The 288,358-nt window shown below is 41.6% G+C and overlaps 15 protein-coding genes across 17 annotated transcripts; 10 read left to right on the forward strand and 5 right to left on the reverse strand.

The window, feature by feature from the left end:
• Window positions 1-32,165: 32,165 nt before the first annotated feature.
• LOC134652406 (GRIP and coiled-coil domain-containing protein 1) lies at window positions 32,166-41,983 on the reverse strand. Its single transcript, XM_063507589.1, has 13 exons — window positions 41,811-41,983; window positions 41,597-41,692; window positions 41,312-41,421; window positions 40,980-41,125; window positions 40,774-40,856; window positions 39,800-39,972; window positions 39,103-39,307; window positions 38,469-38,751; window positions 37,958-38,063; window positions 37,320-37,523; window positions 34,158-34,267; window positions 32,704-32,781; window positions 32,166-32,337 (listed from the first exon to the last, which is right to left on the reverse strand). The coding sequence occupies exons 1-13, from the start codon at window positions 41,893-41,895 to the stop codon at window positions 32,166-32,168; spliced, it is 1,851 nt and encodes a 616-aa protein (XP_063363659.1). The 5' UTR covers window positions 41,896-41,983.
• A 1,176-nt stretch (window positions 41,984-43,159) lies between these two features.
• Window positions 43,160-50,914, forward strand: LOC134652273 (L-2-hydroxyglutarate dehydrogenase, mitochondrial). Its single transcript, XM_063507446.1, has 4 exons — window positions 43,160-43,244; window positions 44,760-45,629; window positions 47,362-47,582; window positions 50,720-50,914. The coding sequence occupies exons 1-4, from the start codon at window positions 43,177-43,179 to the stop codon at window positions 50,908-50,910; spliced, it is 1,350 nt and encodes a 449-aa protein (XP_063363516.1). The 5' UTR covers window positions 43,160-43,176; the 3' UTR covers window positions 50,911-50,914.
• Window positions 50,915-60,075: 9,161 nt separating this feature from the next.
• Window positions 60,076-62,076, reverse strand: LOC134654541 (post-GPI attachment to proteins factor 2). Its single transcript, XM_063509993.1, has 3 exons — window positions 61,600-62,076; window positions 61,035-61,253; window positions 60,076-60,214 (listed from the first exon to the last, which is right to left on the reverse strand). The coding sequence occupies exons 1-3, from the start codon at window positions 62,009-62,011 to the stop codon at window positions 60,087-60,089; spliced, it is 759 nt and encodes a 252-aa protein (XP_063366063.1). The 5' UTR covers window positions 62,012-62,076; the 3' UTR covers window positions 60,076-60,086.
• Window positions 62,077-64,525: 2,449 nt separating this feature from the next.
• Window positions 64,526-70,085, forward strand: LOC134654551 (trichohyalin). The gene is made up of 8 exons (XM_063510005.1): window positions 64,526-64,659; window positions 65,294-65,343; window positions 66,813-67,703; window positions 67,828-68,048; window positions 68,287-68,432; window positions 68,516-68,899; window positions 69,648-69,802; window positions 69,944-70,085. Exons 1-8 carry the CDS (start codon window positions 64,549-64,551, stop codon window positions 70,083-70,085), a joined length of 2,100 nt encoding a protein of 699 aa, XP_063366075.1. The 5' UTR covers window positions 64,526-64,548.
• Window positions 70,086-72,211: 2,126 nt separating this feature from the next.
• LOC134662645 (uncharacterized) lies at window positions 72,212-89,196 on the forward strand. Its single transcript, XM_063518920.1, has 20 exons — window positions 72,212-72,347; window positions 73,165-73,234; window positions 73,604-73,700; window positions 74,700-74,813; window positions 75,287-75,426; window positions 75,678-75,788; window positions 76,851-76,934; window positions 77,650-77,826; window positions 78,316-78,469; window positions 78,740-78,814; window positions 78,894-79,222; window positions 79,771-79,968; window positions 80,903-81,085; window positions 81,216-81,333; window positions 81,603-81,725; window positions 82,183-82,299; window positions 83,205-83,325; window positions 84,005-84,124; window positions 87,529-87,655; window positions 89,041-89,196. Exons 1-20 carry the CDS (start codon window positions 72,274-72,276, stop codon window positions 89,173-89,175), a joined length of 2,667 nt encoding a protein of 888 aa, XP_063374990.1. The 5' UTR covers window positions 72,212-72,273; the 3' UTR covers window positions 89,176-89,196.
• A 5,619-nt stretch (window positions 89,197-94,815) lies between these two features.
• LOC134652101 (uncharacterized) lies at window positions 94,816-96,373 on the forward strand. Its single transcript, XM_063507271.1, has one exon. It carries the CDS (start codon window positions 94,963-94,965, stop codon window positions 95,434-95,436), a length of 474 nt encoding a protein of 157 aa, XP_063363341.1. The 5' UTR covers window positions 94,816-94,962; the 3' UTR covers window positions 95,437-96,373.
• A 3,312-nt stretch (window positions 96,374-99,685) lies between these two features.
• LOC134652091 (chitinase-3-like protein 2) lies at window positions 99,686-101,351 on the reverse strand. The gene has a single exon (XM_063507259.1). It carries the CDS (start codon window positions 101,221-101,223, stop codon window positions 99,985-99,987), a length of 1,239 nt encoding a protein of 412 aa, XP_063363329.1. The 5' UTR covers window positions 101,224-101,351; the 3' UTR covers window positions 99,686-99,984.
• Window positions 101,352-101,872: 521 nt separating this feature from the next.
• On the forward strand, window positions 101,873-113,075 carry LOC134662653 (blastoderm-specific protein 25D). The gene is made up of 7 exons (XM_063518928.1): window positions 101,873-103,616; window positions 104,644-105,056; window positions 107,537-107,768; window positions 108,521-108,664; window positions 109,944-110,010; window positions 111,639-111,832; window positions 112,863-113,075. The coding sequence occupies exons 1-7, from the start codon at window positions 102,042-102,044 to the stop codon at window positions 113,073-113,075; spliced, it is 2,838 nt and encodes a 945-aa protein (XP_063374998.1). The 5' UTR covers window positions 101,873-102,041.
• A 9,195-nt stretch (window positions 113,076-122,270) lies between these two features.
• On the reverse strand, window positions 122,271-140,863 carry LOC134662663 (ras-associated and pleckstrin homology domains-containing protein 1). Its single transcript, XM_063518938.1, has 11 exons — window positions 140,521-140,863; window positions 138,345-138,504; window positions 132,709-132,822; window positions 125,603-125,778; window positions 124,628-124,721; window positions 124,171-124,302; window positions 123,679-123,773; window positions 123,124-123,358; window positions 123,016-123,026; window positions 122,724-122,868; window positions 122,271-122,457 (listed from the first exon to the last, which is right to left on the reverse strand). Exons 1-11 carry the CDS (start codon window positions 140,755-140,757, stop codon window positions 122,327-122,329), a joined length of 1,530 nt encoding a protein of 509 aa, XP_063375008.1. The 5' UTR covers window positions 140,758-140,863; the 3' UTR covers window positions 122,271-122,326.
• A 25-nt stretch (window positions 140,864-140,888) lies between these two features.
• Window positions 140,889-171,943, forward strand: LOC134652350 (protein phosphatase 1 regulatory subunit 14B). Of its 2 annotated transcripts, none has more exons than XM_063507525.1 (6): window positions 140,889-140,985; window positions 167,993-168,130; window positions 169,961-170,086; window positions 170,956-171,054; window positions 171,714-171,755; window positions 171,857-171,943. In XM_063507525.1, exons 1-6 carry the CDS (start codon window positions 140,956-140,958, stop codon window positions 171,896-171,898), a joined length of 477 nt encoding a protein of 158 aa, XP_063363595.1. In that variant the 5' UTR covers window positions 140,889-140,955; the 3' UTR covers window positions 171,899-171,943. The 2 variants fall into 2 exon arrangements, with proteins under 2 accessions (XP_063363595.1, XP_063363601.1); XM_063507531.1 differs by having other exon boundaries at window positions 170,962-171,054; window positions 171,857-171,938.
• A 5,565-nt stretch (window positions 171,944-177,508) lies between these two features.
• On the reverse strand, window positions 177,509-195,442 carry LOC134662673 (serine/threonine-protein kinase grp). The gene is made up of 6 exons (XM_063518947.1): window positions 195,276-195,442; window positions 188,594-188,792; window positions 188,120-188,284; window positions 186,546-186,735; window positions 181,439-181,654; window positions 177,509-178,053 (listed from the first exon to the last, which is right to left on the reverse strand). The coding sequence occupies exons 1-6, from the start codon at window positions 195,359-195,361 to the stop codon at window positions 177,509-177,511; spliced, it is 1,401 nt and encodes a 466-aa protein (XP_063375017.1). The 5' UTR covers window positions 195,362-195,442.
• Window positions 195,443-199,842: 4,400 nt separating this feature from the next.
• Window positions 199,843-202,263, forward strand: LOC134654558 (myosin-2 essential light chain). Of its 2 annotated transcripts, XM_063510028.1 has the most exons (5): window positions 199,843-199,968; window positions 200,047-200,074; window positions 200,545-200,726; window positions 201,467-201,613; window positions 202,180-202,263. In XM_063510028.1, exons 1-5 carry the CDS (start codon window positions 199,966-199,968, stop codon window positions 202,261-202,263), a joined length of 444 nt encoding a protein of 147 aa, XP_063366098.1. In that variant the 5' UTR covers window positions 199,843-199,965. The 2 variants fall into 2 exon arrangements, with proteins under 2 accessions (XP_063366098.1, XP_063366088.1); XM_063510018.1 differs by lacking the exons at window positions 199,843-199,968; window positions 200,047-200,074 and adding an exon at window positions 200,241-200,390.
• A 14,413-nt stretch (window positions 202,264-216,676) lies between these two features.
• LOC134662680 (protein borderless) lies at window positions 216,677-241,063 on the forward strand. The gene is made up of 10 exons (XM_063518954.1): window positions 216,677-216,855; window positions 234,938-235,163; window positions 235,816-236,094; window positions 236,388-236,578; window positions 237,306-237,524; window positions 237,936-238,168; window positions 238,625-238,827; window positions 239,034-239,171; window positions 239,665-239,826; window positions 240,828-241,063. The coding sequence occupies exons 1-10, from the start codon at window positions 216,682-216,684 to the stop codon at window positions 241,061-241,063; spliced, it is 2,061 nt and encodes a 686-aa protein (XP_063375024.1). The 5' UTR covers window positions 216,677-216,681.
• A 25,389-nt stretch (window positions 241,064-266,452) lies between these two features.
• LOC134662688 (uncharacterized) lies at window positions 266,453-268,537 on the forward strand. Its single transcript, XM_063518963.1, has one exon. It carries the CDS (start codon window positions 266,453-266,455, stop codon window positions 268,535-268,537), a length of 2,085 nt encoding a protein of 694 aa, XP_063375033.1.
• A 2,843-nt stretch (window positions 268,538-271,380) lies between these two features.
• On the forward strand, window positions 271,381-272,328 carry LOC134662706 (uncharacterized). Its single transcript, XM_063518981.1, has one exon. The coding sequence runs from the start codon at window positions 271,381-271,383 to the stop codon at window positions 272,326-272,328; it is 948 nt and encodes a 315-aa protein (XP_063375051.1).
• The last annotated feature ends 16,030 nt before the right edge of the window (window positions 272,329-288,358 follow it).

Below are 288,358 nucleotides of genomic sequence, written 5' to 3' on the forward strand. Positions count from 1 at the left end.
TAGCTATCGGCTCTATCGGTATTAAAAACGGCAATTGAATAGCGTATTTATCACGTGTGCTTCTTAAATTATTTAAATCGTGGATGTTTCCAGTAGATAGCGAAATTAGCGTATCAAAACACTGCCCACATGAATCTTTAAAATACCTGCTTATTAACAAACCTAGTGTCAAAAAAAAAGAAGTACATTACTAAAGTTGGAAAAACATCGTCTAAAACTTTGAATTAAACACCTATGTCATTTCTATGCCTCGGAGCTCGTCCAATACAACTTGATCCGGCGTGATTTAATGACTTGTGTTTAATAGAAGATCTCAACTAACTAGTGTTGAGTCGCTCACTCGTGAGTCACCTCATTTGTACCACTCATTTTGTTAATTTGTCGCAGTACTTCGTACCGCAAAAATGTCTTACTTCACTCCTCTATTAATTTTACTTGATTCTAAAATTATCTTTCTCCTAAAAGTTCTATTCTTAACCTCCAGAATTGCACTCCAATTAAATGTTACTATTTATTTATTTATAGAGAAAGTGATGAATACATAAATATGTATATTCATTAAATATATTTGTCGCCGTTGGAATTAATGGAATAGGCGACGCTGAAAATATGCTAGTACCTCTCCTCATTTGAAGTAAGACATTGTAACACCTCATTTTAGAAAATGAGGTACTCATACAAACTCTTTTTAAATTGGTGTCCTACCCATCACTACAACTAACCCCAAAATCGCACACAAGTACAATTACAATCATCAAAACAGTGACAGCTCGTTTGCGTCCATTGTCGGCCAAAACTCTGAAGTCCGGCTAAACTCTTGCAATTACCACAGAAAAAAAGGCGAGCGACAAGCTGCCCAGTTCACAACGTTCTAAATTGTATAAGAACGCAGCCAATATAACTTGATCCATATCCCTAAATCATAATAATAAAATTAACCAGTAAAAAATCATGGTTTAAATCGAAAATCCAATAGTGCCTTTATAAAATTAGGTGCCTTTTATGTTAAATACATTTTTTTTTAATATACTTACTGGTATGCCTAATTATTTGAAATATTCGCCGGAAGACCTCAATACTACTTACTTTGTTTTACTGCATTTGTAGCAACCGTTTTAATGCTTCCATTTCGCTCGATACACCCAGAGAGTAGACTGGAGATGTTTGAGATGTGTTGTTAGTAGACCATATAGAAAACCATAGAATTTATTAGAAAGGGTTGTATTTATCTCTTCATTTGATAGAGCATGGCCCCACTAGTGCATTGCGTTGCGTCCCGCTGATTCGTCGTAGTCGTGGTATATATTTTTATGACATGCCACATTAAATGCGTTGCAACGATGCGACGCAACGCAACATACATTGAGGCCCCTCTCATACGCGACATGACCAGGAAGGCCGGGAAAAAGTTAGGTATACTTACAATAGCAGATCAAATAAAGGAAAGTAGACGTTGTGTAGTAATACTGTCAAGGAACTAAATTTCGGTACCATTTCGTGACAAGTCACAGTGACAATAGTATGAGGTCTCTAGCGACTTTATAAGAAATTTTTCACCCACCCACCTGTAAATTGAAATGTAATATGCATATTTTTGTACTATGACCTATAACTTTCATGTTTGGCAGTTTGCTGCAAATGTAAGTTGGTTAAATAAATAAATAAATTCATTCATTCATTTTTATACAGTTCAAGGAAAACACTGGACGATCATAATATAATGGCCTGGTTGTACGAGAATCGCGTTGGCAAAGCTCAGTGAACAACACCGAAGTTTGGACGGACGCCACACGCCGATGTGACGATGTAGCGGAGACGTGGGTGCTAAGTGGGCAACGTTTTGGAGGTTTGTTTTTAGAACTCCCTATACAATGGGCGTTGATGAAAGCCATTTTTAAGCTGACACCGTCTCGTCTGCAGTTTGTAACTGTCTATTCTGATCTCAAACGCAGTCAACATTGAGAATAAAAGAAGAATTTGATAGAGGGTCTGAGCTAATGAAACAAACATTAATTAAAACAAATTGTATTGTACTTGCAATCTTCAAAAATATGTATATGATACTCGTATATAAATTTACACCTCTTCGCCTTTTTCTATTGTAAAATGGTACCTATAAATATTACTGATATCAAGTGTAAACAAATATGGCACTTACTTACTTAGTCATAAAATAAGAAAATGTCTAGCATTGCTTAGACAATCTTCAAGTTAAGGAAGACACACACTGCACTACACAGGCCCGGAATTAGGCCCACCAATCACAGGCCCCCCTCGCCAGATACGTTTTAATTAACTAACAACAAGCAGCCATTTATATACTTAATGAATTTCAGCATCTTTTACAATGAAAAGGGACGGTATTTTTGGTAGAAAAGGGGTAATTTTTATCTTAATGTTCACTTATAGATGAACTAGGGTTTCCTTCGGGTGTACGCGATGGGACAAAATGGAAAAAAAAATTAAAAATATTTAAACGGATATCGCCAAAATATTTTTTTTCTCTTAGTCTCAGTGTTTCAAGATTCTTCTCTAAAAATGTCAATTGAATGTTACAATTAAGAATTCTTGGCGGATACTCCTTGTTCAAACCAACAATTAATAAAAACTAGAAGGGCAAAAAGTAATACTTAAAATAAAGATAAAAACATTACAATCTAGTATTTCTTAAGTTCAATTATATTTTGGGAGGTATATAACAAAATGTTCACTATAAGTATTTAAAAAGTTTTTTTTATATTAGGGTGCTTAATGTCCCTGAGTTATTCAGAGGGTGAAAACCACTAAAAAAAAGCTTCACACACTTCAATAAACAGACCAACACATCTCATGAAGCTGCCGGCCAACTTTAATGAATAAACCCATTAAAAATATTTATAACCCGACTCTGCCCTTGCATTTTTATGGGATACGGGGCAATTACGCGGGGGTGCTTTTTTTTTAATTATAATGAATTTTACTTAGCCCTCGATGCCACTGGGTTCCAGGAAAATGTAATTAAGATTTTTTTCTTACCTAAGTTCATGGTCAACCCATTACATTAGACAGGAAACTCTGATAGACACCGAGAAATTATTATATTACAGACATGATCATAAAAAAATAACAAAGATCCCGTTGAACGGAGAAATGTAGAATAGTAGTTTATGCAACAGTGATATAATAAGGGTTCTTAAAATTCAAGGGTCGAAGTTACAAAACGAGACGTAGTCGAGTTTTGTAAAAAAAGACCCGAGAATTTTAAGAACCAATTATGAGCTGTTGCATACATTACTTTTTCTATGACAGCTGCAGCAAAAAAAAAAAAAAAAAAGAGTTATTATTAAAAAAAAAGAGTTATTATTTAAAAAAAATTGAGTTATTATTTAAAAAAAAAAGAGTTATTATTGTAAATGAAAACATACCTCTTTCAATCAAGATGATCGGAACTTGTATCTTTAAAAAAAATAAAGCAGTTGTATTATACTCATAAGATGACTGCTAGCAGTTCCAGGAAAATGTAATTAAGATTTTTTTCTTACCTAAGTTCATGGTCAACCCATTACATTAGACAGGAAACTCTGATAGACACCGAGAAATTATTATATTACAGACATGTTCATAAAAAAATAACAAAGATCCCGTTGAACGGAGAAATGTAGAAATTAATTAATAATGCTTGTTATAATACTAATACGAAAGTTTTTTATAATGATTGTACAGAGTAATAGTGGAAGTCACTGGCGTCTACTTCCCTCTGGTAAAAGGGAAATTGTCTTCACTATATAATTCCCGAGAGTGAGTTACTATGTTGAGATAACTCGCTCGAGACTCGTTTCAGCTGCATTCTAGATGGTAAATAAAACGTTTTAATAGCTGAGTTAATTTTATAGCACTCGGCTTTGCACAAGTATTTATACTAGCCTCTACACGTCACTTTGTCAGCGAAAGAAGCATACAGTATATTTAACCTCTAGCCCCGGGGAGGACTAATAAAATATCTATCATTCCATTCTATTTTGAATCTTTATTTTGACAAATCAAAATTGCATTTGTGTTGGCAAATTTTGTCGTGTGGGTGGCTGAAGGACACATTTTTACCCTCTTAGGGGTTTATTCAAAGTTCAGGCTTGTTGGTATCTTAGATGTAAATCTTCTTACAAATGTATTATTCAAGGACGTCTTGTTAGGAGATTTTTTTCGTATGTTGGTGCGTGAGATGAAGACTAAAAACCGGATACACTAGGCGACAAATGTCCCGCGACACGTGTCGCCAGAGACGTCGAGCAATAAGATAAGATAAAAGATAGTTTATCCAAGTACGCATATTAAGTACAATGCGAAGTGGCAAGACGTTGCCGACCTTCATTCGACATATCTGGCAACATCGCGCAACAAGTGTTATAAGTCGTGCGTTGTGGCCGGATATCTCGGGCGAAGTTTGGTCACCTGAAGTAGGTGTCTACGAGGCGCTGGCACCTAATTTCCCACTACGGTCCCCGGTCCTAAAACAATCGACCTCAAACGGCGTAAACATGTAGCTCCGACCCACAAATGAAATGAATTCGAGTACATTCCCATGGTAGCCCCGGTCGGTATAATATCGTGGCTCTAAGAATCCGTGCCAAAAGACGTGAATTGCAGACCTTTCAGGTACGGATTACTCTTGGCCACCGATCAAAGCACGCCGGTTAAAATTCTTCAATTTTAAAACGTCGAAACGTTTACCTTTTTACGGTTTTCGGTTTTCTTTGCATTTTATACGTTGTGCATTTAGATTTAATGTATTCTAGGTTACATTTAATTTATTACAGATCGTAAATGTCGCTGCCGCAAATTTGAAAAGCGCTTAAAAGATCTCGATTAAATTGAAAACCTAAAAAGAAGGACTATTTCTTTTTGTAGACAATACAAAAACAACATAAGAAAATTCAAGATAGCGATATTCATGTTCATAAATATTTATTGAAAAGATATGTGTAATGTAATCTGATTTACTATTGAACGAATTTAATGAAGTACCTAACTGTGAAACTTGTTTGTCGTCTCATTTGCCCACAGGTTAAATAACTAGAACTCAGAATAACAGCAACCGTTTCCATATATAAATTAGTACCGAGTACACGAGTTGGTATTCGAATTTTCCGTTTTAGCGCCTGCTAAGAACTCGATCGCATTTCCCTCTCTATCGCACCAATACATCAGTGCCAGCGAGACGGACTGCAATCCAGCTTACGCAGTCACTAACGTAAAAGTGTCAACTCACAAACGTTAGTAAGTGTCACTAAACCGCTGTATGTAGAAAGTTGTATTATTATGCTTCATCTTGTAGTTGTGGCGATCTATGGGGTTTGACAGAGCGTTTGATCAAAATTTAAATTCGGTTGAACAAAAGGCAGGTCCAAGAAGTGGTAACCGTCTATAAGGTAAGGTGCTATAAACGAATCAGCGGGGAGCCCCGCCGGGACACAGCGAAGTGCACAGGAAACGTATTCCTACTTTAAGTAAAGGTACTTCGGTGCAATGCCAAATTAAGTATCTCGGTGCTGGGTTGTACCAAAGTAAATTATTATGATCTAGCTGACTAGACTACCCTTGAAATAGATATTTAAATATTCAAGATGTAAGTCCCGTTGTCTGTCAGCCGTAACAGCCGCGACATTGTAGCTCGGCCGTTAATGGCCGCTTCGCAGCCGCTTTATCGCTCGCATGGTTTACCGGCTTTATGGCCAAGCTCCTCGCGGGACGTAAATTACAACATTGAAAGTGTTGGGTATGCAGAAAGATAAAAGGCTAACAAAGATGTTTAGTTAGGGCGGATAGTTTTAGGATCAAATCCTTTACCTACTACAGGGCCATTTCATCGTAATGAGTATGTTGCACGCGTCCGTAGGTCACTATTTACGATTACTGATTTCTATAAGGCGGGCCATATGTTTGTTTGCCACTCGTAATTACATACGACCCAACATATAACCGCCAGCCCGCTCCCCGCCCAAACTCCTTCATATTCCTACCCCCGCGAATATAATACAATGTACAAGAGGAACCGGGTTTACTTTTTAATAAAATATCACTCCAACAAGGTAAATAGTGAAGCGGCAGAATTATAATACAGTTGCCTTAAATCACCGCAGCACTACGTGCGCCGTGCACAACGACTTAGTAATTTAGGTGCACTTTGGAAATATTTTACACTTCAATGGCAGAATTATGAAATATAGCGGACACCTTGCAGCGGACACAGTGCAGCGATGACGCAGTAGTGACACCTGTTTCGGAAAATATTGGTGACTTTGATCAGCCATGTAAGGCTAAAAAAACTACCCTACTTTCTACCATTACTACTATCCGTTATCTGTGGCCTGAATTAGGCCAATCGCTGCATAAAAACTAAGTATCATAAGAGTTTCGCTAATCCTCGTTAATCCGATGGTCCGGGCGCACTGCCTTAATAATATGAGCTGTAGAAAACGACTTTGATTGTCATGAAATTTTACGACCTCTCGAAAAAAAAAATTGTCAGTAAATAAGAACAAAAAAACTATATATACTCATCCCTTTCTTTTGGGTACTAGTAGTTACATACTCGCGTAAAACAAAGACAGTATGATTCACTCAATCTATGTGTAAAATGAGACAGTCCCTGCCCAACCTATAAATTTGTCATTTATTTACTGATGAAGTAATTTTTACACCATAAAAAATTTACAATGGTGATCCGACTTCTGTAACCAATCAACGGCCAGGTTTTCTCTCGTCCGGATTAGAGAGATCCGACTGCAATAAAACAGTAATTTTGAAAAAACTTTTCGTAAAGCTGCCAGCATCTCTACTGCGCCCAGCGAGCGATGAGTAGTGCGCGCGCGGCCTCAAATGAAAATTTACGCGCCTAAGCGATATATTGTTGTTTATAGCGCCGACGATAGCCGTCTGGCTTAACCATTATCTGTGGACAGAATTAGCCTCCATTTCTGACCACCATTCGGTTATATTATGAATATGTTTCATACACAATTTTCCTATTGCTGGAAAATCAGGTTTTAGGTTACTTTCCGCTCAAGTTAACTGCTTGAATAGCTTGGCGCTTATGCCGTTTTCGAATTTTGCGCTTAAGGCCCCAAAGAATGGTCCCAATAGTTGCATAATAGAGGCCAAATCTTTACGATAAAATGGTGACATAAATATATATAAAGGAGTTAAAGTTAGCTTATACATGTACTTTTAACGCGTAGTTTGATGCGCTACTTTTGACGCTGACTGTACACGTCACCGATCAGGCGATCACTAATGTATTGTATTGCGCTGGAACACTAATGTATTGTATGGCGCGGGTATCGTTTTCCTAACCGTTCGACTTTATTTTCTTGCAAAGTACGAGCAAAACCCAAATCTTAAGACTGCCTTTCCACTTGAGACTTGGATGAGCGGAGATATTAAGAAGAATCAACTGCATTGGTTGCAATTTGCAATCCACGTCTCTTCTCCGCTCCGCTACGCTACAACCAATGCTATTGGTTGATTCTTCTCATCTCTCCTAACCCACTGTAAATTATTTATACCTGCATATAAAGAATGAGACACACAAATTGATCCACTGTACTGATATATCATCCACAAATGTCAAACAGAACCGTTTAGTTTTAGTGGTTCTCAAAAGTTCCTATCCAAAATAAAGGCAATTTAACTGAACACTTGTTTTCACGGAGTACTAACTACCCGTTGACCACACAATGGCTTGTTCTACAGCCATCGACGGCTTCTTGGCAAGCTGCATTTAATTACGAGCCACTTTTTACTGAACGCGTTTGGCAGCCAAGTCGACACACGGCTCCTATTTCCGTATTAAAAGCGCAGTCTTATTGATTGTTTTTTTTTAAACCATGTCCGCAAGTATTGTAAGCTATGGACGCTTCGCTTGTAACTCCAGGAATATCATACAAGTGCGATGCCGACCTTTTGAATATCTGTGTATAAGAAGATATAATACTAAGTAATTTTGAAGAAAACCCCAATATAGTTAATTCGTCAGCTCCACTGAAACTCCACATTGCTGTGCGCGCGTGTATTCTGCGTTTCATGCTGACCAACAGACATAATTTACTTCGAGCTATGTGGCCTATCTATTGCCGTTTTAGCCCTGCATTTATACCCTGCAGGAAAAGTAGTCAAAATACTTTTCTTAGGTACGTTGAGTAACTCAGAGCCACTCCATACATAACTGGCAAGTGGCAACACACACTGCTCGACTTTGGTCTTCAGCCACTGAGGAAATATGATCAAGAAAATATAACACAGTTTCTTAAATGCAATTAGACCAAGATAGATTCGAGAACTAATGTTACTTAATGAATGTGGTTCAAAATTAAGATATGGTTTCGAAAGTTTTCTCACAATCAGATAGTGAATTCATTTCGCTGCCCGGACGACACCGTCACCCCGTATGTTTCCGCCGCACTTTTCTGGCAACCGCATCTGTCGTTTTTGTCCTTAATTTATACCGCTGTGTCCGTATTGGCTGCAACAGTTGCACCAATCTGCGTTTTACTGGTATGTGGCTAAATAGTACTTGAACATAAACTTAACCAATCCGTTCATAGATTCCCATGACTTGTTAGACATTTTTAAGTTCAACAATGAGAAGGATCAGCCGGGAGGTTTAAGGAGTAGAGATCAATGTATCGCGGGTCTATATTCAGAGAAAACTACTAGTATAGAAGAGCGTATAATAATACAGCATTACTTTGTTTAGTAAGTGCGGTAGGTAGCTTGCACACAAGCAGCGGCCGGAAGGCAGGCCGCGCTTTGTCCGGAGTTGCTGATACGAGTTTTATGACGTGCACTCGCGGTTGAAATTTCGTAGCCGTATAACTTTGTGACACAGTGCGCTGGAGTGCTCGATGTTTAAGCAAACTTAACTTTAAAATTATGTTATGTGTTGATCTGTAACTGGAGTACATAACATACATTGTTTAACATTGTAATAGTTTTCACTGTGTACTATGTTGGTGTCCCGCATAGCAAGTAAAGAAACACAGTGACATATCTTACACACACAACAATTACTAACACAAAAAAGATACATGCCCGGTCCAAAAGTCCCCATCCCGCTCGCAGCGTTGCTACACTGTACCTAATACGCTGTACCTACTGCCATGGAGATTTATTAGACCAAGTCCACAGTTTTATTAATACCCGATATCATCGCTATCATCATCAGTTCAGCCTCTTGTCGCCCACTGCTGAGCGCAGACCTGGAGAGCTAAGATAAAGTTTATTAAGTTCAAAAGGTTACATCACATACATAATTTCTTAAGATATGTTACATAGTATTCTCTGTCCAAGATCTTTTGCTGATACTTAAATTACGTATAAACCTGAGCTATAAGTACCAGCTACCTTCCTTTTGTAGAGACAAAGAGTACATAGAGATGTACTTTATGTACATATTTATACATGTATTATATACAAGCGAGTATTATTTATGATTAATAGATACATACTGTAAAGAAAGTTATTCAAAATCTATAACAAAATGAGGAAATATTACGTTAGAATAGAAGTTATCTCTAAAAATAGAAGAAAAAAAATAGTATTATTTTTATTAAAAATCATCAAAAGAGCTCCAACATGTGTGTGTGTGTGTGTGTGTGTGTGTGTGTGTGTGTGTGTGTGTGTGTGTGTTTTAAGGTACACTAAATTGAAACAATATGTCATTGGACGCAGAAGAATTTCAGTGTCGATATATGTTTTGTTCAATAACCATTCTGTCAATGTCTGTTTGCATGTGTATTTATTAAGGCCATAAATGTTTAGGAACGAATTTAACTTATTGTACAAGAAGCTACCTAGAAAATAATAAAATCTCTTACTAAAAGCAGTTCTACAAATAGCATGTCGTGGAATCATTATTTTTCGCCTACCTCGATGTGTTCTGTGGATATTATGCTTCGTGTAAGTTACTTCTCCCGGTCTTCAGCTAATCTCTCCAGAAGCGGACCGCGATTCTTCGAATGTCGTTCACCCAACTAGGAAACGGACGCCAAACGCTTACTTTCATCCGAAAGCGGTTAGATCCACATGCCATTGCCTGCCAACAATTCCTGCCCTCCTTTAAGGTTTGGTAATGACGTTGCCCACGTCCCATCCGTTGGTCTCCTACGCATATTATATATCGTACTGTTTATTAGCCGAACTGTCCGCCCGTGTGTCGCGTTCTTTATCGCGCTTGTGACTTTGTGATATATCGTGTGACAGTGTGGTAGGGTTATCATGTTAATAATAAAGGCACGCGCGACCCGCGAGCCTACATTACGTGGATTGCTCGGCAAAGTGATGGATGCACCTTACGAGTACAGTGGGTAGATAAATAAATTATGGGACTATTTTTAGGTGTAAATGTAAATAGTAGTCGTAAGGCTGTCTTTCCACTGAGGTGGAGACAAGCGCAGATGACAGGAGAGGTGGGGGAATCAACATTGTTTTGTCAGTAATTCAATAAAATTAAATTAAATTTAAATATTCTCAACACATTAGGTTTTGTTCAAAGCAGTTTATTTCATGGATATCCTTTCACTTTAACACAATACTTAGCGCATAGAGGGTGAGTCGTAAAACGACAATGTGGCAACACTCGCGACGTATAGGACGTTTACGCCGCTTTTATGACAGGTGCGGGTTTATGTGCGAGTTCTCGCATAATAGTATGGTTACTGACGAGGGCTGAGGAATAAAGTACTCGCAAACAATGCAAAGATCGGGAGGCTGTTTCCAAACTTTCCAACTTACAAATTAATATCAATCAGTAATCACATACGAAATATGTTAGTTTATTATAGTTAAAAGCTCAAATTTTCATTTAAAGGATACAACACCAACGAATACCAACCAAAAGTAGGAGGCTAATCAAAAATACAGTTTTAAAAGAAGAATAAAGCGTCATAATGTATATTTATAAACAAAAAAACTCAGAAATCTGAATTTCAATTTTCATATTCAAAACCCAGCTCTAATTTCCATCAGATTTAAAATAGGAATTTGAAATTCCCTTCAGGATATGAGCAACGATATGTAAATTGTGCGATTACGTTTACACGCGTGGCCCACACTTCGGGACACGCTGTATAAAGTTTCAATTTACTTGCAAATCCGACGCCTAGGTTTCAAATGTACTCGTAAAACTGAAGCGACAGCGCAGTTGACAGATTATAGCAGTGCGTAAGGTTCTAAAACGTCGTCAGGAAACCTGCATTGCATACATATGCGAACATATCACCAAACTTGAAATAGGTACTTGTCATTGAGATGTTCCGTTCTGGTCTTCGACAGACCTCACTAAGACTTCATCAATGACACATGATGACACTTCCACACTTTGTTATTGCAATGTTAGAGCAAAGTTAGCTTGGTCCGATTCTAGTTAGCACAGCAAAGCATTTAGGAACAATTTTAGGTATTTAGTATTTAATTCCACGTAAGTATTAAACGTACCGAGACCTAAATAATTCAATAAGGCCTGTACATACAATTGCTGGAATGTCATATAGGTACTCGTACTTATATAGTTATACCGGAGGGACTCAAGTGCACCAAATTCGGCCCGATAAAGCGATAAAAAAATGAAAAAGGTCGAAACCAAGTCTAAGTGTAAGGCCTGAGTGGACGCTCGAAACGGAGCGTTCGGCGGGGCGTGCAGCGTGGCGTCGGCGCCAGGAGTCATTTGAGCGGCGTGCACTAAGGCCGCTCCTATACGCTTGCATTTGTTTAACATGCACGCCGCACGCCCCGCCCCGCTGCACGCCCAACTCGAGCGTCCACTCAGGCCTTACACTCAGTGTAAGGCCTGAGTGGACGCTCGAAGCGGAGCGTTCGGCGGGGCGTGCAGCGGGGCGTCGGGCTCACAAGTAATTTGAGCAGCGTGCACTAAGGCCGCTACTATACGCTTGCATTTGTTTAACATGCACGCCGCATGCCCCGCCCCGCTGCACGCCCAACTCGAGCGTCCACTCAGGCCTTACACTTACTGTTAAATAGCGACTCCACTGTGGCATGGTGCCAACGTTGCGCGAAAAATTCAAAGGATGCGGCTGCGAGAAACTGTCCCTAAATATGCTAAGGACGCATCGCGTCTTGGGACGACACGTACCTAAACGCGTTAGTCGCAGTCGCATACCGCACTACAGGCTAGAAGACAATATATAGGAGAAATTATAGACTTGACCTAAGGCCCACTTGTCACATTTTTAAATGCGAAAGCAGATATAATCTAGCACACCCACTTTGTCAGTATAAAGGTTGCAAATTTAAACAATGTAGGCGAAGAATAGACCTCCCATAGAAAATTTTAATCTCCCGCCTTTTCTACTGACAGTGGGAGTGCCAGAGTATAAATGAACTGGCACTTAACACTATCATATTATAATCAATGTGTAAATCTGATTTAAATATGCTAAGGACGCATCGCGTCTTTGGACGACACGTAAAACGCGTGTTGCAGTCACGTAGCGTTTATCTGTTGGCTAGAACAATACCTACCTAATCTGAAACCTACCTATCAACCAATGTCACGAAAGCTATAAAACAAATAGCATACAATATGTGCATTTGTGCTCATGCAGCTCCGTCCGGCTTATGCTACAGAAATCAAACGGGAGCCCGATTCTGATTTAACATTTAGTTACAGTTTTGATCTCATTTTGATACGACCTTGAAGATTGCTCACGATGATTGGTGCCTGTGTAATAAAGTGAAAGTCGTGCGTGGGAGTCATTATCAGGCCAATTCGAACGTGCACCTGTCATCAAACCGATATTTGCATCATATTGGAATCATATCAGTTAGGTAGGTTACCTAGCTGTCGTTGACGCAGGCGTCTCGCTCGCAATACCTACCTATATAATTTCTACGGACAAGTCAGAGCAAAATGAACGCGCGAAAGACAGCTAACATATGATTCAATTATCGGTTTAATGTCAGGTGCTCGTTCGGATTGGCCTGCATGACGATCGTCAAGGTCATATCGAAACCACTTCCAAACCATAACAATTTGTCAGATTGGAATCGGTCCCAGCTCGTTTCTAAGCCCGCATTTGTTTGAGCCAGATAGTCTGCATAAAAATGCATTTGTTTGCTAAAAGTACGGCCGCCATATTGCCATGTCTAAATATGTCACCGTGAAATATCGGATGATGTCGGTTGATGTATTTCAATGCCTTCTTGAGAACCGGGCAGTTTTGGGGTAAACCGCAATCCACGTCTGTTCTCTCTTCACTGAACCGATTTGGATAAAATTTTGTATGGATATCTTATAGATATCTTGAGGCCCATGATAGGACATAGGATAATTTTTATCAATCATCATCATCTCATCCCAGGCAGACGAAGTCGTGGGCAGGAGCTAATAATATTAGGTATTATTGTAAATGTGAAAGTGTGATGTGTCTGTTACCTCTTTACGCTTATACCTGATGTACCTAGTATGGAGATAGTTTGAGGCCCGAGAAAGGACATATGAATATTTATGTCTGAATTAAATAAATTGATTGATTGATTGATTGATTGATATATGATATAGTTTCCATAAATCATCATTATCATCATCATCCCAAGCAGCTGAAGTCGCGGGCAGAAGCTACATATAATATTAACCTACCCGGTGCTAATTTGTTGAGGCCTGTACTTACAATTGGTCATGTGAGTCATGTGTCTTATAATTCGAATCAAGTGCACCTAATCCAACCTGATAAAGCGACAAAAAAGAAAGTTAGAAACTTTTATCCCTTTCTAAGTTGACCTGCGTTATTCAGTGATAGGCTGACGGCACTAAATCACACAAGATTTGAGCTAGACAGAGATGGAAGTATCCCATTTGTTTAGGTGTAAACGGGACGAAAAAACGAATGAGCATACGAGACTGGCGTGCTGAGTGATCAGTGGGAATCTGTCATTTGAGTCAAGCGGAGAGGTGGGGAGAGGTAAGGTTCCGTAGAAAGAGGGATACTTAGAGATAGTTTTTCAATGAATTGCAACGATGACAACGGAGTTTGTCCTTGGTTTTGTTAAACGATGCACTAGCACTAGGTTTAATTATAATGCGATTAAGTCCCTTTTTCGTAAATGAGCGTTTTCCAAAAAAAAATGTACATTTCATTCATGTCTTCAAAATATTGACTTCTTGGGCTCAATTTTACTCAGAATCATTTGTACATTCACAAAATTCACAAAATGTGTCCACAGATTTCCTTTCCAGATCGTGACATTTTGTATGAATAATTTTTTTTTTTGTATGAATGTGACGCACTGGAAAAAATTTTTTTCATACAAAATTTTGGGACACATGTTTTCATGTATGAGGCGTGAATGTACAAATGATTCTGAGTAAAATGAGCCCAAGAAGTCAAAATTTTGAAGACATTAATGAAATGTAATTTTTTTTTTGGAAAACGCTCAAATGATAATGTGTAAAAATGCGCAAAAGTTTAAATTTGTGTTTGCACGACACATTCTTTTAAGCTTTCACTTGAAACACCAAATTAAAGTCCATTTCCATCTCAGATTTGTCCAAGTGAGACACAATATTAAAAGACATTAATATCTCCCTAGATTAGTAGCACAGTCTAGACGTTCTGTAAAAAGACAGACGCATTAAGGGCAGGTTTTATATTCGCGCGCCGTGCCAAAGGGTGCATTGCGCTGTAACAAATTTACAAGGTAACTTTGTAACTTAAATGTTATTGTTTAACCTAAACACAAAATAAGTTATATTATAATACTAGCGACCCGCCCCGGCTTCGCACGGGTTAACAAATTATACATAAACCTTCCTCTTAAATCACTCTATCTATTTAAAAAAAACCGCATCAAAATCCGTTGCGTAGTTTTAAAGATCTAAGCATACATAGGGACAGACAGACAGCGGGAAGAGACTTTGTTTTATACTATGTAGTGATAATAGATTGTGCCCCTAGGCGGCTGGAGCTAGTATTGTAGCACCAACACGCACAACGGGTCCCTAATTCGCTGAGTGACGGCGCTGAGCCCCGCTTGTGTTTCCCGTCACGCCGCTCCTTCATACGGGGCCCAAATTGGACATTTTTCACGACAGATTTGCAGATTCGGGCCCCGGACTAATTCCGTGTCTGCGTGTGCATGGAAAATACGCAGTAGGTAGTAGAAATTATACATCCTTTAGCACTAGCAATAATTAATTGACCGTCAGCGTACGTCCAGAGGATCTACCGGGGACACCGAAGTTCGGAAATTGCGGGTATCTTTCTTTTTTGTCGATTGAGTTATTGAATTTTTGTCAAAATGCTGAGCCATATATTTATTGAGATTTAAGCTATGCTCGTGAGGTCTCCAGCTCACAGAGCCACAACTTAATATATAAGTATGAATGTCATGAAGACACTAAAGTTTGTATCCTCTTATTGCTTGTACAAAACGTATATATGGTATCGACCCGCCACATCTGGTCGCGACGTGTCACATCGACAGTTTCTTGGCACGAGGCGATTTAATTACTAGCTAGTGACCAACCGGGTTTGATACTCATCAATACTAAGTACAAATACTAGCTAGTATTAATACCAACTCATACATACAGACATACTTAGGTAAATATCAACCGGTATAATTTATACTAGCTAGTAGTCTGGCCGGAAAGAGAAGACTCGTGGAATGTATGGGACCCAATACAATATACAACTCTTCTCTTTCCGCACAGACTCTACCTCATCCCTCGGTGCGGGCAGCGTACCACGCAAGCATCCACGCATTGGCACAGGCCACGGAAAAACGGCAGAGTATAAAATAAAAACCTAGTAGGTATGCCTTCTAACAATAAGTAGTGCTTCGCCTCATCCCTCGGTGCGGGCAGCGTACCACGCAAACATCCACGCGTTGGCACGGGCCACGGAAAAACGCTGTAATTGAAACTATCTCGCGATTGCCTGGATAATGGTTTTAGAGGTTGGATACCGTCATACCGCTGGCTATTTACTAGGTACAGATTACGCTTTAGTTTCATTGCACCTAAATTTCGTACATTTATTATTTAATATTTTTATAAAGTAGGTATATAATAAAAAAACCGGCCAAGTGCGAGTCGGACTCGCGCACGGAGGGTTCCGCACCATCAACAAAAAATAGAGCAAAACAAGCAAAAAAACGGTCACCCATCCAAATACTGACCCCGCCCGACGTTGCTTAACTTCGGTCAAAAATCACGTTTGTTGTATGGGAGCCCCACTTAAATCTTTATTTTATTCTGTTTTTAGTATTTGTTGTTATAGCGGCAACAGAAATACATCATTTGTGAAAATTTCAACTGTCTAGCTATCACGGTTCGTGAGATACAGCCTGGTGACAGACGGACGGACGGACAGCGGAGTCTTAGTAATAGGGTCCCGTTTTTACCCTTTGGGTACGGAACCCTAAAAAGGCATTTCCGTTTCTTTGTAATGTAAAAATAACAACACCTTGAAGATATTTATCCATTTATTTTCTTGTCTTCTTCCAATTCACAATAATCTCTTCTCTTGACAACCGCCTGCTAGCACGACTCAACAACCAAAGAGAGCTGTCCGCCAAGTGTCTTTCTTTTTATACCCAACCAATAACAGTCTTCAATTTCAAACTACCCTTAACTAACTTATTAAGTAGGTATGCTAGGTCTTATTTCAAACTACCCGTAACTTTAAAAACGAATTAAATAGGTATGCTAAATACCAAAAACCCTACACTCGTCCATCCTGACTCCGTGTATGTCCTCATACACGTGCCAGGTGGAAACCCTACACTTGGCCGACAGACTACGTATACTACTTAACAGTGGATACACTAATCGCATAGGATACGAAACAGTTTCAATCAGGCATCAGCAAGTCAAAATCTCAAAAACATCATCTAAATAACTTTTCGTATGCCTGCCACACAATTTGGACTAGAATTTACAGTTTCAAGGTTATTAATTCAGTGGTAAATTTTGACTAAAGCATACGAAGGGTTAAAATTGTTACTCTTCTGCCGGAGACATCCTGCTGGAGACGGCTCGCACCGGACTCTGGCGGCGCGAGGCGGGCTCCTGCTGGAGACGGCTCGCACCGGACTCTGGCGGCGCGAGGCGGGCTCCTGCTGGAGACGGCTCGCATCGGACTCTGGCGGCGCGAGGCGGGGGACGCCGGTAGAGGTGCGGCGCTCAACTTGCTAAAAATATCCAACATTGGGTTAATAATCACAACAGTGTACACCTTGACTAGTAATTCAGGGTAACAGATCATTAATTGCCATTTATTATTCGATTTTCATGAGTAATGATCATCTCTATCTGCAGGTAGATAGTACACGAACCAATTCAATTCTCGTGACTGAAACAACAGAGTACACGAACCAATTCAATTCTCGTGACTGAAGCACTATCAATCTTCCTGCCATATATAATATGAACCAGTTCAAATCTTTTCTAAAATGGTAGTACTTAGCTGTGTCAGCACACGAATCAAATCAAATTCTCGTGGCTTCAACATCATTTTCCATTATCATGTCAAGAAATCTTCAATTATAAACCTCACTCTTGAGACAGGAATATTTCCCGAGAACCTTTCAGTAACTTTAACCCTGACTATAATTTATAAAATATTACTATGATGAATAACAGCGATAATTAAGTAATTATTGTGTACAACTTGACCTATTATGTTCCCATTATCAATGCATTAATCATCTGGTACTAAAAACCTATAATGTTTTCAGAGAAGGTCGTATATTCTAGCCTGTTAGGATTTATCCAAGCTGACAAAGTACTTAGTCCATCAATTGCAAGACGCGTTGGGATTTTCAGACTATTAGATTTTTTTTATAATATGCATATTGTTTTATGAAAGACTTGAACAGTATATTAATTCGCTAAACGTCTTTACAGCATACCAAATCCCGCAGTTCGGGAATAAACATAGCACCTAAATAGGCGTGTTTCCGCAGAAAAAGGACCAGTAATATTCTCTCTACACGTTGAATTAAATAAATTATACGTTTCAAATGTTACATGGCAGACATAAACGATAGAACTGCAAAAACCTGATGTTTTACCTATCCGTACCTTCCGACTTGTTCTAGAATACAATCAAAAATGTATACCATGGAATCGCATATTTTGTAACTGAAATATGGTATCATTTAACTACTGGGGTGATTACGACGACGTTGTAATTATGTTTAGGTTGTAAGAAAACTGCCCACGCAACATGTATCACCAATATCCACTCAGAGATTTCTTCAAGGAAATACTTGCGTTAATTGAGATCTACATACTGGAGCTTCGCCTTTTTGTAAACATAAAATATTAAGAATAAATCTTTTAATTACGATTTGCGCACTAGTATAAATATAATTATCAAATTTCAAGTTCGGCAATAAGTAAAAGTATAAAAGTGAATTCTTTACCGCAATACGTGTCTTTAATAACCTCCCAGTTGAAATTAATATCTCTTATTATTAAATTATCTCTTAAAAACTGCCTCAATGGTAATCTACTATTATTTGACGAGTTTTTTATAGTTCATGCATTATTTAATATATCAGCTTATCTAGTAATGATTAAACATATTTAAACATAATAATATAACCAATAAGAGGCCATCAATCCTCCTCGATCTCGGTTTAATTGTGGTGAGTTCTACAGGTTCAACCATGCACTCTTCATTATCGCTTATATTAAAATCATCATATTAAAATCATTTCAATATAATTCAACGATTCAATAATTCAATAATTCAACGATTCTACAATTCAATAATTCAACGATTCTACAATTCAATAATTCAACGATTCTACAATTCAATAATTCAACGATTCTACAATTCAATAATTCAACGATTCTACAATTCAATAATTCAACGATTCTACAATTCAATAATTCAACGATTCTACAATTCAATAATTCAACGATTCTACAATTCAATAATTCAACGATTCTACAATTCAATAATTCAACGATTCTACAATTCAATAATTCAACGATTCTACAATTCAATAATTCAACGATTCTACAATTCAATAATTCAACGATTCTACAATTCAATAATTCAACGATTCTACAATTCAATAATTCAACGATTCTACAATTCAATAATTCAACGATTCTACAATTCAATAATTCAACGATTCTACAATTCAATAATTCAACGATTCTACAATTCAATAATTCAACGATTCTACAATTCAATAATTCAACGATTCTACAATTCAATAATTGAACGATTCTACAATTCAATAATTCAACGATTCCACAATTCAATCAACCAACGATTCTACAATTCAATCAACCAACGATTCTACAAATCAATCAACCAACGATTCTACAATTCAATCAACCAACGATTCTACAATTCAATCAACCAATGACTCTACAATTCAATCAACCAATGACTACAATTCAATCAACCAATGACTATAATTCAAGCCCAATGACTATAATTCAAGCCCAATGACTATAATTCAAGCCCAATGACTATAATTCAAGCCCAATGACTATAAATTATGACTATAATTCAATCAACCAATGACTCGATCATTCAATAAACCAAACGACTCGATCATTCAATAAACCAAACGACTCGATCATTCAATAAACCAAACGACTCTATAATTCAATAAACCAAACGACTCTATAATTCAATAAACCAAACGACTCTATAATTCAATAAACCAAACGACTATAATTCAATAAACCAAACGACTATAATTCAATAAACCAAACGACTCTATAATTCAATAAACCAAACGACTCTATAATTCAATAAACCAAACGACTATAATTCAATAAACCAAACGACTATAATTCAATAAACCAAACGACTCTATAATTCAATAAACCAAACGACTCTATAATTCAATAAACCAAACGACTCTTTAATTCAATAAACCAAACGACTCTATAATTCAATAAACCAAACGACTATAATTCAATAAACCAAACGACTATAATTCAATAAACCAAACGACTCTATAATTCAATAAACCAAATGACTCTATAATTCAATAAATCAAATGACTATAATTCAATAAACCAAATGATTCTATAATTCAATAAACCAAATGACTCTATAATTCAATAAACCAAATGACTCTATAATTCAATAAACCAAATGATTCTATAATTCAATAAACCAAATGACTCTATAATTCAATAAACCAAATGACTCTAATTCAATAAACCAAATGACTCTATAATTCAATAAACCAAATGACTCTATAATTCAATAAACCAAATGACTCTATAATTCAATAAACCAAATGACTCTATAATTCAATAAACCAAATGACTCTAATAAAACAAATGACACTATAATTCAATAAACCAAATGACTCTATAATTCAATAAACCAAATGACTCTAATACAACAAATGACTCTATAATTCAATAAAACAAATGACTCTATAATTCAATAAACCAAATGACTCTATAATTCAATAAACCAAATGACTCTATAATTCAATAAACCAAATGACTTTATAATTCAATAAACCAAATGACTCTATAATTCAATAAACCAAATGACTCTATAATTCAATAAACCAAATGACTCTATAATTCAATAAACCAAATGACTCTATAATTCAATAAACCAAATGACTCTATAATTCAATAAACCAAATGACTCTATAATTCAATAAACCAAATGACTCTATAATTCAATAAACCAAATGACTATAATTCAATAACCCAAATGACCTTATAATTCAATAAACCAAATGACTCTATAATTCAATAAACCAAATGACTATAATTCAATAAACCAAATGACTCTATAATTCAATAAACCAAATGACTCTATAATTCAATAAACCAAATGACTATAATCCAATAAACCAAATGACTCCATAATTCAATAAACCAAATGACTTGCTAGATACTAGATACTCGATACTCGATACTCGATACTCGATACTCGATACTCGATACTCGATACTCGATACTCGATACTCGATACTCGATACTCGATACTCGATACTCGATACTCGATGCTCGATGCTCGATGCTCGATGCTCGATGCTCGATGCTCGATGCTCGATGCTCGATGCTCGATGCTCGATGCTCGATGCTCGATGCTCGATGCTCGATGCTCGATGCTCGATGCTCGATGCTCGATACTCGATACTCGATACTCGATACTCGACCAATAAATAAACAAAGCAACAAATCAATCAATTCACAGAAAATGTGCCGTTAATGAGCTAATTATTGTCCAATTTTGTTTATAATCAGATGGCATTATAAATGTGGAGCTTCCTGGCAGTTCAAATAGAAATCACAAAAGTTGGTCAAAGGCCTGACCGGCTGAGAACCACTCATAGATCGTATCTATTATTTCGTAAGATAAGATATATACGCGTTATTATATCGCATTGACATATTTAGGCAAAAATTTCTCATAATTGGTACACAAGTAATAGTTTCTATCGATTCATCAAATTTATTTTTCTCAACTTATCCTCTGGCAATATATTCATCTTATACTTATGTTATATGTGCTAGATGTCGATGAACGAGATGAAGTCAAGCAATTCACGGTATCTAACACACATTACCATATCAAATCATTCATAATATAATAGTAAAAGTAGGTGTACATGACCTGATGTCCAGTGGCGCGTGCCTCTCGCTAAGACTGTCGAAGCGGGGTTACTCCTGACTTTCACAACAGGACTCTGCTTCGGTCTGGATTCCTTTTTCACTGCCGCTGTTATTCCAGCTACATTCCCTTTCGCGAAGTGAGTCATCGTCAGCCATATTCTCCAACAACTCGGCATGAAACGTAAAAGTATCCGGTGTTACATATACCTATATACTATATCATAATACTAACCTATAAAGGAATTATATGACAAAATAATGTTTAATGGTAGTTCAAATTATAAACATTCATTTATCTCAAAAACTATGCGTCGTAGCAAAAAAAATGACTGAAAATTCAATGCCCCGTTTGCATAGTAAGCCATCTACTTATATTCCACAAATTTTAACATTAAGGATCAAAATCAAAACTCAAAATCTTCAATTAAATTGCGAGACCTGGTTATAAATCATAAATATCAATTTATCTCTGAAACTATGCGCCGTAGTGAAGAAATAATGAAAATTAAGGCACCCTTGAATACTCCAACCAACACATATCAAGACCCACGTGTTGACATATTCTGCCTAATTCCCACATGTGTGTGGGTAAGTAAGTAGCAAAGAAGTTAATAACTACAGTCGCGTACCTATTTATTAAGAAGAACACGTGTACTTGATTTTGTTAACTGAACATTATTATGCCTAGCTGTCGGTGGCATGGTGGTTAAATACTTTGAATTCTCGACCAACTGACGCATATATTCTTATGATTACACATTGATATTATGTCCATTTAATTACATTTATGGGTCAAACTAACCTAAGTTTAACTGATATGCAATTAGATAGCCTATAATCATAATCATCATAATATTATTAATAAATGATGCAGGTACTCATTTAAATTAAATAAAAATGTTACCAGTACCATATTTCTTACGTAATCCATTAGAATTTCGTATAGTTAATTAATTATCTCCAAGCTCAGAATAAGGGTCATGTTATCAGTTATCTCACTAAATCAATAAGTAATAGCAGTAGGCGTGTACTTACGTTCTGCACACTTCTGAAGTGTAAAAATAACAACACCTTGAAGATATTTATCCATTTATTTTCTTGTCTTCTTCCAATTCACAATAATCTCTTCTCTTGACAACCGCCTGCTAGCACGACTCAACAACCAAAGAGAGCTGTCCGCCAAGTGTCTTTCTTTTTATACCCAACCAATAACAGTCTTCAATTTCAAACTACCCTTAACTAACTTATTAAGTAGGTATGCTAGGTCTTATTTCAAACTACCCGTAACTTTAAAAACGAATTAAATAGGTATGCTAAATACCAAAAACCCTACAGTAAGTGTATCCGATATCGGATCAAACGATATGAAAACGCTCTTATGAGCTTAAGGAGGCGCCTAGTGGCATCTTAAATAATTAAAGTAGTTAGTTACTACGAGTACTTATAATTTTGAAACACATGAAATATGACCAGGAGCCTGATTCAGCTTTAACAATTTGTTACGGTTTTGATCTTATCCTGCGGGCTCAGCACGGATCCATTTTTATCCACTATCACTATGCCCGTCACTTTCGCACTTACCTACTTGTTAGAACGTGACAGGCATGGTGATAAATGATAAAAATGCGACCGTGCTACTAGGGCTGATTGGTGCATGTGAAATGAAATGAAAGTCATGCGTGAAATCAAGAGGATCGTGAACGTCGAGTCAAAACCAGTTCAAAAGCTAAAAAGTTGTAAATTTTGAATCGGGATCCGGCAAAAATGTTGTGTGCTAGCGAGATATTAGCCGTGGTGAAATTCGCTTTTGATTGGCCTTTGGTTTTTGGCTCAAATTTTTTTATTTAAAAAAACTTACCAAAACTCCACGGATCGTGCAATTTGTTAACACGCCTACGAAAGCTACGTGAAAGTATACTTGATTATTTATTATCAACCCTATAACCTTCACAAATTAACTTAAACACCAACTTTGTTTGACGGATCGCGTTTGTTAAATTACCAACTTGTAAAAGCGGGTGGCGAAGTTTGTAACTAATGTTTTTGGCTATATTTTCGTTGGGAAGGAAAGCAAGTGGCGCCATTTGGAACGGCAGGAATAGTTCAAATGTTTGTGGGGATAGCGAGAAAATACCACATCTATCATTGCGATGACAGTGTAGGGTGACTAGCTAAAGTCTTAGCGTTGTTAAGTTAAATTAGAATAATTTTGATGTAGGTAGGTACATATACTTTTTTTGCGTTGGCTACGTGCAAGCTACGTGCGAATTGCCGGTTACAATGGGGTTGGCCGGTCGAAGCATTTTACAGAGGCGCCATCACAGATTTTCCTGGTCAATTCTACGAAAAACAGACAAACAGACAGACAACAGACAAATTATTGTTTTATTTTAATGATTAATGTCCCTGTCATAGGGTTGGCAAGAGTCAAAAGTAGATAGATAGCGCCAGCATAGGTTTCCTCTGTTTCTTGTTTTGTTCTATATATGGGATTCGGATTAAAGGACTAATAGCATCCAGACTGACTAACGTAACTCTACAGCATACTATATGAGATTACTCATACAATAAATCGACACGCGGTTTGTCGCAACTCGCCTGAGCTTAGGACATTTATTTGGAACATTTTAAACAAATACAAAAAAATACTCGCTTACATAGGACATATGTAATATAAACATTAGGTACATACCTACCTAGTTGGCTGTGTCGAGATTTAATGTCGTCGATAAAGACGCTCATACACTAAAGTTCGTAAAATGTGGTCACATCACATCAACCAACACCGCGACAAGTCTCAACTGTTTGTCACGTAATGGACCCGTTAGTTAATCAACACCTCCACACCTCCACACATAATCATAACATTCATCAATCGCTGTGGGTTCTTGGTAGGTACAATTTACAAAAAAAGGGGTGTCGCGTTTAAGGTCCCTTTTTATAGTTTTTCGTAAATAACTCTTAAACGGTGGTCCTTAGCAAAAAATGTTCTACCACATAAGTAACCTATATAAAATTTTCTACAAAAAAGATTCAGTGCACTTTTTCGCTAGGATCAATATTTTAAAATGTATTAAAGTGGGAAAGTTACGTATAATTTGTTCTAGAGTCGTTTTTTTTTTAGTTTTACGTAAATAACTCGTAAACGGTAGCCCACAGCAAAAAAATATCTCTTACATATATAATATATTTGAGATTCCTTATAAAATAAATGCTACGTTTTTTCGCTAGGATCAATATTAAAAAAAATATTTAAAGGGGGAAAGGGTATACGCCTGACAACCCTGGTTTAAATATTGATCCTAGAGAAAAAGATTGAATAACCTTTTTGTAGGAAATTTTATGTTAATCAAAATGTTAATGTTATGTTGTTTTATGTTATAAAACATTTTTTGCTATTGGCTATCGTTTACGAGTTATTTACGAAATACTAAAAAAGGGGACCTTCGAATTAATATTCTCCCTTTAATATTTATCCTAGCGAAATCTCAAATAGATTATTTACGTAAAAGAAAATTTATTGCTGTGTGCGACCGTTTAAAAGTTATTTATTTACGAAAAACTAAAAAAACCGGCCAAGTGCGAGTCAGACTCGCGCACGGAGGGTTCCGCACCATCAACAAAAAATAGAGCAAAACAAGCAAAAAAACGGTCACCCATCCAAGTACTGACCCCGCCCGACGTTGCTTAACTTCGGTCAAAAATCACGTTTGTTGTATGGGAGCCCCACTTAAATCTTTATTTTATTCTGTTTTTAGTATTTGTTGTTATAGCGGCAACAGAAATACATCATCTGTGAAGATTTCAACTGTCTAGCTATCACGGTTCGTGAGATACAGCCTGGTGACAGACAGACGGACGGACAGCGGAGTCTTAGTAATAGGGTCCCGTTTTTACCCTTTGGGTACGGAACCCTAAAAAACGACCTTAGAACAAATTATACGTCACTTTCCAACCTTAATATATTTTAAAATATTGATTCTAGCGAAAGTGTACTAAATCTTTTTTGTAGAAAATATTATGTACATTACTTATGTAGTAGAACATTTCTTGCTACGGGCCACCGTTTAAGAGTTATTTACGGAAAACTATAAAAAGGGACCTTAAACCCCCCCCCCCCCTACCTGTTAGCTTCCCCCCACCCCCCGGTACTTTTAGTATCTTGTTTAATACACCATTACCTACACCACATGCTAAAATTGGCTTACACATGTATTATTTCCCCCGATTGGCAATTTTTGGTGTTCGTTTGGTGTACTACACTATGCACACACTATACAGCTATTACATTGCTGTTATTCAATTGTAAGCTGTTTAATTTGTGCCCAAATCTTCTGTATAACGTCTGTAACAGCGCTGTTGCAGACATTATTCAGCTTACAGTACGGCATGCTCTATTATTCAAACAATATTCAGCTACCTTGTGTTACTTGGGCTCTGTCCACTTACCATCACGCGGGCTGTATCTGCATGAGCGCCTTGTATGATGTATGAATTCTAAAAACAAGCAACAACGGTTGAAGTGAAAACTCGCGTCACTATGTTACCGACGCCCGGTAACACGATACATAGATACGTTTAGCGGAGGTATTCTATTTATTTATTATGTATTATTATTTATTATCATTCGCAAATAAGATCACACTTTTTCCTTTACATGTTTATTTACATACTGACATGACAACGTCAAATTATTTGAACATAGGTAAAGAGTCTTGAAAAGGAGTCCGCAACATAAATGTCAAATAATATTGAGTTTTTCTTTATTGATTTAAATGCCATTTAAATTATGAGTGGCCGGTGGCCACCTTACGGGGCTTACGGTAACGTGGTCGCCTTACGCCCCTTACGGTCACGTGATCGCCTTACGCTGTCTCGAGTTTATCATTTTTTCCCCACCTCAAAAAGTGCCCAGCGCCGCTAAAGAAGTTTTCACTTCAAAATGCAAAACCATAGGTGGCGCCAACTCATAACAAAGTCAGGCGCGTTGCCAAAAACCACTGAAACTTCACCTGTTAATTATAATTTCATAAAACCACGCCTTCCTTCGCAACGTAACTTAGCTTTATGAGAGACGAGTGAAGGGTAACAACAACAACTGCTACGACCAAGACCCATAAACAATATTTAGTTATGTAAAAATCATGTAGCGACTCAATATTCAAAGACGTTTTGTAGTTTAGCAGATATTTTATAATATAATTTTAACCAGAAATAAGTATTAGCTATACATCCCTAGAATTGAACTTGCAATGCAGATTGGGGGTCGCCCAAACCTTCGAATATCACATGCACAGTAGGTAGGTACCTATGCAACTTAAGCAAGTTCCACTGAAAAGGAATCTAGCGTCCATAAATTAATAGGAAAAACTCATTAACAGTTCAAGAAATACTGCAAGTAAATCGTACACCTAACGTCCGGCTAACATCGCTGAATAATATATATAATAGCATTCTTTATTATTCCCTAGTCTGCGAATTTACACACGCATCATCGGAATGATTGGAGGGGTTTATGCCGCACGTAAAAAGTTTTACGCCACACCTGAGGTCGGCACTTCGCGCACGCCTGTTTATGCCCTGAATATTGCATAACACCTTTTTTAGGGCTCCGAGAGATTTTGTTGCTGATACATACTCGTATTCTGTTTTACTGAACAAGGGAAAATAACTTTAGTTTTGGCTTTTTTATAATAAGAAAAACGTGGTAAGGTCAAGAGAAACATATTTTGTTCGGGGCATGAGCCACCGTATGATGAAAGTCCTTCTACTTAGTATTTTTAAATTAATTTTATTCATGCATTAGGTTTATTTTTAGTATTATCATTTAATTTCGTTTTTAACCTTTTAAACGCTTTTCGTCCCATGCTAAAATGTGGCTTATACGCCAAATGTGCAATATGAAGAGCGAAAATAAACCTTAACTGTCAGCAGGAAAATTGCTTTAACAGCGTCCGTCATAGCCTTTTTAGTGGCTGTTGGCGTCATGGGCACGACAGCACTCGACCACTAGTGGCTCTTGGCGTTGAAAAGGTTAATATCTTAGTTTAAGAGTTTACACACTACTTAACCCTGTATAAATATGAACGGTTAACTCCGAGTTAGTTGGCTAGCCCCGGAACGCGCAAGTGGAGCTGCCTGTTAGGTCTCGTATGCATGTACATCTTCTTCATCCTGCCCTTATCCCACGTTATGTGGGGTGGCAGTGTCGGCACAACATGTGTTTATCTTCCATTCTCCTCTGTCTTACGTCACCTCAGCACTCACTCCTTCTCATATCCTCTTTCACACAATTCATCCATCATTTTTTGGGTCTTCCATCCGCTTTCTGTCCATCAACGTTCATCCCTAACATTCTTTTGCCTATGACATTCATCCCTCCTCATTACATGCCCATACCATGCTAACCCACTACTCATCTTTTCCGTTACCGGTGCTACTTTCAAACTTCCCCTTACTCATTCTTAATCCGATCCTTTTTCGTCATCCATCTCAACATTTCCGCTGCGTGCACTCTTCATTCATCCGTCACTTTCATCTAGACATGGGCGAAATGTGTCAGTAGAGGGAAAAGATTGATATATATCTTTTTATCACTGGGATATGTATCACTCTTTTATATCTTTATATCCATGCGTATCAGAGGGCCTATCGCGAACCACGTTCGACGTGTTGCCTCTCTGTCGCACTTGTAAATTCGTACGTAAGTGTGACAGGGAGGCAACACGTGACGTGTTACACGTCGAACGTGGTTCGCGGTAGGCCCTCAGTTGCCCCGCTCACAACTGTATCGGCACTTGCTGACTTTGCGTCATCTTATGAATGAGAGAGAGACAGACTTCTCGTTCCCGCGGAATAGCGAAGCGAATGACGCGTCCGAAACTCCGAATCCGCCCGAACGAACGCTGTCGCTCGTTCATGTTACTTCGGTCGACGCGCGAATCGCTCATCGCTTTAGCTTTAGTAAATCGTTGCCGAGGGAGTGAGAGGTACGGATCTACGGATATACTGATACATTCGGATTCGTAAAGACAAGAAGAGTGATTCATGAAACGAGAAAGATATATATCTTTTTTATCTATCACTCCTGAGTTACCCATGTCTACTTTCATCGCCCAGCATTCTGATCCATGCGTATGCATGTAGGTACATCCAGCTACAAAAGTGTTAATAAATTAATTCGATTCATAATGTATCCATTCAATTTTGTAGCTTGCTGTCCCCACTATTGCCTGCCTTCTAGAATGTTTGGTGGCTCCAAAAATAAACGCAATCAAAATAAAACAAGTTCTGCATCAATAAAGTAGGAATGTATTTTATATAATACTTATTTGTAATCATTTTAACACAAACAATAATACAATTACAATAGTTAAGGAAGATACAGTTAAATACAACTTCATAATAGAAAAATTGTATACCAAGGTTATCATACGTCTCATTATTTATACATTCCCAAGATCTCAATCTATATATTTAAATATTGGACTAATACCATAATAAACAAAACAATACTTATACTACATAACAAAGTACGAGGGGCGTTCAAAATATTCTCGGTATTGATATCTTACGACCTCTTCTAAAATTTCTTTCGTTACTGGCCGCTAAGGTTTATTCATTGACATTAAAAAAAAGTATAATTCGAACCGAGATAGTCTTTTGTTTTTCTGCAATTGCTGAACAAACATGAACATCATGTGCGAATTGACAATGTTAACTAAATTAGAACATCGATGCGTGATAAAATTCTTGACAAAACAGGGTAAAAATCAAAAAACCATAAAAGAGGAAATGGATTGTGTTTACCGTGAGTCTGCTCCTTCTTTATCTACCATTCAAAAGTGGTCAAGCGAGTTTAAACGCGGAAGGGAGAGTATTGAAGATGACCCTAGACCTGGCCGGCCTGTAGTAGCTACTTCACAAGAAAATATTGATAAAGTGGAAAAACTTATATTGGAAGATGGTCGAGTGAAGGTAAAATCTATAGCACAAGTAACCAATCTCTCTATTGGTACCGTACATGATATTATACATGACCATCTTAATATGTCAAAAGTAAGTGCAAGATGGGTTCCGCGAATGCTGACTCGGCTTCAAAAAGACATGCGTGTAGCTTGTTGTTCCGATTTTATTGACCTGTGCGGTGAAAATCCTGATGAGGTGCTGCAAAGAATAGTTACTGGAGATGAAACCTGGGTTCATCATTATGACCCAGAGAGTAAACAAGAGTCCATGCAGTGGCACATTAAGGGTTCAGCTCATCCCAAGAAGTTCAAGGTCATCCCTTCAGCTGGCAAGGTCATGGCCACGATATTTTGGGATTGTGAAGGAGTATTACTAATCGATTATAAAGAAAAAGGTGTAAATATCGCAGGACAGTACTACGCTAACATTCTACGTCAATTAAAGGATGTAATTAAAGAAAAGAGGCGAGGAAAGTTAACCAAAGGTATTCTGCTTCTGCATGACAACGCCCCCGTCCATACTGCTCATATTGCCAAGGCAGCTATTGTTGAATGTGGGTTTAAAACTGTTACTCACCCACCGTATAGTCCGGACTTAGCCCCCAGCGTCTTCTTTTTGCTCCCCAATCTTAAAAAGGATCTGCGTGGAAATAAATTTTCTGACGATGAAGCATTGAAGGCGGCAGTGGAGGAGCATTTTTACACGAAAGATAAAAAATATTTTTACGAGGGATTAAAAAAAAATTGATCGATCTTTTAAGTGTATGAACATAGGGGGGGAGTATATTGAAAAATAAAAATATCAAACTTTTCGTACTTGTTTGTTTTCATTCTCATACCGAGAATATTTTGAACATCCCTCGTACACATCACACACCTAACATAATAGTAGTGTAATCTTAGTTTCTCTATCGATGATTCTCTTGTAGTAATAATTTGGTATTTAACAATTTATGGAATAAAAAAGCAAAGTGTTATGTACAAAAAAGTCGATCTACGATTTGTAACGATTGTTCCCAGATATTTCTTAATTTTTCTCAAAGTCAAATTTATATATAGACGGTCAAGCAGATCTTGTCAGTAGAAAAAGGCGCGAAATTCAAATTTTCTATGGGACGATATCCCTTCGCGCCTACATTTTTCAAATTTGCCGCCTTTTTCTACTGTCAAGATCTGGTTGACCAAGTATAATTCCCAAATATGTTTGGCATTAAGCCAGGGATACACTACGCGCCACTTCACCCGAACGTCGCTGACGACACGTGTCTTGGGACATTTATCCCCCTAGTGTATCCCTGGCTTAATGCTTTTCTCATTGGAAATGTTGTTAGGTTGGTACCGTAAAACGGGGTGACTTTAGGAAATGTTGGTGATACTTGGATAGTTTTAAAACTGCCACTAAATTAGCATTATTCATTATTTTCCCGAACTGTTCGTGTAACAAGTTAGATTATTATACATACCTACTTGTTTACCTACTACTAAAAATTCCGAATAAAATAAAAATATCGAAATATCGAAGTTTGTCCCCTTTGAAAGTCACCCCGGTTTACCGTAATTAATAAATAGATAAATAATTATCCCTATTTCGCCGAAATGGCCGTACGCCATCATGAACCCTCGTGAACGTCAGCTGCCGCCCCTCACAACCTGTTTTATCGACACATTATATTATTTTTATTTTTATATATTTTATTTATTTGGGGCATCAACAGCAATACAAAAAGTACATGATACATAGCACAATGAACAGAAAACAAAGCCAGTAACAGATGTCCACAATAATACAGCTAACATGCAATAACAAGTGGCAATAATATAAACATCTTTAGGAAAAATGAAGGGAGAGAAAAAAAAAGCGGCCAAGTGCGAGTCGGACTCGCCCATGAAGGGTTCCGTATTTAGGCGATTTAAGACGTATAAAAAAAAACTACTTACTAGATCTCGTTCAAACCAATTTTTGGTGGAAGTTTACATGGTAATGTACATCATATATTTTTTTTAGTTTTATCATTCTCTTATTTTAGAAGTTACAGGGGGGGGGACACACATTTTACCACTTTGGAAGTGTTTCTCGCGCAAACTATTCAGTTTAGAAAAAAATGATATTAGAAACCTCAATATCATTTTTGAAGACCTATCCATAGATACCCCACACGCGTTTGATGAAAAAAAAATTTTTGAGTTTCAGTTCGAAGTATGGGGAACCCCAAAAATTTATTGTTTTTTTTCTATTTTTGTGTGAAAATCTTAATGCGGTTCACAGAATACATCTACTTACCAAGTTTCAACAGTATAGTTCTTATAGTTTCGGAGAAAAGTGGCTGTGACATACGGACGGACAGACAGACGGACAGACGGACAGACAGACAGACATGACGAATCTATAAGGGTTCCGTTTTTTGCCATTTGGCTACGGAACCCTAAAAATATACAAAGTAGGTGTGGGCTTGCGTAACGTGTGTGTGTGTGTGTGTGTGTGTGTGATTGTGTTTGTGTATGTGTGTATGTGTCTGTGATAGTGTGTATGATGTGTATGATTTACTTACCTAGTTATATTGATTCAAGTTGTCGCTCTTCTGTCGTTATAATGTAGATATGACCGTGTCCTTCTCTCGGGTGGTGAAGTGTAGCACGGCAGCGATGGCGTTGAGCATGTGCCGCCGCCCGGCGTAGTCCGTGGACAGCAGGTACGCCATCACCACGTTCTTCAGGTATTCCAGGTTGGCGCCTTCGCGGGACTGGCTTCTTCGCAGCCTGAAATAACATTTAATGTCTATGTTATACGACCCTATTCTGAGAATATTAAGTTATAAAGTGTCATTCAATAGAATTTGCTAACTATGTAAACAAACCGCCATACTAAAATTGACACTGAATGTCAATTTACTAGTAACTTTTGTTTACATAGTTAGCAAGTTCTATTGAATGACATTTTATCAGGGAATATTTAAAAAGAGGCATTTTTATAATGTCAGGTATTTCGGTCTCGGCATAAAATCATGTTTCGGGCGAAGGATTGGTTTCGGTCGAAACTAGAAACCGAACCTTTGGTATCATCTGGTTTGTAAGTTTTAACGTCAAATAATTTGATTACCTACAATAAATTGTTATAAGTTTCACCTGTCTATTTCTTCCTTGAGTGTTCTGATGACTTCTTTGAATCGCTCCTTCTCTATGGTCGCGTCACGCTGGTGATCTCTGTAATAGACAATAGTGTGTGTAATAGTACCTATTATTCTGTTTTATTATTATTACAACGTGGTATATCCTCTAACCAACTGTGTTATTATTGTTTCCTGGTTGATGGTCCAAAATAACAACAAGAAAAAGCTGCCCTCCTAAACTAAAAGACGGTATTCCAAAAAAACAAATGAACTTGAAAATTGAACTTTCAGATTAAGATTCTAAGGTGTAAAATTGTAAATATACTGTTTGGATTCAATTTTTATTTAAAATACTGATTTGTAACCCGCGACGCAAAAAGAGAGGTGTTATATGTCTGACGCCAATGTCTGTGGCATCGTAGCTCTTAAACGAATGTACCGATATCGTTGCGATTTTTTTAGGTGAAAGCGAGTTTCCTTGCGGTGTTGCTTAGCTACGTTTGATAAAATCGATCCAGTAGTTTGAAGAGTATCAGCTCTTTTCCAAAGTGATGTAAGGCATTTTGGGGATAAAATTGATTTTTCTGCGTAATGCGTAGGGGTTTTTTTTTTTTAATAATAGTTATTAGCTTAGCAGGGCAGGTAGTTGATCCGCCCACGGCCCACATATTAGATTAGATTAGATTTATTTATTTCACAATATATGATTACAGTACAAATTACATTAATGTCAATTTATAAGAATCTATATTGTGATCGTCAGAAATACATTTAAATAAAAGAAAGATGCTTAATACAAATAAATTCATAATATGAAAAATAAAAAAGCGGCCAAGTGCGAGTCGGACTCGCCCATGAAGGGTTCCGTATTTAGGCGATTTATAACGTATAAAAAAAAAACTACTTACTAGATCTCGTTCAAACCAATTTTCGGTGGAAGTTTACATGGTAATGTACATCATATATTTTTTTTAGTTTTATCATTCTCTTATTTTAGAAGTTACAGGGGGGGGGACACACATTTTACCACTTTGGAAGTGTCTCTCGCGCAAACTATTCAGTTTAGAAAAAAATGATATTAGAAACCTCAATATCATTTTTGAAGACCTATCCATAGATACCCCACACGTATGGGTTTGATGAAAAAAAAATTTTTGAGTTTCAGTTCGAAGTATGGGGAACCCCAAAAATTTATTGTTTTTTTTCTATTTTTGTGTGAAAATCTTAATGCGGTTCACAGAATACATCTACTTACCAAGTTTCAACAGTATAGTTCTTATAGTTTCGGAGAAAAGTGGCTGTGACATACGGACGGACAGACAGACGGACAGACAGACAGACAGACAGACAGACATGACGAATCTATAAGGGTTCCGTTTTTTGCCATTTGGCTACGGAACCCTAAAAATCACCTGAGAAGGATCGTCAAATAATAACAATATTAGTTCTGTACGTAATGAGAGAGCTCACCGGAACTGTCCCTCGAGTATGTGTTTCTCCTTGCGCAGCTGCGAGATGTCCAGGTCCTTCCTCGCCAGCTCGTGCGCGTAGTGCAGCATGTGCGGCGGCGCCGTCACGTCCTGACAATAACACCTTTTTTGTCAAACATTTCATTTTCGATGACATTTTTTGTTTGTGATTGTACTTTTCCGGTGCATTCCTTATACAGGGTGGCCAACTTAGAGGTATACAACTTTTTTTTGCCGCCATTTTATTTTGGCGGTAAATATGACAGTTATTGCATGAAAATTAGTTTGTGTAGATACGGCAAATTTATTATGGAGCGTTTTACGACGGAACAACGTGTTTTAATCATTAAAAACAATAGAAACATTAAAAATAACGTTTCCCGGTCGATTAATTTCGAGAAACGGTGACATTGACTGGCCCCCAAGATCGCCTGATTTAACAGCTCCTGGCTTTTTTCTGTGAGGCTATCTAAAGGGTCGTGTCTATGCTAATAGGCCAACGAACCTTCAGCAATTAAAACAAAATATTCGAAACACTGTCGCTGAGATAACGCCAGAAATGTGTGAAAAAGTGATGAAAAACGCGATGAAAAGGGTTCGTATCTGCCATGCTGCTAGAGGTGGACATTTGTCTGACATTATTTTCCATGTGTAATTGCTGACCCTACATATTATATTTAACAAGGAATACTTAATATTTTTTATGTTTTATAGAATAAAATTTCAAAAATAAAGTGTATACCTCTTATTTGGCCACCCTGTAGTTCTCCATGTTGACGTTCCTCGATCTATCGTTCTTGGCGAATATCACTACATAATATAAAACAAAGTCGCTTCCCTCTGTATGTCTGTCCCTGTGTATGCTTACATGTTTAAAACTACGCAACGGATTTTGATGCGGTTTTTTTTAAATAGAGTGATTCAAGAGGAAGGTTTATGTATAATTTATTAACCAGTGCGAAACCGGGGCGGGTCGCTAGTATAATATATTTGTCGGTTTCTTCTAAAAAAGTGGCGTATCTATCTCTTCGGGCGACTTGTTTTAGTGACTAGTTTAAGGCATTATACTATACAGATAGACAAATAAACTCACAGTAAGCAAGCCGTGTCCTTCCTTGTAGTTCTCGACGCTGACTTTCCTCGACCTATCGTTCTTGGCTCGTATGTATTGGTCTGTTTCGTCCAATAGCGCTGCGTATCGGTCTCGTTGGGTGACCACTTGTTTCTCGAGGCTCTAGGGAAGTTTAGGACATTATACTATACAGATAGACAAATAAACTCACAGTAAGCAAGCCGTGTCCTTCCTTGTAGTTCTCGACGCTGACTTTCCTCGACCTATCGTTCTTGGCTCGTATGTATTGGTTTGTTTCGTCCAGTAGGGCTGCGTATCGGTCTCGTTGGGTGACCACTTGTTTCTCGAGGCTCTAGGTAAGTTTAGGACATTATACTATACAGATAGACAAACTCACAGCAAGCAGGCCGTGTCCTTCCTTGTAGTTCTCGACGCTGACTTTCCTCGACCTATCGTTCTTGGCTCGTATGTATTGGTCGGTTTCGTCCAGTAGGGCTGCGTATCGGTCTCGTTGGGTGACCACTTGTTTCTCGAGGCTCTAGGTAAGTTTAGGACATTATACTATACAGATAGACAAACTCACAGTAAGCAGGCCGTGTCCCTCCTTGTAGTTCTCGACGCTGACTTTCCTCGACCTATCGTTCTTGCTTGGCTCGTATGTATTGGTCGGTTTCGTCCAGTAGGGCGGCGTATCGGTCTCGCTGGGTGACCACTTGTTTCTCGAGGCTCTAGGTAAGTTTAGGACATTATACTATACAGATAGACAAATAAACTCACAGTAAGCAAGCCGTGTCCTTCCTTGTAGTTCTCGACGCTGACTTTCCTCGACTTATCGTTCTTGGCTCGTATGTATTGGTCGGTTTCGTCCAGTAGGGCTGCATATCGGTCTCGTTGGGTGACCACTTGTTTCTCGAGGCTCTAGGTAAGTTTAGGACATTATACTATACAGATAGACAAACTCACAGTAAGCAAGCCGTGTCCTTCCTTGTAGTTCTCGACGCTGACTTTCCTCGACCTATCGTTCTTGGCTCGTATGTATTGGTCGGTTTCGTCCAGTAGGGCTGCGTATCGGTCTCGTTGGGTGACCACTTGTTTCTCGAGGCTCTAGGTAAGTTTAGGACATTATACTATACAGATAGACAAACTCACAGTAAGCAAGCCGTGTCCTTCCTTGTAGTTCTCGACGCTGACTTTCCTCGACCTATCGTTCTTGGCTCGTATGTATTGGTCGGTTTCGTCCAGTAGGGCTGCGTATCGGTCTCGTTGGGTGACCACTTGTTTCTCGAGGCTCTAGGTAAGTTTAGGACATTATACTATACAGATAGACAAATAAACTCACAGTAAGCAGGCCGTGTCCCTCCTTATAGTTCTCGACGCTGACTTTCCTCGACCTATCGTTCTTGCTTGGCTCGTATGTATTGGTCGGTTTCGTCCAGTAGGGCGGCGTATCGGTCTCGCTGGGTGACCACTTGTTTCTCGAGGCTCTAGGTAAGTTTAGGACATTATACTATACAGATAGACAAACTCACAGTAAGCAAGCCGTGTCCTTCCTTGTAGTTCTCGACGCTGACTTTCCTCGACCTATCGTTCTTGGCTCGTATGTATTGGTCGGTTTCGTCCAGTAGGGCTGCATATCGGTCTCGTTGGGTGACCACTTGTTTCTCGAGGCTCTAGGTAAGTTTAGGACATTATACTATACAGATAGACAAACTCACAGTAAGCAAGCCGTGTCCTTCCTTGTAGTTCTCGACGCTGACTTTCCTCGACCTATCGTTCTTGGCTCGTATGTATTGGTCGGTTTCGTCCAGTAGGGCTGCGTATCGGTCTCGCTGGGTGACCACTTGTTTCTCGAGGCTCTAGGTAAGATGAGGACATTATACTATACAGATAGACAAACTCACAGTAAGCAAGCCGTGTCCTTCCTTATAGTTCTCGACGCTGACTTTCCTCGACCTATCGTTCTTGGCTCGTATGTATTGGTCGGTTTCGTCCAGTAGGGCTGCGTATCGGTCTCGCTGGGTGACCACCTGTTTCTCGAGGCTCTAGGTAAGTTTAGGACATTATACTATACAGATAGACAAATAAACTCACAGTAAGCAAGCCGTGTCCTTCCTTATAGTTCTCGACGCTGACTTTCCTCGACCTATCGTTCTTGGCTCGTATGTATTGGTCGGTTTCGTCCAGTAGGGCGGCGTATCGGTCTCGCTGGGTGACCACTTGTTTCTCGAGGCTCTGGATGCGCGCGCGCAGGTCTGACACTATCTCTTTGTGGTAGTCTTGTTGAGACTTTAATTTCTAAAAGGAAAAAAGAGAACCACATTTTTTATAAATATGATCTTCAGATGAACTCATATCTTAGAATGTACTGAGAACGCAAAGGTGACCAACTTGTTCTTGAGTCGAGTTGTAAAGTAGATGGCGCTGTCCGGCGCCATACGTTTTGTGGTAAACGAATTGTCAAACGTATTAAGAATGGATACAGTTAATGTACAGGGCCCTACAGCATCACCAACTTCATCTGTCTAAGGGTGGAATTCCACCTGTCCAATTTCTTTGTCCAATGTTATTGCGTCCCACTTTCTCACTAAGCAAAAATGAGAAGCAGTATACTATGACAAAGAAATTGGACAGATGGAATACCACCCTAAACTGCGGCTTAGATAAATAGACAAATTCAACACTACTATTAGTGAAAGACTATTCTTTTGCATATGCCTTAAGCTAGTTACCTCTTCACCAGCTTTAACGGCCTCCGCCTTGTCCTGCCGCTCGTCCTCCAGCATCATGCCGTAAGTCTCCAATTTCTCCTTCAGTAACGCCCTCTCGCTCTTCAACCTATTAGTTTTAATTATTACTCATTTTATAATTTTATCTCATATATTTTTTAATCACTATTATTAAATTTGTGTGACATAAAATTTCTTATTCTTGACATGACTATTAAATAAATAAATTAATATTATATACTTATCCTACAATTTCAATGTTAATTCTAATTATCAATAATATTTCCTAGACATTCATTGCTATAAAATGTTAAATTACAATCTCTTAACCATTGTGTTAAAAGACCTAATTTTATAATTATTATATAAATATACTGTCGAATACCTAGCATAATTTAGATTTAAGACTATTGCTGTGCCCTACCAGGGTCCATGTGAAACTCACTTTCACTATGTAACACCAATGTAACAACCATGGATGCAATAAATAAATTATGAATTATGAATTATGAACCTCTCCATCTCGCTCTTCACATCCGCCTCCTCCTTCTTTACATTCTCCGCTTTGTACTTCTCGAATTCCATTTTCAAATTCTCATATTGATCAATACACTTGGTGTGAACGTTTTCGTAGGCGGCCATTTTGAAGATGCCGGTCAAGTCGATCGGGCTCCCGAGTTTTTCGTTTTCGGAGATGAGTTCCTTTTTTAGGATGTGTATTTTGTCTATTAGCGTTTGGAGGTATTCGCTGTCTGCTAGTTTTTCGTTGTCCGTCTCGCTCTTTTGTTGAGGTTCCTCTAAAACAAAAATAAGAGGGAAGTAATTTTGAAACAAGCTTTATAGTTCATACAAACTGAATTTTACTTGTTATGAAATTAAATTGATTCAATCTCGTGAGATCTGTCAGCAAATGGGACTGGGCTGGCCACGTCTACCGCAGGCATCCGGATAGGTGGGCTAACATAGCCACCAAGTGTATGCCGCGTGGGCGGGGCAGGCCCAGGCAGAGATGGCGAGACGACTTTGCCGTCTTCCTTTACAACTGGCCGGAGGAACCGCTAAATCGGGAGTTATGGAGAAACAGGGGAGAGGCATGTGCCCATCAGTGGGACACTCAGATAGCCTAAGAAATAAAAAAAATCTCTTACGCTGCACGCTGATGTCCGCCAGCCTGCCGTTCATGGCATCCTGGAGTGACTGGATGAGCCGCTGGTCCCTCCGCCTCCTGACATCATACTCTCCGACGGTGGCCGACAGTTCTGCCACCCTTCCTTCTAGAAGGGCGACTCGTTCTTCTTGGCGAGCGCAGATCTTGCGGGCCGATTCTTCGGCGCGTTTCACTTTTATTTGCTCCTGTGGGTTAAAATTTTCTTCAAATTTTTTTGAAAAATTACCAAAGGAGGATGGGCAGATTTGTATGGACACTGGCCTATGAGCCAATAAGAATAAGCGACATACCATTGGAAAGGTTTTTTTATATACTCCATTTTTTTGTATGACGAGACTTGTCAAATCTCTGTTTAAAAAAAACAAATATGACACAAAAAAACATAAGAAAACGAATAAAAAAACTAAAATATCGTGACACCAAATCATCCACAATAACAAAACCTTAATGATCTGCGACACAGGAACTTAGTACCGAAAAAAACTATACAGTCACGTTTAAACTCACACTACTTTTTGCGGTGATAACTTTTTTCACACAAAGATTTGGGACTATCTGCCATAGTAAAAGTATTAGAACTTAGAATAAGCTATCCAGTGACATATAGCTTGTCCTTATTGGTCATTAGGCCAATTTGCCCACCCTCCTTTGCTAGCTCCCTATAACCAACAACTGACCTCTCTGATGGCGACGGAGTGGCTCTGCTCGACCAACGCCAACTTATTCTGCAGCCGCACGAGTAAAGCCGGAGTCTCGACGGTGCGGGCCTCTGCGCGTTGTAAGCGTCGTTGTGCAGCCTCTAGAGAGCTGCTCAGGTCGCGCACACGCTTTTCTAGCTCCGCTTGGGACGCTGTGTTAAATAACGTTTTAACGTGATATTTTAGTAAACTTCATGTGATCTTAAGCTGTGAAAAGTTATAGAAGGAGAAATACCACAAAATGTGAGCATAGGAATCGTAAACATTTAGGTACTTAAAAAATAACCCAACATATTACACTAAGTGGATGTGGATTTGTTTCATAGTAAGATTAATAATGTTAAAAATATTATTGTCAATAGATAGTTAACGATACCCGACTTAAGTTTGTGTTCGTAATTTCTAACGTGTATTCTATTTACCTATACAGTGTAATATTTTGCTATTTCGAGACCTTTATATTTTTGTTAATTAGCATTATATATGTGGAAGCTTGTAATTTGCATTTAGCGGATAAGTCTATCAACCTATGTATATTAGGCAGTAAGCATCCCAAATAAAATAAAATAAATAAGTTATTTTATTCAGGCTGTGATAAAGATTACATTGTCAAACTACTTAGAGAAATAGCTTAAGATTAAAAACTTGTTTACATTAACCTATGGCTTAAATTTTTGAAATAAGTACACAGCCTATTTTTTATTTGTAATTGCAATTATGTATTGCTGTATGAGTAATAAAAATACCTATGTTTTTCTTTCATAGCTCGATTGAGCCCCTCAGTGGGCCATTATGTTGCGGGGTAAATTACATTTGATGCGGTTTTATTCATTTACAAAATTTTAAATTCTCTGTAAACACTACAGCTGTATGGTGCACAATAAATAATATTTACTTACTTTAGGCTATTTATTAGCTAAAGAAAATATTTTGAAACAATAGTAACAACTTACATTGAGCCTCCGTTGACTGTCCAACTTTGTCTTCCAACTTTTCCTTTGTTTTCCTTTCCGAATTTAGTTTCAAGTGAAGTTCCCTGAAACAATAATTTTATTAGAATCAAGAATCATTATTATTAATAACAGAGAAGAAGGATCAGTTGTGTTCAGTTGTTTTGTTTTCGTTGTTGTCACTATTTGACCTTAACACAATAACTTACTTCAACATGGCTGCATGATCTGCCCTCTCATTCTCTCGCTCTTGTATCTCGTAGGCTATCTTAGCCTTTAGATTGTTGACTTCAACCTGATGTTGCTGTATCATCGCTTTGGTTTCCTCTCGCATTGCAGACAACATGTTTTCATACTGAAAACCACATTTTATTAAAATTTGTAAATAACCTAAGAACGAAGGAAAAATGGAAAATATTATCATTTTGAGTCTGATTCAAAGATTGTAGTAGCTCAGTTGATTAGACGGTTAGAGCAACCAGAACAAAGTTTGAATCTATTTCAAGATTTAGTTTTTTTTTTAAAAGGTGTTAAGGTTTACCTTTTCCCTTGTGACTTTCTTGTCACCTTGGAATGCTTCCTCCATCCGGGACTTCTCCGCAGCCAGCGTGGACAAGGACTCAGTCAGGGCGGCCACTGAATCATCTGTAACTGGAGAAAATAATTTTGCGGCAATCTTACACACACCAAAATTAAATTAAAACCCATGAAATCGAACATCATAAGGAGAGTTACTACCAACTATAAAAAGAGCCAGCGGTCCCTTACAGTAGCCCAATTGCAAATGGTAAGGAAATTTAGTGCATAAAATAAAAACAACAAATACCTCCTTCTGCTGCATTTTCTGTTTTGTTTAAAGCCTTGAGACTGGTCTCCAGTGCTTCCTTCTCTTTAGCCAACCCTTTATATGCTGCCACAACATCTGAAATGTCCGCATACAATTACATTCAATAACAATAACATCTGGTGCATACTGCATAAATACTATTACTACGACTGTAGTATTAGTACGTGACGCTCATTGAATGTAGTTTTTATACCTCTAAGTCTGGACTCATAGCGCTTAATTTGGTCTGCTTGCTTCGTAATCGTTGAAATCAACTCCTGTTTCGACAGAGACTCCATGATTACTCACTCAAGTCATGAACAACCTAAACGGAAACTTAGCGAGCGGTACTAACTTCTCCCTTCTAGGTTAACTTCTTAATCTCTAGCACCAGGGCAACAGTTCAAAACTTAGTTAATTCAACGCATTAAAATAATTTAACATAAACATATTGCAAACGCAAGTAAAGAATTCTCAAGAACGTCAAGTTCTCATCAGCTGTCATTTGTTTTTTTAAGCGCTGATTGATGAAGCGTTCGTTCGACTATCTAAATACATACGTACATACAAATCTTTTGATTTCGTGGTTTGTTAAATGCGATTTTCTAACAATTCATGCTGCAATTGCTGCATTTATTTCCTTAATATGGAAAATAAAAGTGACACAACACACTACTCTAACACAAACCATGAAATGTGTAAAATACTCCATTTATCAGAGGCGGCCCTACATAAACATCAAAAGTACTCAGCACTCAGCACTAATTACCTTTTCGTTCCAGTAGCCGTAGAGACGTCCGGTTGTTGGTGCGCTGAGGCAAAAACCTTCCTTAGGGAAGTAGGTCGCCGCCTGCAAGAAAGTGGCCTTGACCCGCGCTCCGGGTTTTTCCTGGTGCAAAGGCTGTCCATCGCAATTCAACGCGGTAACGCAGCGAGTGTGATGGGCACTTTTGCACCGGGGGTAGCGCGGGGAGGCCTCTTTCAGTAGTTTTTATATTCCTTGTTTTATTTTAGATATATTTAGGATTGTTAGTTTTAATTTAGTATTATTCATAGTTGTATTTAGTTCATAAGTTATTTATTTGTCTTTTTACTGTATTTTTCAATGAAATAAATGTTAATTATTTATCAGAATAATGTTTAAAGAACTAAAGAATTTGAACGCACTTTTAATAACGAACTGTCAATGTCATCTGACATCTGACAGTCATTTTTGTCAACAAGACCGAGTGCGAGTCAAGGTCTTCGCGATTACCTACTCGAATATTTAGATAAAATATTCCATTGCTACATCGTGATCGGTCAGAGAATCATGGAAACTCGCTTAAAATAATATAATTTTATAGGAGCAAATTAGTACTAACACTAACTCCTCAATAGTTGACTCATTCAAATACCTAATCGATTTATTTATGTCATCGCTTCGCCCAAATTACAATAGTACTTACTTAAATTAATGGGCTTCAATACTCGTTAACCACTTCGCGAATTCGTATTAACCATAAGTTTGCGCAGTTCTTGGTAAGACTACAGAAGTTTCAAACTTTTATTATAAGTGTCTTTTCGCAGTAGATCTAAACATGTCTATCATAAGTAAATGCTTGTTTACTAAGGGTTTATCTAGTGTTATTGGTGCTCAGAATATTCGGTAAGTACTTACAGTTATTACTATTTTTTATTTTGCTTAAAGTTATTTTGAATATGGTTATTTTAAATTAATAGTTACCTATTATCATTAGCTTATAAATGGCCCCTTGCTGGGATTGTCATGTTATGAAATATAGATGCAACCTATAGAGCAGTAATGCATGTGGTTTCCAAACCAAGGGTCGTAAGCTCAAACCTTGGCATATACATTCTAGATCCATGCCATGGCATATACCAATGAATTTTTCAAAAAGCTTTTAGGTATAAAATATCATTTATTATAACCATCTAACTCCATCCTTGATGAAGAAAAGCATGGTAAGGCAACCTGCATTCATTTGCAAAGAAATTGAGGGGTGTGTGAAGCTTATTGTTGGGAAACCTAGTTGAGATTAAATCCCAAACCCTCTCGTAGAACTGGATGGCCTGTAGTTTAATGTAGTACCTATATATTTTTGTGATGGTGTTGCATCGTATTATATCACACAAATAGGCTGCTCACAAGGAAACATAAAAAGAGATAAACAAATATGTCTCTAATTTGTTCTGTGATAGGTGTATACATAAAATATGATTTCCATATAATTCTGTACCTATAATAAACTAATTTAATTTTTAACAAGCAGGATCATTTAATTTATTCTGCTTTATATAATAAACTAGTTAATGTAAATAAATGTGAGATAATTATTTATTGTTCTGATAAGAAGTATAGTATGTATTACATCATCCCTTCATCAGTATAGATAAATATGAATGGGGAAAATATTGCTATGATTTATTTACTATGTAGAGGATAATTAAATAAATCATTGTCATTCTCTGTTTGTATGTAACTGGTAAGATTTTGTAAAATATTGCAATTAATTATTTTCTTTGCAGTTATAGTATTCTTTCAGGTGGACCATGAATAAATGACCATCTTGTCCATCAGCCAATATTTTGGTAGTAAAGAAGATAAAATTAAAATATATAGTTTAGGTGTTGTAGAGACGAAAATTAAATCATTACCTATAAATTTTTCAATAGACTAATTTAATTTGGTTATTAAAATAAATTAATTGATTGCATTAAAACATAGCTTCTAAATTTATTATGCTGAATTCTTCATAATTGTCAAATATAAATCAACCATTATTTTTGTGTTTCGTTGAACATAAAAAGAATATTCCAAGATGATGAGACATAGAAAAAGCTCTTTTCTAAATTTATTAGTGGGGCATCCTATATTCTCATTCTCACTGACCTAATTCAAATGACAGCACCTGCAACATGTTGCGATAAACCGCGCACGCACGCACTTTATTGTGCAAGGCGTTTGTGGCATTACCTCTCGTTAGTCAAGACACGTTGTTGTTTATCCCTATGTAGCATATTCTTACATTCCTGGAAAACATGCATACATAATCGGCTACGTAATGCGGTGTATGAGTTAAGTCATCTCTAAACTCTAATAAATACAACAGTGTAAATTCTTAGGTACCTATGCTAGGTAATTGTTTCTTTTTAATTTCAGATCACTCAGCAATGCAGCCAAATACGACGTAGTGGTTATTGGAGGAGGTATAGTCGGCGCCGCCTCGGCCCGAGAGCTCCTCATACGCTACCCCGACCTTAAGATAGCCCTCCTGGAGAAGGAGCACCGCTTCGCTCACCATCAGAGCGGGAACAACAGCGGAGTCATCCACGCCGGCATCTACTACAAACCCGGCTCGCTCAAGGCGAAGCTTTGCGTTGAAGGACACATCTTAGCTTACGAGTATTGCGACAAAAAGAAAGTGCCATATTTAAAATGCGGGAAATTAATCGTAGCCACAGAGCGAGCTGAAATACCTAGGCTGCTAGAACTGTATGAGAGAGGACAGAAAAATGGAGTCAAAGATCTGGAACTCATGGACAGGAAACAGATGAAGGAAATCGAACCAAACTGCGACGGTTTACAAGGCATCTGGTCTCCGCACACTGGCATTGTAAACTGGGGGGAAGTCACCCGATCTTTCGTCGGGGATTTCGTAGAGCGGGGCGGGCAGCAATATTTAAATTTCGAAGTTAGGAAGTTCGCCGAAGCTGAGGATAGCGAGTATCCTGTGATCATTTCGGATGAGAAAGGGCAAGAAGTGCGAGCAGCTCATGTGTTGACATGCTGTGGCTTACATTCTGACACGATCGCAGTATTGACAGGCTGCCCTGAGGAGCCCAAAATAGTCCCTTTCAGAGGAGAATACTTGTACATAGTTAGGGAAAAGAGCGATTTAGTGAAGGCTAATATATACCCGGTGCCGGACCCCAGGTTCCCGTTCTTGGGAGTGCATCTGACGCCGCGGATTGATGGAAGGATCATCGTTGGACCAAATGCGATTCTGGCGTTTGCGAAAGAAGGATACAAGTAAGTTTAAAACCATATTTTATTTTGTTGTATGATTTCATATTGATTCAGCTGATCCAAGTAGGTATGATGCTTGTTTTCCAATTCCGACAGCTATTATATTATTGAATAGGTACTTGATAGGTAGTCGTCTCACCTTTATGGATTTATCGATACATTTGTTTATCCCTATCTATATATTATTAGCAACATAATACGTCTTTGGACCTAGTTTCCCAATGTCATTGAAATCGGAAACCCAACCGCAGTATAAATTCGCCGTGAAATCGGTTTAGATATCGGGATCAAAAGATGTGTCGACCTTGCTCTACCAATAAACTAGTAGGTTGAGGTCGATCTGCGGTTTCTGCAGATGGCTACCTAGACTCTAGGTCCTAGCCTAGAGGATACTTATACCATCGTCGACACAGTTGGGTACCTCGATGACGCAAGGAACCGCCGGTATAAATTCGCCGTGAAATTGGTATCGATATCGGGATCAATAAGGATGTGTCGACCTTGCTCTATCATATCATGAAACAAAACCAGTCAATCTAACAGGTTGAGGTCGAGCTGCGGTTTTCTGCTGGCCAACACTTAACTATTAGTTCGTATTCGTATATAAACCTTATTGCAAATACATAAGATCCATGGATGATCAGTTAAGATGCAGTGAGTGCAGTCAGCAGAGTTTTTGAACATCGTACTTAGTAAGTTGTTAGTACTTAACTACTACGAGTAATAACTAATAGGCACAACCTGTATGACTAGTTGTTAGACCTTCTTTGCCGTAAGGTTTATGAATTGTAAAGTTAAACTGTGTGGACGATGGTACATTCAGCATTAAATGGCCAATTGGCCAGTGCCGGTCAAAGTAGCCAAATAAGTATATCGTGTCACATCCGTATTTCAGTTCTATGTTAACACCTTATGTTAGGTACCCTAGGTACCACTTTAGACTTACCGCAGATACAAATTTACCATTAGTCAATCTTAATACCGCGAAATAAGGTCTACTGGTATAACTAAATAACTAGTAAATATTCGGTGTAGGTATATTTATTATCGAATGAAATCGTATGATTTCTCCAGTAGGTAGGTACCTAACAGTTATGTTATGAGTATTCGAGATGAGACTTGATAACAACTTTATCTTATTTGTTTGTTTCTATTTTGAAACACCTTATCAATTGGTACCATTATGTAACTTGATGTAAGTCCGGCACGGATAAGGAGTGGCGTAGGTTTTGAATAAACAAGGTATAAAGGAATTTTAAACTTTACCTTGGTTATGGTACTTTTCAAAGAGCTTGGGTACGGTGACAGATATCATTTCAATACAATTTTGCAAGATTTTGCGTTTTAAGGTTACAAATTGTATAGAGATGACAGCTGACACCGTACCCAAGCTAAAGCTTTGGTTTCCTCCGAAAGCGGTGCCGTCATATAGTGGCCGTCTCCATACAAATACTACGACATCCATATTTAGCCGTATTATTTAGTATGGAGACGACCGCTATATGACGGCACAGCTATCCTAGGAAAACCGATCTTTAGCTCTCATGGACTAGGCTTAAAATTTTTAGGACTTGATGGCTGTTGTTTCTATTTTGTGCATTTTAAATCCGACCGTGTTGAAATGTACTTAGGTAGGTATCTATATCTGAGAATCCCATAGGTTCATTACGAATCTGTCAAATTTATGGTTGAAATCGCCAGATTATTGTTAGTCATTATATTTACTTTTTTCCAGATGGGGCGACATAAACATGAAAGAACTAAGAGAAATCTTCAACTTCCAAGGCTTCCGCCAAGTAGCTACCAAATACGCGTGCTTCGGAGTGAAGGAGATGGCACGATCGTGGTTTATTCCTCTCCAAGTAGCGCAGCTGAGGAAGTTCGTGCTGTCTCTGTCTACCGCCGATGTCGAGAGGGGACCATCGGGCGTTAGAGCGCAGGCTATGGGGAAAGACGGTAAGCGGGAAAGAGAATGCCTAGCGTTGTTTTGCCGGCGCGTGCGGTCAGTCACTCGTGCGTTGAAGGTCGATTTACTGTAGGTATTATTGTATAGGTATGTACAGTCAGCAGCAGAAGTTGCTAAGCAGGCGAGGTGTTGAAAATGATCTTAACGCGACTTTATTGTTAAGTGAATAAGAGCGTGTCAAGGTAATTTTGAACACCTTGCCCGCACTGCAACTTCTGCCGCTGACTGTATTTGAAATGGTATACATTCTCTTTTTCAATGAGAGGTAAATATTTATCCTAAAGAACTATCGTGTAATCTTTGGTCTATCCGGTGGCGAATGCACTAGTCCCAAAACGCACTATTAGTCAATACACTCTAATTTCGAAAGCCCCTCTTCTCATAAGAAACTAGGCCCAAAATACCATATTTCCAAAAAGGCTCATTCTCGATTTACACGAGAACCATTGAGAACTAGTCCCAAAATACACCTTTCCCAAAATACCCCAAATTGTGTTCACCTGTGCGTGGCGTAATACTTTATTCTCATAATGCGTAGGTCTCAAAACACTCTAGTTCCAAAATACCCTATTTTTTTGGAATGTCTCTTTGTGACTGCTTTCAGCCGTAATCATTACCCGTTTGATGCCTAAAATATTTTTTTCAAAAATAGGATTTACGTATTTAATTATTATTTTGAGCTATACAGGGTGTAATCGTTAAGTGTTGCTGCCACTGGCATGCCATAAATGCCATAAATGAGGGTAGTTTCTCGCCCACCTAATTATGATAGTTCCATACACTGCTTTATCAACACAGGCATTAAAACACTCGTGTGTAAAGTCCGTCAACCAAATCTTGTCAGTAGTAAAAGGCGGCAAATTTGAAAAATCGCGGGTTAGCAACACTGTGTTCAAATAATTCCAAAACGCGTGTCATCTGTGTTTTATCTGTGGAATGTGAATCGTGAATGACAGCCGTCACCTTATTTGTTTTCATTTGGTTTTCATTCTGAATCGTTTCTGTTTCAAGAGATATTTCTGCTGTCACCATTAAATATCAATACATTAAATAAGAATAAGCATAGCTAAGGGGCCTACAATGTACAATCATGCTCGTTGATGGTAAACATTACTAAAAATTGAGGTTACCTATGACAAGTACTGGAAGAACTCTTTCGAACTTTTAAGATTATGTTCAGTTTTTTGTTTTAGGGTTAAAAGGCATAAATAAAATTAAAACGTATGTCTAAATCTATCCAACAAGACCATAAATTGTGTCCTGGAAACCGTCCATAGGCCCACATGTCTAATATTTTCATCAATCAGTTGTGACTATTTACAAAGGTAAACCTTTTAAACAGTATTAAGAGCCTTGATTATATCGCCGTTCTTTCGCAATATCTACCTAATCCATACACGTTTGTTGCAGGATTAAATCTTGCCCAATATAAGGCGTTCGTAGTAGGTAGTATCTCTTCAGACAATACTTACCTATGGCGGTTTATGTACGTGTACAACGCAACCAAGTCGAAAAGTGACCCTTATGTTATTTACCTTTAAATTAAATAAACACCCAAATATCAGTTGTTTTATTTTTAATATGTATATTGTACAATATATACAAATCAAAAAAATTACACAGGTATGTCATATTCATCCAGAACAGTACACTAATTTACATTAACAAGTGGCATATTATAGATAGGGATACATAGATAGGGAACAAAGAGAATATAAGCACTACGATAGGGAGTTGTTTTTGATATCTTGAAATTTGTTCATCATTTTGATTAACATTGTTTTAACATCGCTTTTAAATTGTCCGTCCATGTTTCAATTCTTTTCAATAAACCGCGAGTGACAATTTGAATTGACGTACGCAGGGCGCGCTCAGCGGAAAAAAAAATCTTTTCGTTCGATGTACATTGCTGCTTTTCTTAGCGCAATACTGCTCTTTGAGTGTTGCCCTACTTTAGTTTGCTTTACATTGCTACTGACAAGATTTGCTTGACGGACTATATATTGCCCTTCACTTTCACTATATGCACTTTCGATATCAATTTGAAATTTTCTGATATCTGCTATATTTACGGAACTATCGCCGAGCAACACTTAACGATTACACTCTGTATAGCTCAAAATAATAATTAAATAAATCCTATTTTTGAAAAAAATATTTTAGGCATCAAACGGGTAATGATTACGGCTGAAAGCAGTCACAAAGAGACATTCCAAAAAAATAGGGTATTTTGGAACTAGCGTGTTTTGAGACCTACGCATTATGAGAATAAAGTATTACGCCACGCACAGGTGAACACAATTTGGGGTATTTTGGGAAAGGTGTATTTTGGGACTAGTTCTCAATGGTTCTCGTGTAAATCGAGAATGAGCCTTTTTGGAAATATGGTATTTTGGGCCTAGTTTCTTATGAGAAGAGGGGCTTTCGAAATTAGAGTGTATTGACTAATAGTGCGTTTTGGGACTAGTGCATTCGCCACCGGATAGTCTTTGGTTTCGGTATGAAAGACAAAAAAGTACTAAATTAAATCAATTTTACATTCCGAACGTCGTAGTATGATAGAAACTAAAGGTGGCCAAAGAATCTTAGCGATAAAACATTGCAACCTCATCGAGAGACTCGTTAAAACCACCTCGATCAGTCAATTCGGCGACAAAAATGTACAGTTTGTAATAAAAATGTACTGTTTATAATAAAAATGTAGTTTATAATAAAAATGTAGTTTGTAATAAAAATGTAGTTTATAATAAAAATGTACAGTTTATAATAAAAATGTACAGTTTATAATAAAAATGTACAGTTTATAATAAAAATGTACTGTTTATAATAAAAATGTACAGTTTATAATAAAAATGTAGTTTGTAATAAAAATGTACAGTTTATAATAAAAATGTAGTTTATAATAAAAATGTACAGTTTATAATAAAAATGTAGTTTATAATAAAAATGTACAGTTTATAATAAAAATGTACAGTTTATAATAAAAATGTAGTTTGTAATAAAAATGTACAGTTTATAATTAAAATTTAGTTTGTAACAAAATGTACAGTTTATAATAAAAAAGGCGTCTCACATCAAAAGTGAAATATGTAGTTGTAGATCTAACAACGTATTTCTTAAATTCCAGGTACATTAATAGAGGACTTCGTGTTCGACTCGCAGCCGGGCTCGGGCGGCGCGGGGGGGGGGCGCGTGCTGCACGTGCGCAACGCGCCCTCGCCCGGCGCCACCTCCTCGCTCGCCATCGCCAAGATGGTCGCCGACAAGATGGCCGACCAGTTCCAATTATCCAACAAAACCGCAAAAGGCAGCTTATAGAAAAGGGACGTCATCTTGCCTAAAACGTTTCAAACATAAAATGGCGTTCTTGTCCACGAACTAAACTTACGATTAAAAACTTAGCGATGACATTTCAATTTCAAACTCTGTGCTGCCCCTATAATTTTTGAACGCTCCCTTGAGCTTTTAAGAATACGCCCTCTTGTGACCTACTAACTTAATAATTATGAGTTAATTAGTATAATTATTTAGTTTTTAACGGACAGAAATGTCTCCGACGGGTACTATTATTTTATATTTAAATAATAATGGAAAAATTCACCGCTTCCGACATGACTCTAACTTGCGACCTTTCGGAACGGTCCGATCGCTACTCCCAACAGCTCCGGAGGCTTACTACTTAGCGTGCCAGTCCTTCCATTCCTCCCTTTATGCTTACACGCATATGGGACGCGCATAGCAACATGTAACAACAGGTACCTACCGAAGGAATATTCTATCTTATTTCTTAGGGCGCTGGCACACTGGCGATTTGCGAGCGAGTTGAAAGCGAGGCGAGCGATGGGACCGAAATGTGAGAGTCAGGATGGCGGGTGTATGTAAATAAAAATAAACAAAAAGCATACCATATTTTAGTACCTAATTTGTACTATTTGGTACCTCATATAAAAAAATTTGTACCTCACGGTATTTAAAGTTATTACCAAAAAACGTTACACCCGCCAACCTGACAGTCAGAATGGCGGGTGTATTTTATTACGCTATGATCCCGCGATGATTGATAAATTCTATAAAAGCCAAATTTTAGTACCTTTTTAGTACTTTAATATTCAATTATAAATTGAGCAAATTTATTTGTGGTTTCCGAGTTTTACTCATTTTACACTTTGCGTTGCTATTACAAAATTTCAGGCGCTTTAATTTTTCACCGTATCGATATCGTTTTTGAGAAAAAACGCTACGCTACAACTATTTTTATTACGCCAAGATTTAGTACCTTTCATGATTAATCTGTTACCCTTTCACGGTTAATCTGTTAGGTTCAATTAACTATGAAAATTACGTCTTACAAATGGCCAGGCGCCATGTCAAAGGATTCTTCCTAAGAAGAAATTCCGCTCTTCATTGTGCATGTAATTGTGTACCTATAATACCTACTCTTAAGTACATGGTGATTAATCAAATAAGATGGAGATCGAGGGGAGGCCTTTGCCCAGTAGTGGGACACTGTATAGGCTTATAATAATAAAAATAATAATTCATGTTACACATACAACCTTCCTCCGGACACTTTTCTGCTAACTTGCTGCTAATAGGGGCAGTAGTTTTCTCCGTCCCTTTCAGCAGAAAGTTTCCCGAAAATGGATAGATGTAATTATTCCAATAAGAATGCCTAAAGTACACGTGATCGTTTTGTTAAGGCTCGTTATAATATTTATAATAATATACAATAACTATTACACATATAATTATTAATGAAAAACTTAATAACACTTAAAAAATAAAAACTTATAAATAAAAAATTTGGCCTAGGTCGTGGTCGCTCGGTAGGGTACAATGTGCAATTGTTTTACAAGGGGAAAAGTTGTTGTTTATATCCTCGTGCTAATATTGATACACGAGTAAGTGAAAGTTCCAAAAAAAAGGACAGGAATCTTGAAAGTTGCGAGGGTTTCAACTTCAGAGCATGAGGCTTAGAAAAAAACCTTTGCTACCAAATTAAACATTTCTTTCCACACCAACGCGAGGAAAATACTTAAACCATTAGAAATCAAATCAAATAAACGAATGCTGTAATTATTTATTATTAACAATCACTTAATAAATGTACCTAGCTTTTGTTCACTAAGTATACATTCTCTATACATTCATTAAATTAACACAAATAGGCACGTCACGCTCAGCGTTTTGGCACTTTTATATGCAATTTTGATTATGGTCAGTCAGGATAATCCGAGCGAATCATATTGATCATATGACTAGTCGATAGAGTCTGTGCAGAAGAGTCGTGGAATGTAAGGGAGCCCATACATTTCACGACTCTTCTCTTTCCGCACAGACTCTATCTAATACCTTTAAACGAGCAATTCTTGTTTATTTATTTATTTATATATATATATATCAGGGGTTTCGGGGATCTCGGAAACGGCTCTAACGATTTCGATGAAATTTGCTATACGGGGATTTTCGGGGGCGAAAAATCGATCTAGCTAGATCTTATCTCTGGGAAAACGCTCGTTTTCGAGTTTTTATATGTGTCACCAGATATTTAATCACCCAGATATTTAATCTTTACAAGAAATAATAATTTTCACACTCGACTTCAAATAACGGGGTATTTTTTTTACATCATTTCATAATAAAAACAAAGGTGTGTTACTAGTAGATTGTTAACCAAGGGATGAAAGGCCCTCATCAGCCCTATAAGCGACTTACTTACCCACACAATGACGCATGTACAGACGTGTCGTGCACACATATAATATAAACGCAAATGATTTTTGATGTAGGTATGGCGTGTTCCAGTGGTATCTACTCAGTAGGTACCACCAAACCGAGTTGGTAGTAACTATTGGGAATTATTTTTCCCAGTAGTTACCAGCGGTAACGACTTGGTGGTAACTAGTGGGAATAACTCGTTTTCGGGGTTGGTCCTATCAGTAAAAGTTGCTCAGTATAATCCCAAAACCTCCCTGGCAACGGGAATGCACTTATTTTTAGGCCAACATGTATACCTAGCTAGTGACCTAGTGTGAATCATTAATTAAAGTTGACGAAGAAGAAAGTTTGTCAAGGAAATTTGAATGTGAATTTGGTCTGCGCTTGCCCGATAGAGAGTGGGAGAACGTTCCAACATCAGCTCTAGTAGCACGGTCGCATTTTTATCATTTATCACCATGCCTGTCACGTTCTAACAAGTATGTAAGTGCGAAAGTGACGGGCTTAGTGATAGTGGATAAAAAATGGAACCGTGCTGAGCCCGCTGCCCTAGTAGCACGGTCGCATTTTTATCGTTTATCACCATGCCTGTCACGTTCTAACAAGTATGTAAGTGCGAAAGTGATGGGCATAGTGATAGTCGATAAAAATGGAACCGTGCTGAGCCCGCTGATAGCCTATGCCTGTACATGTACCTACATACTATGCCTTAAAACAGTTTTTTGAAAAGATTTCACTATATTCGGACTACATTAGTCGAGTGGCGAGTATTTTAGTTGACTAAAATCGGTCAACTGACCAAAAATCGTTCGCACTACAGATGAACGAGTTACAAGTAGGGCTTCCAATACCGGTATCCCGGTATTTCGGGATCCCGGGATCCCGTCGTTTTAAACACATTTTTCAATACCGGTATTTTTAAAGGCAATACCGGGATCCCGGTATTTAAAAAAATGAGGGAAATGCGCAGTATAAACCCTTTAAATCCATTATATTCGGCTGTATCAAAGCTTACTAAAGGTCAGATGCATCTAGAGTTAGACCAAGAAAAGTCTGCAACGATATTGTTAGCACGCGCAGTGCAAGTGTTATATTAAACGTCAAACTTCTATGAAATTATGACGTACACAAATAATACTTGCACTGCGTACTGCGTATGCTATCAAAATCGTTGCAGACTTTACTTGGTCTAACTCTGGTCTCTAGCCCGCATTTTATTATTGAAACAAGATCGTTGCCTAATGCGTCAGATAAATATTTGGTGGTTGATGGTGGATGAATCCTGAAGTTATGTGAGTGATGAATATGAATATGAATATGATGAATTGATGATAGTGACATTAACATTAACATAATTAGTTCTTGTAATTTTATCAAAAAATAAAACAAAAGAGCAGGGATAACTGTAATAATGGCAAACCAATTTTGACGGAAATTGGTGAGGTGAAGTTTGGGTAAAGTCAACAAATTGGATAAAATTATTGCCAACCTGGAGTGTGAAATAAAATTATTGCAGATGGCGGCATTGATTGTTAATTGTTGTAATAGCTTTTAGGACATATCTGGTATTCCAGTGAGCCTTTCTAATTCCCCTTTTTAATAAAACTATATATTTTTAAGCGATTCATATCCAATACCGGGATCCCGGGATCCCGGTATTGATGAAGACAGTTTCGGTATTAATACCGGTATTGTGAGAAGTCCGGTATTTGGAAGCCCTAGTTACAAGTGAGTAGAGACTACGTTAATTTAGTCAAGTAGCGAGTATTTTAGTTACTAAACGTGTCTGAACACCAAAAATGTAGTCCAGGAGACTAGTAAGAGTTAGTGGGCTTTGATCTCGGACTGTCTAGAACACAAAATGACTAGTGTAATATTTTGTCTATATCTCTTTTAGTCTACATCGCAAACGGTCTAGAACACAAAATGACCACATATAGGTAGGTTACGTTAGTTAGGTATCTTCAAATGGCCGAAGGCCAAACCGCACAGAAATAGGAGCCCCGCGGCAGCGGGGCTCCGTCGACATCGCTAACGTAAAGATAAACCGACGAAATGTAGGTAAATAAAGGTCTAAATAATTGTAGTCATTTTGTGTTCTAGACCGTTTGCGATGTAGACTAAAAGGGATATAGGCAAAATATTACACTTGTCATTTTGTGTTCTAGCTAGACAGTCCGAGACCAACCCGAATAATTCGCCGACTACTCGACTAAATTACTAATTATTATATACGACTAATTTTTAACAAGCAGAAACGTCTGCGATCCATGCTATTAAGCTTAGAATACATTTAAAAGTGGAAAAATTACTGTCTTACGCTCTTACGGTAGATATCGCTCGGGTCCCCTTGACCCATATGGTGGAAAGATTTGCTGGCTATGGATGAGGTCTTGGTGGCTCAGATGGCAGAGCGCTGGAGTATCGATCCATAGGCCGTGAGTTAAAGGAGATTCACGGTTCGTGCGCGGTTATAAGTTTCAATTTTGCTTGCAGGCAGCGATATAGGTGTAATTTTATACCTAAATCTGACTTTTGTGAAGGAGTGAATTTTCTGTACGGTAGTACTATTAGTTATTCTGTGATAGTAGGATGGTTTTAAAATGTCCGAATCTACTATATACTTATAATAGAGAGATTCGCGGCGATGAATCGCATTGTTATCCTTTGTTAAACCCAACCGCTAATTACGCGTGCAAAATGAAACAAATAACAACCAATGTGACGTTCCACGGCAAAAGGTACCTTATGGCAGTTGGCGCTTACGTCGCATAGCGCCGCAATAATAATAGCGCGCGGCGGCGGAGCGGCGCTTATAATAGCGTAAGCGCCAACGGCCATAAGGTACCTTTACCCGTGGGACGTCACAAATGATTCCACACAGATAACATCCTTACTGTTTTAAGAATAAAGTTGAAATTACATTAGCAGATACTCGACATAGAACCTTTTGGACATGAAAATACCACCGGGTGTGGTATTTTGTTAGTTATACATAACTATCGTCTTGGTTATAGTTTCTTAACTTATGTATAAGTTATGTATAAGTTAAGAAACTACGAGATCCCACAAAGAAGTATATATGTACATCACACTATTCACACTAATATACCGACAAACAGACATAATTTGCGGGTTTTATTTGATTAATCACCATGTACTTAAGAGTGGGTTAGTAGACTTAGTAGTAGGTTAACATCAATAAATTGCTCTGATAATTAGATTAAGATAATATGTACCTATGTAATACCTAATTACTAAGTGCTTGTTGCTAGGCCTACATGAATAAAGTATATTTTGAAATTGAAAAAATTGTTAATAGGTATTAGGTACACAATTACATGCACAATGAAGAGCGGAATTTCTTTTTAGGAAGAATCCTTTGACATGGCGCCTGGCCATTTGTAAGACGTAATTTTCATAGTTCATTGATCCTAACAGATTAACCGTGAAAGGGTAACAGATTAAACATGAAAGGTACTAAATCCTGGCGTAATCAAAATAGTTCTAGCGTAGCGTTTTTTCTTAAAAACGATATCGATACGGTGAAAAATTAAAGCGCCTGAAATTTTTTAATAGCAATGCAAAGTGTAAAATGTGTAAAACTCGGAACCCACAAATAAAATGGCTCAATTTATAATTGAATATTAAAGTACTAAAAAGGTACTAAAATTTGGCTTTTATAGAATTTATCAATAATCGCGGGATCATAGCGTAATAAAATACACCCGCCATTCTGACTGTCAGGTTGGCGGGTGTAACGTTTTTTGGTAATAACTTTAAATACCGTGAGGTACTAATTTTTTTATATGAGGTACCAAATAGTACAAATTAGGTACTAAAATATGGTATGCTTTTTGTTTACTTTTGTTTACATACACCCGCCATTCTGACTCTCACACCGAAATCGTTGCGCGCTCGCTTCGCTTTCGACTCGCTCGCAAATCGCCAGTGTGGTAGCGTCTTATTTTACCTTTTTGCTTTGATATAAAGTGTCGCTTTTGTTGTTGTACACATACAAACAGCAACACTTTTAACTGTCCATCGATGGACCTTATGCCTTTTCTTATTACAAAAGGCACCGATATAGCACCGAGTAGCACATTGTTAATTGTGAACTCTCAATATAATTGATCACCCGTGGTCAATTATTTGTGTTGTTGTGAGAACATGTCACACACACACACACACTTATTTATGACTCTGTTTTTGTCTAGGTTTAAGAATTATGTATGGTGCTAAATTTTAATTCAAAAGATCTAATATAAAGATGTAATTCCAATAAAATTATATGTGCAATTCAGATGTATATAGATTTGTTATATAATAAATAATATAAATATACATAACATCATTTACATTAAAATCTTTTATTTAAAAAAACATTAAGATGAGAAGCAGTCGTGTAAATAAAATAGTTTCGGTATTGTAAATAAATAAACTTTATTCAATTTTTTTTTATTAAACAATATGTTCTGGGAAGACAGTTAAAATAATCGAATGACAATACATTATTTGTACCTACCTATATTGATATTAAAATATTCATAGCAGTATGTTATGCTATAGGTAATCATATCTAAAATGTATATTTCTACAACCTGTCAAAAGAAATATAAAATACAAAACATTCGTATGCAATTTTCTATTTAGCAGGACTTAAACTTAATACTATTTAATTCTCCTTTTGATTAGGCAGATATGCTTAGTATTTGTAGAATCGTATAGTAATCGATGGAGCCAGCATGTAGGGCTAAGATGGTCGGCTGTTTATCAGTTGTCACCGTGCCTGTCACGGTCTAACAAGCGCGCGCGCTAGGGTTGCCAGATGGTCGGGATTTGGCGGGATTCTCCCGATTTTTAGCTTGTGTTCCCGATTCCCGACAAAGTGGAAATTAATGTCCCGAAACAGCTGCACGTTATAAAACAATAATTTCAAGTTCCGAACTGTCGTCGAGCGAGCGAGCGACCCGTGTCGAGCGCGTCAGAGTTATAAAAAACGTCTATGGGCAGAGCAATTTACGTAGTGCCAATAATGTAAAATATCGTTGTTTTTAATACAATTAGGTACTTTAATTTGAATGTTTTCTTTTTCCCGGCTTAAGTCTCAAAATCCCGAAAAATTTATATTTTTTCCCGATAATAGCGCCTTTCGATCTGGCAACCCTAGCGCGCGCACGCTCTGCTCAACTCCGTGCTCGAGGCACACCCGGAGTGGGATTTGTTTGCGAGTGCAATTGGACGACTGATGATTGAGTGTAAGAGAGTGATAGGGCGAGAGATGCCTGTAAGTAGTATTATATAATGTTGTTATGTAAATACTTGGGTACCCTATGTATAAGTATTACTGTCTCCCAATTTGTGCCGCTATGGCTTTAGCTGTTAAGGTACAATTGTCAACTTAAATAATAAACAATAAGTATGTAAGTGCGAAAGTGACGCATGACATGACAGGTGATAAAAATGCGACCATGATACCGCTGCTGGGCTGCATAATACAACTTTCGATTCTTCCGTTCTGAGCATAATCGTGAAGCATAATACATATAGCAAAATCTTTATTAATAAAATACTGTTTTTATACAAAGCCTAAAAATAATTTTGTAGAAAATCGCGACATTCATAAAATCCTACTTAAAGCTAAAATTCCTTTTCATGCTATTATATTATTGCTTACTTATATATTTTGGTATAAAGCCTAACACAAAATATTGAAAATATATATTTTATTTGTTAGTACTACGAAGGAATGTTGTAACATCAGTTAAATGGGGGGAAATTGGCAATGCTACTTAGTCTAAAGGGTCAGACCTCAATATAATATTTCCACCATGGTATGTTGCATCGTTGCATCATCTCTGACACCCATCATACACCCGTTAAAGGGCTGAGCATGATGGTAACGTCGAGCAGGGATCGGAACCGGTTTTTTGCAAAAACTTAGAAATAACCATATTTTACGAATTATTTTATACTCGAAATGTAGGACTCAGTTGTGTTTTTAGGTTACGACTTCGTATTATTAGATTGCCCAATTAGAAATGAAGTCATTAGCAAAGAACGAAAAAATACAGTTTCCGTTCCCATACAAAAAATACCGGTATCCGATCCCTGACGTCGAGGAAGGAAGGACATTTACAACGATATTCAGTCAATAAACCTTCTGATATGCATGACCCGCCTACGCCTAATAACCTCTGAGGAATTTCCACTACGTACGGTCTGGTCTCTAACCACTACGGACTACGGCGTAGCAGTCGGTGCGGGACTGCGCAGTGTTATACTTTCTTGTATTTCGTTCACGCTCTCGTCTTAAACAATGAACATTAAGTCTTTCTCGCATTAAAAGCCGCATTTCTAATTTTCTACCTACAAATTACATGTTGTAACGTTTAGCTATTTATCTATTGAAAATGTAAGACTCGACTTTTTGTCATAAATACATGGCGATGTCTGCAACTACACCAGAAAGTTACTCAGGGGGCTATCATAGCCATGGAGACAATACTTACAATACCTCTGCCAATACCAACCCTTAATTTTAAAATGTCACGAGAACTAATAAATTAATTTGGTAACCACAATGCTACGAAATAAACGAAAAAGTGGTGAACCTCTCCGTCGAGACTCGAACTCGTGACTCCGGGTTACCAGCCCTTCGCTCCACCAACTGAGCTACCAAGACACCCATTGACAGCGCTCGAGATAAGGAGTTTTTCCCAGGTTTTTCCACTTTTCCTTTATTTCTAAGCATCATGAGAACTTTTGTAATACTCTTATTCCAAATGGATTCCTCTAAGGGATACGCACAGGAACTGCCTTCGGAGGTCGTACACCGTTGTCAGGTGGAACATTATGTTGCTGATCACTACGATGTACTCCGAGAACCCAAACAGCGAATACACTGAAAAAGACATACAATTTTATGATTACACTCAACATAAATAAATTGAAATCAATTTTAACTACCTATAAAACTCCCGTGAGATTCAAACATATTAAAATTATTTTAACGCTATTCTACTTTATTATTATATAGCCCTTTATTCTGAACATATTTGTTGATTTTAGTAGTAATTTTAGTTTTGAATATTTATATGAAGTCTCTTAGTTCAGTGTGCCTGTCGGCAAAGGCCTCCTCCAACTTAATAACACATGTTTTAATAAATTGATATTACTTTGATACATACAGTCAGCAGCAGAAGTTGCTTAGCGGGCGAGGTGTTCAAATCAAAACTACCTTGACAGGCTCTTATTCTCTTAACAATAAAGTCGCGTCAATTATTTCTGCTGACTGTACCAACTCAATGAAATAGTTAAAGAAGTACTGGAATTTCAATGATGTTTTTCAGACGCAAATTAAATTTAAAAACTTTATCAACAGTTGATGAGTGAACTTGAAGTTTTAAATAAAATCCTAACAATTGGGATGGATATGGGAAATACAAAATTAGTATAATTCAAAAATAATAAACCTTTTAAGAATGAAAAAAGTAGTCTGAATACAATTTACTTGTTACATTGAATTAAACTATATGAAAACTAAACAAGCCATCTGTTCTGAAACCCAATCTCTGTATTGAGAAACTTAATAAGTGATTTATCTTTGATACAAATCTAATGCTAAAAATATAAATGAAATGGAGAAACAAGGGGAGGCTGTTTTGTCCAGCAGTGACTTGGATACTTACATAATCTAACAAAAAAAACTGTCTAAAGCTTACCATAAGGTTCACACAATCTGTTATGCCTCAGGAAGAAGTATGCAGCGAAGGCGAAAGAGCCGATGTTGACCACAAAAGCTCTCCACTTGAGCTTGACGGACTGCATCTCGGAGCTGGACACGGTGGCTTTCCGTCGGTACTTGGTGAGCATCATGCACGTGAACAACATGTAGAACACTGATGTCCCAATGAACATTTTGAAGCAAAATTCATGATATGCTGAAATTATATATAGACTATTTTACACCACAGTGGGATATTTCACAAACTTAAATATTATAAACTCTTAATGAATTAATGCAAAGTCAATCAATATTCCGAATAAGTAGCAACATTCAAGTGTGGCTCAGAGCAGTGATTTTTTACTAATTTTCCTTTATCAACCTTACACAGCAATAAACAGTTTAATAAAATAAAATAAATCCATGGTTTCTCATAGACAGCAGATGGAAACAAGACAATAAAATCACTAGTACTAAAGTTCGGATATCGCTCAAAACCCTTCAGTAGGTCATTGCAGTTGACCCAGCAAATAAAATGCATTGCATAATGCAAGGTTACTCACGATAATGCAGGGATGAAGTCCAATGTGTAAGTCCTAATAAAGATAAATTTTCTATAATGTTTAACAATACTGCTAATTTGATAATTATTTCTAGCTTATCGCTTATAACGTTCCTGTAATACTCCCATCTCAGGTAAATTATGAAAAAGCGCATAGGCGCGTGAGCGTAAACAGCCGATCTCCATATCGAACTTTGAGGCTCATAGTTCCCTATGGACGCTGATATAGACGGGAACACATTCGGCACATCACAGTGTGTTTTATTCGCATTTTGAAAATCTTTGTACATAGTCATCAAAACGCAAGTTATGAACGCGAACAGCGGCAGCGACACGGTGACGACGCACAGCTTCGTGACTGAAAGTCGACAGAAATATCGTCTTTTAGTCTCATTATAGAGAGGGATATACATTTATTTTCCTTAACTACAATAAATAGTTAATACTGTATCTACACAGTTTGAGCAAGTTTTGTCAATAAAAGACAAAAGTGGCTTAAGTGACAGCAAGCAGTGGACATGGAAAATGACAGTTGATAACTGTCGTTTTTTGTAGAGAGTAACTAGTAAATGTCCGGATTAAGCCCTTGCTACACGGTCGCCGACAAGCCTTCTAACCGTCTGACCTTGGTCTGTCCTTGGTCAGTTTTGGTCAAATTTTGTTGGAAACAACTGTCTACACGGTCCGTCCAGACCAAGGCCACGCGGTCTGAGGGGCTTGTCGGCGACCGTGTAGCAAGGGCTTTAGATGTACGAGGGGTGTTCAAAATATGTTCATACCCTATGTTCATACACTTAAAAGATCGATCAATTATTTTTTTTAATCCTGCATAAAAATATTTTTTATCTTTGGTGTAAAAATGCTCCTCCACTGCCGCCTTCAATGCTTCATCATCGGAAAATTTATTTCCACGCAGATCCTTTTTAAGATTGGGGAACAAAAATAAGTCGCTGGGGGCTAAGTCCGGACTATACGGTGGGTGAGTAACAGTTTCAAACCCACATTCAACAATAGCTGCCTTGGCAATATGAGCAGTATGGACGGGGGCGTTGTTATGCAGAAGCATAACACCTTTGGTTAACTTTCCTCGCCTCTTTTCTTTGATTGCATCCTTTAATTGACGTAGAATGTTAGCGTAGTATTGTCCTGTGATATTTACACCTTTTTCTTTATAATCGATCAGTAATACTCCTTCACAATCCCAAAATATCGTGGCCATGACCTTGCCAGCTGAAGGGATGACCTTGAACTTCTTGGGATGAGCTGAACCCTTAATGTGCCACTGCATGGACTCTTGTTTACTCTCTGGGTCATAATGATGAACCCAGGTTTCATCTCCAGTAACTATTCTTTGCAGCACCTCATCAGGATTTTCACCGCACAGGTCAATAAAATCGGAACAACAAGCTACACGCATGTCTTTTTGAAGCCGAGTCAGCATTCGCGGAACCCATCTTGCACTTACTTTTGACATATTAAGATGGTCATGGATAATATCATGTACGGTACCAATAGAGAGAATGGTTACTTGTGCTATAGATTTTACCTTCACTCGACCATCTTCCAATATAAGTTTTTCCACTTTATCAATATTTTCTTGTGAAGTAGCTACTACAGGCCGGCCAGGTCTAGGGTCGTCTTCAACACTCTCCCTTCCACGTTTAAACTCGCTTGACCACTTTTGAATGGTAGATAAAGAAGGAGCAGACTCACGGTAAACACAATCCATTTCCTCTTTTATGGTTTTTTGATGTTTACCCTGTTTTGTCAAGAATTTTATCACGCATCGATGTTCTAATTTAGTTAACATTGTCAATTCCCACATGATGTTCATGTTTGTTCAGCAATTGCAGAAAAACAAAAGAACATCTCGCTTCGAATTATACTTTTTTTAAATGTCAATGAATAAACCTTAGCGGCCAGTAACGAAAGAAATTTTAGAAGAGGTTGTAACATATCAATACCGAGAATATTTTGAACGCCCCTCGTAATGTAACACCTTCGAAAACATTTTCATGATAGAAATTAATGTTATAAATATCAAATTTAGCTTATTGTAATACTAAGTTATATTTTAAAATATTATAATCTATAAGGTTTTTTTAAATATACTGGGTCAACCAAATCTTGTCAGTAAATAGGAACAGAAAAAACTATACTCATCCTTTTCTTTTGGGTGCTAGTACTAGTGTAAGACAAAGATAGTATGATTTTCTCTGTCTATGTTTGAAATCAAACAGACCTTTGACACACTATAGAACATTACAGAAAAAATATCATGTATTTGCTTTTAACATGTCTGATTAAGGTCTGATTACATCATTACAATTAGGACCGTAAATAAAAAAAAACACTTTTTACCAGCAAAATACATCTAATGTTGCCATAGTAAACTAAAACCCGACATTTATTTGGAAAAAATTAAACGAAATTAGTGACCTGTAAATTTAAGTGCAGTATGCAGTTGAATGTCACGCTAATAAATTCCATTTGGCACTGCAATCAATTGTTGTGCAGTGGTTGTGGAATTTGACTAGTGTATTTAACCCTTCACCAGCATTTGGGTATGATTTTGACAACGGTTTCTAAGTTATATCAAGCTCTAACTATATAGGTAGGGGTGATCACGGGGTGATATGACACTTATTCGTTTAACACATAAAATCCTACATATGATACCTATCAAAGATAGGCAAAGTTGGAACATGCGCGTACAAGAAAAAAGTTAGGATACTTATCGACTAAACTATGACTAAACTTCTCTATGACAACGTAACAGGCGGTACTGAATGTACCTAAAAGGAGTATGAATTTGTGAAAATCGCATTATTTTGTGACTAAAACTACAAATGTCCTAAAGTTATTACAAAAACCTGTCTCAGATCAAACACACAAAAATTGTATTCAAGAATGAACAGAGGAATATTTAAAGATAAGAAAATGAAAAACAATGGAGGATATATTGAATAAAAATATATATGACGATAGGGCCCTGCTGAAGCTTGCCCCCGACTACGTTCCTACCAACACTTTGCTCCGGCTTGAAGCTAGACGAAACATGGTAAGTACCTACCTACATCTGTGTCTTCAGTAACACTAAACTTGATTAATTTTTTTATAATTACTAGTAATTAACTCATATCCGTCTATTATCTATATAAAGTAGCCCAAGTTAAATTGGGGAATTACCGAAATCAACTAGGGTATTTGGGTTAAATTATCTAATTTAAGTTAGGGTTGCGTTCTGATTGAATATTCTCAAGCTGCAGAGCTGCCGCGAAGATAGAAATTGGAAATTTCTCTATATCGTACCTGTCGGTCGATTACTGCAATGGCGACAAAGATTCATAAACTTTCGTCGAATTTCGTGTCTCGCGTAGATTTCCTGAGGTCATACCGTAAAAACCGTAATTTTTTACATCTGCCTCTCTATCGCTCGATCAAGATTCAAGAGGGATGGAAAGGCAGGTAGAAATTTCGTTGTTCGTTTTTCGCGGTACCTATAATGCCCTATCCGGCCTATCTCATGATGGAAACCGAAGATGAAGGTGGGCATAGAAATTTGATACCTAATGGAAAAGAAGCTCTTTAAGTTTGCGCTTGTTAGAATTGTCTTTAAATAAAGCTTAGTACAATCGGAAATATTAATTTGTATTGCAGTTATTTTTCTGACAAAAATATGTTTTTGTTGGCAGGTGAAGGATACTCATATACACGGGAACTTTACATACAACCATGGTCAAAGGTAATTTTTCACAATGACATAAGTACCTATTGAATATTTTTCTTCACACTCACAAAATGATCTTATTTCATTAATAGATGTAAGTATTTATCTATTTATTTTTTCTACTCCAGCACTTAAATATGTCAATTAAATGACTGACAGTGATATCTAAAGCAATGTCATTTGAATGATTTGTCTATAGGCTCATAAGATGACTGCTAGCAGTCATCTTATGAGTATAATACAACTGCTTTATTTTTTTTAAAGATACAAGTTCCGATCATCTTGATTGAAAGAGGTATGGTTTCATTTACAATAATAACTCTTTTTTTTTTAATAATAACTCAATTTTTTTTAAATAATAACTCTTTTTTTTTAATAATAACTCTTTTTTTTTGCTGCAGCTGTCATAGAAAAAGTAATGTATGCAACAGCTCATAATTGGTTCTTAAAATTCTCGGGTCTTTTTTTACAAAACTCGACTACGTCTCGTTTTGTAACTTCGACCCTTGAATTTTAAGAACCCTTATTATATCACTGTTGCATAAACTACTATAACCTTTATTGCACTATTTTATTTATTGCACACAAGGGTCTAAAACCCAGTAGTTTCGGAGATAGAGGGAGAGGGGGGAATGGTCATTTTTTGCCTATTTTCTTGAATAACTGCTAAACTATTTATCCTAAAATTATTTAAAAAAAAATTGAGATTCTTACAATGAGCTCTTTTATTTGACATGTAACACGATATAGTTTGAATAACTTTATTTTTTAATTTTCTCATTTACCCCCCAAAAATGGCCTCCATATTTAAAATTCATTTGTTTACGTTACATCCGTCTTTGGGTCACAAATTTACTTAATTGGTCCAGTAGTTTCGGAGTAAATAGGCTGTGACAGACGGACAGACAGGCGCACGAGTGATCCTATAAAGTTTTTTTTAAGGGTTCCGTTTTTTCCTTCTGTGACAGACGGACAGACAGACGCACGAGTGATCCTATTCCGTTATTTCCTTTTGAGGTGCGGAACCCTAAAAAACCGTAGGTACTTATTAAAGTTGTTAAACTTTTTGCGATATACAACCTTTTTTTTATTAAAGACAAATTAAAAAGCGTGGTTTGTTGACAATGATATTTCAATGTAGGCATGATGTAGGCAGTATTTTATCTAAACAATCGTATTATTTATTTACTAGTTTACACTAATATTCCAGTGTAAGAAGAGGTTTTTGTGTATAAAATAAAGATTGTCGTTAAATAATAAAATGCGTCGTATACAAATATACTAATTATCTTGGTTTGGTCTGGTTCCAAGAGTGCTACACCAACAGGTATTGATTAATAAATAGGTATAAATAGTAAGGTTACCTACCTACCCTGCCTATAAAAATACTTTCAAGATCCAAAATCAACATCATCACCATCAGTATCAAACGCACAAATATTGATCGCAGAAGAATTTCTTTAAATATCTTTATTTTTTTCTAGGAAAAAAACAAAACTGTCGAAAGAGCAGGTTAAAATGAACAAAGAGATAGAAAAACTCCGTAATAGCTTTCAACGTATGAATTTAAAAAATGAAATAATGTTGAAGAATAATCTGCAACCTAAAACTATTATAGAAGATACTATAACAGTTCATGAACAAACAAATACTATGAATGGGTTAAATTTCTGCAAAGATGTTGTTGCATATGGCGATGCCAGTCGTCGAGCTAATAACAACTATCACGGAAAAATAAAAAATAAGAATACCCTCTATGAAACTTCTGAATCCACACATATAGAACATAATAATGAAATAATCGAGGAAATTAACTATGAAACTGCCATAAGTGTAGATTATGAATTTCACACACAAGTAGATGATTTATTACACAACCAAACAATTTTTTTAAATTTGCAAGAAAAAAATGTTGCCGTAAATGATTTTAATAATTTAAGAATTGAGAACAGTAAAGAATTAAACTTAGACACGCAAATGAGTGATTTGCAAAGTGTATTGATAATGATGGCTATTAATTCAAACTCCAATGAAAATGACCAACCAAAAGTTAATCAGACGAATGAAGAAATTATGACAGAAGCGAAGGATTTGGTGCTAGTGTCTACATCTATTGAAAAAGAGACAACGCCAGACTTTCTAAACATTACTCCAATAAGAATCTTTCTAACAAGCCGTTTGGAGCTGCTTGTTAAAAAGTATATTACAAAATGGCGAAATTGCGTGAAAAAACGAAAAGAATACGTGGCTCAACAAAGACAAGAGGCGATAAAAAGATTTTTCGACAAACTGGAGAAAAAGAAATCGGAGAAAAATCAATCCGAGGAAACTAAATCCAAGATGCTGGCGAGGGACTACTGTACCTACCAACATAGGTAATGTTACAAGACAGTTGTTTCTTATTATTATCACAAATTGATTTGCTAGGGATTACAAGCTGTAACTGTAAGTTGTAAAATCTTATCTCCTTTTTATATTACACTATGTCTCACATTACAGATATAAGATGCAAAAGCACATTATAGCCCTCCAAAAAGCAAAGCTAGAAGAACAAAACAGGTTGATCGACGAGCTGAAATACAACAAGATCATTGAAGCATCTAAACAGTCAGTGGATGAGATGAAACAGGAAGTTCGGAGGACCTACTATGAGTTAGATCGGCATCTGAAACCGAAGATCAAACTGTTGTCGAACGAACTCAAGATTCCGGACATAGAAGGTATTCTATTTTTGCTATGAAGTATTTTATTAGGTATCTTATTCATTTGTTTATTATAGAGTTCGATTTCGCCAAAAAAATTACTTTTAGATTACCAATACATAACTGAACACAATATTTTCCTACAATTAAGAAACTAAAAGGAGAGGGGAGGCCTTTGCCCAGCAGTGGGACACACACATAGGCTATTAAAAAAAGAAACTATTGAAATGTAACAATATCGTTTTTTTTTTCACAGAGCCATCTCTTGTGCTCCACTGTTTGAAGGTGCCTCAGTTTCTGCAAAGAATGGAGAAGAGGGCACGCGAGAGGGAAGAGAAACATGCGATGATACGGGAAAGAAGGAAGCAGATGGAGGAAGAACGGATTCGAATGAAACAGCAGGTAAATATTTGATAAAACTTGTATGCAGTCTCATAGAATAAAGATGTTAAATATTTTTTTTAAACTTTTAACAATTTTGCAAGGCGGAGTTAGCAAAACTGGAAATGGATAAAGAGGAGAAGATAAAAAGAATAATAGAGCTAAGAGAGAAAAGGAAGAAGGAGAGGATGGAAGCTATAAGAAAGAAACAGTACGCGGACAGAATGCGATCTTTAATAGTAATGGCAGACTTGCATTACGAGAGAGTTTTACTGGCGAAGTACTGTATACGACCCTTAAAGATGCTGATGGAATTGAAACGTGACAATATAGAGAAATCCAAAGCACATTACAAGTTCCAGCTAAAGAAAAACATATTTTTGCACTGGATGTTCTATACCGAAGACATATGGATTGAGAGGAACTATAAGGCAGAAGCTTTCCATCGGAAAAAGCTTCTGAGAAAGACGTTTGAGGCATTAAAAAAGGTAAATTGCTGGTTTCACACACCGACACTCGCTTTGATGTTGACTCCTAGACACAAACTACAAATAATATTAGACCGCATTATGAAGCCTTTGATAAAGAGCACGAAGTGTACCACAACCGAGCTCTATTTTAGACCATTTCATACTACATATATGTTGTTGTTCAAAATCAAAATCAACATCATCACCATCAGTATCAAACGCACAAATATTGATTCTCCTGAGGATGCAATTTTTGTGTCGCAGAAGAATTTCTTTAAATATCTTTATTTTTTTCTAGGAAAAAAACAAAACTGTCGAAAGAGCAGGTTAAAATGAACAAAGAGATAGAAATAGACTTGGTCAACCAAATCTTATCAGTAAAAAATGGCGCGAAATTCAAATTTTCTATGGGACGATCGATATCCTTTCGCGCCTACATTTTTCAAATTTGCCGCCTTTTTCTACTGACAAGATCTGGTTGACCAGCTATAATAGCACATCAGTCACACCTCCAAAGACATTTTTCTGTTAATATTTTTAATTTACACGAGTATTAGTCGTAATTGTGGGCGTAACTGAAATAATTGGACACGCTACGCTACCATATAAAATTTGTACGGGAGGAGCGCTTACGTGTTGGCGGTGTTGGTGAACTCGATTGTCTTATATGTACTCCTTCTAGTGGTTGGGGAGAAGAATTTATAGTTTCTGAGTCATCGTTACTTTATATGTTTTGTAGTGTTCAATTAAATTCTTTATTTTTTAGAATCATCGGGAGTACGTACTAAGAAGACAAGTGGCTGAAGACTATTACGATTTGTACGTGACTCAACTAGTGTTTAGAAAGCTGCGTGAAAACGTAGCTATTCTGAGTAAAGAGTATGAGGTTAAAATGCAAAAAGCCACTCTTTACTATAACAGGTACCTAAATCATTATCGGTTTTACGAGCACACCTTGTACTGTTCCTGTTGCTACATTAATGTTTTTAGAAACGTTAATTAATATTGCTTTTGTTTATAAAATTAGGTAGGTAGGTATTACCTATACATTTTTTTTTGCAGAAATCTGCAATTCAAAATAATAACCTGCTGGAGAACTTTGCCCGCACTGAACGCGTTGAAGAGAGAGCAAGAAGCGAGAAAAGCGAGATGGAGAGAGAAAGTGTTGCAAGTCGTTCCGGACTACATGCCTCCAGACGAATGAAATATAATAACTTCTACCTTCATTCATTGGAATAATTTGACAATTCGTTACTTACACAGACAAGGCATCCTCTATCCTCTAGACTGAGCATAGTAACGCTACCCCCTCTGCCACGAATATACGGTAGTTTTACTCCATCTTCGAGTAAAAGTGTCAGAACAGAATCCCGTGCCGTGATTGGTCCGTGTCTTTGAACGGACCAATCACGGCACGGGATTCGCTCACCTCGTCCCCCGCACCCCAGTATTTTTGGTAGCATCGGTTTCATGAAATAATTGCTCTATACTCCGTCTAGAGGATTACTAGTCTATGGTTACTTACCACTAAATTCAGCTTTTACATTTTCTGATACAATTTTTTGAGTTATACGTGTCCACTTTTTTCTATGATAGGTAATCGTTAGCAGTTCTCGATTGAAAACGTGATAAAGATTCGTAAGATGATGACGATGATGACGGTAAATGTGTACTAGTTGCTTTTTAAATATTGTAGATTAGATGTAAGTAATATCTTCATTTAATTAAACACATAATATTGTTGTCGAGCGTGGACTGTAGCTTTTTTCTTTATGTTTGTTCTCCGAAGTGAAGAAACGCAGTCTGGAACGCGCCGGCCGCTATGTTGCCCAGAAGTCCGCTTTTACCACCAATTACCGGGATGTTTATGTGAAATAAGTGCTTGGGTGGGTGAGTAAAACTCTCTGAATAAGCAACCAAGATCGGGGTTTATATAGGCAAATATCCCGTCGTAGGTACTTTTCCAGCAACCAGTGGGTGTTACATGGAGAGTCAGTTTTATTTATTTCGACCAATCACCTTAATCTATTACATTTCATTAAAAACAGTGATACAAGACTTAAAACTAGGCACATAACATTCCACACAATACATTAACATGATATAAACACATAAAAGTAAAATTACACGAATTCGAATTGACACGTAAAATCAAGATTAATCTAAAACATGCATGATTAAGAGCTATCCACGACAATTGTATTATACATGTGAGACAATTTAGAATATCTCTGATCACCATGCATCTGGCAACACTAAAAGTAAAATTCCCGCCAATAGTTTAGATTTTTGTATGCCTAAAGCTGATGAAGTATGTAGATATAGGTAAGGCATTAATGATCGAATGTACATACCTAACTAATGTAAGCTACATTAATTAATACTACTAAAGTACATAAAGTATGATTAGAATAATATTTGCAATTCTTTATTTTACGTGCAATAAAAAAAGGAATGTAGAAATGTGTCAGTATTTTTATTTAACTCACACTTCTTAGGAATAAGTAGTCATCAAAATTCAAAACATCAATTAATGTTTTGTTTCCTGAATACTGCAGGAATACTAGACTGACGGGACCCATTCTGATAGGTACTTGTAAAGTGCTTGTAAATAAACAAAGGTTTTCCAATGGAGCAGCTAAAACAATCCCACTTTTGAACAAACCCAACGGCGAATAGTTTAAGGATATCAATATACTTACAGTCACTCACTCAGCAATAAATAGGTACTTATGTGTCAGAAATCTGAGTAACACAACTTTGCGTGAGTATCCTTCCTTTTCATCGGCCCGCATTCATTTCAGACATATTTCAGACTTTCACTGAGGTAGAGATGAGAGGAGACGTGCGGCAATCAACCAATAGCATTGGTTGTAATCTCTTCTCCGCTCCACTGAATGACAACTGACAATTAACCAATGCAAATATTGGTTGATTCCTGCACGTCTCCTCTCATCTCCGCCTCAGGGGCCACAGCATTAAGTTAAAGAATCGCCTCGCCTGTCAAAAACATCAATGCAAATAGGTGTGTGTGTGTGTCGTAAGCGTGAAGACCTCGGACAGAATGACCATCCATGTCGGCGCCGCGCCCAAATGAATCAATGCTCTTATCAGCCCTGATAACCTAACATCGCCGATAACCCATTCCACCGGCACACCGCACGCTTCCTACACATTTCGCGTATTTATTACTTATTATAATTGCACGACAACTCATTATAATGATGACTTGGTGATCGTTGATTGTCACTTTCATAAAGTTAGCCGGCGTGTTGACCAGTATTTCTGATGACCCACGATCGCTTGGAATTGTTACCGATGTAGGGGTTAGGTAATTAAAAGTAGGACATGTCTAGGGGTTTATGAATAAACAGTATTGTTAGTGTTAGAAAATGTTTGTGTTAGTGTGTTTATTGCTGTGTGCGCGCGCGCGTGCTCAAGATCAAATTGTTGTTGAAGTCATTAGGTAAGTATTAAGACTATTAACAGTATTAACGTCTTTCTTTTTGGGTCTTCAACTCTTCAGTGCTTTGGGCCTAGGTATATACCTTTCAGTTAGTATATATGCATATAATATACCTAATTAAAAGAGTCGAATAGGAGGAAAACTTCGATAGGTACCTAAGGATTTCACAACACATGCCAATGATGCTTATTTGAATATTATTAAATAATATAATACAAGTATTTATAAAGCTGTCCTGCTTTGATAAGACGTTGCGGCGTCGTCGCTATATCAGATTACGGTGAACCAGCATAAGCCGCGTGTTTATGAGACAACTTTTATTCAACACTCAATCACATTTATTAAATTTGTTAAACTACAAGAATGTTATCTAAAATCAGGACAATAACAGAATCCAGACAGTTAGTACTTTGAGTGATTTTGACAAATATATGGGGTCAAACCTTCGCCTCATATAAATACCTCGTCTGTATATTAATTATACCGTACCTAGTGTACCTACCTATGTATGTATTATGCATGATAACCACTTGTTTATTTGCCAGAGGAAAGGGAAAATAAAGTCGCAAAGAGCAATTAATGAAGGTGAGGTATGCTTCTTATTGGGGCTGGCAACTGTCATGCAAAGATATGGTATAGATGTCGCCAGCATAGGTTTTACCTATTTCTAGTTTTATTCTATAAGATTTGGATTAAAGGGCCACCTTGGCCATAAACTCCAAAATAACAAGAATTAGATTCTATTCGTAGGATTGACATGTAAAACCTAATGCTGTGCCATCAGTAAAATACTGTGTACTGATGTGTTGTGTTGTAGGCTGCAGTACGAGCAGACGCAGACGCTGGTGGTCAACCGGTCCGTAGAGTATGTGGTCGAGTTTGTCCCGGTAAGTGCTACCTACTATCTAACATCAAGTATAGGAAAAGCTCGGGTATAAGTATAGTGAATGCTCCTTTCTTAACTAATACAAGCAACCTTTCCGCCACTATATAAGAATATTCAAATTCTTAGGGTAAAAACAGAGTGTCCGCGACCATCCTCTGCATATCTTTTGTGCAAATATTTCATTGGGTATAGGTGCTGACGACGAACATCCACAATATATTATATATAGAATAGAATATCGACGAATAGAAGGCTATTAATGTTATAACTACTGTTTGATAAGATAATAGCAGATCTGAGATTTGTTTAAATTCCTAGTAATATTTATAAACACTAACATCCTCCCTTTAGATTATTATATGGTTGACAGACAGAGCAGCAAATGGTATGGCCGGCGCGGATAACAGCCCACGTGTCTGCCGGCGACGTGGCTCGTCCCGTGCTGCTCACCGCGCGGCAGCGCTCTGGTAACAATACCTACTTATTCAATATTTTCTGCAACTGTACTTATTCAATATTTTCGGTAACTGTACTTATTCAATATTTTCGGTAACTGTATCATGATCATTGAAAGCTCCACCAGTGAATGCGATGGATATTGGCAACAGTCAGATCCAGATGACTCCCGGAACCTTCATCATTAGATTCATTAGTTTAACCTTTTAGTTCATAATATAAAACCTTTGCTCGAATAAACACGGATTTATAGAATTGTTAGTTTATGTATAATTGCCTTATCTAATAAACTAATTAATTATGTAAACTAATTTGTAAAATAAATAATGTTGACGTAGACTATAAAACATTATTTTTGATCTAAAAAAGCGGCCAAGTGCGAGTCGGACTCGCCCATGAAGGGTTCCGTATTTAGGCGATTTATGACGTATAAAAAAAAACTACGAGTATCAGTTCGAAGTATGGGGAACCCCAAAAATTTATTGTTTTTTTTTTCTATTTTTGTGTGAAAATCTTAATGCGGTTCACAGAATACATCTACTTACCAAGTTTCAACAGTATAGTTCTTATAGTTTCGGAGAAAAGTGGCTGTGACATACGGACGGACAGACAGACGGACAGACGGACAGACAGACAGACATGACGAATCTATAAGGGTTCCGTTTTTTGCCATTTGGCTACGGAATCCTAAAAACCTGATACGTCATGCAGTCTAAATATCGACAGATTTGACTAAACATCGCCAAGACACCCCGTGATCATAATGATGCCGGAGGTGCTAGGGGATTGTGTTTGCGAATGGTTTGCGATACCTTTAAGAATTCTGGATACCTACTCCATAACATAGGGATTCCCCAGTGATTGTAAAGGATTCGCGACCAGACACAGTGGTGATATTGATGACAGCCGAGTGACTGGCCTGCTTGCGGGATATAAGTCTGTGAAATTGAATATGGGTACGTGATGGCCATGTCTGATCCTTGCTTACACCAAACGATCTCGTTTCACAGGTGCAACGACGTGGCAGCTCCCTTACTACCACGAGCAGCGGCTGCTGTATGAACTCACGCGGACGCTGTGCCCCGACGGAGCGGGCGGAGATCAGATAGACTCGGAACATTGTGGTTCGTTACCTACTTTATGATCTTTAACCGACTTCAAAACTTCGAATGAGGAATGTCCTCATTCCAATTCGGGTTCTTTGTTATTAGGTATCTGTTCTACGATTTGTAGATAATAATTGCTGGTCCCATTGTCAGTCCGTTTAGATGGATCTGTGGAAAACACTATTAGTAAGGTAATTTGTATATTTTTAGTGAAGCTGCTGATACATGGGCGTACGCACAGTGGGGCTGTCTGACCCGAAGTTAAGAATTTTTAAAAATTGGACCAATATTTATAAGTTTATTTACTTCTGCCCCACCCCTTAACAATTTCTGGTTACGTCCATGTGCTGATAAACTTCATAATTGTTTAGCGAATTCGGATCTTTTTCGTTCTGATAAGAAACATATTATCATTTTAACACAACTTTTTTTTGATATTCGACAACCTTTCATCAAAGGGATTTTTAAATAGTTCCAATGCGATCCCCTAGATGGCAACGACGCGCAGCGTGGCTTCACGCTACACGTGGGGTCGACGTGCGCCACGCCCGTGGAGGTGACGCTGCGCGCCGACCCGGCGAGGAACTTCCTCATCCAGTACAACATAGACAGCTCCTTCGTGATTACCAAGGTAATGCCCGCACCTAGGTACATACATTTTATTCAGTTCCGCTTCAATCGTGGAAACCGCAAAATATGTTTTGTATGAGGCCATGGCCTGTTCGAAGTGAAGATTTTTTTTAATCATACCTTCCCTGAGCGCCAAAGCAATATCGGAAAAATAGAAAAAACTTTTATCTAAAGCTTTGCTTATACTTATTAAGTCATTCTCATTGTCCTTCAAAAACACTCCGTAGAATGAAAACTGATCGTAATTTGTAGACGGCGCCTTTGGTGGTGCTGTACCGCTGGCCGGAGAATCAGGATCGAGCAAGACTGATAGTGAGCGCCGAGGATGAGGTGTGCGCCACCGTCTCCGTACAGAACTATACGGTGAGTCTCTTTTACATTAATTAGCACCATCTATTGCTGAGGATTTAGGGGAAAACAACCCCTATTGGCGCACGAGTGACCACTCGGGCGTGTTCTTCGACCTTCGGGAATGTTCGTGTAACGCGGCCGACTCGTTGGTGTGCAGCATTGAGTCGCTGGATACGGTTGTTTGTTTTTCGTTCCGTGCTTATAAAAAAGTTCAAATTGTCAGCGACGAGATAAGCATGGAAATATGATATTGTTGAACAAGTTTGTATTAATTGCATACACAAATTAATCATCTATCAAGTGCCATTCAATCGATTCTGATAGAAAGCTGATTAAAATATTTATGTAATTATTTATCAAAATGGAGGTAAGCGGGTAATTGGAGCCTACGATTTATCTAAAGATCTATCTAAAGATCTGAAGGATCTAAAGATTTATCTTTATTAGCAGAGTAAGGTTTTGCTGATTTAGTTATGGTAAAAATCATATCCAGCAAGATTCTAAATTATGGCTCTCATTACCCTTATGAAAATTTATTAGGCTCTCATTTCCCGAAGTGTGGGGTAATGAGAGCGAATGACTTTTTTTATATTTTGATTTATTTTTCCAAAAAGCATATCTTTAGCAGGTTCAAAACGTGATTATCTGATACTCAAATAAACAAGCGGTTTATGTTCATAATTGAAACATATTATAATTTAAACATATGTCGTTTTTATTAACAATTTTCCTTAGTAGGCTGATGGTGTACATACCTAACATAGGGACACCATTTGTGGGTGGCTGAATATATCGATGCGAGAGCGACATGGCCTCCCGCGGGGTTTCATGGGAAGTTTGCGGTAGCTGGTGCTGAACGCCCTTAGTATTTGTCTCTTGTCAGCGAGTGCCATGAATTAGGTCTCGTCACAAATCTTGTGACCCTCCACCGGTAGACGGTACCTACTACAACACCGGTACAACTACTCTTACTCTCCGAAGATAATTCTTCTCTGCACTCTGAACGATATTCCATTCCTAACGATGAATACGGCTTTGTTGTATAGAAAAAGGCTTAACCAGGCATTTTTTCAGTGTCCTATCGCGCAGTCGATAAACGCGATAGAGGTGATCGGACTTAGGATGACCGTGGAGAAGTCAGGAGCTGTGCAACTAGCGGTATGTATTTGTTTATTATCAACAGTTTAACTAACTTTTCTTTTTTATGTACGACAGTACCATGTACCGATTAAAGCGCTGGTGGCCTAGCGGTAAGAGCGTGCGACTTGCAATCCGGGGGTCACGGGTTCAAACCCCGGCTCGTACCAATGAGTTTTTCGGAACTTATTGTACGAAATATCATTTGATATTTTTACCAGTCGCTTTTCGCTGAAGGAAAACATCGTGAGGAAACCGGACTAATCCCAATACGGGCCTAGTTTACCCTCTGGGTTGGAACTTGGAAGGTCAGATGGTAGTCGCTTTCGTAAAAACTAGTACCCACGCCAATTACTGGGATTAAATGCCAAGCGGACCCCAGGCTCCCATGAGCCGTGGCAAAATGCCGGGACAACGCGAGGAAGATGAGTACCATGTACCGATTCACAGTGGTTACATTGTCAGCAGATCAGAATCTGATGATGATGATAATTATTTTACATATAGTCCTGGAGAAATCCCGTCACTCTACAAATATTGTAGGTTACTGGTTATTTTTCTTGGTAACTCGTGCATTTTAACTCTGAAAACTACATTTGGTAAAGTGTGATTAAGACAGATAAAGACCATAAAGTAATGGTCATACCTATTCTTTATTGAAGTATTTTTTTCTTCTTAATGTTATTAGATCTGTATCATCTGTAGATCCCTTTAGTAAAATAGTTCTGTGTTACAGCGCAGCTCGTACCCATACGGGTTCCTAGTGGTGGCCGTAGTTCGCGCTGACCAGAGGCCGTGCCGTGGCGACGATACCGAAGGTGATTCCGACTGGCTGATGGAAGCCGCCTTATGGGGCGAAAGGGACGAGAGCCAATATGTGGCCACTACCAAGACCGTAACCTTTACTGTCAAGGTACGATGTAGTTTTATCTCCTCCGATATTACCTTCAAGAAATTCAAGAAAAGAGCGTACTTGAAGGCCGGCACCGCAGTTACCCTCTCGTGTTGCGGGTACCCATATAGGCCGTTGCCTATTGCTTAGTATAAGCATAAGGCACGACTCATGCAAACCGGTGGCTGCCGGAAGCCACTTTGTAAGCTGTAAAAGACGAGACTGAATTTCCACTCACTGATAATGTCATGTACTCGTAATATGGATACACTTCCTCAACTGTCCGCCCGATGGAATGGCTTCCTGATGCTGGCCAGCTGAAATAATTTAATTTCAATACTTATAGAGAACACATTAATAAAAAGAAGTGTGGGCGGTCCATCACTGATGTACTACTATATTTTGTTGAAAATTGCGGCAGCCGCTTTAAGGTGGACAGCTAGGGTATTCCGTATTTTTGAAAGTGTTGTGACTGATGCTGGAGATTTTGAAATGTTGTGACTGTTTCAGGCGGCGTTGTCCCGCGGGCAGTACGTGTTAGCGGCTTGTGTGACTATAGCGGTATTCCTGCAGTTCTACGTGGCGTTCGGCGCGCTGGTGCTGGCGCGCCGCTGGGAGCCGCTGTCGCGCCGCATCGCCTCGCTCGCCGTACTAGCACCTGACGGTAACCGTAACCACCATACACGATCGTACATTACGAGTACACGTGCTCACTTGCAAGTTTTGCAATATCAAGCAATGGCTGATATGGTGAGACAGAAAGTTTTGTATAAACGTAGACAAATCAATATTATAAGAAGAAGAATATCCAAATAGATTAACCCAGCTGAGATGAGACCTGACTTCGTTTGGGCGTTGGTTCTTTATGAATTTGTCGTCTAATCGAGGCCCACATCTCCGTTTAGGCGATGTATATTTGTTTGTATGTTTCCAGTGACAGATGGGCAGCCATCGCAGACCGATGCCAGCATCTCGGCCGCTTCGCCCACGCGACGACGAAGGGACTCCAGTGAGTCAGCATAAATTATAATGTAGTTTTGAACACAATTTCAAATCGATATAAAAATAAATGTTGGATTTGGTTTTAGCGGCGACGTTTGACAGCAGCGACAACAGCGACACAGAATCTGACGAGGAGCCAACGGCCTCACCGACCGCCTCGCCAACGGCCCCCGCCCCACCCACACAAGTCCCAGTTAACGCGCCTGATGCAACCACCCCACCCGCCAGCGCCACCCCTGCGGCCTCTCCTGGAGTTACCCGCTCAGCACCGCTTGTCAACTCCACTCCTGTAGACTCGCCCGAAGTCCTCCGATCAGAGGCTCTCAATACAACCGCTCCTGTGTCACCAGAAGCTCCTATCCCTTCGGCTGTTCCTACTCAACTATCTAGCTCCCCACAGGCCACGACTGATATAGTAACGGACGGGTTCTAAATGAAACTAATGTTCAGGTACCTAATAAGGTTTTAGTTAGGTTAAGTTTTTTTTTTTTAATTTATTAAGAAACAAACAGTCTTATACAACAGATAAGTATATAGAGTAACATTCTTCTAGTAATAGACTTATAGTTTCCTATGCTTGGAGGATACAACTAAACGGAGTAGCCATTAACAGGCTTTCCCCTCTGTCGAAAATAGGCGGCCAACGGTCATACACAATGTATGGACTGACGTTTATCTGACATGGCTATTTTTACGTTACGCATACATTTGACGTTCCCCTCCCCCGCAAAAATCGGCAGACTGTTTTGTACAGAAAATTACAGACATGGCGTCTCCGTTTGATTATATCCTCCAAGTTCCTATATGTAAACAAATATTATAATAAAAACTTATTACTACAAAAAGTTATTAAGTTTAGTTTTAAGTGATTTCTAAATTTTACTGAATTCACGAAATGACTTATTATACTACCCTGCTGAAACAAGCTACACCGACGAAATTGACGAGTTGTACTATATTCAGGAGGCAGTAGCAAACGGCCGCCCGCTGTCAGCGGTAGACCGGCCGTTCGGTCTGCCGGCCGAGCTCCGGCTGGCGGCGCTGGCGCGGCGCCGCGCGCGCGTGCTGCGCGCGCGCTCCGACCGCTACCTGCACACGCTGTACACTGTGGCCGTCTTTTACGCGCTACCTGTGGTCCAGTTTGTTGCCGCCTTTCAGATGGTGAGATCCTTGTAGCTTAAGCCCTTGCTACACGGTCGCCGACAAGCCTTCTAACCGTCTGTCCTTGGTCTGACCTTGGTCAGTTTTAGTCAAATTTTGTTGGAAACAACTGTCTACACGGTCCGTCCAGACCAAGGCCACGCGGTCTGAGGGGCTTGTCGGCGACCGTGTAGCAAGGGCTTTATACAGACGCCCGGATGGTATCAGAAGAGCCTCCGTTCGAGAGCTGCCCCGCCCGAACCGTCCCTGTCTTTTTTGTATTCGTTGTGGTCCAGTTCAAAGCTGCATTCCCGATGTTGATACTAATTAGTAGGTTTAACCTTTTTAACATGAATACGTATATAGCTAAGACTTAAAAATACAACTCCCTTTCTTTCTTTCCTTTCCGTATAAAGCACAGAAAAAAGCAGATGAGAGAGAAAAGAGTAACGGTTCAGTTTTGTGTCCATTCTAAGGATGTACTTAAACTTTTTCATTTGGTAAGCATATCAGTCTATCAATTAAGTACCTATGCAAAATTATATCCATTTTGACTTACCTACGCTAATTAATACTCGTATCGTATCAATACATAATATACTTTTCCCAATCTTTTCAAGCCTTTTTAGGGTTCCGTACCCAAAGGGTAAAAACGGGACCCTATTACTAAGACTCCGCTGTCCGTCCGTCCGTCTGTCACCAGGCTGTATCTCACGAACCGTCTCTCACAAATACTAAGAACAGAATAAAATAAAGATTTTAGTGGGGCTCCCATACAACAAACGTGATTTTTGACCGAAGTTAAGCAACGTCGGGCGGGGACAGTACTTGGATGGGTGACCGTTTTTTTGCTTGTTTTGCTCTATTTTTTGTTGATGGTGCGGAACCCTCCGTGCGCGAGTCCGACTCGCACTTGGCCGGTTTTTTTGTATGTTATTCTTTGTTATTTGTCCAGGTGATGAACGTGTCGGGTTCCCTGGACATCTGCTACTACAACTTCTTGTGCGCGCACCCGGCGGGCGCGCTGGCGGACTTCAACCACGTCTTCTCTAACTTTGGATACCTGCTGCTGGGTGCTCTATTGATGATACAAGTGCGAGCGAGACGGCAACGGCGTTTTAAAAAGCCCCGGCATGAGGTAAGACTCACTTCAAAGAGCACCAATTTCTGACAACTAGATTAAGAGCGATACGACATATTGCCACAGCTTCTGATGTGACCTACCGTGGGTGTCTTTGGGAAACGTAAACTTTTACATGTGTCCGCAGGAGTACGGAATACCAGCGCACTACGGTCTGCTGTCGGCGCTGGGCGCGGGCATGATGGTGGTCGCACTGCTCTCCGCCAGCTACCACGTGTGCCCCAACGGGCTCAACTTTCAGTTCGGTGCGTATCATAGGCGATTGCTTTAATCCAGCTTTTTTAAACCTGCGGATCAGTACCCCTTGGGAGTGGGTTGGGAAAACAGGATACTGCCGCTGAAACTGCTGAAACTGATGCCAAGGGTATGTGATTGCAAAAAAATCAGGCTATAAGGTGGGTTGTGAAGAAAAAACATGTTAAGGAGGTCACATGATGAAAAATGTTGAAAAACACAGACAGAGACCCTGTACTCTGCCTCCTGGCAACACTTTTATGACTTTTGTGTTTTGCAGACGTGGCGTTCATGTACGTGCTGGCGGTATTAAGCATGGTGAAGATCTACCAGGCGCGCCACCCCGACGTCAACGCGCGCGCACACGCCACGTTCGGCGTGCTCGCCGTGCTTATTGCCATTGGTATTTAAATTAAACTATATTATTATTAGTATTATTACCTCTGGTGTTGCAGGTGACCATGGGCGACGGTAACAATCGCTTGCCTATCAGGCGAATCGTCTGCTCGTTTGCCTCCTATGTCATAAAAAAACTTGCGTAGACTTGGTAACTAATTTAACGACGGTTCGGACTGAAGAAGTACATATTAGGCTTTTTCTTGGAGCTTTTTTCCATCAAGCCTCGCTTGATATGATACATCGAAGATTTACGGCCAACTTTTAACATGAATAACATGATGGCCAAAACGAACAATGGACATTTAACAATTTAAGTCGATAAACTGTCATCTCTGCCAATGGATACCTGGTCGTATGGTTCGAGTCCGCATACATACCTCCCGTCATGCGTAGTTCTTCACCTTAGTTGACTTTAGTAGCCATAGGTTTACGAGGAGCAGTTAGATTTTAGTATTTTCCAGTGGTGTGGGGCGTCCTGGGCGGCGGCGCGCTGTTCTGGGGCACGGCCACGGTGTTGCACGTGTTCGCCGTGCTGCTGATGTCGCTGCGCATCTACTACGTCGGCCAGTTCCGCCTCGGTGAGACATTCACTCTTAGAATAAGAATAAGAAACCATTTATTGCAACACAAAAAGCATACAGGTTACAAAACATAAGGATTGAAAAAATAAGAATAATTGTGCGGCAAAAGGAACGGGCTCAGCATACGCTGCGTCAGTCATTTCATTACAAATTGCCTGCGCCGCGCTGATTTTCAGTCCGTCCCCTTCACTGAACCACATTGACATTTATGCGGGTTAAAAAAAAATCTAAACAAAAAACCACTACAAAGATCTCTAGTTAAAGTAGGTAATAATAGTTTAAGTCTTGTTATTGGATAAGTCTTATCTTAATTTTACAGTTTGCAATTTATCAGAAATAAGTACTTTTTTAACAGTTAGAAAAACAAAAAACCGACATTATTATTAGAAGTATGTTAAAAATCGTTTTGCAGGACTATTTTTACTACAAATGAATATTACAATGTGTTAAATTACGAATTAGCTTGACATTAACTCTTCTCGCATTCTTTCTATAGATGTTGTTGGCCATCGACCAGCATCGTCGTGAAAGGTCTAACTGGCACCCATAGCCAGCTGGTGGATGTTAGGTCAAATAAAGGAAGAAAAGCTTTGACAAGTGCCTGAATGGTGACGTCTCTATACATTAATTTCTAAACCAGTTCAGTTCAGTGTGCCCATACAAAATGATATAATATGACAAAGTGTGCTTTCACTTTGAAGTTGTGAACCCATAGTGGAAGCACGGACTCCTGAAAAAAAGCTTCATGACCCCACATTGGGGGCACCCAAACAGGCAACATGGTGAGATAAGATAAGTAATCGTAAGTTCAATATTCGTTAAGTCTTGGTGCCCTTGGTGGTGGTGCCATCGATGCAAAACACCACTACAGAATACTCGAATGACGTTTCATTTCCTTACAGAGAAGCAGAGCTTGTTCGTAGCGGCTCGAGGGTTCCAACCTCGCTCGCGACCATTGTATGCGGCGCGGCTGGTGCTGCTGCTCATAGCCAACGCCGTCAACTGGATGTTTGCCATTTACGGGTATATACCTACAGCTAGAGGCGAATGTAATGTCATTAAATGTCAGCCGCTATGGCGATGGCGCCCCAAAGTGGTCCTTAAGTCTTGATCATGTGTTAGTAGGTACAATTTAAAGGCATAAATTGTAATTTTAGGCCCTATAAGCAATGTACCTACTTGCCTGCGAGTAGTATGTCTAAAGGATGATAGAGTCTGGCAGCAGTCTATTAGCTCGCGACCTCGGAAGAAAAACGTAGATGCAGGCGCGAACAAGTGAACAAAGATATTTGGGAAAGGGCTTCGTCAAGAAGTGGACATGTTTTGGCCATTTGGCTGCTATAATGAATGTTGATAGAAGACCGTTTCTTTTATTTTTTGCCATTTTTGTGTTATTTTCTACTCAGAATCACGAGCTCTATTGATCCTAATGGGATAAAAAAATGCCCCAGTTTTTTTCCTATTGTGTTACCATTTCACCATAAAGGTACTTTGTATGGCGGTAACAAAAAGGAAAATTTGAAAAATGTATGGAAATTTTAGTACACTTTTTTCTCCTATAAGGATGAAAAGGGCGCGCGATCCTGACTAGAAATAACAATAAAGTGGCAAAAAAGGTCACAATATATAAAAATGGCAAAAAATAAAAGAAACGCTCAGAAATAGAAATACCTATATTAAATTAATGATGTTTTGCGTGCAGGTTGTTCATGCAAGCGGCGGACTTCGCGTCGCATTTGCTGAACGTGTTGCTAGCGAACACGTTGTTGTACATGCTGTTCTACCTCACCATGAAGCTCATGCACGGCGAGCGGCCGCGGTGGTATGTACTTTAACACTCCAACTTTTAGTGACTTTATAGGTCATAAGTACCTACTGACCTGAACAACTTTTCAGGACCAATGCCAAAACCGCAAAAAACTATTTGGGCGTTTCATACATTCCGGCTGTCAATGTGATATGCTGCTGATTTCTATGGGACAGCCAATTTTTTTCGCGATTTCAGCATTATTGTGGTCCCATAATAAAAGCTGTTCAGTATGACCTATAAAGTCACTACGCAGGTCGCAGAGTAAGTAAGTAAAGTAAAGTAAGTAAGTAAATACACTTTATTGCACCACAAAGAAAAATACAATAACAGATTTACAGTGTAAATAAAGGTAGCAACAGGCGGTCTTATCGCTGTAAGCGATCTCTTCCAGACAACCTTGGGGTAGCAGGATATAAAGAACAGAAAACTTTTAAAAACAGGTAGAGCACGAAATAAATTACAGGAATAAGAAGATTACACATTCGATCATATACTATTATATAAATATGTACCAATAGGTACAACCAAATAGGTTAATAAATATCACATACATATATAAATACATACAAAAATACAAACACAATATATATATAAGTAAATATATATATATATATATACACAGCGGCACATTAAGGAAGAGATAAGTAATGATTCTTTAGAAGGTTTTTAAAGCTTTGGAGAGTTTTAGCACACCTAATGTCTAACGGCAGACTGTTCCACAGACGAACAGCTCGAAACGTAAAGGAGTCATTATAAAATTTCGTAGAAGAAGGAGGGGGAACAAGTTGATATTTCCGTGAAGGCCTGACGGAGGAGAGATAACTAAAACGTTCTTTAAGGTATGAAGGAGTAGCGGGGTTGAAAAGAATGCTATAGAGAAGAGCTAATATATGAGAATTACGTCGAAGACGTATAGGGAGCCACTTGAGCTGGGCACGAAAGTTTGAAACATGGTCAAATTTACGCAGGCCAAATATAAATCTGATACAAAGATTTTGAAGGCGTTCAAGTTTACTAAGCTGGTCTTCATTAAGATCCAGATAACAGGTGTCGGCATAATCTAATATAGGCATAAGAAGCGATTGTGATAGCGCAATTTTGGTGGCGAAAGGCAAGAAGTTACGTAGTCGGCGAAGTGCACCCATTGATGCAAACATCCTCCTGCTTACCTCGCTAATCTGAGGGATCCAAGATAAAGTGCAGTCTATTATGATCCCGAGATTTTTTACCTGTTTAGCAAATGGAATATGGACACCATCAAACGTAATGGAAGGTAGCACAGAAAAATCAATCCTAGGAATAAGTTTAGAGCTACCCACAATTATCGTTTGGGTTTTAGTTGGGTTGACTGAAAGTCCGTAACGCCTACTCCAATCCGAAATGTTACCCAAGTCACGATTTACGCAGTTGATAATCATAGGTAGATCGCTAATGGTGCCTTGAGAGTAAATTTGTAGGTCATCGGCATAAAGGTGGTATGAGGAAGAAAGATTACTAGTAATTGAGTTTATAAAAATAGAAAAAAGAAGAGGAGACAACACGCCACCCTGCGGAACGCCGGCCAGCGTGCTGCACCACGAAGAACAGAGAGAATCAACTTTTACGCGTTGCCGACGACCTTTTAAATAACTACTAAACCAGTCAACCACTGCAGGAGATATATTAAAAGAATGAAGAATTCCGAGCAGAACGTCAAAATCAACCGTGTTGAAAGCGTTACTAAAATCCAACAGCGATAACACGGTGACCTTTCTGTTGTCCATTCCTGCTCGGATGTCGTCGGTAATTTTTACGAGTGCGGTAGCCGTACCATGGCCCGTTCGGAAGCCGGACTGGAAAGGATTCAAGAGCTCACGTCTATTTAAGAAAGATGTTAACTGATGATGTACAAGGCGCTCAAGGACTTTGGAAAGGAAAGGGAGGATAGAGATTGGGCGATAGTCAGAGAAAGAGGAAGGATTTGACTTTTTCGGAAGGGGAATGACGTCAGCGTCTTTCCAAAGTGAAGGAAAAATATTACAGGAAATTGAGTGGTTCAGGATGTGGGTAATAACAGGTACAAGGACATCAAGGAGAGCTAAGATCATGTTACGGCTAACGCTATCCACCCCGACGGCATTGGATGAAATATTTAAGATATTCTTCTTAACATCACTGTCGGTGAATTGAGTAAAAGAGAAGGATGGGTGATCAGGAGTTGGGATGTTAGAAAGAAAGTTGAGAGTGTCAGATTTAGCTGGTCCAGAAAAAGTGGCAGAAGTAGAAAAGTGGTGATTTAAGCGATCAATATCAATATTAGTGTTAATGGAATCTTGTGCAGATTTCCCTACTCCTAACGACCTGAGAAATCTCCAGACTTTAGCAGGATCACCATTCTTAACAGACCTGTGGATGTGACTCCTCTGGGCATCACGACACACGGTACTGCATCTATTACGCAATGTATGATACCTGCTTTTGTTTTTGTCAGACGGGTTGCCTTTATATTTAGATTTGGCCAAATTTTTCTTGGATATGAGTGACTTAATCTCCTTAGTCAGCCAGGGAGCAGGAACATGTTTGATTTTAATCGGACGTATCGGAGCATGAATATCGTAGATCTGCGTAAGAAGAGAATTGAAAAGAGATACTTTTCCATCTATGGTATCCGCCTCCAATATCGCATTCCAATCAACTAAAAGAGCATCTTCGCGAAGCTTATCAACATTCATCCGACCAAAACTGCGCTGAAGAAGAACCTTGGGAGACAACTTGGGGGGACGGATTTTATATGAAAGAAACAAAAGATGATGATAGGAAAAGGCATCCGCAGAGTACTGATTATATTTAGCAACATGATCAGTAGAGGAGACCAGAGTAAGATCTAGGAGCGATGGAGAACAATTTGGGAAGTGATGTGTAGGTTCAGAAGGTAAAATGGTCATGTTGCAAGCATCGACAATAGATTTTAGAGAGTTTGAGCGAAAATCATTTTTGAGTAAGCATGTATTAAAATCGCCCATAATAATATGGTGATTGTAAGATGGTAGAAGATCTTCAAGAAGCTTTTCGAAGCAGTTAAAGTAGTTAACTCGAAGAGAGGGAGAATAGAAGACGCCAAGAAGGAGTTTTGAGTGAGAGAAGCTCAGCTCAAGAAACAAGTACTCTGCGGTGTCAGAAGAAAGTGGTTGAGGCGACATGGTAAGAATAGAGAAAGGAATATGAGAACGGATATATATTGCAACCCTCCACCTCCGCGACACGCACGATCATTCCGTACCAAGCGGTAGCCTGGCAAGGAATAAGATATAGAGGGTAAGCAGAGTATGGCTGGTGGTTAAAATTTCAGCATGATATGACGACATAGGTACTTTTACCTTCTCGTAGTTTTGCTAATATGCTTGCCTGCTCTATCTACATAAATGTGATGTTCGTAGGTACGCTTGGTGCTACCTGGGCGGCGCGGTGGCGGCGTGGGTGCCGGCGCTGTACTTGTTCATGTCGGGCTCCACGGACTGGTCCGCCGCGCCCGCGCAGAGCCGCCACAAGAACCACGAGTGCATGGTGCGTAGTGTTGAGTCGTTCACTCGTGAGGCACCTCATTTGTACCACTCATTTTGTTAATTTGTCGCAGTACTTCGTACCGCAAAAATGTCTTACTTCACTCCCCTATTCATTTTACTTGATTCTAAAATTATCTTTCTCCTAAAAGTTCTATTCTTAACCTCCAGAATTGCACTTCAATTAAATGTTACTATTTATTTATTTATAAAGGAAGTGATGAATACCTACATAAATATGTACATATATATGTACATTAAATATTTTGTCGCCGTTGGAATTAATGGAATAGTCGACGCTGAAAATATGCTAGTACCTCACCTCATTTGAAGTAAGACATTGTAACACCTCATTTTAGAAAATGAGGTACTCATACAAACTCATTTTAAATTGATGTCCTACCCATCACTGTACACACCATTGTACACAGGGGCATTCGTATTCTGAATACGTGGCATCAGTGGCATCACTATCAGGTGGCATGCAGTGAGAGTGGATTAAACGTCACGAAACCCCGATACAGACGGTTATAGGCAAAACAATCCGAACGAGGAACATTAATTAGAACATTTAGGAAGGTTCCATCCAACGAATTTGCTACGGGCCCATGGTCCTACGGGAAAAATTATGCCACACATCATTAAGTATGATGTATACCTACTTACCACATCATTATATGTAATATTGTGGTGATGATGATGACTGTATTTTATTACTAACAAATTTTGTAAATTCAGCTGTAAGCGCTGCTCGCCGCATGGACGGTCGAACGATCGGCCCTCGGCTGCAGCGCTGACAGCCATATATTACACTCGCCGCCCGCAGGCGCATTGAGTCTTGATTGTCCCTAGAGACGTAATGGTTGTTATTCTTGCTGTCTATATAAAATATTTTATTCCGCTAGTTTTGCTTTCGCTCTTTCTCCTTCCTAATTTTATTCATAGAAGTATATATTAACCTTTTGGACGCCAATGACCGATATATCCGCACCGTAGGTTCAACGCCAAAGACCGATTAATCGGTCAAGACCACAGAGCAACACCGACCTACGTGCATATACATAAAGTTCAACTTCAGTTTTGACACTTCAATGAAGTGGCGTCTGAGTGACAGCTTTTGTGTTTGACACGGCGTGGAAAAGGTTAAAGGCACGTTTACCTTCCACTTCTACAATATTTAGGTACCTTGGACAAGACGGATCTACAACAAGGATATTATTTTCGTATATCTATCTCGGGCAAATCAATCAGCGTAGAAAGCAGCACAATATCGCAAGGCTAGCTTGTTTTCTATAATGGCCTAGAGAATACGTTTTACATCTAGGTTTTTTTGTCTGGGAGAAAGAGGCTTCAAATACTTACCAGTCATAATAATTGACATTATTACAGATAATGGATTTCTACGACTCTCACGACTTGTGGCACATGCTGTCGGCGGCGGCGCTGTACTTGTCCTTCGCGGCCATGCTCACGTGGGACGACGGGCTGTCCGCCGTCCGGCGCACCGACATCGCCGTGTTCTAATCAATAAACTGTTTTTCAATACTTGTTGTTAATGTTGTTACTTCTCCTTCTGCCTCATGCGACCCACAAAAGTGTAGAATATCAATTTGATATCAATATCACCAGATGTTTGGCTCTCTGTTTCTAACAAATATGGTTGTTGGTCAGATGGGGTGTGCTATCCAGATAACCTGTTCCAGATTCAAGAACTAATTTAGTTGTACATAATAATACCACGAATATCCTCAGTAGGCCTAGCACATGATTGACGCGACAGTAACTCGCGGCGAGATAGACTACCCGTCTTTTTCTAACTAAGTACCTATATTAAAATAAAAGAGGGGCGGGTAGTCTATCTCGCCGCGAGATACTGTCGCGCCAATCGTGTGCTAGCCCGGCAGGGAAGATCCGTCGGATCCGGTTACGATTGCAAAATTTTCAAACTTGCTTGCTTTTCAAATTTGAAAGAATAGCAATAGTGGAGTCAATATAAAGTTAAAGTTACATTAATTGCACAGTCAAATGTTTCTACACGGATGAATTATATATGATATTGACTACCCGGCTGCGAATTAACAACTTGATATCTGTTCCCGTTTTTGAGAAATAACATTTTTTTTATTTTATATTTTATACTACCTAAACAGTAATTTCACACTAGAGATTTTTTGAAGAATGGGCTATGAAGCTTACACGACTACACGGTCAGAATTTCTCCCGACAATAATATTAATCATAGATTTAATGAAAAAAAAACAATAACTTTGTAAGTTTTTCATGACCGAGAATATCCCACACTGAGAGAAAAGTTTACTATTGTGGTTAATAGTATTTGTTTCGATCATGTTTAATTTATCTGCCTGAGGAACTGCTATATTCGCAGAATAGCAGCATGATATTGGAAACAAACAGCAAATAATGTTCTACACAATTAATGGACACTTCTAGTTTTTTGACAGTAACTGTACAAGTTATTGAAGAATAACATACTTATTTTTCTGGCAATTATTAAATCAATTTCCAGCATAAAAAGTCAATGAAGTATGCTGTATTTCCAGGCTTCCACAGAGGCCAAGTCAAACTTTGTTTAAGATGTCAAAAAGATATCATTTTGTTATCATTCGCCCAACCGTCTCGCTCGCACCAATACATATTTCATCTAGTACGAGTGAAATGCACGCGCGAATGATATAAAATGACATCTTTTATAACAAAGTTCGAATTAGCATCAAGGTATATTAGGAAAATATACCTTATGACTTATGGCATTGCGTTAAGGTTTAATAATTCAATGCATAAAGTGTCTGTGTTTATGTGAAAAATGATAGGTGTCAATTTTTATATCTATTCACAAAACGTTTAGAATACAGAATGCACAGTCAGATATAAATAGACCCTTGAAGTCTTACAACTATCTATGATACTGGATCTCAAGCTTATTTGGTTAGTAAGTACCGTCTACCAAGTTATACTTCGAATAGCCACCCGGACAAATTCCAAAGCTAATTTCGAATTTTAAAATTTGACAATTCACGAGAAGAGTAACGTAACGTCAAAGGATATGTTTGTCCCTTTTCAACGATCCTGTCATCCGATGCTTGAGTAGAGTGAAACTAAAAGAAGCAAATGTCAGCAATTCGTAACGCTTAGTTTTTGTTAGCGTTAGCGCATCGCGACATGAGAACTAGTATGAGCCTGGCCCTCGATTACGTATAATTGCAAGGAAACTTGGGATCAAGTTATCTTAGTCAATTTAGAGCAGTTGTGAAATTTTTGAACCTTTTCAAATAATTTGTTGGATTAAGTAGTAAAAGTGTTACAGTGTGTTATATATTTGTGATCTACTCACAAGGCCCTTTCATTTGGTACCCCACATGGTATGTTTAAAAGAAAAATGGTAAAAACTTTGCGTCATAAGCAACTACCCTCACCACTTTCGCGCTTGTCATCTCATATATTTGTGTTCAGGATATTATACTGAATGCACTGATACCAAATATACTCATATCCGAGACGACATGAGCGTAAATTTTTCTAGAAGACTTTTCGAGAAAAGGCCAGGCTACAATATCTTTACAGGTTGATTGATACTGAGTGTATTAACACCATGTTCACCCATATCCAAGACGATATGAACGAAAAGTAACCTAAAGCCACCCTACCAACATTTTCGTAACAATGAGAGATTATTTCTTGGAAATAATGTTGTAATATAAACTCCTTGTAGAGCACCTACCTGCGAAGAGATCGTGCTGTCAAAGTTGTTAATGATTTAATATAATATTGTTAATTAACTAAAGTTTTATTAATGCATCATTTCATTTTATACACCGCGGGATTTAATAACCCGAAAGATTTAAACCACGTATTTTTGACGACAGTACGAGTAAATAATGTTATATCAACATGGGTCCAATTATATATTTTAATTAAACTACTATTTCAGTACAAATTAAATCATATTAATTTACCGCTTCTTTGTGAACAAACCTTTATTCAGAGAGTGAGCGAGTTTAATTAATCTCAAGTAGAGAAACAGAGAGCGAGCATGACATTTCATGAATCACTCCGATATCATACGATGCACGGCGAATGCAGTGACATGTGTTCCATGACAAGAATTGTCAAGTTATGTCTAGGATCATGTTTACGTTGAAATTATTTCAATTGATTGGCACCTCAAAATACCACAAATTGTATCAAAACTTTATTAATTACTACAACAGTAGGTACAGTGCAGTTATTATTGTTGAAACTTTGCGATAAAATCTTTTCCTTTGAGTGAGGTAACCAAAGCCATTAACCATGATTATATCCGAAAGAAATCATGCCTCTTATTGTTTTAACTCATACTACAGCTGGCAAGGGATGATTACTTGAATGACCTTTTGTTAAAATATCGATCATGCTTATCAGTACGTATTTTAAATTCTCGATGTGTTGATTTATACCGAGTAAAGTAAAATAAACAGCTATGTTAAACAATTACGCTTTTTTATTAATTTAATGAATTAGGTTTTCGAAGTGTGTACCACCGTTTTTAGCACAAAGATTTAATTTTAAACGGATTTCATTATTTAGGTTTACAAAAGTGTTCTTTATTTCTTCGGAAGCCGTTCGAATTTTTATTAATAATTCTTCTCCAGAGTTCACTGGTGTTGAGTATTCCTTCCTTATCTTTCAGAGTTCCCCATAGAAAAAAACCAATGGCGTTAAGTCGGGTGACCGGGCGGGCCAGATTAGGACGTTGCTTCCACGGCCAATCCACCTCTCAGGGTATTGTTCGTCTAGCCAATTTACGAACTTCTAGGCTGAAGTGGGTCCGTCGTGCCGGAAGCACATAGTTCTTCGGGTTTCCAAATCCGTACACAAAGTGAATATCCGCTAAATGAATTTTATTTATTACAGTCAATCAAATTTAAAGATGTTATCTTGCGCATATCTTGTGTGACATATGAAATATGTCATTTTATTGACATAAATTTCGTCATTTTCGTCAAACTATCAGCCAGTTATCGTAAAGGTAAATAGTTTGTACTCTCGTGATTGAGAACAGAACAAAATTTCGGTAGTGAAACCTTTTTGTAGGATATCAAACTTAATTAAGTGAAACTGGCTAATAACCATGTAGTTAGTGCGTCTGCGTGTAAAATTAATTGGTGGCTACGTCACGCATAAGGGTGTGTTAGAATTGAGATTTTTTTACTTGTGATTTGTTTTAAATAATTAATATCTCTTAAATTAAGGGTTTTTGGACTATGTGTTATATAACTATACTCTAATTAGGCTCTAAAATCGTTGGTTTAAATCTTTCGGGTTATTAAATCCCGCGGTGTATATAACCCTATTACCCTTTGAATGACCTTTTTCACGTTTTCTACAGCAATGCAGTCGACTGCAGCAATTTTGAAGCGCGACATTGCTACCGACTGCATTACTGTGGTAAATGTCAAAATCGAAGTTCCTGTCTGGATTTTGGCGTCCATTAAAAATAAATAATCAAAGGAGGTCATCGATCAAATGGGCCGGAGGACAAGCCATCGTTAACTGGTAGAGAATGCCTTATGGCATTAAGTCCGCCTCTTGTACTATAAGGTTTTTCTTTTGTGCAATAAAGATTAACCACTTTATTCATAAACTTTACGGGCCTGATTTAGTTCAATTATGTTTATCCCTTACTTACAAATACATAAGTTAAAGTGACAGATAAGGACAAACGATTATTACTATTATTAGCTAATTGAGGTTTGTAGCGCGTTTATGAATAACGGGGGTTAAAGAAATAAAATAAATACAGATGATGACAGTAATTATATACGCATTTTATTACGGAAAAAGATTTAATATTGGGTGTAAATGAAACGGGAATTGGAAATATAAAATAAAATGATATTATATTATTCATTTCCGTAAGTCAAACCATCATCTTTATTAGCATTGACATAACGCTCAACTTCGCACAAACTGTATGGTTTTTCACTAAGGAGTGATATATTCTCTTTACGCTAAACTTTATAACTAACTGCCACAGTCTGTCATAGCCATGTCATAGCCTCATAGCTGACATATGTGACGTATAGGAGATACCGCAATGCATGCATGCATTGCGCGTTTTATAGGAGCTTGGCCTGAGGTGTGTTAAGTAAGCGCGCAACGCATACCGATGAAACTGGGTAAGATAGTCATGGGAGAATTAACGGTCGACCGGATCGCGAACTCTCGGCTGTTGAAGCGGAACAATCGTCTGCCGCGAACATTGAAGTGAGACGGAGATATGGAAGTCGATAAAACGTTCTCTACAGTGAATCAGTACCCGCCATTTAGGGTAATTTAAATAGCTTGGATGATTTAATAATGGTTTTATTCCATACAATATTACATATACGTGGGAGATTTTTTGTTGTTACACTAACATGAGAAAGAGATTTGAGAAAGTGAAAAACAAACCCACTGTCCATTTTCTCGAAGCAACGAAAACATTTTCAAAACAAAAATGGTTAATAGTAATTAAATGGATTAATTTACGTGAGAGATTTTTTTGTAGGATATAGTAAATATACAGCGCTTAATTAACATGTAATTGTTATGTACACATAGTTGTTATTTTTATATAAAAAAATATTTTTAATAAAGAAAATTATTGGGAGCTGGTTTTGGTGTCAAGCTGGGAGAAAATATAAATACATAATGAGTATATGTTTGAGAACTGCATATTAAAAAATCTCGAGTGTCGGATTCATGTTTTGATATATTTTTTTCTATTTTAATAATAGTTTGGATTTATTAAAACCATGTGACATATTTTGTGGAGATTTTTTTTAAATATAGTATTTGCAACATAGGTTATCACATCTCAAAAAATCTCTAGTGTGAGAATTCATGTAGAGCTCTCATACATTATGAACTGTGCTGACCCGACTACAAAGATTAGTAAGTATTTGATTAGTTTAATATATAGGACAAACTAAACGCTATCATAACAGTTTATATATGTATGAGTTTGGAATACTTAAATAAAATGAATAAACTAGGTATGTAGTCACATAATAATAGTGCGAGTGGTTATTGTTATTTGCATTTATTAAACAGTAATTTGAAATTAAATACGTGAAATACATTTGATCGAACCTACTAGAACGGTAAAAGGAAACAAAACGCACCTCAAATAAAACAAAACGAAATGTCAATGACGTCACGTTGGCGACAGTCGCGTTCTCATTATTTTTGTTTCGCAATTTTTAGAATATCTGGGTTATTTTAGCGAACGGTGCACAAAACCAAACGGAAACCGGAATAATCAACGAAAATATGGACAACCAGTACTATTACAAGCTGATGGCGAGTTATCTGTCCAAACGGAACTGCGACGAGTCCTTTATGAGGTACTTCTTTGGGAAAACTTCGACAAAGAAGACGCCCGAGGAATTGGAGCGGGCGGACGAGCGCAAACGGCGGCTGCAGCGGGAACGCTCGCGGCGCTATCGCGCGCTGAAGAACGCGAGACGACAGAACGAGGGAAGCGAAGAGGCGGGTTGGTCGAAGCAGCGCGCGCCGCCTGACGACGAGCCAAGCGACACTGACGAGCCGCCGACGCTGTGCGACCTGTCGTACGAGCCGGGCTCGTCGGACTGCGCGTCGGACGACAACTCGGCGCACTCAGCGGCCAGCGAGCCCGCCGCGGCGCCGCCCGCGCTCAGCCTGCGCGAGCTGCTGGCGCAGCCCAACGCCGAGCTGGACTACCCCACCGTGCACAGCCTCATGTTCCACTGGCTGCAGACGTAACCGCCCCCGCGCTCGCGCCCGCTCCGCTCCACTCGCCACCCTACGTACTGAACACGAAGGAAAAGCGCGGAGTGCGGTGTGACATATCAATGCTTCAATAGTTCACACAAGAAGACCGAGCCGTCCTGTTAATTTTACTTATTAGAGTATATGATAACTTTGTCATTAGCTTTTAGTCGCTCCCGCGCAGCGAGGCGCTGCTCCTGTGGGATTGGATTGTGTCAATTTATCCTGACGGGAGCAGTTTTTTGGTATAATATTATGAGATTTCATGTAATCACCCAAATAATTCTCACTGAATAATATAGTAATTAGAAAATTTGGAGGTCTGGTGAGTGGGAGCAGAATGTTGTGAAGATTGGGACTGGTCGAGTGATGTTGGGTGGTTACGTGAGAAGCACTGCTGGTGCAACTAGATGTAGAATATTCCATTAGACAATAAGTTGTTATAAGTTGCCATATCCTATTACTTAGATACTCAACTATTATATATGATATAGAGAAGTATATAGTTACTATATACCTATAGTTTGTGATATGAATGAATTTACATTTTGTGTGAAATCTACAATGTTAGCTAGTATGGTAATGTTAGGAGGGAGACAGGGCTCCGAGCACATTCCTTGAGCCTGGTTGGTCAAGCTTGAGTCACATTGGCAACAAGTACATATCTTACAACTTCAGTCCATGGACATAGTATTTTATAATGGACAATAATGCATAATATTACTATTGTCTGTACCGTAGTAACTCATCCACAGCTTGTAAGTTTTACTTGTCTCATGTATGCAGCTTTTCTTCATGTGTGATGTTCATATTCACCAATGGCTGCTAAGAGCTAAGTAAAACGTACATGAGGTAGTAGGCATTAGTTTTGGTAGGACATTTTCAGTTAGTGTAGTTTAGGGTCTCCAAACTTATTTTCCCTAAGGGTTACACTGTACTTCCCCTGCTTCCTTTCTGCGGGCCAGAATGGTCCTGGCCCGTGGGCTGTCGTCTGGAGGCCCTAGTAGTGTAGGCTGTTTGCGACTAACCCAGTGCTTGCTCCGATGCATTTAACACACGCTTCTCAGTAGCTCTCTTTAATGATAAGTTAGTTTTGTTTAAGTTTCTCGGTTGCTTTACGGCTAGGCCTGTTAGTATTTATTTCCATTTTGTCAGATAATTTTGTATTTTGTAACTCTTTTTTATTATAATAAGCTCTTAAACCTGCATGCTAGTATACTCGGTTGCATTAACTAGTTTTTTAGCATCTTTAGACGAAGGATTTAAACTGCTGTACTATGATAAAAATATTTGCCTATTGTCACTCAACTCATGGTTCATTTGAGTCTTAAGCTGCACAGATGATATTGTGATATCTAAACGGAGCACAAGAATATGAAACAATACAGAGGAAATATCCTAAAATTGTAATAATCGGATAGACCAGCATACACGACAGTTTGAGCTTAGTTCTAAGTAGGCAGCAGCGCATCTGGAGGGGCCTCTGCGGCAATTTTGTTTTGGTACCTATAGTATAAACAATTTGTGCAAAAATAAATTGTATGTACACTAAAACGGATTTCCTACGTTCCACCTATTTACTACGAGAGGTAACAAACTGGAATTTTTCTCATCTGTTACTGATAAGATTGTCGTAGACTTTGGATTTGGAGGATACGGGAAATTCCGGGAATGTTAAATTCAAATGTTACCACTGGGTATCTGGGGTATCATCATTGATATCAAGTAAGTGCTAATAAGAGCTGGTTTTTATTTACTTTCACTTTCTGTTGTTATCATTTTGCTATATCTATATGTAAGTCAAATGACAATGCAATATTACTGTTGTAGGTCTGGCCGGATTAGAGCCATATAGAGGCCATTTTTGTTTTATTTTTATAGTTAAGCTGCTGGTAAAAGCCGCGGTCGGCCGCCAGGCGACGCTAGTTGCCTTCACGAATATTATAGTTTGTATCAATCTAACATGTAGGTACTGTAAGGTAGTGCCATATTAAAGAGCTTCCTATTTTTAATCAGGTCTTTTATTTATTCAACTTTTAATACGTTCGTTTTTAGGATAGATTCTTGACTATGGTCTGTGGTCACCCATTCACGTAGCGATGACCATGTTCTGTGTTGTGAAAAACCGTGTAGAGGCCAAGTAGAGGCGGGAAAACAAAATTTAAACAAAAAGCATTTTCGTTTGGGACAATATTTATTCAATTACATATATTACTCATTTAAATATCTACTCTAAAATTGTACACTGGTAACATATATATAGCTATTTTAGTTTTACATTTACAAAATGTATATCTTGAAAGTTATATCGATTTACTTTAAAATACACTTGAATTTAACTTTCACACCAGATAATCATCATTGATGTGGTAATAACTACACTTAACATTAATTATCATCAACATTTAATATAGTTAGGTACAGTACGAATAAATTGATAAAATCGCAGAATATAGTTAGAAAATGCTACATTTAGAATGTAAAGTTTTGCAGGCAGTATGTATTAGTATTCTACATAGGTAGGTATAGCAACACTTTACCTTTCATAGCTCTTATTACTCTTTTTAATAAGGTCTACGAATGATTAGTCGCGTCGACTATTTGTATGATGCAATCGTCACCCACACAGGTGCCAGGTGCGCCCAATGTCGACCACATCCATCTATAACATATCGGATTTGCACTTTATGTGGGCTTGGTATGCATAATTTAGTACCTAATGTACAGGGTGGGCTGAAATAATCGACCAATTTAAATAAAAATAAATAATTCTCTTACACAAATCGCGCGAGTATCGACCTAGTCCCATAGTAAGCTAAATAAAGCTTGTATTCTGGGTACTAAGTAGACGCCGATATCACTACACCTTATAAAACAAAGTCCCCCGCCGCGTCTGTCTGTTTTTGTGTATGTATGTTCGCAATACTCAATAACTACTGAACGGATTTTCATGCGGTTTTCACCTATGAATAGAGTCATTCTTGAGGAAGGTTTAGGTGTAGGTATAATTTGTTATGGTTTTGTGTAAGCCGGGCGGGGTCGCTAGTACGTCCTAGTACATAATAAATAGATATTGATAAATACTTTAATACATACAAAACATCCATAACTCAGGAACAAATACCTATATGTGATAAGAACACAAATAAATGCCCTTACCAGGAATCGAACCCGGGACCTCCTTCATAGGCAGAGTCACGAACCGACTAGGCTGAGGTCGTTAAAATTTAAAACCATAGATCTCGATATCTTTAATATAACAACTTTTAATCAAAATATCGTTACGTCGGTTATTAGGGCCTTTATACGCATTAGGGCACAGCCTGTAGACATTCGACTTAGTTGTTTGAATTTGAGTAACGAACAAAGTACTTGTTTCTAAAAAAGTTTTACATCATATAATGGCACCCTTTTTCGTAACTATTTATAAATGCTGAGAAGGTAACTTTTGCTATCTTTCGTATCTAGTATTTTATATTACATACGAATAACCTGTGGCCTATTCGAGGTATCAAACTGGCGGGTAATATAACCTAGCAAATGTCCACTCAATCATGTTTATAAAATCAACCAGTCATGTGCTAGTCACGCCACACCTAACACTTTTACGACTCGAATTGGCCCCTATTGGCGTTATTACGATATCTTGCCGAGCTCATCACTACATCAAACCAGTATTAATTTGAGCTCTGATTATGAATGGATTCCATTCATTTATAATGAATGAATTCTATTAATAATGTATCCATGCAATTGGCAGCTTGCTGTACCTAACACTGGTCAGTCTGATGCCCTGTCAGCGTATGGAATAACGTGCACTTCTATTAGTGATTTGTGGGAGTCCATTCATTTGCCACTCGCAATAGCATGAGCAGAACCAAATAGTAAACAATAAACATGTTGTTTGCACATCACAGCCTCAATACTCCCCGCTCCCGCTACGCGGTAAGTCATGCATTACATCCCTGTGCATTTCATCACAACAGTTACAGCCTTACAGCAGTTCAGTTTCCAAGAATAGGGTAACCTGTTTTAAAGTGGGTCTTATTGTATTGCCGGCCATTGCCGATTTCACGACAGGTTACCCTATTTACGTAAGGTCGGTTGGGGCAAGGGCCACTCGATGCGATCTCTTTTCTAAGCAAAGCCAATACGCCACTTACCTCGCGTAGTCGCTTGCCCAAACTGACCTTACATTACATTGATTATCAAATCTAACATATGTATATAAAAAAACTACTAATAAATTGTTAAAATAATTACATAACATTCTTATAATTTCTCTAGTTAATTATAGACGATTAACATAACGCTGGCGGCGATGCGCGTCGCGCGCGCGCTCGCGCGGAAACCTTGCAGTAAACGGAACAGTACTCGTAAGGCCGGCATTCTGTTTTTTTCGTCGTAAAAGTTAATAAGTCCGCACAATGCTCACGCCGCGCTCGCCCGCCGCGACCCGCGCGCCCACGCGGCCCGCGGCACTCCGCCATGAAGTCCAGCGCGATGTACAAGATCACCTACGTGGCTAGGAAGAAACAGGTATTAAGTCAGAGGACCGTCCTGCGCGCGGCGGACGGCGGACACGAGCGGCAGAGCCTTCAGCCCACAGACATTGGAGTAATCATCAGCGTCGAGCGAGTAAACCATAGCCCCGCGCAGCCCCAATCGCCCTGCTAACTCAGCTTTCCTTGCTACACTTTCTTCATCATCATATGACAGCCACTCCGTACCGCGGTGCGCGTATGGTACCGCCGCGGCAACATCCCGCGATTGCTTCCCGCCCGGATGTTTCACAAACTGACACACATCCGGATATGACACAAATCCACCAGCACCTAAGCTGCCTGGCCCCGCTGCCGGACTACCTGGCAATGTGTTACCTGGATTTACCAGCTGAAATGAGTGCCCATATGTAGGAATCCCTACTACAAGCTTTTCCGGTTTTAGCCCTTTAGCGAGGTACATGTGCATTGTGTAGTTTACATTCAGTGTGGAAAGAAACAACCGCTGCCCCGGTTCGGAATACAGCGGGGAGTTGAAGCCAGTGAATGGAGTCATTTTAGTGTAGAAATGAAAATCGTAAGTCATAACATTCACAAAGTCAGTGTACAAGTTTAGTTGATCATAATCATATGATGCATCGGCTATGGTTTCCTCTGCCACAACAGCGACTGTCAGTAAGTAATCTCGTTTTTCTCTAAGGTACTCTGTTCGGATCTCCCGAAGCAGCTGGGAGAAGTGTTGTCGCTGACGGTTGCCGGTTGGGAATTCCCAGTCCAGATCTATTCCGTCTAAGGTATAGTTATGGAGGAGGCTTTTGATGGATCTAATGAATTGCTTGCGAGAGGCGTGATTGATCACCATGTCAGCGAAACCGTTCTCTCCGGCGCCTCCTACAGACACAAGCACCTTCAGGTAAGGGTTCGACTTTTTAAGCAACACTACTTGACGTATGGCGGCCAACTGCGGCGGGTCCAAGTGCAAGGTTTTATTGCGCACACGGGCGAAAGCAACATTGATATGTGTGCACAAGTGTGGTGGTATGTCTCTGGGCTGTAGCGAGCGCGCGTCGCGGGGCGTGTTGTAGTAGCAGACGAGCGCGGCCGCGGGCGCCGGCCGTGGCGGCGGCACCAGCAGGCAGAACGACAGCGTGGCGCCCACGAACACCATGAGGCACGCGGCCCAGCGCAGCGCCCGCGCGTGCGTCACCAACCTGCTCTCCACCTTCAGCAGCTCGACGAGGTCTCCCTCGTCCAGGTTGCTATCAATGTCCTTCTCCATATTAGAAAACTAAATGCTTTAAGGGAATGTTATCGTCGCCATATGGGCGTGCGGTCCAATTATTATGTAAACAAAAAAATATTGATAACGTTTTACGCACTGTGTATAGAGATAAAACAACAAAAACTAACATTCAATTATACAATATTAATGACGTCATGAGACGTAGTTGAGTTCATTTCATTTTACGTATGATTTGCTAAAACGTCACCGTCGTCCTAATACGTCATATTTTAACAATTTCAACACTTCATAAATATTAATTCATATTAATAGATTATTAATAAAGTAAATGCTCATTAAAAGTACCACAAGTGAAATAAGAAATCGATTCCATTGTGTAAATAATAAAATATAACGCAATAGATAGATTGTGCAATGCATGAACTGCGTGGGATGAACCGTAACTGACGTTTACGAGGGTCGTCGTATGGTCGTCGTAATATGTTAACCTTGTTTTGATTTCTCCATAATTGATATTCGCTTTAACCCTGATCAGCCATATACGCATAACGATTACTTTGATAAAGTTTAAGTACTTAAATTATATGCTTCATCATGCATATAATAAAATCATAAAATACAAGTGATTTGCGGAAAGGCTAGCTACATTTCTAAATGTACCTTTGTTGTCAACGTCAACATGATAATGTCACCTTGACATATGACATGTATTGTATGCGATGGGAACGTGACGGAATTGATAGCAATAATTATGTCGTTCTTAATTTATTTTACTGTTAACTATGTAAATTGAATTATCGCTAGTATCCATTAGACGTTATGCACGTGTGTATCGTGCAGCGCGGGCTGTAGCGATGGACGACGGGGGTATGAACCACTACGAGCAACAGCTGTACACAGTGTTCAAAACGTTCGACGTAGATAACGCGGAGGCGCTGGACCGCGCGGCCGTGCTGCAGCTGTGTGACGCGTTGCAGCTCGAGGGCCGCGGCGCCGCGCTGGTGGAGTCGCTGTTCGAGCGCCGCGCCGAGCGCGTCACCTTCGCCACCTTCCGCAACGGGCTGCTCGGCGTGCTCGGCGCCGAGCCCGCGCCCGAGCCCAGCGACGACGACTCCTCCGGCCGCGAGGTCGCGCCCAGGTTCGTGTTCGGCTCCAAGAAATACGGGCGCCGCTCGCGGCCAGCCCGCGCCGACGAGGCCGCCGCCGTGCCGCGCGCCGCCTCCGCCTCGCGCCTCGACGCCGACGCCGGCGCACGGCCTCGCATGCGCTACAAGCGCAGCGCCTCCGCCATGGAGGCCCGCACTCCTCCGCCGGACCTCCTCGACCACGAGCGGCGCATAGACCGCGCGCAGGCCGCCGCGCTGTGCCGCGACCTTCACATGGACGCGATCGATCCGCGTCTCGTAGACCGCATCTTCGACGCCGCGCCCGCGGAAGAGACGACCGTCGGCGAATTCTTTGACCGGCTTAACGCGGCTCTGACGCCGCTAGCTGCAGGCGAGGGTACTGCACCACCTGCTATACCGCCACCAGACCCACCTGACGGAGAAGACGACGCGGAGGGCGCGTTGACAGGCGAGGCGGTCGCCGAGGCCTGGGAGCGCGCTGGCGTGCGCCGTCCACGCCGTCTGTTGGCCGAGCTCGGCTTCACCGCCACTACCTTGAGTCCTGCCGAGTTAGAACGCGCGTTGGATGACGAACTACGGGCGCTCCCGGCGCGTGAGGACCGCGATGCGCGGCCGCTGCTACAGCAAGCGGCGCTGGCCCTCAGCCGCCTCCGACGCACTAGCGCTCGCGCGCGCGCCGCCGCCGCCGTCGCGGAGCGCGACAAACTCCGCGCCGACCTCGCCGAGGCCAACCGACGCGCGCAGCTCCTTGCCCAAGACGTAGACGAGAATCACGCTCGGTTAGAAGCCGAACGGCAGACGGCGCTTCGCCTGATAGAAGCGCGGCACGCGGAGACCACGCGCGCCGTCAGCAACGAGGCAGCCGCGGAGCGCGAGCGAGCCGCGACGATACGCGCCGAACTGGAAGCCGAAGTGGCACGACGTGGAGATTTGGAGGCGAAGCTGCGTGCCGAGCTAACGACGCTGCGGCTGCGATCAGAACAGCTGGAGCGACGTGTGAGCGCAGCGGAAGAACGGGCTACGGCAGCAGAACGCGAGCAAGCGCGAACTGAAGAGGAAGCACGCGAAGCAGCAGCGCAGGCCGGGCGCGAGGTGGAAGAGCGTCGCGTAGCCAGCGAGGCGCTGGAGCGACAAGTGCTGGAGCTGCGCGAGGAGTGCTCGCTGCTGCGGGACCGCGCGGACGAGCTGCAGGCCGGGCTCGAGGCGCGCCGCGGCGCCGCGCCGCCGCCCGCCGCCGCCACCTCGTGGCGCGACGAGGCCGAGCTCGCCGCCGACGCCGCTGCCGCGCTCGACAGGATCGAAGTAAGCATCGACTACAGAAGCACCGACCCTGGCCTGGCGACAACTCCTCACGATCCCGTACTTTCCGCTCTTCTGGCTTTTGATGAAATCCTAAAAACTTCCAAGCGTTACGTGAATAATTGAATATAAACCGCGTTTAGATAGTTTAAACATTATTCTAAAAGTTGATATGAAGCGAAGTCCCGAAAAATATGAGTAATATCACTTTCTAATAATCAAAATAAATTATATGAAAAATCATAGAATTTCCGTATTCCCTATTAGGTCTGACTCGTATCACTCGTATCGTATTATGATTAAAACTCGCGGATAACTACAGTCGTACGTAGGTATACGTATGTATGTACCGCGTCATATAACTGATACAAGGAAACTCCCTTTATTAGTACTTACATTAACGTCATTAAAAACTGTACTAAGAATAGTGAACAAGTGCCAAGGGAAATTAAAAGTATTCAACACATTCGTAGTAATCGTAGACAAATCGATTAACTCTCCGCGAAAAGTCCGATGCGTATCTGTTTGTCATCTGACATCTCATCCTTCCATCCCATCCCATTCTCACCGCATGTTCTGTCACTCACAAGCACTCTTAGTGCCACTTGCACCATTCCACTAACCCGGGGTTAACCGGTTAAACCTGGAGTTACCATGGTTACCAGTACAATTTGACATTGGGTTAACGGTTTAACCGCTTAACCCCGGGTTAGTGGGATGGTGCAAGTGGCCTTAAAGTGATCTAATTTTAATCTACTAACAGCAACACTTAATCGACCATTGATAGACCTAATGTCTTTGTAATAAGGTTTAAAGATTGCCAGTTAACTCCTTAATGAAAATACGATAAGTAAATACGGTACGATAGTCTATTAGGGATGTAAATAAAAAAAATACGTCAATTGGTCATTTAGCCAATGAGGTAACACATTTGTCTATTGGGGGAACATATGGGGAATATGTTTTTTGTTTACATTGTCGTTAGATCCATGTGGAACACATTGTAATTGCAAATCTTAAACGTTTTCAGGACTGCGATTCGTCGCCGCCCAGCATCGAGCGCCTAGTCTTCCAAACAGACGCCGCCCGCCGCCTCCGATCAATCGCCGACTCGTTATCACCCGAGTGCGCGCGCTGCGAGGCCGCAGCGGCGGCGTTGCGGGAGTTGAGCGACTCGCCGCCGGCGCGGGGGTTATGTGAAGCGACGGCGGCGCGGGGGTCAAGTGAAGCGTCAGCGGCGCCACGGTTAAGTGAAGCGTCAGCGGCGCCACGGTTAAGTGAAGCGTCAGCGGCGCCACGGTTAAGTGAAGCGGCGACGGCGCGGGGGTTAAGTGATTCAGTTGAAGCCGCTGTGCAGACAGAGGAAAGTGATGACGGGAAACGCATTGAACAGCTCCAGAAGAAACACGAGGCGGAGAAAAGTGACTTGAATAATTTGATCGCGTGAGTATACTCCTTACTTTATTAACCGTCGTCTCTTGAAAATTTATGAAGTGCAAATTTGCACCATCTAGTCATAGAAGTTGTTGTGAAGATCGGTGCAAATTATATTTCGTCAACCATACATAATAGGTACATATATATATGCAAAGTAAATACGCTAAGCACGAAGAATTACGTACATTGACCCGCCGTTTTCTATTTCTATCCCATTCGCGTAATAATTACATATATTGCTTTCCGGTCCATGATGCCGGCGGTCAATGCCACTGTGCGAGCTGGACAGCAATATAATTTATGCGCGTGCGATTGAGATAGGAAATATCGTGTACTAAATTCTTCGTGCTTATTGGCGTCCTTACTTTATAAGGATGTCAGTTTGCATTTATGGATGGGTGTACGATTAGAGTATTTTAAGATCGGGACGTTTAAAATACACTGCCTTTGGGGTTGTTCTAATAAGCACAATTTTGAGCATGGTATCCGTGTAGGACTAGATTCGACTTTACCAGCTACAAGTACCGCACACGGTACTGGAATCGTCAGTTTTATATTGCTGATGTTAAATATAAAAGTGTTTCCTTCCGCTGCGTAGCACGCGAGTAACGTTATGCAATGACATTTGTTGCTTACTTACTGTGCGACGTCACGCGATCTAAATAGGTCGCAACGTGAGCAAAAACACCCACGACTATGTATTACCTGCACCGGAATGATTACCTAAGGAGTTTATATGCCACCTTCAATCTGATTCAACTAACTAGTAACAATCTTTAACTATTTACTAACATATTATATTCAGAGATGCGAAAAATACTTTATAAAAAGTATTTAAATACAAAATACAAATACTTCCTTGATAATACTATTTCAAATGCAAAATACAAAATAGTTTTTGAATTTGTATTTAAATACAAAATACGAAATAGGTATTTTCAAAATACTTTTTTAAAATACAAATACTTTTCAATAAAAGGTATTCTGAGTAGTGAATACCTAGTCTGAATTAAGAAGTATTACTCGGAATTTCCGAGTTGAAAAGACTCTCTTTATTCTTTGAAGTCAATCCCATATCTAAAGTGCAAATTTCTAGTTGCTCATATTAACCGGTAGGATGTAGGTATGAATGATGTTTTATATCGGCCAACTTTTAAAAGCATTACTTTGTAATGTTTCACAGCTAGTATAATGCCTCTCGTTAGTGTGATGAAAACGTCTCGATTGTGTTTCACCAGGGCAGAAAAGTTTGTTCTCCTCTCGTGCCTTGAAACCCTCCCAACACTCAAGATTACACTTTATGTGCGACGTTACTAAACAGATTCAACAGTTCCATGTTAAAAGAATGAGAGAGTTGCCAGGATTGTAACATCAGAAGAGATTGTAACTCCTACCTACATTACCTACCTACTATAAAGTATTTTGTATTTTGAAAATAGAAAATAGGTCCCAAAACTATTTCAAATAAAATACAAAATAGTTTTCTTCAAAAGGTATTTAAATACAAAATACAAAATAGGTATTTTGCATTTTGTATTTGCATTTTAAATACAAGTATTTCAAATAAGTCACATCTCTGATTATATTATTATATAATCGTCAATAGTCGTATGCATCCTGCATGGCCGAGTTTCTTGCACCGGTATGTATTTTCTCGGATTACGGTCAGAGTTGTAAAAATCTGTGGTAGTTTTACTTTTGCATACCTACATGCTTTAATTGTATTATTTGTCTAATGTCATTGAATCGAAAAACGTCCCTTTATTATTTACGAATTTGGTCACTTTTTGGATTTTTGATTCGGTACCTACCACCGGAAAGATATTTTTTTCAAAAACGTCGACTCGCTTACTCGGTAAACTGATTATTGGATTTATTGGATATAAAATTATAGCTTATCGAAATGGACAATTCGCAGACGAATGGCATATTTTACAAAAGGGACATTCTACGAAAGAGACTTTAAACAGGGGTCCTCATGCATAATTTTATTGTATAAGCATGTTAGTCTACAAGGTATTCCTAATATGGCCTCGTGACTGAGTCAAATTTTAAATAAATAAAACTAGCGAACTGACAAGCTATGTCTCGCAATTTCATCAAACGACTTGAGAAAAATAGATGATCATTCAAATATATCAAATATCAACATTTATTCAGCAAATAGGCCACAAGGGCACTTTTACACGTCAATATGGAATTTACATACAGCAAAAAAAACACATCAATAATTATAAAATACAACTAAGCCGTAAATATCAAATCAAACTAACATAGAGATGTATAAAGCCTCTAAATGTCGAATTATAAAAAACGCAATAACAATAGTATTGAAAAAAACACATACAAAAACTATAATCTAAAATTATTTAGAGATGTAAATGTCTCTAAGTGTCATCATAACTAAAAGATTACAATATATAGTAGTTAATCAAATTATCCTTAGAGATGTATAGGGTCTCTATCAAATATTGTTTTTGTTCCAGCGAGCTAGAAGCCAGCATGGAGGCTCTCCGCGAGGAGTACGAGCGCTGCGAGGAGTACTGGGCCGGCAAGCTGGCGGACGAGCGCTCGGCGGCGGCGGCCGAGGCGGCGGCGGGCGACGCGCGCCTGGGCGAGCTGCTGGCGCGCGTGGCGGAGTACGAGGCGCAGTTCCGGCCGCGGCTGCCGGCGCTGCTCGAGAGCGCGCTGGAGCCGCAGTACGAGCAGCTGGCGCGGGTACGGACGAGTAGCGAGCACACGATTGAGAGCCAACGGGAGTGGTCATTTCTCCATACAAACGTACTCGACCGTTTCCTCCGTGGGTTTTGAAGCTAGAGCGATGATTTTTTTAACACAGATTAATATTATCGATATCTGTGTCGGACCGTTTTGCTTTTTTTGATATTTTTGTTTTTTAAGGCGCTCGAGCCCTTCAAAAATGGCCAAAGTGGCCTAATTGACTATGCCGCAATGAGAGGCGCGCTATTCAAAACTTATATCGATTAGCCAAAAAAGCAAAACGGTCCGACACAGATAATGTCATAATCATTTAGATTTCCAAATTTGGTTACGATTGATTAAGTTTTGGAGGACGAAACGGTCGAGTACGAAACCTCGATTTTTGAGATTTTTACGCAGGATTTGTCGCCTTGTCCTTATCGCACTAGTTTTAGGAGCCGCTTCCGTTAGCGAGACGGGTATATTTACCTAAAATATTTAAATCTCAGCTCCTGTTGGCTCTTAAACTTGCTGCTGATTTTGTCGTTAGATGAATGCGCTAACATACGACAAAAATGGAACTTGGTCTTAAAAATGCACATGGCGAGACAATGATAATGATGATGATGAAAACAAACAACACAAGTCAGATCTTGTTTACCTACATGTGTGTTTTTCTTTTGGTGTAGGTGAAAACAAGTCTCGTTGGCTTTACCGACACAATGTTTAAATTAAACCCGTCATTTTATAATCCTGCCGTGTGTTTCCAGGAGTTCGAGACGTTTAAAATAGAGGCGGCGCGGGCGCTGGCGGCGGCGCGCGCCGACGCCGACGAAACGCGCGAGGAGCTAGAAAAGGCGAGGACGGCGCCTCCGCCCCCTTGTAGCTGTCGACAGGTAACTCTTATGGCTGTGGTTATGCTCGAGTCCTTATATCCCCCTCGTAGGCAGTTTAATCAAAGTGGAAGCGCGCCGACGCTATTAAAACGCGCCAGGAGTTAGAAAAGATTCGTTGCTACGATCAGGGATCGGATACCGGTATTTTTTGTATGGGAACGGAAACGGTATTTTTTCGTTCTTTGCTAATTACTTCATTTCTAATTGGGCCATCTAATAATACGAAGTCGTTACCTAAAAACACAACTGAGTGCTACATTTCAAGTATAAAATAATTCGAAAAATATGGTTATTTCTATGTTTTTGCAAAAAACCGGTTCCGATCCCTGGCTACGATCATTAGTCAGAGAGAACTTAAACTTACGACGAGGTCAAAGGTTTTTACTGCTGGCCACGGCACGGGTTTCTGAGATTTGGAGGACTAAGCGAGCTTGGCAGCCGAGTAAAAAAATAACAAATAAATTAATATGACATTTGATAGGATTGGCAGGAAAGCCTATACTGAAGCTATCTGTCGGCTTCGATCGGCCAATCTTATTAAATAAATAAAAAAGCGGCCAAGTGCGAGTCGGACTCGCCCATGAAGGGTTTCTCTTATTTTAGACGTTACAGGGGGGGGGACACATTTTACCACTTTGGAAGTGTCTCTCGCGCAAACTATTCAGTTTAGAAAAAAAATATATTAGAAACCTCAATATCATTTTTGAAGACCTATCCAAGATGGGGTATGGGTTTGATGAAAAATTTTTTTTTGTTTTTCACTTCTAAGTATAGGGAACCCCCAAAATTTATTGTTTTTTTTCTATTTTTGTGTGAAAATCTTAATGCGGTTCACAGAATACATCTACTTACCAAGTTTCAACAGTATAGTTCTTATAGTTTCGGAAAAAAGTGGCTGTGACATACGGACGGACAGACAGACATGACGAATCCATAAGGGTTTCGTTTTTGCCATTTGGCTACGGAACCCTAAAAATCGGTCAGGTCAAGTGCGAGTCGGACTCGCTCACGTAGGGTTCCGTATAAATTTAATAACTTATTTTTATGTGAGCCTATAATGCTTTGGTTTCCTCTGATAGCGGTGCCGTCATATAGCGGCCGTCTCCATACAAATACTACGACATCCATATTTAGCCGTATTATTTAGTATGGAGACGGCCGTTATATGACGGCACCGCTATCCTAGGAAAACCGATCTTAAGGGCTTCGCTTTTGTTTTCGTTGTACGGATTTAGGTAGGTACACGGCGAGTGACTCGCCCGCGTAAAGGACTGACGGCTACCATTTCTGTTTCCAGAGAGCTCCGCTCGCGGCGCGGCCCGCCTCCGACGGCGACCGGCGTTTAGCGGATCCGCGTCCGCCGGGTGAGTTCACTACAAATTACAAACGTTTAGAATAGTATTTTATGCAACCGTTGTTTAAGAGGGGTCAAAAAAGGCGAGTGGCGTGAGTAACAATGGTTTATGGTTTAAGACATTTATTCTCATAAGAATATACATTATTCACTTAAAATGAGAATTAAAATTTAACTTAATGCTATACATATTATTATGTTTTTGCATCTCAAGGAAACACCAGTAAATTAGCATAGTTATTATGTGTATAGGATTAAGGTTGCTATTCGTAGCGTACCCTCGACCGTGCGATGCAAAAACTGTAAATACAATATTAACTAATACTAAGAGTGGGTAGCGTAACAACAACATGCATAACTCTGCGAGTGCAGTAACTTATAATTAATAATTGTATCAATCAATTATCATGCTTTTAATCTAAAAGTACATATGTTATAAGCAATTGCGTGTTTCATTTTTTTTTTATGTTAGATGTAATAGTAAAAACGGTTATGTATTTGAAAATATTCGTTAAACTAATAGACTGTGTTTTATATATATATATATATATATATATATATATTATTTGCAACTGTGGTATTTATGTAACTACTTATTTAAGCGAAATATTTTCAACTACATACCGTTTAAGTTTCTTTTTGAATATGTTGATCGAAGGACTATTTTTTATCGCCGGCGTCAGTTTGTTGTACAATTTTGCACCTTCGTTTAAAAAACTTCGTTTGCCGTAATTTGTTCTGTGAAAGTGTAACTTTAAACTATGCTTATTTCGAAGATTATAATCAGTCTGCTTACATGTGAATGAAAGTTTCGTATGCAGTTTTTTGAGGCGAAGCCGAAAATTGTTAATAAAGACGCCACGAGTATTTTTTGACTCAGTTAAACAACGTTGCATACAATACTTTTTCTACGACCAAACACTTACTTTGAAATAAAATTGTTAACAAATATTTTTCATGTCATCTAGTTGACTTCTACCTACGGTATCTACCTGTTTTTAGTGATTCTTGTGCTATTACTGATATTTCTTCAGGCGTAGACACTAAGTTTTTGTCTTCATCCATTTTAACTTGAAAGACACACTGTTTTTTAACACAAAAGTTAAGTTTTGATTCGACAGGCACAATAGTATTCATATTCAAGATTCACAATATTCAAGAAGTAGCAAAGAATGGAGGGTACGAGCGGGAAAAGACTGAATGAAATTAAAAAAAAAACATGTCTATGGTTCACTTATTTGTCAGATATGACATTCACACCCATAAGCGAGAGCGAGAAAGATATATTTCTTTCTCGTTCTCACTTATGGGTGCGACGAACCAAGGTCGCGTTGCGGTACGACAGTGTGCTATGACTATAAGGTTGGCAACAATGTATTTTTTAAGTGGCCATTACACGAAGTATTGTAAAAGAGCCAAAAAGATACTGCGTGTATGCACAAATGCTTTTTTAGGGAATAGACTAAAGACTTGTCTTGACAACTTTAAGACAGGGTTTTAAAGATGTGTGCACGACCCTTTAAATGACAAATAAAAGTACGGGAGTAGAAAAACAATTTAAACAATTTGAACTAAAAATATTTAGTAGGGGAGGGCATCCGTTTGGACTATGATGTTATTTATCGTGATGTACTCCAGCGTCAGGTGACATGGCGCGGCGCAGCGTGTCGGCGGGTGCGCTGGCGCACGTCACGCCTCACGGCGGCGGGGTTCATGCCGGCGGCGGCGGGGTTCATGCCGGCGGCGGGGTTCACGCCGGCGGCGGGGACGCGAGCGACGCGCCGGCCGCGCACGACTCCGGGACCGCACGGGGGCCGCAGCCCCACCCGCCGGTGAGTTCTTATACAGGGTGGAAAATATTTAGAACGATCGAAATATACGGAGAGGTTTCGTGACGTCAGATTATACTTCGAGGGGGGCGGACCCGAGGGTCGCCCGGAACGAGCATAAAATCGCGAAACGATATCCGTCTCATACGTTTCGGTGAATAGGCTACATGACTAATTTTCATTTATGGTATCAATCGATCGGGTTTGTTTTTAGGATCAAATATCTATATGGGGCCCATTGCACAAAAGTCAGAAATTGTAGTCAAAGGTCGACAGTCGTCCCACTTCACTCGCGAAACGCCCTATACAAAACGATAAGGGAACGTGACGTCAAGGTCTCCGGGAGCCCGTCTTGTAGTATGGAGTGGTATGGATAAAACGAGAAAATTGCGTTTTTGTCGGTTAAATATTGCGTTTATGTATATAGACGTTATACAATTTTTTTTTTTTGATGAAATGTAAGGAATCGAATGGTACCTTTACTGTTATCGTTTTCGGAAGTTGAAAAAAAACATAAATTTTGAAACTTTCAGGTCCCGTATTTTTGTAGTTTTTCAATATTTTGTTTTAATATCCACATTATTGTGGTAAATAGCTCGTTCGCTATCTATTTTACTAGATTTTGTTATAGAATTCAATACGTGTCGTCATCCCTATTATACAGGGTAACGGGAGCAATAAATTAAACTAAAGGCTGTACTCCTCAAACCGACCAAGATTTGTTCAGTAACTTTTAAAAATAATGAATCCTTTAGATTTCCTCTTTTTCATACAAAATAAATATTGCCTTCAATGTATGCTGACATCAGTGTATTTGACGTCGCTTGTCACGCTATAAACATAACAAAACTTGCAATACATTGCGTCTCAGAATAAACTTTAAAGTGTAATAAAAATCAAAACATGAGTTATTTTCAAAAGTTGCTGAACAGATGTCGGTCAGTTTGGGGAGTACAGCCTACAGTTTAATTTATTGCTGCTGTTACAGGAAGCACTCTGTATATGTAATAAAAACGTGTTTTGTCCCTCGCAGGGGTCGTGCTCGTGCTCTTGCGCGGCGCTGGCGGCGGCGTGGCGGCGCGCGGCGGGCTCGGGCGCGGGGCTGCGCGCGCGCGCCGCGCACGCCGAGCGCGCCGCCGCGCGCCTGCTGGCGCGCCTGCACGCCGCCGACGCGCTCGTCGCCGACCTGTACCGCGAGAACTGCCAGCTGCAGCACCACCGCCGCCCCGAGCCGCGCCTCCTGTGACGGGGGCAGGGGGGGGTCACTCCGCAGTTTAGGTACGTTTGGCCGGCGCGCCCAGCGGACAGGCGTATGGCAGTAGGGATGGGCGAAATGTGTCAGTAGAAAGAAAAGAGTGATATATATCTTTCTGTCACTGGGATATGTATCACTCTTTTATATCTTTATATCCGCAGTTGTCCCGCTCGCAACTGTATCAGCACTTGCTGACTACGCGGCATCTTATCAGTGAGAGAGAGAGAGAGAGAGTAGTAGTAGTAGTAGCGAGCGAGAAAGACTATAGTTACTGTATCTACTTCTCGCGGAATATATAGCGCATGACGCGTCCGAACTCGCCCGAACGACCGCTGTCGCTCGTTCGTGTTACTTCGGTCAACGCGCGACCGAGACATCGCTTATCGCTTTAGTAAATTGTTGCTGAGGGAGTGAGAGCTGTACGGATATACTGATACATTCGGATTCGTAAAGACAAGAAGAGTGATTCATGAAAAGAGAAAGATATATATATTTTTTATCTATCACTCCTGAGTTACCCATCTCTATATGGCAGTGGGCCGCCGCTCTTGCGCACGATAGTCGTGTCGCGCGGCGCTCGCGCAAAATTAAAAATATACAACGGCTTCGAAACTCACTTCCGTGAGATTCGGGCATACCATCTCCGGATAAAACATGTACGTTTACATAATCAACGTTTGTAATTCCTACATATTTATCTTAAAAATAATAAATCGGTGGGTATAGGTATAAAAACTTGTCGAGTGATAATCCCGTGCCGACACTCACAGCTCGGTCATAAAACTGCGGCGCGCAAAGGAGATTCACGGTTTGTGCGCGGTTGTAAGTTTCAATTTTGCTCGCGGGCGGCGATATAGGTGTAATTTTATACCTGATCTGACTTTTGTGAAGGAGTGAATTTTCTGTACGGTAGTACTATTAGTTATTCTGTGACGATACCACCCGGGGCGATATAGGAGAAAACGATCGGCGCGCCCGCGAGCCCCCGGAGCGCCCCGAGCGAAGCGGGGACACGCGGCCCGCCCAGCCCGGCCCCGGCGGGGCTCCGGGGGCCTCCGCTCGGACGACCGACCCCCGACGTAAATAAAAAAAAAACCGGCCAAGTGCGAGTCGGACTCGCGCACGGAGGGTTCCGCACCATCAACAAAAACCCCCCGTCGCCCGCCCCGGCGACCCCCCCCCCCCCCAGCTCCGGCCGGACGTGCGATTAAGGCCCACTTGCACCATCCCACAAACCCGGGGTTAAGCGATTAAACCGTTAAACAAGTGTCAAATTGTACTGGTAACCATGGTAACTCCAGGTTTAACCGGTTAACCCCGGGTTAGTGAAATGATGCAAGTGGGCCTTAAATAGACGTCCGGGAACGTAAAATTTTCTTCGATCGTCGTACATTTTTCCGTTTACGTACGCCTCGACGATTCACCCGAGTCATAGAGAAAAAATACAGAGCGCTCACTCGATACATCAGTTTCGGTACCAAAAAGACTATTAATATCTGACATCGAGTAGCGAAACTATCGGTACCGCTACTTGACAATAGATGTAGCCACCTACCGAAAAGTCTTATACTGTTGAGATAAAACTTTCCGGTCGGTGCTACATCTATTGTCAAGTAGCAGTACTGATAGTTCCGTCACTCGATGCTAGATGTAGTCACTGAAATTAATAGTCTGAACTGATGTTGATGATGAGTGAGCACTCTATGTATTTTTTTCTCTATGCCCGAGTGTAGTTCTTTCCTCGACCCCGCTCGGGTCCCCGTCTCCGGTGCGGAGAGATTACGGTCGTCGAAAACTACAGTAAATATGTAATTTAAATTGAAGTTATTTTTTTGTATTTCGTTGCCGCATTCCACTAGACGAGATCGAGTTCTATAATGTCTCGTTTGAGATGAAAAAAATGTGATCTCGAATATTATGAATATGATTATGTGACTTCGTTCCGAATTAGAATAATAAATCGATCCCGCGTCGACTGTATGTGAGGGCGACTAAAATTATGCCACACTTACTTATATTAATTGATTGTTGACGAGACCTTTGAAAGTTTTACGGTTCATATTTTATTTACAAATCGACAATTGAACAAAAATTTGTAAATAATACAAATGTAGTTTAAATGACGTTCATAAATTGACTGAAGAAAATTAAGGAACCGCTTATTATACTTATTAGGAATTACATAACTATATATATAAATATAGATATGTATATACTTATACTTAAACTCGTTAGGTATACCTATACGTCCTATACTGTCAAAAAATTTAATTTCAGTAACGTTTCGTACCTTGTCACAGTGACAATCCATTTTGAAAGTCGCTAGGGACCTTGTACTATTGTCACTGCGACAAGGTACGAAATGCACCTGGAAAAAAATCCTTGACCGTACAAAACTTCCATATTCATGTTGAATAAATAAAAAACCAATAATGTTTAAATGAATATTTTGATCAATATTTCTTTGCGAATGTATTTTCAGAAATTAATTAATAGCCAAATTTCTTTTGACTGAAGATGTAAGTCATATCAGCGACGTATGCATTTCTATTGTGATTAATACCAAGGTTAATACTGATTATCTAGCTAGTGGTCGGAATATTTCGCTATAATTTATTTGCCTGTATGTTAACCCCATATTGTAAAGTCTATTTTTTTATTCGGTAGACTGAAATGACAGTTCATAGTATGAACATAAAATGTCATTTCATACTATGAAATGTCGTTTTAGTCTACCGAATAAAAAAATAGACTTTAGTTTAATATTTTATATAAATATAAAATATGCGGGGTTGCTGGTACAGTCCACTGCAATAATACTATTTTACACAACAAAGCACTCAAATATCTGGGATTCGAGGTGCAAGATATTAGAGCATAGGTAGTCGCATAGATATATGGAACATAGGTACGTAGGTTTGAACTATAGAGATGGCCTTAAGTTAACCTAATTAAGTAGTACCTACCAGGTACCTACGAGCTGCAGTCGACTGACACTTATACAGAGCATTGTTATGATTACCTACCTTTGTAAAATGTGTATACTATATGCTTGTATTGTCTACGTATGTACGCTTGAATTCCTTCCTAAAGACTTGCTTCCTAAAGAATGCAGTTTTGTTTCTTTTTAAAAATAAAGGAATGTCTCCTTTAATTAAAATGAGCCAGCTTAAGGATTTAAGGTAGTTTCCCTCCAGGGCCCGACTTATCTTTCCACACTGTATAAACCTGCTACTTACATTGCCTACTATGCATAACATTGTTTTGAAAAAATAGTGATATTCTACCAAACTGCTGCCTACCTACTATGTACCTATACATCAAATTTGAGTGACGCGCAGTTTAATAATATATAGTGATGTATGTGTGTCTTTGACGTCATTGTATTTGTGGGTGTGACGTGTGTAACGCACGCCGATAGTGCCTTTTTAGGGTTCCGTAGCCAAATGGCAAAAAACGGAACCCTTATAGATTCGTCATGTCTGTCTGTCTGTCCGTCTGTCCGTCTGTCCGTCTGTCCGTCTGTCTGTCCGTCCGTATGTCACAGCCACTTTTCTCCGAAACTATAAGAACTATACTGTTGAAACTTGGTAAGTAGATGTATTCTGGGAACCGCATTAAGATTTTCACACAAAAATAGAAAAAAAACAATAAATTTTTGGGGTTCCCCATACTTCGAACTGAAACTCAAAAATTTTTTTTTCATCAAACCCATACGTGTGGGATATCTATGGATAGGTCTTCAAAAATGATATTGAGGTTTCTAATATCATTTTTTTCTAAACTGAATAGTTTGCGCGAGAGACACGTCCAAAGTGGTAAAATGTGTGTCCCCCCCCTGTAACTTCTAAAATAAGAGAATGATAAAACTAAAAAAAATATATGATGTACATTACCATGTAAACTTCCACCGAAAATTGGTTTGAACGAGATCTAGTAAGTAGTTTTTTTTTTATACGTCATAAATCGCCTAAATACGGAACCCTTCATGGGCGAGTCCGACTCGCACTTGGCCGCTTTTTGTCAAAGTCAGCGCCGACGAAATATATAGTCAATATTAGGTTCTAATTGTCTGTCGGTATCCAAAACACGACTTTTGTGCAGCCCTAAACTACATCAGGGTCACAAACAAAAATTAATCTCCATTATCTTTAACCTCCGGGAACAAGAGATACAACCTTGTAGAAATCATGTTGGTGTTCACTGCCATCCAATATCGGAGCAGCCAAGGTGCTATAAAAAATATTAATATGACTATTGTTAAAGTATTATAATGCGTGTTACAATTTTATTCAACACTTTGGCTGACTCGATAATATGCATTGAACGGCGCAAATACGACAAATCGTTTGGTGTCAAATTTATTTGAATAGTATTTCACGTTCCAATTGTCGAAATCCAATAGCTTGAAATGTATCGACCCAGTAATTATGGTTTTTTGACCGTAAATGTTGTTGATGAGAACTGCACTGCACTTAAGAACTGTTGTCAATTCATACGAACGTGTATAGTTATGTGAGTGTATGTGTGTGATTGTATTTATTACATGGCTTACTCAGAAACGCTTCTACCTATATTTAATAGGATAATCAATACCAGCGTCTTCTCTGGTTCCATCAACTTATTTTTATGCCGCAATGACTTTACTACGAAAGGGAGGCAATAACTGTAAGGGCCAATTATTGGGTAGTTTACCCTATCTCTCCCAGTTGAAAATTGCATTTCTAAGTAAATCACGTTTTAACGTTTTGACACGATTGTGAGTTAACGTGATGCAAATTGGACGAATTATAATTATATATTATTACGACACATTTTGTTTAAATGTTTATTGTAGATATTTATATAACTAAGAACCAACCCGCACGGGGCTATACTTATCTCATTCCCTCTCGAGCGAGAGGTACCTACTAGCTGCTAGCCTTGCAAGCAGCCTAGGCTGAACATGAGAACTTAGTCAAGTAGATAGGGAGTTTGTAATTGTAATAAAAACAACAAATAGTCAAAAATAGTAATAGTAATTGTGTCTAATAGTTGTAATAAAAAAGATTACACACTCAAAATATGAGAACAGGACACTGCAAATTAGAAATGAAGTAACCTGTTTTCATTGCTCTTAAGTGTATAAATGTTCAAATTGTTTGTTGTTGTCGACATGAGCAATTTACGTATTTTACATAATTTTATCCAGTTGCAAAAATGTTAATTATGACATTGCCTCATTAGAACAAAGGTCTAGCTTAATTATTGTTGACAAATTTGATTATTTGAAATTATACATATAATAAGTACTTTATAATACAAATCCTTATAACATTTTATGTGATTTTACAGTTAGTATTGAAACATGTGTGGCAAATTTGGTCATGAAAACTTGTAATATGTACAAGAAAAAAATTATATGATAAATCATAAAACAAGTAAAGACGTTTCCGCTTAATTATAAATTACAAGTTTTCATAAAACCAGTCCTTATCTGCTAGTTATTTTTCCACGCAGTGTATCTATCAATATTAACCGTACACTTAATTTCAGCGCATTTTTTCTAAGTGTATAAATGTCGTACGAGTTAGCACCCTGTGTACGAGTTAGCACTGTACCGAGTGTAGGTATCGCTTCCTCCCCAGCCAGTGTGTCATGGACCACACTCTGCCGACGGCGGTGCCCGCATTGCTCTGTTTCATGCTCAATAATACCATTTCCTCTTGATTTGACATCCGCATAAGAGTCTCCGCATCCGCAGTTTATGTCAACTTTTTGACGCCGATACAGCCACGAAAATTAAATTTTGTAAAGGTAGAAAATTCTGTGAAAATCAACAATCAATTACCCCTGTTATCAGCTGGGGATTAAAAAAAACTTATTGATTAAAAAAAAATCTATATTTAAATATATTTTTTGAGATTCTGAACTCTTTCAAGGATTTTTAAATTTAATAAGGATTTGGAAACGTTTAAATTAGAAGAGATGATTGTGCCTTGGGTAACATGCAATTTGACATACTTAAATAGTTTTTTTTTAATCTTTCAACTATTTATTTTTATCAACGAAACACAAATGGGTAGAAACATTATAAAACACTTAAATGTATCGCTTGTCTGAACTACAACGTTTAATTTAACGCTTTTACCATTTGTCGGTATATTTATTGTAAAGACATATAATCAAGTGGGCGGGTAAGTAACATATGCAATGTGACGGCACTGGGCCTATTCCACTATCGCCAAATCGTAACTTAAAATATGTACGAGTGATTGTAGTCAAGTGTTATTGTTATATATATGTATATCATTTTTAATCACATATTAGTGACCTTAACAGCTAAAGTTACGTTTGGGATGATTAACAATAGAATCCCTACCTAAATGTTTTATACTGGAGAAGGATATCTATCAGGTAAGACCGTCTACAAGCCCTTTCGTCGCTTTAAACTTCGTTTAAACACATATATTACACTTACAAGTTACTTACAGATGGTCAGTAACGCAGCAGTAGTTCGCTACTGCTGCGTTACTGACCATCTGTACGAAGAGGAAAGGAAGAGCTTCGGCTCTTCCTTTCTCACTGTGTCTGGGCGATGTAGGCACCTACGTATACAAATAGACGTTGCCCTATGGCGGTCTTCTCCTGTAGCGAGGTCACGCCGCCGCCGTGCGCGCTGGCGCGTCGCCGTTGCGAAATTAAAGGTCGATGCCCACGTCTAATACTTACCATACATGTAAGTATTTTTAAATCTGTATCAGAGAAAATCACAATAGGTCAGCTGTAGTTCTAGACCGTGTTTTTTTAAGCTAATCTTCAAATTCGTTATTTACCTTTCTTTTTCACAATCAAATTTATTAAGATTGAGAGGCAAACAGCGAACTTGAAACTTTATAGATCGTATAGCTCTAAATCCAATGCAATACATATATATACGAATAAGGAGTTAGTGGAATGGTAGCCAAGTCCGAGGCGTCGTCCCTCCCTCTCATACATATCATTACGTTGTTATGTGCAATTGACTGTGTGACGCAGTATGTGAATAAAATGTTGAACTAACGCATTCGTTTAATTTCCCCTGTAATTCGACTATCCTAATAGACTTCATCAACAATGTCTTATTACAATGGAAGCGCCATCTCTCGTCGAGAGCGCCATCTACAATTAGCTTACATACTATATAAGCGTCCTCCCCCATTCAAAACGTCAGTTCTTCAGAATCTGTTATTCTATCTGTCTGGCACATTTCCGTGACCATAGCCATTCAGGTCTGAATTTAGTTTTGAATACGGTGGCCTTTAGGTACATTCCCGTACTTATTTTATTGTTCCTTGAAGGACTGCGATACGAAATAAAACACGTTACAAACAGATCTATAATATTTATTTGGAAACTTAATCCGAACACTCGAAGTTTTTTACGTCTAAATAAATAAGACACCAAACAAATTAGAGTAAGTATATTTACCCAAAGATATTATATCAGTGCCCCGTATTTAATACAGTAAATTTATACATTTAGCGTTTGCGTCGAATCCGTTAGTTCTGATTTTTTGCAGACTTATTTATGATGTTGGCCCAATGAATATAATCCAAGTTTGTGACCACGAGCGCCGAACGCAACTTTGTCAAAAATCGAAAAAACCGCGAATTTCGGGTATTTTTTAGTTTTGGGCGATTCTAACCCTAAGGACTAGTTTTTGATAGTAGGTACCTTCCTTAGACGTTTTTAAAGAAATTTGCTACGAGATTAAAACTGTCTCTGTAGATTGAATAGTTTCCGAGATAAAGGCTTTCAAAATTAAGATTTTTTTGAAATTGAGTTCGTATGCTAAGTGAGTGAAGTGAGTATGCACTTTTGTCTCAGGCCGATATGAAAATCATATATATCTTGCCCTAGTTGCTAAGAGCAGGAAGAAATATAGCATAGATTGGACCTGGGGATCCGACCCTTTCCCCTCCCTTTTTGGGGGGTAGGCACGGTACGATCTCGTGGCTACTGGGCCAAATCAGCTTTGTTTGACCTTAGGAACAATCGTGCCAATCGGCATCGCCTGAGTCAAAAGTATAATAGTTAGGTACATACTCACTGAGTCACTGCACTCACTTAGCATATATTTACGACCTCAATTTAAAGAAAATCTAAATTTTGATAGCCTTTATCTCGGAAACCATTCAATCTACAGAGACAGTTCTAAGCTTGTATTGTATGTAGCAAATTTAGTCTCTTTTAAAAATGTCTAAGGAAGGTACAATCAACTAGTCCTTTAGGGTTAGAATTGCCCAAAAATAAAAATAAAACGATTTTTGACAAAGTTGCTTTCGGCGCTCGAGGTCACAAACTTGGATTATTCATTGGGCTAACATCATAAATAAGTCTGCAAAAAATCAGAACTAAGATTTTACGTAAAAGAGCCCCGTTACAAAATTTTACTGGATTAAATTATAAAGGCGGTGAATTTTTCCCCTAATGTAATTAGTAGGTATATCAAAAATTGATATTTCATCATGACAATATTATGGCCAGGTAACCTGGAACCTGGATACTTTCCTACTTCCCTGCACCTTTCATGTTTCCCAAAGACAATGGAAAATTATCAATAATTCTTATTATTTAATTCGTATTAACAATTTGATATCAGAACAGTTAACATTCGTTAAAAATGATGACCTACTTAGTTTTAATTCAATCGCAAAATAAATCCGACAGTTCCGCCGAAAAAGCACTCGGAACATCGGGATATCGAAATCTAAAGAATTTACTTAGCCTCCACAATTGATACTGCTCCAACATTGTATAAGATATATAGTTATCACTTTGGTTTCAGTTTAGGAGGACAGAGTTGTATTTTGCCTTTGTGAACAAAACGTTTTAAGCACAGATATAGGAAGTATTATATGCTCTGAGGTTTTAAGGCTTCCGCAATAACTACTTGATTTTGAGTAAGTAATAGCAAGATTAGGAAAATGTTATCTTCGAAGTTTTCGTGGAAGCCCTTCGATCATATTAGATATAATAAGTAGGTAGGTAGATATTAGATTAACTTACGCAAGTCTTACCTTAAAACCAGACCGAGGCGCTTTGCAGTGTCATAACAAATTAAATCGCTTAACTTATTAACGTGCGACTCGATCACGTTTTGTTAACAAGGCAAAAAACAACTTGGTCTTCGTGAATCGATCTCATTAAAAGTACTTCCTAAAAAGTTCGCCACGACCGTTATCACTTTTGCGGCGGCGGCGTTTGGGCGGCGGCAGCGCCTACAGGTACATGCCGTTGACGAGGTAGTCGGCGTCGTGGGCGAAGGGCGACTTGCCGCGCCGGAGCCGACGCCGCGCCGCGCGTGCGCGGCATCCAGCTAGCACCGCCATGGCAGCCGTCATTAGCACACCTGCCAACAATCAATTGTCAGTAATAAATTTGCTTGGCGAGGTTGTACACTTGTACACACGCCGCCCCATACCATAGTAATAGTAGTAAAGCAGTAGTAGTAACAAATTATTAGTAATGTAATAATAATAACCAAAGTCACAATAACAAAAAAAAACTATAATAAAGGCAATCCAAGTAGGAGTCTTAAGTAGCAAAGTGATGGCTTTCAGTGACAAGGTCGACCATAAGATATACGACAACGACATATATAAAGCATTTCCTTACCAAGTACTAGTAGAAGCACGGCGGCAGGCGGGTGGTCGCTCAGCCCGTCGCGCTCGTCGCTCAGGAAGTGCGGCGCGTGGGCTGCCGTATAGCGCGGAACCTCGATGTCGGCGCCCGGTCCGCTCGCTGCCACCGGCGAAGGGACCTACATAACCAGAAGCTTCAGTAAACCTGATGAACGGCAAATTTGCTTCTCAAAAGAAGTCAAATGTTTTCAGGGTAAATACATGTAACTTTCAACATCTATGGAGGCACTTGATTTTGGCATCAACCTTATTTGACCTTATCCAACCTTTATTTGGTCTGTCCGAAGATCTCAACTAAGAATAGGTACTTGCATAATAGACTTATTTAAGACAAATTCTGCTGTTCCCGTTTGGGCATTGGGGTCGGCGTGGGCGTCGACGAAGACCCTTTCCTCGAGGAATACTTGCCTCTTGTTTAGCAGACTTATTGGATAAATTCTCCAGCTCCCGTTTGGGCGCCGGCGGCGCGGTCGCCGGAGTCGGCGTGGGCGGCGTCGGTGGTGGTGGTGGCGGAGGCCCTTTCTTCTGCGCGTCACGTAGTGTGTGCTGCCCGCCGTACGCCAGCGGTAGCTCCGGCATTGTCTTGGATGGGATGTACACCGGAATGTCCTGTTCAAGTAAAAAATTGTTTAGATTTGGTACTGCAAATTACTTTTACCAGTTACCACATTGTATTTGTTGTTCTTTTATTTGCTTGAGAGGTCTTTTGAAATCTTCTATAAAATAATTTTCCTTGGAACGGAAAACCATCAGTCACCTATGCAAAACAGCCAATATTTATAAAGAATTTGTTAACTTTAATTTAGATGTCTTTTAGGCGCCTCCGAAAGGCGTACGTAAGTATGTGATGGAAGAATTCGCTAACGACTTCTGGCGGGTAAATCTCGGTAGCTCATTTCAGAATCGTATCCCGTAAGGTAAGTACATACCGGTTCGGGCCTAGGTTGAGGCACGGGCCACGCGCGCCTCGGATCGGGCTCCGGCCACTCGGGCCGAGCGTAGCTGCCCCAGCCGGAATCCATCACTGCATCAGACATAATTAACAGTTCATTCTTACTTTAATCTTAATAAAAACAATCTACTTTCAAAATATATTCGAAACAACGCACTTATAGTGCGCACGGCGCACACATGAACCTACACTTAGTCCCATGTATCCCAATCCAGCAATCCCAGGTTTAGGATTAAGCTTGTTAGGCGTGTAATTGCGTATCTATTATTTGATGGAATAAAACTAATCCTAAATGATCGTGTTATCACAAGGGTGTGGGTTTGCAATCCGATTCCAAATCGGCTTCTTTGTATGGTAGATTTATTCGAATTCCACACAGGTTTGAACCGATACTCAATACTTACCCCACTAATCGACACATTTAAATGTGAACGTAAAAACGGAAGATTGATTAGTTCCAATAATTTACCATTCTGAGGCTGCGGCCACGGCGCCCTCGGCCAGGCGGGCTGCGGCTCGTAGAACGGCGGCGCCGGCGGCTCCTCTCGCGGCTGCTGCAGCAGCCCGCCCTTGTGGCTGAAGATGTGCGACCCGCCCGCCTCTGACAAATAAATGCTCATTACGGTTACACAATATAGATGGATAGATGTTTATATAATGAATGGCGACATTCACCCTTCAGGGTAAAAATTAACGGTTATATGATTTAATTTAGTGAAGTGTACGTTTTTAGCAATCTTGAGGCTAAGAAACATATGACATGGAGAATGTGACATAGTGATCTCGTAAGGGCCGTAAGGCATGGAATGATGGGACATATCAAATCAAAGAGAAAAACAGTAGCAAATTTTGGGAACCTGATAGAAAAAAGTCATATTATTATGATCTTCACGAGTGATTTCAGTAAGATAAAACAATATGCGTACCGTTGGTGCTGTACCGGTGCGGCTGCGCCTGCGCAAGACGATGCGGCCAGCGCTCGCCCGCCGCGCCCTCGCCGCCCACCTCCACGCTTATGTCCTGTAACAACACACTTGCTTTAGTTTTAAAATAACTTTATCTTATAGGTCCCTTTAAACGAGCAATTCTTGTTTATTTATTTATTTATATGTATATATATTTCGGGGATCTCGGAAACTGCTCTAACGATTTCGATGAAATTTGCTATATGGGGGTTTTCGGGGGCGAAAAATCGATCTAGCTTGGTATTATCTCTAGGAAAACGCGCATTTTCGAGTTTGTATGTTTTCCGAGCTTTGCTCAGTCTCCCAGATATTATTATTTTAATCTTTAACAAGCCGAAACGTCTGCGAACGATGCTATTAAGCTTAGAATAAATTTAAAAGTGGACAAATTACTGTCTTGGGTGAAATTTGAACTCACGGCCTCTGGATCGATACTCCAGCTTAAGAAGTGTAACGCTCTTACGGTAGATGTCGCTAGGGTCCCCTTGACCCATATGGTGGAAAGGTTTGCTGGCTATGGATGAGGTCTTGGTGGCTCAGATGGCAATGCGCTGGAGTATTGATCCAGAGGCCGTGAGTTCAAGTCTCAACCAAGACAGTAATTTTTCCATTTTTAGGTAAATTAAATTTTATATTATATACTTTATTACAACTTCCCGGTTTCTTCTTAGTTTGTATTGTATTATTAACTCTTATGTTGTGTGTTGCTATGGTCGAGCGTCGACACTCTTCATTTAAGTAAAACCAACTTGAAATGTAAACATCTGTAGTTATAAATGTGATCTGTTATGGTATGATCTCTTCTGGGTGGCGGCGGCGTCGGCGCACTGCTCGCCGTCGGCGTTGTACCTGTATCTCTGTGGGCGTAATCGGCGCGCGGGTTGGCGTCGCGGGGCAACGAGCTCCGGGGCTCCGACGCTGTCGTCGGCGTTGTACCTGTATCGGTGTGGGCGGCGGCGGCGTCGGCGCGCGTGTCGGCGGCGCGGGGCAGCCCAGCTCCGGGGCCTCGTCGCTGCCGTCGGCGCACTGCGGGACGCCGTCGCAGGCGTTGTACACTGCGATGCACTCGCCGCCGGTGTGGCACTCGAATTGGTAGCGGCTGCAACGACGCGCTGCAACGGAAAAATATGGGTATAATACCTACCTACAAATATCATTAGTCGAAATAAATCCATAGAAAAGCATAATATTTGCAGCTAATTAAAGTTAATGTATTGCCCATAGTATAATGTTCTCTAGATGTTGCAAATTTTCTACTTGACCGTTCAATTGAGTGTCGTCTTTCGTCACGTGATCAGACACTATTCGCTGTTGCGAAGTAGTAGTGCGATGGATAAGAAATCTGCAGCTTTGGACAGTCAATCGAAGTTTTGTAACAATACTAAGATATTCGGAAGAACTCATCATATTACCAAAAACCTTATTTTTATTTTAAAACCATCATCATAATGATCTTCATCAGATGGCACAATTAAAGCCTACCGTACAATTACTACCTATACTACTTATTACTATATTACTACTTTACTTTATTATTACTTTATTAAGTCGTGACTGAGTTGAGCAATACCTTTATTGCAAACATTTTTAACCGACTTCAATTTCATAGAAGGAGGAGGTTCTGTATTCGGGTTAGGCTATTTTTTTTTTATGTACGTTCACCGATTACTCCTACAAGTCCTACATCCGTGGTCCGATTTGAGTAATTCTTTTTTTGTTTGAAAGGAGCTACCTCCAAGTTGGTCCCATATTAATTTGGTTCTGTTCTGATGATGGGATCCATGAGGAATTGAGGGAACTCCTCAATTTTTAAAGGCACATGCATGGTGATTTGGGTGTTTTCTTAAGCAACTCGAGCATTTTCTCCCGAAAACCACCAATTTGATGAAGTAGACCTGATGATGATGATTGTTTTGATGATAATGATGATTTTTTTAAATGTAGTATGTTCAGCGATTAATCCGGCACCTGTCATCCGATTTGAGTAATTATTTTTTTGTTTGGAAGAAGTTACCTCCAAGGTGTTTCCGTATTATTTTTGGTTCTGGTCTGATGATGGAATCCATGAGGAATTGAGGGAACTCCTCAATTTTTAAAGGCACGTGTAAAGTGATTTCGGTGTTTCCTAAAGTAACTCGAGCATTTGCTTCGGAAAACCACCAATTTGATGTAGTGCGACTGTAGCCTTACCATGAGTTCGATACTACCCCTGATCAGTAGCCATATCACAAGTTTGGCATTGACATATTCGCTATTAACGTCTTCGTAACTTACTTTTTATGCATCTCGCTCGCACTAATATGCCAGTACGAGCGAGATGCAAAGAAAGTAAGTTACACGCTAGCGAATATATTAATGTCAAACTCGTGGTAAGCTGGTAAGGCTACTGATCGGGGGTTAGGGTTAGGGATTAAGGGGTCGGGGACTGGCGGTTGAAGGGCTGTTGCTTCAGGGTCGAGGGGTTCCTGGATCAGGGGTTGATTAGGGCTTCCATTCCGTAATTACGTAATAACGTAATTCCGGATAGCTATTGATCTTTTAATAATTACGTAACTAAAAGGAACAATTCCGTAATTACGGAACTATGAAAAACACTAGAAAATCCCAGCAACACCATCAGATAGAAGCTCCTTACGCAAGTAGTGATGATAGTAACGGGACCTCGGAATTAACCATGACACAACAATTGCAAAAAGAAATAAGCAAAGCATCTAAAGGGCGGAAAGATACACGTGGTGAAAACAGTGATTTAGACTCCATTATTCGGGCAGAAATGTGCACTTATGATAGTAGTGGTGGTGGACGCGAAGTCTACTTGACTGCTGTATACAATTATTTATGGCACGTATTTAACCGGTCAACTAATTAATCGAATTTAGGTAGTTTAAAAAAATAGAAATGGCTACTAAAATTAATAGTTTGGCAACAAGAACGGAGCCTTAAAATATAATATCAATATAAGTTGTATTTTAATGCCGTTACAGCTTTTGATTATTTTTAGTATTTATTTGGCAACTGAATTAGTATATTGGAGACCATTTATGAAGCACATTTCAAAAAGAAAACGGCTATCTATTAATTCAAAAATGAAGTTCTTTTAAATATTTTATTTTATATTTTTAAGAACCCTTATTATATCACTTTTGCATAAAATACTATTGTTTGGTCACTACACGGTCAATCTAACACGCTCCTCCTCGCTTCGCTCGTCGTCGCACCTATCTGTTGCCTCTAGCGGAACACAATGGTAACTGTTGAATTAATAATTAGTAATTAAAAATTTAAAGATCTAATGGTATAATGGCTAATGGCTGATGATGATTAGAAATTTCGACTATAAGTATACTGACCATTGCGTATTGGTACTTAAATTAATTTGAGGTGTTTTGTGTGTAAAGTGACCAATATTCATTAAATTTAACTGATTTCGTGATAAAATACTACCTAGCTGAAACGATATGCTCAGTTATGATTAGTTGATTACTTAGGTGTGAACAACTAGATGACAACAAAATTTTACAATATTAGTTGCCAATTTATTATTTTAGACGCCAACCTATCACTTTAAGTTCCCTATTAATTTTTGGGTGGCTTGATTTTGGTGCCAGTTTTTTTAATAATATAATGCTTATATTTGAGGCTAATATATATTTTGTTTAATATTTTAATTGCCCGGTTAATAATAAGCCATTATTTATTATCTGTACAACCCACAAGTGTTGAAGCCGAGCGAGCCTTTTCTTCTGCCGTTTATTTTTGTAACAAACTACGGAGAGTACGGAGCTCCTTATCGGATAAACCGTTGAACGCGTTGTCATTTGTGCGGTCACATTTTCAAAATAAAAAATACAAAAAATGATCATGGTGTGTGTCCCATTCTATTATTCTGTTCTAATTAAAGATCCCCAATAATTTAACTGTTGTTTTATTTTAGAACACTCAATTACGGAATTACGTAATTACGTAATTATTATTTTTAATTTCGTAACTAATTACGTAATTAACATATCCGTAATTTTGGAAGCCCTAGGGTTGATGCGCTGTGAGGTTGAGTGATCGGGGGGGGGTTGAGGGATTGGGTCAGTGGCGGGGCGGAGGATGGATTTAGTGTAGTGATAGTGACAGGAATTATAATTTCCCAGACGGACTCGAGAAAATTCCTGATTACATATTTATTAAAGTAATAGATACACGAATTTAATGTTAAACGTGATCTCGTTTTTCATTCATGCGTCGCGCTCTTAACAATGCGTTAAAACTAAAAATTGAAAAATAAAAACTTTTTACAAAAAAAAGAAAACCGACTTCAAAAAGGATAATATTTTATTTCATCCTCTCTAAGAAGTCTATGCGTTACCAACTGATATGTTTGAAGTCGGTGCCAAGCCAAGTAGTAACAATACCAGTCAAAAATAATCAGCTCTAGGGCTATAAATCCCATTAGAACTGTACTAATAATAACTATTGTAAATGTGCAAGTAATTCTGTCTGCCTTTTCATGGCTAAACAACTGAACTGCTTTGTGAAATTTGGCAAAAAGGTAAATTCCTTGAATTGTTTTATATTTTGAAATGTAGTCCTCTGGATAAGGGACAGGAAATAACTCAGTCCCAATCCCACACATTTGTAAGAAATGTTCTTTAAAAAATACGACGGCAAAAAAATGCATTGGATTTACACTATGTGCCGACAAACGTGGTACGGACTGCGCCAAGAAGGTTTGATCGTGTGTTCTTAGGTACAGTCGACGTCAAAGATATGTTTACACTTTTGCACCTTACTCCTTTGTAATAATGCGAAAAGTGTAAACATATTTTTAACTTCAACTGTACCTACAGAAAGTACGTTCATTGTCGTCGTGTAAGACAATCCAACGTACATCCTTATTGAATCGCACCAAAATCATGGTATGATTGGTATGCAAGAAAATTTGGCTTGGCACCGACTTCAAACATATCAGTTGGTAACGCATAGACTTCAAAAAGGATAATATTTTATTTCATCCTTTTTGAAGTCGGTTTTTTTTTTTTTGTAAAAAGTTTTTATATGGTAGTTTAATTCCTGCTTAGATTTAACATAGGTAGTACGTAACAATTATAATAAGTATTTATTAGGTAAGTAATTTCACATGCACATTAGCAGGGTATTTGCAATTTAGAAACCACTTACAGTAGCGTAAAGTACAAGAAGGAACGAGAATTAACTTTTCTGACACAAACATAGGCAAAAATACCTATTTTGTACAACCACTGCATAACATAACGAAGTGAACAATATAGGTACAGTCAGTATCAAAAGTAGCGGATCACACGCGCGAAAGAACAGAAAGAGATAGGTAGGTATTTATTTAGTGGCACTAATGGTTCTCAGGGAGCAACAATAAATGTACTCTTGGCGCGTTGTTCCTTCCGCTAATACTATTGATGCTGACTGTACGACACACCTAAGTATATGTATCAGGTATTTTTGCGCGCTTCGTTGTGCTTTATACTACATATATAGTTGTAGGTGTTTTAATTGTTTGTACTTAAATAATTTTAAACAAGCAGTTATTTTTAGGTACAAGTAGAGGCGGGTGTACCTTGTGCTTTGGTGCGTTTCTTCGGGTGCGTGGTTTGATAGGCATTATGATTTATGCCTGTGATTGCAGTCTTCATCTTACTATGCAATTTATTTGTATTAAGTAATAGCGTCCGTTTTCATAATCAAAGCAAGGAATTACGTGTGTGCACATAGAGAATGGGTTCGCTAGTATATAGTAGCTGAGGCATGACTAAGTGCCGACGAGTGCTCAAAGCACACTCTTAACCAATCTGGTAGCAAACATCCAGCCACCACAGCCGATATTTTTAAAGATGACCAACAGTTAACCAAACATTAGGTAAGTATAATATACATATATCTCACGCTAAAGGGGCAGATTTAGGCCATATAGTAATACTTTTGGACTGTAGTTGAAAGGTATTACCTCAGAAGCAATGATTAATTAAGCAATTGCAGCTAATCAAAGTGTCAAAACTATACTAGATTCACGGTCACTTTCTATGTATAATGATAGTGCACCCGCGGATTGCTCGCTAGATGTGATTGTTTAATTACCTACGCAGTAGGATTATCTCTCGGGTCCCGTTACGCGCTTACGCGGCCGCGTTTTACTTTAGGCTGTCAACGTGACTCAACGCTGGGCTAATGCGGTCCCTGACTCATTTGTCTTATTACTACATACTGGTAGCCCTTTGTTCGGACCACTTCAAAAGGTTCTACTGGTTCTACTTAAACAATTTCACTTTTCAGGGCCTTCACAGAGGTTGCTTTTGTGTAAAATGCCTAAAAAGAGAATAAGTACCTATACTTGGTCAACCAGATATTGACAGTAGAAAAAGGCGGCAAATTTGAAAAATGTAGGCGCGAAGGGATATCGTCCCATAGAAATAGTTATTTGTACAACAAGAGATCAAAGTTTGATATTTCTTCGAGTGCTTATTTTGAGTCCCGTGCAAGCGAACGCGAGTGAATCTAATTTAGAATCTTGAGCGTAGTAAGGGACTCAAAAGCGCACGAGATGTAAATAACTTTGATCTCGTGTAGTTCACAAAACTTTTCACCTCAGCAGTGAGAACATATTAGAGAACCCGAAAAATGTATTCCTTCATCACTTACCTCTATTCACTCATGTTTTCTTAAGATATGCCAACAATTAAATTTTCACCTCAGCATCTCGAACAAGGGTACTTTGCTACTTAAAAACAGTGAGCAAAATCGAATTTCGCATTTTGCTCATTTTGTCTCACTCAGTGAGCAAAATGCGATTTTGCTCACTGTTTTTAAGTAGCAAAGTACCCTTGTTCGAGCTGCTGAGGTGAACATTTAAATTTCGCGTCTTTTTTTACTGACAAGATTTGGTTGACCAGCTGTATTTTAAACGATTTTGTTTCAGTTAAGTAGGTATATGATTGTATTGTAGATTTAATTTTAAATGACGTTATGTAAAAGTTGTGTATAGGTAAGTAAGAAAAATATGTACATATTCCAAATTTTTTCCAACGTATTTTTGGGCCCCTTTATGAAGGAAGGGGGGCAGTCGTCGCGGAGGAGAAGGCGGATCTGAGGTTTGTATGTAGGAACGTATAGTATTTTATAGTAAATAAGTCTGTGAACTCAGTACTGACATTAATCACGTGTCGTGTCAGTTAAAAGGAGCAACCGCCGCCGGTCATCGTGTAAACAATTAGCTCATCTAGTTAATGCCATTCATAACCCCTTTTAAAACAACTGTAAGCTCCTTTAGTACATAATATATAATTTCACATCTAACTAAAGTCATAACGACCATGTGGTATCGGAGCTCACAGTTATAGTGATCAGCCCTAGTAGCACGGTCGCATTTTTATCGTTTATCACCAAGCCTGTCACGTTTTAACAAGTATGTAAGTGCGAAAGTGACGGCCATAGTGAGAGTCGATAAAAATGGAACCGTGCTGAGCCCGCAGCCCAGCACAGCCGTGGATAGTTTTGCGAATGTGACAATTGTGACCTCAGAGCAGCGGCCGCCGACCTGCGTCGGTTCGCTGAGCACGCAGCGTGACCTTTTCAATCCGCAGGAGATACTAATTATCTTGACTTTTATGACTACATTAGTTAAGTACCTACTCTCAGTTACCCGCAAGTAATCCCGCAACTCCCGCAAGGCTTTTAATGGAATACTTTATGAGGACGTCAGAAGTAAAGTATAACAATGATTAGGTTACTATACCGTCTATACCTATTTATACAAATGTAGGATATAAATAGTATAGGTAACATAAGTACAGTAAGTGCCCCATGGATACTTAAGTTCCGACTCCGACTGTACATAAATTTAACAGTACAAATCTTATTACTTTGAGGTGAACATTTGTCAAAATTAGAAGACGTGTTCATCACAATAGATAGGTACACTCCAATCTAAACTAAAAGCATCAAGGAGCCATCTAAGAGAAAAATATTTTTAATTATTGAATTAATGATCTTAAATAAGATGGTGCCGGCGTTGGCATACTCACGGGGCGACAGCTGCGGCGCCGGCGGCAGCGTCGGCGGGGGCGGCGGCGGCGGCGGCGGCGGCGTTGTCGTCGACGTCGTTGTGCTTGCCGTCGTGCTTACTCTGCGAACAACATGTCATTGCTGGTTATTGAAAGATTCCTTAGTACGTATAACTGATGACTACAGTTACTTACTACAATTTTTTTTTAAGTAACTATTACCTATTGGATAAAAATGAATACTAGGTACATAGTTACTGTAGTAAGATTGACAATCGTACATCGACAAACGCCAAACGATTAGAAAAAAAATCTGCAAATTCAGCAAAAATTATTTATTTTGTTTATTTAGAAACATAGTCTCTTATAGTAATAAATTATTACAATATAGGGTAATCACTAATCAGATTCGACTTAGGGTCACTTGCACCAATCACTAAACCGGGGCTAACCGGTTAAACTTGGAGTTACCAGTTCAAGTAGCGCATATCTAATACCTTTAAACGAGCTGTTTCCGAACGTGATTATTTAGAATGTTAATGTGTTTTCGAACGAGTCCCTCCGTTCGTATTCTTATGTCTGTGGCCACTGATAAAGGGCAATAAATCAGATCACTTAATAATTTGATATCTTTTATTATATATAATAAACATGGTGTCAGAATGGAAGTAGAAGAATACAAAAAACTTCTAGAGCAGCAGTCACAACTGGTGGCCGTGATGCAACAACAAATGCTCATGCTGCAAGATCAAGTCAAAAATGTCACATCGGCGGAGGTTAAAAACCGCGTGTCCGTGCCCTGGCCGCAACCTTTAGAAGTAGAGGATGGCGATCCTTATGAAAATCTAATATTTTTCAAAAGCCGCTGGGAAGATTATGGCCTTGCTACCGGCATGAACAGCTGGAGTGCAGAGAAAGAGGAAACAAAGGCAGGCCTCCTCCTCAGCGCAATCGGAAGCAAGGCCATGAAGAAGTATATGGATTTTGGCTTATCAGAGAAAGAGAAGAAGAGTCAAAATGAAATATTAGCAAAAATGGAGAAGGTCATATTTCAAAAAACGAATGTAATATACTCAAGGTACTTGTTCAATATAAAAAACCAGAATGAAGAAAGCTTTGACGAGTATTTACTGGCTCTGAAGAAATTGGCTAAAAGATGCGATTATAAGCAATTTGAAGAAGAGGTGTTAAGGGACAGAATTGTCGTGGGAATAAAGGATGGTGAAGTTATTAAAGAGTTATTGAAAAGGCAAGACCTCACTTTAGAAGTAGCTATAAACATCTGTCGTGCCTCTGAAGGTGCTTCTGCTCAGGTGGCAGACTTAAAAAAATCTGAACCAGTCAACAAGATTGTCAAAAAGAACCAAAAGCCTGAAAGGGATACACCTAAACTGTGTAAATTTTGTGGCGGGGTTCATGTGTACAATAAAAAAGTATGCCCAGCCTGGGGACAACGTTGTGAAGAATGTGGAGGCCGAAACCATTTTAAAAAGGTTTGTAAGAAGCGTGGAACAGTAAAAGAATTACAAGAAGACTCTGATGACAGTGTAATCATAGCGGAGGTGAGGCACAATGAAGAGTCAGGTCATGCAGAGGCACCACTGTTGTTCCATATTGGTGAGAAAAAACAGAAAATATACTGTACTTTGGACACAGGAGCTGCAGTTAGTGTGATGGGAGCAGAATATTATAAAAAGTTAACGGGTCAAAAAGATTTATTGGCATTGACTCCATCAGCAAAAAAACTGAAGGCTTTTAACGCCTCTCCCATCATTAACTATGGAAGTGCATCCTTCATAGTCACCAGAAAGAATGAGGATTATAAATTAAACTTTCACATTGTTAATGTTAAACATGAACCGCTTTTATCAGAGAAAGCTTGTTTAGCTCTAGGCTTTATTAAATACTGTGATGAAGTATCAACAGAGTTGGATCGTTCTAAAGCAGAGCAAATAATGAAGCAGTATGAAGATGTTTTTGAGGGTTATGGCAGCCTCCCAGGTGAAGTGTCATTAGAGCTTGACGAATCAGTTCCTGCCCGGATTCAGCCTGCACGTCGAGTCCCAGTCGCACTAAAAGAAAAATTAAGAATGGAACTGGAAGAACTAGAAGCTGGTGGTATCATAGCAAAGGAGACGCAGCACACAGATTGGGTAAATAACATATTGATTGTTAGTCGTGATTCAAAATTCAGATTATGTTTAGACCCTATTCCGTTAAACAAAGCGTTAAAGAGGCCAAACTTCCAATTCACTACTCTAGATGAGATGTTACCTGAGCTCAGTAAAGCAAAGGTTTTCAGCACTGTAGATGCTAAAAAAGGGTTCTGGCAGTGCCGTCTTACTGATAATAGTAGTAGACTGACTACATTTTGGACTCCGTTTGGTCGTTACAGGTGGCTCCGTCTCCCGTTCGGGCTCTGTTCATCACCTGAGATCTTCCAGCAACAACTCACCAGTCTCCTAAAGGATCTAAAAGGCATTGAGATTATAGCCGATGATATTTTGATTTATGGAGTTGGAGAGACAGTTGAAGAAGCCATTTTAGATCATAATATTAAATTTGAGAAATTACTAATAAGGTTAAGAGAAATAAATTGTAAGTTGAATAAAGAAAAAGTCAATCTGCTAAGAACATCAGTGAAATTTTATGGACATATGTTAACCAATGAAGGTCTAAAGGTAGACAAATCTAAGGTAGAGGCTATTAACAACATGCCTACTCCAACATCTAGTAAGGATGTTTTACGTTTTCTGGGAATGGTTGGATACCTTAGCAGATTCATAAATAATCTCAGTATTCAAGCTACGCATCTTAGGAGGCTAACGAGAAAAGATGTGGATTTTGCTTGGTCTGAAGCCGAAGATAAAGAGTTTAATATGATAAAAAAGAAAGTTTGTGATTTACCTACATTACAATATTTTGATGTAAATAAAGAAGTGGTTTTAGAATGTGATGCTAGTGAATATGGCTTAGGTGCTGCTATGTATCAGAACAATCGGGTAATAGCTTTTGCATCTAGATGTTTGACAAAGACAGAAAAGAAATATGCTCAAATAGAAAAAGAAATGTTAGCAGTGGTGTTTGCCTGCATCCGATTTAATCAATATGTAGCTGGCAATAGTAAAATTATTGTCAAGACAGATCACAGACCATTAATTAATATTGCAAATAAACCTCTGATTGAAGCTCCAAAGAGACTTCAAATGATGCTACTTACACTACAAAAATATAATGTACAGTTACAATTCATTCAAGGAAAGGAAAACGTGGTAGCAGATGCCCTATCCAGAGCTCCAGTTACAGAGGTATGTGACACTTATAATCTGGAAAATAAAATCAAAGAAAAAAAAGTTTTTAAACTGATAAGCAAAATTTCAAGTGTAAAATATTTAAAAATCACAGATAAACTCCTAGAAAAAATCAAAGAAGAGTCCATAAAAGACACGCTTTGTCTACAGTTAAGTGAATATATTATTAATGGATTCCCCCGATACATATCAGACATGCCAGCAGAGGTCAAGATCTTTTACAAATTTAAACATGAACTGTCTACATCTGATGGGCTTATCTTCAGAAATAACCAGGTTTTGATTCCAGAAGCGCTAAGAGCAGAGATGATGCAAAGAGTTCATGTCAGTCACAATGGAGTTGCTAGTACCCTTCGTTTAGCAAAGGGAAACATTTTCTGGCCTGGAATGTCTGATGAAATAAAAAAACATGTTGAGAAATGTACATTTTGTATGGCACATGCTCCGTCACAACAAAAACTGCCTCTAATATGTCATGACATACCGGCTTACCCTTTCCAATATGTATCCATGGATGTGTTTACTGTGGGAGATCGAAAGTTTTTGGTCACTATAGATCATTACTCAGATTTCTTCGAATTAGACAAAATTTCGAATTTAACAGCTAACGAAATTATATCCATCTGTAAGAAAAACTTTGCTCGACATGGTGTTCCTCAGAGAGTATGCACAGACAATGCAACCAATTTTGCCAATGAGTCATTTAAGGAGTTTGCAGATAAATGGAATTTCGAGCATGTAACATCATCACCACATCATGCAGAGTCTAATGGAAAAGCTGAAGCTACTGTAAAAATTGCAAAGAAGTTAGTACTTAACAGCCTAGAAACCAAGCAAGATTTATGGTACAGTTTACTTCATCAGCGTAATGTTCCTATAGAAATGGATGGTACCAGTCCCTCTCAGAAATTATTTTCAAGAAGAACACGTTCTGGACTTCCTTGCCTGTTAAGACATTTAAAGCCAAAAATAATTCCTGATATTCCAGTTAAAATAAAAGAAAGAAAAGAGAAGATAAAACGGGAATGTGATAAAAGAGGTGCGGAGCTGCCAGAATTGCAGGTAGGGCAGAATGTGGTTACTCAACTTCATCCGGAAATTGATAAGAGGTGGAGTTTTGGTACTATCACCAAGAAACTAGATAAAAGATCGTACATAGTACAGGTAAAAGATAAAGCATACAGAAGAAGTAGGATTCACATAAAGCCTTACAGTGGGGACACTGTAGATGGTGGTCACCCTAGTCAGACACAGGTCCCAGATCACCAACCACTCGATGTGCAAGATAGAGAACCAGAGTTTTCTGGCTTTGAATTAACGGAACAGAACCAGAATACTAACCCTCTTATGGTTCAGCCACCAATCAGAGAGCAACCACCAGAGATGGAACCTGAAGAGGCCGTGCGCCGCAGTGGGCGGGCTAGGACACAACCACGTCATCTAAGAGACTATGTTGTATCTTGTTTTAAGAAAGGGAGATGTTTCCGAACGTGATTATTTAGAATGTTAATGTGTTTTCGAACGAGTCCCTCCGTTCGTATTCTTATGTCTGTGGCCACTGATAAAGGGCAATAAATCAGATCACTTAATAATTTGATATCTTTTATTATATATAATAAACACGAGCAATTCTTGTTTATTTATATATATTTCGGGGATCTCGGAAACGGCTCTAATGATTTCGAAGAAATTTGCTATATGGGGGTTTTCGGGGGCGAAAAATCGATCTAGCTAGGTCTTATCTCTAGGAAAACGCGCATTTCCGAGTTATTATATGTTTTCCGAGCGAAGCTCGGTCACCCAGATATTAGACTTAAATAGAGGACCTATTTATAACGACGATTCTTCGAAAAGTCACGTGACTATTTCCATTATCTAGGTCCATTATTTTTTCGATTGAAGTTTTCTATCAACGATTCATCTTGGCTAGGCCATCAGATCTCGTTCGTGCTGGCTGAACTTGTATGTACCTGAGACTAGCCAGGGCGCGCTCGTGCTGCTCTAACAGCGCCCGGTCCTCCTGCTCGGCGCAGCGGCGGGCTACGGCCAGCACGCGGCGCTGCTAAAGTTGCCGTGTGCGGTGAACTTGTACCTGAAACTAGCTAGCGCCCGCTCGTGCTGCTCTAATAGCGCCCGGACCTGCTGTTCGGCGCGGCGGCAGGCTACGGCCAGCACGCGGCGCTGCTAAAGTTGCCGTGTGCGATGAACTTGTACCTGAGACTAGCCAGCGCCCGCTCGTGCTGCTCTAACAGCGCCCGGTACTGCTGCTCCGCGCGGCGGCGGGCTACGGCCAGCACGCGGTGCTGCTAAAGTTGCCGTGTGCGGTGAACTTGTACCTGAGACTAGCCAGCGCCCGCTCGTGCTGCTCTAACAGCGCCCGGTCCTGCTGCTCCGCGCGGCGGCGGGCTAAGGCCAGCACGCCGCTGCTGAAGTTGCCGTGTGCGGTGAACTTGCAGCGGAAGTCCTCGGGCGGCCCGCACGCGAACAGGTAGCAGCTGCCCGGGCTCTGCACACAGATGTACAATACACACATTCATCAGAACTTAGATAAAAGCGGCCAAGTGCGAGTCGGACTCGCCCATGAAGGGTTCCGTATTTAGGCGATTTATGACGTATAAAAAAAACTACTTACTAGATCTCGTTCAAACCAATTTTCGGTGGAAGTTTACATGGTAATGTACATCATATATTTTTTTTAGTTTTATCATTCTCTTATTTTAGAAGTTACAGGGGGGGGACACACATTTTACCACTTTGGAAGTGTCTCTCGCGCAAACTATTCAGTTTAGAAAAAAATGATATTAGAAACCTCAATATCATTTTTGAAGACCTATCCATAGATACCCCACACGTATGGGTTTGATGAAAAAAAAATTTTTGAGTTTCAGTTCGAAGTATGGGGAACCCCAAAAATTTATAGTTTTTTTTTCCATTTTTGTGTGAAAATCTTAATGCGGTTCACAGAATACATCTACTTACCAAGTTTCAACAGTATAGTTCTTATAGTTTCGGAGAAAAGTGGCTGTGACATACGGACGGACAGACAGACGGACAGACAGACGGACAGACAGACAGACAGACAGACATGACGAATCTATAAGGGTTCCGTTTTTTGCCATTTGGCTACGGAACCCTAAAAAGGAATGGTTGCAGCCAATGGCCAGAGAGTGCGCAATAATGCTGGTAGGAAACAGAGCTTGCTTCGATATGAATTTAGTTGCTCATCGAATTAATTTCAAATAAATGGAACAAATACCAGTTTAACAAATGTAGAAGTAATTATACCTACTTGTTAAAACAAATAAAAAATCTACCGCTTAAATTGTAAGGTTAATAACACATATAATAATAATAATAAAAATACTATTTTAATAAGCTTTAAAATAGCTGTTGTTCTTTGGGAAAGTTTCAAGTCGGCTTACATGATTGATATTCTAGGTAGGTACCTATAGGTACAGTCAGCAGCAGAAGTTGCTAAGCGGGCGAGGTGTTCAAAATTACCTTGACACGCTCTTAATTCCCTTAACAATAATAAAGTCTTGTCTAGATTATTTTGAATACCTCGCCCGCTTAGCAACTACCTATTATGCTGCTGACTGTACTTACCACGGCAGTTTTTTTGCCAATATCGGGATTGGCGCCATAATAAAAGTTGTTCAGTATGAACTACAAATACCACGTATCATATATGCATTTATTTATTTGAATAACATTATGCAGTGTGCACCTAGGTATTTAAATCCTTTGTCCACATAGTTGACATTCATGAAGTGCCATTAAAATTGTTATCGAGATCTCTTCATAATGAAGTGGAGCCGATTTTGTATCTCTATGCCAGATATTAGGCTCTCCAACCAGATAAAGACATCTATTGATTTCAATTTGATATCAATCAATTGAAGCATGAGTAACCCGCATTCCACGTCAGCGGTCGATGCGAGCTTCCAAGTCTTCCATCGCCAACTTAACATAATAAAACGGCTGCACATGCAGCTACGCAAAACGTCCCTAAATGACTCTTTGTCGTCTGATAGGTACTATAGCAATATGAAGAACCTAAGTACCTAAATAAAATAAGTATAAAATGGATTTCGAATAAATACGTAACGGGTTCTTCACGCAAGGATTATATGAAGATTTAAAATATACGCAGCAAATCCTAAAATCTATTACTTTTCCAGGTTTAAAAGGAATGTCCTTTGGCATTATATTATGTATTACATTTCACATAAGCAATCCACTCTCACTCTGGCTTTTGTTAGCATTAGAGTTTGACCCCCATTACAATTTGTCAAACGCCAATAAATTTTGTAGAACGTTCGCGAATTATATCCAGTATTTTCATGTGCCTGTGGTAGATATCTACTTCCTCCTCATTGTCAATAACTTGTCGAGTTTGGCCAGTCGAACCAAAACAATAGTATTCTATTCTATTCAAAGAGATGATATGAAATTGAAATCCACATAATAGGTAAGTATAGTGTTTTGTTATTGCGTGTTGACGGAAGTAGGTAGGTAATACCTTCTCCTCGTAGACGAAGACGTCGCAGGCGTCGGTCTCGCAGCAGAGCCGCAGGCACTCCTGGCGCGCGCCCACGTCCAGCTCGGCCAGGTAGCGCGCGCCCATCTCGCGCGACTCCTCCGTGCGGATGATCTTGTCGCGCTGCACATCGAAGCGCGCCGCGCACGCCGCCGGGTCCAGCTCGCGCGCCGACACCGCCAGCAGCGCCGACAACGCCAACGCCGACAACGGCCACATTTCTAACGCGTAGGAACTTTTAACGGAACTATCATCTAGCGATGTTTTTCGGATTGGCTTAACCTAGCTGCGGAGCGTTTCCCGGAACAGTGGCAACTGAATGCGCGGGTCGATACCGCGCGTGCGCGGCGGGTTCGGCGGCGGCAGTGTCGGCGCGACGCCGGCCCGACCCGACGGCCCCGCCCGCGCCCAGCGCCCATGTCGCTGTTTTTCAAGTTCAGGAGCAACGTGAGTACCCTCCGAGTCTCGAGTTCCCGCCACCACCGATGGTTCTCCGACACGGCCGTCCTGCCAACGACGCGTTCTAAGTCCATCAAGTTAGCTAATAGTCTGGTATTAAGTTCTCGGGAGCCACCGGCCCGGCCCAACCCAACTCCTCGATCTGAAGGCTGTAAAAAGTCAGCTTAGGCCCTATAAATGCTGATCTGCCCGTCATATCCTCTCTTATGGCGTAAGTAAATATATTTTGTAAGTGTTTAACGTACATAATATGGCCTTTTGTTTAAAAATTTCGTTTTGTTTTGTTTAATTTAAGTATATTAGTCGATTATGGTACCTACCTACACCTCATACCATATCATGTCATAAGTTACCTACTATCCATTACAATGACGGTTTAACTTCAAGTATCTTTTAGTAATAAACGATAATTTTGTGTTTTTACATATGTAGTAAGTATACTGTTTACGAATATACTTAATTACTTTACTCACGCCTATTATTATGTGCAAAGAATGATGACTTATGGCTGGGACGAGTAGGCATAAAAGTTCACGTAAATAGTGGTTAGGCCTCGAGAAAGCTTCGAGGCCCTAATGGGGTCGCTGTCACAATAACAGTAAAGGTGATTGACGACCAGCAATTCGGTTCGAGTTGAATAAGAGAAGCTACGACGCGGCGTGCTGTCACAATTACCATAAGATTTAATTTCGCATTAACTACTTGTTCCAATAGGATTCTGTTTCAAGCTTAGATTGGCGTCCTAAAACTTAGGTAAACAGTATAGGTAAGGTATTTTATTATCATTTTTTACAATCGCAATAATCGAATTGACTAATTGAGGAGAGGCTTTGTTTTTGTTCGTCACACTGCGTATTCCCAAAAGCGTAAAAAATTTCATCTATAGGTCAAGATTATTTAGTGTCAATTAATATTTTAAAAAACCGGCCAAGTGCGAATCGGATTCGATTTCAAGGCTTCCGTACGTTACCCAATTTTTAACAATGTATTTTTTATATGTGAAACGCGAGTGAATTGCCTTTAAAAAACCCGTAATAGGGGTCGGATCAAAAACTAAGTAATTAGTCCGACTCACGCTTGACTGCATATTTCTAATAGGGTTTCCTGTCTGTCCATATAGGTAAAGAATTATTTTGTATATTTTTTTCAAGAGCCAAACCCAGACCCAGACGCAGTAACTTCGGAGATAAAGGGGGGGAGGGGGAATGATCATTTTTTGGCTATTTCTTAAATAGGTACCTAACTATATATTTTAAAATTCCAAAAAATATATATTTGAGATTCTCAAAATGAGCTCTTTCATTTGATATGTAACACGATATAGTTTAAAAAATATTATATTTTTTCTCATTTACCCCCCAAAAGTGGTCTCCATGTTTAAAATTCATTCGTTTACGTAAGATGTCCGTCTTTGGGTCACGAATTTACATATGTGTAAGTAAATAGTAATTGAAAGTCAAATTGTAGACAGACTACTGTACGGATATGATGGTCGTTCTTGTCTACGTGACAGCGTGATAAAACGGTGTCCGTCACTTTCTTTCCCACGGTGTTAAACAGTGACAGTTATTTTATCACGTGGATAAAGATGGATAAAGCTATCCATAATAGGCTGGCAGGTGTATATTCACCGGCACCGTCATGTTAGAGGGGTCCCGGTCCAGACGCAGACGGTGCGATATCCGGGCGGGTTCAGCGACCGTCTGGGGCTCCCGGCCGTCGACCGGCGGCGTCCCGGCGGCTCGAGGACAGCGACCGTCGTGGTCCGGCCGCCTCAGCCACCCGCGGCGACGTCGGCGTCGGCGTCCACGCGCCGACTTTCTGACTATGTCGTCTTGTATAGTCTGTCAAGCAGGATATGTCAGTAGCAATGTAAAGCAAACTAAAGTATGGTATCCCCAGGAAACGAACCAAAAGCAGCAATGTACATCGAACAACGATGAAATGTAAACAAAATAGTTCCGATAACTATAAAAAATACGAAATTTTTAATTTTTTACAAAATAAAAAAATAAAATAAAATAATAAAATAAAAAACGTATAAAAAAAATACAAATAGTTATGTAGGTAGCAGTATACAATTACTGGGGATGGAACCAGGGACCTCCCGATGCAAACAAAAAAGCTAACGTTTGCAAAATACGCCATTATATAGTAACGGCACCAGTCATGGGACATTTAAGAGGAAATTTGGAGTATTTGCGATATTTCCCTGATACATGTAAAAGTTCTACCGCTTAGCTTGTTAAAAGATGAATATCCTATCCTTTTTTCATGTTTCAGGCGTGTTGTATCAAAGATACTGCAATTAGTTTCCACATAATTAACAAATTAAAACTATGTTTTTTTTCTCCAGTCATCAAGTCATGGACATTTGGTGTCCATCCCGTCCGTCCGTCCCGTGCAAGCGAAAGATTCTATAATAGATTCACGAGCGTAGCGAGTGAATCTAATTTAGAATCTTGAGCGTAGTAAGGGACTCAAAAGCGCACGAGATGTAAATAACTTTGATCTCGTGTAGTACACAACATTTTTCACCTCAGCAGTGAGAACATATTAGAGAACCCGAAAAATGTATTCCTTCTTCATCACTTACCTCTATTCACTCATGTTTTCTTAAGATATACCAACAATTAAATTTTCACCTCAGCAGCTCGAACCCTTGGTACTTTGCTACTTAAAAACAGTGAGCAAAATCGCATTTTGCTCACTGTTTTTAAGTAGCAAAGTACCCTTGTTCGAGCTGCTGAGGTGAAAAATTAATTTCGCACCTTTTTCAGTAGACAAGATTTGGTTGATCCAGTATATATAGTTTGTCAAAGCAAAGGACTGTCTCATTTCAAACATAGACAGAGAGAATCATACCACCTTTGTCTTACACTTGTACTAGCACCCAAAAGAAAAGAATGAGTATACTTTTTTTGTTATTATTTACTGACAAATTGGTTTGACCAACTATAGTAGGTATGGCTCTTTCCTCTACTTAGGTATGTTGTCTGCGTTTTGATTTCTATAACAATATAAGTACTTAATAAATTGATTCTTTATGTCTGTAAGTAACCGCGCGGGGGTCACGGGGGTCGGGGGTCTTTTACCATGGTCTTAAACCTTACCGAAGTTTACCTACCAAAGGTACCTACAGTCAGCTGCAGATAAATTGAACCCTCCTACAAGTCCTACAGAAATTATTATTACCTTAGGCTTAAATAATGGATTTACCTATTAGTGGTATTAAAGCCACAATACACTACCGCACCCTGACGTTGCTGCGGTGCGGTAGTGTGTTATGGGTTTTACTTATTTTGTACTTTTATTTGTGAGGGGTGTCAGGTTTTTTCAGCGGACTGTACTTTCGTGTGCGCGTGGTCGCTGCCAGTGCTGCCACTGCCAGTGCAGAGTGCCACTCTGAAGTGAGGAAAACGGAAATATAGATGGTCAAGCAGATCTTGTCAGTAGAATAAGTTTTTGGCAAAAATTTAATTTTTGGTACAAGCTTTTATCGCTGACTGTACTTTTCTTACGACAGACAACTAATACTCATCGAGACAATTCTAAAAACCCCTAACACAATTAGGTTGCGTTGTTTCATCACAGAGTTCCTATGACCACCTCCTGTCTCCACCATCAGATCAGTTCGACAGTACCATATTATTGTATTGTCATCAGAACTACATACAGCTGCCAATTTTCATGACGCTACGATCCTTGGAAGATGGTTAAATTAGTTACCTTAGATTCCATTACATAGTTAGTTACATACAGCCCATACAGGTCGACCTAATAAAAGCTAAAGCTTGCTAAAAAGGCGGCAAATTTGAAAAATGTAGGCGCGAAGGGATATCGTCTCAGAAAATTTCAATTTCGCGCCTTTTTTTTACTGACAAGATTTGGTTGACTAGCTATATTAATAAACAGTGATCGGAATTGGTAGTGCCATTTCACGGGACTTCGGTGCATAAGCTTAGTATGGATATACCTTTTCACCCCGTAATTTCATATTACCTACTTCAATTAAAGACATGCCAAAAAATATTTTTGTGAAAAAATCCGGCCAAGTGCGAGTCGGATTCGCGTTCCAAGGGTTCCGTACATTAAGTCCGACTCACGCTTGACTGCACATTTCTAATAGGTTTTCCTGTCATCTATAGGTAAAGAACTATTATGTGTATTTTTTCAAAAGTTTAGACCCAGTAGTTTTGGAGATAAGGGGGGGGGGGGGATGTGGTGGAATGGTAATTTTTTGCCTATTTTCTTGAATAACTGCTAAACTATTAATCCTAAAATTATATTTGAAATCCTTACAATGAGCTCTTTCATTTGATATGTAACACGATAGGGGAAACTGGGGAGGGTTGATCACCCCTTTTGTTTTTAGCATACATTTTCTTAACTATTTGTAGTATTGAAAAACTTTATAGACCATACGATTCAGAATTTATCTCTTCATTAATAGTTTGAATTAGAACAGATTTGTGCAATAAATTAGACCATTATTTAATGAAAACCCATACTGTTGACTTTTACCATGTGTCCCCTATGTAAGGGAGACTTGTTTACCCCTGGTCGGGAGCCTTGATCCTAGGGGGATCAAGTGACCCTGGTTCTTGGGACACATGGTAAACAGATTTTTACCATGTCTCCCCGTACCAGATTCGCATTGATTATATAACTCGGATCGCTATTAGCAATGCATCTATAATTTGTAAAATACACAGCAAACATATATATATTGCATCTTCCATGCTTTGAAGTTGTATTTCCGGTAATCAGATGTCTAAGCCGAAGGGATCAAGTCTTCCAGATTTGGGGACACTTGGTAAAAAGATTTTAAGCGGCAATGTCATATTTCGAGGGTAGTATCTACATTAATTTATTCACTTTATCTACAGAAAATTAATATATGAAGATATCAAACACAAATGAATCCATAATCTTATACTTTTAAAAAACAATGTAATCGTATTATCCATAAAACAACATAAAATAGGGAATCAATTTTTGAACCAAAAAAAAGTTAAAATAAAACAAAAATCTAAGTTATTCACATAAAATTTCTTGTAACAAGCTAAATTTTTTAAAGTTATTATGAAGGTATTTTTAGCGTCAGATACCTACAGCAATTTTAAATTTCTTACCCATCTCTGGTCGTTATTGTTTACTATATTAAATAAGTTTAGAAATTTACTGCTCACGTTTCGAGGACGGTGTTTGAGCTGCATAATCCTAAAATCCTTTCTATGGACCGTCGGTTCTATAGTACATAAGGTCGGAAAGCCATTGAAATAGCATTTCATCCATAAAAACAAATATCGCCGGTTGAAAACCAAATATCGTTATAAGTGTTGTTTGTCGACCGAGTAACATCCCCTGTGTGCAAAACGTTTAACTTGATAAACAAGACCAAGTGCGGGTAGTTCGTAAAATGTTGATGTCAACTTTAGTTGTCTTTTCAAAGGCCACGGGGATAATTCCGTTTTCGGAGTTCGGAGTCGGTTGTATAATTAAAAACTGAATTATACGCCATTAAATACCGTTTTAATAAACAATAATGAGTCAAAAACCTTGAAAGTTTAAATCAGTGTTTCTCTGGTCGTAATTTTGCGGCATGATTTACTAAAGAAAAGAAAATATTTATGATAGCTCTATGAATCATTTTGTAAGTAAATTTATTACAATGTATACTTGATCGCTTTGGGGGTGACATGATCCCGGAAACATATCTCCCCTGAAGAAAAAGACAAAGTCTCCCCATACATAGTAAGATTATAAAACGTGCCGTACTCGAAACGTGTGTTCGCGTATATCAATGTAATCCAAGTTAATCATCACTTCAATAAATAACAAATAAAATAAGCACACTCACTAACATCATTTCCATCTCATATTATAAAATAAATCCAGTTAAAGCTTACCGAAAATTGAATATAGTACGCAGAAAATCTTTCACCATCCGCCATTTTTGAACCACTGACTTTTCCGATACAGTGCCATGACAGAACGTGAAGTTAGGAACGAATGAATGAGTGTTAACAGTGCAAAAAAATGTATCTCGTTTGGTTTGATTAAAAATGAAGTTTACCAAGTGTCCCCTAGGGATCGACCCTCCCCACCCTCACCTATAGTTTGAAAACCTTTATTTTTTAATTTTCTCATTTACCCCCCAAAAATGGCCTCCATATTTAAAATTCATTTATTTACGTTACACGTCCATCTTTGGGTCACAAACTTACATATGTGTGCCAAATTCCAACTTAATTGGTCCAGTAGTTTCGGAGAAAATCGGCTGTGACAGACGGACGGACAGACAGACGCACGAGTGATCCTATTAGGGTTCCGTTTTTTCCTTTTGAGGTACGAAACCCTAAAAATGAGAGTCTTGGAATCCCGAGTCTTATCCATGTTAAGTACAATGTTTGAGGTCATTCACCCCAAATGGCACTACCTATTCCGATCATTGTTAATAAACACAACACATTTCAGAAATCCCTAAACTAAACAACTGCTCATAAATCTTTAGGTCAATGGTCATGCTAGATCGTTGATCATGATGATTTGATGATATTCGTTAGCGCTTATACAAACGTCGCGCATGTCATTCTTCCGAATCGCAAATATTTTAATGGATTGATTGAAGTGCCGCGTATTTACGCGGCGATAAGATAGGTACGCGGGGGCTACCGCGAACCGAATCCTCGAGGAACCGCCCCCGCGTCAGCTGAGCGCCCCCGCCCGCGCGCCCCGGCCGCCATCTTGCCCCATCCATTGCATCGCAGGCACAGGCAGCAGTGTTGCCAACTTGGCATAATTGATGCCAGATCTGGCATATTTTCACATAAGCATAATTATTGAATTGTGTCCCTAAGCCAAGTTTGAAACCTACTTGGCAGTGTAATCCATGGCACAACCGTCAAAGGAAATTTTATACATACTTACGAGGAATTATAAGCGGTAACAGACTACCGCGGTAATAGACGAGAGTACTGATATTTAAAGAAATGTTGAGGCGAAAAGTTGAATTCCCATAAGAAAATTGAATCTCGCGCCTTTTCTACTTACAAAGTGGGTTAAGTGGGTGTGCCAGCCAGAGTGTAACTACATTTTTTGTTGTGCCTATTTCCCATTAGCCACATCACATTAAATTTGACAGCACAAAGGCTTGATTTAAATTGTTTCCAAATTGTCCAATATATGCCATTCTTGTCACTATTAAATCGAGAAAATCGGGCTATGCCTTCTCTGCATCAACAGCTACAAACTGTGGAGAGCCACTATAAACGTCACGTTTCATGGCTCCTCTACACGATGGGCCAACGCCGGCCACTCCAAGGGACGCAGCTATGCGGTAGAATGAGATAGCAATATCACTTGCTCCCTCTAACGCAGGGATGTTACGAACATCCGCATCCGCATCCGCAACCGCGGAACTTCCGCATTATTTTCAATATCCGCATCCGCATAAAATCGATGCGGAGCTTATGCGGATGCGGATGTCGAACAAATCGGTACAGGAACGTCTTAGCGGCGGCGTAAGTGCTAGGTAATTTCGTCATTACCTATAACGAAATCGTCTAGATCCAGAAAAGTCGGCGAAGTTACTGTTTATTTAATATAACGCACCTATATTCTTGCTCAAATACTAAACGTTTCGTTTTTATTTTAATAAAAAAATATTAAAAATGTAATATTTGACGTTTTCTAAGTACCTAATCATGACATCCGCATCCGCATCCGCATCCGCGGATGTGAGCCTTTAAATATCCGCATCCGCATCCGCGGATGTCAAAAAATCTGCATCCGCAACATCCCTGCAGTCTAACACAAATGCGTCCCTTGGAGTGGCCGGCGTTGGCCCATCGTGTAGAGGAGCCATCAAAGAAATTTGACATTATACTTGGTCAACCAGATCTTGACAGTAAAAAAAGGCGGCAAAATTGAAAAATGTAGGCGCGAAAAGGTATCGTCCCATAGAAAATTTGAATTTCGCGCCTTTTTTTACTGACAAGATTTGGTTGACCAGCTATAGCTAACCAAGCGGTGCAAAGTTAGCTTGGTCTGACTCTATAAAATTTTCAGCACATTTTATTTAGCACATTTCAAAATTATTTAGCATATTTCTGGCATAATCTAGACATAAGTCTGGCATTTTTTCAAATTCCGAGTTAGCAACACTGACAGGCAGTGAGGCAGTCGAAACCCGCGCGAGCTTCGAACCGCATGCTTTGTGTTGTCTCCCGCAGTGTTATGCTGAACGATAGCCAATACTCCTAGTGAACATAAATAAAGTCGCGTGTGCTTCACTGCTTGTGTTTGTGCCTTTGTTCAGCGAGCCTGTGGAGTTGCGAGCGCTGGCCGGCGCGCCGGGGGCACTGACCGCGGACTCCGAGGTACGGATCAGGAGATGAGCGGCGCGGAACGTTCTCCTCCTAGCTCTGCTCATTTGAATACCGAATAACGGTGATTCTAATCAACGAACTGGCGATGATCGTACCTAAATTGTATCCGTCTATTAACATAAGTAAATATATTGTAAGTTACTATAAACAATCACCTACGCGCTTTATTTTGTACGTAACTGCAATGCAATCCGCGAGGCTCGCTTGCATCTTAGCTTGAACAACAAAACGGTAGTGCATCTTCTGTATTGGAACTCGTTTAGGCCGGTTAGGCATTGCACCGAACACCTATTAGCTATAACCTAATAATGTAGGGTTAAGAAACGGTCGGATTCAGATGTTCGGCGCTCCGCGATCGTCCCAGGTCCCACGGCGTGTTTTTGGGTATTTATTTCACGGCGATTAATCAGATTATGGCTTATCTAATTAGCACAAGGTGCCTACATCGGTAATGAGATATCGTTAACCTAATAAGGGTTTTTCCAAACTTGTAATATTCGTAATTTTGTATCAAGCTTCCTAATAATCTTTAATCGTAAGTTTGATCTCAGTAATGGGCATTAATCCGTCGGATGCGTGGATTATTTAGAGACAGCGTAGTGTATTTATTGGGTAGCCAAGGATTGGCGGTAGGAAGCGTGCATCCGAGTTGCGACACGGCGCAATCACCGATCCATGTCCGATCCGTTTGCTTCAAGTTCAATCCAATCCGAACTCAAAGAGTCAGTCAGCAACGAACAGCCAAACTCTTACCAGCGCTTATTTTATATTCCAAATAGATGCATAGGACGAAATTTCAAATTAAATGTGGACCAGAGATATAGGAGGTTTATTGATTTGTTTTCACTTTTTCTCGCGGAGCCCCCACAGAGGCTTTGCGGGGAGCCCTAGGCAATGATATTATATAACCATAGATAGGTTATACTCATACTTGAGGAGCACAAAAAATACTTCCATATTTATTTCTGTGCCTACGAAAAAATCTGTTATTTTTTATTAATGTTCTCATTCCATCCATATTTGTCACACTCGTTGTTAAACATAAGGTCTTCTCTTTCGGTGTGAGGGAGCTCGTTAGCACGTGCACAATTCTCGCTTGTCCAGCCGCGTCTAAAGGCAACTTGTCCAATTTGTCACAAGGTAAGCGCTTCAATTTTGGAACGCCTATAACCTATCTTGAGTTATAAATCATTGGCCCTAGGGATCCGCGAAGCACACTTTGAGAATGGCTGCTACTGCTGCTAGACACATTTAGGGCCGGTATCATTTTTATGTACTTAGATATATCATTTTTAGGGTTCCATACCTCAAAAGGAAAAAACGGAACCCTAATAGGATCACTCGTGTGTCTGTCTGCTGTGTGTCCGTCCGTCTGTCTGTCACAGCCTCACAGCCTATTTTCTCCGAAACTACTGGACCAATTAAGTTGAAATTTGGCACACATATGTAAGTTTGTGACCCAAAATGGACGTGTAACGTAAATAAATGAATTTTAAATATGGAGGCCATTTTTGGGGGGTAAAAATAAAGGTTTTCAAACTATATCGTGTTACATATCAAATGAAAGAGCTCATTGTAAGAATCTCAAATATATATTTTTTATAATTTTAGGATAAATAGTTTATTCAAGATATTCAAGAAAATAGGCAAAAAAAGCGGCCAAGTGCGAGTCGGACTCGCCCATGAAGGCTTCCGTATTTAGGCGATTTATGACGTATTAAAAAAAAACTACTTACTAGATCTCGTTCAAACCAATATTCGGTGGAAGTTTACATGGTAATGTACATCATATATTTTTTTTAGTTTTATCATTCTCTTATTTTAGAAGTTACAGGGGGGGGGGGGACACATTTTACCACTTTGGAAGTGTCTCTCGCGCAAACTATTCAGTTTAGAAAAAAATGATATTAGAAACCTCAATATCATTTTTGAAGACCTATCCATAGATACCCCACACGTATGGGTTTGATCAAAAAAAAATTTTTTTAATTTTTCAGTTCGAAATATGGGGAACCCCAAAAATTTATTGTTTTTTTTCTATTTTTGTGTGAAAATCTTAATGCGGTTCACAGAATACATCTACTTACCAAGTTTCAACAGTATAGTTCTTATAGTTACGGAGAAAAGTGGCTGTGACATACGGACGGACAGACAGACGGACAGACACACATGACGAATCTATAAGGGTTCCGTTTTTTGCCATTTGGCTACGGAACCCTAAAAATGACCCCCCCCCCCTTATCTCCGAAACTACTGGGTCTAAAATTAAAAAAAAAAATACACAAAATAGTTCTTTACCTATTAGATCACAGGAAAACCTATTAGAAATCTGCAGTCAAGCGTGAGTCGGACTTAATGTACGGAACCCTTGGAACGCGAGTCCGACTCGCACTTGGCCAGTTTTTTAGACATTAAGGATTGCAATAAGTCTAAAATTGTGCGGTAAGGTATAATAATCAAATTATACGCAATTCTTTGTACTTTGTAGCAACTCCGTCAAGCGGACGGAAACAGGCACTGGGCGCCAAACAGGCATAATTACCCTATTTCACTACCGCGACCGTAGCAATTGAAAGGTTTGCCTACCAAAAAAAGCACATATGTGCTATATCATGTATGATAAATTTAGAATAGGGGCATATACTAGGTAGGTATGTCAAGCAGGCTTTTAGGTGATGATAACTCTCATATAAGAGTCACTATTACCTACATTTGATGGTCGATATATGGCCAATTAAGCAGTAGGTTACCTATGCTATGGTCTAACTTTGCCCTTTGTCTAGGCTATGTCTATTATTTTCTATATCTTTTTAGTCTTTCGTGTCCAAGAATCCCGGGAAACAGGATTTATGAGTGTTAGGGACCAGTCCCTTATGTAGTCCTTATGTATAGTTTACTCTGCTGTGGCATGAGCGGCGCCGACCTTCCTCGATGTCAGCACGCGCTGATTGCCCAGCTGCTGATAAGATAAGACAAGGCACAGGCGACCGCGATCCAAGCGAACGCGTCACACATTCGTGTTACACTTTCCTTTCCAAACTGAGTGGAAGTCACCAATATAAGTGCCCACACGTGTCTTCGTCTGTTTACCTGCTTTGGGTTGGTTTTGGGTTGAAAATTCCACCAAGAGAGGCATCTCTAAAATACAAACTGGAATAGGTACGGTTTCAGCTAATTTAATTTCAGTACCATTCCGCACCTTGTCACAGTGACAATAGTATGTATCTATGCAGCGACTTTCTTATTGATTGTCACTGTGGTGTGGTATCTACGAAATGGTTGAAATTAAATTCTTTGACTGTACATACACTGATACACTAAGTACCTAGAGGTGTCGTGTTTACCTATTTATTACATAATAGAATTCCATTCCATTAAGTAACTTAAAATATGGCTAATGTCACGAACGTTAATGAGATACATAGGTAGGTATTTTTTTATTTTCCTACTCCTAACACTACTCCTGTGCGGAAACAGCCAACATTGTGTTTCCTAATTAATATTTCTAACTCATTCCTAATTAACTGCGTAAAACTGCGTAGTCATACACACTGTAGTTAATGTACTTAAACCTGAGTAATTATTGTCAAATTATAATTATAATCACGACGATATCGAATATCAAAACTATTCATAACACGTCCCTCCCTACCGTACCAGTGCGTATCACATAATAGCAGTCGTATTGTAAAGTAATCAATATTAAACATAAGCAGCCATATTGAAGCCGGCTTCCAACGAGGACAGAAAACATTGGCGGCTTTCGTGGATCTAAGTGCAGCGTATGACACTGTCTGGGTAAGCGGATTGATCCACAAGGTAGGCAAGATAATTCCGTCTGCGAAAATGCTCCGTCTCCTGGGGAACATGATGGGGCCACGAAAGATTACCGTGCTGTTAGGCAACACAGCCAGCAAATACAAGCAACTAAAGAATGGACTTCCGCAGGGTTCCATTCTGGCTCCCCTCCTATTTAATATATACACCAGCGACATGCCTCCCACTCAGTCACAAATTTCTGTACGCCGATGATATTGCGCTCACAACCCAGACTAGGAGTTTTGAGGCTGGCGAAGCTGTGCTCACGCGGGACCTTGATGCCTTACATCAGTACTACACCAAATGGAGACTCCACCCAAATCCTCAAAAACAGAGGTTACCGCTTTCCATCTATCGAACAGCCTGGCAAATAGGGAGGTGGATGTTACTTTCTGCGGGCAAAAAATCCGCCACAATCCCAACCCGAAATATCTAGGGGTCACGTTGGATCGGTCACTAACATACAAAGTACACATGGAAAACCTAGCCCAAAAGGTAAAGACCCGGGTAAACCTTATAATTAAGCTGACCGGAACTTCGTGGGGTGCTCGAGCTGACGTGCTGCGAACATATTCTATGTCTCTTGTATACTCTCCAGCGGAATACTGCGCACCAGTGTGGTATAAAAGCGCGCACACCAGCAAGATTGACGTTCAGCTGAACCGAGTGATGCGAATTGCGAACGATATCTGGCAGCTTGCTACCTACCCCCAGCTCCCCGTATTATCGCACATTGCCCCTCCGGACATCAGGAGAACTCAGGCTGCTGCGCGGGAATGGGACAAAGCATCTACGCATGCCTTACCGATTAGAGAGACGCTGGACTACCTACCACAGGCGCACCTACCATCTCGCAAACCTATTTGGTCTGACTACCAGCTACAAGGCCAAGAGCCATTCAATGTCTCCGCGGAGTGGAGAAAGCAGTGGCAAGCGCAGGACGGTGACCCAAGCACAGACCCCACCAAACTACCGATTGGATTCAAAGACCACCGCAGGATCTGGGTCACTATAAACCGCATCCGAACGGGAGGAGGACGCTGTAACCAGAACCTTCACAGATGGGGAATCTCGCCGACACCAGCCTGTGACTGTGGGGAGCCAACTCAAACAATCCCTCACATAATAGGAAATGTCCTAGAAGGCGATTTGCCGGAAGCATGCAGGACTTGTTGGCACTCACACCGGAAGCAAGGGATTGGCTACTCAATTTAGATATTAAATCGTAAATATTTCATTTCTGTGTAAATTGTAAATTAAGTGTAATTCTTTGTTCAGGAATAAAGCCATACGATATAATAATAATAATAGGGCAGGGCAGCTTGTGGCGAGCTGTTGGGGAGTAACGACCCCACGGACCCGAGTGCTCCAGAGAGTCGGTCAGGGTCTCCGTCTCTGGCGTGTCTTCGTCGGTCGGAGTGGACCCCAAGGGGACCCGCAGGACTCTCGGCTCTGGCTTGCCTTCATTGGCCGTCCAGAGAGGAGTCGTTAGAGCTGTATGCTCCAGGGGTGGAAGTGAAATTTGCGTAAGCGCGAGTTGGCACAGTGGCTGTTTACAGCCACTGGGTAGAAAGCGGTGTACACCTCTCGACACCCCTGAGCCGCTCACACCGATGTTGCCCCTGGTCGTCTTTGCGACGACAGTTTCAGGGGCCCATCTAGTCAGCGGCGAGTCACCACCTGCCTCGATAACGTGTGTTAGCATTGTTATGGCAGGTGTCCGGACTTCTTTACAATAGCCCAGTATCATTGTCCACCCAAACTTCAATCCATAGAACGATATACTGTTTACATTTTCTACAATAGTCCCAATGCCTGCTGCGACCGGTTCATGAGTGTCTATTATTTCACCTGTGAACGGGTTCCAGCAGGCGTTCTACATGACATCAAATCTCTCCAAGGGGCCTCTACGTGTTGGATCTATATCCCCACGCAAGCCTATCAAAAGACCGGGATTTATAGGCCCGTGATCCCAAAAAAGGAGATACAAATAATAATAAAGAGAATAATAAATAGTCGTTTCAGTGAACGGTCTAATAGCGAAGAGTCTCGACCAACATCTTGAGAGACTCTCGCTAGGTGGTTGGATCAAGGGTCAGATGCAGAAGGCGGTGATCTTGGACACGGCGCGGATAGTCCGCCGGTTCCTCTCTCTGCAGCCCTGACCACCGGCAGCTTGGGCCTTGCCCCGCTGCTGGCGGCACCCTAGGTTAGGTTTTTTATAATATGTTTATAAGTATTTTGTATTGTTTTTGTAAGTGTTTTTGTATTTTATTTTTATGTCCATATTATAAAATAACCTAACTTAAGACCAAAAATAAATAAAGAAAAAGAATAATAATATTAAACATTACGGCCGCAGAGGTTTCTTTCACCGTCGTCGTGTTTATACGTGATACCTTTATGAGGCCCGTGATTCACGGAGGCAGCTTTGTTCGAAGAAGTGTGCACGTTTCAACGACATTAGTACCTATGAGCATTTTCACTTAACTGTGCACCTTAAAGCGCGACTTAAGTCGTGTTTCAGTAACGTCTAACCGTTACATTCCTGACAAAATCTAAGGGATCTGACATTGACCGTCAGTTTTGTAACGATTGCTAACCGGCAGTTAAAGGTGCACAGTTAAGTGAAAATGCTCATAGGTACTAATGCCTCTTTGGTGAACCCAAGGTAAAGGGGCTATAAAGCCTAGTTTTCGACATACCTAAAGGGCAACCTTTTGTAAACTTGTATGATAAAGTCATTACTCAAAATGTACTCAAGCAGTTATACAAACTGTTGTCTAAGGAGACACAGGAGAAATAACTTTTGTCTTAAAATATGTATAGGCAAATTAGGCATGATGCATCATCCTTTAGATTAGATTATGTAAAGTCGGTAAAGATAAACCGAGCACGCGTTCGATCCGAAACACAAACATCCCTTTTCTCATGTCGCGTATAATAAATTAATAATAAAATAACAGCGGTAGGAAATTCTAAACCAAGAGCGCATTCAAAAAATGTCAGAACAATGTAAGGTCGGATCGGATATAATTTAGACGTTTGTATTTTGTTATTTAGTGAAGGTGCAGTTTGTTCGCCGCTATTGAAGGCCTGAAACGGACAGTATCACGTAGCTGTTAATTAACAAACTAACACGTGTAATCCTCCTCGGCCTCAGTGTGTTCGAGTCACAGAGATGAGCGCTATGCGATCTGACAGACAATGAATCTACTCGTGTTGCGCGAAAACATTCCTCAATTGGAGAGGTAAAGCCAAAAAGGTAAAAGTAAAATATGCCATATAATATACCACATGTATATAATATATGTATTGTCGAAAATAGATCAAGAGTAACAGCCAAAGGTCGAGAAAGGAAAGAATCTACGTGCCGGATATTAAGTACATAACTTGAGTATTTGATTTGAACTCAATTGTCCCAAATCACTTTTAATGGCTCCTCTACACGATGGGCCAGCGACGGCCACTCCAAGGGACGCAGCCATGCGGTAGAATGAGATAGCAATATCACTTGCTCCCTCTAACGCTTAAATGCGTCCCTTGGAGTGGCCGGCGCTGGGCCATCGTGTAGAGGAGCCATACAACAATATTTTATGTCAAGTTAATTGTGCCAGATTTTGATGGTGTCTGGTAATTCGACTGTGAGTCATCGTAATTCTGAAGTAGGAACTAAGCGCGCAAAATTGCTAGTAAAAATGGTATTTACATCATGTTTATATCTAGTTACTTATCTCTAGTTATCTAGCGTAACTACATTATAACGAAAGGTTCGCACGGCGTCGCTAAGAGAATATAGCATTAGTATAGCGGCGTGTGGTCACGGCCGGCCGCGCCTGCCATCTTACGGCTGTTACGTGCTCATGCATTATGCAGCCCCACACGTGGATGCCCAGCCTGACTCCGATGGCCATCTCTCTATTTCCCAAGAGGGATATATCCCTTTCTCACACTACCTGTGTACTTGTGTAGGTACTCTTATTCTATAAAGTAAGCTCCACTCCACCCAGAAGACATCTAGTAAAAGAAGCAAAGCAAAAGGCTAAAAGTTGTTCATGACAAATATTGTTTATTTATTGTAAGAAGTATTTGTAACCTTTTGAATCGCTTACACATTGATAACCGCATTATCCTATGCCCGCAGCCCACCAAGGAGTGATAAGATAAGACAATCACAAAGAAACATCCTAAATTATTTTGATAGATTACATTGACCCTAAAACGAGCACGTGACATCGAGGAGACACTGCCTGGCCGGAAAACGGTTTCCGTTTACTGAAAAACTTACCTACAAAGAATGCCAAAGGCAACAACGAGGAAGTCCGGGATATTTCAGACGGCGGTTATTTTTAACGGGAATAAAAACTAAAAAGTCATCAGAGGAACATTCACTAGGCTCACTCAACTGTGGAGTATGGACCAACGAGTCTGATCTCCCATTTCGTATGGATTTCATACGAACCTGGATCTTTTGACCTTACAGACCAGTAGAGAATTAGTACGTGTTTAGGAATAGTTGTAGCTTTCAACGTCTGCGGCGCGGCGGGACACAGGAGTCTTTTGTTCCTGTGCCAGCCTCGCAGCCAAACACTTCACCTCTGGCCGCTTTCAAACGCCCCTTCCTTTGTTTCTTATCAACAGGCGTACCCAGTCCAAGTCGTTGAGACGTGCATTATACAGCGGGAGCAACCGGAACAAACTAGCAGTGTGACAAGTTTAATCGGTTCTGCGAGTAGGTACCTACATAATGTTTCATTAGCACCGTGACGTGAGATCAGACTTATTTCTGACTTCAAAGCTACCTAATTCATTGCCAAATCATAATGTCCGTTTCGTTTCAGCCTCGCGGATACTTTTCATACATAAAGTTATATTCAGAACATATTATGTACTGTAAGGGTAAAAACACCAGAGCACCATTTATAACAATATTTATTAGAGAATCACAATATATGAGAGTTAGGGACTTAGGTAATACGCGACGCCGTTTAGGCGCAAAAACCGATCTTCTAGATGACAGACGTCATAGTGCTGTCGCAGAGGTTATTGTAGTGATGTGAAGACCGCTAAATTACGATACCGCCTTTTAGCTCGGCCATCGCCTGACCCGACCAGCGCCCCGCAGGTCACTGTCATCAGTGCAGCCACTGAAGTCTGCCACAGCCAACGCAGTCGCAGCAAGCTGGGTCTTCACCAGGTGGATGTAGCCTCCACCAGTTCAATATTCTGCGAATTGAACAAGCACCTTTTACGCTCAGCCGATATACAAGCCTTGGTCCTTTTGAGTAATTCGACTCGAGTTCCGTTGAAACGGTCTATTTCGTTATTGTCAACTTACACCAAGATATTTAGTTCTATTTCAGTCGAATTGGAGTAAGGGCTTAAGCCGACTGAACCAAATGTAAGAAAGCATGACCAGGCTAGGTACCAAATAATCCGTGGTATGAGAGGTGTTAGGATATGCAAGTCTGCTCAGCACTTGCTTGAAATACACAAAAGGCTTAATTCACGTGCATATGACACCAAGAGGATATAAATACCAATTAATTATGCAAAATAATAAAATATTGCGATGAGCGTGACATCTAGCGGCAGGTAGATAAACCACCCCCTTTTTTGTAACACCATCTAACATAAATTATTTTCTTGTGAATAACGTCATATAACTTTCAAGGATTTATTAGATTTTGATAAATTTCTAGCATGTATACCCATGCAGCTAGCCCAAACCTTCCATTGAGCGGTGCGTTCATACTGACCGCTTAACGTAACAATGACTATTTGTGTCGTTTTAAAAGCAAAGACTTGGAACAAACTCACAATTGGCTTCTCCGTTGTAGGATGTAAGACTCCCTCGCATGCACGCACAAAAATGCGTACAACTCGTGAGAGGCTAACATGGGACACGTCTCATGCATGTGCGGAGCTGCCTAGGCTAGGACACCACTGCCCTTGTAGGCGCAACGACCGTAGAAGTCGGCCCTTCACGATAAGGTTGTCACGGAGCCCGGTGCACGCACTCGCTCCAACTGGGTATTTCGAACAGGCACTCCCTCCAACTCTACTGGATCCGGTACTTCGCCAGCGATCCCTAGAAGGTATAAGTGCAAGCAACCCTTTCAAGGTAACCTTGAGATCATCAGTCTTAAGGTCATTAAAATATCCTTTTGTAAACAAGGTCTCAAGCCAACCTCTCAAGGTCAACAACAAATAGTACGATACGATATAGATAAAACATTCATCGGTAGTAGAAATAATGGTCCTCTTAAGGATAATATCATATCACATGCAATGGTCCGCCTCTTAAAGCCTGCACTGCAGATACCAGGAACAAACTAGCCTGTTAAAGATAGTCTTGTATCACATGCAATGGTCCGCCTCTTAAGGCCTGCACTGCAGATATACCAGTAACAAAATTAGCCTATTAAGGATAATCTAAGCTCACATGCAACGGTCCGCCTTTTAAGGCCTGCATTGCAGCAAATACCAGTAACAACCATCCTCTTAAGGATAGTCTTATATCACATGCAATGGTCCACCTCTTAAGGCCTACACTGCAAATACCAGTAACAACCATCCTCTTAAGGAAAGTCTTATATCACATGCAATGGTCCGCCTCTTAAGGCCTACACTGCAAACACCAGTAACAACCATCCTCTTAAAGATAGTCTTATATGACATGCAATGGTCCGCCTCTTAAAGCCTACACTGCAAATACCAGTAAACAACCATCCTCTTAAGGATAGTCTTATATCACATGCAATGGTCCGCCGCTTAAGGCCTGCACTGCAGATATACCAGTAACAAAATTAGCCTATTAAGGATAATCTAAGCTCACATGCAACGGTCCGCCTTTTAAGGCCTGCATTGCAGCAAATACCAGTAACAACCATCCTCTTAAAGATAGTCTTATATGACATGCAATGGTCCGCCTCTTAAAGCCTACACTGCAAATACCAGTAAACAACCATCCTCTTAAGGAATGCAATGGTCCGCCTCTTAAAGCCTACACTGCAAATACCAGTAAACAACCATCCTCTTAAGGATAGTCTTATATCACATGCAATGGTCCGGTTCTTAAAGCCTACACTGCAAACACCAGTAAACAACCATCCTCTTAAGGAATGCAATGGTCCGCCCCTTAAAGCCTACACTGCAAATACCAGTAAACAACCATCCTCTTAAGGATAGTCTTATATCACATGCAATGGTCCGCTTCTTAAAGCCTACACTGCAAATATCAGCAACAACCGCCCTCTCAAGGATAGTGACAAGCAACAGACCGCTCCTTAAAGCCTCTGTTGCGATTACCGGCGCCAGGAAGTAGCCTATTAAGGACAGCATCCCTTGCCAAGACTAAAGTAACAGCCCTTCTTAAAGAGCACATAATAATTAAAGCTCTATAGCAGACATTGAAGAGAGAAAGTAATATAAATATAAATAAAATAATCACTCAGTTCTCAATCCGAGTGTCTAATAAAATTAATCAAGCACAATGTATTTATTTTAGTCGGCAAACCCGTTAACAAAACACATAAGTATGACAACAGTAACCCAGTTCTAAATCTGGGATGAAACAAAATCACAACTCGATTCCAAACTCGAGAGTAAGTAATATAAATAAAATAATCACTCAGTTCTCAATCCGAGTGTCTAATAAAATTAATCAAGCACAATGTGTTTATTTTAGTCGGCAAACCTGTTAACAAAACACATAAGTATGACAACAGTAACCCAGTTCTAAATCTGGGATAAAACAAAATCACAACTCGATTCCAAACTCGAGAGTAAGTAATATAAATAAAATAATCACTCAGTTCTCAATCCGAGTGTCTAATAAAATTAATCAAGCACAATGTGTTTATTTTAGTCGGCAAACCTGTTAACAAAACACATAAGTATGACAACAGTAACCCAGTTCTAAATCTGGGATAAAACAAAATCACAACTCGATTCCGAACTCGAGAGTAAGTAATATAAATAAAATAATCACTCAGTTCTCAATCCGAGTGTCTCATAAAATTATATCTCAGTTCCTAATCTGAGAATATACTCGTAGTCAGTTCTTAATCTGAAAACGGTACCTGAAATAACAGCATTTGCCCTTAACATGGGAAATATAAAATAATAAGCAGTTGCTACTATGCAACCAATTGTAAATGATCATGTGCAACTTGGCTTGCCTCTTCCGTGCCCCTAAATAAAGGCAACACTCTTACTATACCAACATTGAACTACAGTAGAGCCTGAACAGAAGTTCATGTTATCGAGGTTCCTCTCTTACCCAGGTTCGCCTTATCGAGGTTTCACAAATTGTATTTTTCAACCATCATGAAGTGTATATTGATAATGACCAATCAGTCAAATCATGGCACAAATGCTTAAACCATAAAGCTTCCAATCCCAAGACACACATGGTTGATTTTCTCCAGCTGTGCATGTGCATTTTATGTGTAGATAACTCAACACATCATCATCCAGGTTAACTTATACCTGCACAAAACTAAATAATTTTGTTAAATGCCATGCAAGCACACATTGTAAGATAAATGAGTTCATAACATAATAAACCACAATTTATGCATTTTTCAAAACAATGAAATACATACTTAGTGAACCCACAAAATTTGTGAAACATATTATTATTTATAACTTCTGATTTATGAAACCCAGAAGTAATAAAAGTGTACTGTTTATTAATGCAAACGGTACCATAACACACTACAAGTTCAGACGAAAACCGTCAATAACTTCAAACAGTAGCTCATGACATGATATTCTTCGGTCAATGTTCATTAGCAGTGAATGGGTTAAAATAGTTATTTGGAAAGCTTTAACCAAGCTATTTACCTTCGTTTAATATTCATCCATTTAACACTTAACTGACCGGTACGTTTAGAGTCCAGTAGCACTTGTATGTAAAGACATGTATATCATATAGACCGTCAATATTCATATTGACTCCTGAAAGTATTCACCTCGCTTACCATTAGCAACAACCTGCTTTACCAGTGTCATACTCAGCTCAGTAAGTATCTAGTTCAATATGTCCATCTCTTTGACAAGATTAAACCTTGGAAACACCTATAATCATACTTCATCGGTGCAAGTATTATAAAATTATGGTCAAAACTTCACCAGCAATAAAGTTTTGTTATAAGGAAATGCATCTGAAACATACTGTTAAACCACAAATGATTATCATTGTCAATAACTCAAACACTTGAAAATGTCATGCCAATAACTTTCATTAGTTTGGTAAGTCTGTTTAAATATATGTCTTTGGTTCATTTTATAACATGACATTTTGTGGAAAATATTTGCAATGCAAACTTAAACCAACATCCCAATGAACAAAACAGCAACCACAACATACTATAAGTTGTATGCAATTAATTTGTATAAACATTCATAAGATTTTTCATACATAGAACCAATCAATAATATATACAGACAGAAATTTTCTCAACATCTCAAATGATTTACTGCCTTATTTATCAGTATGTCTGCAGCTTAATGTTAATTGCAAAGATGCAGGAGGTTAAATGTGATATGAACTGTCTTTTTAAATATTCAGTCCGGGGAGGCTCCGGAAACATGGAGTGACAACATTTGTCACAGACACTACTAACCAGCTTGAAATAAATGTCACCTTTCGCTTATTCACAAAGCGCATTTTACTAACCACACACAGTCAATGTAACACATACTGACCGTTAGTATACATGTACAACATGAACAAACATTTTATTTCTAAATAAATACCTCATTTTCCATGACATCGTAGAATAGCCACTTATCAACATATTTTCTCCATATATGAATTATGAGCACTAGGACATAATATACCTGGCATCCATAACCAATTAACTTTGAAATATTACCCATGACCATTCGGGTTCATTATAGAGGCCTGACCCGATAGCCACTCTAGTGTCTTCAACGACAGTATGGTTGTTCAATTCAAGAATCATTGCTGTCAAATTTCTGGAAATTACACAAACCAAAAACACACCAACAAAGCATTATGTCAGTTGCAATAAGCATGTGTAATATCATACACACACACATATGAAACAACAAGTAATTTCTCCTTATTGTCGTTGTTCCAGTGTTTTTGAAAACATGAAATCTATTTTAATTTGACTGAAAGGATAAAGTATTAAATAGCACTCATTGTTAATCATGAAAGCATAATACCACCATACATATAGCATCAATCAAGGCTAAATTTACATTACCAAACTTGTTTTATATGCTTTTTACTTGAATGTAAATCTCACCACAACACAAACTTTAGAAAATGTTTATAGCATTTTGTTATTATGTCATGTAGACATACTTAATCACATTATGTTATGTATCTGAAAGCACATGGATTACCAAAATAACACAACATATAAGTGAGGCAGTGAATATTTACCACTTTGGCCCCGGAGCACTGTTAGGTGTTGGATCAACACAGACTTCTTACCTGAGTTAACTTTTACCTGAGTTACTCTGTAATCCCAAGGATTTATTTCATTCATACCAATATCAAAATTCAAGAGTACCTAATGGTATCTGTCAGCTTATGTCTTGTGATCTTCTGCTGTGAATATTGTAATACATACATGCCAGCAGCTTTATTACACTGTCAATATGTATTATTTTTGACAGTCATGATCACTGATGTACATAAACTGAAATAGGTATCTGAAATCAAACACAAAACACACAAAACACACGGCAAAGGTACGATACGTCAGCCAATAGCCGGCACAGGTTAGTTTTGTAGGCTATTCTTGTAGGTATGATTTTGACACCAATCTTGGACTTTGTATATTTAAGTCCCTAAATCATGATTCTCATGAGTGGTGTTGGTGCATTTACTCATTACAATCAGATTAACGATCAGAACAATGAAACAAGGAAGGACTACGCGCGGTAAATTTCGTAATGTCAATTTCGACAAATTATATCGTAGTAGGCGGGAATCCACTATCGCACTTCTGAAGCTGTAAGGGTAAAAACACCAGAGCACCATTTATAACAATATTTATTAGAGAATCACAATATATGAGAGTTAGGGACTTAGGTAATACGCGACGCCGTTTAGGCGCAAAAACCGATCTTCTAGATGACAGACGTCATAGTGCTGTCGCAGAGGTTATTGTAGTGATGTGAAGACCGCTAAATTACGATACCGCCTTTTAGTACCTATCTGAATTCCGTGGGCATATGAGGCATATCTAATGCGAAGTCGTAGCTCCAATTGCTCTGTCATATATGTAATTATAATGTGGTCATAACCTTGAAGTAACAAAATTACATTCCCAAATATCCACTCATATCATCTGTCTCCCCACAATGTCGCACCACATAGGTACTTATGCCTCGCCAACAATCGGCACAAGCCATTTCATAACCATTTAGTCAAACGGTTTTAAATCAAAAGTTTTCGCTCCTGCCGACAGTAGAGGGTTAGCCTTTAAGTTTTGTATAAGTATTCACAAGAGATACGTGAACCGGCCGATTATAGCTTACATACATAGTACATATCTCGTTATCTTCATCCTCGCGTCCCAGTTGCATCCTCCGCTTCTAACTATGTAGATTTAGTCAACTTTCCAATAGAGATATCTTATCTGCACACTTAGTAAAAATAATCTTTAAGGAGCTTACCACATTCCACGACTTTATAATAATACGCTGTGACTTGGGTGGAGTGGAAGTTGTCGTAGTTACAAGGAATGCCTTAACAAATTTTGCGATCCATATCTTTGACCTTAAAATATTATTATATCGTCGTACGCATTCATAGATATGGCTAGCCACAATAGCAACACACACACATAAATAAAACAAACAAGAGTATATAACACAAACAAAAAAAAAACACCAACCACCATGTCGACATCCCATTAGGAAAAGTTGGGAGGGAGGAATCTTAAATCACCATATTATGCAGGCATTCAGTATCAGCGTTTCATTCAATACACCGTGTGTTTTGCTCTAACAAGGCAATTAAATATATGAATGTAAGAAACTAGCGCTTCACTCACGATGCGTCACCCCTAAAATAGAATCCCGTGACTTTCTGTTATAATTTTGTTCAGTATTATTCAGGCTAGCCGAATATCAGTTTACTCGGAATTTGCGTGTGACTTCATACGGTGTAAATATAGCGGCTTATTGTGTCCTTGTGTCAAGACTGGTAGGAGGTGTGGACGTAAAGACAGACTCCACGGATAAAATATACTCGTTGTGATAAGAATGAGATTACAGCATTCCTGTAAGTAAACTATCGCTACAAGCAGATCGTGGGTATACTTATATTTGTGCCGTTCTCAATTTACTATAGGAAATATTCTCGAGCGAGAACATTCCCAATACCAAAGGGAGAACAGTATACTCATAACTACTGGATTTTAATAGTTACTCTGGAGTCTGGACCTATAAGTTGATTCTGTAGAAGTGTAGACCACGCGAGCATAGCTTTAAACTCAATAAATGTGAGGTACCGCTCCGCCATTTTGTCAATTTCCAAAAACTGAATCGACAAAAAATGCAAGCCATCCACCCGAAAATCCCTAAAATCTGGATAAAGAATGTTATGTGTCGCATAGCGTAGCGTAGCTCATGCATAAACATCGCGACCGCTGCGTTCAATCCCATCTTTAGTTGAGTATTTACTTCTGACATTAGTATAAACTCGTGTTCCACAATGACTATGTGTAATCAGAGACCACATGATACTGGTTTTCCTAATAACGCAACGGTGAACGTGGAATGTCTGCTAGCTAATGGGATCGCGGTATTCGCGGTTGCGCAACGCGCGGTGAATCCCTTCATCCGTTTAATTACTTGCACATATGTAGATAACACATGTTTTGTGCCTCTTGTGCAAGTTGTGCATGCTAATAGACGTCGATGAAGGATCGCCGGTTTAAAATTACTACTGTGACAATCTAAGAAACAATTTGTGTCCTTATAATTACATAATTCGTTTACCGACGTCTGATACTTTTCCCGGCGCAGCGTCGGGTCGCTGTTTGGGATAATAAATAACTACCTACTGGTTACAACTTTGCTCTCCCTAGCTACTAACTCTACTTTCCCTAATAAATATGGCTCGCTCCATAGCTCTTTGCACCACGTTCAGTTTGTGAAGCACTCTGTTGGTGAGAGCTCAAGTTTCTGACTCGTAAGTGAGAGCAGGCAAGACATATCGGTACCTATCTTAGGGATCTTGGACGTAAGGTCATCTAAAGTCTATTTTTTATTCGGTAGACTAAAATGACATTTCATTGTATGAACATCATGTGTCATTCCATACTATGAAATGTCATTTTAGTCTACCGAATAAAAAAATACACTTTACAAATGAAGCCCATCCTTACATGCAGTAAGCGACCTCTCTTCCTCTTGTATTGCTTGATCATCTATCAGTGTGATCACCCCCTAATGGCTCCACTACACGATGGCCCAGCGCTGGGCCAGCGAGATGGCCATGCGATGGTTGGAACGCAACTACACGATGGCGACATTCAGTTGTGATCTATCCGGTTTCCAAGATGGACGTGGAAGCATTAGCCGTTGCAGCAATTTATCTATACGCCACGTACCAATATTTTCTTCAAGTATAATTTAAAAAAAATGGCGTAGAAGCTGCAGGAGTTTTTTGATGATACATACTTCCCGAAAAAAAAAATGAATGTTAGGTTTTTTTAAAGAATTTAATTAATTAAATATCTTTATTAATTTCATGTTACCATACAATTTGCTTAAATTATTTTAGATCATATTATAATTTTGTTACTAGCTTACCAACATAGCTGTGCAAATTGTGCAGTGTAGGTACTTAATTACTATGTATAGTTAGATATGTATCTAATATTCATTTATTTAACTATTAGTATGTATTGTTATATTTATTTATTTAAATTGTAAATGTACTGTCTGCGTAAATTTCCTATTCCTTCATTACTTCCATAATGAGGCCACGTACTCGTCATTTTTAATAAAAAAAACCGGCCAAGTGCGAGTCGGACTCGCGCACGGAGGGTTCCGCACCATCAACAAAAAATAGAGCAAAACAAGCAAAAAACGGTCACCCATCCAAGTACTGACCCCGCCCGACGTTGCTTAACTTCGGTCAAAAATCACGTTTGTTGTATGGGAGCCCCACTTAAATATTTATTTTATTCTGTTTTTACTTTTTAGTATTTGTTGTTATAACGGCAACAGAAATACATTATCTGTGAAAATTTCAACTGTCTATCACGGACCGGTGAGATGCAGCCTGGTGACAGACGGACAGCGGAGTCTTAGTAATAGGGTCCCGTTTTTACCCTTTGGGTACGGAACCCTAAAACCCGTAAATTGATACTGAGCGCAAACGTCCACACTCGACCGCGTTCGAGCGCGCACTGCGCACTGTGGATTGGGCCACGTGTAAAATAATAAAAATAAAATAAAAATAATAATAAACTTTATTCAGAAAAACATATGTAGTCAGACATTTAACATTAGGTTAATAATATCTTATAATACGTGTAGATACGTACCGCCATAGGTGGCCCACTACCTTTAATGTGTGTCGCAAAACCGACACCGCGGACATCCCATCGCCATTCGCCGCGCCATAAGCCAACCGACACCACTACCCTCTCTACACGTTGGCCCATCATATTGGACCACTAGATTGGGCCAACGTGTATAGGAACCATAAGAAGGCACGGGATTCTCAAAGCTTTACTGTTTTATGTAAGTTTGTGTGACAGTATGTGTTTGTGTTGCAGAGGACGGGAGCCGGCGCGGGAGCCGCGCCGTGCGGCATGGAGGCCGGCGTCGCGGCCGCGCCCGCCCGCCGCGCGCCGCCGCCCGAGCGCTCCCCGGCTCGCTCCGGCCTGCACGTCAACTTCAGCGACAAGGGCGAGGTATACACACTCTACACACACACACACACACCGTGCGGCATGGAGGCCGGCGTCGCGGCCGCGCCCGCCCGCCGCGCGCCGCCGCCCGCCGCCGCCCGAGCGCTCCCCGGCTCGCTCCGGCCTGCACGTCAACTTCAGCGACAAGGGCGAGGTATACACACTCTACACACACACACACACACACACACACACACACACACACACACACACACACACACACACACACACACACACACACACACACACACACCGTGCGGCATGGAGGCCGGCGTCGCGGCCGCGCCCGCCTGCAAATCCAAATCCGGCAGCACGAAACATAGTAGAGCTGTCCATGTCCATTTCCAAAGACTTACTCGCACTCATCTTCAGCGCACCAAAATACAATTTAAATTATTCTTTAGCTTTAGTGTGTCTCTTTTGAAGGACATTGGGCAGGAAGGACGAATAAAGAACGTTCGTGTTTGTGGTGCGCGGCCGTGAGCCGTGAGCCCGTCTCACGCCACACATTATTAACTGGAATCGATATCGGCGGACACCCGGCCATAATCGACACGAAACAAATAAATTATATAACGTCCATGGATGATTAATATTATAGCAGAAAAACTGTTATATTAGGTACCTGCTTCTAAAATCGCATTGGCTTTTAGTGCCGTTATTATTTGACCGTTTGATCGGTCGGTACCTACTGACATAGATTAGCCTACTGATATGATTATAGTTTTTTGGTCTATCATTTCGTGCGTGGAGGTGGCCACGATAAAAGCGCGGCCATTTGTTGACGGCGACGGACGGCGTTTCGGTAAGAGTTGAGGTCCCTGACTGAACACCTCTACTGAATAACCCGAAATACAAATCCCATCAAATATCCAATTTTAATTAGTATGTCGATGGCGGTTACGACATTATTAACAATGCTCCGGTATAAATACAATGCCGCGCGACGCTGTGCGGCGTAAGCGCCATCGACAATAAGGTCCCTTTTCATAGATAATGCCCCATTTGTGTACCTACATATTTATTTATGTGTATCGAAAATTGGAGCGCTCGGATAATGACCCGGCCTTCAGTTTTTAGGGTTCCGTAGCCAAATGGCAAAAAACGGAACCCTTATGGATTCGTCATGTCTGTCTGTCTGTCTGTCCGTCCGTATGTCACATCCACTTTTTTCCGAAACTATAAGGACTATACTGTTGAAACTTGGTAAGTAGATGTATTCTGTGAACCGCATTAAGATGTTCATACAAAAATAGAAAAAAAAACGATAAATTTTGGGGGTTCCCCATACTTAGAACTGAAACTCAATTTTTTTTTTCATCAAACCCATACGTGTGGGGTATCTATGGATAGGTCTTCAAAAATGATATTAAGGTTTCTAATAATAATATCATTTTTTTCTAAACTGAATAGTTTGCGCGAGAGACACTTCCAAAGTGGTAAAATGTGTCTCCCCCCCCTGTAACTTAGTTCTAAAATAAGAGAATGATAAAACTAAAAAAATATATGATGTACCTACCTTACCATGCAAACTTCCACCGAAAATTGGTTTGAACGAGATCTAGTAAGTAGTTTTTTTAATACGTCATAAATCCCCTAAATACGGAACCCTTCATGGGCGAGTCCGACTCGCACTTGGCCGCTTTTGTTTTTAGACAAAACTAATGAAAGATAAAGATGATTTTTCCAGAGCAGCACATATACGAGTACCCATTATTACCGTGACTTGGATATCACCTGTTCAGCCTGTTGATAATTAATAAAGAACGTTTTATCATTTGTAGTGGTCGATGAGTTTCTGTAATGCTAATTTCGTCTGTTTGTATTGTACAGGTGAAGGAGCGGCGTGAGAAGTTCCTGACGGCCAAATATGGCTCCCACCAGATGGCGCTGATCCGCAAGCGGCTCGCCGTCGAGATGTGGCTCTACGACGAGCTACAGAAGCTCTACGATGTGCCGGTAACTATCCTTGTGTCCCGGCCACATATGGCGCTAAGAGCGGCTGCCAGATGTGGCTCTACGACGAGCTGCAGGTGCAGCTCTACGATGGGCCGGTAACTGTCCTTGTGTCCCGACCACATATGGCTCCACAGATGGCGCTAAGAGCGGTTGGCAGATGTGGCTCTACGACGAGCTACAGCTCTACGATGGGCCGGTAACTGTCCTTGTGTCCCGGCCACATATGGGTAAACTATGGTATCTGTCAGTTCTGTCACACATAAACATTTATGCCCAATCTATGGCCCGCCGGATGGATTCGGCCCAAAGCCTAGCTACTTATTACCTATATTCGGCCCGCGAAACGTACCAAGTTCACAAAGGCAGGGGAAGCTTGACTGTGGCCCTCGGGTCAAAAAGAGAGCCCCTGGCCTGAGCCATAGTCCGTAAGGGGCAACAATGTTTTTTTAGCACAAGTTTACCTCGCTAATGTGACCGTATCACAGTATTATGCGTGAGACTGATGACGCACTCTAGGATTGCTGGAAATCTATCGACCACAAGATGATTTATCGCCTACGTAATTAGCCGTGTTGTTAAAAGTTGATTATGTCCGTAATACTTCCGACAAACGACAATCCAAGGTCGATTAGGTACTTTTTTCAACAGTTGTGTCAATAAAATACAGCCTTAAGTTCGTCTAATTTTGCATTTTGCCTACCGTGCGCGGGCGCGGCACGTCGTCGTGAACTTTCTCGAAATGTCCAAAAGTCAGTATTGCGCTGTAACCGCGCGCGTCAGTTGACGTCTTCGGCGATCAAAGGGTTCAGACAAGTCAGACGGAATGTAGGTCGTGCCTTCTGTTAATTCCTTTTTTATTTGTATTTCAGAAGGAGGCGGCGGCGGCGGCGGGCGCCGCGGAGGTGGAGGTGGACGTGGACGAGCTCCTCGACATGGACTCGGACGAGCTGCGGCGCGCGCACCTCCAGGTCAGTTCCATCTTATGGTATTCGGGCCTCGGGGGCCCTTCCACCCATAGGGATCTTTGTGCATTACCCCCTAGGAAAGATCCGTCAACAACTCGAGAGCTTTTCTCACCATCTCCATGTGCCGGATGAGATCATGGGTAGTTTTAAAGTCCTTTGGTTCTGGGTATCCTGCTCCAAAGTCCCTCATTATTTGTCTGGCGGGTTGTCGTAACTCTACATGTGGTTCTATGCTTACCTACACCTAAGGAGGTGAACGTGCTCTTGGACATTGCCCTGCTCGTCCTCGGTAGATTTTTGTATAGTGGCTCTAAGGAATAGAATAGAATAGAATAGAAACACTTTATTGACAAACTGTGTACAGAAGATGACATTTATATAATAAGAACATTGTCCCAACAGTTACCCGACATGGGCATGCAATGTTTACTTACATCTACTTAATACATGCAATTATTTACATACATGCAATTTATGTCTTAAACTAATTAGTTAGGTACTACCTAGAACTAATAGTTAGATTTATGATTTAAAAGCTAGGTGTTATACAATAGGGTCAAGGGTCAGATCCCATGCTGCTACGAGAAATCGCCTCAAAATACATTCCTTATTAACTTTTTATCGGCGATAACTTTGAGATTGACACTAATTGTTTGTTTCAGACGCTATTAGCGGATGCCAAAAAGCCCCAAAAAGATGTACATGTAAGTATTCTGGGCATTTAGGTAACTCGCATTTTACGTTTCGCTTTTAAGTGTAGCCAAGGCCAAATTTATATAATATGTAATTTGTTTTTTTTTTTTAGAATTTCATCAACGAATTGCTAGATAAAGCGAAAACTCTTTAGGCTAAGAGAACGGAACCAAATCTCATCTCGCTGTTGCCGCACGCCTCGGCCCCGCGACCTACCGTATATAATATATAGTTACTATTGTAGTTAGTAGTTAAGCATTTACCGCCGGGGCCGGCCCGGTATGCCGGCCGCTAGCGCATGCAGGGTACCGCCGTCGGTTACTATGGTCTCGGTGTCCGGTTGACGCCGTAAGGGAAAACAGCAATATTTCTAGTGCCGGTGCTGCACGTAAATATGGAACGTGAGTTCTAAAATATTCTGCGGCATTCATAAATTCACATTCCTTTGTCCCATATGAAAAATATACAGTTACGCGCGTTCTCCCGAACCGAAGTACCTTTCGGAGTGTGAAGACCGATGTAACTCGTAGTGGTAGCACTGTACAGTATTGAATGGCGAGCGCCCTCGGTGGAGGGTGCTCGTGCGACATATCAGCGCCCGCCCCGCCCCGCCCCCGACCTACACACAATACAATCGTGTACGATACTCAATCTAGGTGACGCCATCTAGATCCGCAAATGATTCTTTTCTCAATTGGCTAATTTGGGAAATACGCAACCAAAACTTTAAAAAATAGGTGTGTGTAAGTAGGTCTTATTCTGTAGATGTGCGAGGATGCGTAGCGAGGGATATGTTTTGTTAAGAAGCAATAGAATTACTTTACGCTCAGAGGATAGGTTAATGAAGTGATTCTATTGGTTCTTACAACAAACACATCCTCGTACATCTCTGGTGGAAACGCAGCTTTACTTCAGTCATTTTAAGACAGCTGTGATGTGATGCCTGACATTCAAAACTAAATACGGTGTTTAAAATTATCTCACAAAAACTTTATTGTTAAGACAAAGACAGTTGTAAGAACGTGTGCAGAGGGGTACCGCGAAAAACGAAATTCGCATATTGCGGGGATTTTTCTCTTTTACTCCAATGAAGGCGTAATTAGAGTGATAGAGAAAAATGCCCGCAATTTGCGAACTTCGATTTTCGCGTTTATAGCCCAGAGCGCCTACCGCGAACCACGTTCGACGTGTTGCCTCTCTTGTCGCACTTGTAAATTCGTACGTAAGTGTGACAGGGAGGTAACACGTCGAACGTGGTTCGCGGTAGGCCCTCAGATCATAAGTAGCTCAGCTAATTTGCCTGCTGACTGCGCGTTTAAATTAAACAATATATAAAATTTGTTGTTCAGACAATTTAACCAAATTTGCCAATTGAGATAATAGGTAATACTCATAGATAGTCTAAATACTAGGGTCGACTATACGTAAATAGCGTATAAGTAGCTAGCATTTATCTGTCCGTTGTGTAACGAAACTGGTGTGACAGTGTCCCATAAGTGTCCCCTGTGAACCCGCAATGTAATGTGATGTGATGATAAAGATAATTTAAATAGTTTGGTCAGCATGAATTCAACAAATTTTTGTTACATTTTCGCAAGACAATGGCATGATTTGGATACTTAATTGTCTTGGTGTGCAATATTAATCTAATAATAGTTTTATCAAATCATATCTTGAAAGCTTAAACAATCTTACGATATTTATTTCTAGTATGTGATAAAAGTATTAAAATGGTTTAATCCTAGTTTGTCGTGGGAAACCATAGTCTTTATTATAGTTATGCTGCAATTTTAAGTAGGTACCTCTATACCTAACTATTCGCTGGCCAAACTACCAATCTTACTAGATTGGGCGCCAATTGAAATAACTTAGCAATAACAGGGTGCTTAGCCAATGTGCCAATCGCTAACGCTCCGTAACGTAACGTTGCATAATCAATCATCCCTCTATCACTCTTTCATATTAGTGCGAAAGTGACAGTTGCGTGTCGTTCGCTACAGAGCGTTAACGATTGGCACGTTGGCTACGCACCCAGGGGTCTCCAAAGTACGACCCACCACTCCCACCAGCGAGAGCCGGAAACTTGGCCCTCGACTGCGGTAGCAACTATAAAAGCTAAGTTTCTTCCAGTACTACTTTATTTAAGCATTTTGTCCCTCGTGTCAAAAAGTTTGGAGATCCCTGAACTAAGTGTAATATATTACATATGTAGTTTAAGGGCGGGGCTGGCGCCTCGTGTGATGACCTCTAGTGCTGTAGTGGCGAGCCGAGTTCTTGCTATTGTGTCCTCGTATTGTTAATATTTTGTAAAGGGTGGCGCGCGTCGCGGCTGGAGTCTGGACCCCCTGACAACCGGGGGGGGGGGTCTTTACACGACTGTGTACAGTCTCGACTACCGGGCTTTTTTGTGCCTTGTACACACTACCTTGTAGGGCCACCCCACACCACACTAGCGTCTATTCAGCGCTATAGAAAGTTGCACCAACGTTGCGTCGCCATAGAGTTGACTAGTTGAGGCCGACGCTCGAGATGTGTTACGTGTGGGATGGTGAGTGTCAGGTGGCAGTGGGATGAGGGAGCGGCGGCAGCGCAGCCCCGCCCGGCCGCGGCGCGCCGAACCGTCGCTGATAGACTTTTGTAATAAATCGATTTATTAGAACGTTGCACTTTTATTAACAAATCCTTTAATGAAATGCTCCCCTTCCAATTTCTAAAACTATTTTTTCTACTCCCATACTTTTATTTGTCATTTAAAGGGTCGTGCATCGTGCACACGCCTTTAAACCTAGGGGTTTAAAGGCATTAGGTAGGCCTAATGGTACGTTTACACGCTTGGCAAATTTCGACAAGCTTCCACAAACACAAGCGTGCGAACGGGGTTGTTTGGCTTGGCTTGGCTTGCGTGAGCTTGTCGCTATCCGGGCTAGTGTCGGTTTTTGGAGACAGATCAAAGGGAGCTTGCGGCAAGCGCTTGCGACGTATTTACACGTTGGCGTGTTTACTTAGAGCAATTGCCGACACAACTTCAACGTCCACGTCTGCCATGCTTGCTTGTCCGGAACACAGTAACGCACTCGCAAGCATGTAAATGGCATCCAAGCGTTTGTAAAGGCTTGAAGCTTGTAGACGCTTGCCAAGCCTCGGCAAGCGTGTAAACGTACCATTATAGTTGTCAAGACAAGTCTTTAGTCTATAAAGTCTATTCCCCAAAAAAGCATTTGTGCATACGCAGCTTGTACGGGTCGTACATCTGAGTTACGCAGTATATTTTTCGACCACTTAAAAAATATTGAATGAAATACATATATTGTTGCCAACCTTATTTTAAATGTCATCTCTGATAGCCGTAGGGTTGCCAGATGGTCGGGATTTGGCGGGATTCTCCCGATTTTTAGCATGTGTTCCCGATTCCCGACCAAGTGAAAATTGACCCGAAAAACAGCTTCACGTTATAAAACAATAATTTCAAGTTCCGAACTGTCGTCGAGCGAGCGAGCGACCCGCGTCGAGCCGTAATGGACAGAGCAGCTGACGTAGTGCCAATAATGTAAAATATCGTTGTTTTTAATACAATTACTTTAATTTGAATGTTTTTTTCCCGGCCTAAATCTCAAAATCCTGATTTTTTTTAATTTTTTCCCGATAATAGCGCCTTTCGATCTAGCAACCCTAGATAGCCTTTTGTTTAGACTCTCGGCTCGCGGCGCGTCTCGTGGCTCGCCTCGACGCACTCGCGTTCGATCCGCATCCGCGGCTGTGAGCCTTTAAATACCCGCATCCGCGTCCGTGGATGTCAAAAAATCTGCATCTGCAACATCCCTGCTACCGACTTTTTGTTTTAATTGATAATTCATTCAGTTTTTATACTGTTTTCATGCAGACATGACGAATGCGAAAAAGTTGGAGCTATGCGGTGCATGACACCGCGCTGTACTGGCGCATGGCCGCGGAGCCAACGTGCAGTGGCGATCGAAATGCAACTGTCACACTAATATGGAAGAGTGATAGATAATAGAGACAGCGTTTCATTGTCGAAGCGATAGCGATTGTCAGCATGGCTAGGGCGTCTAATACGAAGTCAATGGTAATTCATGAATGATTCAAGAGTATTTATCTAAAAGGTATAGTTATATTCCATGTCCAAAGGTCAAAACGTCCAAGGAGTCAATATATCCAAGTTGTCGAAAAGTCCAAGGGTCAAAACGTCCAAGGAGTCAACAGGTCCAAGCGTCAAAACATCCAAGGAGTCAATATGTCCAAGGTGTCAAAATGTCCAAGGGTCAAAACGTCCAAGGAGTCAACAGGTCCAAGCGTCAAAACATCCAAGGAGTCAATATGTCCAAGGTGTCAAAATGTCCAAGGGTCAAAACGTCCAAGGAGTCAACATGTCCAAGGGTCAAAACATCCTAGGAGTCAAAACGTTTAAGGGGTCAACATGTCCAAGGTGTCAATATGTCTAAGGGCCAAAATGTCTAACGAGTCAATAATATTATGTTTAAGTTAAAGATCCAATAGGTTCTCTTGGTTCACATTCCGTTTGGCCACATTCCCAATAAACATTATTTATATTATATTAAATAACCTTATTTTTGCATCCTGTCTGTTTTTTCAAATACATATCTGTAAACTCCAATCATCATTAATTTAAAATCGAGGGAAGGTCTCCATTGATCTCAGAGACCTTTTTCGCGTAGCAGCACGGGATCTGGTAGCTGCCCTCACTGACCCAAAAAGTAAAACCACTCTGTATCTGCTGGCGACTGAGCGCCTACCGCGAACCACGTTCGACGTGTTGCCTCTCTGTCGCACTTGTAAATTCGTACGTAAGTGTGACAGGGAGGTAACACGTCGAACGTGGTTCGCGGTAGGCCCTCTGTACCTACAGTCAGCATCAATATGTTAAAGCGTGTTCAGGTATTTTCGAGTGTGTTTGGTGGCTGCCATTATATTTGATGTCGGGTATTCTATTTTTACTTGTACGCAATCGATATCCGAGATGTCCAAACTACAAATAATGATAGAGCCTGTGCGGAAAGAGAAGAGTCGTAGAATGTATGGGGCCCAATACATTCCACGACTCTTCTCTTTTCGCACAGACTCTAGTTGTTTTAAAATAAACATTGTTTATTCAATTAAACGTCTGTTTATTAAATAATTTCCATCGAGCGCGAAAATGACAAGTCTGTGGTCAAGCGCGAGCGCGAGAATGACAAGTCTGTGTAATAATTATAGTTACAGCTTTGGCCAAAAGTATTGAGCAGCCATGCTTTTTTTCATGTAAACTTGAAATTCTAGTCGAGTATTTACACCTTATTTTAATTATTATCAATTAATTTAAACAGTTTAGGTATTTGTCGTGGCGGTAACTTACGATTGTATAGAAAATTTACAAAAAGTAATTTCGTTGTCGATCCGAATTTTTATTTTAGTGCAATTAGTTTTCTTATTTAACAGGTCTCGGAGATATCGACTCTAGACATTGCGACTCCTTGGACATATTGATTACTTGGACGTTTTGACCCTCGGACGTGTCGACTCCTCGGACGTTTGGACATAGGGCCCCGGAAGGGTTATATTTTACATGTCTCACACGTCACTTTCATACTTTAACATCGTATTTCGATCTCGACGATAAACGGAGGGAGAAGATAGAAGGGGAATAGTAAAAATATTAAAATACATATTTAAAAAAGTAAAAACGATGATTTAATTTATAAAACTTAATACTACAAATCGGGTCTCCGTCACCACGGGCCGGGTCCAGTCAGGGGTCGGCGTCCATGGGCTCGGGGTGGGGGTGGAGCGGCGGCGCCACCAGGTCGGCGGCGGGGTCGGCGGGCGGCGGCGCGGCGTGCGCGGCGAGCGCGGCGCGCAGCTGCAGGAAGCGGCGCTTGAAGGCGAGCCCGCAGCCGCGCGAGCGCCGGAACTCCAGCAGCGTGAGCCCGGCGACCCGCTCGCCGTCCGCCGGCCGCGCGCGCACGGCCCACGCGCGCATGCGCACGTCGCCGCCGCACTCGACCGCGAGCAGGTGCGGCGACTGCGGCAGGCGGCGCCACGCCATGCCGCGCGCGTCCAGCGCCGCCGTGAGCGCGAGCAGCGCGCCGCGCTCGTCCCCGCGCAGCCACACGCGCGTCATGCGCCGCACGAGCCGCGCCACCACGCCGCCGCCGCCCTGCGTGGCCTGCGACAGCAGCAGGTCGCGCGGCGCGGCGGGCTGCGAGTGCACGAGCAGCGCCACCGCGCCGTCCGTCTCGTCGAGCGCGGCCGCCGGGGGCCGGGCCGCCGGCTGCGAGCACCACGTGCGCGACTCTAAAACGAAACGGACCGTGTCTGAATCGATTAAATTGCATTAGTTTTAGTTCCGACCTCGAAAGGACAAAAACGGAACCCCCGTGGGATCCCTCGTCTGTCCCGGCCTATTTTCTCCGAAACTGCTGGACTACGTTGTTAAAAATTGTGTAATGTCAGGGGGGTGTCACTCCGCAGTTTAGGTACATTTGGCCGTCGCGCCCATCGGACAGGTGTAAGGCAGTGGGCTGCCGCTCGGCGTGCACGATCGATAGTCGTGTCACGCGGCGCTCGCGCAAAATTGAAAATACACAATGGCTTCGAAACTTACTTCCGTGAGAATCAGACATACTTACTATCTCCGGATAAAAAATGTATGTTTACATAATCAACGTTTGTAATTCCTACATATTTATCTTAAAAATAATAAATCAGTCGGTATAAAGTCAATTTTTTATTCGGTGACTGAAATGACAGTTCATAGTATGACATTTTATGTTCATACTATGAACTGTCATTTCAGTCTACCGAATAAAAAAATAGACTTTAGGTATAAAAACTTGTCAAGTGATAACCCCGTGCCGACACTCACAGCTCGGTCATAAAACTGCGGCGCGCAAAGGAGATTCTCGGTTCATGCGCGGTTATAAGTTTCAATTTTGCTTGCCGGCGGCGATATAGGTGTAATTTTATACCTAAATCTGTCTTTTGTGAAGGAGTGAATTTTCTGTACGGTAGTACTATTAGTTATTCTGTGGTAATGTGACGTTAAATTGTAACGTTAACTTCATAAATCTAGATATCTTTTCATTGTCTTTCGGTAAATACAGGGAGGATTTTCTTTTTGGGTCAGTGAGGGCAGCTACCGGATCCCGTGCTACTACGAGAAAACGGTCTAAGAAGACCTTCCCTAGATTTCAAATTAATGAAGATTGGCTTTTACAGATTTTGGAAAAAACATACAGGGTGCGAGAAAAAGGTCATTTTTGACAAACTTTTTTTTTGATGCCAATCGATCCCATTCCTATTAAGAATCAAAAGCTTGTATGGAGCCAAAAAAAATTTCCGGCTAAAAAAGCCACAAACCAAGGAAAACTTTTCCCATACAATTTGTATGAAAATGAAAACTTTTATTTTTCACATGCTGTTTTTGTATGCCAATCGATTCCATTCCTATCCAGTATCAATAGTTTCCTAGGGGTCAACTTACGGTAATGTACTAAAAAGCCACAAATTAATAAAAACTTTTTCCATACATTTACTATGGGGAAAATGTGAAATGTTATTCTCAATTTTCTATCTCGCCCATCAGTCCTACAGCAATGTCTTCATACAGTATTATGGTCCTTAAATGTAACAGGACTGATTGGCCAGATAGAAAAACGTGAATTAAATTTCACGTTTTCTCTTATAGAAAAAGTTTTCTTTAATTTGTGGCTTATGAAATGTATGTATGTTTGTAACCATGATCGATACTTAGGTACTTTATAAGTTGTGTATCCAATTGTCACTTTTGTGTATCTTCCTATTAATAGGCATAACCGAACTTGCCCTGTTTCTACTTATTACCAATATCATTATTTTATACTTAATGGAACTATAGGTCTTTGTATATCTACAAGTTTAAACATATTTGTATGTGACTGCTTGTTTACTAAATAAATAAAAAATAAAAAAATGTAAAAAAATTAATTAAATTTGACCCACTTCCTGATTTCCGATGAAGCTGAATATTTGCATACATATGGAAATTGGATGACGATGCAATATTATGGTACGATCGAGCCGATCTGGTGATGGACACGGGAGGTGGCCATAGGAACTCTGTGATAAAACAAAGCAAACTATTTGTGTTTGAGTTTGTTAAAATTGTCGCGATGAGTATTAGTTACCTGTTGAAAGATAAGTACAGTCGGCGATAAAAGCTTGTTTTTTATTTATTTATTGGGATTATATGGAGCGTACCAGAAAGATCGTAAAATTCAACAAGTTGACCTCTCGACTAACATAGGTCTAAATTGTCAGCCTCTGATTTAATAAACTTAAGATTGGGTTTTATAATTTTGTTGAATAGATATTGCATCTGTAAAGTGACGAGTTAAATTAAATGATTTTTTTGCTAAATGATAAAAATAATCATTGAGCTCTGGAGGATATTTCATCAAATGCGATTAAAATGAATCAAGTAACAATTTGATATGCTAAAACCAACCAATACACATTGGCAATTTGGCATAAAATAGGACCATCAGAGAAACCTTACCAATAAAATCTTCTCTATTCCGTCCTCAGGTAGTCGCGTAGTATTCGCACGAGCGCAGTGCTTTGGTAATCTAGCTTTATGAGCTCACGGTACGTCATGGAGCTAAATCGCCAAAGCACCGAACCGCACCGTCGCAGGCCTGCTTCATGCGGGCAGTCGGGGCTTCTTCTCAAACTAACCTTCACTAGTATCCCTTTCAGACCCTTCCAATACATAGAGATGTTAGCCGCGATCGCCTTGTCATTTCATAAAGAGTAACTCATTTGACTGATCTAGGTTTGATGGTGGACGTGGTGGTGAATCATATTTAAGGGTGAAGCCAGACAGTCATTTTGCGGGCTGCGCAGGTGCAGAAATTCTAACTAACGTATGTCGGCAGACAAATCATGTTTGATTTTTCGTCGCCGTGTGAACCAAACGGGTTTTGTACGAAACCGAATGAATGTAGCATAAATTAAGCAACCGACATTACGCGACCCGCAACTCACAACACTACGCTCATCTGGCTTCACCATAACTGACAATGTTATTAGATTCCATTTTAACCACTCGATTTTCAGATCTGAAAGGGTTAATACTAGTCCAGAAAACGGAAGGCTTTCTTCTTTATATACACAAGATCGGTATATCCGTGTGTCCGTAGCGGCGCTCCGTGTTGAGGCACGAGGCAGCTCTGAGACTGGGCCACTCAGAGTCACCTAGTACCTGACACGGCCCGCGCCGCACCTCTACGATCCCTCGCGGGAGTTTATAATGTGCTATTAAGCATATTCCAACATACTTTCATTCCAAATATCTACTCAAATTCATATTAAACTAATATAAATTTCAACTCGAATCATATTGTTACATCAACTATTCTCGACTTTCTTATCTCTGTTGCATCGTTTGTAGTCTGATAATAATGTAATATTTAAAAATACATTTTGCGGCAGTTCGAAACCCACTCGAATCGCTCCATTGAGGGGCATCTATCTAAAGGCTGACGCGACAAAATAATTAGAAACAGTCGATTAAACCTTATAATCTAATCGGTTACAGAAAACATAGAGTGAGGCGTGAAATATCAAAGTTTAAACTGTAGCATAAAACATAAGTTCCGCCGTTTCACCACGGGCAGGGGACGGGGCATGGTATACTAACCCGTGGTCCTCTCGGGCAGCTCGTCGCGCTCGCTCATCCAGGGATGCTGCAGCAGGTCGTCGAGCGTGGCGCGCTTGTTGGCGTCGAGGTGTAAGGCGGAGGCGAGCAGCGAGCGAGCTCCGCCGGACAGTTTCCGCCACGGGCCTCCGTCACTCGCTCCGGAGCTCCAACATGAGAAGCGCTCGTCGGAGGGATGTGCGCGCTCCCAGGGTAGCTCTGCGCGAATACATTACACTTGTTATTAATGTTATGGATGATGTATTAAACGTACATAATAATTAAACAAATACACAGAGAGTTTACGCGCTTCGCTTGACCTTTCATATGAAAGGCGGCCCCCCACCGCCACACGTATGTGATGATATGTGTGTGGTGGTCAAAAAACGTAGGTTTAAATCTCGGTTGTGCCGTATACCTGGAGCGATAAAAATCGCTCCCGAAGAAAAATGCAGTAGGATGACTAAAAATGCGGTCTGGATCCTTATCATACATCATACACAGACGAGGTAAAGAGTAGATCCATTCGCCGCCGTCGTGTGCACCGTAGGGAGGACGTCTCGTCCGCCGAATTGGCCTGATGACAAATTTTGAAATCCCTTTTACTATTGTCGGTACACTTGTATTGGTTCCGAAAAACATAATATTTCAGCTATACTCATAAGATTTAGCATAAATAATTGCATTTTTTTATAGCTAGTTTAAACCTCGCGCGAAAACGCCTCGCGAGCCATTTGTGACGTCATTAATTTGTTGGTGGAAGGGTGATAGACAGTTTACATACTTACAGTTAAGAATTTTCCCTTGAATCCGAATGATATTGTTAATTCAGCACCATATATTACGATTAGGGATGATAAATACATTACAAATATTAATCACAATAACTCATTTTATACAAAAACTCTCACACGGTTGCAATTTAAGATAAATTATTTAGATACATGCAAATTCTGATTGAAAATCACCGAGCGCCGGTTTTACTTTTTAATTTTTCATTTTTTCTGGTTACGACAGCCAACATGGCAATGATAGTTCCATTCAGCCAAAAAATTAAAAAAGTTTTTTGGTGAAATATCGTATTATTTAGCATTTTATTTATTTAATAACGAATATTTACTTTACATCGTGTAATAATATTTTTTGGACGTAATAAATGTTTAGTGGCGAAATAACTTTTTTTTTTAACCTCCAAACTCTTTGGTGAGGATGTATGGATTACGGTCAATGAGGTTGTCTATGCTGCTCTAAGAAATACGTCATGGATTGATGACGTCACTCTTTAGCTCGCTTCTGATTGGCGTTTCAGTCAAAATGGCTGATTGGGGAATTTTGCACTTTTATTTTATTGAATATATTAATAATCCTAATGTTTATACTGAGATAGGGCCATTTTTTAGAACCATATTAACATGTATGTTTCTTTGAAACCATTATTTCCATGATTCTTCGTTAGTGTCATCAGGCCAATTGTTGGTGCACTAGTATAGAGCTCATCACCAAATAAAACATATTTAAAAATAGTCAAAATTCATCGGAAAATATCTACCCTATTACCTTTTCTTAATACCAAAATCGCATAATCTGACTAATGGATTTCCCCGAGTTTGAAGAAAGCGACGCAATTTTTTGAATTAGGAAGGGCATACCCTTTCATTTTAGCTTAGCGATATCTCTGAAAGGGAAACCCCTTCCTAGAGCTCAAGTCAAAGGGCTATTCGATAAACGACTAAAAGCCATTTAAACGCTTTTTTCTGGGAAGGGGTGGACGGGTCCCTGTAAATAAGTTGTCACAATAGTAGTTTATGCAACAGTGATATAATAAGGGTTCTTAAAATTCAAGGGTCGAAGTTACAAAACGAGACGTAGTCGAGTTTTGTAAAAAAAAAGACCCGAGAATTTTAAGAACCAATTATGAGCTGTTGCATACATTACTTTTTCTATGACAGCTGCAGCAAAAAAAAAAAAAAAGTCATTATTTAAAAAAAATTGAGTTATTATTTAAAAAAAAAAAGAGTTCTTATTGTAAATGAAAACATACCTCTTTCAATCAAGATGATCGGAACTAGTATCTTTAAAAAAAATAAAGCAGTTGTATTATACTCATAAGATGACTGCTAGCAGTCATCTTATGAGCCTATAGACAAATCATTCAAATGACATTGCTTTAGATATCACTGTCAGTCATTTAATTGACACATTTAAGTGCTGGAGTAGAAAAAAAATATTATAATATTAAGTGGGAATGATAGGCAACTAGATTCTCAGTAAACTAATAGTCAAAACTAAAAGCGTATTACATTATTTGTCGGGTGGGGGAGTACACTTAGCCCTGCCTCCCCCTCAGTATAATTGGGTACTTTCCTCTACTTCAAATAAATTATTTCACACCGTGCACGAAATAAAGCACCAGATAATTATTAGAAAAACAAAGATAGCAGTTATTTTTAAATACAATTTTATATTTAATAAATTGGATTGAAATATAAAGAGTAGGTGAGTTGACCGTGACGTCAATACACACGTTTTCATATAAATTTCATATTAGAAAATCGTTTTACAGTTCTAAAAAAGAAGCTGATTTGACTAGTAGAAAAGTAGCCAATTTAAAATAAAGAGTTCATAGAAATAAGGTACTTAACTTAATGAAACGCTTTTAACTATTGAAATTCTAATCAACACAGTTTAAATAAAAATTTAGAAGATCATCCATAAATCAATTAATTATTAACTATTTCACTTATAATTGTGCAACGTGGGGGGTAAGTGAAATTTTGCATACGAGGTCTTTAGATGCACGACAGCCGCAGGCTCGAGTATGCAATATTCTTACCCCCGGAGTTACACACAATGTTTTTCATCACACTTGCGAAGAAAAAAATAAATTTGAAGCGAAATAATTAATACGGTAACATTTCAAACATTCGTCCGCCATAATGTAATTTCTTGACAGGTTAGGCCAGGCCTATGGAACTCTCCGCGCGAGCTCGGTTTTTATTGCCAATTTAGACTCTCGCGCGAGCCACGAGACGAGCCGCGAGCCGCGCCACGAGACGCGAGTCCACCGCTTACACTCGCGTTCGGCTTCTCATTCGGTTATAAACCTTATGCCGTGCCGTTAGTGATTAAATTATATTAGCTTGACGAGCTTGCGAGCCACGAGACGAGCCGCGAGCCCACCGCTTACACTCTCGTCTCGTAGCTCGGCTCGCGGCTCGTCTCGTGGCTCGCCCGAGTCTAAACCGCTTTTTATACCTACGAATCCGTTCCCGTTCACGGTAGAAAAGCAAGCCAGTTGGTTGTCATGTCACGCGCACTCACGCACGCACGTCGCGTCGCCACGCGTTCGAATATGATAAAATGTATGCAAAAGAAATGTCTTCGTCACGAACAAATAACACAACTTGTAGTGTGGTTGAATGCAGAAACTACAAAACTAATAAAAAAATACCGTTTTTGCTCTTCCGATAGATAGGAAAAGTAAGGAGACATTCTCAATACAAGTACTTATACCAATTGTTTTTATTTTTACGATAGCAAGCTACGTAGGTGGTATTGAATTATTGATTCATTGTGCGATTTGTGCGGTTTATAAAACGCCGTAAACACTTACGTTTACTGCAGGGAGATATGACCTTTTAAAATGTCTCGCAGTCACTCGTCGGAATGAAACGCATAAACGGAATATTGTAATTACTTATTGCAACTTATCTTGCTCATCTCATGGTTATTTTACGCTATGCTTTTATATGGCCAGTTCTAATGGTAGTTTGACAGTTATAACTTATATTTGTAAATACCTAAGTAGGTAGGTATCTTCTATAGAATCTATAGTTTAAGCGTCGGCAACCCTAGCGTTGCGTCGGTGCGCGCGGTGCGGCGCGTTGAAGGTCATTCCATTGTATTTTAGTGTAGGTATTAAAACGGTAGGTATTTGCGCTTTCTTTGAGAGATAAGTATCTGTTCGTAAGAACTATTATATAATCTGTGGTTAGGCATCGAAGGCACAGACCTTCGGCATTCAGCCACGAATTAACATTTTGTGTAAAAAATTTAAACGGATATTAAATTAATCAAATTAGATATTTTTAAACATACATAAATAACCAAACATAAACAAAAATATTAAAATATAATCGAAGTATTTTAAATGTAAAACTCCCTTATTATACCTTGACTTTAAATAAAGTATTTTACTTACAACCTACTTGGTTCGTATGAATTAGTGATATAATTAAAAAAGAAAGCTATAACTCCCTAGGGAGTTATAGCTTTTTTTTTCACAATCCATAACTCCCGCGGGATCAATATAGGCCTTTATCCTTCAGTACACCTGCATGAAATAAGATCTTTTTCGGGCAAGTGTGATGAAATTTTAACAACTTAATAAATGAATTTTTACCTCATTTCATTATGACTTCCTCACATCTACTAAAAAATATGAATGAGCATCTAAATTATCTAAAATATCAAAGAAATCAACGAGAACATGCAAATATACAAAGCAACAAGTTCTGCAAATCAATTGTAACACAAGCTGAAAATAAAGTATAACATAAAAGAGTTCTTCTCATATGCTCCTTGTAATAAAATTAAAATCTAATATATTATATTAATAATATATTATGTAATCAAATAAATCACTATGAAGTATTTACAAGTCTGATTCTAATAAGGACTAATGGTTTCGGAAACTCCAGTTCTATGGAACACATGTAAAAGACCCCGAGAAAAATAAAAATAAACAAAAAATAAAATGCACATTCAGCAGGCCGCGGAGCTCGGGCTCGGTTCGACGAAGTCGCGCGACTCGTAACTTCGGTACCATAACTTTAGGGCCTCGCACGCCTACAGCTAGGATACCAAAGACACCAGCCGCGCGCGCACGGAGGCCCCTCCGCGTTCGAGTCGGCTGCAAGTACACTCACGAAAATAATGCCAAATTAAATTACAGAGCTGGCCAAAAATATACCACTATTTCATCAGACAACTATCGACGGTCAAAGGAGACCCGACACGGTCTCGTAAACAACGGCCCCCGCTGGGTTAAAAGTGGTATATTTTGAGGCAGCTAGGTCGACAAGCGGCAGCGGCAACAACAGGCACGCACCTCCGGCGAGCATGGCCAGCAGCAGCAGCGCCGCGGCCCACAGGTCGGCGGGCGGCGCGCGGTAGGGCGCGCGCGCGGCGCGCAGCACCTCGGGCGCGGCGTACGGCAGCGTGCCGCACACGCGGCCCAGCAGCCGCTCGCGAGACCCGCGCCGGAACAGCGTCGCCAGACCCAGGTCCGAGATCTTCACCTGCCGTCGGACACCCGACACCCGTGCATTGCATGATATACAGGTAATAATATAATATGACTAAAAAAGTAAAGGGATAGTTGGCGGCACAAAGCGCAACAATGATGTTCTTCAATGTTATTCTAGATCATTTAATCCGGGAACGAAGATGCCGCTATCGAGTCTACCGGCCCTAGGTCCTAAGCTGGATAATCTCACTACCTAACTCACAAACTACGGAATCCTTCGCCTTCAAACGAAGCTCTAAAAATCCGATGTCGGATGCGGATCAATGTAAAGAAAGAAGGCGTTTTTTAAATCATTTCTGCCCCCCCTCCACTAAATCAGCAAATGCCTTAATTATAATTCCTATTGGAGACAAAAACCTCACGCATTTGCTTTGCGCTCCGACTTGTTGATTAATCCAAAACTGAGATGCGTTTAAGAGATAGAGAATAGCCGGGTCCACACAGAGCGAGCGTGTGCGCACGCGGCTATTATAGACATCCTTGAATTTTCCAATCTTTCCATTTATTTGTCAACATATTCAAATGAGAAAGTAGAAATATTTTTAGCTTACAAAGATTTTTTTACATAAACTTTGATATTAATCTGTAACATCCCAAGTAATTTGCAATTGTATGCTTGTTTACGCAAACAAACATGCAATTTGGAAGCGCTAGTGGCCTAGCGGTAAGAGCGTGCGACTTGCAATCCGGAGGTCGCGGGTTCGAACTCCGGCTCGTACGGAAGAATGAGTTTTTCGGAACTATGTACGAAATATCATTTGATATTTACCAGTCGCTTTTCGGTGAAGGAAAACATCGTGAGGAAACCGGACTAATCCAAATACGGGCCTAGTTTACCCTCCGGGTTGGAAGGTCAGATGGTAGTCGCTTTCGTAAAAACTAGAACCTACGCCAATTACTGGGATTAGTTGCCAAGCGGACCCCAGGCTCCCATGAGCCGTGGCAAAATGCCGGGACAACGCAAGGAAGATGATGATGTTTGTTTACGCGATATGATTAACTAAACAAATACAGCACTTCCAAGGAAAATGTACCTATTTCACTATTCACAGACTCATTAATCATCAACAATACAAACTTTATAATTTTGATGAAGAAAGTGTAGTTCTTTATATGTGACGAATATAAAACCTCAATTAATCTAATATTTTTTGATTATGTAATGTAAAATGAAACATAAAAAAAAATCATTAGGATCAATCTGTAACCATATTCCAGAAGGTCTACCGCAAACCACGTTCGACGTGTTGCCTCCCTGTCACACTTACGTACGAAGACAGAGAGCCAACACGTCGTACGTGGTTCGCGGTAGGCCCTCTGGTATTTTTGGGTGGGTTGTGAACCTTTGCATGAAATAAAAAGTCGTGGACACTAACCTGGTCCCTGTCATCAAGCAAAACGTTTTCCGGTTTGAGGTCTCTATGTGCCACCCCTCGGGAGTGCAAGTAGCTCAGCCCCCTGAGGATCTGGCGCCAGTAGCGACGCGCCAGCGTTGCGCACATACCCCGGTCCGGCTCGATGCGGTCGAACAACTCTCCTCCCTGTTGGATTGTGTCGTTGTAATTCTATGTTGGTATAGCACAAATCCGGACGACGATTTTGCCTCCTGAATAGTTGTTAAGTGAAGCCAGGCATCTGACTTTTAATTCACGGTCCACTTATTTCGAACTAGTGCAAGTGCAAACTCAACTGCTAGGATAATTTTATTTTTAACTAACCAACTAGTTTCTGCTCGCGTTTTCGTCTGCGGAACTGAAAATATTTCCATAGAAATGTTGATATTTTAGTAGGTATTAGAAGTAAATCCGTGATCCGGGAGCCAGCGAGACCTCGCCAGAGTATAGTGCTACCTGTGCGTACTCGAGGAACATGTAGTGGTGCGGCGGCGCGGCGCGGGCGCCCAGACAGCGCAGCACGTGCGGGTGGCGCAGCGCGCGGTGCAGCGCCGCCTCGCGCGCCGCCGCGGCCAGCGCGTCGCTGTCGGGCGGCGCTCGGACCGTCTTCAGCGCCACGCAGGCGCCGCTGCCGCTGTTCACCAGCAGCCGCACCCTGCCCGAGGTAACGTATACGATAGGAAAAGTGCTCCGATGTCAAAACTACACACTTAACCTAAAACATCATAAGATTCATTTTTTTACTTATACCGTTCAGTATATATACTATATAAAGTTTATGCTTTCTTTTTAAATATTTAATTGATAGATTCATAGATCACACTTTGTAAAATTAAAAAAAAAACTATATGTAAAAAATTTCAATTGCTTTATTACGGTTAGATATGAGGATATCTAATACCTTTAAACGAGCAATTCTTATATATATATATATATATATTTCGGGGATCTCGGAAACGGCTCTAACGATTTCGATGAAATTTGCTATACGGGGGTTGGGCGAAAAATCGATCTAGCTAGGTCTTATCTCTGGGAAAACGCGCATTTTCGAGTTTTTATATGTCACCCAGATATTTAGGTATAATTTGAGGTATAAGTACATATTTTACAAAAAAATATTGAACGATATTGAAGCCCAAACTTGGTATGTTTTGAAAATTATTTTTATTATAATTTACAAAAAGACTTAAATATAATTATATTTTCTAAACATTTTTTTTTAATTCCATACAAAAAAAGATGACGTCATAACTCCTCTCGTTTTTTTTTAATTTGTTGGTGCTTCGGGTCAAATAGTTTCAAATGTCCTAAAGATCAATCGTACCGATTTTCATACCTTTAACACTATTTGCAACGTTTTTTGGTGAACCGCTAGCGCTATAGTATGTTAAATAGAGTCCAGACGAGCTGGGCAAATCGACCGATTTGATCGGAAAATAATTGGCGCCAATCGCCAACTTAATCACCAATTTAAGATTTATGGTGATATTTGAGCCCTCTAAGTTAAAAAAAATGCTCCAAAACGAAAATACTCCAAAGCGTCACAAACTGGTATTCTTACATCTGCACCTCATTTTATTGGTAATATCGCATTAACATGTTCGGCACGGTCAGACGGACTAGAGCACTTTTCCGATCCGCTTTATGGCCGTCAGTTATATAATAATGTGCTTTTTACTGTTTTTACAGACACCTTCAAATCTTATTGCAGTAAAAAAAAACGTAGGTAAACGCGGCATAGACGTCTCGGCGCAGACTCGAAGTTCAAGGACACTTCGGTTCGGAGTTGATGCTTAAACCAGCGTAGCGGCCTTGGGCGTGCATGCGTCAAGCAATACACACCATGTGTTTTTAACCGCCTTCAAAAAAAAAGGAGATTCTCAGTTTGAACCGTATGTTTTGTATAGTTATGTCATGTTTGGCTGAACCGATTTTGATGCGGTTTTCAGAAAAGTGCTTGTTACATTCTGGGGCAGGTTTTAGTATACATAGAGCTGAGCTGATGCTGAACCCTGGGCGTACCTAGTGGAACTCAGGTTTAGTGCAACATAGGCACACGCTGTTTTTGTCATCCGACGCGTTTTGATGTCCACTTGGGAGAGCAGTACCCAAGATAGAGCTGATGCTGAACCCTGGCTGTAGAAGATCCTAAAGAAGGACTAGACCAAACAAAACTAAGAATATTCACAGATGGCTCAAAAACAAACACAGGAACAGGATGTGGTGTCTTCTCAGAGGACCTGAACATACACATCTCAAAACCCCTGGGCGAATTTAACACAGTATTCCAAGCTGAATGCGTAGGTATAATAGAAGCTTGCAATGCTATAACAAGACGACAAGTGAAACACGAGAATATACTAATACTGTCAGACTGTAAATTAGATAAACTAACTTCAGATCTTATACTGGAATGTCATCGAAGACTTACTGAAGTGAGCAAAGAAGGCAACAAAGTAACAGTCCAATGGATAAAGGGGCATAGTGGATCAAGAGGAAACGATGCAGCGGATGAACTGGCCAGGAAAGGCTCAGAGACACCGGCATACGGAACCGAGCCCATCATACCCCTTCCAATATCCTACATACACTACTGTACTACTGTGTGTGTATATATAGTACTGGAATGACACATGCAGGCAGACCAAAGATATTTTACCGGAACTGAACTACAAGCTCACCAAAATACTACTGAAAACACCTAGGCAACAACTACGTAAAATAATAGGACTTATCACAGGACATAACACACTAAACAAACACCTACACAATATGAGTAAAACAGATAGCCCCATGTGCAGAGCGTGCATGGAAGAAGAGGAAACAACAAAACACATACTCCTAGACTGCAAACAGGTAGAAACATACAGGAACAAATACCTAGGGACTCCGAGCACACTAAAAGAGGCAGTCAGCAACCTGAAAACACTGCTAGGTTTCATGGAGGAGCTGGGGTGGTTAGAGTAGCGCCGCGCCACCTCGTTTCACGCAAAATACGCACAATGGTTCTCGATTTGCGGAAAATGCCCAGAAGCACTAACTAACTAACTAACCCTGGCTGTACCTAGTGGAACTCAGGTTTGGTGCAACATAGACACATGCTGTTTTGGTCATCCGTCATGCCTTGATGAGCACTTGGGAGAGCAGTACCCAAGATAGAGCTGATGCTGAACCCTGGCTGTACCTAGTGGAACTCAGATTTGGTACAACATAGGCACCTACTGTTTTGGTAACTCGACTCGTTGTCATGTGCCATGTTGCGGAATTCCACTAGGTGGGTCGATCAACTTTTTTTTGTCCCAACAAAATGAAAAATCATCTTTCAAATCTATGTTTTTTTAACCGCCTTCAAAAAACAGGAGGTTCACAGTTTGACCCGTATGTTTGCTGAACCGATTTTGATACGATTTTCAGAAAGAGTTTGTTGAAAAACAATTGGACCTACCGGTAGGTGGCTATCGGTATATCGTCAAATTTGATTTACTGAAACCGATTTGGATGAAATTGTGTATTTAGATGAAATTTTGGGAGTGGGGGTGGGATGGAAGTGGGAGTGCGAGTGGGAGTGAAAGTGAGAGTGGGATTGGAGTGTAAGTAATGTCTCACATTAACATGCCTAATATACTCGTGTCTTGTCGAGTCTTTTGAGAGTTAACTTTTTCTTTACAAATCTTAATCTAGGCTAAATTTGAGTAACAATAATAGGACGAAAGAAAATTTCTATATCTGACAATTTACAAATCGTTTAGCACCGAAACGTCATGTTTCGACCCGATTATTATCGAGGTGGGCCATCGACAACACTAGTATTAGCCCAAAACTAAATGAAGACTAAAAGTAAAAAATATATACAAAAAAGAATTAAAAAAATACCAAAATAATTTTATTTTATTTCTTTTTAAATAAAAGGGAACCACCTGCAAAAAATCAACCCACTGAAAAGCACAACAAAAACATTCTTTGCTGCCAAACAGAATAAAAAACGAGTAGTTAGTAGTGCAAGAACTAAGTTAGCGAGTCAAGCGTTCTTGCTTGTCTAAAAGTTTAGTTCCCTAAAATTTTGATTTAGCACCGACCACCCCACCCCTATATCCTATATACAATTTTTTTTGTGCTTTTCAGTGGGTTGATTTTTGAAGGCGGTTCCTTTTTTTTTAAAGAAATAATTATTCGTTTAATTACCTCTGTTATGCACATCACATTTACACCTACGTCAAGTACCTACCTAAATACGAGGAAGCAGAATTGTTTCATACACGAATTTCATGTTTATACAAGAATTCGGAAGAGTTTCTATTAGTCGTTAACATTTGTTTAATCTTGGCGTTACCATTAATTTAGTCGACTTCGAAATGGATTTAGAAGTCTATCAATAATTCTAGTATTGTGAGCCCACAGTAGCGTCAAAACTATTTTGAAAGAGGAGAGAATCGAATATCGATTAATTTCGTCCAATGCATTTTTAAGAGTTATAATATACTCGTATCGTACAATAACGCAATTTTTTTCTGTTAAAGATAACAACTGAGACTTTTATCTAAGAAGATAAAATAGTCTTTATTAAAATACTCTTTATTTGGAGGCTTTATTCTTTGTGTTGAGCTTAAGAAATACTATACAAACGGCTTGACTCGGGACTTAAGACTCGGACGTTTTTATATACAAGGTGTCCCAAGAAGTAGTGATATACTGAATCTGGGAGGTAGAGGACCTAGAGGGCTATCTGAATCACCCCCATGTATGTTCCGCGATTTTTCGTATTTTCGGAGTTATAATTTTTTTTAATTTTTCACCTATCGCCGAGTACGATGAGATTTTTATTTATGGTGACGTGAATTATTGCGGTAGATGCTTGATTTTTTTTTGTGTGCTAAGCTGATAGATAGGCCAATTCAGTATGGTAACATTTACTATCGTTAGATCTTTGAATGGAATTTAAAAAAAAATGTATGCCAAGAAAGATAAAATTACCCAGTATGTTTTATTTTTTTAAGCGCCCTTGAAGTTGTGAACATACTGGGTAATTTTATCTTACTTGGCATTAATTTTTTTTTTAATTCCATTCAAAGATCTAACGATAGTAAATGTTACCATACTGAATTGGCCTATCTATCAGCTTAGCACACAAAAAAAATCAAGCATCTACCGCAATTACATTGCCTAACCGATCGGCTTCTATGCCCCCTATGCGCATAACTTGCAACTTCCTGGAGCTGTTTACCGCCGGCAGTAAGTGTGATGTACAATCTCTCGCTGTTAGCCACGGCGCCAATATTCCTGCAGCCGCCGCCGAAATATAGCGGCAGTGACCGCGCGGGGTGGATAAACTCTCAAGGATGGCGCGTTTTTGCTCCGCGCCGCGCCGCCGCCGCTGCAGCGCGGTTCCGCCTCGCGACAATATCACATCTCAACCATCTCAATCCATCACCACGATCAACATTGCTTGGCTTGACAGTCTTGATGTTCATGTGCTCAAATTATTCTAGTCCGTCTAAGCTAACTATATGCACGTACTTGAACAGAACAAAGTGAGGAAGTGTCATTATAAACGTTTTAATTTTTGACCAACTGGTACTTGGTTTGTCATCATGGGCGGCACTATATTTAGTTAGAGCCTCAAGCAAATAAACAAAACCGATATTTGGTCAAAAATTAACAACAATGAACAAAGTCCGGATTATGGACTCCTATGTACTTAGTACACTCTGCTACGAAGATCGTCTTCGAAAAATTTATTTGTTTCTGGATGACATGGGTGTAGATGTCAAACTTGTCATCTAGAAATGGGTGGGTGTAAATTAAAATTATAGTACCTACACAATCGTATATTTTTCGTAGGGTTCCGCGAGGGAGGTTAAAATCCGGTTTTCATCTTTTTTTTTATTTCCAATATTATTTAAGTAAAGGTTACACTTAATTTTGAAATAATGCAGAAGAATTGTATAAAGAATTTTCCCCTAATTTTCATTTTCTTATTGAATATTGCACACAACTGTATCTTTTAGGAGTGGGCGCTTCATACAAGTAACTAATGCTGCGCTTCCACCAGTGATGTGCTGATGTGCGAGGACAATCGGTACACCCTGAGCGACTCTATTTGTGTGACCTACCTAAGTTGTATATTATTTGTGTCAAGAAATTTTATTTCACGAAGCGCTACAATACATTATGCTAAAGTGATATTCGAGCATATTATAGCATATAATTAGTTAATATCTGGGAGACCGAGCTTTGCTCGGTAAACATATAAAATCACAAAAATGAGTGTTTTTCCAGAGATAAGACTAGATCGATTTTTTGCCCCCGAAAACCCCCATTGCATTGAATTGCATCGAAATCGTTAGAGCCGTTTCTGAAATCGCTGAAATATATATATAAATAAATAAATAAACAAACAAGAATTGCTCGTTTAAAGGTATAAGATTTGGTGCATAATGAGAGGATAGTTAAATTTATAAACAGCAATTTCCTTTTCTTTATTCTAGCATTAAATGCATATTGCCATTTGTTACCTGTACATTATAGAATGCACTGACTAGCTTGCACAGTTCACGGCTCAAATCAGATGTTAATACATTTGCTATTAGTAATTGCCTACAAAAGAAATTGGGCAAATTAACAACCTGTTCAATTGGAACTAAGCAAATGATGTGGCAGATTGTCCAGATTTCTTAGGATCTGGAAAGGTCATGTGATTTCCATCAACATCCCTGTTAAACTTAATATCTATTTTTTGAAGAAATATAATTTAGAAAAAAAATTACTACTAATTTTGATGATCCTCCAAATTAACAACTCCACTACCTCGACGACATCCAAACAAGTTTGAAAACATATTGGTGTTCCAGCTACAGTCAAGTTTACTTCCAATAAATGCATGGCTAAATGAAGGGAGCATGGAGACCAAAAGCAGTACATACAATATTAGTCAATTATACTATAATACCTTCAACAAATTAAACCTGGGAAGCATCCTGACAACTTATATAATAATAAACATTTAATGTTTATAACAAATAGTCACAAAACAAAAAATATTTCCAAACTAGGCGGGAGACATAGATATTTAACCTAAAGGAAAGCGTGCGGTTTATGATGTAGGTATGTGCAGCAAGAAATGAAGTGAGAAGGTACTCACTCTCCGTAGGCGCCCTCGCCCAGCACCTGCGCCACGAGCCAGCCCTCCACGAACTCGCCGCCGCCTGCCGGCTCGGCGGCCGCCATGTCGCGCGCCGCCCGCACAGGCACAGGCTCCGGCTCCTGCAACAACGCTGCGTCAAACCCGGCCCACTGCGACCAGCCGGCGACCCGGTCGGCCCGATGAGCCGACCACGCCGCCGCCCGTCACGATGTGCCTGCGGACCATTTTTCCCCGAACGAAAGACCGAAATGTTTGCAGAATTTTAAAAAATAAGACTGAATCCAGAACCCCGGTCGTCGTTCGACCCCGGAGGCCGGTCTCTACGTGTAAATCGAGCGTTTCGAAGATGGTAAATGGCGGAGGGCACGTGGAGATCGCCGAACAAAGCGAGCGCCGCCGTCGGCGATGTTACCTTCCCACCTCGTCCGATAACGGTAATCGCTCGCCCGAAAACGTCGATATCTCGGTCTTAACGATGAATTGAGAACGTTGAAAGTACTCGGAATATTTTAATAATTATGAATATTCAGCACTAACCGTTTAACGACTACACCATTTTGCCATTTTCCTCCCAAAGATCGTTCGCCAATCGCTGACCGCGCCATCGTTCGAGCTCGATCGGCATTTTTTCGGACAAAAAGATCAATGGCTGACAAGCGTTCTGAATACCTTTCTGAATTTTCCTTTCGTAGATCAAATCTTACGACGACACTGGGTCAGTAACAAAAAGGAATATTGTAATATGTTTAAATTATTAATCTTCACTATATTATAAATGCAGTTAAATTAAATATTATTGATATAAACAAAAAACTACGGAAGTGTGATTAGTTATTTCTTTAAATTTTCTAGATATTTCTATTATAGTTTCAGAACGTTTGTAAAACCATAGACACCACTTCCTCCGTTTAAGACTGATTTGCATGACAAGGATTTAGTTTACAAAAGAGACGATTGCATTGTTATAGTCTGTCAAGCAAGCCATTTCCGTCAGTGGAAAAAAGAAGAAATATAAAATAAATAGTGTGGCAAAAGACTGTCTTATTTCAAACAGACAGAGAAAATCATACTATCTTTGTCTTACACTAGTACTAGCACCGAAAAGAAAAGGATGAGTATCTCGCCAAGTCGAGCAAAACAAAGAGGCACGGCCGTACCATCCTTTTCTCGAAGCGATTCAGGGCTATAACCGCGAAAATCGAAGTTCGCAAATTGCGGGCATTTTTCTCTGTCACTCTAGTTACGGCTTCATTGGAGTAAAAGAGAAAGACCCCCGCAATTTGCGAAAAACGGATTTCGCGATAGCCCCTCAGGCCATTATCGACGTCCTGTAATTTTGTGCTGGCTGAAGCTAGAACCCTGAATTTTCAGTGACATATAGGGCTTAAAATGCTTTAGATATATTCTCAAAAACATTAAATCTGAACTTGTAGTTTAAGAATTATTGTACGTCAAAGTTCCTTAGTTTCGACACTGACACACTCATGCACTCACTCACCGATCATCATACTCGATCTCATACTTCTAGCATACCCACAAGCTTCAAATTTTAAACATAAGTAGTTTTCAGCTTATCAAGCCATAGAAAACCTAAAAATATTGCAATATCAGTCACGTTTTAAAGATCTAAGAACTGCATAAGTAAGTTTGTAATCCCATATAAATATATGCTATTACAAAGTTACTGTTGCAGTTCATACAAATAGTACCTAGGTAAAGTAAAGGTATATTCATATGTACATCGTAGTACGATGTGAGTATGAATGAAGATGTGTTTAGTTTTGATATATATGTATACATATTATGGATATAAGTACCCGAAAAGAAGGACTGCCTACAAAAAGAGATGAGATCCCATCAAAAACATTACATGTAAAAAGGTGCCAGTCTCACAACGCTTCTACTACAAAAAAGTTTTGAGATGTAATATGAAACCAAGTCGGTTATTTTAATCAGTGCCAGGGGGTGTTAAAACCGTATCAATAAGATATCTTTAATTTGTAATACATATAATGACTTGGCAATCGCACATAATGCTGCACGCAATAAACCCGTACCGTACTCGTAAATATGTGTAATGCTCAAACTGCAATTAGCGCTAGCGTTATGTTCAATTAGAATGAATATCTGGGTGACCGAGCTTCGCTCGGAAAACATATAAAAACTCAAAAATGCGCGTTTTCCCAGAGATAAGACCTAGCTAGATCGATTTTTCGCCCCCGAAAACCCCCATATAGCAAATTTCATCGAAATCGTTAGAGCCGTTTCCGAGATCCCCGAAATATTTATTTATATATATATATAAATAAATATATAAATAAACAAGAATTGCTCGTTTAAAGGTATTAGATTTTTAATAGGTGACGATGATCCTTATGTCATTATGCAGCCGTGCGATGGCCAAGTCATTATATGTATTACAAACTTGGAGGATATAATCAAACGGAGACGCCATGTCTGTAATTTTCTGTACAAAACAGTCTGCCGATTTTTACGGGGGAGGGGAACGTCAAATGTATGCGTAACGTAAAAATAGCCATGTCAGATAAACGTCAGTCCATACATTGTGTATGACCGTTGGCCGCCTATTTTCGACAGAGGGGAAAGCCTGTTAATGGCTACTCCGTTTAGTTGTATCCTCCAAGATTACAAATTAAAGATATCTTAAGGGCCCTCCACACTCGTGCGCGAATCGCGGTGCGAAGCCGCGAACGCGAGTGTGGCGTCGATTTCGCAGATTGTTCACGCCTTCGCGCATTATTCCCCATTTTTTGTCGGTTTTTCGGCCCACGTCAAAGGAGGCGCGAAGCGCGAACTAGCAAGACTCCACATTACTCACTATTTTGGCTCATCAGTTGCAAGATTAATATTAATTATATTATATAAAACGTCTATAATTTACGGTTTTACAACAAAACAAAATGGAAAAATAGCCACAGCAAGTATGATGCCGTAGATAAATGACAGTTAAACTCGATCAGCTGATGCTTTTCCGCCATCTTGGCGCGAACCAAACTGCGAATTCACCGTGACGTGTGCGAGTTTGGAGTCATAATTCAACGTCGCGATATGTTCGCTCTGCGAAGTCGCGCCGCGATGCACACGCATAGTCTGGAGGGGGCTTTATTGACAAACACCTGCGATCTGGAGCATTTACGAATTCACCTCCTTAGGTATGTAATCTGGGGGCACGGTAGTGCCCCCGCCAAGACGAGCAAAGCGAAGCGCAAGGGCACTACCTACCTTTTCTCGAAGCGCTTCGTCGTTTTTTTGAACCCTCTTAACTTGGGTTTGGATTATACCAGATAAACAAAACTCTCGGGATATGATGTCAATAGTGGACTTATTAAGCATAAAAAATTTCAATTGCATAGCTCTTATACTTTGGATTTTATTAATGTCTAAAAAACCCCGATTTCGTCACTGACTCATTCACTCATTCACTCACTGTTGATCATCAAAACCTCTAGGGTACTTCCTGAAGTCCTAGGAAGCTGAAATTTGGTATGTGAGATAGTATTAGTCCACAAACAACAAAACAATTCAAATAATTGAAATTATTAGCCCCTAAGGGGGTGAAAAAGGGGGTGGAATTTTGTATGGGAAATCGATAACCGCGGAACCGATTTCGTTGAAATTTGGTATATAGATAGTTATTGTTATGGGGAAGGATATAAAATAGTTTCAACCCCAAAATCACTCCGTAAGGGTGAAAAGGGGTGGAAAAAGGCGTTAGGGGAAAAATGGGGTTGAAGTTTGCATGGGGAATCAGTAAAAAGCACATTGTATATAAAAGATGCCCCCCAAGTACGTATTTCAGGATTTTTAATAGTAAATCACCCGCAACCCTTTAAATTATTTTACCGTGTAAGCGAATTGGTAAACAACTGTAAGCTTATATGAGAGAAATAAATGGTATTGTATTGTATTGTATTGTAAACAGAAGATTGTCATAAGCAACTTACAAAAAGATGTGAAATCCCACCAAAAACATTTTCATGTAAAATGTTGCCAAGACGAAACCATAAGGCTCGCACTGACAAAAAGTTATCAGATATCTTGTAGAGCCAAGCTTCTAACTCTACAGGCCCTACCTTCACAGACTGTACACCTTAGTCAAAATATGTGGCTTGGCCGTTTCATTATTACAAGAACTATTTTATAATAAAAAATAATGAATAGTGAATACATATTTCACCTTACGCCCATGTGACGAAGCGGTCAAGCCACATATTTTGACTAAGGTGTAGAGTCTGTGACGGTAGGGCCTTTAGAGTTAGAGTCTATGCGGAAAGAGAAGAGTCGTGAAATGTATGGGGCCCAATACATTCCACGACTCATCACTTTCCTAACAGACTCTAGAAGCTTGGCTCTACAAGATATCTGATAACTTTTTGTCAGTGCGAGCCTTATGGTTTCGTCTTGGCAACATTTTACATGAAAATGTTTTTGGTGGGATGTAGTTTTGGTGTACATCATTGTGGAAGTGCAATCGTGTGAATCGTGCATTCACTACTTTATAAACGCTTTCTCGCTGACTGTCATTTGACAACCATAGTCAAGATTTTTTTTGTATTTTTTGTTCAATCAACTTGTTGTTGAAGCCATAGCGGAAGTAGGTAACGATTAGACAATAATCGAAACAAACGAGAAAAACAAAAGTTTTAACGACAATTCACTATTTATAATGGTAAATATACTTTTTAATAGTATTAAGGTTTTTTGTAAATACGGAAAATATACCTAGCGTTTTTTTTCTTTGTTCTAGGCCGGATACTCTGAAGACCAGTTGGCTGGTGAGTAATCGCTTAGTAATTTATGTCACTTTCCTTCTTTTACCAGTTAAGTTTTGTTTTGTTCTCGAAAGTGGACAGTGGACGGACGGGGCGCAGGCGCTCGATGCAGAGGCTGACCGCCGTGTGGTGAGTCATGTCAATCAACGTCTCCGCGGAGAGGCTGTCGCAAGCGGGCGCCCTAGTTTCCTTATATGGTGCGTATTTTAAAGCGATTCTGGCAGGTCTGGGACGACGAGTCGCCAGTCGCCCGTCGGTCGCCCCTCCGCCATGTTCATGTACGAGCCGCCGTCCAAGCTGCAGCTCAGCTCTGTGGAAGGTGTGTGGATTTTCGTCTCCCGATCCCGTCTTGACCGTCTCGGTCGTTCGCCTTCTATTTGAAGCTCGATACGAGTGGTTTAGCGATGACAGGTGTACGTGTTGCGTTGCGAGGCAGCAGTATAGTAAAGCTACGTGTGGTGTTTGTGTTGCAGAGTTCCAGGAGGCGTTCCAGTTGTTCGACTCGCGCGGCGATGGCAAGATCCACGTGGCGCAGATCGGGGACGCGCTACGCGCGCTCGGCCAGAACCCCACCGAGTCCGACGTCAAGAAGTGCACCCTCCACCTGAAGCCTGATGAGCGCATCTCCTTTGAGGTTTTCCTGCCCATCTACCAGGTATCCTTGCACATTCTACATGTTAATTGTTATTATACCGACAGAACATGATAGGTCTAAAGTTCATCCCAGATTCTTGATTTTTTGCTATTATGGCAACTTTTGCTAGACTAAAATGAATGTTGAATGTGTTTACTCTCAAATTTCAGTCCGATTATATCAATGATGAATGTTATCTGAACATAATTTGGAAGAAGTGAGTGTTTGGTTTCTAGTATAAAATGCCTGACACTTGACACCCCAATATGTAACCTGTAATTAAATTCAAATGAAACATAACTCTTACTGATTTCAGCTCAGCGAGTTTCATAATGAGACTAACTGAATAACTTTATTATAAGTGATGCCTTAGTAGGTTGCCATATAGGCAAAAGAATGATAGGGATGAATGTTTTATGGATGGAGAGTGGATGCCTTATAAGTTGAGGGTCTCCAGTCCGCAATGTCCGCATTCGCAGAGTCTTACTGTAAATCATTCCTATTAAAACTTATGGGTCTGTGAAACTTGCAATGTGTGAGTGACTGAAATGGCTACAAAAATATGTAACTTACATAAGTTTATGGTAGGCCACTTAAAACTTAAATCTTTGTGAAATGAATTGTAAAATGTGATGTTTCTAGTTATTTCTAGTAAAACTAGGGTAGAGAGTGGAGCCGCCGCTCTAGGCTAGCTAAATTTGAAGTACACTTTTTCTTGCTATAAAATACATTGTGAATTGAATATACCACTTAACTTGCAGGCGATCAGCAAGGCGCGCAGCGGCGACACCGCGCACGACTTCATCGAGGGGCTCCGGCACTTCGACAAGGACGGCAACGGCTTCATCTCCTCCGCCGAGCTGCGCCACCTGCTGTCCACCCTCGGGGAGAAGCTGGCTGATGACGAGGTACTTGTGTGAGCAGACCAGACTCCATCGAGGGGCTCCGGCACTTCGACAAGGACGGCAACGGCTGCATCTCCTCCGCCGAGCTGCGCCACCTGCTGTCCACCCTCGGGGAGAAGCTGGCTGATGACGAGGTAAGGTAGCCGCATGACATTTGATTCCCTGCAAAACGCGCCTTTCATGTTGAAGCGGTCATACCGAGAAGCTTCAAGGACTACAGCATGACTGAGAATGCTTAAATAGGAACCCCAGCAGCAGCAGCAGCACCCGTGCAGCAGCGTTCGCATTGGGCTAGGTAGAACTAAAGGAAGGTCGTTTGAATTGTAGATTGATGACTAGGGGTGGTATATAGCACATAAGAACTAGCTCCATGAGCTGTACACCTCGCGAGAATTTGAATTGACAAAAGAATTACATTTAATCATCAAACCGGCTCAGAACATTTCACAAGAATCGGTTGAGAATTGCGACCCGTAGAGGAGAAGATCCGGACATACGAAAGCAGATTGTCAGAGTCGAAACAGAGACCTCTGCTAACTGCCGGTGTCTCACTCATGTGTGCGGTGCAGGTGGAGCAGCTGCTGCAGGGGCAGGAGGACTCGCAGGGCAACGTCAACTACGAGAACTTCGTGCACCTCGTCATGCAGGGCTGAACAACCTTGCACCTCGTCATGCAGGGCTGAACAACCTTGCACCTCGTCATGCAGGGCTGAACAACCTTGCACCTCGTCATGCAGGGCTGAACAACCTTGCACCTCGTCATGCAGGGCTGAACAACCTGCCTCCCACCCTACACAGCGGCGAGCCACAACCCCTTCCTATACTTTAACTTATCATCCAACAACTTAAGGAATGCTAACTCATTTTAACGACTAGATTGAAAGCAGTTGTTTATACTGTTATACTTGTTTTCTTCATTAACATTGACAGAAAGCTCCTCAAAAGTTTCAATTCTAGCAAATCGGGGTTCTGTTCTGTCATGGTTAAATAATAAACGAAGTACCAAAGAAAACCAGAAAAGAACTAGGGAGCGTCTCCGGACGCTATATCTAGGACTGACGGCTTTGGGAACCGTCGTCCCAGTTTCATATAAAATACCTATGCATATCAATAATATGCGAGGATAAAAATTGAAAGGCTAATACTTCGGCCATATTTAAAGATTGCTACAGTGCACATTCCGAACATTGTTTTGTAAACATGTGCATTTAAAGATACATTTTGAGAGGGTTAATAATAATAAAGCAAAGCACCCTGTCTCGACAGTATTTAAAGAAAATCATGAATTAATAGTTTAGAAGCATCGCCGCTGCACCGTAGCCTATAGACTTCAAGATAACATGTAATTCCCTTGCGTTTATTCCAAAATAATATTAATATAATTATTGTAGTTATATTAAGAGATTTTATACGGTTATTGTATGTACAAATGTGATTTTAACAAAGTGTACCTATTATAAGTACTTACTAACTTATACTGTGTTTACTTTGGCTCCCGAAGCGTCACCTGTATGTTTCGTCTCTTTTCATAAGCTTGTAAGTCCCAGAGGCTCTAAGTACCCATCAAGACCTTAATGCCATAAGGGATTCTCTACCAGTCAATCTTTAGGCAAAGCAGATAAGTTGTAGGCGGTGCAAAAGTTAGGTATCTGTACGAACACAATACAATCATAAGAAATACACAGACAAACATACATAAATATTTATTTAATGTATACAGGGTGGATTTTCTTTTTGGGTCAGTGAGGGCAGCTACCAGATCCCGTGCTGCTACGAGAAAACGGTCTAAGAAGACCTTCCCTCGATTTCAAATTAATGAATATTGGCTTTTACAGATTTTGGAAAAAACATACAGGGTGCGAGAAAAAGGTCATTTTTGACAAACTTTTTTTTTGATGCTAATCGATCCCATTCCTATTAAGGATCAAAAGCTTGTATGGAACCAAAAAAGAAATTTCCGGCTAGAAAAGCCACTAATCGAGGAAAACTTTTCCCATACAATTTGTATGAAAATGAAAACTTTTATTTTTCACATGCTATTTTTGTATGCCAATCGATTCCATTCCTATCCAGTATCAATAGTTTCTTTGGGGTCAACTTACGGTAATGTACTAAAAAGCCACAAATTAAAGAAAACTTTTTCCATACATTTACTATGAAAGAACATGTGAAATTTAATTCACATTTTTCTATCTGGCCAATCAGTCCTGTTACATTTAAGGACCATAATACTGTATGAAGACATTGCTGTAGGACTGATGGGCGAGATAGAAAATTGAGAATAACATTTCACATTTTCCCCATAGTAAGTGAATCATTTCGGAAATAATAATTTAGAAAGAACAAAAAACGGTTATTCCTTCTAACTTTTGAAAAATCGATCCAAAAAATATGAAAAAAATCATAAAAATAGTGCTTAAAAAATTCATTCAAACAAACTTGATAAGTTAAATATATTAAAAAACGGGTCACTCACGTATTTTAAGTAGTGTCCGACCGAAACATGTTTTTTTGCCGAAACCGAAACCGAAACCGAATGTTCGGCTTTGGCTCTAGTTTCGGCCGAAACCGAAACCGAAACCGAAACTTTTGTAGACTTGTTAAAATCGTTGAAAAAATGTCATAAAGCCGCTTTTACACACATATTATGGGGCTGTCAACACCCAATGTCCTTGAAATTGATGTTACTTAAGCAGTTTTTTATGAAAATTACTAGAGTTAGACCAAGATAATTCTGCAACGATTTTGATAAGTTGATAACACACGCAGTGCAAGTGTTATTTTAAACGTCAAAACTTCTATGAAATTATGACGTATAAAGAACATTTGCACTAGTTGCACTGCGTATGCTATCAAAATCATTGCAGAATTTTGTTGGTCTAACTCTATTCATTCACCAGTCAAGCTAACATGAAGACACAGGGTCAACCAAAAACGCGAGCGCAGCGAGCGCGAAATTTTTTGTTAACAATATCGCAAGGCCGGGTACCGATCTTCACCTGGGCCGAAAAGTCCGAAGTGCCCCATTGAGGCGAACTTTCATGCGAAGTCAAAGCCGTGCTTAAGGCTTAAGGATAAGTAGTTGAGCACAGACTCCAACCAATGTCCATTGTATTCAAAAGCGAGACCGCAGGCCGAGCATGGCGCAGCGAGGCCAAAGGCTAAGCTGAAGTAGAGGACATGTGGAACACAAACCAATGGTAAATTGAGGTAAAAAGTGAGGCTAGTTTTCTTATTATTATCTTGCCCAGGGCCCAGTAACATGCGACAGTGCTATCTCATTCACTTATAGGTATTGACAGCCTCTTAAGACTGCGTCAACCGTCCAGTGACGCCCTCATTAGTGGAATTGTGTTTTATAATAAACCGATTAATGTCTGTACCTAATATACATGAATCAGTATATGTAGGTATTAATATTGTTGTCCTACTTATTCCCCAACTTTTGGTCTTTGTCCGAAGTACCATTTCGTAAGTTTCGGCCCGGCCGAAAGGTTCGGCCGTTTTTTGGCCGAAACCGAAACTACAGCCGAAACATGATTTTTTGGCCGAAACTGGCCGAAACCGAAACCGAAACCGAACCTTCGGTCGGACACTAATTTTAAGTCGAAAAACGCTCGACATGTTTCACTTCGTACCGAGAAGTGTCATCAGGAGCTTGCGTTTACGGAGACGGACCGGCGCAGACTGCGGGCCGCAGCTCTCCGCGCCCGATGACTCGGCGCAGATGCGGCGGGATGGCTCGGGATAAGTTAAGCCGTTTATGAGTTATCGCTATAAGTCTTCCCTTCTTATTTTATTTAAAAGCCTGGCAACTCTTATTTGTGACCGGATTTTCGCAGGCAACCCTATGCCACTGTATTCGTAATAAAATTACCATCATTTTGATGTATAATTCAAGCGTCAGACAGATGAGTGCAATTATCGATAAAAACTCACCTGTTTAAACTCCTTCTGCTTATAATAATATTATACGATTTACATCTAATATTATTAGATGTAAATCGTTTTATAGTAGTAAATTTTTCGTTAGTAGCGAAACTAAAGTGACATCTGCGGGCTTAGCACGGGCGTATCATATTGCACGTGGTATGATACGTTGTCTTCTAACGTTATTGGTAAATTTGTCATATCGCTGAGCATGGCCCCGAGCTACGATAAGCCTACCACGTCGATATTGAATAAAGTTATCGACTATCATACGATAGTGACCACGACTGTCTATGCGTAGAGCTTATGAAAAATCTATTCAATGGCTGCCCTTATTCATATGTCGGACGTGTGTCGGACATAGTTTGAACATGAATAGTCAATTTTATTACTACACTTCCAAATTGAAAAGTGTTTAAATGAGTGACAGCTTTATACAAATTGACCTACATTATAACATGCACGGATAATCGTGTTTGACAATTGAGTCAATTGACAATAATTTGACATTGACAAGCATCGCGTACGCGCGTGATCAGTGAAAATATCAGAATACAAACCAAGTTGAAGAAAAATACTGATTTGCTGTGAAATCTAAAGAAAATGCCACGCATAATGTAAGTTTCTCTAAAAACCAATAATTTATTTACAGAAAAAGTTATAATTCGTTTGATCATAAATGATTTTGTCATGAATATGTTTTTCAGTCGATTCTTTGACGCAGAAGAAAATGCTAGCAAAATATATAACTCAGCATCCCCTGTTCGCTTACAGGGAGTACAGGGAGGACCATGAGCCTCTCGGAAGCCAGAGATAAGTGCAGTGCTGCATACAAGTTCTATGAGAGCACGATCCGTACAGATCAGTGGCATCAGTGGCAGCAGGCATGGAAGTCGGTAAGTACTATGCTAATAATTAATACAGATCAACCTCATCTCAAACTAAGCAAAGTTTGTAGTATGGACACAAGAAACATCCATAACTTAGCATTACTTAAAACATTCAGTGCCAGCGCGAGCTACGCGCTACGAGTGTAGCCGATAACACGGGAAAAACCGTATGTAGCAAAAAGCGCCTACGAACAGTGAACTCCCCTAGTGAGTCGCTGGCAGTTAATGTGTTAATGTTTGTTGTTTATCTTGTTGATATTAGCCCAAATCCAGTTTCTAACTACCGTTGCAGGTAGGGTCATCAAGTCATCACTGAATACAATTTAGCTGTTAAATGTGTCAATTATCTATAAATTCTATTTTTATTGTCAGACTTGTCGTTAATTGAGCTGCAAAGTTAGAAAAATCAATGTGGCAGCAACCCAGGCTCCGCTAGCAGTGAGCGGTAACTCAACCAATTACCGGGAGAACTGGCTTGTCTAAAATGGATCCAGAAGAATCAAGGATTGGAGATGTAAGTACACCTTTCTTAAACTAAAATCATGAAGAGTTTATTGTGCCATTTAAAACTATTGACACTGATCTTCTACTATGACTATGTTCTACTAAGTGACAAAAGTTTGTTAAAAACTGTTCTATGACTACTATAATTGCATGAAGTTGTCATGGCAACAATGGATGTTGTAAAAGTTGATCCAACTGTAGATTAATTACCTAACTAGAAAGTTCTAGTTTGTTATACTTGTTTTTGGTAAACTAGAGTTAACAACATTGAAAGATACACTACTAAACTACCAATTGACATTTTTTTCACACTGCAGAAAAAGGTCATAATGATTGTAACAACAATTAAAAACTTTGGAACCCGTAGACCTCACTTTCAAAATTGTTTTTTTACCCTGTCTGAATATTGTAGAAGCTGGTTTTGTATGTAAGAATTCAAGTGTATTGACAAAAGAAAAACACCACCACACTTTGTGCCATGAATCTAAGACATAAGGATAAAATATTATTAATATTTAATTTTTATGTACAGTCTAACTGCACAGGTAAAAAGGCATTCGACTGCAGTTTCCAAACCGGCTTTACCTGTGCAGTTGAACTGTACAGTGTACATGCTAAACTGCGCAGGCATAGCCTAGTGTGTATTGCCAGCAGTTTAATTGAAAGATTTAAGTAGGTACTCTTATTTTAAATGTTTTCATTTGCAATACCCTAAGTGGTTTGATTGTATACGTGACAATGGGAAGAATTATGATTTTAGCAGCCTATGTATGTAGGTATGTATGTATGTGTGTGGGTATGTTTGTGTCGTGTATTACCCTAGCATAAAAGCTTAACTACTGAGACAAATATTGTTGAATAAGATGTTCATTGGTATGTTTTTATGCCGCAGGTGGCATAGACTACACTTTAATACATAATAGGTACTCTTTAATAAAATAATAAAAACAAAAATGCTTTAAATAACGGATTAATAGTTACTGGAACAAAATTTAATTTATTTTCAGTCGAAACGAAATCGGACCAATGAAACTATAAAATCCCCCTGACTTAAAAACGACAGCTTTCTAAAAATGACATTAATTTCTTATAATTTGCAAATGAACCTCTGTACTAGCCTGCGCCACTATAGAATCATGACCTCATCTAATCTATTTGTTTCTGTTTCAGTCATAACATATTGGAGGACACTCAAGTTATCGAGGACACGATAGAAATTAACTAAAATCTGCAGCCTCAATTATTTAATGACTTATTTAGAAAAGGGATAGTCATAATATTTAGCTATAGAACGAGAGAGTGCGCCAAAAAAAAGTTCTGACTTTCTGCCTGGAACACACTTCTCAGCAGGCACGTCCATGCATTTCGAAGTCAATAGTAAAAGTGTTTATTTGTTAAGCATATGTAGGTGAAACTATTACAGTGGTATTTAAAAGGTTTTTTCTAACAAACCTTTAAGTTGCAATGTATGTATCAAGTACATATTACAAGATAAATTAGACCCCACGTCTCTTTATTCGATTGAGCTAAAACTTAATATACATTATTTAAGTTGGGTGATAACTGATAACGCAATATTATGGTACCACCGAATATCTGATGATGGACGCAGGATGTGGGCAAAGAAACTCTTTGATATATATAAAGCAACCTAATTTGTGTTTGGGTTTCTTAGAAATTGTTTTTATGAGTAGGTATTAATTGCCTGTTAAGGCCCCAGTACACAATGCGCCATTCTGGGGGACGCATTTATGCGTTAGAGGGAGCAAGTGATATTGCTATCTCATTCTACCGCATGGCTGCGTCCCTTGGTTTGGCCGGCGATGGCCCATTGTGTACAGGGGCCTTTATAGTCGGCAATAAAAACTTTTATCAAAAATATCATTTTTATTTGACAAGATATGTACTTACCACCTTATTCATAAAACTTTACGGACCTGATTTAGTTAAATAATTTTTTATCCCTTTCTTTCAAATACATAAGGGAGCCGGTCTACCTAGCTTTATTTGACGTTCATAAGCGCATTGTAATTATGCCTACTTGAATAAACTATCTTTTATCTTATCTTTATCTAAGTCAAAATGACAGATAAAGACAAACGATTCATAGCTAATTCAGGGCAGTAACACTTTTATGAATAATGCCACTAGGCTAAGCGTATTATGAGACGCAGGCGACGCAGTTCATGCAGCGCAGCACAGAGCAGATTTTGTAAAGTATGGAACGTCCTTACTCTGGAGTGTGCGTACCTAAAGGACGTTCTATACTTTACAAAAATCGCTCTGTGCTGCGCTGCGTGACCTACGTCGCCTGCGTCTCAGCATACGCTTAAGTTTCCGTCACACAGGCGCGTTTCCCGGGCGGGGCGTGAGCGTTTTATATGTAAAAGCGGCGCGCCCCGCTAACGCCCCGCCCGGAAAACGCGCCTGTGTGACGAAGCCTTTAGCCTTACGGCTTGGCCATGACATTGCTCGACTGGCTTCGGCTAAGGCGACAACCATAGGTTGTAGCGAGACACAGCGATCGGACCTTTCGTTCCCATCTAGCCTTCCCTGCCTTAGCCGGAGCCAGTCGCGCAATGTGGCCAACGCGTTAGTATTTTTATAGTTTACCCCGCGACATCATTAGTAGTTTGTTTCAGTTCTTATAAATTGAAATATATGTCATACACTAAAGATAAAGTGATCAAGTCCACCGGTGGCCAAGGCTGGAAACGAGGCAGGGTACGCGGCTAACGTCCCAAATTCTCTTATGTAAGTACATATATATGTTTTGACGACCGGTCTGGTCTAATGGGTAGTCACCCTGCCTGTGAAGCCGCGGTCCTGGTTCGAATCCCGGTAAGGGCATTAATTTGTGTGATGAGCACAGATATTTGTTCCCGAGTCATGGATGTTTTCTATGTATTTAAGTATTTGTATATTATATATATTAGTCTAAGAGCTAGCCACGGAAATAGGTACTTATGCAATTTATAGAGCAACGAAATCCCTCTAGTTAGTGGGCCATACTATCATTATTAATTAATCCAGCATGGCAGCAGTTCAGCGGTGGGTGTGTGAGTGGATGGGCAACAAAGGGGTTCCGTGGCTAACTCTCCGGTTATATCGTTGTCTGAGTACTCTGAGTGTGTCTGAGACCAAAACACTTTTTCCCTTTTCAGGTCATTACTATGTATACCTATACATTACGGCCCTCGCTCCGAGCCGTTCCTGGTGCAAAAGCTGCCCATAGTAATCCAGCGTTGAAAAGTTGCTAGCATCATGGGCACTTTCGCACCGGGGACGACAATTAATGATTTGTTTGTATACCATAATTTAATGTGAAAATAAACTTGGTTTATCTTTTTGGCAATAGTTGTGTTATTTACCCATTTATAATATTCTCTCCAGCAGCACAGAGCCGATATTGTTAAGAGCCCATCAACGTGCACACTAGCGCCACTGCTAAATAATCGTGATTATTTCAAATTAACGTCAGGTATTTAAAAAAGGGGGCCGCTACGTACTGTATTTTGTATTTGGGGCATTATCTATGAAAAGGGACCTTATTGTCGATGGCGCTTACATCGCGCGGCATTATATTTATATCGGAGCATCTTTAATAATGACGTAAGCGCCATCGACAATAAGGTCCCTTTTCATAGATTCCGTCACATTTAAGTACCTCTTGAATACATCAAACTAGTTTTTATGTTGCTGGATTCTTCAATCTATGCGTCCAAAGTTAAAACGGCCGTTTTTGTTTTAAGTTCATAGATCGGCGAATCCAGCAACATAAAACTAGTTTGATGTATTCAAAAGTTACTTTAATACTATGTAGATACAATACGTAGCGGCCCCCTTTAAAAAAATCTTTCGTTAAATTTAAATTATCACGATTATTTAGCAGTGGCGCTAGTGTGCACGTTGACGGGCTCTTAACTTACCTAGTAAACATAGAAGACTGACAACAGTGCCAACGCCGCGAGAATATTGACATTGTTGTTAATGGATTTAACATAGTTTTTTAAAATTTAACATTAATTATTAGAGTATTAAACTCTGTCTGACCGTAGTTATAGTTACTAAAGTAGGTAGACTTATAGCATAATAGAGCATTTAGGAATATTCTTATTTAACCTTTTGACCGCCACAGACTAACTAGATGCGTCTTTAAATAAGAACGTGCTTAAAATGCTTTAATTATACTATAGTGTATATATATGAAAGTCGGATTAAATACGTTTAGAAGCTATAAGTAGTAACAGTGACAGATTTTGTACGCTAAAATGAAAAATAAGAATAAGCGACACCTACATGCGGGGAATGCTGTTTTGTATGAAGATTGACCATAGAAAAATAGGTAAATAGATGAGGTAGGTATTTGTGTGATAGTAAAACATAGTTGGTTATAGGCGAAATAAGTATTTATTAAGCTGGCTCGCACGCGCACATTCTCAAGAGCCCATCAACGTGCACACTAGCGCCACTGCTAAATAATCATGATTATTTCAATTTAACGAAAGATATTTAAAAAAGGGGGGCCGCTACGTACTGTATCTTGTATTAAAGTACCTTGTGAATATATCAAACTAGTTTCTATGTTGCTGAATTCGTCAATCTATAAACTCAAAACAAAAACGGCCGTTTTAACTTGGACGCATAGATTGACGAATCCAGCAACATAGAAACTAGTTTGATGTACGAGTATTCAAAAGGTACTTTAATACAAGATACAATGCGTAGCAGCCCCCTTTTTTAAATATATTTCGTTAAATTGAAATAATCACGATTACTTAGCAGTGGCGCTAGTGTGCAGGTTGATGGGCTCTTAACAACAGCCGGTTTTGTGCATGATGCTTAGGAAGTCCTCGGGGAGCGCCTTCCTTAATTTCCCCCTGTATCCACGAGAAGTTTTCTGGAAGAAAAATAAGGAAATAAGTAACAGCAGGTTCATGTGGCAGCTATGAATGAAATATTTTCACATGAGTGCAGGCTATTTGCACCCAAAATATAGCTACTAGTAACTAATCGACGGGAACGACCATTTCGGGGAATAATATCCATTGGTTTTTATATATATTATCCGCTAGTTTTTATATATATGTATTATCCATTGGAGTCTCGTGAAGAGCAATATGAACGCTTACTGATGCACACCAAAAATATGAAAGTTAAGTTTTGTCCTAGACTCGAGGTTGCTGCTTGCTGCGCATTCCGCTAGTCATCAAGCAATAGGCCTGTATTATTTTTTTTGAATAAAAATATGACTAAGTATGTTTGTCAACAATACAGCACAATAGAACTAGAACTGGATGCCTTAGTTAAACCTTAAATGCATTCCCAGATTATGATATGATATGATTTATTTATCTCACAATATACAATTTCACTTAAAATTACACATGGTAGATTTTCAGGAATTTATATTGTGATTGTCAGTTTTTTTCACATAATGAATAATTGAATATGAAGAATAACAGTATGTATCCTAGACCCAGTAACTACTTAACATAACTATCAAACAATAGTTACCTATCTCATTGCACAATACAGCCACACTCATACTTATTCAAAAAAGTTACTAAGACACGCCTAGTGGAACGTCACAGTTTTTTATGTCTAGTAAGTACTTAATTCAGTGCTCAAGAGAACTTACCTTCTGTGTGCAAGTTGCTCGAGAAAGGTATTGACTTACAGTAGTCTGGCCAATGGACAAGCCATCATCTTGACTAGTCCCGCGTTGGTAGTTGCCATCAGCTACCAGTATTACAGCTAATACTGTTAAAACCTAAAACAAATAAGAACATAGATGTAATATTTGTACCTAGGTAAGTAGACTTTCCCCTTTAGGTTAGGATATGAATGTTGAGGTAAAAAGTGGCTTAAATAAGTAACCTCTGTTAGTAAGTATAAGATTGTGCAACAGAATATCTTAACATACTAATTTTTACAATTATAATATGAGATAGTATTTAAGAGTTTAGTAGCATTGTCATTGAGACGCCTGTCTTACATGGAATACATATTAACTTTAAAGAAACACTACAATTTTATTAAGCTTTACCTTTAAGGTGTTTTGGTAATCCATCACCGTTTTGAGACTCTGCGTTAAGTTCGGCACATAAATGCACTGCACACTCCTTACACTCTGTAAATATGCCGAAACTCTTCGTCTGGCATATCAAACGGGTTGCAAGCGTTTCTTAAAGCTATGCACGAGATTTTTCGACGCTTTGTTTCTTCAACAGCAGCCGCGAGTAGGAATAATAAAATTTGACTTCCCTGCAAACAAAATATTGACTATATTATATAAAGCGGAACATTGTAACTAATAACTCTCAATATAATCATAGAAAAACGGATATTTACCTGTAATTTGTATTTGTAATAGGTTTATTCACTAGTTTTGCTTTCACGACAAGGCTTATCGTCACCTAAGAAGCACTTAGATAAAATTAACTAAGTTGAACTGTCAAAATGGGATAATATGTCAAATTATCCAACCCCCATGTTATGCAAATTGTCTTCTGTCATCTACCGCTGTCAAATGTGGATAACTCCATATATCGTCTGCTACCATAGTATGCATGATAAAATCGTCGGTAACTAACGTTTTATTCACATATTTTATACCATATTGCGTGATAACTGCTACCGTGCTAAGCCCACTGGTCAAGTAGCGGTACTGATAGTTCCACTACTTGACGTTAGATGTCGACTACAAAATAACTTGCGTTTTGGCAAGAAAACTGATGTATGGAGTTACCACTCTTTCTTTACTTATATTTCTCTATGCCTACATTTATATTATTTTATGATTATTGTAAATATTGCCTGTTTTTACAATATTGGCGCGCCTGCGTGCAGACGACTGCACGGATTTCTTTTATTTTGTAACACCTTCTCAGCACCTTCTCATAACTGTTCTATGCAAATAAGTAAATAAATTATTTGAATCTTTGACAAGAATGACAGAAGTTCATCATAACTAAAGAGCTCGATGGTCAATTTATCCCAGAAAACAGGAAATTGCATTTAGAATTTTAGTAGTCTTTGAAGACTTGGCCTTCCCTTCCTGTCTGTGGAGTGGAGGGTCACATTAGTAAACAGATTCGCCGCAGTAAACGACCACTCTGTAAATATTTGTACATGTTATTGTGGTTACAATGACGTAACTACATACAGTCGAGTCGGTTTTAAATTGCTATAAGACCTAAGACACAATTTATGTCCCATGCGAGAGGCATTTCCTGCCGAGATAGAAATGCGCCGCGCGCGGTCACGAGCGACCGCTATATATATATATATATATAGGTACTATACTTATCTTTATCTACCTACGCATTGTTGTGCGTCTTGTCTACTTTATAAAATCGTCAGATTTTAGCGTCATGTAACTGCATGATGTAGGTAGTAGCAGGTGCCATGCACTCAATATCAGTAGGCCAATATATCAAGATACTTACTTATATTATCATCATCACCTAAGATCATCAGTATTAATCTCGTGTGCCTATACTAAGGGCCATTTGCAACCCGGGGTTAACCGCTTAAACCTGGAGTTACCATGGTTACCAGTACGATTTGACACTGGTTTAACCGCGGATGGTGCAACTGGGCCTAAGAGTATACCTAAAGTCTATTTATTCTTTCCGTAGACTAAAATAACATTTTATGCGTTGCTAGTTTTTTACGTCTTATAAATAGTGATGTGCTATAACCGGTACTAACCGAAAATAAACTATTGGGAGTTACTTATATTTGTTGATGAAGTGTCTGTAACACAATGAATGGATAACCCGTGACGTGCTAAAAGGGGACACTAGGAGAGGTATTAAAAATATGAAAAAGCGTAGGTAAAAATGCCATCATTTTGAGGTATTTAGAAATTTTGTATCCAGGTCTATACACAATATTTCTAATATTTTAAAGCGATTTTATTGTAGGATTAACAGCCACATCGAAGCTACATATCATATATTTAGCTCATAATGCACCAAGTTACTCATCCTATTTATCTACGTATACTAAACGTACGTAACGTACGTACGTATATACGTATTTAAATGAGAACCTTACTTTGTACTTTTCGTGACCTGTTTTGTAAAGGGACCATTTAGATTTAATTTTTTGTTTATTTTGAATCTAAAATTAATTTAATATTTATCGGTTAATCGCAAACCGAAATCAAAGATCATCACTGTTTGTTTTAAGCTGGCTACGTACATTATTTCTACGTTTGACATTTGTGGTTGTCATTTTAGTCTACGGAAAGAATAAACAGACTTTAAGTACTCACAATAAAAGTTTATTACAAATCGGTCAGCTAATTTTATTGTATTTGAGGATACGATCAACTTCAAACAAATATAAACACCGATTTAAACTTTCACGATTTTTACACATTATTAATTGCACAACGGGACTTCATCGGGAGTCATTAGTAACTGTAAGCGTAAACGAATATCGACAGTCGATAAATCGAATATCGTTAGTGTTGAGTGTCGACAGAGTAACATCCCTAGTGCGCAAAACGTTCAAGCTGATAAACAAGACCAAGTGCGGATAGTTCATGTCAACTTTAGCCCGTCTTCTCCGAGACCACGGGGACCACGCCGTCCTCGAAACGTCGGAGGTAAATCTTAAAACTTAGATACGCGATTAAGTCCAGTTGTACAATTTAATAAAATATAAATAAACACCTACACAATCTAGTTATTTGTCTTTCCATTTGTAAAAAAAAAATATTGATTTATTGTCGTTTTGACTCTAGAACCTCTATTTAGAAGCATTTTCGCTTTTCAGGGAAACCACAGGCTAAGGCCGTACTTTAGCGGTGAATGAGTGAAGACATTTTAATAAATGAAATAAATTAGTGAAGGTGGCAATGAGGAGCCCGCATAGTTTCGGGCGTTAGTTTAATGAGTTGACGACGGCGCAGCAGCCGGCGCGCCGCCGCCGTGGACAATGCTAGCACAACGCGGCGTGGGCGCGGGGCTTCCGCCGACAGGGGCACATTTATTAACCATTCCTAGACCTTATCTCGTTGCAATAAGATCTACTCAGGGTCAGCTAAGTAGTCAACGTAATAGTTACATTACTCACTGCTTCAATCCGCAGGTTGATCTCGCTAGCCTAGGCGGTCAGTCTGAACGAGCTCGTAGGCCTAGTCGGGCCCGCGGTTGGTAAGAAGTCTTAGCAGCCTACATTTGAACAACTCGACTCAGTTCCAAGTTAGTCTAGTCTTTTTGAATAGGTAGTGGAAGGCTAACCTTAAGTTTGTTATTAGTGTTGGTGGTAAAGTGAAGTGTGAGTTCAAACCTCGGTCATACCGAACACAGCAACACAAAAATACACAAAGATGCATGACTATAATTATAATAAAAATCGGTCAGGATCCTTAATCATTCACAGACGACATCGATAGGTTTAAAGTGTTTAAAATACTTTAAACCAAAAGGAATATTATGTTACTTATATATTTTGAAGAATTTAAACTATTTTTTAATTTCGCAATAAGTATCTGCTTTGTTTATCAATACTTATATTATGATTTTTGTGTGACTTAGGTACTTACTTGTAGATATAAAAGCATCTTGAAATATTTTACAACACCTAACCTCGCATCTTCTCAAGAATGACTTAAGTTTTTAGAGAAGATGGAATTTTAGAAAGCTCGTGTCACTAAATTCGTGAAGAATTGAGTCGAGTCTTAAAAATGTGGTCAAGAGACAAGTGTTCACAACGCTAGGTGATCGAGTGATGGTCCTGGTAGTGTTGCTGGCGGCGGCGGCGGCGACGTGCGCGCGCGCCGCGCTGCTACCGCAGCAGCCGGAGCGCCTGCGCGCCACGGTCGGCGGGTTCGCCGTCATGAACTGCCACCTCGACTTCCCCTTCGGCAACGAGATCCCCTACCACCTGCAGTGGGACAAGGATGTAAGGATTTCATATTTTACTTTACATTACTACAGGTACTTAAGGCGCTAGACGCCGTTTTTGGCCGAAAACTCTAACATTCTAGAGTCTATATCTTCTTAACGGTTCAACAAAAAAATATGAAAAAAATATATATTATTTTACGTTTTATGTACAACATTTCTAACGTTTGACTTGTTCCCTATGACTTATAGTTTTTCCAAAAAAGGAACATTACGACAGGCCGTTTTGCGACTAACTTTGCCTATTTCTAGTAAACGGTTTATTCGATTAAAGTTATTTTTAAACTAGAATAATTGTTTTAACAGATACTACAAATGCAACGTAGAATAATGTTAATAAATATATTTTTTTTTAAGAAATCGAATATTTTTCAACATTTTGTGCGTATGTAGCTCGAAAAAGGCGTGGCCGGCAGTCGTGTGCTAGCTTTGAGACGAGGAGGCTGTGTCGCTCGTCGCTCCGTGCCTTCCTTGTATTCTGCATGCTTGTTCTGAGCCGAGGTGCAATAAAATTGGAGTTATTGTGGCCAAAGATTAAATAACTGCAGAATGTTGATTTGGTTGTGACGCGCTTTAGCGCGCGCAACACGGTGTTTCGCAGCCTATTATTACGAACGTAATGACAATATTTCCACTTATGTTTGAGAAAGCTTCATTTGAAATATATAAAAAATGATTTCGAACATGCGCCGACATATTGCCATTAAAATTTAACGTTTTTAATAAAGTTCAATTTCTAAAAAAAATTGATCAACACTGGCAATTTATGTTGTAGGTATATACTATATAGTTTGATTCAGAAACCATTACATTTTTAGGATTGTTACCCATTAAAATGATGTTAGTTTATTAAGTAAATCTGCCAAGTCGAGCAAAAAAAGAGGCACGGCCGTACCATCCTTTTCTCGAAGCGATTCAGGCCATTTTCGACGTCCTGTAATTTTGTGCTGGCTGAAGCTAAAACCCTGAATTTTCAGTAATATATAGGGCTAAACATGCTTAAGATATATTCTCAAAAACATTCAATTTGAACTAGTAGTTTAAGAATTATTGTACGTCAAAGTTCCTTATTTTCGACACTGACACACTCACTCACTCACTCACCTACGATCATCATAATTCTAAGGTACTTCTAGTATATCCACAAGCTTCAATTTTAAACATAAGTAGTTTTCAGCTTATCAAGCCATAGAAAACCTAAAAATATTGCAATATCAGTCACGTTTTAAAGATCTAAGAACTGCATAAGTAAGTTTGTAATCCCATATAAATATTTGCTATTACAAAGTTACTGTTGCAGTTCTTACAAATAGTAGGTAGTAAAGTAAAGGTACACTACGATGTACGATGTGAGTATGAATGAAGATGTGTTTCTTTATGATATGTGTATACATAGTATGAGTACCCGAAAAGAAGGACTGCCTACAAAAAGAGATGAGATCCCATCAAAAACATTACATGTAAAAAGGTGCAAGTCAAGTCCAAGTCATTATACGTATTACAAATTAAAGATATATATTTGATACAGTTTTAACACCCCCTGGCACTGATTAAAACCACCGACTTGGTTTCACATTACATCTCAAAACTTTTTTGTAGTAGAAGCGTTGCGAGACTTGCACCTTTTTACATGTAATGTTTTTGATGGGATTAAGTTTTCTCAAACATGCGTTGATATACATATTACCATAATGTCCCGTCCTTATTTGAACTTTTATAGGTATATCCTCGCATTTTTTGAGAGAAGTAAGTACCTATACATACCTACATATTATTTCAATCGCGATAACATTTACCGGCCTTACGTTCATAAATAGTACATTACTGCAGAGGCCGTGAAGTAAGGGATTGTAGAACGAGATTGCGGTAGACGGCCGAGTCGTAGACGAGGCCGGATAAAGCGAGTCTTGCAATCCCTGTTCCGGCCAAGCATTGTATAGTGCTTTTCTCTAACAATGTAAGAAAATAAAAATGTAAATTGCCGCCTTTTTTTATTTTTTTAACTTGACATTAGAAAAAGCTATTCGAGCACCATGTCTAACCGCTTATAAATAACTATTTTCTACTCCAGCACTTTTATTTGTCATTTAAAGGGTCGTGCACACACCTTTAAACCCCACCCCTATCTTATAGTTGTGTCCAGACAAGTCTTTAGTCTATTCCCTAAAAAAGTATTTGTGCATACACGCAGTATCTTTCTGGCACTTTTACTATACCTACTTCGTGTAATCACCACTTAAAAAATATTGAATGAAATACATTGTTGCCAACCTAATTTTAATTGTCATCTCTGATAGATGAGTGAACCATAGACATGTTTTTTTATTTCATTCATTCTTTTCCCGCCCGTACCCTCCATTATTTGTTACTTCTTGAATGAAAAATATTTGTTAAATTTACAATTTTATTTCAAAGTAAGTGCTTGGTCGTAGAAAAAGATTGTGTGCAACGTTGTTTAACTGAGTCAAAAAATACTCATGGCGTCTTTATATTAACAATTGTCGGCTTCGCCTCAAATTGTTACTCACACTAATATAATTACAGGGTGGGCCAAAAGGGTGTTGGTAGTTTTAATCTTGAATTTTTCAAAACCGCTTGGCGGGGTGCGGCGGAGGGGTATGTTGCTATACGCCTCGTTTCGTGGAAATTTTATTGTAATTACCTTTTATAAACATAATATTAGCATATAAAAATTGAAAAGTATACTTGAGGGCAACCTGTATACTTAAAAACTATGGTCGATTCTAAAATAGCCTTAAGGGGGGCGTTAATACCTGCATTTACCTTAGAGCAGTACACAGGAATGGAGCCTGCATTTTGTGTATGAGCTTTTTACCAAAACCCTAAATCGTTGATTACTGCACGATGGGTGTATCGACAGGAATACCATTTACGAGATTAACGTGAGGATCCAAGTATAACAGGCATAAAATACTATTATAACAGGTACAACTAATTTATTTCTGCATGCATGGCATTATCTTCCAAGTACAGCGGGGGCAGCATGGTTGCATTTTTATCGCCTTTCACTAATTTATCCTGTTACACTTGTTAAATGTGACAGGCGATAAAAATGCGACAATGCTACCGCCGCAGGATTGAAATCAGGTTCGTAACTTATTGTTAGATTTAAAAATTGGAGTCACTACACGCCTCGACAAAACCTAAAGAGTCCGTGACTGAAGATTGAAATGTTGGCTAAGCATATAGGTAAGTACCATAATTTCGTCTGTAACTGTGAAGGTTTAGTAAAAACAACAGCTACTCTCAAGCGCGAGTCCTGCCTGATTAAGAACAGGAAAGGCAAATGTGAGTCTCCGCTATGACCCTAATATTTTAGGCAACTGGTGTTAGAGGACACGTCTGCGGTCCTGTTTAGTCATTCATATTAGGAGTATTTTCCTTGTAACACATTTAGATGAATCGTGGTAGCTACTTACTTAATTATCTAAACATGTCCGGGTAAGTACGAGATTATAAAATTCTATCTTACTTATAAGTTGTTATTGCTATTGCGATATTTACTTATAAAATGAAACGAATTCAGATTATTCATCCACTTCGTCTAGATTCTAGAAGACTAGTATATAGGTATATGTCTTCTTGACGAAGTGAATCGTAAGAGGTTTATCGTAACCTACAAGTAAAAGCATTATCTGGGGGCACGGCAGTGCCCCCGCCAAGACGAGCAAAGCGAAGCGCAAGGGCACTATCTACCTTTTCTCGAAGCGCTTCGTCGTTTTTTTTAACCCTCATAACTTGGGCTTGGATTATACCAGATAAACAAAATTCTTGGGATATGATGTCAATAATGGACTTATTAAACATAAAAAATTTCAATTGCATAGCTCTTATACTTAGTTTAAGATTTTATTCATATCTTTAAAAAACCCCGATTTCGTCACTGACTCACTCACTCACTGTTGATCATCAAAACCTCTAGGGTACCTACTTCCTGAAGTCCTAGGAAGCTGAAATTTGGTATGTAAGATAGTATTAGTACACAAACAACAAATAAATTCAAAAACTTGAAATTTTTTGTCCCTAAAGGGGGGAAAGGGGGTGGAATTTTGTATGGGAAATCAATAACCGCTGAACCGATTTAGTTGAAATTTGGTATGTAGATAGTTTTTGTAATGGGGAATGGCATAGAATAGTTTTCAACCCCAAAATCACCCCGTGAGGGTGAAAAGGGGGTGGAAAAGGGCGTTAGGGGAAAAAGAGGGTTGAAGTTTGTATGGGGAATCAGTAAAAAGCAGATTGTATAAAAGATGCCCCCAGGTACGTATTTCAGGATTTTTAATAGTAGGTCGTTAAATCACACGCGTAACCCTTTAAATTAGGGGATGGAAGCAACTTACAAAAAGAAGTGAAATCCCACCAAAAACATTTTCATGTAAAATGTTGTGAAGACGAAACCATAAGGCTCGCACTGACAAAAAGTTATCAGATCTCTTGTAGAGCCAAGCTTCTAACTCTACAAGCCCTAACTTCACAAACTCTACACCTTAGTCAAAATATGTGGCTTGGCCGTTTCGTTACTCCAAGAACTATTGTATTATAAAAAATAATGAATAGTGCAGCGGTTCTCAATCTTTTTTTTTGACGGAACCCTTTTGAAAAGCGAAATACTTGATGGAACCCTACAATAAAACAATAGTTTTAGAAGTATATTTTTTTATTAATAAGCATAATAATCTAGACACGCGGTAGCGTGTCCAGCCAAGTTCATAGAAAAAGGAACTTGCGACACAGCAACCGTGTGTAATATTACACGAACCATTTCGAGCTACTTTTGACCCCTTCACAACTTGAAACCTACTTAACTTACATACATGAAATTTGGCATATATATTCAAGTCCCTTAGCTTGTACAAAATACAAAATTTCATAAACATAGCTCAAACAGTTATTGATAAATTAACGTTTAAAAACCGGCATTTTTGTGACTGACTGACATATAGATCAAAAACCTAACCCACTTCCAGATGACATAGAAACTTGAAATTTGGCATAAAGGTAGACTATTATGTGTATATAGAGGAAAAAATCTGAAAACTGGAAATTATTGCTATTACGATGGAAAAATAATAATTAATACTTATAGACCAAAAACCTAACCCACTTCTAGATGACTTAGAAACTTGATATTTGGCATCAAGGTAGACTATTAGGTGCATATAGAGGAAAAAATCTGAAAACTAGAAATTATTGATATTTCGATGAAAAAAATTATAATTGATACTTATAGACCATAAACCTAACCCACTTCTAGATGACTCAGAAACTTGATATTTGGCATGAAAGTAGACTATTAGGTGCGTATAGAGAGAAAAATCTGAAAACTGGAAATTATTGATATTTCGATGGAAAAAAATAATTAATACTTATAAGACCAAAAACCTAACCCACTTCTAGATCACTTACAAACTTGATATTTGGCATGAAGGTAGACTATTAGGCGTATACAAAAGAAAAAAATGTGAAAACTGAAACTTTTTGACAACTAACCGCGCGTTAGCGAGGGTCTCCTTTTCAGCTTAGGCAAACTGCTTTCATGATGAATACTATAGTAATTTCTGTACAAAAAGTAATGATATCCCAACAAAAACATAAATGTGAAATGAGAGCCAAGTTCAATATTAAGAATAAGTATGTGTCGTTGTTGACTCGCCGACAAAAGAATTGAGATCTATATGGATGCCAAGTTCTGTGCTGTGTAGAAAATACTGAAATTATAAAGGATTTTTCTTGGCTAGTTTTTAAAAACAAACGAAATTTTTGAAAAAGTAACATAGATAAATATATATTACATATATGCCTATACGTAAAAACTAGCCAAGACAAATCCTTTATAATTTCAGGATTTTCTACACAGCACAGAACTTGGCATCCATCCATATAGATCTCAATTCTTTTGTCGGCGAGTCAACAACGACATATACTTATTCTTAATATTGAACTTGGCTCTCATTTCACATTTATGTTTTTGTTGGGATTATGCTTATTTTTAACCGACTTCCAAATCTCAAAGAAGAAGGTTATCAATTCGGTTGTATGTTTTTTTTATTTTTTTTATTTTTATTTTTTTTTATGTTTGTTACTCCATATCTCCGTCATTACTGGACCGATTTTGAAAATTCTTTTTTTGATTGTATGTATATGCATACAGATTGGTCCCGTTTTTGTCAAAACCCAGTTCTGATGATGGGATCCATGAGGAATCGAGGGAACTCCTCAAATCTTAAAGGCATACATATAGTGATTTTTGTGTTTTTATCAACAAATCAAGCATATACATTCAGAAACGTGACATTTGATGAAGTGGAACTGCTGATGATGATCAGAACGGAACTCTTCAACGACGCATAGTTCACGTTTGGCGATTTGTCCTCTTCGTTATGTTTGTTAAGCAAGTTAAGTTTTTAAGCCACATTTTTGTCAAGCTCGAGTTCTGATGATGGGATCCATGAGGAATCGAGGGAACTCCTCAAATCTTAAAGGCGTGCGTATAGAGATTTTTGTATTTTCATCAGAAAATCAAGCATTTTTATTAAAAACTGTCGCATTTGATGAAGTGGAACTGCTGATGATGATCAGAACAGAACTCTTCAACGACCCATAGTTCACGTTTGGCGATTTGTCCTCTTCATTATGTTTGTTAAGCAAGTTTAGTTTTTAAGCCACATTTCTGTCAAGCTCGAGTTCTGATGATGAGATCCATAAGGAATCGAGGGAACTCCTCAAATCTTAAAGGCATACATATAGTGATTGTTGTGTTTTAATCAACAAATCAAGCATATACATTTAAAAAGTAACATTTGAGGAAGTGTAACTGCTGATGATGACCAGAACGAAACTCTTTAACGACGCATAGCTCGCGTTTGGCGATTTTTCCTTTTCGTTATGTTTGTTAAGCAAGTTAGGTTTTTAAGCCATATTTATGTCAAGCTCAAGTTCTGAACATGGGATCCATGAGAAATCGAGGGAACTCCTCAAATCTTAAAGGCACACTTATATAGTTTTCTGTATTTTCATCATAAAATAAAGCATTAACATTAAAAACTGTCGCATTTGATGAACTGGAACTGCTGATGATGATCAGAACAGAACTCTTCAACGACGCATAGTACATGTTTGGTGATTTCGAATTTCGACTTTGACTTGGACTGGGACCCGACTCGGATCCAGATCCGGCCTCGTACCCGGATCCGGTTCGGACCCGGACCCGGACTCGGACACAGACCCGGACCTTGATCCGGAAAACCACTATGATACCTAAACTAAACAAACTACTATGATTACCTACCATAAAATGTAGGTATAAAGTATGATGAGGCCAAACCCCTCCCGCTCAAACCCCCGTACACCGCACCGCATGCGCCGTTAAGTGGGTTACGTTAGGTTTGAACTGCTATCCTCACAGAACCGAACAAAAGTGGGTTAGGTTAGGTTAGAACTGCGAGCCTTACAGAAACGAAATGCTACTAGAAAAGTGGGTGGTTTTACCTCCTTTTCTACATAGCGCACCATCTACAATAATCTTTCACCGGGCCGCATAGAAGTCGGTTTTTTTTTCTTAAAAATTATATTATTCTAAATTCTTGTGGAACCCCTGCAGGGGTGTCGCGGAACCCTAGAGTACCGCGGAACACACTTTGAGAATGGCTGGAATAGTGAATACATTTTTCACCTTACGTCCGACCCATGTGACAGTAGCGAAACGGTCAAGCCACATATTTTGACTAAGGTGTAGAGTTTGTGAAGTTAGGGCTTGTAGAGTTAGAAGCTTGGCTCTACAAGAGATCTGATAACTTTTTGTCAGTGCGAGCCTTATGGTTTCGTCTTGGCAACATTTTACATGAAAATGTTTTTGGTGGGATATTATTGTTCCACAAGCGGCGCGAAGTGCAATTGTTACCCATTCACACGTCGGATCACTGCTATAATTCGAGACATCTTTAATGGGTACATTCTTCGCTTTAACCGTGTAAAACTCTTTGACTAATTACTATTACGACATTACCATTAGGGATTGCAGAACCGGTACTGTTTAAAAGAACCGGGATTTTCGGTACCGGGCAAAAATGGAACCGGGATTTCCCGGTATTTTCGGTACTTTCGGGACTGCCTTCAAAAATCAGTTTTCACATCAATTTTCAGTAAAAAAAAAGCGTAAAACGACCACGAATCTTTCTTAAAACAATAAAAAAGTAGCACAGTGAAGGTACACACTTCTTTTGTACCATAATATGTGTCTTTAAGTCACACAATCATTAATATATTTTGTTTTTTTTTCCTAAACTACATGATATTTTTACTATCTTTGTTGATTGGCAAAAACTGAATTACGGCTCAATAATATCATCATTTTTTTTTAATATGCAAGACGTTTTGTGAAAAAGGATAAAAAAAATTGATAATTTTCGCATGCGTTCAAAATGGGCTGTGGACCTTCGAATTCGAACATATACCTAATAACAGAACTATCAATACGACAAATCAAGAAATTATTCAGCCAGAATTATTAATTCATTTAAAATATCATTATCATATGTGAGTTTCTTATACCGTGTTTGAATTTGAATTAAAAGTAGTATTTTATTAATTACAAAATTGTCTCTATTTTTGCTTCTAGTTAGTATACAAATATGAAATAACTAATTGCTCGTATAAAATTATTTATCGTACAAACATTTATGCCCTTAAAGTATCAAATTACGCAATTTTATATTGTCGGCATTGTCAAACCCATTGACTTTTTTTTAATTTATTTTAATGTAGTGGTCAGCCGTAAAAGTATTACCATCAGCCTTAGATTGATAAAATATATTTATTTTCTTCATAAAACATGATATTTCATGCTAAGTAACAGAAAGCAGTCAAATATTATACCGGAAATTTTAATCCCGAAAATCCCGGGAGTACCGGGATTTTAATTTGAAATCCCGGTTCTTTGCTTGGCTCTAAATCCCGGGAATTCCCGGTACTTTCGGTACCGGTATTTCCCGGGAGCAAACCCTAATTACCATACATTTCACGCCTTAATTGTTCAAGTAGCTTGGACAAGTTGGTCTACGCGTAGACTCTACGTGTCTTATAATTGTAATTAAAAGCTATTAGGGGTCATTAACATTGCACTATAATAGTCAGCTACATTTTGCTACAATTATTTCCTCACGATGTTTTCTTTAACAGTTGGTTTTTAAAGAGTAGAACGTTGGTAAATGTCAAATTATATTTTCGTATAAAGAATCTCAGTATTAAGAACCGGGGTTCAAACCCATAAGTATGACCGCCAGTTTAGAAGCAGTTTTTTTTGTAGACAATGAGCAACCCATACCAGGATGTAAACGCAGCGGAGAGATGAGAGGTGCCGCGCTTGCGGGCGCCCTCGTACAATTAAATTAAATTAACATTAAAATATAAAAAAATATTACAGCAACCGTGGTAGGCACATTGACACCCATCATCTACTTCTCAATGTGTCTACCACAGTGCTGCCGGGCGTATGCAGTCCGCAGCAAAATGTGATATGCGGACAAAACTTGTCCGCAATCATTCCCAGGACGCTGTTGGAGCTGGCGCGCACACGTCGCACCAGGGACGCGGCACGTAGGCGCATGGTAGCTTTAAAACACGACACATGCGCCTCCGCAAACATCCCTGACGCGCTGCAATATCGCGGCAGCCCCATCAGTGCCCTAAATGCGTTATTATACTGTACTTGTAGGGCCTTATACGACCTCAAAGTGAACTTTCGCCATAGACTGCAGGTGTAAAATGTTGTGCAAAAAGCTCTGAACAAAGTCACTTTACTTTCTTTTGAGCACCGAGCAAATCTGCGCGCAATCATATTAGCAAAACAACAATAATATTAAAATATAACCATAGATAGTAAGCAGCACAAAAATACTTCCATATTTATTTCTGTGCCTACGAAGAAATTTTTGAGAAGAGATTTTTGATTAATTTTCTCATTCCATACATCTTTGTCACACTTGTTGTTAAACATAAGCTTGTCTCTCTCTCTTTCGGTGTGCGGGAGCTCGTTCTTAGCACGTGCATATTTCTCGCTTGTCCAGCCGCGACTAAAGGCAACTTGTCCAATTTGTCACAAGGTAAGCGCTTCAATTTTGGAACGCCTATAACCTATCTTGAGTTATACCTAAATCATTGCCCTCGTATTGTTTGTCCACAATGAGGACTCGCCCAGCGCCGCCATTGTGCTTCATTCAAGCAAGGCCGCCACGCATGGCGCAGCCGACCTTTTCCTCTTTTAGGGCTCCGTTCAATGGTGCAAGTCTATCGTGTCCTTCATAGGAGGAACATGAACATAGGAGGAGTAGGTGAGTAGGTATTAGGTAGAGTCGGACGAAACTAGCTAACTCTGCATGGCATTTGCAACCTACCTTACCTTACAAACTAACATACATACAATAATAATAATATTACAAGCTAAAAATTATTTCGGCGACACTGAGGTTTTCTGCTGTGTCGCATGTGGGTATACCTCCTCTCCCCCTCTCAATAGGAGAGGACGGCCGCAGGAGGGAGTCCCACAACCACATATCCCCCAATGGCTCCCCAGGCCGGGGAATGCGTAATGCATTTTACCACTCCATCAACAAAAAAAAAAAGCAACGGGTTGCACTCCGGGAGTGCCGGCAGAAGTGAAAACTCAATGACATTGTAACAGTTTTTTGATCAGGTCACGTGTCCGTCTTACAAAGCGTCGTACGTCTTACGTCAACATATTTTTTCTTGACTTTTGCAGTTTTAATTTCCTATATTTATTAAACACAATGAACGATATTATACAAATCTATGCCTTGCTTTGCCTTTAATACTTATTCCTTGAGAACCGATAACTACAGAAATAGGTATCTACATTTCACCCGAGCGAAGCCGGGTTTTCATCTAGTATATTTATACTCACTCATTTTCTTTCGCTATTTTACACAGACGGTCATATCAAGCCATCAATCAGTCACAGACGTCACAGTACTCACAGTCGCAGTCGTGTGAATTAATACACATGTATCCTTATATATTTGTATCATTCAAACGCTTTTTTAACGCGGGTTGAAAAAGCTGCCATGCGAATAGGGTCTTACGCTTGTTTAAAATTCGAAATTCAAATTTGTAGCGTTAATTGTTTAAAATTCGAATAGACATTACAATGACTAATCCAACGTATTATCTATTAGTATCTATGTCGTATTTACCTATTTTACAGACCTCGCAATTAAATATATTTGGTCATGGTATTTTGACTCACTTTTATTAGCAATTTCATCAAAATGTAGCTTTATTGAATTATGTCATTCAGTGGTCCTTACGGTCCTTACGCTCTCGAGTTTATAATTTTTTCCCCACCTCAAAAAGTGCCCAGTGCCCGCTAAAGAAGTTTTCACTTCAAAAATACAATTTAAATTACTATAGAATTCATGCAATTATACACATAAGGTGTAATAGAAATTTGATTTAAAAAAATATACACATGTACATGGAATCATACAAATACGTAGCTCTATAGATAAATCGTACCGATTTTCAAGCTTTTAACACAATTTGCAGCGTTTTTAGGCGTACCGCTAGCACTATAGCGCATTATAGTCACGTAATACACAGCTCATTTGACCGCAAACGCGTAAGTGTCGAGTGTCAACCGCGGTCGGTGGCACACCTGCCGGCCCTGCCGCCGCCGCCGCCGCCGCCCGCCGCGGCGCGCCGCGGTACCTATTAGGTCAGGGGTAGGCAGAACTACCAGAGCGAATGCTGGTAAATTGAACTAGAGGTAATGGGTAATGTGCTCTACATTGACCCATTATATGTGCTGCCCAAGACGATCGGAGTCGTTAAAATTAAAAATTAACACATATTCACAATAATTATCACCTTTGTGTGACCTTTTTACATAAAACATTTGTCCGAAAGGCACAAATTTTCAAAAATACGCCGTATACCTACTAAAGCACTACCATGAGTTCCGTAAATGACAGTCGATAGTGAGAACGTTAAGGAAAATGTATGGAGTATTTGTACAGTGCCTCTACCGGTCACTTAAAGAACTAAAAATTTCAACTGGTACCATGAGTTCCTAACGTTTTTACGTAAGTTTTCTATCCATGCCGAACTTCACACCTAAAACGCTCTCTTTCTAACTATATAAAGAAAACTGAGCCAGAATTATACAAGTTAATTACTTTACGCCGTTTACGCGAATAAACGTGACAAATGTCATCGAAAAATACGTGCGTTTTCGACGTTACATTTCTGTCAACTTGTAAACACAACAAATAAACATATTTTTCACGATTATCTTTGCAATTTTCAACGTAGTATGTATTTATTTATAAGAGTTACGTGAACTCCAGGCAAAACTAATACGGAATAAATCAATTAGTAGCTCGAAAAAAGGCTGATTTGATACAAAGGTAATGAGTTATATTTACTCCTATTTCTACTGTTTAGTTAAGTACATTTGCAAAGATCACATTACTTACGAGCAGTTTTTGCTTTTAGGCATGAACCTATGATTGAAAACAACATTTCCATACAAACCCGGATGGCATCCAGCGGTACATGCGTACAAACAAATCGTTCATTGTTGTATGCATTGTAGAAGTGATTAGTTGGCAAGTGGCTAAATGCCGGGACAACAACTTGAGGAAGATGATGATGTCAAGGAGCGGTACATAGACATGTTGTGTTGTTGTTGCCGGGTGCACATACCACATAGTAACACAATATACATACTTACTGCAAGACCTGTTGTTTATATGTACACAGAGAGAGTTCCTACGTATTTTTTATATTATTACCTATTATTTTATATCTTAAATAAAATAAAACATACAAATGTTATGTGAGTTTATTTATTTTTCTTTACTACCTATATATTATTTCCCGATGTTCAAGTTCAGTTCGATGTTTCATGTGTGTGGTGATGATGTTTCATGTCTCGTCAGTTTGGCAACAGGAAATATAAAACTTAACATTTTTTGCTGGTAGTTCACAATCTGAAAATTAAAATAAGGTTTAACACATTCACTGCCCAAAAACCCGCTGAGTGGGTTCATTTTGTATTGGGAAGGGGCGCTTGGCACTGAAAGTGCTAAGATCGAGATCATTTAGGTACCATAAAATTTAGATCGCTGTTAAGGCCGTATAATGTTACTTACTTAGTACGCCGGCACGTACAGCAACCTACACAAAGCGAGGCCAGGGCAAGACCTAACATATATACATACCTATTTTAATACAGATTTCTTCTCACGTGTGTACTATTTTCAACATAAGTACATAATAATCTTATTTATGTAGCCAAAAGTAGCCCGTATAATTTGCTTCATATTTTTTAACACGCAAAGGTATAATTCTAACACGATTATTAATGGTGTTTACGTATTTATCATATATTATTTTGCATTTTTTTCTTGAACACAGCACTGTTTATACATTGTTTACTAACATTGATATGTTTAATATTTTCGTAACTATGGCAACGTCAAATCTTTAAAAATTGTAGTATGAATGTTGAATCTGTAAAAAGTGACAAAATAGCTCGCACAAATTCAAGAATGGCGGGTAGCGTGTCAAGCCAAGTTTAAAAGAGAACTGACGACTCAGCGGCTATGTGTTATATTAACTAGAAATAATTGTTAAATAGAAATAAATGTTAGTTTCGAAATCAACTATGATGAATACTAATAATTTCTGTACTGTAAAAGTAATGACAATGCATCAAAAACATAAAATAATTTGAAATGAAAGTCAAGTTCAATACTAGGTACTTATAAAAAATATGCGTCGTTGTTGACTTCGCCGGAAAACGAATTGAAATCTATACCTATACGGGGTATTTTGCCAGTTACTGGCCCTAAACTAAAAATGAATTATATTCACGTATAAACAGAATTCATTTTAGTATTAGGTGGCCAGTTATTGAAAGCTGACCAGTTATTGAAACTATACTAAATTTGATTCTGTTTATAGATGAATAGAATTCATCATTAGTTTAAGGTGGCCAGCTGGCCAGTCACTGGCGAATTACCCTGGGTGCAAGTCCTAGTTCGCTTGGGATGAAATTAAAGTTCAGGATTTGTCTTGTCTAGTTTTTATACCAACAAACTAAATTCATAAAAAAGTAACATAGACAAATATAATATAGCGTGTACGTAAAAACGAGTCAAGTAAAATCCTGAACTTTAATTACATCACAAGCGAACTAGAACTTGGCACCCATATAGATATCAATTCTTTTTTCCGCAAAATCAACACCGAGGCATATTCTAAATATTGGACTTGGCTCTCATTTCACATTTATGTTTTTGATCACCCTATTAGAAACCATAGAAACAGCTAAAACATTTCACAGTTCGCAATATGCGGGCATGCTTCTCTTTTACTCTAATTAAGGAGTAATTAGACTGACAGAGAAAGATGCCCGCAATTTGCAAACTTCGATGTTTTCGGTAGGTTACTTTGATATTTAGTTCTTTAGGTGACTCCTAGGGGCGCTGTACAATCCTCCGATATAATTCTTGAACTGTTTTTTAGTATACTTAGAAAGGGACAGCATCGTTTCTAGTGGAGTGAAGTTAGGCACATTAGACCGTAAAGAAACGTAAAACGTGACATAAGGCACGTTTATTCACATAAAGTAAGTGAGAAATACTCAGGCAACTGATGGTAGAGGCTCTAATTTCATTTCACGTCACGAATGTAACCTAGCAACTTCTACACAATTACCTTTTCTAAAGTTAAGAAAAAGAAATGGTTTTGGAAAGAACAGCGCATTCGGGAAAATTAAACTTCAGACTAAAGCTCTTCAAGGCATCGAGAGGTTACGTAAAAAATATGAAATGCACAAAAATAGAGCATCTCAAGTGCGATTGACAGTTAGCTACGGAATTATCTGCCGAAGATGCGCGTAAGTGAATAATGAGCCCGCAGCGCTAACAGCCGTTCACAGCTCGTCATCCAATCGAGAGCAATTTGCAGAGTTTGACGGACGGCTGAAATCCAAAACCCGTGAGACGCGTGACCTAGGCACTGGTCTCCTGCGAGCTCGGCGCACGAGGGCACTTAGCGCGCGAGGGCGGCGAGGCACTTCCATGTGCGCTATTAATAGCAAGCAGCAGCAATCACAAGACAATGCGCGCGTGTCCACCTTCTACCATCGTCTACACTGTTAACTCACTATTCGTATACCTTATTACAAAAGGACAAGGCCTACCAGTGATCAGCTAAATCTGTCAAAGGTCACTCTCGTCATCAAGCTTGCAATCTGTTGAGTTTAAAACTTGCGTCGTTGAGTTTATATAAAACTGAATACTTCTTTTTTGGTTTAGCTAGGTGCCCCCTATGATCTATGAAGAATTCAGAAACTACATATAGGAACAATTTAAGTTCCATCCACAGGGAAGTCATGTAGGTATCGTCGTTTATATAAAACCTCTGGGAACGTTTAAAAAACAGTGGGTGCTTGCCTGATGCTGTGAGTTTATACTCAATGATAAGCGGAGGGTAGAATGGAGACTAATTAAAACCAGTCATTACTGAAGATGTGTTGTATCGTTGGTCAGGTATGAAGGGAGCAAGAGTTCTTACAGAAGATTTATTACACTTATTTATATGTTATTATTGTTTACCGCTATTTTTTTTCAACTATCACATATATGTATATTGCGGGCAGGAAGTACCGTGAAGTTACTGTTAATATGTTAACTAGGAGTAAATATAATCATTTAAAGATAAAAGATTTTTTATTCGTGACGATCACAAACATGTACGAACATGTACAGACAACAACAGCAAGAACAGAAGAGAACAATAAGTGTGTATCACGAAATGGACCCAATTAACTCAGCATAATGCTAGCTATAAAGCCAGCGCTGGTCTTCCGTAGGGCCCATTCGGTGATGCCACGACAGATAACACAAAAAGATACATATTAAAACATTGCATTTTTAACTATATGACGGAGGCGCGAACGCTGGCGGGTGGGCGTGGTACCTCGATGTATTACTTCACAGCCAAAATAGTAGGTATGCTACCAACGCATGAAATAAACATTCGGACTCGTTAACCATACTAGTGCCTACTATATTTCAGTAAGTACTAAATAATCAAAATAACTGAACAATCTTACGATGGAATCGGATTCAATTAAAATAAAAAGATCAAATGAAATCGTTCAAATCTTTATTTAAGTCAAACTACACCGGCTCCAACCCTACACCTCTGACCCGAGAAGATTTAACCCGGCAACAAACTCGGCGGGACACATCTTTTCAAAACAACACATAGTTTCTTTATTTTACAAAAGTAAGCTTCTAATGGCACATAAGAAATCAAAATAACACTTGGAATAAAACACTTAGCTAAACGGTTAAAGAACGTGAGAACCTATAAGCTTTCAGAATAATCCTTCAGGTATAAGCCTTCAGGAACGTAGCGAATTAGGCACGAGGTTGGCTAACGTCCGATCTCTAGCGCGGTCAAATCAATTCTGCCGGCGGAGCCTCATCGCTCCCGCCTCGAAGTCCAGTTGGCAAACCTGCTCGACAAGTCTACCATCATAACAACAAAAATGCCACACCTCATACCTACGTTCACTCAAGTTAAACTACTTGACGTTCCAAAGCCTTCTACCTGTCATCTTAGTTCAACAATACGCCAATAGATGGCGTTACTTTCTACGCAACTTTATTACTCCGTTACAACCAAGTAATACGTAGCCAAACATTGTTAATCGACTTTATACAGACGTCTAAAACTATGAACTGTAACTGCAATACGTTCTTCAGGAGTCTCGCTCCGACATATATTATACTACAACGGCATTACGGCAGATTTCTGTACAAGTATAACTTGGTATAACGAAGAGGTTTTATCACTCAAACTGCTACTGCTCTCACTATTCCGTTCTACATTCTAAATATGAAGTAGGTACCTACACTAAATGAAGTGTGGTATACGAAGAAGTAAAGAACTCAAGAGCAAGGATCAAACGGGAAACGTAGTCTGTACGTGACCCGTTTTCACTACGTCGTTTAGTAGCTACTTATCGTTGTGTTGTGTATTTGGTATGCAGTGCAGTAGGGCGGTGCGCGTGGGATGCGCGGCAATCGTCCACTTTACGCACTCCCGCGGCCGCACGCCCTCATTAGCCCATTAACACCTAACGAGACTATTGTCTCGAGTGCCGGCCTCTAGGACTGGGATTGGGAGCCGCGAACGCCAAGCTCTCTCTACTCAACTCCCTTTACTTACATACTATTGTATGTTCGCGGTAGATATGGATCGCGGTCTCAAAGCATCCCCGAAACCACCATGCACTCTCAATCACAATCGAATCGTAACTTGTGCGACTCGTACTACGGTTGAAGCTCTCTTAAAGCCCTGTCTGGTCACGACCTTGGGATAGTTGGGATGTACATACGTAGAGGTTGCGGTCACGGCTCGGGATCATTGGTAATCGCACTAGTAACTCATCAGCCTTTCTTCATTCGCCCATATAGCAACGCGATCAAGTTTAGCTCTCTAGATAAACTTGATCCTTGATCCAACCTGTATAATCTATGAAAGCAATAAACACACTGATTACTGATTACTGATAATGTTCGATTCGATTATGGGATATTATATCTTTTGTGGAGTAAAATTTATGCAAACGGCTGCAGCTAGGTTTAATGTGGGACATTTCCATAACATTACGTATGTTTGTGACAATCTGCGCCATTTCTACCTCTACCGACTTCGTCTCGTCCCATTGATGATGGGTAAAGATAGCTACATATAGGTAGGGAAGAAGGGTGTCACCAGGTTTGAAGGTTTGGGCCTCATGCCAGTTCAATTCGGATGACTTCATTTCATATACTATACATATGCCTTTGAGCATCTTCCTAGGTTTATTCACGTTGTTTACGATGCCGATTTTATATACTAGTAAGTATTTATACTTCAATATTGCTAGTATAACTCGGGCGCGTAGCCATGAGCTCCGATTTTGAAGCAGCTCACTTTACAGCTCGACTACCAATTTAAAATATTGTGTTGTTTGATTGCAGGGTGAGACGGTGCTATCCTGGCTGACCGGCTGGGAGTCGGCGGTGGTGGGCGAGCGCTGGAGCGGCCGCGCGCGGCGCGTGGCGGGCGGCGCGCCGGGCGGCGGCAGCCTCAACGTGTCCTCCGTGCGCGAGTCCGACGCCGGGCTCTTCCGCTGCCGCGTGTCCTTCCCCAACCGCAGCCCACCCTCGCGCAACAACGGCACCTTCTACTACCTCGACGTGGACGGTCAGTTCCTACTCACTAGTCACTAGCTAGGCGATCTAGCACGTATCAAACAAAAGGCGACTGTTATAATTTAATAATCGCAACGGGAATTATTCCGGCTTACTCCTTTTATTACATTTTTCCGTTACAAAGGGTCACTTTGACAATTGACGGCAAACACTCATCAAGTATTTAAACCCTTAGATATTTAACCAAAAGTAACTATGACAATGAGAATCCAAGACAAAGAAACATGAGCATGACAAAGGGGCCTTCTCACTGCCTCTTCTCCAAAACATTTTGAAAGACACGACAACACACAGCTTCGCATTAGCCTATTATTGTGACGTCGTACAATAATTGTGCGAGCACTCCTTTTGTCCGGCGAGTTTCATCGTGAGATGAAAGGTAGCCACCAGAGCGTGACTGTCTAAACTAAATTAATGGTTCATACAACTGAAGCCAAACCAAACCAAACCGAACTAACTGCAATGCCTAACCAAATATTTAGGTACTTCAAATGCCCCTTTTGGAATTGTTTGCTGTGTGGGCAAGGTTGTGTGAACCTCTGGTTATATCAATCGCTTGTGATGGCGCGTTTACATCCTCGCGATGTCGACGATATCATATATGCAGGCAAGTAGAGGTAGACCGTCTACTAAATACTTTGCAGGCGGCACAGTGATAGCAGCGCCGCCGGTAAACGTGACAGTCGTGGAGGGCGAGCGCGCGGAGCTGGAGTGCGGCGCCAAGGAGCCGGAAGCGCTGGTTGTGTGGAGCCGCGACGGGCGCCCGCTGTCCGAGCTGAGCGACCTAGTCGCGCGCATCGAGCTGCCCGCCAACGGCTCGCTGGTGCTGCCCAACGCGCTCGCCGCCGACGCCGGCCTCTACGAGTGCAGCGTGCGGCACGAGGACCGCCAGCAGACCGCCGAGGCGTACCTCGACGTGCAGTGTAAGTGCCAGTACCCGCCAATAGTTGTAGTATACAAAATCGTAGGAATGTTGCAGCTGATTTAATTAATCATTGTTCCAAAAGCCGCAGAAGGGCTACACCGCCGTCTTCAAATTAAGAGGCGGCTGAAGTTTACTACTCTGGAAGACTTTCTAGCCGGTGTTCGGTTCGAGGCAGAGTGGAGGCAGTACTTAGGGGAGGACGCGTTTCTCCGTTTCATCACTAATTTTCATAAACAGGTCATCTACATGTCTAGAAAATGTATTTACCTAAAACTAACATCCTCGTTTCAGACAAAGCAAAGGTGGTGTACGCGCCCGACGAGCGTTACCTGCCGCTGGGCAAGCCGGCGAGCCTGGACTGCCACTTCAGCGCCAACCCGCCGCTCACCAACCTGCGCTGGGAGAAGGACGGCTTCCTCTTCGACCCCTACAACGTGCCCGGCGTCTTCTACAGCCGCAACGGCAGTCTGCTGTTCAATAGAGTGAGTGTCAAGTTCCCAACCGCCTCCATCAGCCGCAGCCTCCTTTTTAACCTGTAATGGGAGGTGGAAGGAGTCTGACATGTTGACCGGCGTCTGCTACCGTCGCAGCGGCACGGCAGTGTACTGTTCAATAGAGTAGTGATGGGTAGGACATCAATTTAAAATGAGTTTGTATGAGTACCTCATTTTCTAAAATGAGGTGTTACAATGTCTTACTTCAAATGAGGTGAGGTGCTAGCATATTTTCAGCGTCGACTATTCCATTAATTCCAACGGCGACAAAAATATTTAATGTATATACATATTTATTTATTCATCACTTCCTTTATAAATAAATAAATAGTAACATTTAATTGGAGTGCAATTCTGGAGGTTAAGAATAGAACTTTTAGGAGAAAGATAATTTTAGAATCAAGTAAAATGAATAGAGGAGTGAAGTAAGACATTTTTGCGGTACGATGTACTGCGACAAATTAACAAAATGAGTGGTACAAATGAGGTGCCTCACGAGTGAGCGACTCAACACTACAATAGAGGGAGTACTTATTATGTACGCAATGACTCAAGTCCCACCAGCAACAACCCGTACCGAACTGCACTGAATGACGATACTTCCTCTTCGTCCCTGTTAGACCCCCTATTAGAACAGCAGTAGGTAAACCAGTTTAAGCGGTAGGTAGACAAGTTACAAGCTTGACCATGATGATGATGATGATAATGTTTGTAGGTGGACGAGTCGCACGAGGGCCAGTACTCGTGCACGGCGTACAACGCGCTGGGCTCCTCGGGCCCGTCGCCGCGCGTGCGCGTGCGCGTGCAGCGGCCGCCCGTGCTGCTGACGCGGCCGCAGCCGCTGTACCTGGCGCGCCTCGGCCAGCCGCTCGCGCTGCCCTGCGCCGCCGCGCACCAGCCGCACCACGACCCGCCCCGCGTCGTCTGGAGCCGCGTGAGTCCACCTACTCCGCCTTCCTGATTACCGAGGGTCTCCTATTTGATAATATGTCGCCATCTCTTTCTATCCGTCGTCGACTGGAGATCGTCGTGGACCGTGACTGAGGGTGAGTGAAGTGGATTAAATCGGATCGGGGCATCGTTATCACTCAGTGACGACCGGCTTATCACTGTTTTTTCAAGCGACGCGGCCAAAATATTCAATGCCTTCGCGTAGGCAAACGGTAGGGGTTCTAATCTTGAGTTCAGCTAAAAGATCACCGCCCGAATACCGCTCATTTAACCATATCAATAGTGCGAGGGACGCGACGGTTGGGGTTGTCAGCACCCCTGCTTTTTGGTCATTGCGTAAAGGGACTCTGACACGAAAGAAGAATAACAGCATGTGAATATTGTATGTTCGCAGAAAGATGGAACACCCCTGCCGGAGGAGCGCTTCACACCGGAAGAGGGTAAGCTGAGCATCAGCGCCGTGGCGGAGGAGGACCGCGGCGTGCTGATCTGCACCGTCACCAACGAGGCGGCCGACGTCAGCGCCGAGACCGAGCTGCTCATCGAGAACCTGCCGCCGCGAGCGCCCTACAACCTGACCGCGCGCGCCACCGCCCACGCCATACGGCTCGCCTGGGTGCCTGGCAGGTAGTGAGACACCGTCTAATTTATCTTGAATTTTGTCATCTCTAAAGATTTATATATTTTTTAAACTAAGTGTAGCTGTGCTCTTATAAATTTTAATGGCTCGAGAGTCCTCTTCGGAGATTGAACAAACTTTTAAAGTACCTACTTAAGTATATCGTAGGTACTTTGGCGAATTATGAAACAGAAATGTTAGGTACTCGAAGTTTTTCAGTTGAAACCATTTTACTTAGACAGAAACCGCGGAATCAATGGGAACGGTTGAAATGTCTCGGAAATTAGTTTAAGACTTTGTCTGACCTAAAACATCAACCATTATATCATTATAAACATCAACCATTGTGGGGTGTCGGCTAAGGGCAGTGCATGAGCGGCCGTCGAGGAGATCTTTGAACATGTGCCGTCGGGCTGTTGAGTAGAGATGTTCTAGTTCAGTCCTACAAACTCAAATTCACACAGACGCGGCGTGGACGCGGAGTACACGGTGTGGTACCGCGAGCGCGCGGCGCACGAGTGGCGCACGCTGCGGCTGCTGTCGCGCGGCGTCACCGAGGCCTCGCTTACTAACCTCCGGGCTTCCACCCCGCACGAGCTGCGCGTGCTGGCCACTGACAGCCTGGGCGATGGACTGTTCAGCAAGCCCCTTTTCGTCACCACCCTAGGTAAGCGAGTACATCTCGTGGCTCGTTACCGATGCGTACCGGCGGAGGCATGACACAAGACAAACATCGGCTAGATTTCGGCCCATTAAGTGAGTGTTTTGTGTATAGTTACGCCGTTCTTTCGGAAAACTATACTTCACTTCAGATCTTTTTTGGCGGAACATACGATAACATTGATATAAATTTGATGATGATGTCGTTTTCAGATCCCGACGTTGACGAAAGCGAAGCTGCGTTTGTGGCAGCCGTGACGGAGACGAGCGACGGAGCGGCCACCGCGGCCGAGGACGACCGCGACGAGGACATCGCCGACGCCGGCGACGTGGCACAGGAGCCAGTTGCAGGTGCGTGGCTGACAGTGCTGACACAGGAGGTGCCTTCCTGTCTCAGCATTTGCAGGTAGGTTACTGGCCTTCGTTATATTTCAGGACTATAGTCACGAATATCATTTTTGACAAAATTCACACTTATAGGTAAGTATACATACCTGCATAGCTTCGTGCAATCTTTTTTTTAACAATTTTTAAACGCTCAACCGAGCTCCCGGAGGTCGCAGGTTCAAACCCTGGCTCGTATCGATGAGATTTATTAATAGGAACCGATTTACGATACTATAAATGCTCATCAGTCGCCTTTCGGTAAAGGAAAACATCGTGACAAAACTCGACTAATCCTAATAAGGCGTCGGGAGATCTAACGGCAGTCGCTCTCGTAACAACTAGGGCCCGTGCCGATTCTCGGTATAAGTTTCCAAGCGGACCGCAGGCATCTATGAGCTGTGGCAATAATGAAATGAGAAATTTCAGAGTTTTTAGACCACGATTACTATGATTGTAGGTGAAGGTCAACTGGAGGTGAGCGTGCGGCTTCTGGACGAGGGCGCGTTGGTGCGCTGGGCGGGCGCGGGCGCCGGCCGCTGCGACGTGCGCTGGCTCCGGGACGAACGAGCCGGGCGGCGGCTGCTGGCCACCGCGCACACCCACCACGACCACCTGCTGGGTAAGCGGCGGCGCGGCATCGTGAACCTTGTCGGATGCACGAACGTTGATATTGGGTTGTAGCCTGTAGCCCCGCGCGTCAATTGAGGTCTCTGGCGGTCAGACGGTTAACATATTTTTTCTCAAAAATGGACGGCAAAGTCGACGTTGCCGGTTAAAAAATAGGTCGCGAAGTGCGTAGTTTATGGTCAGTCAAAAATTAAAAAGTTAAAAACGTTGCAGTCTCGATTTCGGGACTGCAATGTTGCATACAGATTTCATTATTTGTCGAGTTCCAAACTTTTTAAAAGTTGAAATGGCCATATCGAATGAACACATAGGTCCATTAAACAGCCAAACGGATGAGCATCTGCACTTATTATTATAATGTTGGTACTGCGACTCTTAAGGTGTCTCAAATAGGTTGGCGTATTTTCAGCAGAAAAATACACTTCTATTTCATTTTATTTTTTAAGGCGGCAGAGCAAATCTTTTTATTAAATGCATTTTTTTTAATGGCTTTATTATACTTTTTTCTGTGAACATTAGAACATTGCTTTTGTAAAATATTGCTATTTCTTGCACCATTTTTGAGAAAAGCACTATATATGACTCGGCTGGCTGCAAGGCTATTACCTATATACTTACTGGCTTCGGATTCAATTAAACGGACTCCCAAGGTCGTCCGTTTAAAACGAATCGGCCAGCAAGCAGCTACCTACTTCCGAGCCTCGACAATAATGTACTATTACATCACAAAAATCAGCTCACATCTGTCTCTGTGCAGCAATGGACTCGTAAGTAAAAGTAAATAAAATAAAAATCATTTATTTCAGACTAAAGGTGTCACTAGGACATAAAAATAGACTAACTAAAACTAAAACCTAGGCGATGACTGCATGCAGTCTCTGCCAACGGCTGAGCATGGGGCCGTTTTCGCGCTCCATAAACTAAAAACTATAGATGTTCCGATTATAATAGGTATGTGGGTATTATTGATATCGTAGCGTCCGTTTCCGACAGTGAGCTCGGTGGAGGAAGGCGCGCGCTACTGGGCCGCGGTGACGTGCGGCGCGGCTCGCGGCGGCGCCGGCGTGTCGGTGCCGCGGTACTCGCGGCTGCGCGCCGTGGCGGGCGGCTGCGCGGCGGCGGCGCTGCTGCTGGCGGCGGCGGCGGCGGCGCTGGTGCTGCTGCGCCGCCGGCTGCCGTGCGCGCGCCGCCCGCGGCCGCCGCCGCCGCCGCCCAAGCGACGATACTGACCGTCTCTACTCAACTCTAAATCGATTAGTTTTAAGATTTAGTAAGAAACGTAACGTAGGTAACGAAACGTACAGGTAGTTACGAAATCAAAATTATTTCCTCGCGGTCTCCTTTAACTCCCTTGGGTACTTTTTTGATCGTATGGATTGTTTAAGTGCTGAGAGCTTCCTAAATATAAACTTTAAAGACTTTACGAGTATTTATTTGTACCTCTTAGTATTATTAGGGATTGCGAGGCGCGTGAAAACAGTATAATAAAAATAAAATCCGTGTAATGTTCTTTATTCATCAGCGTTAGTGTGACCTGTGGTGTGACCGTTCACGTGTTAGTAATTAAATTGTTTCCAAAGCGTTCCCTAGTCAGCTCCAATAGGTCTGTGGATTGAGATCTACTTATCCTCCTGAGGCCTAAAGTCCAATCTACCTATAGTACTTCTTCAGTTCGATGAAATATAAACCATATTCAATTGGAATAGAGTTGCATTTCATTTGTTTCGTTTAATTTTCAAGCAAATAAATATCAACTCCCTGCACTTTAGGTTCACAGTGGCAAATTTTGGATTTTTCATTTGTATGACTGGGCCTTAGGAGGATATACCTAAACACGTTATTATATGTACCTACGATTTATACATTGTAGAAATGTGTACCTAAGTTATTTGATTTCTCGGTAATAAGTATATTTTTTTATGTATATAAGGCTCACTTGCACCATCCCACTAACCCGGGGTTAAGCGATTAAACCGTTTACCTGGTGTCAAATTGTACTGGTAACCATGGTAACTCCAAGTTTATCCGGTTGTCCCCGGGTTAGTGGAATGGTGCAAGTGGGCCTAAGTATGTAAATAAACGGTAAGATAATAATATATAGACTACAACTAACGATCGCTCGGAATGTTTCATTTATTTCTAACTCAAGTCTCGTATCCCATCTCCAACGGTTACCTACCATCCACAAACGCATAATAAATAAAAATAAAATAAAAATAAAAAAATAAAAAAGCCTTTTATTTCAAGTCCAATTTGTTACACTCATTTCATTACAACAGTATAAGTTAGCATTTATTTATAAGTATTTATTTTAGGTATAATGTCAATCAGAATTATTTATTGTTATTGTTAAGTCAATTTTCACATATTATAAATATACAAAGTATTAATTATTTGTGGTGGACAAGAACCCCTCATCGGGTGAAGGCCTCCTCCAAGGACTTCCATCTATCCCTGTTTGTAGCTATATCTTTCCAGTTTATACCGGCTGTTTTATTTATGTCATCAGTCCAACGGCTGTTAGGTTTCCCGGAGCGTCGTTTGCCTGCAGGTCCTTTCCAGGTGGTAGCTTTCAAGGTCCAGCGCGAGTCTGACAGCCTGGCAACATGTCCAGCCCATCTCCATTTTTGTGTTTTGGCGTGTTCGAGAGCGTCTATTAGTTTTGTTACAGCTCTTATATTTATATGTGGTATTTTTTGAACTCTTTTTATGTTTAGCAGGCTTCTCTCCATCGCTCTCTGGCATGTAGTTATTTTTGATTTAATTTTTGCAGTGAACAGCCAGGTTTGACTTGCATAAGTCAGTGAAGGTAAAATACATATATCCATAACTTTTTTCTTGATTTTCATATTCATATTACTTTTCAGGATTTCCTTTAGGCTCCAGTATTTATTCCAAGCTATTTTTACTCGTCGGTCTACTTCTTCTTCGTTTCGTTGACTACTGAATGATATCTGAAATAATATATGGCTGCTATTTAACTGATCACCAGATTTAGTAAAATTTAATACCAAAAAAATATATTTTACCACCCTAAAATAATAAATGATCACCAAAATTGTAACTCCATTTTAATGTGAAATGATTACCAACTTTATTACATTTTACTATCCTATGAAAGGAAATGACACCAAACTAATCATTATGAACCCTAAAATAGTAAATTATTACCAAATTTCAAACCCCATTTTAATGTGAAATGATAACCAAATTTTTAAATCTTGCTATCCTATTAAAGCAAATGGCTCCAAAATAATCATTGTAAACCCAAAAATAGTAAATGACCACCGAAATTGTAACCACATTTTAATTAAAAAGAGGCAAATATTTAATATATCGTTATCCTATTAAATTAATTAATCCACTTCGTCACCTTCTTAGGGTTCCGTAGCCAAATGGCAAAAAACGGAACCCTTATAGATTCGTCATGTCTATCTGTCTGTCCGTCTGTCCGTCTGTCTGTCCGTCCGTATGTCACAGCCACTTTTCTCCGAAACTATAAGAACTATACTGTTGAAACTTGGTAAGTAGATGTATTCTGTGAACCGCATTAAGATTTTCTCACAAAAATAGAAAAAAAAACAATAATTTTTTGGGGTTTCCCATAATTCGAACTGAAACTCAAATTTTTTTTTTTTCATCAAACCCATACGTGTGGGGTATCTATGGATAGGTCTTCAAAAATGATATTGAGGTTTCTAATATCATTTTTTTCTAAACTGAATAGTTTGCGCGAGAGACACTTCCAAAGTGGTAAAATGTGTGTCCCCCCCCCTGTAACTTCTAAAATAAGAGAATTATAAAACTAAAAAAAATATATGATGTACATTACCATGTAAACTTCCACCGAAAATTGGTTTGAACGAGATCTAGTAAGTAGTTTTTTTTTTATACGTCATAAATCGCCTAAATACGGAACCCTTCATGGGCGAGTCCGACTCGCACTTGGCCGCTTTTTCTAGTAGCATTTTATTTCTGTAACAATCGCAGTTCTAACCTAACCTAACCCACTTTTCTAGTAGCATTTCGTTTCTGTAAGGGTCTTAGTTCAAACCTAACCTAACCCACTTTTCTAGTAGCATTTCGTTTCTGTATGGGTCGCAGTTCTAACGTAACCTAACCCACTTTTCTAGTAGCATTTCGTTTTTGTATGGGTCGCAGTTCGTTCAAACCTAACCTAACCCACTTTTTTAGTAGCATTTCTTTTCTGTATGTGTCGCAGTTCAAATCTAATCTAACCCACTTTTCTAGTACTATTTCTTTTCTGTAAGGGTCGCAGTTCAAACCTAGCCTAAGCCACTTTTTTAGTAGCATTTCTTTTCTGTATGGGTCGCAGTTCAAACCTAACCTAACCCACTTTTCTAGTAGCATTTATTTTCTGTATGGGTCGCAGTTCAAACCTAACCTAACCCACTTTTCTAGTGCCATTTCTTTTCTCTAAGGGTCGCAGTTCAAACCTAACCTAACCCACTTTTCTAGTAGCATTTCTTTTCTGTATGGGTCGCAGGTCAAACCTAACCTAACGCACTTTTCACTTGATGGTCTCATCGGAAGACCAGCGCTGGAAGCCACCAGCAACATGCTGAGATGAGGCCATTTCGTGGCACTTTAATCTTATTTTGTGTTTTCTTTCATATTATGTATTATGTGTTCCGTTCCACGTCTGAGATCTTCATTGAGAGCGTAACGCCTCCGGTGACCGATAGATGCCGCTAGCGTCTATGTAGTCGCTCCGCCGCCTCGCCGTGACGTAGTTCCGCTTCCCTTTCCTGCAAAATGACGCCCGCCCCCCGCCACTCGCCGCCGCTATGTCATTGTTTCGTCGACCGTCCTGACCGATGGTCCGCAAATTTTTTTGCGAACATTTTTGCAGCATGGCGCTTTAAAAAAAACCGATCCAAAGTTTGTTCGATTAAATAGCGAGATATAGCGAGATCGCCACTACTAGTCTTTTGGCGGTCTCCGGATCGATCTTCCAACGGTGCTTTTCGATTCTACCCACTTTTTTCTTGCTAAATTATCTTTTACATGCCATGCTGCTAAAATCGTTACCGTTAACTCGCATTTTCGAGAGTGAAGTAGGAAGTGCGTCAACAAGTGGTTTCAAGTGTCGTTTGTTACAACGCGTGGTAACGTAAGTCGCTCCGCATCGGAGAGGAACGTGCGTCATCGTGCCTGCCGCGGGGAGCGGGGCCGCGCTGCAATAGGATAGGTTTGGATTGTCTCAAACCATCTGGTAAGGCAGTTTAATGATATTCTAGCTGTATTTGGCGTTCGGAAGCGCATTGCGAATGCCTACTTGGACGCTAAAGCCGGTTCTCGTCCGATTACCGCAGGTGTCGGCCGAGGTCGGTGCCCGTGCTCGGAGCCCGGGAGTATTACCTCGTGTTGTTAGTTTCCGACGCGACAGTTCGTGTCGTCCGCCGCGTCGGCGCTGTCGACTTTCTCTTGTCGTCCGAGGTGACTCCGAGACGCCGCGACGCTGCGGGCCGGCGCCCGAAGTGTCGCGGCGTAGGCGCTTCCGGTCCGCGGGACTCCGAGAGACGTCACGCGCCCGCTCCTGTTGCTGCGGTCGCGGCGCGGGTGGATCGCGGACCTCTCGGTCCCGTCCTGGCGCCAAGGTGAATCTCGCTACTGGATCTCGACTGCTCAAAGTGGAAGGAAGGTAAGTTACGTGGAAGCCACTCTGTGGAAACACTACGAGTACAGCGGCGGGGCCGTTCGCCGCGCCGGTTGCCATCTATCAAGGCGTCGGGCAACAGTGTCGCCGTGATGTTGCGTGCAACTACGCCACCATGGTGGCGCCAGTCGCCACGCGCACGCCTCCCCCCCTGTGCCGGCGAAAGACGCTACGGTGGCGCTGCCAGCGAAACAGTGGCGGGCCGCCATGATGGCAGCACCCGCCTCACGCGTCGGCGCCTCTCGAGCTGGCCGCCACGATGGCGCCTCTCGCCTCACCAGCGCCCCCTGAGCCAGTGGCGGCCGCCACGATGGCGCCGCCCACCTCACGCTCCGGTGCCACCCGAGCCGGCCGCCACGATGGCGCCTCTCGCCTCACGCACCTGCGAGCCGGTGTCGGGCCGCCACAAGGGTGCCGCCCGCCTCGCGCACCGGCGCCTCGCGAGCTGGCCGCCACGATGGCGCCTCTCGCCTCACGCACCGGCGCCTCCCGAGCTGGCCGCCACGATGGCACCTCTCGCATCACGCGCGGGCGCCTCCCGAGCTGGCGGTGGCTGCCGCCACGATGGCGCTTCTCGCGTCACGCGCCGGCGCCTCCCAAGCTGTCGGTGGCTGCCGCCACGATGGCGCTTCTCGCGTCGCACGCCGGCGCCACCCGAGCTGGCGGTGGCTGCCGCCACGATGGCGCCTCTCGCGTCACGCGCCGGCGCCTCCCAAGCTGTCGGTGGCTGCCGCCACGATGGCGCCTCTCGCGTCGCGCGCCGGCGCCACCCGAGCTGGCGGTGGCTGCCGCCACGATGGCGCCTCTCGCGTCGCGCGCCGGCGCCACCCGAGCTGGCGGTGGCTGCCGCCACGATGGCGCTTCTCGCGTCACGCGCCGGCGCCTCCCGAGCTGTTGGTGGCTGCCGCCACGATGGCGCCTCTCGCGCCGGCGCCTCTGCCGCCACGATGGCGCTTCTCGCGTCACGCGCCGGCGCCTCCCAAGCTGTCGGTGGCTGCCGCCACGATGGCGCCTCTCGCGTCGCGCGCCGGCGCCACCCGAGCTGGCGGTGGCTGCCGCCACGATGGCGCTTCTCGCGTCACGCGCCGGCGCCTCCCGAGCTGTTGGTGGCTGCCGCCACGATGACGCCTCTCGCGCCGGCGCCTCTGCCGCCACGATGGCGCTTCTCGCGTCACGCGCCGGCGCCTCCCGAGATGTCGGTGGCTGCCGCCACGATGGCGCCTCTCGCGTCGCGCGCCGGCGCCTCCTGAGCTGGCGGTGGCTGCCGCCACGATGGCGCTTCTCGCGTCACGCGCCGGCGCCTCCCGAGCTGTTGGTGGCTGCCGCCACGATGGCGCCACCCAAGCTGGCGGTGGCTGCCGCCTCGATGGCGCCTCTCGCGTCACGCGCCGGCGCCTCCCGAGCTGGCGATGGCTGCCGCCACGATGGCGCCTCTCGCGTCACGCGCCGGCGCCTCCCGAGCTGGCGGTGGCTGCCGCCACGATGGCGCCTCTCGCGTCACGCGCCGGCTAGGCTACTTTTATACCGACGGTACTTCTCCTCAACAATGACATAGCGGCGGCGAGTGGCGGGGGGCGGGCGTCATTTTGCAGGAAAGGGAAGCGGAACTACGTCACGGCGAGGCGGCGGAGCGACTACATAGACGCTAGCGGCATCTATCGGTCACCGGAGGCGTTACGCTCTCAACGAAGATCTCAGACGTGGAAGGAAACATAATAATAATTTTATTGGAAGGTAAAATTTTTATATTGTCTGTGTGCTTAAAATAAATTATATTCTATTCTATTCTATTCTATTTCTTTTCTGTAAGGGTCGCAGTTCAAATCTAACCTAACCCACTTTTCTAGTACCATTTCTTTTTTCTAAGGGTCGCAGTTCAAACCTAACCTATCCCACTTTTCTAGTAGCATTTCGTTTCCGTAAGGGTCGCAGTTCAAACCTAACTGAACCCACTTTTCTAGTAGCATTTCTTTTCTGTAAGGGTCGCAGTTCAAACCTAACCTAACCCACTTTTCTAGTAGCATTTCTTTGCTTTATGGGTCGCAGTTCAAAGCTAGCCTAACCCACTTTTCTAGTACCATTTCTTTTCTGTAAGGGTCGCAGTTCAAACCTAACCTAACCCACTTTTCTAGTAGCATTTCTTTTCTGTATGGGTCGCAGTTTAAACCTAACCTAACCCACTTTTCTAGTTGCATTTTTTTTCTGTAAGGGTCGCAGTTGAAACCTAATCTAGCCCACATTTCTAGTAGCATTTCTTTTCTGTAGGGGTCGCAGTTAAAACCTAGTAATTTTGGAATCATTTTACTTTATTTGGTAATATCTATACATTTTTTGGTAATCATAGTGGTTTATTTAGGTGAAAATATCGCATTAATGTGGTCTTCAAGATTTGGTGATCATTAATGATTTTTGGTAATCATTCAATATTTTTGGTATTCGAATACAATTTGAAGTGCAGTCGTAATTAAAACGGTGGTACTTTTGAAATTTTAGGCCATATTTTTTTGGTGTTCAGTAATTTTTTTTGGTAAGCATGATTTTTTTATTTAGGGTACCAATGTATTTTTTGGTGATCATTATATTTGTAGCCATAATATATCTTATTAGAGTTCCGTACCCAAAGGGTAATAACTATTAATTACTACTTAAGACTTCGCTGTCCGTCTGCCTGTCTATTTGTGACTTGTATTGCTTTAAGACAATGTGTCCCATACAGATCCTCAAAACAAACCTGATGACTTATACCATTAATAATGTCAAATAGGTACCCTATCAAATATGTACATCTAAACAAGGTCACAGAATAAGTAATAGATTATCATACAGAACGGACACGCACCACCCCGCCCCGACTCGGATTACCTCGCCTCGCGACTAGTCGCGACTGTGTTCTGACGGACTTCTGACATACTCTCAGTTCGGCTAGCGACGCCGCGACGCGATTACGCAACGTTCAAAATGCCGGCGTAACGAGGACTGTGTTATGAACGGGTACCTATCGTGGGTACCCTACTGTGTGTGTGGTGTGTGTTATTGTGGAAATGAATAATCAAGTTTTTTAATTTAAAAAACACGAAAAATGTATAAGTCAATAAGGCTAAACTTTTGCATAAAAATAATAATATCATACGTCACATATGTACTTATACGCTTACCGTTTATTTTGTGTCTTGAATTAAAACTCGTTCGTTGAATTTATGAATGATAAGTTAATATTTTAATGTAAGTACCTACCTACACATTCTACACAGATATTACTCGTAAATGATTTATTTTTAGATTTACACCTGTCTACACTCAACCTTACCTAGCTGCTGGACGAGAGAGGGGTCAGAGGGCCTGCCTTGTACCTCAATATTAAACATACTAAATTCTGTTACGATACGAGTTCGTCTTTGTAAGACGGAACTTAAGCTGGAGAGCGCGGGCAAGCAGAGATATAATTATGTGAACACTGCAAACCTTTTCAATGCCTTCAACCTCGGTTTTGAGCGGAGCACACGGGACCTTGTCTGCCGTCGCCTTGGCGACGGAGGAATCCTTAACCGAAAGCAAGAGTTTAGCGGTCTGCTCGTGCTGTTGCACCATAGCTATAAGCGCCTGCGTACCTCAATGGGGCCATGTGGACAGGGAAAACTGGTACCGTGGTACACGTGGCGCCGGACGGCGGCGGCGTGGCGCCCGGCCGGCGTCGGCTTGGCGGGCTGCATCGACGCGGCCGCTGGCGATATCATTGGGAACGGCAACAGGTAAGTTTTCTTACGAACAGAACATGGGTGCCATTGCAAAGGACGACAGCGTCGTACTTGCAGCATCGACGTAATTGCCGGCGCTATCATGGCAACCGCCGCCGCTCGGAAGGTACCGGTGCGTGAGGTGGGCGGCGTCATCGTGGCGGCAGCCACCGCCAGCTCGGGAGGCGCCGGCGCGTGACGCGAGAGGCGCCATTGTGGCGGCAGCCATCGCCAGCTCGGGAGGCGCCGGCGCGTGACGCGAGAGGCGCCATCGTGGCGGCAGCCACCGCCAGCTCGGGAGGCGCCGGCGCGTGACGCGAGAGGCGCCATCGTGGCGGCAGCCACCGCCAGCTCGGGAGGCGCCGGCGCGTGACGCGAGAGGCGCCATCGTGGCGGCAGCCACCGCCAGCTCGGGAGGCGCCGGCGCGTGACGCGAGAGGCGCCATCGTGGCGGCAGCCATCGCCAGCTCGGGAGGCGCCGGCGCGTGACGCGAGAGGCGCCATCGAGGCGGCAGCCACCGCCAGCTTGGGTGGCGCCATCGTGGCGGCAGCCACCAACAGCTCGGGAGGCGCCGGCGCGTGACGCGAGAAGCGCCATCGTGGCGGCAGCCACCGCCAGCTCAGGAGGCGCCGGCGCGCGACGCGAGAGGCGCCATCGTGGCGGCAGCCACCGACATCTCGGGAGGCGCCGGCGCGTGACGCGAGAAGCGCCATCGTGGCGGCAGAGGCGCCGGCGCGAGAGGCGTCATCGTGGCGGCAGCCACCAACAGCTCGGGAGGCGCCGGCGCGTGACGCGAGAAGCGCCATCGTGGCGGCAGCCACCGCCAGCTCGGGTGGCGCCGGCGCGCGACGCGAGAGGCGCCATCGTGGCGGCAGCCACCGACAGCTTGGGAGGCGCCGGCGCGTGACGCGAGAAGCGCCATCGTGGCGGCAGAGGCGCCGGCGCGAGAGGCGCCATCGTGGCGGCAGCCACCAACAGCTCGGGAGGCGCCGGCGCGTGACGCGAGAAGCGCCATCGTGGCGGCAGCCACCGCCAGCTCGGGTGGCGCCGGCGCGCGACGCGAGAGGCGCCATCGTGGCGGCAGCCACCGCCAGCTCGGGTGGCGCCGGCGCGCGACGCGAGAGGCGCCATCGTGGCGGCAGCCACCGACAGCTTGGGAGGCGCCGGCGCGTGACGCGAGAGGCGCCATCGTGGCGGCAGCCACTGCCAGCTCGGGTGGCGCCGGCGTGCGACGCGAGAAGCGCCATCGTGGCGGCAGCCACCGACAGCTTGGGAGGCGCCGGCGCGTGACGCGAGAAGCGCCATCGTGGCGGCAGCCACCGCCAGCTCGGGAGGCGCCCGCGCGTGATGCGAGAGGTGCCATCGTGGCGGCCAGCTCGGGAGGCGCCGGTGCGTGAGGCGAGAGGCGCCATCGTGGCGGCCAGCTCGCGAGGCGCCGGTGCGCGAGGCGGGCGGCACCCTTGTGGCGGCCCGACACCGGCTCGCAGGTGCGTGAGGCGAGAGGCGCCATCGTGGCGGCCGGCTCGGGTGGCACCGGAGCGTGAGGTGGGCGGCGCCATCGTGGCGGCCGCCACTGGCTCAGGGGGCGCTGGTGAGGCGAGAGGCGCCATCGTGGCGGCCAGCTCGAGAGGCGCCGACGCGTGAGGCGGGTGCTGCCATCATGGCGGCCCGCCACTGTTTCGCTGGCAGCGCCACCGTAGCGTCTTTCGCCGGCACAGGGGGGGAGGCGTGCGCGTGGCGACTGGCGCCACCATGGTGGCGTAGTTGCACGCAACATCACGGCGACACTGTTGCCCGACGCCTTGATAGATGGCAACCGGCGCGGCGAACGGCCCCGCCGCTGTACTCGTAGTGTTTCCACAGAGTGGCTTCCACGTAACTTACCTTCCTTCCACTTTGAGCAGTCGAGATCCAGTAGCGAGATTCACCTTGGCGCCAGGACGGGACCGAGAGGTCCGCGATCCACCCGCGCCGCGACCGCAGCAACAGGAGCGGGCGCGTGACGTCTCTCGGAGTCCCGCGGACCGGAAGCGCCTACGCCGCGACACTTCGGGCGCCGGCCCGCAGCGTCGCGGCGTCTCGGAGTCACCTCGGACGACAAGAGAAAGTCGACAGCGCCGACGCGGCGGACGACACGAACTGTCGCGTCGGAAACTAACAACACGAGGTAATACTCCCGGGCTCCGAGCACGGGCACCGACCTCGGCCGACACCTGCGGTAATCGGACGAGAACCGGCTTTAGCGTCCAAGTAGGCATTCGCAATGCGCTTCCGAACGCCAAATACAGCTAGAATATCATTAAACTGCCTTACCAGATGGTTTGAGACAATCCAAACCTATCCTATTGCAGCGCGGCCCCGCTCCCCGCGGCAGGCACGATGACGCACGTTCCTCTCCGATGCGGAGCGACTTACGTTACCACGCGTTGTAACAAACGACACTTGAAACCACTTGTTGACGCACTTCCTACTTCACTCTCGAAAATGCGAGTTAACGGTAACGATTTTAGCAGCATGGCATGTAAAAGATAATTTAGCAAGAAAAAAGTGGGTAGAATCGAAAAGCACCGTTGGAAGATCGATCCGGAGACCGCCAAAAGACTAGTAGTGGCGATCTCGCTATATCTCGCTATTTAATCGAACAAACTTTGGATCGGTTTTTTTTAAAGCGCCATGCTGCAAAAATGTTCGCAAAAAAATTTGCGGACCATCGGTCAGGACGGTCGACGAAACAATGACATAGCGGCGGCGAGTGGCGGGGGGCGGGCGTCATTTTGCAGGAAAGGGAAGCGGAACTACGTCACGGCGAGGCGGCGGAGCGACTACATAGACGCTAGCGGCATCTATCGGTCACCGGAGGCGTTACGCTCTCAATGAAGATCTCAGACGTGGAACGGAACACATAATACATAATATGAAAGAAAACACAAAATAAGATTAAAGTGCCACGAAATGGCCTCATCTCAGCATGTTGCTGGTGGCTTCCAGCGCTGGTCTTCCGATGAGACCATCAAGTGAAAAGTGCGTTAGGTTAGGTTTGACCTGCGACCCATACAGAAAAGAAATGCTACTAGAAAAGTGGGTTAGGTTAGGTTTGAACTGCGACCCTTAGAGAAAAGAAATGGCACTAGAAAAGTGGGTTAGGTTAGGTTTGAACTGCGACCCATACAGAAAATAAATGCTACTAGAAAAGTGGGTTAGGTTAGGTTTGAACTGCGACCCATACAGAAAAGAAATGCTACTAAAAAAGTGGCTTAGGCTAGGTTTGAACTGCGACCCTTACAGAAAAGAAATAGTACTAGAAAAGTGGGTTAGATTAGATTTGAACTGCGACACATACAGAAAAGAAATGCTACTAAAAAAGTGGGTTAGGTTAGGTTTGAACGAACTGCGACCCATACAAAAACGAAATGCTACTAGAAAAGTGGGTTAGGTTACGTTAGAACTGCGACCCATACAGAAACGAAATGCTACTAGAAAAGTGGGTTAGGTTAGGTTTGAACTAAGACCCTTACAGAAACGAAATGCTACTAGAAAAGTGGGTTAGGTTAGGTTAGAACTGCGATTGTTACAGAAATAAAATGCTACTAGAAAAAGCGGCCAAGTGCGAGTCGGACTCGCCCATGAAGGGTTCCGTATTTAGGCGATTTATGACGTATAAAAAAAAAACTACTTACTAGATCTCGTTCAAACCAATTTTCGGTGGAAGTTTACATGGTAATGTACATCATATATTTTTTTTAGTTTTATAATTCTCTTATTTTAGAAGTTACAGGGGGGGGGACACACATTTTACCACTTTGGAAGTGTCTCTCGCGCAAACTATTCAGTTTAGAAAAAAAAAAAAAAAAAAAAAAAAAAAAAAAAAAAAAAAAAAAAAAAAAAAAAAAAAAAAAAAAAAAAAAGGTTAGGTTAGGTTAGGTTAGGTTAGGTTAGGTTAGGTTAGGTTCCACGGACCTGCTCCCACACCTTCCAAAGCAGGAAGCTCTCCCCCCGGTCACACTCCAGCTCCTACCAACCTAGCGGGTGCGAAGCGGGCTGCGAAAAAGAATAAAAAGAAGGAGGGGCCCAAAAAGCGTACTACGAGCGTTCCTGGCCCCGCTTCCCAAGTCCGGCAGCCTCGGCTGCAGACAACAGTGCCTGCCTCGGAAGAGGAATGGACGACTGTGGTCAAGCGGGGTAAGAAGAATAAAAAGAAGACTCCCGTTGGAGCAGCGACGACTGCGAAACCGCAACAGCCGGCGGCACCGCGGAAAGAGCAAGAAGGGAAGGGTCGCAATAAGACCAAGGCGCTACTGCGCACCCCGCGGTCAGCGGCCGTAGTCCTCACCCTGGAGACGGGAGCAGAAGAGAGGGGCGTTACCTACGGAACGTTGATTACGGAGGCCAAGACCAAAATTTCCCTGGATGGGCTCGGTATCACCGGTCTGAGGTTCCGTAGGGCAGTGACAGGGGCGGCAATCCTGGAGATCCCGGGCCCAGACACCACCAGCGGCAACCAAGCAGACTCTCTTGCTGCCAAGTTGAGGGAGACGCTTAATGTGGCCGACGTCCGCATCTCTAGGCCGGTAAAATGCGCGGAGATGCGCATTTCCGGCCTGGATGACTCGGTTACAGAGGAAGAGCTCGCCGCTGCCGTGGCGAAAGTTGGAGGGTGTGCCCTAGAGGCAGTGAAAGTTGGCCGGATCTCCCGCACGCCAACAGGCCTGGGCACAGCGTGGGCTCGCTGCCCCGTAGCAGCCGCCAAGAAAGCGGCTGAGGGGCGACTCCTCGTCGGATGGGCTTCGGCAAACGTGAAGTTGCTGGAGTCCCGACCCCTGAGGTGCTTCCGCTGCCTGGTGCCTGGCCATGTTAGGAAGGGGTGCACCTCAGAAATCGACCGTAGTGACCAATGCTACCGATGCGGTCAATCCGGTCACCGGGCCAGGGACTGCACCGCCGCGCCCCACTGCACTCTGTGCACTGCAGCGGGAAAACCTGCTGACCACAGTGCCGGCAGCAGTACCTGCGCGATGGGGGCTAAAGCCCCAAAACGCATGTCCCGGAAGGTGACCAACAAACCAGGCACCCCTGGAGTGGCGGCGCCTCCGGCTGCACAAGAGGGTCCGACAAACAATGCGCCAAAATGACGAGGTCAACCAATCGGATCCTCCAGGCGAACATAAACCACTGCGCCGGGGCGCAAGATCTCCTCCTGCAGTCCATGGCGCAGTGGTCGATAGATGCTGCCGTGGTCGCCGAGCCGTACTACGTCCCCCCCAGCCACAACTGGGCTGCGGACCTGGATGGCTTGGTGGCCATTATTACAAAAGCAGGGGTAGAGGGCATACCGCCCCCCTCCACGTTGTCGAGGGGCCATGGCTATGTGGCTGTTCTCTGGGGCGAAATTACCCTGATCGGGGTATATTTCTCCCCCAACAGAAGAGTCTCCGAGTTCGAAGCCTTCCTCGGCCAGCTGGCGGCTCTCGTTGGGCAGACCCAACCGCGCCAGGTAGTTGTCGCAGGTGACTTAAACGCCAAATCCATGGCCTGGGGCTGTCCCGCAACCGACATTCGCGGAGACCTGTTAGAGGAATGGGCGACGATGACCGGAATGTCGGTTCTGAACCGAGGGTCGGCCAGCACCTGCGTGCGCTGGCAGGGAGAGTCCATAGTGGACGTTACTTTCGCGACCCCGGCACTCGCGACCCGCGCCCGGGGCTGGAGAGTACTGGAGACGGTGGAGACATTATCAGACCATTTGTACATCCGGTTTGATGTCTCCACCTCCTCCGGAGGCACGACAGACACGGATCGTCGTCCGAATGGCCGTGCTGCGACCCCTTACCCTCGCTGGGCCCTGAACAGCCTGGATCGTGAAGCGGTGGAGATAGCGTCCCTCGTCCAGGCCTGGACAACATCTCCTGGGCCTGTGGAGACCGAGGAGGAGGCAGCCTGGTTTCGCGAAGCCATGTCACAAGTCTGTGACGCAGGCATGTCGCGAGCCAAGCCGCGGCCTCCGAAGCGTCAAGTGTACTGGTGGTCGCGAGAAATCGGTGAACTCCGATCCCGCTCCAACAGAGCGAGACGCCAGTACACACGGTCCCGTCGACGCAGACACCGAGACGTTGAAGAGGAGACGCGGCTGTACAGTGCCTACAGGGAGGCGGTCAAGGCGCTGCAGCTCTCCATCTGCGAGGCGAAGGCGAGCGCCAGAGCGGAGCTTCTCGAGACTCTAAACCGAGACCCATGGGGGAGGCCGTACAAGACGGTCAGGGGTAAATTACGCCCTTGGGCCCCCCCCTTGACAGAGAGTCTCGAGCCTCGACTACTGGGGGTGGTTGTTTCCAACTTGTTTCCGAACAGACCGGAACACCAGCCCCCAGAAATGGCACCTCCCCATCAGCTCGCAGGGTTCGAGGGTGCGGAAGTCGGGGTGCCTCCGGTAACGGAGGCAGAGCTAGACGCAGCCGTGCGGAGGCTAAAAGCCAAAAACACGGCACCGGGTCCAGATGGGATCCCAGGACGCGTCCTGGCTTTGGCGCTGCGGTCCCTAGGGGAGAGATTCCGCGGGCTACTGGACGCCTGTCTACAGTCCGGCCAATTTCCGACCATATGGAAAACCGGCCGGCTCGTCCTCCTAAAAAAGGACGGGCGTCCCGCGGAATCTCCATCAGCCTACCGTCCGATCGTACTGCTCGACGAGGCTGACAAGCTTTTCGAGCGCATCATCTGCGCTCGCCTCGTCGTGCACCTCCGAGGAGTAGGACCCGACCTGTCCGAGCATCAGTTCGGATTCCGAGAGGGCAGGTCGACCGTAGATGCGGTCGCGCGCATCAAAGCCCTCTCGGATGAGGCGGTTGACCACGGTGGGGTTCTTCTGGCGGTGTCCCTGGATATCGCCAATGCCTTTAACACCCTGCCGTGGTCGTGCATTAGGGAGGCGCTGAAATACCACAAAGTGCCTCCCTATTTGTGCCAAATAGTCGGGGCCTACCTCTCGGAGCGGTGCGTGGAGTATCCGGTCCGGGGTGGCGGGCTTGCAAGGTGGGAGACATCGTGCGGTGTTCCACAGGGCTCGGTCTTAGGGCCGCTCCTGTGGAACATTGGGTACGACTGGGTGCTGCGGGGGGAGCTTCTCCCGGGGTCAAGTGTGACCTGCTACGCAGATGACACGCTGGTCACGTCCCGGGGGACCTCGTACCGGGAAGCAGCACGCCTCGCCACCGTGACGGTGGCACAGGTGGTGAGGCGTATAACGATGCTGGGTCTGGAGGTGGCGCTACACAAGTCCGAGGCGCTCTGCTTCCACGCAGCCCGGAAGGCGCCGCCTGCAGGATCCAGCATCATCGTTGGTGGCACCCGAATCGAGGTAAAGTCCAACATGAGATATCTTGGACTTGTCCTCGATTCCCGATGGAGCTTCCGCGAGCACTTTGCCCGCCTGACCCCCCGACTAATGGCAGCTTCGGCCGCACTGAAGAGGCTGATGCCCAACATCGGGGGGCCGGAGGTGGCGAGCCGCCGTCTATATATGGGGGTGGTGCGATCGATGGCCCTGTACGGGGCGCCGATCTGGGCGGTGAATCTGGCGGCCCGAAATGTCGCCCTGCTGAGAAAGGCTCAGAGGGCGATGGCCATCAGCGTCGTACGCGGCTACCGCACCACCTCATATGATGCGGCGTGCTTGCTGGCGGGAACGCCTCCGTGGGATCTGGAGGCGGAGGCCCAAGCGTCTCTATACGAGTGGCGCAGGGAGCTCCGGCTGCAGGAGTTCCATCCTGCGCCTAGGGAGGTAGAGGCGCAAAAGCTCCTCGTCCGACAGTCCATTGTCCTCCAATGGGAGGAACAACTGGCTGGACGCGAGGAAGGTCACAGGACTGTTGAGGCGGTCCGGCCGGTCCTACAAGACTGGCTGGAGAGAGAGCGGGGCTCGCTAACCTTCCGGCTGGTGCAGGTGCTCACGGGGCATGGCTGTTTCGGGAGCTACCTGCACCGGTACGCGAGACGGGAGGAGACGGCGGAGTGCCACCAGTGTAGCTGCGGCGAGGACACGGCGCAGCATACCCTGGAGGAATGCCCAGCCTGGGAGGGGCAGCGCCGCGAACTCGCGGCAGTGGTGGGGAACGACCTCTCCTTGCCAGCCGTAGTTAAGGCTATGGTTGCCGACGGGAGGTCGTGGAAAGCGGTCCTCTCCTTCTGCGAGGATGTAATGTCGCAGAAGGAGGCGGCGGAGAGGGAAAGGGAGGCCAACCCAGCCTCGCACCCGATCCGCCGCAAGCGCACAGGGGCCCGGAGGAGAGCGTATGCCCATCTCCTCCCCCCCACCTAGCGAGGTCTGGGCAGCGGCGCGGGGGCGTCGCTGCCCATTACATAGGCCTCGCAGAGAGGGCGCGCGTGGTATGCCCACGCGCCTTCTGAGGAGGCAGGGGTAGAAGTTCCCCAAGAGAAGGGCCCGCTGCATAGGCGGGCGGCGCCGGCGTGGTTGCGGTTGCGTACTCCAGAGAACCCGTGGCCACGCCCCACCGGCGGCGTGCAGGCATACCGTTGGTTTTTTAGTGGGTAGCGGCACCTTTGCCGAGTCCCACATAACCCGCATTTCCTCCCCCGGGTGTGCGGGTATGCATAAAGCATTTTTCCAACGAAAAAAAAAAAAAAAAAAAAAAAAAAAAAAAAAAAAAAAGGTTCCACGGACCTGCTCGGGTGTCCGAGTGGGCGGGGAGGTGAACCCCGACGTGGCGCGTCCCCAGGTGGTGGATAGGGGTATGCCCCGGCCCGTTGTCGTGCTGGGGTAGGACGTAGTCCCGCGAACCAAACACCAAGGGGGGGATTTGGGGGGCTTTGTGCCCGAGAACGGCTCTCCACGCGTCCCTCTGAATAAGCAGACGGCGCAGTGGATGAGCAGAGAGGAGGAGCTATGAGAGCAGTATGTAGGGTCAATCAAGTCACTGTTTCGCGCGCGGACGTCTGGGGAGGAGGCTGAGGGCTCCCTGACGCGTCGTGGATGTGGGTGGTTGCCGGATTGGAGAGCCTTCTGCTTTTCTGACATTGCCTAGCTGTCTGGAAGGATTGTGCATTGGGCTTCTGTGAAACCCAATTGCAGATCTATTTCTCCGGGCGGGTCGGCGGTGTTAGCGGATCGGGAGGATCGCGCACCGGATGCCGCGCGGATCTGTTGTGCGTCTGGGGGGCTTTTGGCTTCCAATGACGGCTGCGGGGGGTCACATTCCGGATCTTTGCCCGAGGAGCAGTTCCTTGATTGATACCCTGAGGAGTGGCTGGGCGGGTGGCTCCGCGTGTCCCTCTGAATAGCAGAGGGCACAGTGTGAGCTGCAAAGTCCCTGTTGGGAATTTCTAATAGGTCCCCTATTAGAAATTACCTCTGGCGGGGGGAGGAGTGGGGATGGCTCCGGCCACCAAGCGCGGCGGATGGAAAAGTGGAAGAAAACCACTATAAAAATCACCCCAATCCCAAGGTGTGTCTGGCGTGCCGATGGGATGCGTGGCTGGAGGGAGTCCAGTCACAAACGTCAGGGAGGGGCATACCTCCTCAAAATAGCACACAAAATGAGTGGAAACGAAAATGTAGAACTACCCCAGGAGGTTTCAATCCTCCATGTCGCCACAGGACGGGCAATTGCCCATGCTGTGGCGACATGCCGCCTTCCGTATTCTGGGGGGGCAAACCACTCACGATCCCGAAACGACAACACAAGCAAACACTTCATGGACACCGATTTGCAGAGTGATTTGGTATTGAGGCTGCAAGGAGGGGGTGATGGGGAGAATAGCAGTCCGGCGGAGGCAGGAGCCTCCACTGGCCACCCCAAGGATGGATTCCGACCATTTCAGGACGCCCAGGGGCGCTGGGTGTTCCATGATGAGGACGTGCCTCCGGGGACGGCGGTGGATTCTACACGCTCCCCACCCAAACCCGCTAGGGGGCTTAGTGAGAGACGTAAAGCCGTAGTGCTAATAGAACGCATGCCAGAAAGGGTCCCGTCTCTTGGCAGGGAGGAGTTCTTCTCCCCCAGGAGAATAGACACGGGTGACCTCCCTGGGGACGGAGTATTTTTCTCTCCGGTGCCAACCGACGTGGAAACCGCCGAATCCGACGCTTCGCTAACTGCCCAAATGGCCGCAGGACGGAAGAGGCAGCGAAGCAGTGGTAGCGACACGGGAGCATCGCCGAGCGGCGAGGCTTCCGATCTTGCGGAGCGAGGAAAGTCCGCCTCGGGAACTTCCAAGCGAGGAACAGGCCGCCGACCATCCACGGCGCGCCACGCCGGGCTAACCAAGGAGAAGGCTAAGCGCCTGGAGCTCGAGCTGCAAACTGAAGAGGACCTGATGGCCGCGTCCAAAATGGTGACGCTAAGACGGCTTGCCCGCCATCCGGATTCGTTTGGGACGACAAGTGGGTCGGACGACGAAGAAAACCGCACTGTCCTGGCCCTAAACCAGCAGGTGCGTGATAGTCTGGGGCTTATCAAGGACGTGGCCACCAAGTCCAAAAACCTAAAGGGCACGTACCAACGAATCCTGAAGGAGGCAGTGGCTGCGATCCGGGAAGCCGTCGGTGAGATGAGGGGCCGGACTGTCTCCGATGAGACGAGGAGGCTCGCCGCCGAAAACGCTCGCCTTAAGGCGGAAATGGCCGAGCTCCGTAAGGAGATGGGCGACTTGCGTGCTAGCCTTGGGCAGCGCCTCGAAGGGACGCGCCAAGAGACGGCGACATCACCTGCTCGGGAGCAAGGTGACTTAGAGCGCAATATCGTGGCCAAGGTGACTGAAATGATGGGTACAAGGTTGAGCGCCCTGGAGGAGAAACTGCTCCCACAGCAACCTACCCAGGTGTCGTCTGCTCCCACACCCTCCAAAGCAGGAAGCTCTCCCCCCGGTCACACTCCAGCTCCTACCAACCCAGCGGGTGCGAAGCGGGCTGCGAAGAAGAATAAAAAGAAGGAGGGGCCCAAAAAGCGTCCTACGAGTGTTCCTGGCCCCGCTTCCCAAGTCCGGCAGCCTCGGCTGCAGACAACAGTGCCTGCCTCGGAAGAGGAATGGACGACTGTGGTCAAGCGGGGTAAGAAGAATAAAAAGAAGACTCCCGTTGGAGCAGCGACGACTGCGAAACCGCAACAGCCGGCGGCACCGCGGAAAGCGCAAGAAGGGAAGGGTCGCAATAAGACCAAGGCGCTACTGCGCACCCCGCGGTCAGCCGCCGTAGTCCTCACCCTCCAGACGGGAGCAGAAGAGAGGGGCGTTACCTACGGAACGGTGATTACGGAGGCCAAGACCAAAATTTCCCTGGACGGGCTCGGTATCACCGGTCTGAGGTTCCGTAGGGCAGTGACAGGGGCGGCAATCCTGGAGATCCCGGGCCCAGACACCACCAGCGGCAACCAAGCAGACTCTCTTGCGGCCAAGCTGAGGGAGACGCTCAATGTGGCCGACGTCCACATCTCTAGGCCGGTAAAATGCGCGGAGATGCGCATTTCCGGCCTGGATGATTCGGTTACAGAGGAAGAGCTCGCTGCTGCCGTGGCGAAAGTTGGAGGGTGTGCCCTAGAGGCAGTGAAAGTTGGCCGGATCTCCCGCACGCCAACAGGCCTGGGCACAGCGTGGACTCGCTGCCCCGTAGCAGCCGCCAAGAAAGTGGCTGAGGGGCGTCTCCTCGTCGGATGGGCTTCGGCAAACGTGAAGCTGCTGGAGCCCCGACCCCTGAGGTGCTTCCGCTGCCTGGTGCCTGGCCATGTTAGGAAGGGGTGCACCTCAGAAATCGACCGCAGTGACCAGTGCTACAGATGCGGTCAATCCGGTCACCGAGCCAGGGACTGCACCGCCGCGCCCCACTGCACCCTGTGCACTGCAGCGGGCAAATCTGCTGACCACAGTGCCGGCAGCAGTACCTGCGCGATGGGGGCTAAAGCCCCAAAACGCATGTCCCGGAAGGTGACCAACAAACCAGCCACCCCTGGAGTGGCGGCGCCTCTGGCTGCACAAGAGGGTCCGATTAGCAATGCGCCAAATGACGAGGTCAACTAATCGGATCCTCCAGGCGAACATAAACCACTGCGCCGGGGCGCAAGATCTCCTCCTGCAGTCCATGGCGCAGTGGTCGATAGATGTTGCCGTGGTCGCCGAGCCGTACTACGTCCCCCCCAGCCACAACTGGGCTGCGGACCTGGATGGCTTGGTGGCCATTATTACAAAAGCAGGGGTAGAGGGCATACCGCCCCCCTCCACGTTGTCGAGGGGCCAAGGCTATGTGGCTGTACTCTGGGGCGAAATTACCCTGATCGGGGTATATTTCTCCCCCAACAGAAGAGTCTCCGAGTTCGAAGCCTTCCTCGGCCAGCTGGCGGCTCTCGTTGGGCAGACCCAACCGCGCCAGGTAGTTGTCGCAGGTGACTTAAACGCCAAATCCATGGCCTGGGGCTGTCCCGCAACCGACATTCGCGGAGACCTTCTAGAGGAATGGGCGACGATGACCGGAATGTCGGTTCTGAACCGAGGGTCGGCCAGCACCTGCGTGCGCTGGCAGGGAGAATCTATAGTGGACGTGACGTTCGCGACCCCGGCACTCGCGACCCGCGTCCGTGGCTGGAGAGTACTGGAGACGGTGGAGACATTATCAGACCATTTGTACATCCGGTTTGATGTCTCCACGTCCTCCGGAGGTACGACAGACACGGATCGTCGTCCGAATGGCCGTGCTGCGACCCCTTACCCTCGTTGGGCCCTGAACAGCCTGGATCGTGAAGCGGTGGAGATAGCGTCCCTCGTCCAGGCCTGGACAACATCTCCTGGGCCTGTGGAGACCGAGGAGGAGGCAGCCTGGTTCCGCGAAGCCATGTCACAAGTCTGTGACGCAGGCATGTCACGAGCCAAGCCACGGCCTCCGAAGCGTCAAGTGTACTGGTGGTCGCGAGAAATCGAAGAACTCCGATCCTGCTCCAACAGGGCGAGACGCCAGTACACACGGTCCCGTCGACGCAGACACCGAGACGTTGAAGAGGAGACGCGGCTGTACAGTGCCTACAGGGAGGCGGTCAAGGCGCTGCAGCTCTCCATCTGCGAGGCAAAGGCGAGCGCCAGAGCGGAGCTTCTCGAGACTCTAAACCGAGACCCATGGGGGAGGCCGTACAAGACGGTCAGGGGTAAATTACGCCCTTGGGCCCCCCCCTTGACAGAGAGTCTCGAGCCTCGACTACTGGGGGTGGTTGTTTCCAACTTGTTTCCGAACAGACCGGAACACCAGCCCCCAGAAATGGCACCTCCCCATCAGCTCGCAGGGTTCGAGGGTGCGGAAGTCGGGGTGCCTCCGGTAACGGAGGCAGAGCTAGACGCAGCTGTGCGGAGGCTAAAAGCCAAAAACACGGCACCGGGTCCAGATGGGATCCCAGGACGCGTCCTGGCTTTGGCGCTGCGGTCCCTAGGGGAGAGATTCCGCGGGCTACTGGACGCCTGTCTACAGTCCGGCCGATTTCCGACCACATGGAAAACCGGCCGGCTCGTCCTCCTAAAAAAGGATGGGCGTCCCGCGGACTCTCCATCCGCCTACCGTCCGATCGTATTGCTCGACGAGGCTGACAAGCTCTTCGAGCGCATCATCTGCTGTCGCCTCGTCGAGCACCTCCGAGGAGTAGGACCTGACCTGTCCGAGCATCAGTTCGGATTCCGAGAGGGCAGGTCGACCGTGGATGCAGTCGCGCGCATCAAAGCCCTCTCGGATGAGGCGGTTGACCACGGTGGGGTTCTCCTGGCGGTGTCCTTGGATATCGCCAATGCCTTTAACACCCTGCCGTGGTCGTGCATTAGGGAGGCGCTGAAATACCACAAAGTGCCTCCCTATTTGTGCCAAATAGTCGGGGCCTACCTCTCGGAGCGGTGTGTGGAGTATCCGGTCCGGGGCGGCGGGATTACAAGGTGGGAGACGTCGTGCGGTGTTCCACAGGGCTCGGTCTTAGGGCCGCTCCTGTGGAACATTGGGTACGACTGGGTGCTGCGGGGGGAGCTTCTCCCGGGGTCAAGTGTGACCTGCTACGCAGATGACACGCTGGTCACGTCCCGGGGGACCTCGTACCGGGAAGCAGCACGCCTCGCCACCGTGACGGTGGCACAGGTGGTGAGGCGTATAACGATGCTGGGTCTGGAGGTGGCGCTACACAAGTCTGAGGCGCTCTGCTTCCACGCAGCCCGGAAGGCGCCGCCTGCAGGATCCAGCATCGTCGTTGGTGGCACCCGAATCGAGGTAAAGTCCGACATGAAATATCTCGGACTTGTCCTCGATTCCCGATGGAACTTCCGCGAGCACTTTGCCCGCCTGACCCCCCGACTAATGGCAGCATCGGCCGCACTGAAGAGGCTGATGCCCAATATCGGGGGGCCGGAGGTAGCGAGCCGCCGTCTGTATATGGGGGTGGTGCGATCGATGGCCCTGTACGGGGCGCCGATCTGGGCGGCGAATCTGGCGGCCCGAAATATCGCCCTGCTGAGAAAGGCTCAGAGGGCGATGGCCATCAGCGTCGTACGCGGGTACCGCACCACCTCATATGATGCGGCGTGCTTGCTGGCGGGAACGCCTCCCTGGGATCTGGAGGCGGAGGCCCAAGCGTCTCTGTACGAGTGGCGCAGGGAGCTCCGGCTGCGGGAGTTCCATCCTGCGCCTAGGGAGGTAGAGGCGCAAAAGCTCCTCGTCCGACAGTCCGTTGTCCTCCAATGGGAGGAACAACTGGCTGGACGCGAGGAGGGACACAGGACTGTCGAGGCGGTCCGGCCGGTCCTACAAGACTGGCTGGAGAGAGAGCGGGGCTCGCTAACCTTCCGGCTGGTGCAGGTGCTCACGGGGCATGGCTGTTTCGGGTTATAATAAATAAACAAAAAAGTTGGTTTTTTAAATATTTTTACGTAAGACGGTCGGCTTACACAGGGGAAATTGAATTTATTTAGAAACTACTTACAATATTTTTACAAAACTTGGTGAGTAAATGCTTAAATAGATGTGTAATACGTATATATTAACTATTTATTAAAAATGTTATTATTTTGTGGTTTATTTATGATAAAATCAAAAATTACGGAAATTTCAAAGGGGAAATTTAAATTACTGAAAAACTTTACAATATTTATGTCTGAAATTTTGTTACTTAGCTACCTTAAGTGTATATGTACAATATTTATCTAACAGAGTTGGTGGGAAATGCAATTTAATGGTAAAGAAAGTCGATTTTCACCTTAAAATATTAAAAATTTTAATTTCTAATTTACTCGAAAAGTAAATGGCAGAAAAATATCCAACCAAATGAAAAACTATTTTCTAGTGACAATAAGCAAGTTTCAAATAAAAAATTTAGAAAAAGTTTAAAGGGAAAAAAGTCAACTTTCAACTTACGTAAATATTGAAATCGAGGGTTTTAGGGGACTTATTCTACTTAAAATTGATTATCTTAAAAACTACCTATCCTAAAATTACAAAATTTCGCACACTTATTGTCCATTAAATTCTGCTTCTAACGTTATCAAAAGAAGTATATGTCATCACTTATAATCTCGAGAAATTTAAGGTCAAAGTTCAAGTTTTACTAAATTTTGGCTGTTAATTGTAATAAAATGAAAACTATTACACTTATTTCAATTCTGACAATTTTGTTGGATTCCTGGTGAGGAAGAGTATATAATAGCGATATTAAAAACAACCGCACGATTTGGGAAGTCCGTTTTTCACTAACTGCGCAAAAGTAGTTTTTCGTGGTTTTCTCTTTTGTTTGTTATAGGAAAAATCCGAAACTTTCACATATGATAGAAGGTTCAATTACACACACGACAATATATAATTTAATATAGGTTATAGATCTAATAAGAAAATTAAACGTGATTTAGTCTATTTTTGCACTGCACTTAAGGTTTGAAGTGTGTTTGTACTTACATCGTTTGTGTCCGGTTAAAACTAAAACTGTCACTAGTTAGCACAATCACTAAAGAGTATTTTAAGATAAGGACCAAGATTCTAACACTAAAACTTTGCGCAATGCAAAGTTTTTCCTTCGTCGCAACAAAGGTCTGGCACTATTTCGCTCACTGTACTTCACAGAAAAGTCCGATCTTCAAGATTCTTGTAGTAGTGAATAGGTGGAGTCCGCGCGCACAATTTGATATATGACACAAGGTGGTTTGAGTTAAAAATCCCGCAACTTTGATTTTTCGAACGCGGAGCGACGTGGAAACGATGCGTACGCTCTGAGCGCTTGGCGCGCGACTGGTTAGGTTAGGTTAGGTTAGGTTAGGTTAGGTTAGGTTAGGTTAGGTTAGGTTAGGTTAGGTTAGGTTAGGTTAGGTTAGGTTAGGTTAGGTTAGGTTAGGTTGAGGTAAATTTGAGAGGTAGAATTGAGGGAATTTTGCGAATTTTTGTGGCGAGATAAAGCTAATTGAGTTCTATTTTATACCGTTGTTCTTTCCCAGCCTTTCCCTAGATTTCTATAGTATTTTTAATTTCTTTCACTTTACATATAAATTCACTTTTTTCTTCAGGCGCTTTTTCACTTTGAAAAATTCACATCTTCTTTTTCTTTGTGTTTCTCCTACGTCTGTTAATTTTGTAATTGGGTCGGCTTTTTGCTCTACACGGAGCTTTTTACCCCATATTGATCCGACCTCTGGTTCGGGAGATATTGGAGTTCAAATCTCACGAGTTCGGTAAAAAGTTTACCCCATTTGCGGTTGACGACGTTAGGAGATTTCACTTTCAAAAAATCATATCTTCTGTTTTTGTGTAAATAAATTCTTTGTAGTAGGTTAGTTAGATTAAGCTAGTTGTAGGGAATTCAAATCCGTTTGAATTATATTTTTAGAGGGTGTAGTTTAGTAGTTATTAATTTTTTAAAGGATTGCTATTCCTGTTTATCAGGCGTCGGTAAACGCAAACATAAGTTGGTTTTCGTGTTGGGAATTTAATAAATTGTAAAATATTAAATATTTTTAGTTTTAAAAATTAGTGGTAAATAGCACATACTTAGAACTATTTTTTGACCTTGGTTCGAGATCTGTAGCTCAACCAGGAGTGACGCTACAGCCCGTCGCATAAAATAATTTTAAGTTTGTTTTTGCAGTTTTGGTTCTGCTGCGACTCGCACTTGACCAAAATAGTTAGGTTAGGTTAGGTGTTTTGGTTTTTCACCTTTTTTAGGCGAATTCCACCCATAAGGGGTGGTCTTCGCGTAGTATTTGTATGGATAACCCCGCGCAGGGGTTGAACCCGGAGATGGCTCCAATCACTGGGCCCCATAAAGGGGCTTCAGGGGCGGGTTCTTCGACCTCGCCCGACTGGGAGGAACCTATGGAGGGCCAGTACAGGGCTGAGGCCGCCTCCAAGAAGAGGCCCCATGAGGGAAACCGGGTCCTGGATTATGAGACTCACGTTGGGAGCGGGCCTAAAGTTAGCACCTCGCTGAGGGGTAGGGCCAAGGCCATGGCGAAGAAAGCCTCCATAGGCCACTTTACCGGCCTGGCAGCAGCCAAGGCCAGACTGAAGGCCTATAAGGAGGACTTGCTCTTGGAGGTGCTGGACAGCCAGGAGGGAAAGGGAAAGGGAGTGGTCCCCCCTTTACTCCTGAGAAGGTCCCAGGGGGACAACAAAAAGAAGGGGGATAAGGAGCCGTGGATGGTGAGCCCGTCCCCTTCTCCAAGTCAAGAAATGACAGAATGCAGCCCGCCCCTATACACAGGGACGGACTACATAGAAATAGTGCGGGAGGCGACCCATATTATCCTAGAGGCTGCCGGAAAATCCGGCAACCTAAATGGACAAGTCTGGGGCAAACTGAACCAGGCCTGCCGGGACATCCTGGCGGCGACTGACGTCCTGGCGGATAGAGTAGAGGACGAGGAGTTGCGGGCCTTGAAGGAGGATAATAACCGAATGCGGGAGCAACTGGCCCAATGTCAGTCCGAGATGAAGGCCCTTCGTAGAGCCTTCTCTGAGAGGACGATCCAGCCCTCACAGGCCCCGACGGCCCAATGCGACCAGGCGACGGACTTTTCTGAGGCCCTCAAAGAGGCCCTCAAGGAATTAAAGGAGGACCTGAAGCGGGAACTTACAATTACCATGGGAAACATGATCTCGGCCCGCACGGGCCATTTCCCTGAGCCGGTCCCCCGCCCTCCTCTCGCTGCGGACAGGAATAAAACGATTGCGAACCAGCCGGAACCTCTCTCTGGGGCGCCGCCCTCAAGGGCAGTGACAGGTGCGCCGCCCATAAGGCAGCCTAAGGCCCCTGTGGCCCAGCCTTCGGCACCAGCGACCAAGAAGAGGGCTAACTCTGCTCCTAGGCAGAAGACGGTGAAGGAGCCTAGTGCCTCTCCACCCTCGCAGCCGGCAACAAAAACGCAGGAGCCTGCTGAGTCTTGGACGCAGGTTGTCAGGAAGGGCAATGGCAAATCCGCCAAGCCCCCTTCCCCCCCTGCCGCCCCGGCTCGGAAACCGGCACCAGCAGGTCCACGGAAGCTGGTTGTGCCCGCCACGGCCGCGATCGTGATGGCCTTGAAGCCGGAGTCTGAGGCGACATACGCCTCAATTTTGTATAAGGTCACCAAATCGGTGAAGCTTGCTGATGTGGGTGTAGAGCACGTCAAGGTCCGCAAAACAGCTGCTGGGGCCAGGATACTTGAGGTGTCCGGGTCCGACAATGGTAGGGCGGCTGACGAACTCTGCCGAAAAATGACGGAGGTGATCGGAGAGGAAGCCCGAGTATACAGGCCCACCAAAATGGCGGACTTACGCATTTCGGGCCTAGATGAGGCAGCCACTCAGGAAGCGATCGCGGGAGCAATCGCTAAACTGGGAGAGTGCTCAATAAATGAGGTTAAGGTGGGATCGATTAGGGCCCAATATAACGGGACAACGTCGACTCTGGCACAGTGCCCTATAACGGCAGCCAAGAGGGTCACCGCAGCGGGTCGACTTCAAATAGGATGGTCCTCGGCTCTGGTAGTGGCGCTGGACCCAACACCGATGAGGTGCTTCAGGTGCATGGGCACGGGGCACACCAGAGCACTATGCCCGTCGCCAGTAGACAGGAGCGGGCTCTGCTTCCGGTGTAGCAGGCCGGACCACAAGAGGGTGGACTGCAAGGCGGAGACTGCCTTCTGCTCGGTATGTCATGCGGCCAAACGCCCAGCGGGACACATAATGGGTGGCTTTTCCTGTACGCCCCCACCAGCAAAAGGCAAAGAGGCTCTTCCGAAGACCCAAAGAGCCCCTCCAGTGAGTAACATCGACCAACGGGCCTGTGAGGGACAAAATATGGATATTTAGGCCCTACGTCTGGGGGGAGAATCAGAATGGTCATTGATTCTCCCCTCCCAAAGTGCGGGTTCCCTGGGGACGCCGGGAAAAGACGGGGGGCATCATGGAGGAATGAATGCGCGAGCCCATGATGCCCCCATACAACGTCTGAGAGGGGGACAACGGAGTGGGGTTTAGTGGGTATTCTCTTTCGCTCCTTCTCGCTAGGAGAGGGAATCGAAAGAGGGAGTCCCACATACCCTCCCCATTATGGCCTTGCCCCACGGCCGGGGAGGGATGCGTAAACGCATTCCCCACTCCGTCAACAAAAAAAAAAAAAAAAAAAAAAAAAAAAAAAAAAAAAAGGTTAGGTTAGGTTAGGTTAGGTTAGGTTAGGTTAGGTTAGGTTAGGTTAGGTTAGGTTAGGTTAGGTTAGGTTAGGTTAGGTTAGGTTAGGTTAGGTTAGGTTAGGTTAGGTTAGGTTAGGTTAGGTTAGGTTAGGTTAGGTTAGGTTAGGTTAGGTTAGGTTAGGTTAGGTTAGGTTAGGTTAGGTTAGGTTAGGTTAGGTTAGGTTAGGTTAGGTTAGGTTAGGTTAGGTTAGGTTAGGTTAGGTTAGGTTAGGTTAGGTTAGGTTAGGTTAGGTTAGGTTAGGTTAGGTTAGGTTGATATTCGCCTGCAGATACCGGACGGCCATTCCTAGCCACTTCGCCAGAGCTCAAGACCTCCTGCTCCAAAGCATGGCGGAGTGGTTGATACATGTCGCGGTGGTGGCAGAGCCCTACTCTGTGCCCCCGAGGGACAACTGGGCTGGTGACAGGGATGGCCTAGTAGCGGTTGTCACGCAGGCCCAAGCTAATGCGCCGCGTCACCAAAACGTCACCAGAGGCCACGGCTTTGTCGCCACACTATTAGGAGACACGATGGTGGTCGGGGCGTATTTCTCGCCAAACAGGAGATTGGTCGAGTTTGAGTCATTCCTGGATGAGGTGGGCTCTCTGATCGGCAGCAGTCGCCCGGGGCTGGTGCTCGTCGCTGGAGACTTTAACGCCAAGTCCACGACATGGGGATCCCCAGCGACGGACGCGAGAGGGCATGCCATGGAAGAATGGGCGGTCGAAGTGGGGTTGCAGATCCTCAACAGGGGGTCGACACACACGTGCGTGCGACAGCGGGGCGGGTCAATTGTGGATCTAACAATGGCCAGCCCTGCTCTCGCACGGCGCGTAATGGGGTGGGGAGTGAGGGTAGACGTGGAGACGCTGTCGGATCATCGCTACATTCGATTCGATGTCTCCACGTTCCCTGCCACTCCAAGGGGTGTCGGTCGACCCACTGCGGGGGAAGGGCCGCGCTGGAAACTGCGCAAACTCGACCGAGAAATGGCCAAAGAGGCAGCGATTGTCGAGGGGTGGCAGGCCGGGCCTAGGCCCATCGGTGAAGTCGACGCCGAGGCGGAGCGGCAGGTTGCTGCTCTCCAGCGCATATGCGATGCAGCAATGCCCCGAGCAAAGGCGACTCCGCCGCGGCGCCGGCTTTACTGGTGGCGCGAGGAGCTTCGTGAGGCACGAAGCGGATGCACAGCTGCGCGCCGCCAATACACCAGGAGCAGACGGAGAAGGATACGCGATCCGGCCAGGGAGGATGAGCTCTACGCCGCCTACCGAGCCAAATGCCACGCCCTGCAGGCAGGCATCGCACAGGCTAGGGAAGCGGCGTGGAAGGAGTGGCTGGAGACGCTGGACCGGGACCCATGGGGACGCCCTTACAAAACTGTAAGGGCAAAACTCCGGCCTTGGGCCCCTCCGCTAACCAGCAGCCTTGAGCCGGACCTCTTAGGACGAATCCTTACTGGTCTGTTCCCTGAAAGAGGTGTATGGCATCCGCCAGCGATGGGTGGGAACGCTACCAGCACTGCGGTAGAGGAGGACATACCTCCTGTCACAGAGGGGGAACTCGGGGCAGCGGTGTTAAGGCTCCGGCTGAAAAACAGCGCCCCCGGACTTGACGGTGTGCCCGGACGTGTCGTGGTGCTCGCGCTTGGTGAGCTGGAGGAGAGAGTGAGGGCCCTTTTCCACGCATGTCTCCAACAAGGTCGGTTCCCGCGAAGCTGGAAGACCGGTAAGCTCGTCCTTCTCCAGAAGGACGGGCGCCCGGCTGAGTCGCCGTCGGCCTATCGCCCCATAGTCTTGCTTGACGAGATGGGCAAGCTCCTTGAGCGAGTGCTCGCGGCCCGTCTCGTCAGACACCTCGGGGAGGTAGGACCCGACTTGCACGAGTGCCAGTACGGCTTTCGGCGGGAAAGGTCGACCATTGATGCCATAGCGCGGTTGAGGGTCCTCGCCGATGGGGCAGTCTCACGGGGTGGAGTGCTGTTGGCAGTGTCGCTAGACATAGCGAATGCCTTCAACACTTTGCCCTTTGAGACTGTCAAGGAGGCACTGAAGTACCACGGTGTGCCCCACTATCTCAGAATAGTAGTCGAGGACTACTTCAGAGACCGGGCCATCACATACCCGACTCAAGCTGGATGGGCAAGCAGGACGGTCACGTGCGGTGTCCCACAGGGGTCAGTCCTCGGACCACTCCTGTGGAACATCGGGTACGACTGGGTGCTTCGCGGTACCAACCTGCGGGGCGTCAACGTACTGTGCTACGCTGACGACACTCTCGTCACCGCAAAGGGGAGCACCCACAGGCAGGCCGTCCTGCTCGGCACAGCAGGGGTAGCTCACGTGGTGAGTCGCATTAGGGCCTTGGGACTCGAAGTGGCCCTCAACAAGTCCGAGGCTCTCTGTTTTCACGGGCCTCGAAACGCACCGCCTCCTGGGCTGGAAATAGTGGTCGGGGGAACCTCCATCGCCGTCGAGTCGACGATGCGGTACCTAGGCATTGTCCTCGACGGTCGGTGGAGCTTCACTGAGCACTTTGCGCGGAAGGCGCCAAAATTGCTGGCCGCAGCCGGAGCACTCGGGGGACTGCTCCCGAACACCGGGGGACCGGGCAGCACATGCCGCCGCCTTTATCAGGGTGTTGTGCGCTCCATGGCACTCTATGGGGCCCCAATATGGGCAGAATCCCTGAACGCTCGGAACGTGGCCCTGTTGCGCAGACCCCAACGGGTTATAGCCACAAGAGCAATACGAGCGTACAGGACGGTCTCCTTTGAGGCGGCGACGTTGCTGGCCGGCAGCCCACCATGGGACCTGGAGGCTGGGGTCCTGGCGGCGGTATACTGGCAAGTTGCGGAAGAGCGGGCGGCGGGAAATCGTCCACTTCCGGAGGAGATCAAGCTTTGGAGGGAGGAGGCCAAGGATGACCTTCTCCGGAGGTGGGATGAAAGGCTAGAAGCCCCGAGCGCAAGCCGCGAGGTGGTGGGCGCAGTACGCCCAGTCCTTAGGGACTGGTTGAAGCGCGACTTCGGGCCAATGACGTACCACTTGACACAGGTACTTACTGGGCACGGTTGCTTTGGTAGGTACCTGTGGCGAGTGGCACGACGAGAGGACACAGCGGTGTGCAAGCACTGTGACAGAGGTGAGGAGGACACGGCGCATCACACCCGCGCCGTATGCCCTGCGTGGGATGAACCGAGATCGGAGATGGCTGCGGTTCTTGGAGCAGACCTATCGCTGCCGGCAATAGCCAGTGCGATGGTCCGCAACAGAGGCACCTGGGAGGCGGTCGTCGCGTTCTGCGACGCTGTCATGTCCCTAAAGGAGGCGGCGGAGAGAGAGCGAGAGGACGATCCCCTCTCGCTCCCTATCCGCCGAAAAAGGACCGGGCGGAGGCGGGCCGCGTATGACCGCCGCTTGCCGCCCTAACTGGGACCTCGGGCAGGAGATCGGGGGGTCTCCTGCCTGACGAGAGTGTCCCGAGGCGGATAAGGCACAAAAGTGCACACCTAGGAGGGACAGTGGCAAAAGCCGCAACAGCCGAGCCCGCAAGGGCGACACGCACATGGCAGGGCCGAGGTAAGCGCCAAGCGTTCCCTTAGTCCTACCTCAGGCGGAGCGAGGGTACACCGAGGGGTTTTAGTGGGTAGGCCTCCCCCTAAGGGAGGAGAGTCCCACATAACTCCCGACCCCCCCCCGGGGGCGGGAGTATGCGCAACGCATTTCCCCTCGTAAAAAAAAAAAAAAAAAAAAAAAAAAAAAAAAAAAAAAAAAAAAAAAAAAAAAAAAAAAAAAAAAAAAAAAAAAAAAAAAAAAAAAAAAAAAAAAAAAAAAAAAAAAAAAAAAGGTTAGGTTAGGTTAGGTTAGGTTAGGTTAGGTTAGGTTAGGTTAGGTTAGGTTAGGTTAGGTTAGGTTAGGTTAGGTTAGGTTAGGTTAGGTTAGGTTAGGTTAGGTTAGGTTAGGTTAGGTTAGGTTAGGTTAGGTTAGGTTAGGTTAGGTTAGGTTAGGTTAGGTTAGGTTAGGTTAGGTTAGGTTAGGTTAGGTTAGGTTAGGTTAGGTTAGGTTAGGTTAGGTTAGGTTAGGTTAGGTTAGGTTAGGTTAGGTTAGGTTAGGTTAGGTTGGGCTGGACTCCTCTACTACTACGCGAGGTCCGTGACCTCGTTGGGGGGGGCCCGCAGAACCGTACCACAGAACCGACCACCTTCATATCATGTCGGTGGTTTGGTCGGGGCGGCTCGGACGGGGTAACTCGGTACAAAAGGTTTAGGGGGGGATATCTCGGAGGGGGATATTTTAGCGGGGCAAGATCGGCAGGGGCATTCCGTCAGGGAGAGAGGGAGAGGAGATATGGACATGGCGACAGAACCGTACCACAGAACCGACCACCTTCATAAATTGTCGGTGGTTTGGTCGGGCAGATGACCTAGAGAGGGGTGGGGAGATGAAAGTGTCTTATTCGGGGTATATTAATAATGAGTAAAAGAGACGGCGGATATATATAGAAAGAGAAGGAGCATTGGAAACTTCCACCGACATGATATGAAGGTGGTCGGTCCGGTGGTTATGTCAGGGAGGGGAGGGCGACAGATGCGCTAAAGGTCAGAGCAGGTGTGCACAGACAGGTGTGGTAAGGAATGTGCCGGTTGGTAATTAGCATAATACCGTTGAGGCAGATGGCGGGATGCAGGTGCGGGCCAACGGTTTCTAGTGGGGAGTATAAAAGCGAGCGACGGCAGGCGAGGAGCATCAGTTATGTATCAGCGGCCGACGTATTACTATCATATTTTAAGTAGTGCGGAGGGAATCGAAGAGTGGGCTCGTGTATATAATGAAACGTCAGAAACAGCAGCAGCAGCATCAGGATCAGCAGCATCAGCAGGAGAAGGAGGAAGAGGAGGAGCTGGAACTGACACAGTCGATACATTCGAGTATGGAGCAGGTCATCAATGGTTACGGCTCGAACAATGGGGGGACAGAGAAGCCACCGACCATGCCTGTACCGCCGATGAACAGCAGCAGCAACGGCTCGAGTCTGGCGGATCAGAGGCAGCGACAAGAGGATCAACAGATTGTGGCCAATTATCTATTGAAGAACGCGCACGGAGTGGCACAAACGAGTTGGGGTCATTTAATAACAACTTTCGCAAGAGTCCTTGGAAGTTATTCTGTAGACACGATCGAGGATGCGGCGGCACAAGAAGGGAGCACTGGCACATTATCTATATTAGTAAATCTAAACAATGGGGACACAATAGTGAACTTGGACGCATTATTCGAAACGACCAGCACAAATGCGAGAGCATTACATGCATCTCTTGCCTGGTGCAGTACCTTTCTGGCGGCGGTGGTCGTACAATCTTTAAGAATATTCTCAGCCGAGATGATTTCCAAAATTGCAAGTGCACGTTTCATAGTTTGGAAGGTACGAATGCAAGACAAGGAGAGGGGCGTGCGCACGGCGACCATATTGATGCCCAAGGGGGAGTTGGAGCACTTTTACAACAAGGCGTACCATTTGGTGTGGGGCAGCGAAGAGTGGACGAAACAATTGATCAAGCCGACAATGTGTTATCTGCAAATGGAGGACGGAGAGTGGAGCATGAACAGGAATACGTTGAACTTGGAGAGGAACCGACGCCGGGTACAAGAAGATACGGGTCTGTCACCAGACGAGATCCAGGAAATGATTATCTCTCCAATTCAAGACTTGTTTTGTTGTTTGTTGACGAAAGGGCCTTTACGCCGGGAGAAGGAGAGAGAATACTTACACAAACGCCTGAAGGGATTGAATACATGTTCCGAAAGAATGCCAGGGAACGAATCCAAACCGCCGCCAACATTGCCCGAGTTTTGGTATTTCAGGAAACATTAAAGCGTCGCATGGAGCGTTGTAGACGGTGGCAACTGAAGAATGATCCCGAGTGTGGAAATGGTCGAGTCGTGGAGACGATTCGTGAAAAATTGATTAAATTGCTACAAGCAAACGAGATTAGCGTGTCGCGCTTTGCGCTGGATACATTTAATCATTTGATTAGAAACACTGGCAAACGAAACAACTTGTTTTTCCACGGACCCCCAACGACTGGAAAGACAATGTTAATGGAATCGCTGGTAGACTTGCATTTCAACACGTGTCGCCTGACGGGCCTGACTCCAAACAGTCCGTTTAATTTTTCGGCAGTGTGCAATACGAACGCATGCTTTATGGACGAGTGTCGACTGACGGACAATCAATTTGAACAGTGGAAATTATTGGCGGCCGGCACCAAAATGGACACTGACATCAAGTACAAGGAGCGCACGGTAGTGGAAAAGTGTTGTCTGTACAGTGCCGCAAATCACAATTTGGGTACGTACATTCAAACGAGCGGAGCGCAGGACGCCATAAACGAACGTACGATTCAATACAATTTCAATAGGCCAGTGAGAGAGTATATAAATTGTACGATTTTTGTTTGGGAATCTTTGTGGAAAACTTACAATATGATTGTATAAACTCGCGCTGATACATAACTGATCGCGTTTCAACTTGTGTATATTCTTTACGACCCTGGATATTAATTGTTTTTGTTTTGGAATAGAGTGACAAGAATTAGTGGTACAATAGCACACACGTTACAAATGCCTCGACTTGTGTATGACTAGATTAGGCGTAATCATATAGTGTAGTATGTATAACATGTATGTATTAATTTCGCAAGGAACTGTAGAACCGTAAAAACTCTAAAATGTAAAAATACAAAAAAAGTAGAAAAAATAAAAGCAAAAAAAAAATTGTAGGTTAAGTGGAACATGCGTGTTTGATTTGTCCCTTCCCTAGTTGACACGCCATCGCGCTACAACCTGTCGCTCTTGCGCAACAGGTTGCATCACGATCGGCGCTATATAAATAGTGGTCCTTTTGACCGTTGACCTCATTCATGGCGGAACCACCGCCAGAGCAAGAACAATCACGAGGACTCGTCTTGCCGGGATATAAATATCTGGGTCCGTTGAATTCATTAAATAGAGGATTACCGAGAAACCGATTGGACGCGGCGGCCAAAAAACACGACGAACAATACCACAAGATTACAGATTACTTTAAAAAGACGAAAAATAAAAAGGTGTACGAAGAGCGAGTGCGACAAGCGGATAGAGAATTTTTACAAGAAGTGCAAACATTCACACCGGAGAGTACTTACGATCAGGTGGCTTCGTGGTTGGCGACGGGCGGCATTGGCACTAAATACCTATTGGAACAAGCGGTGGGAGTGTATTATCCGAGCGTGACAGACGAGGCGGCGTACGAGATTTGCAGCATGGAGGCGATGAACGGCAACAGTATAGTGGGGGGAGGAGTGAGAAACAAGGTCAACGTGCATCATTTTCAATTTAAAAAGAAATTCACTTTTGCCATACAATCGACAAAGGCGGAATACAGTAAAGATGGCACCGACACGAAATACAAGACTTATATTCACAGTTTACCGTGGCAATACTTGTACTTTTACTTGACTGAAAAAGAGTACAATGACATGACGACGATATTTCACACTAGCAAAGTGACGGGAGTGGGAATCAAAATTACAAATTTGGGCAACAGGACTCCCTTTATAACGAGTGCGAATGCGGTCAATTATGCAAATGCAAATTCACAGACGACCATTGGAATATGGGAAAATTTGGAGCGGACAATGCCCATACAGATGGGAAATTCTATAAGGGCCGAACATTTGTACGGCAAAAAGATTCGAGACTTGCCCTCGGGAGACAATAAAGATCCCAATCATTCGACGGCACAGGCCAAAATCATTGACAATAGCATGACATATGTCATAAAAAACAGCATGGAAAACTTTCACTTGCCGCCATTGATTATGGAAGCGACAATACTGTTTAACGCGACCAACTCCATAGGGCCGATATACGAGAAGGATTACAAGCCGGCGGATGGCACCTTTCACACAAACAATGAAAACATCTTGGACGCGGGCCACAGAGCCAAAGTGATACGATCACAGGCAAATCCGAGCGCACTGACAATAGGCACGGGTGTCATGACTCAGATTAATTTCAAACCGTCCATAACGAAAGCGTACGAAAAGGCAACGGTGGACAATATAAACATTGGAGACGTTTTTGGCAATCCGCAACAGGGTTTCATGCCGAGTTTGGGCGTGGGAATTATACCGTTACTGAACGCGGACAATTCATTGGAAAAGTCCATTCTCAACATTATGGTAGAGACATATGTAAATTTAGAGTGCACATCGCACGGAACCAATTTACTGATGGCGGCAACGGACAGGCCGCAACCGAACACGAATTACATGAGAATGGCCGTGGACAAAAACTGGACCGACAATTACACATTGGCGGGCGCACCTGTAATTGAGTAGGTAATGAGTACAACTTTATTTATAATGTTTCATTAATTTGGATAATTATTAATACAGCTGTCTTCATTACAGACTGGGAAAAGAGCAGCAGCAGCAGCAACAACAACGACCTTATGAACAACAGCATCCTAAGCAGCATCAACAACAACAACAACCGAGAGAACGTCCAAGACCTATGGCAGTAGACGAAACACCAGTCCAACAACCGCTGGCACCGACAACAACAGCAAGCAAGCATGGAACAACAACAACAACAACAACAACAACGCCAAATACAAGAGAGAATCAAGTTGAACAACCACAAAGTGCAACAATGGCGAGCAATACTCCAGTTCATGACGAACTTCCGAGACCAGTCACAGTTACACCCAGACCTGAAACCGACGTACACAATGTTGATGACGGAGCAATTGCATCAACTTCAAAACGAAAATTACCATCTGAAGAAATACATGGAGAGACGGCAGCAACGGGAGCGGCAAAACAACCAAAAATCCCCGAATGGTGGGAAGATGGAGAACCAGACAACGGATTCCATTGGGTGAAAGCGGAAAAAGTGCCCGGACAATCGAGAATAAGTGGCTCCATGCGAGATGAAGAAAAATTGGCAATTGCAGCACAAAACCAAGACATTAGACAACAAGCGAAAAAAGCATTAAAAGACAAGGGAATAATCATTAAATATAAAGGTAAAAATACACCAATGGGAATACCGATCAACGGATGGTACAATCCGAATGATGCAAATCATAGATTGGCAGTAATTAAAGTAGGTTGGGACAAGACAAGGCGAAAGACTAGAATGCATCAAGAATTGGAGCGAGAAATACAGAGATTAAAAGCAGAGGAAGCAGCAAAAGCAGCAGCAATAGCAAAAGCAGCAGCAGCAACTCCGACACCAACAGCAGCAACAACAGCAAAACCATCAAGTGAACCGTCAAGAGGGGAGATTACATATAAAGACATGACGATATATGTATACTTGTATGCAAATGAAGAGGAAAAGGCAAAGATACCGGCGGACGCATTGAAATTACAAGTGACGAATCACAATCGAAGTGAATTTCAAGTGGTACATCCAAATGACGCACACCTGTGGGATCATTTACATTACGATGAACCATATAATAAATTGACAGAAGAAGAGAAATCAAACTTTTATTATTTAATATTAAGCAAATATCAATTGTGGAATTCAGGCATAAGTGGAGGAGCAGCACGTCGGACAGATTTGTAAACAAATACATTGTAGGTTGGTCCGGAAAAAAGTCACCATAGGTTAGGTTAGGTTAGGTTGGGTTAGGTTAGGTTAGGTTAGGTTAGGTTAGGTTAGGTTAGGTTAGGTTAGGTTAGGTTAGGTTAGGTTAGGTTAGGTTAGGTTAGGTTAGGTTAGGTTAGGTTAGGTTAGGTTAGGTTAGGTTAGGTTAGGTTAGGTTAGGTTAGGTTAGGTTAGGTTAGGTTAGGTTAGGTTAGGTTAGGTTAGGTTAGGTTAGGTTAGGTTAGGTTAGGTTAGGTTAGGTTAGGTTAGGTTAGGTTAGGTTAGGTTAGGTTAGGTTAGGTTAGGTTAGGTTAGGTTAGGTTAGGTTAGGTTAGGTTAGGTTAGGTTAGGTTAGGTTAGGTTAGGTTAGGTTAGGTTAGGTTAGGTTAGGTTAGGTTAGGTTAGGTTAGGTTAGGTTAGGTTAGGTTAGGTTAGGTTAGGTTAGGTTAGGTTAGGTTAGGTTAGGTTAGGTTAGGTTAGGTTAGGTTAGGTTAGGTTAGGTTAGGTTAGGTTAGGTTAGGTTAGGTTAGGTTAGGTTAGGTTAGGTTAGGTTAGGTTAGGTTAGGTTAGGTTAGGTTAGGTTAGGTTAGGTTAGGTTAGGTTAGGTTAGGTTAGGTTAGGTTAGGTTAGGTTAGGTTAGGTTAGGTTAGGTTAGGTTAGGTTAGGTTAGGTTAGGTTAGGTTAGGTTAGGTTAGGTTAGGTTAGGTTAGGTTAGGTTAGGTTAGGTTAGGTTAGGTTAGGTTAGGTTAGGTTAGGTTAGGTTAGGTTAGGTTAGGTTAGGTTAGGTTAGGTTAGGTTAGGTTAGGTTAGGTTAGGTTAGGTTAGGTTAGGTTAGGTTAGGTTAGGTTAGGTTAGGTTAGGTTAGGTTAGGTTAGGTTAGGTTAGGTTAGGTTAGGTTAGGTTAGGTTAGGTTAGGTTAGGTTAGGTTAGGTTAGGTTAGGTTAGGTTAGGTTAGGTTAGGTTAGGTTAGGTTAGGTTAGGTTAGGTTAGGTTAGGTTAGGTTAGGTTAGGTTAGGTTAGGTTAGGTTAGGTTAGGTTAGGTTAGGTTAGGTTAGGTTAGGTTAGGTTAGGTTAGGTTAGGTTAGGTTAGGTTAGGTTAGGTTAGGTTAGGTTAGGTTAGGTTAGGTTAGGTTAGGTTAGGTTAGGTTAGGTTAGGTTAGGTTAGGTTAGGTTAGGTTAGGTTAGGTTAGGTTAGGTTAGGTTAGGTTAGGTTAGGTTAGGTTAGGTTAGGTTAGGTTAGGTTAGGTTAGGTTAGGTTAGGTTAGGTTAGGTTAGGTTAGGTTAGGTTAGGTTAGGTTAGGTTAGGTTAGGTTAGGTTAGGTTAGGTTAGGTTAGGTTAGGTTAGGTTAGGTTAGGTTAGGTTAGGTTAGGTTAGGTTAGGTTAGGTTAGGTTAGGTTAGGTTAGGTTAGGTTAGGTTAGGTTAGGTTAGGTTAGGTTAGGTTAGGTTAGGTTAGGTTAGGTTAGGTTAGGTTAGGTTAGGTTAGGTTAGGTTAGGTTAGGTTAGGTTAGGTTAGGTTAGGTTAGGTTAGGTTAGGTTAGGTTAGGTTAGGTTAGGTTAGGTTAGGTTAGGTTAGGTTAGGTTAGGTTAGGTTAGGTTAGGTTAGGTTAGGTTAGGTTAGGTTAGGTTAGGTTAGGTTAGGTTAGGTTAGGTTAGGTTAGGTTAGGTTAGGTTAGGTTAGGTTAGGTTAGGTTAGGTTAGGTTAGGTTAGGTTAGGTTAGGTTAGGTTAGGTTAGGTTAGGTTAGGTTAGGTTAGGTTAGGTTAGGTTAGGTTAGGTTAGGTTAGGTTAGGTTAGGTTAGGTTAGGTTAGGTTAGGTTAGGTTAGGTTAGGTTAGGTTAGGTTAGGTTAGGTTAGGTTAGGTTAGGTTAGGTTAGGTTAGGTTAGGTTAGGTTAGGTTAGGTTAGGTTAGGTTAGGTTAGGTTAGGTTAGGTTAGGTTAGGTTAGGTTAGGTTAGGTTAGGTTAGGTTAGGTTAGGTTAGGTTAGGTTAGGTTAGGTTAGGTTAGGTTAGGTTAGGTTAGGTTAGGTTAGGTTAGGTTAGGTTAGGTTAGGTTAGGTTAGGTTAGGTTAGGTTAGGTTAGGTTAGGTTAGGTTAGGTTAGGTTAGGTTAGGTTAGGTTAGGTTAGGTTAGGTTAGGTTAGGTTAGGTTAGGTTAGGTTAGGTTAGGTTAGGTTAGGTTAGGTTAGGTTAGGTTAGGTTAGGTTAGGTTAGGTTAGGTTAGGTTAGGTTAGGTTAGGTTAGGTTAGGTTAGGTTAGGTTAGGTTAGGTTAGGTTAGGTTAGGTTAGGTTAGGTTAGGTTAGGTTAGGTTAGGTTAGGTTAGGTTAGGTTAGGTTAGGTTAGGTTAGGTTAGGTTAGGTTAGGTTAGGTTAGGTTAGGTTAGGTTAGGTTAGGTTAGGTTAGGTTAGGTTAGGTTAGGTTAGGTTAGGTTAGGTTAGGTTAGGTTAGGTTAGGTTAGGTTAGGTTAGGTTAGGTTAGGTTAGGTTAGGTTAGGTTAGGTTAGGTTAGGTTAGGTTAGGTTAGGTTAGGTTAGGTTAGGTTAGGTTAGGTTAGGTTAGGTTAGGTTAGGTTAGGTTAGGTTAGGTTAGGTTAGGTTAGGTTAGGTTAGGTTAGGTTAGGTTAGGTTAGGTTAGGTTAGGTTAGGTTAGGTTAGGTTAGGTTAGGTTAGGTTAGGTTAGGTTAGGTTAGGTTAGGTTAGGTTAGGTTAGGTTAGGTTAGGTTAGGTTAGGTTAGGTTAGGTTAGGTTAGGTTAGGTTAGGTTAGGTTAGGTTAGGTTAGGTTAGGTTAGGTTAGGTTAGGTTAGGTTAGGTTAGGTTAGGTTAGGTTAGGTTAGGTTAGGTTAGGTTAGGTTAGGTTAGGTTAGGTTAGGTTAGGTTAGGTTAGGTTAGGTTAGGTTAGGTTAGGTTAGGTTAGGTTAGGTTAGGTTAGGTTAGGTTAGGTTAGGTTAGGTTAGGTTAGGTTAGGTTAGGTTAGGTTAGGTTAGGTTAGGTTAGGTTAGGTTAGGTTAGGTTAGGTTAGGTTAGGTTAGGTTAGGTTAGGTTAGGTTAGGTTAGGTTAGGTTAGGTTAGGTTAGGTTAGGTTAGGTTAGGTTAGGTTAGGTTAGGTTAGGTTAGGTTAGGTTAGGTTAGGTTAGGTTAGGTTAGGTTAGGTTAGGTTAGGTTAGGTTAGGTTAGGTTAGGTTAGGTTAGGTTAGGTTAGGTTAGGTTAGGTTAGGTTAGGTTAGGTTAGGTTAGGTTAGGTTAGGTTAGGTTAGGTTAGGTTAGGTTAGGTTAGGTTAGGTTAGGTTAGGTTAGGTTAGGTTAGGTTAGGTTAGGTTAGGTTAGGTTAGGTTAGGTTAGGTTAGGTTAGGTTAGGTTAGGTTAGGTTAGGTTAGGTTAGGTTAGGTTAGGTTAGGTTAGGTTAGGTTAGGTTAGGTTAGGTTAGGTTAGGTTAGGTTAGGTTAGGTTAGGTTAGGTTAGGTTAGGTTAGGTTAGGTTAGGTTAGGTTAGGTTAGGTTAGGTTAGGTTAGGTTAGGTTAGGTTAGGTTAGGTTAGGTTAGGTTAGGTTAGGTTAGGTTAGGTTAGGTTAGGTTAGGTTAGGTTAGGTTAGGTTAGGTTAGGTTAGGTTAGGTTAGGTTAGGTTAGGTTAGGTTAGGTTAGGTTAGGTTAGGTTAGGTTAGGTTAGGTTAGGTTAGGTTAGGTTAGGTTAGGTTAGGTTAGGTTAGGTTAGGTTAGGTTAGGTTAGGTTAGGTTAGGTTAGGTTAGGTTAGGTTAGGTTAGGTTAGGTTAGGTTAGGTTAGGTTAGGTTAGGTTAGGTTAGGTTAGGTTAGGTTAGGTTAGGTTAGGTTAGGTTAGGTTAGGTTAGGTTAGGTTAGGTTAGGTTAGGTTAGGTTAGGTTAGGTTAGGTTAGGTTAGGTTAGGTTAGGTTAGGTTAGGTTAGGTTAGGTTAGGTTAGGTTAGGTTAGGTTAGGTTAGGTTAGGTTAGGTTAGGTTAGGTTAGGTTAGGTTAGGTTAGGTTAGGTTAGGTTAGGTTAGGTTAGGTTAGGTTAGGTTAGGTTAGGTTAGGTTAGGTTAGGTTAGGTTAGGTTAGGTTAGGTTAGGTTAGGTTAGGTTAGGTTAGGTTAGGTTAGGTTAGGTTAGGTTAGGTTAGGTTAGGTTAGGTTAGGTTAGGTTAGGTTAGGTTAGGTTAGGTTAGGTTAGGTTAGGTTAGGTTAGGTTAGGTTAGGTTAGGTTAGGTTAGGTTAGGTTAGGTTAGGTTAGGTTAGGTTAGGTTAGGTTAGGTTAGGTTAGGTTAGGTTAGGTTAGGTTAGGTTAGGTTAGGTTAGGTTAGGTTAGGTTAGGTTAGGTTAGGTTAGGTTAGGTTAGGTTAGGTTAGGTTAGGTTAGGTTAGGTTAGGTTAGGTTAGGTTAGGTTAGGTTAGGTTAGGTTAGGTTAGGTTAGGTTAGGTTAGGTTAGGTTAGGTTAGGTTAGGTTAGGTTAGGTTAGGTTAGGTTAGGTTAGGTTAGGTTAGGTTAGGTTAGGTTAGGTTAGGTTAGGTTAGGTTAGGTTAGGTTAGGTTAGGTTAGGTTAGGTTAGGTTAGGTTAGGTTAGGTTAGGTTAGGTTAGGTTAGGTTAGGTTAGGTTAGGTTAGGTTAGGTTAGGTTAGGTTAGGTTAGGTTAGGTTAGGTTAGGTTAGGTTAGGTTAGGTTAGGTTAGGTTAGGTTAGGTTAGGTTAGGTTAGGTTAGGTTAGGTTAGGTTAGGTTAGGTTAGGTTAGGTTAGGTTAGGTTAGGTTAGGTTAGGTTAGGTTAGGTTAGGTTAGGTTAGGTTAGGTTAGGTTAGGTTAGGTTAGGTTAGGTTAGGTTAGGTTAGGTTAGGTTAGGTTAGGTTAGGTTAGGTTAGGTTAGGTTAGGTTAGGTTAGGTTAGGTTAGGTTAGGTTAGGTTAGGTTAGGTTAGGTTAGGTTAGGTTAGGTTAGGTTAGGTTAGGTTAGGTTAGGTTAGGTTAGGTTAGGTTAGGTTAGGTTAGGTTAGGTTAGGTTAGGTTAGGTTAGGTTAGGTTAGGTTAGGTTAGGTTAGGTTAGGTTAGGTTAGGTTAGGTTAGGTTAGGTTAGGTTAGGTTAGGTTAGGTTAGGTTAGGTTAGGTTAGGTTAGGTTAGGTTAGGTTAGGTTAGGTTAGGTTAGGTTAGGTTAGGTTAGGTTAGGTTAGGTTAGGTTAGGTTAGGTTAGGTTAGGTTAGGTTAGGTTAGGTTAGGTTAGGTTAGGTTAGGTTAGGTTAGGTTAGGTTAGGTTAGGTTAGGTTAGGTTAGGTTAGGTTAGGTTAGGTTAGGTTAGGTTAGGTTAGGTTAGGTTAGGTTAGGTTAGGTTAGGTTAGGTTAGGTTAGGTTAGGTTAGGTTAGGTTAGGTTAGGTTAGGTTAGGTTAGGTTAGGTTAGGTTAGGTTAGGTTAGGTTAGGTTAGGTTAGGTTAGGTTAGGTTAGGTTAGGTTAGGTTAGGTTAGGTTAGGTTAGGTTAGGTTAGGTTAGGTTAGGTTAGGTTAGGTTAGGTTAGGTTAGGTTAGGTTAGGTTAGGTTAGGTTAGGTTAGGTTAGGTTAGGTTAGGTTAGGTTAGGTTAGGTTAGGTTAGGTTAGGTTAGGTTAGGTTAGGTTAGGTTAGGTTAGGTTAGGTTAGGTTAGGTTAGGTTAGGTTAGGTTAGGTTAGGTTAGGTTAGGTTAGGTTAGGTTAGGTTAGGTTAGGTTAGGTTAGGTTAGGTTAGGTTAGGTTAGGTTAGGTTAGGTTAGGTTAGGTTAGGTTAGGTTAGGTTAGGTTAGGTTAGGTTAGGTTAGGTTAGGTTAGGTTAGGTTAGGTTAGGTTAGGTTAGGTTAGGTTAGGTTAGGTTAGGTTAGGTTAGGTTAGGTTAGGTTAGGTTAGGTTAGGTTAGGTTAGGTTAGGTTAGGTTAGGTTAGGTTAGGTTAGGTTAGGTTAGGTTAGGTTAGGTTAGGTTAGGTTAGGTTAGGTTAGGTTAGGTTAGGTTAGGTTAGGTTAGGTTAGGTTAGGTTAGGTTAGGTTAGGTTAGGTTAGGTTAGGTTAGGTTAGGTTAGGTTAGGTTAGGTTAGGTTAGGTTAGGTTAGGTTAGGTTAGGTTAGGTTAGGTTAGGTTAGGTTAGGTTAGGTTAGGTTAGGTTAGGTTAGGTTAGGTTAGGTTAGGTTAGGTTAGGTTAGGTTAGGTTAGGTTAGGTTAGGTTAGGTTAGGTTAGGTTAGGTTAGGTTAGGTTAGGTTAGGTTAGGTTAGGTTAGGTTAGGTTAGGTTAGGTTAGGTTAGGTTAGGTTAGGTTAGGTTAGGTTAGGTTAGGTTAGGTTAGGTTAGGTTAGGTTAGGTTAGGTTAGGTTAGGTTAGGTTAGGTTAGGTTAGGTTAGGTTAGGTTAGGTTAGGTTAGGTTAGGTTAGGTTAGGTTAGGTTAGGTTAGGTTAGGTTAGGTTAGGTTAGGTTAGGTTAGGTTAGGTTAGGTTAGGTTAGGTTAGGTTAGGTTAGGTTAGGTTAGGTTAGGTTAGGTTAGGTTAGGTTAGGTTAGGTTAGGTTAGGTTAGGTTAGGTTAGGTTAGGTTAGGTTAGGTTAGGTTAGGTTAGGTTAGGTTAGGTTAGGTTAGGTTAGGTTAGGTTAGGTTAGGTTAGGTTAGGTTAGGTTAGGTTAGGTTAGGTTAGGTTAGGTTAGGTTAGGTTAGGTTAGGTTAGGTTAGGTTAGGTTAGGTTAGGTTAGGTTAGGTTAGGTTAGGTTAGGTTAGGTTAGGTTAGGTTAGGTTAGGTTAGGTTAGGTTAGGTTAGGTTAGGTTAGGTTAGGTTAGGTTAGGTTAGGTTAGGTTAGGTTAGGTTAGGTTAGGTTAGGTTAGGTTAGGTTAGGTTAGGTTAGGTTAGGTTAGGTTAGGTTAGGTTAGGTTAGGTTAGGTTAGGTTAGGTTAGGTTAGGTTAGGTTAGGTTAGGTTAGGTTAGGTTAGGTTAGGTTAGGTTAGGTTAGGTTAGGTTAGGTTAGGTTAGGTTAGGTTAGGTTAGGTTAGGTTAGGTTAGGTTAGGTTAGGTTAGGTTAGGTTAGGTTAGGTTAGGTTAGGTTAGGTTAGGTTAGGTTAGGTTAGGTTAGGTTAGGTTAGGTTAGGTTAGGTTAGGTTAGGTTAGGTTAGGTTAGGTTAGGTTAGGTTAGGTTAGGTTAGGTTAGGTTAGGTTAGGTTAGGTTAGGTTAGGTTAGGTTAGGTTAGGTTAGGTTAGGTTAGGTTAGGTTAGGTTAGGTTAGGTTAGGTTAGGTTAGGTTAGGTTAGGTTAGGTTAGGTTAGGTTAGGTTAGGTTAGGTTAGGTTAGGTTAGGTTAGGTTAGGTTAGGTTAGGTTAGGTTAGGTTAGGTTAGGTTAGGTTAGGTTAGGTTAGGTTAGGTTAGGTTAGGTTAGGTTAGGTTAGGTTAGGTTAGGTTAGGTTAGGTTAGGTTAGGTTAGGTTAGGTTAGGTTAGGTTAGGTTAGGTTAGGTTAGGTTAGGTTAGGTTAGGTTAGGTTAGGTTAGGTTAGGTTAGGTTAGGTTAGGTTAGGTTAGGTTAGGTTAGGTTAGGTTAGGTTAGGTTAGGTTAGGTTAGGTTAGGTTAGGTTAGGTTAGGTTAGGTTAGGTTAGGTTAGGTTAGGTTAGGTTAGGTTAGGTTAGGTTAGGTTAGGTTAGGTTAGGTTAGGTTAGGTTAGGTTAGGTTAGGTTAGGTTAGGTTAGGTTAGGTTAGGTTAGGTTAGGTTAGGTTAGGTTAGGTTAGGTTAGGTTAGGTTAGGTTAGGTTAGGTTAGGTTAGGTTAGGTTAGGTTAGGTTAGGTTAGGTTAGGTTAGGTTAGGTTAGGTTAGGTTAGGTTAGGTTAGGTTAGGTTAGGTTAGGTTAGGTTAGGTTAGGTTAGGTTAGGTTAGGTTAGGTTAGGTTAGGTTAGGTTAGGTTAGGTTAGGTTAGGTTAGGTTAGGTTAGGTTAGGTTAGGTTAGGTTAGGTTAGGTTAGGTTAGGTTAGGTTAGGTTAGGTTAGGTTAGGTTAGGTTAGGTTAGGTTAGGTTAGGTTAGGTTAGGTTAGGTTAGGTTAGGTTAGGTTAGGTTAGGTTAGGTTAGGTTAGGTTAGGTTAGGTTAGGTTAGGTTAGGTTAGGTTAGGTTAGGTTAGGTTAGGTTAGGTTAGGTTAGGTTAGGTTAGGTTAGGTTAGGTTAGGTTAGGTTAGGTTAGGTTAGGTTAGGTTAGGTTAGGTTAGGTTAGGTTAGGTTAGGTTAGGTTAGGTTAGGTTAGGTTAGGTTAGGTTAGGTTAGGTTAGGTTAGGTTAGGTTAGGTTAGGTTAGGTTAGGTTAGGTTAGGTTAGGTTAGGTTAGGTTAGGTTAGGTTAGGTTAGGTTAGGTTAGGTTAGGTTAGGTTAGGTTAGGTTAGGTTAGGTTAGGTTAGGTTAGGTTAGGTTAGGTTAGGTTAGGTTAGGTTAGGTTAGGTTAGGTTAGGTTAGGTTAGGTTAGGTTAGGTTAGGTTAGGTTAGGTTAGGTTAGGTTAGGTTAGGTTAGGTTAGGTTAGGTTAGGTTAGGTTAGGTTAGGTTAGGTTAGGTTAGGTTAGGTTAGGTTAGGTTAGGTTAGGTTAGGTTAGGTTAGGTTAGGTTAGGTTAGGTTAGGTTAGGTTAGGTTAGGTTAGGTTAGGTTAGGTTAGGTTAGGTTAGGTTAGGTTAGGTTAGGTTAGGTTAGGTTAGGTTAGGTTAGGTTAGGTTAGGTTAGGTTAGGTTAGGTTAGGTTAGGTTAGGTTAGGTTAGGTTAGGTTAGGTTAGGTTAGGTTAGGTTAGGTTAGGTTAGGTTAGGTTAGGTTAGGTTAGGTTAGGTTAGGTTAGGTTAGGTTAGGTTAGGTTAGGTTAGGTTAGGTTAGGTTAGGTTAGGTTAGGTTAGGTTAGGTTAGGTTAGGTTAGGTTAGGTTAGGTTAGGTTAGGTTAGGTTAGGTTAGGTTAGGTTAGGTTAGGTTAGGTTAGGTTAGGTTAGGTTAGGTTAGGTTAGGTTAGGTTAGGTTAGGTTAGGTTAGGTTAGGTTAGGTTAGGTTAGGTTAGGTTAGGTTAGGTTAGGTTAGGTTAGGTTAGGTTAGGTTAGGTTAGGTTAGGTTAGGTTAGGTTAGGTTAGGTTAGGTTAGGTTAGGTTAGGTTAGGTTAGGTTAGGTTAGGTTAGGTTAGGTTAGGTTAGGTTAGGTTAGGTTAGGTTAGGTTAGGTTAGGTTAGGTTAGGTTAGGTTAGGTTAGGTTAGGTTAGGTTAGGTTAGGTTAGGTTAGGTTAGGTTAGGTTAGGTTAGGTTAGGTTAGGTTAGGTTAGGTAGGTTAGGTTAAGGTTAGGTTAGGTAGTTAGGTTAGTTTAGGTTAGGTTAAGGTTAAGTTAGTTAGGTTAGTTAGGTTAGGTTAGGTTAGTTAGTTAGTTAGGTTAGTTAGGTTAGGTTAGGTTAGGTTAGGTTAGGTTAGGTTAGGTTAGGTTAGGTTAGGTTAGGTTAGGTTAGGTTAGGTAGGTTAGGTTAGTTAGGTTAGGTTAGGTTAGGTAGGTAGGTGAGGTTGGTTAGGTTAGGTTAGGTTAGGTTGGTTAGTTAGGTTTAGGTTAGGTTAGGTAGGTGAGGTTAGGTTAGTGGTAGGTTAGGTAGGTTAGAGGTTAGGTTAGGTTGTAGGTTAGGTTAGGTTAGGTGTTAGGGTAGGTTAGGTTAGGTGTGAGGTTTGAGGTTAGGTGAGGTGAGGTTAGGTTAGGTAGGTTAGGTTAGGTTAGGGTGGTTAGGTTAGGTTAGGTTAGGTTAGGTAGTTAGGTTAGTTAGGTTAGGTTAGGAGGTTAGGTTAGGTTAGGTTAGGTTAGGTTAGGGTAGGTTAGTTAGGTTAGGTTAGGTGTAGGTTAGGTTAGGGTAAG

This window comes from Cydia amplana, chromosome 1 (assembly GCF_948474715.1).
Source record: "Cydia amplana chromosome 1, ilCydAmpl1.1, whole genome shotgun sequence".
NCBI classification, from domain to species: Eukaryota; Metazoa; Arthropoda; class Insecta; order Lepidoptera; family Tortricidae; genus Cydia; species Cydia amplana.

What these genes read in the sequence shown, in the direction of transcription:
- LOC134652406 (XM_063507589.1), bottom strand. Translation starts at nt 41,895, where the DNA reads ATGGAGTCTCTGTCGAAACAGGAGTTGATTTCAACGATTACGAAGCAA. An exon ending in AGAAAGTCACAAGGGAAAAG is followed by an intron (nt 41,126 to 41,311) that starts GTAAACCTTAAC and finishes TGTGGTTTTCAG; the next exon opens with TATGAAAACATGTTGTCTGC. An exon ending in GATCATGCAGCCATGTTGAA is followed by an intron (nt 40,857 to 40,979) that starts GTAAGTTATTGT and finishes TTATTGTTTCAG; the next exon opens with GGAACTTCACTTGAAACTAA.
- LOC134652273 (XM_063507446.1), top strand. Translation starts at nt 43,177, where the DNA reads ATGTCTATCATAAGTAAATGCTTGTTTACTAAGGGTTTATCTAGTGTT. An exon ending in ATTGGTGCTCAGAATATTCG is followed by an intron (nt 43,245 to 44,759) that starts GTAAGTACTTAC and finishes TTTTAATTTCAG; the next exon opens with ATCACTCAGCAATGCAGCCA. An exon ending in TTTGCGAAAGAAGGATACAA is followed by an intron (nt 45,630 to 47,361) that starts GTAAGTTTAAAA and finishes ACTTTTTTCCAG; the next exon opens with ATGGGGCGACATAAACATGA.
- LOC134654541 (XM_063509993.1), bottom strand. Translation starts at nt 62,011, where the DNA reads ATGTATATCCCTCTCTATAATGAGACTAAAAGACGATATTTCTGTCGA. An exon ending in GACTTCATCCCTGCATTATC is followed by an intron (nt 61,254 to 61,599) that starts GTGAGTAACCTT and finishes ATATAATTTCAG; the next exon opens with CATATCATGAATTTTGCTTC. An exon ending in CAGATTGTGTGAACCTTATG is followed by an intron (nt 60,215 to 61,034) that starts GTAAGCTTTAGA and finishes TGTCTTTTTCAG; the next exon opens with TGTATTCGCTGTTTGGGTTC.
- LOC134654551 (XM_063510005.1), top strand. Translation starts at nt 64,549, where the DNA reads ATGGAGGATATATTGAATAAAAATATATATGACGATAGGGCCCTGCTG. An exon ending in ACATACAACCATGGTCAAAG is followed by an intron (nt 65,344 to 66,812) that starts GTAATTTTTCAC and finishes ATTTTTTTCTAG; the next exon opens with GAAAAAAACAAAACTGTCGA. An exon ending in GCCACTCTTTACTATAACAG is followed by an intron (nt 69,803 to 69,943) that starts GTACCTAAATCA and finishes TTTTTTTTGCAG; the next exon opens with AAATCTGCAATTCAAAATAA.
- LOC134662645 (XM_063518920.1), top strand. Translation starts at nt 72,274, where the DNA reads ATGTTTGTGTTAGTGTGTTTATTGCTGTGTGCGCGCGCGCGTGCTCAA. An exon ending in CACAGGCCACGACTGATATA is followed by an intron (nt 79,223 to 79,770) that starts GTAACGGACGGG and finishes TACTATATTCAG; the next exon opens with GAGGCAGTAGCAAACGGCCG. An exon ending in TGGATGTTTGCCATTTACGG is followed by an intron (nt 83,326 to 84,004) that starts GTATATACCTAC and finishes TTTTGCGTGCAG; the next exon opens with GTTGTTCATGCAAGCGGCGG.
- LOC134652101 (XM_063507271.1), top strand. Translation starts at nt 94,963, where the DNA reads ATGGACAACCAGTACTATTACAAGCTGATGGCGAGTTATCTGTCCAAA.
- LOC134652091 (XM_063507259.1), bottom strand. Translation starts at nt 101,223, where the DNA reads ATGGAGAAGGACATTGATAGCAACCTGGACGAGGGAGACCTCGTCGAG.
- LOC134662653 (XM_063518928.1), top strand. Translation starts at nt 102,042, where the DNA reads ATGGACGACGGGGGTATGAACCACTACGAGCAACAGCTGTACACAGTG. An exon ending in GACTTGAATAATTTGATCGC is followed by an intron (nt 105,057 to 107,536) that starts GTGAGTATACTC and finishes TTTTTGTTCCAG; the next exon opens with CGAGCTAGAAGCCAGCATGG. An exon ending in AGCGGATCCGCGTCCGCCGG is followed by an intron (nt 110,011 to 111,638) that starts GTGAGTTCACTA and finishes GATGTACTCCAG; the next exon opens with CGTCAGGTGACATGGCGCGG.
- LOC134662663 (XM_063518938.1), bottom strand. Translation starts at nt 140,757, where the DNA reads ATGTGGCCGTTGTCGGCGTTGGCGTTGTCGGCGCTGCTGGCGGTGTCG. An exon ending in GGCGCCGCAGCTGTCGCCCC is followed by an intron (nt 125,779 to 132,708) that starts GTGAGTATGCCA and finishes TTTCCGTTGCAG; the next exon opens with CGCGTCGTTGCAGCCGCTAC. An exon ending in CGTGCTTCTACTAGTACTTG is followed by an intron (nt 122,458 to 122,723) that starts GTAAGGAAATGC and finishes GATTGTTGGCAG; the next exon opens with GTGTGCTAATGACGGCTGCC.
- LOC134652350 (XM_063507525.1), top strand. Translation starts at nt 140,956, where the DNA reads ATGTCGCTGTTTTTCAAGTTCAGGAGCAAC. An exon ending in TTTTCAAGTTCAGGAGCAAC is followed by an intron (nt 140,986 to 167,992) that starts GTGAGTACCCTC and finishes TTTGTGTTGCAG; the next exon opens with AGGACGGGAGCCGGCGCGGG. An exon ending in AGCCCCAAAAAGATGTACAT is followed by an intron (nt 171,756 to 171,856) that starts GTAAGTATTCTG and finishes TTTTTTTTTTAG; the next exon opens with AATTTCATCAACGAATTGCT.
- LOC134662673 (XM_063518947.1), bottom strand. Translation starts at nt 195,361, where the DNA reads ATGGCGGCCGCCGAGCCGGCAGGCGGCGGCGAGTTCGTGGAGGGCTGG. An exon ending in GGCGAGGGCGCCTACGGAGA is followed by an intron (nt 188,793 to 195,275) that starts GTGAGTACCTTC and finishes TACCTCGGGCAG; the next exon opens with GGTGCGGCTGCTGGTGAACA. An exon ending in TGTTCCTCGAGTACGCACAG is followed by an intron (nt 188,285 to 188,593) that starts GTAGCACTATAC and finishes ACAATCCAACAG; the next exon opens with GGAGGAGAGTTGTTCGACCG.
- LOC134654558 (XM_063510018.1), top strand. Translation starts at nt 200,342, where the DNA reads ATGTTCATGTACGAGCCGCCGTCCAAGCTGCAGCTCAGCTCTGTGGAA. An exon ending in GCAGCTCAGCTCTGTGGAAG is followed by an intron (nt 200,391 to 200,544) that starts GTGTGTGGATTT and finishes TTTGTGTTGCAG; the next exon opens with AGTTCCAGGAGGCGTTCCAG. An exon ending in TTTTCCTGCCCATCTACCAG is followed by an intron (nt 200,727 to 201,466) that starts GTATCCTTGCAC and finishes CTTAACTTGCAG; the next exon opens with GCGATCAGCAAGGCGCGCAG.
- LOC134662680 (XM_063518954.1), top strand. Translation starts at nt 216,682, where the DNA reads ATGGTCCTGGTAGTGTTGCTGGCGGCGGCGGCGGCGACGTGCGCGCGC. An exon ending in GGCACAGGAGCCAGTTGCAG is followed by an intron (nt 239,172 to 239,664) that starts GTGCGTGGCTGA and finishes CTATGATTGTAG; the next exon opens with GTGAAGGTCAACTGGAGGTG. An exon ending in CCACCACGACCACCTGCTGG is followed by an intron (nt 239,827 to 240,827) that starts GTAAGCGGCGGC and finishes CGTTTCCGACAG; the next exon opens with TGAGCTCGGTGGAGGAAGGC.
- LOC134662688 (XM_063518963.1), top strand. Translation starts at nt 266,453, where the DNA reads ATGGATAACCCCGCGCAGGGGTTGAACCCGGAGATGGCTCCAATCACT.
- LOC134662706 (XM_063518981.1), top strand. Translation starts at nt 271,381, where the DNA reads ATGCGGTACCTAGGCATTGTCCTCGACGGTCGGTGGAGCTTCACTGAG.